The sequence below is a fragment of the Drosophila erecta genome, unplaced genomic scaffold (assembly GCF_003286155.1).
Source record: "Drosophila erecta strain 14021-0224.00,06,07 unplaced genomic scaffold, DereRS2 tig00000092-arrow-pilon, whole genome shotgun sequence".
In the NCBI taxonomy this organism is placed as follows: Eukaryota; Metazoa; Arthropoda; class Insecta; order Diptera; family Drosophilidae; genus Drosophila; species Drosophila erecta.
The window spans coordinates 2,865,545-3,079,537 of NW_020825207.1; the positions used below are offsets into that span (position 1 = coordinate 2,865,545).

At 40.6% G+C, this 213,993-nt stretch overlaps 27 protein-coding genes across 42 annotated transcripts; 13 read left to right on the top strand and 14 right to left on the bottom strand.

The window, feature by feature from the left end:
* Positions 1-844: 844 nt before the first annotated feature.
* On the top strand, positions 845-3,121 carry LOC6547748. Its single transcript, XM_001976221.3, has 8 exons — positions 845-1,477; positions 1,553-1,706; positions 1,766-1,969; positions 2,027-2,175; positions 2,228-2,358; positions 2,409-2,559; positions 2,625-2,738; positions 2,797-3,121. Exons 1-8 carry the CDS (start codon positions 1,244-1,246, stop codon positions 2,953-2,955), a joined length of 1,296 nt encoding a protein of 431 aa, XP_001976257.1. The 5' UTR covers positions 845-1,243; the 3' UTR covers positions 2,956-3,121.
* LOC6547747 (protein yellow) lies at positions 3,021-6,762 on the bottom strand. Its single transcript, XM_001976220.3, has 3 exons — positions 6,695-6,762; positions 5,157-5,437; positions 3,021-4,333 (listed from the first exon to the last, which is right to left on the bottom strand). The coding sequence occupies exons 2-3, from the start codon at positions 5,419-5,421 to the stop codon at positions 3,237-3,239; spliced, it is 1,362 nt and encodes a 453-aa protein (XP_001976256.1). The 5' UTR covers positions 5,422-5,437; positions 6,695-6,762; the 3' UTR covers positions 3,021-3,236.
* Positions 6,763-7,373: 611 nt separating this feature from the next.
* Positions 7,374-17,752, bottom strand: LOC6547617 (BUB3-interacting and GLEBS motif-containing protein ZNF207). The gene is made up of 7 exons (XM_001976218.3): positions 17,553-17,752; positions 17,070-17,377; positions 16,753-17,014; positions 16,009-16,426; positions 14,568-14,954; positions 11,928-12,060; positions 7,374-11,793 (listed from the first exon to the last, which is right to left on the bottom strand). Exons 1-7 carry the CDS (start codon positions 17,591-17,593, stop codon positions 11,657-11,659), a joined length of 1,686 nt encoding a protein of 561 aa, XP_001976254.3. The 5' UTR covers positions 17,594-17,752; the 3' UTR covers positions 7,374-11,656.
* A 228-nt stretch (positions 17,753-17,980) lies between these two features.
* LOC6547616 (U6 snRNA-associated Sm-like protein LSm7) lies at positions 17,981-18,767 on the top strand. Its single transcript, XM_001976217.3, has 2 exons — positions 17,981-18,090; positions 18,150-18,767. Exons 1-2 carry the CDS (start codon positions 18,076-18,078, stop codon positions 18,465-18,467), a joined length of 333 nt encoding a protein of 110 aa, XP_001976253.1. The 5' UTR covers positions 17,981-18,075; the 3' UTR covers positions 18,468-18,767.
* Positions 18,768-18,820: 53 nt separating this feature from the next.
* On the bottom strand, positions 18,821-22,379 carry LOC6547615. Its single transcript, XM_001976216.3, has 4 exons — positions 22,028-22,379; positions 19,933-20,665; positions 19,348-19,870; positions 18,821-19,289 (listed from the first exon to the last, which is right to left on the bottom strand). The coding sequence occupies exons 1-4, from the start codon at positions 22,221-22,223 to the stop codon at positions 19,011-19,013; spliced, it is 1,731 nt and encodes a 576-aa protein (XP_001976252.1). The 5' UTR covers positions 22,224-22,379; the 3' UTR covers positions 18,821-19,010.
* A 427-nt stretch (positions 22,380-22,806) lies between these two features.
* LOC6547614 (structural maintenance of chromosomes protein 4) lies at positions 22,807-27,623 on the top strand. The gene is made up of 5 exons (XM_001976215.3): positions 22,807-24,083; positions 24,146-24,770; positions 24,844-25,157; positions 25,220-26,903; positions 26,971-27,623. Exons 1-5 carry the CDS (start codon positions 22,948-22,950, stop codon positions 27,439-27,441), a joined length of 4,230 nt encoding a protein of 1,409 aa, XP_001976251.1. The 5' UTR covers positions 22,807-22,947; the 3' UTR covers positions 27,442-27,623.
* On the bottom strand, positions 27,594-28,675 carry LOC6547613 (cytosolic Fe-S cluster assembly factor NUBP1 homolog). Its single transcript, XM_001976214.3, has one exon. It carries the CDS (start codon positions 28,578-28,580, stop codon positions 27,645-27,647), a length of 936 nt encoding a protein of 311 aa, XP_001976250.1. The 5' UTR covers positions 28,581-28,675; the 3' UTR covers positions 27,594-27,644.
* A 288-nt stretch (positions 28,676-28,963) lies between these two features.
* Positions 28,964-29,935, top strand: LOC6547612 (probable proteasome subunit beta type-2). Its single transcript, XM_001976213.3, has 3 exons — positions 28,964-29,185; positions 29,259-29,484; positions 29,550-29,935. Exons 1-3 carry the CDS (start codon positions 29,095-29,097, stop codon positions 29,836-29,838), a joined length of 606 nt encoding a protein of 201 aa, XP_001976249.1. The 5' UTR covers positions 28,964-29,094; the 3' UTR covers positions 29,839-29,935.
* Positions 29,936-30,091: 156 nt separating this feature from the next.
* Positions 30,092-30,686, top strand: LOC6547611 (COX assembly mitochondrial protein homolog). The gene is made up of 2 exons (XM_001976212.3): positions 30,092-30,240; positions 30,298-30,686. Exons 1-2 carry the CDS (start codon positions 30,189-30,191, stop codon positions 30,600-30,602), a joined length of 357 nt encoding a protein of 118 aa, XP_001976248.1. The 5' UTR covers positions 30,092-30,188; the 3' UTR covers positions 30,603-30,686.
* On the bottom strand, positions 30,605-31,430 carry LOC6547610 (tRNA-splicing endonuclease subunit Sen2-2). Its single transcript, XM_001976211.3, has 2 exons — positions 30,938-31,430; positions 30,605-30,882 (listed from the first exon to the last, which is right to left on the bottom strand). Exons 1-2 carry the CDS (start codon positions 31,374-31,376, stop codon positions 30,620-30,622), a joined length of 702 nt encoding a protein of 233 aa, XP_001976247.1. The 5' UTR covers positions 31,377-31,430; the 3' UTR covers positions 30,605-30,619.
* On the top strand, positions 31,427-33,276 carry LOC6547233 (zinc finger protein 883). Of its 3 annotated transcripts, none has more exons than XM_026980437.1 (2): positions 31,427-31,487; positions 31,573-33,276. In XM_026980437.1, the coding sequence occupies exon 2, from the start codon at positions 31,577-31,579 to the stop codon at positions 33,038-33,040; it is 1,464 nt and encodes a 487-aa protein (XP_026836238.1). In that variant the 5' UTR covers positions 31,427-31,487; positions 31,573-31,576; the 3' UTR covers positions 33,041-33,276. The 3 variants fall into 3 exon arrangements, with proteins under 3 accessions (XP_026836238.1, XP_026836236.1, XP_026836237.1); XM_026980435.1 differs by having other exon boundaries at positions 31,437-31,519; XM_026980436.1 differs by having other exon boundaries at positions 31,441-31,503.
* Positions 33,277-33,393: 117 nt separating this feature from the next.
* LOC6547232 (V-type proton ATPase subunit H) lies at positions 33,394-38,152 on the top strand. Of its 3 annotated transcripts, XM_001976209.3 has the most exons (7): positions 33,394-33,598; positions 33,746-34,224; positions 35,126-35,356; positions 36,242-36,376; positions 36,441-37,003; positions 37,069-37,182; positions 37,343-38,152. In XM_001976209.3, exons 1-7 carry the CDS (start codon positions 33,562-33,564, stop codon positions 37,419-37,421), a joined length of 1,638 nt encoding a protein of 545 aa, XP_001976245.1. In that variant the 5' UTR covers positions 33,394-33,561; the 3' UTR covers positions 37,422-38,152. The 3 variants fall into 3 exon arrangements, with proteins under 3 accessions (XP_001976245.1, XP_015011564.1, XP_026835757.1); XM_015156078.2 differs by lacking the exon at positions 35,126-35,356; XM_026979956.1 differs by lacking the exons at positions 35,126-35,356; positions 37,069-37,182; positions 37,343-38,152 and having other exon boundaries at positions 36,441-37,007.
* A 499-nt stretch (positions 38,153-38,651) lies between these two features.
* LOC6547231 (cytochrome c-2) lies at positions 38,652-41,536 on the bottom strand. Of its 3 annotated transcripts, none has more exons than XM_001976208.3 (2): positions 41,433-41,536; positions 38,652-39,302 (listed from the first exon to the last, which is right to left on the bottom strand). In XM_001976208.3, exon 2 carries the CDS (start codon positions 39,259-39,261, stop codon positions 38,935-38,937), a length of 327 nt encoding a protein of 108 aa, XP_001976244.1. In that variant the 5' UTR covers positions 39,262-39,302; positions 41,433-41,536; the 3' UTR covers positions 38,652-38,934. The 3 variants fall into 3 exon arrangements, with proteins under 3 accessions (XP_001976244.1, XP_026835758.1, XP_026835759.1); XM_026979957.1 differs by having other exon boundaries at positions 41,396-41,493; XM_026979958.1 differs by lacking the exon at positions 41,433-41,536 and adding an exon at positions 40,090-40,193.
* Positions 41,537-41,768: 232 nt separating this feature from the next.
* Positions 41,769-46,549, bottom strand: LOC6547230 (cytochrome c-1). Its single transcript, XM_015157099.2, has 2 exons — positions 46,217-46,549; positions 41,769-42,285 (listed from the first exon to the last, which is right to left on the bottom strand). Exon 2 carries the CDS (start codon positions 42,274-42,276, stop codon positions 41,959-41,961), a length of 318 nt encoding a protein of 105 aa, XP_015012585.1. The 5' UTR covers positions 42,277-42,285; positions 46,217-46,549; the 3' UTR covers positions 41,769-41,958.
* On the top strand, positions 46,244-57,879 carry LOC6547229. The gene is made up of 2 exons (XM_001976206.3): positions 46,244-46,672; positions 56,400-57,879. The coding sequence occupies exon 2, from the start codon at positions 56,497-56,499 to the stop codon at positions 56,665-56,667; it is 171 nt and encodes a 56-aa protein (XP_001976242.1). The 5' UTR covers positions 46,244-46,672; positions 56,400-56,496; the 3' UTR covers positions 56,668-57,879.
* A 199-nt stretch (positions 57,880-58,078) lies between these two features.
* LOC113564269 (zinc finger protein 32-like) lies at positions 58,079-59,784 on the top strand. Its single transcript, XM_026980275.1, has 2 exons — positions 58,079-58,363; positions 58,424-59,784. Exon 2 carries the CDS (start codon positions 58,428-58,430, stop codon positions 59,535-59,537), a length of 1,110 nt encoding a protein of 369 aa, XP_026836076.1. The 5' UTR covers positions 58,079-58,363; positions 58,424-58,427; the 3' UTR covers positions 59,538-59,784.
* A 100-nt stretch (positions 59,785-59,884) lies between these two features.
* LOC6547227 (zinc finger protein 660) lies at positions 59,885-61,979 on the top strand. The gene is made up of 2 exons (XM_026981173.1): positions 59,885-60,075; positions 60,128-61,979. Coding segments are annotated over exons 1-2 (1,791 nt in total). The 5' UTR covers positions 59,885-60,073; the 3' UTR covers positions 61,917-61,979.
* Positions 61,980-62,222: 243 nt separating this feature from the next.
* On the top strand, positions 62,223-63,230 carry LOC6547226 (zinc finger protein 202). The gene is made up of 2 exons (XM_026981175.1): positions 62,223-62,349; positions 62,410-63,230. The coding sequence occupies exon 2, from the start codon at positions 62,412-62,414 to the stop codon at positions 63,084-63,086; it is 675 nt and encodes a 224-aa protein (XP_026836976.1). The 5' UTR covers positions 62,223-62,349; positions 62,410-62,411; the 3' UTR covers positions 63,087-63,230.
* On the bottom strand, positions 63,224-83,202 carry LOC6547505 (serine/threonine-protein kinase grp). Of its 2 annotated transcripts, none has more exons than XM_015157098.2 (7): positions 82,986-83,202; positions 71,800-72,106; positions 70,953-71,176; positions 66,453-66,630; positions 65,537-65,679; positions 64,808-65,017; positions 63,224-64,193 (listed from the first exon to the last, which is right to left on the bottom strand). In XM_015157098.2, exons 2-7 carry the CDS (start codon positions 71,901-71,903, stop codon positions 63,514-63,516), a joined length of 1,539 nt encoding a protein of 512 aa, XP_015012584.1. In that variant the 5' UTR covers positions 71,904-72,106; positions 82,986-83,202; the 3' UTR covers positions 63,224-63,513. The 2 variants fall into 2 exon arrangements, with proteins under 2 accessions (XP_015012584.1, XP_026836975.1); XM_026981174.1 differs by lacking the exon at positions 82,986-83,202 and adding an exon at positions 76,916-77,496 and having other exon boundaries at positions 63,228-64,193.
* On the top strand, positions 78,251-81,250 carry LOC6547503 (E3 ubiquitin-protein ligase RNF8). Of its 3 annotated transcripts, none has more exons than XM_026981176.1 (3): positions 78,251-78,408; positions 79,059-79,345; positions 80,727-81,250. In XM_026981176.1, coding segments are annotated over exons 2-3 (459 nt in total). In that variant the 5' UTR covers positions 78,251-78,408; positions 79,059-79,343; the 3' UTR covers positions 81,184-81,250. The 3 variants fall into 3 exon arrangements, with proteins under 3 accessions (XP_026836977.1, XP_026836978.1, XP_001976236.2); XM_026981177.1 differs by having other exon boundaries at positions 79,059-79,285; XM_001976200.3 differs by lacking the exon at positions 79,059-79,345 and having other exon boundaries at positions 78,252-78,408.
* Positions 79,537-80,733, bottom strand: LOC6547504 (LON peptidase N-terminal domain and RING finger protein 3). Its single transcript, XM_001976201.3, has one exon. It carries the CDS (start codon positions 80,297-80,299, stop codon positions 79,823-79,825), a length of 477 nt encoding a protein of 158 aa, XP_001976237.1. The 5' UTR covers positions 80,300-80,733; the 3' UTR covers positions 79,537-79,822.
* Positions 81,365-82,977, bottom strand: LOC6547502. The gene has a single exon (XM_001976199.3). The coding sequence runs from the start codon at positions 82,535-82,537 to the stop codon at positions 81,722-81,724; it is 816 nt and encodes a 271-aa protein (XP_001976235.1). The 5' UTR covers positions 82,538-82,977; the 3' UTR covers positions 81,365-81,721.
* A 406-nt stretch (positions 83,203-83,608) lies between the features above and the next one.
* LOC6547501 lies at positions 83,609-85,249 on the bottom strand. The gene is given in 3 exon segments (XM_001976198.3): positions 83,609-83,947; positions 84,004-84,267; positions 84,326-85,249. Coding segments are annotated over 3 exon segments (1,527 nt in total).
* Positions 85,250-85,947: 698 nt separating this feature from the next.
* LOC6547500 (transient receptor potential-gamma protein) lies at positions 85,948-98,442 on the top strand. Of its 2 annotated transcripts, XM_015156080.2 has the most exons (18): positions 85,948-86,086; positions 87,078-87,207; positions 90,899-90,941; positions 93,015-93,193; positions 93,258-93,626; positions 93,683-94,015; positions 94,081-94,263; positions 94,320-94,554; positions 94,621-94,916; positions 94,979-95,247; positions 95,327-95,443; positions 95,496-95,691; positions 95,758-95,952; positions 96,022-96,247; positions 96,318-96,683; positions 96,814-97,095; positions 97,151-97,269; positions 97,329-98,442. In XM_015156080.2, exons 5-18 carry the CDS (start codon positions 93,276-93,278, stop codon positions 97,551-97,553), a joined length of 3,393 nt encoding a protein of 1,130 aa, XP_015011566.1. In that variant the 5' UTR covers positions 85,948-86,086; positions 87,078-87,207; positions 90,899-90,941; positions 93,015-93,193; positions 93,258-93,275; the 3' UTR covers positions 97,554-98,442. The 2 variants fall into 2 exon arrangements, with proteins under 2 accessions (XP_015011566.1, XP_026836785.1); XM_026980984.1 differs by lacking the exons at positions 85,948-86,086; positions 87,078-87,207; positions 90,899-90,941 and having other exon boundaries at positions 93,123-93,193; positions 96,321-96,683.
* An 896-nt stretch (positions 98,443-99,338) lies between these two features.
* LOC6547499 (fibronectin type-III domain-containing protein 3A) lies at positions 99,339-160,302 on the bottom strand. 6 transcript variants are annotated; one of them, XM_001976196.3, is made up of 6 exons: positions 160,057-160,301; positions 157,823-158,384; positions 139,151-140,150; positions 109,412-109,581; positions 104,436-104,886; positions 99,339-104,373 (listed from the first exon to the last, which is right to left on the bottom strand). In XM_001976196.3, exons 3-6 carry the CDS (start codon positions 140,055-140,057, stop codon positions 100,625-100,627), a joined length of 5,277 nt encoding a protein of 1,758 aa, XP_001976232.2. In that variant the 5' UTR covers positions 140,058-140,150; positions 157,823-158,384; positions 160,057-160,301; the 3' UTR covers positions 99,339-100,624. The 6 variants fall into 6 exon arrangements, with proteins under 6 accessions (XP_001976232.2, XP_015012583.2, XP_026836866.1 ...); XM_026981063.1 differs by having other exon boundaries at positions 100,625-104,373; positions 159,880-160,302; XM_026981064.1 differs by having other exon boundaries at positions 100,625-104,373; positions 160,206-160,297.
* Positions 152,009-154,784, bottom strand: LOC6547498. The gene has a single exon (XM_001976195.3). The coding sequence runs from the start codon at positions 154,676-154,678 to the stop codon at positions 152,204-152,206; it is 2,475 nt and encodes an 824-aa protein (XP_001976231.1). The 5' UTR covers positions 154,679-154,784; the 3' UTR covers positions 152,009-152,203.
* Positions 154,791-156,226, bottom strand: LOC6547682. The gene has a single exon (XM_001976194.2). The coding sequence runs from the start codon at positions 156,224-156,226 to the stop codon at positions 154,880-154,882; it is 1,347 nt and encodes a 448-aa protein (XP_001976230.1). The 3' UTR covers positions 154,791-154,879.
* Positions 160,303-213,993: the final 53,691 nt, after the last annotated feature.

Consider the following 213,993-nt stretch of genomic DNA (forward strand, 5'->3'; position numbering starts at 1 on the left):
GTATCTCTAGCTGTATCTGTATCTGTATCTGTATCTGCGCCCGATCAGTAAAGAAGCACTCTTTTTTCTTTATTTTTTGGCGTGCTCGTCAGCACGTCCATGTCCACGTTGTGTTGGTGTTTCATCTCATGAAATGTTTCAATTTGTCTATTTTTAGTAGCAAGTTTCTTTTTGTTTATTAGTTCTTCTTTTTTTTTTTTGTTGTTGTTGTTTCTGTTGTTGTTTTACTTTCCCAGCATGTACATAACATTGTACATAGGGGCTTGGATAAATAGCAGTGGGTCGTTTTGGGGCGATGTTTCTGCTGCTCTGATTTAACGTCACAACTGAGGAATGTCTTCTCCTCGATCTGGCTGGATCCACCAAGCATTGTTTGTTTTTGCCCAAAAGCTTCGGCTATATATCCCGATCTGTTTATATAGCTTCATATATATTTGTACATGGCTCGCTAATGGCTAGGTGTTTGCATAGATTTAGATTTAGCTGTCTATAAGGTCAAGCTATGCCCGTGCGAGGTGCTTTGATGGTAGGCTAAGGTATCGCGAATGCGTCTTTATATAAGGGTTTCAGATGGACTTCGATTTGGTTATTTGTCATACTTTTGTACTTTCTAAAATTTAAACTGTCATAACAATAACTATAACATCTTTAAATATAATTGAAATAAATCTGTATAGGAAAATAAACTTGAAAAGCAGCAGAATATTAAGTAGCTGGCATAGACACATACATTTCACATTCACCATTTTTTTTTAAATTTATTAAATATTATTTAAGTGGTAATTAGAAACGGACTTACTGAAGAGCATTAGAAAACCTTACAATCGAACCCCATAAGGTTCGCCAGCCATTGGACGAGGAGCAAACAGACATAAAACCATAAATTCGTTACCCAGTGATTTTAGCTGCAACTACGAGTTCGATAGATATGGCGCAGCTATCTGCACTAGGCGTAGACAATTATAAACAACATGTTTTGGTAATGTTACGCTTTACCCGTGGAGCCACGGAGTTTTGCAAACGATGAATACAGCACATGTCCCACATGTATAGTCACCATCGATGGCTGGGCTGATGGGGCTTTATCGCCACCACGGCACGTAAATCAATATTAGGCTTATCTTGACCAACTGTGAGAATTGAAGCATGCTGCGAAGCCAAAGATATTGGCCCTCAGCCATGACAGAAACTCGTATGCCCATATCCATCGAGCAGCTCACTTGAGTTTCACTTTCCGCTCGCCATGGGTTACTGGTCGGACACTCGGAGCTGGCTTTTCCGTGATCCAGCCAAGCTCATCCGCTACCTGGTCCTCTTCACCTGCTGCATTGTGGTCATTGTCCAGCTGTACGAGTGCTTCGCCAAGCTCTACAATCCGCCCATCTCCACTCATTCCTACTACAACCTGAACGATACCATCGAAATGCCCGCGGTCACCATATGTCGGGAGCCGCCCTACAAGGAGGACGTGCTAACGGTTAGTGGATAGGGAAAATCCTTAATTTATATCAAATAATATATATTTCATATATCATATACGTATATTTTAAAGCGCCTTTCCGGCGGTGCTTGCCCCCATCCGAAATATGCAACCTGCTGGATGAAATATCCGTTTGGGGAAATATCCCTGGATGAGTTCTTTGAAAATAGCACACATGACTCGGCCGATACTTTTGTGTTTTACGGACTAAACGAGGACACAAACAGTAAGTCCAATTAGTTCAGAGTACTTCAAATGCATACTGCCATGTATTGTTGCATTTAGATGTAATCATGAACAGCAGTCTGCACTTTTACATGGGTCGCTGCTACACCCTTAGACCCAAGGAGTCCGCCAAGAGAGTGTCAAAGGCTGTAGGCTATTCCATAATGCTGGACCATTCTATGATGACCACTTCCACCAGCGATGTGGACACAGGTGGTGTCGGCTGGCACGTCTTTATACACGATAAGAAAGAGAACTTTACAGGTGAGATTGCCCTAAAGAATCATAGTATAATAAACTTTAATACTTTTTACTACCAAGAAATCAATATGAAGGGTTCTGGTCGAGTGGAGTATGTTTTCGTCAGTGTCAACGAGGAAATCGAGATCAAACTTCAAACCCAATACTTCTCCAATGTCCAGACCAGAGAGGAGGCCTGTTCCGATGATGAGGATTACAGTGACCTAAAGGTAGGCGCACAAACAAAATGTGTCCATAATTAAGTACTAGCAACCATTTCAGTGTGGGGAGCAATGCATCTGGCAGGATTTAGCCGATAATATACAGTGTTCGGGACCTTGGATGCACGAAATTGCAAGTGAGCCCTGCAATGACTCACTTTCCATGAGGAAACTGATATCGGACTATAAAGAGTAAGGCAGAAGTTAGTGTTCTATTTTATGTTTGCCATTTTCTCTATCAGTGTTTATGAAAATGAGGATGACTTTGACTGCAACTGTATTCAGCCCTGCCGGTCGAGAATATACACAACCTTCATTCAGAACCGCAAGGCCTTCAATCAACCAGAGCCCCGCACCCAAATCTACATATACTATACAACCAAACTGATATCGGTATGGTTATAACATGATGGATGCATCGATCTTTCACTTTCACTTGCACCTTTTAACATTTCCAGATGATTGAGGAGCGCCCCAGCTATGACACCACACAATTCATAGCCGATGTGGGTGGATCCCTTGGATTTCTACTTGGCTTGTCTGTCCTGGGCTTGATTGGAATACTGGAACATGTGAGACAATGTGCCCACTAAAAGTGGCAGCGTAATTAGGTATTTGGTTTACTTCCAGATGACCCTCTTTTTCTGTGGCGGATTCATTAAGAAGATGCAGCAGAAGGAGAAGGCCAAGTTAGCGGCCAACTCCGAGGATGGTCAGTCCCAAGCCAGCGATGAGACCATCGATATAGCCATTGCCTATAAAAAGAAGGAAACGCAACCCAAATATTGAGTCAATGACCAAGCTGGCTTGGAATTGCAATAATCGGGAAGTACATATAAAGAAAGCTATTCAAATACACTTCTTACATTTAATCAACTTCACGTACAACGTTTAAGTTTTTTAAGCCTACATCTTAACGGATTACAATTGCACTCAAATAAAAATATTTCTTACGCTTAAGAAATCAGAGAAAATGCTAGAAGCAACAAATTATTCCGAGTTCTCTGATCTTTGAAAACATAAAATACTTCCTTTAACAGTGCAAAATACTTATGTACCGCTCTGGGGATCTAGATGCTAAAGCCCATCAGCAAACACAAGCCAACCACCATCAGGGAGCTCAGGCTCACCAGGGTGGGAGCCGAATTGGCCCTCACCTTGATATTAGTATTGAGGATATCCCCCAGCTTGTTGATAACATCTGGCAGCGGGGAAGTTCTAATTTCACAGGCTGTGTTCTCAATGGCCTCCTTAACACTGGCAGTGAGAATACGGAAATTAATGGAGCCGGGGTACAGTTCATCGTAGATGAAGACGGGTAGCTGATTGGACAGGACCCACAGACGTTTCTGATCGTCTACCTTGATGTCACTGGGGAACACCAAGGTCTCATTGCTCATGTAGACGCGGCTCTGGGAACTGTGGCTAAAGTCTGTGGCAGTGCGCCAGCAGGCGACTTCGTTCAGATTGGGCAGGGCGTAGAAGAGGACACCGGTATCGGGGTCCAAGAACTCGGCTCCAGCCTGAGTGTTCGGTCCTCTGGAGCCCAGCACCTTGAATTCTCGATAAATCATCGGCGATGTGGCCAGGGTCTTGTTGCGCAGTACCGCTGTATCCACCGAGAACTCCGTAGTGGAGCAGAGTGGGTGGAAATATAACGTGGAGTAGCCCGATTCCAGGGGCTTCGATAGGGCCTGTCCATATAGACCGTCATCCCATTGAAACTCAATGCCATTGATGCTGAAGTTACCCGCCATAGGATCGGGGTGGAAGAAGTGATGCTGCACACGCCACGATTCCTGATCCTGCCAGGAGTAAACCACCAAGCCGGGACTGCCCAAATCGGCTGCGTAGGCAAAGGTGTTCTCACAGTCCGAGTCCTCCACAGCCAGATTGGCCAATAGCGATCCCTGCTTCAACTGGCCGGCTGGCAAAACGTGTCGTCTCAACAAATCATCATTATGCAGATCGTAGACCAGCAGCTGGGCTGCTCCATAGATCTTGGTGTCCTCCAGGACTCCGGAGATCCTAGAGTCCAGTACCCACAGGCGTCCACATCGATCTGCTCGCACGCGGAACGGAGACACCAATTCCGGTTCGGCCTCCTGAAGATTGTGGGCCTGCCAGCTGGGGAACGGCTTCAAGGCAGGACCCTTGCTGGATGTATCTGTATAAAATAGATCAAAATAGAACGAATAATTAAATGCAATATAACTACTTTTGCCCAGGATATATTTATCTATGTATATATTATGTTGATATACATATAATATATATTATATTTGAAGGTTTATTGAGCTCACTTGCCAGCAGTCATTTCATTGCCTTTTATTTAAATTTGGCCATTTGCATTGCCAATTGGATTGCTCACAAAATGTTGCTGTATTTGTTGACTGTTGGTGAGTAATTCGCACTGATGCTTTTCCAAGCTGCTTAACTTGCTAATAAGCTCTGATTGAGTTGTGTCTATATGTATCAGCTGCCCACTGGCCTTGTTCGAGGCAGTAAAAGGTAAAGTAACTTTATTTTTGCTACTATTTAAGAGGAATATAAAAGCAAAGTTTCAGATATTCTGATATTAAGGGCGATATTTTAAGAACTTGATCCCATATGTGCACTTGCTATGGCCAAATGTGAGTGATTATTGCACAAGTGCCCGCGCTCACGGAACACCAAATGAAGATGATGACACATATATCCAGTATGCACCGATTTGTGGCATGCTGTTGTTGTCAGACAGCTAATAACGCCGGCGAGCGGTTTTACTATGCTAATTGCCACAAGTGCGAAAGGAAACGGAATTGTTTGGACGGTCAAGTTGATCAGAAGCGCCATCAGACGCGAACAAAACAATTGCCGAGCTGTGAGATCCGAGATTCGAGATTTGAGATCTCAGATCAGTTCTTGGCACACATAGTGCAATTGCATGGGGCAATTATATTCAAATTCACGTACTGTGGCAGCTGCAACAATGCAACTCAAGCGCTTACCATTAAGATCAAGGTAGGCCAACGAGGCCGGCACTCCGTCCCTCCATCTGGGCAGGGTGACAAAGAGTCGGTGGCCGGCGACCTCCAGGCCAAAGGGTATCACATTGGCCGGCTTGAACTCGCCCCGCTCGATGGCCGACCATCTCTGGTCCGCACTGGCGTACTTGAAGTCCATCTCCCGCCACTCGTAGGCCACGCGAAGATTGTCGTTCGCCAGGGCAGAAACCGCCCACAGCAGCAGCAGGCCTAATCTGAATCGCAGCATGGCTCCAATTAAGTCACTGCAAATACCAAAATTAATTAATAAGAGCTGCTCCACTCTTTAAGCTTCCCTTAAGCCGCAACGGCCTTGTCCAAGCCATAAACGCAATCAGATACTCAGAAAAAACCAACTTATGATACATTTAACAGGGTAGGATTAGGACTGAAACTTTGATTCATAGTGCGAGCAACGTTTCATTCACGTTTTTTCCTCTAATTGTCCATCAGATTTAATTGTCTCATAAAGTTCATAAATTCTAAAATTATGTCATTTGGACCAGCCTCTTGGCCTTCTTGGCCTTCTTATGCTCCGTGACTCACACTTTGTGTCTCATTGGCTCAGTTCGGTATTTGAAAGTTGCCTTTGGTCGGCCAAAAGTTTGACTCAGTTGCCAAACCACAAAGTATAATTTCTGGTTAAAAGCGAGTCTTGGGGTATATTATCTAACGAACAAGATCAGAACGTGGTCAAGGAAGTTGGCCGATGTTTTCTTCACTCTTTTTAAGTATGTTTTTTTTGCTTTTTTATTTTGCTCAAGTAGACCAAACAATGAGAAAGATCTACTCAAGTGCTGTTCAAGCCGAGCCTTTCTCCATAACCAACTGTTTACAAGTTGTCTGCCACCTCGCTCGATCTTCATTTGTAAAGTATCTTCCATTTTTTCTACCTCGTTGTCCGAAACACTCGACCTCATCATCATCTTCAAGTTGAGCCTCGCGGTTCCACCATTAGCATATCAAAGTGCGCACTCGGACTGGCCGCCAATCTCTTCGTTTGTTCCTCTAATAAATTGTATTTTTGTTGTTGAACGATTTGTGAACGCTTTTATCAAGTTATTTACGTATGTAAGTCAGATGTTAAAATATATTTTCCGTTTTTAATGGTGGGCGTGTCGAAGCCAGCCGTATGTAATTACAAATGTTGTATCATTATTAATGGATTTTAATGGACTGACGACGGGAATTTCCATCTACCCTTTTTTTATTGCCATTAGTTAACGCGTTTTTTGTTTGCCTTGTTGCTGATACATATGTATTATATCTTTTTATAAAAATTTTGGTTGGCTTAAAGGCATAAAAGCGGCGAGTATCGAAAACACACTTTTTGGCCAGCTTCAGTTATGCAAGCCGTGTCACCTGGCTGACTCTAAGTTTGTGTCTTGAATCTTTCGTTCGGCCCTGGTTTCGGCTTTGTGACCACCGAGCTTACATGTTTACATGATTTGCTGGACAAATCTTTACCAAATGTCAACAGTTCGGGTCGGCACTTAACACACCTTTCTATGATCACCAAAACAGCAGCACACAACCGCCAGCGTCGAGACTCGAAACGAAACTAAAAGTCAAGTGAGCCGCCAGTCAAGTCAACTTATCGGAGACCGGTCTGCGCTCCAGACTCTCTTGGAATTCGACTGAACTTGAATTAGTCAGCCGTTCAGACGGCTTAGCACATTGGATGTGAATTAAAGTAGTTTTTGGCACGCTCCGTGGCCATCCCACAAATATTATTAATATAACTCCCACGCCATGGATGTACTAATCCACCCATTAAAATATCCAGCTGCGGCCACGCGATTGACAAGCCCCTGAAACAACTCCCACATTATTTGTGGCCATCACAGTAGGCCTACTGTGTATTCACGATTGACCCATAAATATGGAAAGATATTAGACAAGCCCATGTCCGAGTCATACTTCTTCTATATTTAAATAAATATTTCAAATTAAATTGTACTTAATTTGTTGGCTTTTGGGAGTTGACGTAGAAGATAGAATGAGTGCCGCCTCAGCTCACATGGGGATATCCCAATGATTCATCAGTTTTGTGGGAATTCCATACAAGATGTGAATATCTTAATGCGTAATGTTTTTAATAATAATAGCTTACAGTCGCAGACTTATTATGAATAGTTCATTTTAATCTGAAAATAATCTATTAATAAAACGCATAATATTCACTTTTAATTGTTTTATTAAAATGTCAATAAATTAATTTCAAAAGAATAGAGAACAATCGAAACATTAAACTAGAAATAGTACTTTTATGCAATATATGTTTTCCTAATAGTATTGTTTGCTTTTTATATAGTTTAAAAGAATTTAAACAATTGCTTATATAACTTGCTGTTTTATACTATCTTTCTTTGTGGCTTGGTAAAAACATTTTACGTACAAGAATGCTATATTATTTTTTTTTATTCCTTGCTTTTGCATCTTTTCATTTATATGACAACATTAAAAATGATTTAACATAGGCAAATTTGTTGGTTTTTGATTTTATGCATTTGCTCTAAATATAATATAGGCATTAGCTAAGTATTTGTGTGATTATTTGTGGAACGAACAAAAATGGATAAGGAAAATTTGATTAGTTAATTCCGTAAGCTTTAGTTAAAAGTAAATGCAACAAAAATGTTTAAAGCTTATGAGAAATATAAACACGGTTAACATTTACATTTAATCAAAGATTAATTAATACAAAAAAAAAACTTTGGTCGAAAGCTTCAAAGATCTTTGGCAAAAGAAATTCTATCGTTTATTAGTTTTAAATTTATTCGATCCTGAAATACTTTCCCAAACAAAGTAATTGCAACTATCAAAGCATTATTGATTAATTTCATATTGATAAATGAGTAAATCAACACTGAACAAAATGTGTAACCAAACGTTATAGTAAATCTCTTTCAGATCCATCTTTGCACGGATGGATGCATTGAGGAGTGGTGTGGACGATGTGGTCGATGTGGTTGGTGATTCTGCCGCCGGATTGTGTGGATCGATTGCGGTTCGTCTGATTCAGAAGTTATAGTAGGGGTGTTATGCGTGTGAATATAACGATTGAGTGATTGATTGCAAGACAAGGACCGAAAAGTCCAACAGTTAGTACCATAACTGTGATGTGCCCTCGCCTCAGAGTTACAATATACAGGACGACCAGGCCGTATATCTCCTGACCAAGCTACGGCACATCGCCTGCGTCCGATTCGAACTTGTACTTTGTGGTCGGAAGGCATACTCTTCTGGGCATGCAAAACATAATCCAAAGATAGACATATACCACTTATTTATATTAATATGGATAGATAGAAGGGGGCAGCACGGACGCAGGGGACTCTTCGCTCAGCAAAATTAATGTGACACGCTTTCGACTGGACGCAGCAGACATTTACGCTCATGGATCGGTTTTGTGTGGGGTTTTAGTATTACAGTGACTGCCATTTGTCCAGCTACTCGCGTGTCGCCCAGCGCGAAGACAGACAGATTCGGTGGTCTAAATATGCAATTTTAAGTCATAGTTTTCATAGTTAGTTCTCCTTGCAAAACACCTTAAGCCCATTAAATGTTAACTTGTAAATTAAAACTTGTAGCCTTTTAGCTGTACTCTTTTGAAATGAACGCGTGCATTGCATGGATAGAATTTTACAGAAAAAATAATATGAGAAAATCTTGATTCATTTAAAGACCACCACCGAAAACAATACTATAAGTTCACTACTGACGGGAAATGCAAGCCAAAACTAAACGTAAACGATAGCAAAATCAATTGAATTTGACTCATTTTAATACTCTGGACTAACAAACATAACACAGCCTCAAATTGGCAATCGAAAAGGTCTAATTAAAACCAACACTTAAAGACTTTAAATTCTTACATTAATTTTTTTTTTTTGCCTTTTATTGCCACAATAGTTGTACACATATTCAAAAATGATCTAATTAAAAATAAACAATAATAAATGGTTTTGAAAATATACAATTTGTAATATAAAATTTAGCTCACTAAAGAGTTTGATGTTAAACAAGAATCAGTTAAATGATATGCATTCCCGACGAAAGTAAAAGTAAAGCAAGAGTGGTAAGTAAAGCAACTCTACAAAATGAAATGCGTCGATCAAATATTTACAAGTCTTCGCCATACAATTACCAGAGAAAGAGAATATGTATTCTACTAGTACGATTATAACGACTGTGTACAGAGATGCGAGCTTAGTCGAGGAGTGTGTGAATCGTATACGAGTAGAGTAATGCCACCAAATCTGGGATAGTCTGTCTTGCATTGAGGTACTTTCGTCTGAAGCACGCCGTTCTAACACCGCAGGATCATCGAACCAGGCCAACGAAATTGATATGACCGGCGATATCCCGATGGCGGTGCGGCTAATTTGCCAGACCCGAAAGTCCAACATCAATTTTGCGCTAAACTGGCCGGAGTGAGGGGAATACTCCGATTCAACCGCTGCTTTTTGGCCAGTTTTTCACTTGTCATTGCTTATGGTTAAGTCACGCGGTATAGTTTTACATTAATACATGTATTTATACATACAGAGATATATAGTATAATGGTTGGGTTACAAGTGTTACATGTGTGTACTAGAGGTGTGTACTCAAACCTAGGTGAGTGTTAGATTGTGTCGCGTGTGGTGCTCTCCAGGGTACTGGGTGCTAACTAACGTAGGCTACACTGGGTTCGGAGTATTCGAAGATCTCGGGGGATGGAGAACAATGTGACTCATGCTGCTTTCCATGAACATTACAAAATAAGAAGGATACGACTAGGACTTTTAACTGTCAAACGACTACTTATGCTAGCTAAAATTGTATGGGTTTACCATCGGATTAACAAAAGCCTGAGCGTCTCTATAAAGGATGAAGTTCTCGAGTATTACGTTTAGTTAGTTCGAAAACTAGTTGAAGTCGTGAAAAGGAAGCTACATATATAACTAAGGACTTTGGAAGATCGCTACGGTAACAACAAAACAAAAAAGCATCAAGATCGATCCCGAAACAATGTATCGAGTGTGGTTACTAACACGTGAGCAATTCCTATCTAGATTCCCCACCAAGGGCCAACTCTATAAGCTATATAGGCAGTTTACTGGGGATGGGTATATTGTTTTATTGTAGTTGTTGTTGATTAGTACCAACCATACCATAACCAAATGACTTAGGATAGATAGTATTTGTTTATGCACATATAACTATTAAATAGGAAAATCAAATTGAATGTAGATACCTGCTCTGATCTGTTGTCTCACGATGACACACACCAAATATATTTTACATACCAAAAAAACACAAAACGATACAAACAAATTTTGAATATGTTTATAGGTATTTAGGTATATAGTTGAATATACTAGGTAAGGAAAGATAGGACTTACTTTTTGTCAGCCGCAACTAAACGATTGAACGAAGGTCTAGACAACATGGGCCTGAACAGAAGTTTCATGAATTTTAAAACATTATAACAGTTTGCAGAGCTTTTCACGTGGACATAAAGAATCGAAAGTATAATTACGCACGAATAACACAAAAACAACACAAAAATGCTGCTTATGGCAATTGTCAACATACCCAGGGCTTTGCGTTCATGTTTTTTGGTTTTGGTTTTGCTTTTGGTTTTGTGTGAGTTCGAAGGCTTTTTCTTTTCGGATTTCATTTGTTTTGGAGGAGATATAATTAAACAACTTGATAGTGTGTGGGTGTGGATGTGTTTAAAGTATATGCTCACTAAATGAAACTAAAAAAAAAGAAAAAGAATGTTAAAAAACAACAAATTGTGTAGGTTAAGTGTCAACGATTAATTTGTTGATTATACAGATATAGATACAGATATAAGATAGAGATCTACAGCACAACAAAATAGCTTCAGATGGATGGTGTTAGTGTGTGTGTTTTAGCGTTGTGGTACATTGTGTTATACAAAGAGTACGAATAATATATCTAAAAGATGTATTTATGCACGCACATCGAGAAGGTCAGATTGGGAAAACTAAGCAATTTGGTTTGAAACGAAAGCTAGAATGGAGTGCTTTAGATGAACGAAATATATATATATATATATATGACATCGATTGGTTTACTGGGCATAGCCGCTGATTAGTGGGTAGCGTGTGGCCAAGAAGTGTGTATGTGTGTGTTTAGGGTACCGTGTCTCAAAAACTGTTATACATTGAAAAAAACTGACTTTGGTTGGGTTTTAAAGAACAACTTGCTTGCTGAGTGCGCGCTGTTTGCTGTTTGCAATCATAAGCATGATCCGTGCCTCACTCATGGAAAAGCAGTGGCAGCGGCAGGCTCAACAGTGGTGCCTGAGCCTGCAGAGCGGCCGTGGTCCGGGAGAAGGACCGGGCTGGCTGTACGTGCTGAGGATGCGGATGCGGCTGCGGCTGCGGTTGCAGGTGCGTTGGCGGCTGGGCTGCTGGCGCCTGCAACAGACCCGGCGCTGCGGGCAGACATCATCTAAAGCGCGGCTGCATCATTTGCAGCATATTGGGATGTCCCTGCAGCATCACACCCATTCCAGGCATCGCCATCGCTCCTGCTGGTAAGGCACCCGGCATTCCCGGTAGTCCTATCTGCATCGGCAGTAGACCTTAACCGCAATCGAAATCGAAATATCAATTATTGTACTTTATATTCAGATGTGGTTTATAAACGGTGCAGAATTTATTGGCATAGTTACCAACCGCTGCACCGTTTACAACCAGCAATCGTTGATCCACTTACCTGCAGGCATGCCGTGTAGTCCTGGGCCACCGGCTCTAAGCATATTCCCGCCGATGAGAGCTCCATGGGGTCCGATGGCCATGGCCGGTCTTAGCATCGGTTGCATAAGCTGCATGTGGCCAGGGAGCGGCATCTGGAGGTGTAGGACCGGATGAGGAGAGAAAGATATAGAAGAGCATGGAAAAGAGGTTTCGGATTAATACTCTTGAAGGCACTTCAGCAAGGTCTATATTGAAGCCATTGTACACAAAATTAGCTAAGTTGTTATTAATTATATTGTTTCGTTTTTTTTTTTTTTTTTTTTTTTTTTTTTTTTGTCATTTAAAATATTAATAAGTTGTTTTTGCGTACTTATTCAATAAATGGATAAGAGGTGTGTGTGAATGTGTGTTTGGTTTTTTGTTGGTGGAAAACATTTTTGCATCGCATTACAAATGTATGATAGAGCAGAGACAAGAAATATAGAGTAGAATATTGAGTAGAGCAGAGCAGAGAGAAGAGGCGAGACTTCTTCTCTTCTCACCATGGTAAAAACAATATATTTTGATTGTAATTAATAGTTTGTTGATTTATAAATGAAAAGTACTTACAATTCGGAAACTGAACTGACGACGACGATGGTATGGAACAAGGTGTGAGGGGATTGCATTGCAAACCATATTTGGTTTTGTATCTTAATATTTGTGTTGCACTTCAAGTACAGCAACATAAACAATTATTCGTATTCGCACTTAAGAAAAAGAAATAGTAATTTGATTTACTAACCGGAGGCATGGGTTCAAGTCGAGTTCAAGTTCCAATATCTTTCAGGTAAAGTTAGTTTCAAACATGGCTAAGAGTAAGAATGGGATGAGGATGAGAGTGGGGTTAGGAGGAAGTCTACGGCAAACTCATCGGTTGTAAATGAAATTTAAGGAGTCGCGGACCAAAAGTCCTCTACCTTGGTTAAGCATTTGTACTGCGCATAGAACCAGATGAATGGAGTGTTAGTGTGAATGGAAATGGATGTGGATGGTAGGAGTTAGGTATGCTTTTGAATGTAGAAAGGAGCTGGAGACAGAGATGCGTGATCGAAAAAACACAAAACACTGATATGGTAGTACAATTTACAGGTCATATAACATTTAGATAGTATGCTTATGATGTAGTTTTCAGGTTTTGTTTTTTGGGTGAAGTATCAAGGTAATATAAATAGAGATAGAGACATATCAATGCGGAGTGTTGTCTTACTTAATTCAAGTGTATGTCTTGTGGATATGAATTAATCAATCAACCAGTCAATCAATCATCAATCAATTAAACCAACCAACGCAGCAACCATTACGACAAATTCAAAGTAATTGTTTCGTTTTTTTTTTTTTTTTTTTTTTTTTTTTTTTTTTTTTGTAAAAGAAATTATTGAAATGTACTTACATGGCTTGCAAAATAGTTTAATCATAACTCGCGACTGTTCTTTCACTCATTATAATATTTGTAAATGTTCATTGTTTTCTGTTTTACTTGCAAGGCAGTACGTACTAGAAACTCTTTTTGGGGACGGGGGATTATATCTTGATTTGATCTTGTGGATTATATACGCATGGGTGTGAGATTGAGATAGATAGAGGAGAGTAGGTACTTGCTTAGACTACATAATTACTTGCATAAGTACGACTAAGTAAGATTATAATGGAGTTGTTGGCTTTTACTTATCTTGTTGCATTGCGCACTTTGTATATCACATATCATTTTGCGGGGTGTGAGTTTTATTGGAGGGAGGTGATTAGGTTCGTTTTGGGGGGGAAGAGATAAACTTGCTGTTGTACAAAAACCATACATACTGTAACTCTTTTGGGACCCTGCGCAACACTTTTGCAACACTTTATCGTTTATCAACACTGAACTTCTGCTCTGTACTGCAATTGTAACGGTAACTTTAACACATATTCCAGTTCAAAAGCATAATAGGGTTAAGATTTATACACATGGCGTAGGACTTAGTTGAGACAGTTGAGCTTCCTTTCTTCCTTTCTAAGCTGGGCAACAGTAATGTGATCGAAAAGAAAAGGGAACTTTAAGCGGTAGTGTTGGTAAGCGATTGTAGTTAGCCAAGTGATTTTTTTACACTGATGGAAATGTAATTTAGGCCTAAATAGTGCAAATTTTAACTCCTAGATATTTAAATTTAGTTCAAAACTGAAACCTTGTGAAAATTTCAAAAACACCTTTTTTACAAAAACACAAATTTGTTAAATGTTTTTTTTAACATTTGAAATCTCTTCAAGCTTAATATTTCGATGGTTTCCACATAAATTTGAGATTAGTTTTATGAGTGTGCGGTTATGGTTTTATTAACCATAGATTATCTCACTTGAAGGTTATTTTAAATTTAGGACTCCCAACTAATCACGAAAAACATTAGCTAGTAGGTGATCAGCATGATGATGAGGGCGAAGCTCTAAGCTATATTGGGTTAACCCACTCTAAAATGCTGTCGTTGGCTTTATGTTACCACCCTAGGACACAAGATCGGTATTTGTATTGTGGTCTTTTACAGATTGAGATTCTCAGCACACGGAATTTCGATATTGTTAAGTCAAGTTCATTCTTTTGTTGGTTTGTTCGCGTTGCATACGCAGCACCGCTTGATTTGAGACTTACCATGCCGACGGCTGCGGCCGCCGCAGCCGCTGCAGCAGCACCGGGATTCCCAGGCTGTCGGGCAGCCTGAAAGCGCTGGAGCATCACAGCCCGATTCAGTTCCTCCAGTTGCTTGACCTGCTGCTGCGCTGCCTGCTGTTGCTGCACCGCCGCCTGTTGCTGTTGCTGCTGCTGCACCGCTGCCTGCTGTTGCACCGCGGCTTGCTGCTGCTGCTGTGCCGCCTGTTGCTGCTGTACCGCCTGCTGCTGTGCTGCCACAGCGTGTGCCACTTGGGCGGCTTGCACCTGAGCTTGGACCACGGCCTGGGCTTGAGCTTGGGCCTGTACCTGGGCAGCATGTGCGTGTGCGTGTGCCTGCGCCTGTGCCACGGCTACTAGAGCGGCGTTCTGCAAGAAAATTTTGGGAATCGATTGAATTTATCTCACGTGCCACTGGGAGGGAGTAGTTTCGGGGTCAACCCAAAAAAAAATGTATCCTGACTGAGTTAGTTCTTTTTGTACATATCGTGGTAACAAATAATTTTCTTAGGCCTTTCAAAAAATTTGCTGAATGGGGCTGAACCCAAAAAATAAAGAAAAAATTCAGCTTCTAAGCTGCTGAACTAACAAAATTGGACGGACATTAGTGGATAGAGGAATTAAATAAAGAAATCGCCTAATTTTAGATTCTTTAATTTAAAAGTGTATGGATCTAACATTTACTAAGCAAACTCGCTCTAAATCTGCCCGTAAGATAAAATTAAATCAGCCCACCCGCTATAAGAAACTTCACTACTTATCAGTGGGTTTGTGAATTGCTTTTCAGCTGCTTGCGATGTACTTTTAAAATACAGTACAAGGAAAGCTGGCACATGTGTTGGCATATCAGATTTATGGAGACTACGGTTAGGGCCAAAACAACGTGAAACCTTGCTTTTCCCTTCTATCGAGTTCTCTATGCTTTGTGGTAAGATGCTTTATATCAAATTAATTAAATTGAAAACCGCCGTTTCGTTTGTTTTGTTGCCATTAATTTCTTTTTTAATTAAAAATTGTACAGACATATATCATACTATATGCTAAAAAAAGTATTCTTTTCTTTTAATTTTGTTTCGTACTGTGTAATTCTGGTAATCTGTTTGCTCTCGTATGCTGTGGTCATGTAAACGTAACTTACGCTGCCGCGTTTGGCGAACTGCGCAAAATGTAATTGTATTGTATAAAAGTGTCCAGTTTGGAAAAATGGAATTCTCTTAGAATGCAAAATGCAGTCGATATTGGGTCAGGTTTCGTATGTGCAATTACATCATTTATTTTTCGTTTTGGAGGAAATTGTCTTTTTTACACGTCCTCGTTTCAGTCCGTTGTGTTTGTTATTTCCTGTTAATCAGTGGAAGTCGATTCCGTCGCGGTCTGTTCATTTATATTGACTATGGTTTCTATAACTATGATAAGAACTCACTTCCTGGGCCTTCGACATGGCTGTGGAGACGATAATGGAGTTAGCCATGCCACTGCTGCTATTGCTGCCCGTGGGCGAGATCCCGGCCAGCGACGGCGGCGGCGGAGTGGCGGGCATCGATGTGGAGGAGCCACCATTGTTGCTGGGACTCTTCCGACTTTGTGGATTCGCCAGGGAAGCCAAAGCGGCCGCCAATCGTGCTTGTATTTTCGGTTGGCGAGCGCGCAATTCTTCCAGACTTAGATCGTCCTGCGGATGCATAATCTTGGTGGTTACAGCAGCACCGGAAGTTCCGCTTGCCGCCGGTGGAGCCGGGGGTCGCTGCTGGTGTTGCTGAGCATCGGGCGGACCACTTGGTGGCGCGCTGGATGTGCCACCAGCATGATTGGTGGTTGGCGGAGCACTTATGGTAGCATTACTTTAGCAAAAAGGAAAAATAAAAGGGATACGTTAGTTTAAAACAAATTCTGCGATTTTAGCCTAATAATAAGTCGTTTGACTTGTTTCAGGACTGTGTTTAGTAGGGAGAAACCATTTAAGATATGCCATTATTTAGGGTTTACTCCTGTAAAAAAATGCTACTAGATAAAAGCAACAAATAAGCACTTAAAATTTCCCCCACAAAATTGAATCTATATACAAATTCAAAAGAAAGAATATTAGCAGGGCTCTAAATTTAAATTGTGTCTAGAAAAATTAAAATCTGGCAGGATTCTAATAAGGTCTTCCCCCATCGATGCTAACCTGTACGCTGGAAATGTTGGCTTTTGTTGAGCCATGGCGGCAGCGTGGTGATGATGGGCCGCCGCCGCAGCAGCTGCCGCCGATGTGGTGGCCATGGCGGCTGGAAACAGAGGACGCGGAGGCATCATGTGCGGCATCATGGGCACTGGATACGGAGGCAGCGGCGGCAAGTGCTGCATCATGCCCATGCCATACTGCCCCAGCATGTGCGGTGGCATCATGTTCGGAGGCATCATCATAGGCGGCGGTACGCTCATGGCATCTGTAATTAATGTTGTATAGCGATTTTGTCTACATACGTATCGCTAGCCACTTACATTCCACTTTCTTTTTGGCCACCGGTTCATCGTCGTCCGAGTCAGACTTTCCGCCATTCTTTTGGCGTTCGTGATCCCTGAGATCCTCGGCGGGAATGCCATCCATGCCGAAGATTTCGATTTCAATATTTGAGCGATTGGGCAGCGAGTTGGGGACCTTGTCCACCGTCTCCTTGTGCACCTGCATGCAGTGTATTGAGAGTCCGGGTCCGGTGTACAACTTCTTGTGGCAGATGTGGCACTTGAAGTGCTTGGCCTTCTGGTGTTGCACAAGAATCTTTTCGTCATCGAACTCACGGTTGCAGTACCTAGTTTTAGCGTTAAGAGTTAAGGAAAATTCCCGAGGATGCGGCGTTGTAGCCAATATGTGTGTATGTATCTCCCCCCCAACCCAATACCATTATATAAATGTGAGTGTATGTGCAGATACAGCGGGCGGCACATGCAGTGAAAAAATATTGGTTTGTTTTGCGAAAAGGATACCAGCACCAGGGTTTGGAGGCCTTCTTCTTCTTGCGTCCCATGATCCTAAGGCGGCTTTAAAACACTTAAATTTACAAAAACGCTCCGGTAATCGGAAAAAAAAGCAATTCGATGTACCAAAAATTGCTCTGTCGTGGAAAACAAAATGGAGAGCCAGTCAGAGTGACCAGATGGTGTGAGGACATCGATATATGCACTATATCGATATATTTATGCAAAATAATTATTATAGAAACAAAAAGAAAGCGCTTCAATAGTAAAACGTAACAAAATGGCAGTAAAAATAAAGAAACTATGTTCTCAAACAAATACATTTAGAGAGATTCATAAGTTTATATTGGTCTTTATTGCCATTTTATCAAAAGAATATTAAAAATAAAATCAAATAATCAAATACATTTTTTTTGCCAGCGCCCTCTGTTGGTTAGTAGCGCATTATTTTGGCATATTTCTGGGGAAGTGCGCTTCGGTCACTCTTCACCAGCCGGCATTTACCACAAATAAAATAAAATAAGACAGAATAATGGCAGATAAAAAGGTAAATGGAATGAAATAACTACATTTCGGCACTTAATCATCATAATCGTGACCTGGCAGGTGGGCGGCAACAATGACGGCAAGGAGAAGCGTCGCAAAGAGTCCATTCTGGACCTCTCCAAGTACCTCGAGAAACAGATCCGCGTGAAATTCGCGGGCGGCCGCGAGGCATCCGGAATCCTGAAAGGCTACGATGCGCTGCTAAATCTGGTGCTGGACAACACGGTGGAGTATCTGCGCGATTCGGATGAGCCCTACAAACTGACCGAGGAACAGACCCGCAGCCTGGGACTGGTCGTCTGTCGCGGCACAGCCCTGGTCCTCATTTGTCCACAAGACGGAGTGGAGAGCATCGCCAATCCGTTTATAACGCAATAGTCGAGGCACTTGCGGCTGGGATGCGGTCCAGGATATAGACTAAGTACAAAGCTCTTGGAAATCGGTTTAAATATATTAAGCGGAGACATATAAATAAGTTCTTAATATCTAATCAGGCCGCAAGAACCACGATTTTAAGCCCGCGAAAGTGTTTAAGCTTCTCCATAATATTCTGATTGTTCCGATTTTAAGTGTATGCACTTTATCCTTGTCAGGTATGTTACGAAATTATCGACGGCTTTGCTTATAATGGGATTTTGAAAGCTGAATTGTCTAAATATACTTAATCCAATTGATAAATATTAGTTTTTCTAAAGAATGAAAGCCTAAAATTGCATTAATCTTACCGATTTGTACAAATCTTTAGATAATTTGTTCTTAAATAATAATTAACTACACAATATTGAATTGTGCACGAGTATTCCATATTTTTCCAAACTCATCCAACTTGGAAACTAGCCTGTATGTAAATGTTGTGCTCTGAATATTATGGATATGTCAAGCGCCTTGCGCAGAGCTCTTTAGTGTCAGCGGGCTATCACCTTAGTCCAGGCCGAACTCGTTGCGTATCCAGGGATACTGGGCAGGACAATCCATGCAAGTGTAGAAGAAGCGATCCTCCTGCAGCACCCGGCTTCGCACCTTGCACACATTCGGCGAGTTGCAGACCTGCTCGTGGGGATCCAAATCCTTGGGCTGGCAGTGCCAGGACTCAAATTGGTGCAGTTGATTGGTGGGCGTAGGATGACGCATCCACTGAATAGCCTGCTGATTAGTCACAAAGAACACGTCCGGCAGCTTTTGCAGATCGTCGAGGAATTTCTAAATGGTCAAAGAGGAATAAAGATCTAGTATGATGGCAGTCAAATAAAATAGTCACCAGAAATGCATTCAGATAGTCGACTTTCTTGAACCAAGTGGAGTGGAAGTACAGGCCAAACGGTGCCCTATTGCTGAGGTAGTGCCTCTTGAAGTTGTGCGTCAGCATTCTGTAGACATCCTCGCCGCTCAAGTGCGGCGGACAGCTGTCCACCATGCCGCACATATATTCACCCGCTTCCAGTTGGTTCATCACCAGCTCCCAAATGCCCGGATAACTCCTAGACGGGCAATTCTGATTCACGCCCGTGCAGCTGTGCGGCATCTTGTAGTCCAAGGTGTAGGGCCAGAGCGGTGGATTCGAATGCGGTGCCACCATGGATGAATCGTACACGAAGCCAAACTCCTTCATCATCAGGAACTGCCGATTCCAGCCGACGCGCAGAAAGGGTACTCTCATCCCACGGATCTCCTCCATTCGAACCGCTGCAAACTTATTGATGATATTCGCCTGGCCAACCATCTCATCAAACCAGTCCTCAATCGTGGCATTCTTGGACCACCACATCTCTGGGCCGCGATGCCTACGGTCGAACAGTTAAGGTGAAATTATAATTCCAAGTTATCTACAGGCTGATCAACTTACGTTACAGAGTGCACTGCGATCTCGTGACCATCGTTCCAAAGCTTCTGCACATACTGATAGTTGGTGAAGGGGTGCGAAACATAGAATGTGCCCTTTATGGGACACCCGTTGGGGTTTCTCCTGTTCTGTGTGAACAACACCTTGGAGAACAGCTCCCAATTGTCGTGATTGATGGCATCGTCGAAGGTCAGCAGGATCATCTGGGGAACGCTGTGTGCTGTAAGGCTGCCAGGTATCTGGGTGCCATCCTTCGAGCAGAAACACTGAGGCAACTGACACTTTCGCGGATCACAGGCCCCAGCCGCATTCGGATCGTGCTCCACGTCACACCAACCTTCGTCGGAGCCGTCGGGACAGTCCACCGATCCATCGCAAAAGTACTCCTGAGGCAGGCAGGTGCCATCGGCGCAACCCAACTGGTACTCATCAGCACAGTCGGCCATCTCCAGCAGTGGCTTTGGAGCCGGCGTCTCTGCGCTGACATCGCAATTGTCCACATTCGCCTTGAAGTCACAGATCTGGCGCACCACATCGAAGAGCAGGCCCTCGGAGCACTTGAACTCGAACACCTCGCCATCGAGGCAGAGAAAATACTTGGCGCACTCGCTGTTCGTCCAGATCTTGTGGACCGGCCTGTTGGGGTTCCGATAGAAACGTGCATCTTGCATGCAACTGGCTGCGCCGGAGGTCGAGCGACGATGTCGAGTCTGGTTACTGATTATTCCATCATTGTCTGCAAAGCAGGCACACAAAAACTGGGTGTGAGATAGCCGTGTGTAATTAACAAGGAGACTAATTAATGCATTGACCCAAAAAGCGAAACCCCTCACGTCAACCCAAAATTAGCCAGTTGCAGCAATATTTCTTTTTTTGGCTGGATACCAATCACGCACTGGAATGGGCGTTACATAGTTGCCAATAGCAGTCAACTATTATAGAGCAACACGACAAAAACCACGTCGCTCCTCCGATTGAATCGAAAAGTTTTACCAACTTCAAGGAAGTACGTGTTTACCACTTGCTCACTTAGAAGTGCTCAAAATCCGCGGAGTTGGATTTCGATGACCTTTTTGATTTGCCCGAGGCCTCAATTAACATTATATTAACCACAATTTGATCTGAGTTGATCTGCCCCCGTGATATTAACGTGATGGAAACAATACTAACACTGTAACTAGTCACGAAGTACAGCTGGCTGGCACTCAAAATTAAATTACCTTGCCATTTAAATTTAAAAAATTGTTTTTTTCAAATTTATATGCACTAGTCAGGTGTATAGTATATATTTGAAAATATTCCTAGAATGGCGAGTAAACTCTATGATATGCATAGCACAATGCAAACACAATAACTTTTTCAAATTCACTAGTACAACGCATTTATAACGATAACCCTCCGAAGTCACTTGTGTAATGGGTCTTTCTGGAACCTACGCCAGCTCCACCCACTTGGATATGCGTCCCAGCCATGTGCCACATTGCGGCGGATTGGTTGAAATGCGTTTGCATCATGGATTGGCAGCAATGGCCCGTAGCCGTGCCGCACCAGATCGTAACTCAGGCGGTTGGGCAAGCGACGCGTGTTGGCCAAATGCAAGATGCGATCTCTAGATTCGAGATTGGAGGAATGTGCATATGTATGTGTAGATATATGGCAGATAGTCCGACTGACTGGCAGTCCGTGTGTGTATCTCAATCTCAATCCCAATCTTCATCTCCATCTCAGTCTGCAGCTCTAGCTGAATGTCTAGCTGGGGCAGCTGGGCAGTTGCAGCATTTAGAAAGTAAATTTATCATCTCCGCTGGCCAGAGAGGCCAAGGCAGCGGGTCAGGAAAATTTCAGCAACTGTCATGGGGTTCAATGCACACGCTCTTTTTTCGGTGGGTTCGGGAGGGGCGCCAGGTGCGGACATGGGGACAACACGACTCGGCCCCACTCGGCTCCCCGTTTTGTGTTATATAACTCCTTCGATTCGATCGACAACTTTCACACCCAATGTGCGCGCATGCGCATGCCAAAAACTAAATAGATTCGAAATAAAGGCAAGACACGCAGCCGAATCCAATCGAAAACCGAACAAAAGGGGAGAAATTACCAATGACCAGGGCGTCCAGCGAAGACGACATAATCATAATCGCCACCACCATCAAGATGGACAAACTGGGTAAGCGGTGGGCGTGGGGGCTTCGCGCTGATGGTGGCTTCCAGCGTCGCTGGGCGGAAGCGACGACCTTGACTGTGAAACCCGTTTGGCAATTTACATTATGTCCGTTTTCCCCCGGGCAGAGCATTTTTCAGCCTGCTTTCCACTTTGCCACTGGTGTGTCCAATATTTCTGCCTGCTGCTTCGAGCGCGTTTATCATACGCGCGTTCGGAAAATCGGGGGAAAATCGCGAGTGGAAATGGTACCGCACCGAGCCAAAGTCGAATTGTGACTAAAGTCGTGCGAGATGCGGACAAGGCATTATATATTTGGGCATTTCTCTTACTTGCGGTTAGCGGAGAGAAAGCTCTTCGCAGCGGGTGTCTTGTTTATGTTTGAGAGGCGAAGTGGCGCGCCTCTAAATCATCAGTTTGCTTAGTTGTTCATCGTGCTTGGTGGTTAATTAGCTTGCTTGGCTATTATACAATTGATTTCATTCACTATAGATGTATGTTAATGTTCCCAGAACGCCATCGATCGAGAAAACTACATATTTATTAAACCCCTAGGCGTTTTAAGCTGATTTTAATAATGACTAATAAAAAACAAAAGCACTTGCATTTCCATATCCATTTCTCAAATTTAAATTGTTCTTAACGCCGACGTAACGACTTTTAATTTAAATTCAAACAGCGGAGCTGCCAACCGGTCTTGCTGTCTCGCCGTGCTATTGAAGTATTTTTCGGACATATCAAGACGGTCACACTGCGAGTAGCGTCCTATTTCCATTGGCGCCCGAAAACTGAATTTTGTTATTCGAGGATCATTCCTGGATAACTGCCCTCGGAGAATTTACTGAGACGACCACACGATGCAGAAGTCGCGTCCCAGCAAGGGCACGCCCAAGGCAGCTGGCGGACCCCGGCAGAGCGGTCAGTTCCGGGTACCACAGCTAACTGCCCAGCAGCAATTGCGGGCCCAACAGAAACAGGAGGAGGAGGACGCCGCCGTGGACGCACTGGATGATGCACTGATCTTCGACGACGAGGAGGGCGGCACCCGCATCGGCGACATATACATTCCGCCACCGGTGCCGCCGCATTGCTCCATGGAGAGCACCGGACCGCGCCTGATCATCTCCAAGATTGTGAATCGGAATTTCAAGAGCTATGCGGGCGAAGTGGAGCTGGGTCCGTTCCATCAGAGCTTCACTGCCATCATTGGACCCAACGGCAGCGGCAAGAGCAACGTGATCGACTCCATGATGTTTGTGTTTGGCTGCCGCGCCAATCGCATCCGTTGCAAGCGTGTCTCGACCTTGATCCACTCCTCGTCCAGTTTCCCCAATCTTCGGAGCTGTTCGGTCGCCGTCCACTTCAAGCAGATCGTCGACAAGGGCAACGGCACATGTGAGGACGTGCCGAACTCTAGTATTGTCATCGAACGCACAGCCATGTCAGACAACTCTTCCTACTACCAGATCAACGACAAGCGGGCCCAGCTCAAGGATGTGGCTAAATTGCTCAAGAAGCACCATGTAGATCTGGAGCACAATCGCTTTCTCATCCTGCAGGGGGAAGTGGAGTCCATTGCCATGATGAAGCCAAAGGGGCAAACGGAAAATGAGACTGGGATGTTGGAATACCTGGAGGATATTGTCGGCACCCAGCGCTACATTCGCCCACTGCAGCAGATTAACCAACGGGTAGATCAACTTACAGACGACCGAACAGAGAAGCACAACCGCTGCAAGCTGGCCGAGCGCGAGATGAAAGATCTGGAACAGCCCTTCAATGAGGCCGTCGACTATCTGAAGAAGGAGAATGAGCTGGTGCGCACCAAATCCTTTCACATCCAAAAGATCATCAGCATCAAAAAGAGCAAGCTGGAGCAGTACACCCAGGAACACGAAGCCTGTGTGGAGGAGCTTAAAACCCACGACGAGGGCACAGTTGCCCTAAAAGAATCGCGAGCCGAAAAGGAAAATATCATCCGAAAGGAAATTGAGTGAGTACTTAACTTCGCCAACACTGCGATGTGTTTCATAATATTACATTACCAAATTTCAGAGCCTACGAAGCTTTAGTGAAAAAGCGCGAACAGTTAAAAAAAAGACTTGTGACTATAGAGAGTGCCCACACTGAGATTCAAAGCACAATGGAGAACACAAACAAGCAGCGCAAGAAGGACAAAACCCAGATAGAAAAGAACGAGAAGGAGCTGGAGGATCTGCACAAATTGCCGGAGAAAAATCAGCGCGAGATCGAGGACTCCAACAAAAAATTGGAGAGCCTGGAAAAGAATAAGGTGACATTGAGTGAGGAGCTTGAAAAGCAGCAGGCCGAGTTAAGTAAAACCACTGCACCGCTTACCGAGAAGCGCCTGAAGCTCAGTGACGATTTGGTCGGCCTGAAGGAGAAGGTCAATGCGGCCAAAGGAGAGCTGCAAGTGTTCGAGTCGCAGCTCAAGATCCTTAAACAGGCAGAGACCACTGAGTCTAGGAAATATGAAACGCTGAAGAGCTCTTACGAGCAGTCGCAGAAAAGTCTCGAAGAGAAAGTAACAAGGGTGGATGAGCTGAAAAAAAGCATTCCACGCGTGAAGACCGAAATAGCCAGCAAGACCGCGGAGGTGGATAAAATGGTGAAAGAGGAGCGCAACCTATCCATGCAGTGCAACAAACTAAGAACAGAGGTAATGTATATTAATCTACATTCTTTAATGTGTTTTCCTGATCATTTATATTAATAAATACCTTTCCCGACAGATTAATGAAAGGTCTACCGTCATGCAGGCTCAGCGCTCCAATAACAAGGTCCTAGACTTCCTCATGGGTATGAAGAGAGAGGGAAAGATACCTGGTATTCTAGGGCGCCTGGGAGACTTGGGTGGCATAGATGCGAAGTACGACATCGCTATTTCAACTGCCTGTGGTCGCTTGGACAACATTGTTACGGACAACTATGATACAGCATCGGCGGCCATTGGTGCTCTAAAGGAGTACAATGTGGGCAGAGCCACCTTTATTACGTTGGACAAGATTGAGCACCTGCGTCATGAAGCCAACTCCAGGATAAATACGTAAGTAACAGCATTTGTGAATGGAAAAGTCTGGTATTTACAGCATCGACTTGCTATTGCAGCCCAGAAAACGTTCCCAGATTGTACGATCTGGTTAAGGTTGAAGATGACCGCGTAAGAACCGCTTTCTTTTTCGCCCTGCGGAACACACTGGTGGGCGAGGATCTAGAACAGGGCACCCGCATCGCCTACGGCAGGGAACGCTACAGAGTTGTTACCTTACGTGGTGAGATGATCGAGATGACGGGAACCATGTCTGGTGGCGGCAATCGTCCAATACGCGGTAAAATGGGCACCCAGGTGCGCACCAAGACGGTAGAATCGGGTGACAGCTCGCAAATGTCTCAAAAGGCTTTAGAAGAAATGCAAATTCAGGCGGAGGAGCTACAGGCCCGCGTCAATTACTGCCAGGAGCAGCAGGGCAGTCTTGAGCGCGAGATTCAAACCCTGAAAAATGGCTTGCAGCGTGACGAGGCGGAATATAAGCGGCTGGCGGTGAGCATTACTTCCCTGGAGCAACAGATGACCAGCAACCTGAAGCAATGCGAGGCGCAGCGCCAGCGAATGCTCCAGAAAACAACAGACGAAAAGGCCGTCAAGGAACGGGAGGAGCAAATAGATGCAGCAAAGCAAGAGCTGGAACAGGCTCAATTCGCTGAACAGGCTGTCTCCAGCCAAATCGAAGAAATCCAGAACCAGTACGATACCCTTAGAAACGAAAATGTCAAGCCGGTAGAGGCCAAGATCAAGAAGGTAAACAACCAGATCGAAAAGCTGGCTGCCAATGTGCGCTCGTTGAATGTCGCCTTGGCCACAGCAGATCGAAATATCACGAAAATCACTGGAAATAATAATAATCTTCGTGAGAACATAAAAGCTGCAGAAGAAAAATTGAAATTGTTGAATGAGGATCGACAAAAGGCTCAGGAAAAGAAAGAGGAACTGGAAAAGGAAATCCAGGAATCGGAAGCGTCCATTGAGGGCGCCAAATCGCAATCCTCCGATATAAAAAAAGAAATAGATGAGATCACCAAGCAGGAGAACAAAAGAAGTATCGAGCGCATCGAAATAGACACTAAGTTACAAGCGGCAGCGGGAAAAATGAACAAGGTGAAGACCGACATTCCCGGATGGCAAGCTCAACTGACACCTTTGAAGCTCAACGATATTCCTGGAGAGACCGAACCACTAGCGCCACTCAAAGAACTCAACGATGAAGAACTGGAGGCAGAGACTCTGGAAGCCTTACAATATAAGCAAACTATGCTGGAGGAAGATCTGAAAACAAAGAAGCCCAACTTGGGATGCATTAAGGAGTTCAACGAAAAGCGCTTAGTCTATCTCGACCGCGTCCGTGTGCTAGAAGACATCACCTCCAAGCGAAATGAGATGCGCGACAAGTACGAGGAGGTGCGCAAGCGACGGTACAAGGAGTTCATGGATGGCTTCACCATCATAACGAGGAAACTAAAGGAAATGTACCAGATGATCACTCTGGGCGGTGATGCTGAACTGGAGCTGGTGGACTCCATGGATCCCTTCACCGAGGGCGTGAACTTTACGGTGCGACCGCCGAAAAAAAGCTGGAAATACATCTCGAATCTGTCAGGTGGTGAGAAAACACTTTCGTCACTGGCACTTGTGTTTGCCCTTCATTATTACAAGCCATCTCCGCTGTACTTCATGGACGAAATCGATGCGGCGCTGGATTTTAAGAATGTTTCTATAGTGGGGCACTATATTAAGGTAAATATCCATATGTGTGTTCTTGTCTTATTTTCACATTTTAACGCCAATTGTTGTATTCACTTAGGAACGTACGAAAAACGCTCAGTTCATAATTGTTTCACTTCGTGTTAACATGTTTGAGCTGGCTAACTTCCTGGTGGGCATATACAAGGTCAGCGATTGTACGGACTGCATCACTATGTTAAACTATCCGCCTGCGCTGCCCACTCAACAGCCGGTGGTCGCAAACAGTCAGCAAGTTGGTGGATCGATTGAGGAGGATAACACGATAGCTTCGGAGAACCAAGACGTTAGCCAGACAGAGGATAATCAAGACCGGCCGTCAGAACAAATAATCCGCTTGATTAATGAGTTGGGAAGGGAGACGACATTTGCGCCGCCCTTGGAAAGTACGGGAAGGAACACAACATTCGCGGAAAATGTGGAAAGGGCCGCCACTGATGTTGCTGCTGAACCGTCAACTGCCACGGAAAAAATAACAACGGATGTGTCCCTCGCTAGCCCGCCCACTTCCCCACCTATGCTAAATGTTTAACTCTAACCTACTATAATATTGTAAAATGTTTTCTTATCCCGTAAACGGGCATGTTGTAAACTGCCTCATAATCTAATTGCTGGTGGAGACCGGGACGTAGTTTTATGACCTAAGGCGAATTGGTCTTAACAATTGATATGTTACATAAAACATTAAAACAGGCATTTTTCTTTATTACAAAACTGAGTGGTTTCATTACATTCCTAACTAAAACTAGCAATAATCTTTGAGCAAATCCCGTCCAGCGCCTCAGTGGTGACGTTTTTAAACTCCGTTATGTCCTCGCCAGAATCGCAAGCTTTGGCTATCTGTTGATCCAGGGGCAGAGAGCCCAACAGCGGGATTCCCATTTCAGCGCACATGGCAGCAGCTCCTCCTGTTTTGGCTGGAAAGATTTCGGAGCTATTTCCACAATTGCCGCAACGGAAACTGCTCATATTCTCGATCACGCCCACAATGGGGATATTTTGCTTTTTACAAAAGTTTATCTCCTTGCGCACATCCAGCAGTGACACCTCCTGTGGGGTGGTCACCATCACGGCGCACAGGGACTCCGGGTTAGTGTCGTCTTTCAGGTAGGAAACAACGGACAGGTGCTCATCGGATGTGCCAGGCGGTGTGTCCAACAGCAGGAGATCCAGATTTCCCCAGTCCACCTCGCTCAAGAACTGCCTGATCATGCCATTCTTTTTGGGGCCTCGCCAAATAATGGCATCATCCACCGAGCCCAGAAGAAATCCGATGGACATCAGACACACATTGTCTTCGATTCCCACTGGTGACCAACCGTACCCGGACTGGTGGACACTCTCCCCCAAGGCGCCCATCAACCGCGGTTGCGATGGACCGCAAATGTCGATATCAAGGACGCCGAAGTTGCTGTCCGGATTACTCCTGGCCAGATAGCGGGTTAGCAAGCTGGTCACCGTGCTCTTGCCCACGCCTCCTTTTCCGGACAGGATCAGCAGCTTGTGCTTGACATCTTTCATGGATTCGACCACCAAGGCCTTGCCGGGATCTTCGAGTTTCTTGTTGGGATCGCTGCATACTCCTTGGTTGGGGCAGCCCGCACAGGCGCTGGCCTTGCCCGCCTGCTCGCTTTCCAAGCCAGGACAGTGTTCCGGAGGAGGTGCCTGCATGGCTCTTAGCTATAGTTAGAATTCCGTAAACCAATTGTGAAATGAAATGATAACAAGGAAACAGTGTGGCCAAGTAATACCGCAAATTCAAACAAGTGTTGTGTAAGCGAAATTAAAATATAAAATAATAAATTTAAAAATAATTATAGTTCTTTATATTTTCATTCCAAAAATGTACTTATTTTAATATATTTGAAGGATACAAAAATGGCTTATTATTAAAATGAAGACATTTTAGTTATAAGCCAAGTTCAAAACAGTTTTAAACAAACTTGTAAAAATAGAATATCACCTAAATGGAGTACAATTAAAATATATTAAAAATAAACAAAAATATATATAATTATTTTAAAAAATAAAAAAAAGGAGTATTTTTTCAGGTAGTATTTTTCCGGGTTTTTAGCCGCCACGCCTACGGCCACTCTGCATTTATCTTGCTTGTCATCGCATTCGGCAACTCACAAACAACTTGTAATTTTCGTTGTATACCCGAAAGTATAAGTATAATTGCAACATGGAGACTCTACTGGGTATCAAGGGTCCCGACTTCGTGATGCTGGCGGCAGACACCACCCACGCCCGCTCCATTATCGTGATGAAAGAGGGTAAGCCAAAAGGGTGCTCATTTTCTTGGCGGCTAGGGTCTCATTTCGCGAGTCTCCTTGGATCCCTTTGCAGATCAGAACAAAATCCACAAGGTGTCCGATAACCTGCTTATATCAACCGTTGGCGAATCGGGCGACACGGAGCAGTTCACCGAGTTCGTTTCGAAAAACATAGCCCTGTACAAGATGCGCAATGGCTACGATTTGAGTCCACATGCGTCGGCGCATTTCACGCGCAAGAATCTGGCCGAATATCTTCGCAGTCGCACGCCGTACCAAGTCTTCATGTTTGTGGCCGGGTAAGGATCTAGAGATCAGTTAATCCATTTGCTTTCCGTCCCTAATGTGTTTTCTCCCCCCAAAGGTACGATCCCAACGAGGGTCCGGAACTCACATTCATCGACTATCTGGCCAATGCACTGCCCGTGAATTATGCCGGTCATGGCTATGGTGCGATCTTCGCGTCCAGCATCTACGATCGCTACTGGCACCCCAACATAACCCAGGCGGAGGCCTACGATGTCTTCAAGAAGTGCATTGCCGAGATCCAGAAGCGCCTGGTCGTCAACCTCAAGAACTTCACTGTCGCCGTGGTGGACAAGGATGGTGTGCGGGATTTAGAGCCAATCAGCGCTGCGAGCCTGGCCGCTTAGTTAGGTTTTGATGGAAGCATTAAAAATGCTCAGTTTTGTAATAAAATGCGTCTGGATTTTTGGCTAATTTAATACATATTGGTGGTCTATCAATTTACAGATATATTTAGTCCATTACTTTTGGTTTTGGGACCATTCGGTCAAGGTTAATGGTAAAGATGACCATTTAATAATATCAATGTTATTAAACAAATCGAATAATGAACTAAAAATTAGTTTATTTAAAACTCATTAGGTGAATCTAATTTTAGTATCTTTGTGGTATTTCTATGTCCTTAGTATTTTCCAAAGCACTAGGAACAGTCACACTAAAAGTTGTTACACAAAATAAATAGTATTTTTAACACAATATGAGCCTAGAACAACAACCAGCCGTGGATCCACACAATCCCCATGGACTTGGTGAGTCCTCTAAGTAATCCAACTTAATCAGCACACTAACTGATACTCCCATGCCAGGTGATCCAAATGATACCAGGTTGCGCAAGGTGGAGCGCGAAGTGCTGATACCCAAGATAATGCGGGATCGTGCCAAGACGGAGTTCTGCTCGAAGGAAGTGGCCGACTTCCAGGAGTGCTGCAAGGCCAGCAGTATTCTGATGGTCGCCACCTGCAGGAAGCAAAACTCAGCCCTTAAGGAATGCCTCACCCAGTGGTATCAAAACGAAGCCTTCAAGGAGGAATGCAAGCAGATATATCTACAGGAGCGCGCCGACTATCGCAGCACTGGCATACCCAAGAAGCACCGGCTGGAGAAGTTGTAGAATCCTTGTGTAGTTCCTTATTGTTGTTTGCTTTGTACAAAGGTTAAGTAATTAAAACGCCTCACAATTGTCTCTGTTACTGTAGCTTCTTGCAAGTTCCGGGGACAGCTTATATTCTTAGGTTGTTGGACAGTCAGGAGCAGCACATCCTTATCGGAAGTTTCCGCTACACGTTGGACACCTTTTAGGTTCTTTGATTGATAGTGATCCGAATCACCAGGCTTTTGCACAATGACCAAAAAACTGGCATGGTACAAGCGTGGACTTTGCTTGTAGATAACTTAAAGGCGGAAAATTATTGGATATATTTTTAAGCTCTCTGGTCAAAAACTTACGAAAATCACCGCCGAACTTAATACCACTCTTGATAACCCAATTCTTGGACTTCAAATACACATAGCTGGCCAAGTTCTCAACGAATGTATCATTTTGCTCTTTGGCGACCTCCACAAACATGTGGAAGTCCATGAAGCAGCCGGCTGAGTTGGTTATGTCTAGAACATTCAAATAGTGGGCCAGGAAACAGGACTCTTCCATTCCCAGGAGAAGAGTTTCGTCCTCGTCTCCACTTGCCGGTCCTCCGCGAGATTTGCTTCCCTTGCCAAAACAACCATTGTCGTACAGGGATTTCGCCTGTTCGGGATCAACTATCTCCACGGATAGTCCTGTATATCTTCCCTTATACCGTTCTCCATCCTGGCAACTTGGAAGAGGCGTGAAATTCACATTTTTAAACGAGCAGCGCTTTCTTTTGCAAGCAAACTTAAACTGCATTCTAAGAAATGGAAAAATTAACAAGCCATCAAAAATACCAAAACATTGTTACCACTCTAAACATTTTAGGGATTGTTATTATAGTTAAATCATGGTCACGCTGGATTGATGGTAACTTGAAATTAAAGTACATTGGAAATTAAGTAATAACCAATAAATAGCACAGCCTTAAATTAAGTTGCATTTATTTGTTTAGAAAAATGGAGGAGGATGCGGTTTGCCGGGTTTGCCTTCAGCAGGAAGGAGACATGATCAACATATTCGATGGTACACTGTACCCAGAAATTTCCATTGCGGATATGATTACCCGGTGGTGTGGCTACCAAGTGGCGAAAGGCGACTGTCTTCCGGAAAGCATCTGCTCAACTTGCTTGGAAGACGCTCGGGTGGCATTCGGATTCATTCCAAAGTTTGAAGAGGAGCAGATCTATAAAATCAAATGCGAGAAATCGCGAATAGAAAACGAGCCTGTGGACGATGCGCTATTTCTAGAAGCAGTCGGCAAAGCATCAAACGATCCATTCGAGGAAGGCATCTGCAGGATAGAACTTGATGAAGTTAATCAATCCAGTCTCCCCAACTATATTTCAACAACATTGGATCTACATACAACCCCTATTATTCCGGACTTACCTTCTCGGGGAGGACTACGCTTCAAGTGTTCCATGTGCACAAAATCATTTGCGGAAGCCTCGCAGTTTAGTCAACACATTCTAACCCATTCGGGAGATGATGACGGTAGCCAAGAATCGAAGTTTTCTGGCTCAGATTTTAGCAACTCTGAACAAGACAATTACGAAGAGGATGACTATGACCCCCCATCTGCCCAAACGCATCAGGATAAACGGCGCCACAAATCCAGTAATCCTTCCAGAACGCATTTTAAGCCACATTCATTGAATCAAGCTGAGATCGAGCCGAAAGCTAATTTGCATCCATCACAACCATATAGCACTACTTACATGCCCTACAAATGTAACTACTGCCCGAAATATCTGAAGGACAAGGACTCCTATAGGTTACACATCCAATCCCATGGGAAACGTTACAAGTGTTCCCAGTGTCCTAAGACTTTTGCGTATGCAAAGCAGCATAAGGAACATATTTTAAGCCACGCAGAAGATTCAACCGATAGACCTCCACCATCAACTGCTCCAAACCGGGCTTTCAAATGCCCCGAGTGTCCCAAGATATATCCGTTTTCCTCTGGTTGCAGTCGTCATCTACTAAGTCACGCAAAGATTCGCCCGTACCAGTGTCCGGAGTGCCCCAACTCGTATGCCCGTCCCTATTCCCTGCGTGTCCACGTTTTATCCCACTCCAAGGAGCGACCTCACAAGTGTGAGCAATGTTCAAAGTCCTTTCGCTATATATATCATTTCAATGCGCACAAGCTGACCCACAGCGACGAGAAGGCGCACACGTGTAGCCAATGCGACAAGTCCTTTACGAATGCATCGTATCTAAGGCGCCACATCCTGTTGCACACTGGGGAGAAACCTCACAAGTGCGAATTCTGTTCAAAGGCTTTTTACCGCGCTTCAGATTTGAAAATTCACATCCGCATCCACACGGGGGAAAAACCGTATAGATGCGCCCATTGCAAAAAGTATTTTTCGGTTCTAACGAATATGACCAAACACCAAAGGAACTGCCTATCTTGACTTCCGCGTCTCCTATTTTTGGTTTAAAGGTAAATAAAACTCTACACTAAGTATGGGCTTTGTATTCAGTAGAAGTTACTTGTTGCTTTATAATTAATTTACAAAACAACGCCAAATAAGTGAATTTGTACAAGTTAAATACTAAGCCTCGTTCTAGTTACAGAATCTTTTTAAAAAGATTCAAGTATCACGCAAATATAAATTTTTGTTAATAAATAAATTGAGAACCAAATCCATATTTTTATGCATCTCAAATATGTTTTTCTAATTTAAAATACCACAAGTAAAGAAAACGCGTTGGCAGCTCCAAGCTATCGGTAGCATTTGGCTCTGCTGGGCCTATCGATTTTCACATATCGAATATTCGATTGAAGGCTGCAGAAAAGTCACAAGACCAGTCAGCTGAATTTCGGTGCTGGGTCGCAGTAGTGTGAAAAACACTCGTTTATATTTGATAGATTTTCATAAATTCTGTGCTTGAATTTGTGTGTGCCGAGCGTCGTCGCAAGAAAGCCCTCAAAATGACTACCGCCTTGTATTTGCCCGAGGAAAACATTGGTGAGTTTTCCCCCTCATCGCAACCCTCTCCCTCGACCTTTGCGAAAAATCGAAGTGCGAGTGTGTGGGTGCGTGGGGTGGTTGTCTGTCCAGCGCAGCACCCCGTGTGTAACTCACCCATTAACCTGGTTTGCTGGTAACCCCCAGATATGATTGCTGCCACCTCGGTGCTGCAGCAGCAGGCGGCGGACATCCGCACCAGGACGATCAACTGGGCATCCTACATGCAGTCGCAGATGATCAGCGAGGAGGACTACAAGGCAATCAGCGCATTGGACAAGTCACGTGCCAGCTTCTTGGCCCAGAACTCCAGTCAGGTGGTCAAGACGCTGCTTAATCTGGTTTCGCATCTGTCGAAGGACTCTACCATCCAATACATCCTCGTGCTGCTCGACGATCTGCTGCAGGAGGACCGCTCCCGCGTGGATCTGTTTCACGAGACAGCCGGCAAGCTGAAGCAGTGCATCTGGGGTCCGTTCCTGAACCTGCTGAACCGTCAGGATGGCTTTATTGTCAACATGTCGTCGCGCATCCTGGCCAAGTTCGCCTGCTGGGGCCATGAGACCATGCCCAAGTCCGACCTGAACTTCTATCTGCAGTTCCTGAAGGATCAGCTGGCCACCAATGTGAGTCTGATTGTGTATGGTATCGGGTGAACCCCTTCGATAGCATGTTTATGTAGCCTGTTAACTGTTTATGAAGCTAGGAGAGCATGAGAAGATTGTACCACTATACGTAGTTTTCTAAGCAAAGCTTGCACTGAATATAAATCCCAAAGTTTTCAATTCTTATCTTGTATATAGTGAAACAAATTTAAATGTACAACAGATTTTGTAAATGATGCATTGGTTACCTAGGCAGGCATTTAGCATTCAGCATGTAATATATAGCTTAAGATAGAGGTTATGCTTCAGCAATCCCGTTGAAAAAATTTCAATGTTTCAGAAACATTTCTTATACAAATTTACTTTAATCCGTTAACGATTGGCTTTTAAAATCAAATAACTGACTTTAATTAACTACTTAAATTTATTAAGAGCTAACAAACCAAATAATCTGCATTCTGCATGTCTTGCCAATATTGAATACCTTTATTTTATTTTAATCCAACTAAACCAAGCAATAACTACCAAACAAAACTGACCTCGTCTTGGTGAATACTGGTGAAATCTCTGCGAACGGGTTGTCAAAGCAATGAGTTTGTTATTACATTCTGCCATACATCAGCACTCAGAATCTAGTCACACCATATCCAAACCGTATATTATCTTGGATTTATAATTCGCCACCTCACTTCTACCGATCATCACGTGCAATCGTTGTCATGTGTCTATTAAGCACCAGAATATAAGTTTGTTTTTACCTTGTGTTCTTGTCCATCTATGGTTTTTATTTGTTCCGCTACACTCGAACCCTGTGAACATTTTAATTTATATGCAATTTACCGTCTATGAATTGATTGAATCGATGTCTGTGGACGAACCAACCCCACAACCAACGACCCTCGACCTCTGATCCCACCCGTAGGGCTTAGCATATCTGCAAGAGATGGCCCAGCTGGCCAAGCGGACACAAACGATCCTTGTGCACACGCATGGACTGCATGGCAAAGACAAAGACCACCATGGCCACCAGTACAGTCCCACACTGGCCCAGCTGCAGCAGCAGCACGAGCTGGCCGAGAGGGCCAACGAGAGCTATCGCGAGGTGGGCGTTGGCACTGATCCCCAGCAGCAGGATGGCAAATGTGTGATACCGGTATTCCAAACAACTAAACCCAAAACCAAACTCTCAGCAATCCACTCGCCGAAACAAACCAAAACATCCACTTACCCACCCACAAAAAACCGCACAAAAACACGAATAAACTATAACAAATTTATGGTCATACGAAGGAACACAGTCGATCAGCTCAGTCACACTTTATAACTTGAATTTTAAAATGAATATATTCGTTTATGTGACCAGTAGAACAACTTGGTTTCATAAACTATAAAATGTTAAAGAACCATTTGAGAATTTTCTTATAAAATATATTCGTAAAATTTATTTTGATCAACTGATCAATAATTTTGGCACAATTTTAGAAACACTTCTATTTCGTAGCTTCTGACATTACTTAAGGCCCCTTCAACATATCCTTTATTATTCTTGCCTCTTCGACTGAGATCCGTGTGTTTGTGTGGTAATTCTTAGTCTATTTCGTAACTGTTTACTAACCCAACTAATAGCGCGTAAGAAGACAGCAAGGAAATCCAGCGCGAAGGCTCTAGCTCCAGTGTTGTGAAGCAGTGTATGAATCAGTGCATATCAGTGTGGTGTAACGGTAATTCGAGGCCCAGGTGATGGTTAAAACTACACAAAAATCAACAAAAAAAATTACACACAAATAAACCAATGGCATAAGGTGAACAGTTCGTACCCCCATTGATAATGTTGCATTACCAACTCTATCTCTCTTAAATGTTGTCCACTCTCTTTTTCACTTTATATCGTATATTTGTACGTAGCTTTAGTAATTATCGTTGTCGTAGCTAGCGAAAAATAGATTTCAGCAGATATCGTCATAACTAACAAACCTAACCAATCAAACTATAATTGAATCCGAGGGTAAAACTAATGGCACCTTTTTAACATTAACAGAACAACGAATACATCCAGTCGGTGGCTCGGTGCCTGCAGATGATGCTCCGCGTGGATGAGTATCGTTTTGCCTTTGTGGGAGTCGACGGAATCAGCACTCTGATCCGTATCCTGTCGACCCGTGTCAACTTCCAGGTGAGTTTGAAATTGAAATGCGTAAATTGTTTGGTACAATTTAAATTCGATTTCTTATTCATAGGTGCAATACCAGTTGATCTTTTGCTTGTGGGTGCTGACCTTCAATCCCCTGCTGGCCGCCAAGATGAACAAGTTCAGCGTGATTCCCATCCTGGCTGATATCCTCAGCGATTGTGCCAAGGAGAAGGTGACACGCATTATCCTCGCGGTCTTCCGCAATCTGATCGAGAAGCCTGAGGATTCCTCGGTGGCCAAGGACCATTGCATCGCCATGGTCCAGTGCAAGGTGCTGAAGCAGCTATCCATCCTGGAGCAGCGTCGCTTCGACGACGAGGACATTACATCTGACGTAGAGTACTTGAGCGAGAAGCTCCAGAACTCGGTGCAAGACCTGAGCTCCTTCGATGAGTACGCCACAGAGGTGCGAAGCGGTCGCTTGGAATGGTCGCCTGTCCACAAGTCGGCCAAGTTCTGGCGCGAGAATGCCCAGCGCCTGAACGAGAAGAACTACGAGCTGCTGCGTATCCTCGTCCACCTGCTGGAAACCTCGAATGATGGCATCATCCTTTCCGTCGCCTGCTTCGACATCGGAGAGTATGTGCGTCACTATCTCCGCGGCAAGCAGTGAGTACAATATAGATTTAAAGTCATATTACATACAATCATATTATTAAATCTTATTTCCGTAGCGTCTTGGAACAACTGGGAGGCAAGCAGATCGTGATGCAGCATCTTGGCCACAAGGATCCCAATGTGCGATATGAAGCCCTGCTGGCCGTGCAAAAGCTGATGGTACACAACTGGTTAGTATGGACTTTCAATGCCTATCCTCTCATGCGTTCCCCTTATCCGCATTCAGGTCCAGTGATCCTCATATCATTTGTATTCACTCCATGACCAAGATTATCATCAAAATTCCCTGTGTACTCAATATGCGTTTGTTTCTCTCTCTGTTTTTATCAGGGAATACCTGGGCAAGGAGCTGGAGAAGCAAAACGAATTCCAGAAACATGGTGACGCCCCTATCTCTGGCAAGGCCTAAATGGTCCAATCAACAAGTCATCCATGCACATGCACAGAACTAATATTCTAGCCAGGCCGCCAGCCTGAGACCTTAACTTACAATAAGAGTCGTTAGAGGATCTATATATCCAGCCTGATCCTCTGCTTCTCCATCACACTTACAATGATGTTTGTTCTTGCTATCTTTAAGCGCATGTTTGTTCCCCGTTTAAACTAAGTTTTTGTTAGCCCATACCATACGCCCTCAGTTCTTCGAAAGTATTGAGAGAACAATTCGATTTTTTGTTGGCATTCCAAAAAGCAATTCACTGTAATGGCAGAGCAAATACAAACAGCTATCCTCTACAAATTGTTCCATTCAATTCGATTGTTTATATATTTTGTTGTTATTATTATTTGTGTTCTTAGTTTTATGAGTGCGCCGCTGTACAGAGTTTTTCTAAACCAGATCATATGCGCTTTTTACGTTTAAAATCGCATCTGGGCACCCACATCTAAGCAAAAAATGAAACTAAAGAAAACAAAAAATATATTGTATAAACCTATCAAGTATTTCTTTCATTAAAAAATAAATCAAATAAGCATAAATGAAACGAAAAGTATGTATTGCATAATAAAGTTGTTATTAAAGTGTATGATACAATCTTGGGAGTTTAAAAGAAAATATACATAAAGTGGCCAAAATGTTTTAAAATAGCAATGTATTCTTGTTTTACGATTGGCAATAAAGATTGGGAATTAAGAGAGTAATTTGCCGCTAACAGTTACCTAGTTTCTCTTTCAGTCATGCAACCTTTTTATTCAAGCAGCCATCCAAATTGTATTAAGAAGAAAAAAAAATGCTATAGTCGATATCCTCGACTATCAGATACCTATTACTCAGTTAGTGGGAGCGCAAAGGAGTTCAAAACCTTTCTTTAGCATATCTATAGAATTTGGCAAGACTGTTGAAAACATTTTTTAATTAAAAATAGAAGGTAAATTTTTTCGGATTTTTTTCAATTTTTTTTTAGCAGATGATTTTGTATTCATTAAGACCTAGGTGTTAAGGTATTAAGACCTGTGAGTTTAAAATAAAAAATACTAGGACTTTCACTTTTATGGGAAATGGTTTTATAACAAAAGTTTATATGTGATTATGCATTATAATAAGCATTATACCCTGTACAAGGGTATAAGAATGCACCACGAAAGAGATCGCTCATCAAAGGAGCCGAGTCACAAAAGAATAAATTCCTGCAACACATTATTTTAAGTATAATTTTTAGTTGATTTTTTTTATTATTTAACTTTTTCTTGTGGATGTCACAATTCTCATCGGGTTTAAATTAAATATTCCACTTTTTATTTAAATTAAATAATAAATTGTCCTATTTAAACTTTATAATTAACATAATTGTAGTTCTTTAGGTCTGTACTTTGTTGATTTGTAGTTGTTGCTGCTGCTGCGATTGCTTGCCGGACTGTGACTGAACACAATAATACAGTTTGACATCCTGCAATGGTTGTGGGTTAGTTGATGAACAGCACCATTACTTGGTGGCCGACTTCAGGTAGGCGATCAGATCGCCGCGCTCGTTGGGCTTCTTCAGACCGGCGAAGATCATCTTGGTGCCGGGGATGTACTTCTTGGGGTTCTCCAGGTACTCGAACAGGGTGTCCTCGTTCCAGGTGATGCCCTTGGCCTTGTTGGCGTCCGTGTACGCGAATCCGGCCGCCTGTCCGGTCTTGCGACCGATCAGACCATGCAGATTGGGTCCAACCTTGTGCTTGCCACCAGCCTCAACGGTGTGGCACTGGGCGCAGCGCTGCACGAACAGCTTCTTGCCCTTCTCAACATCGCCAGCAGGAACGCCCATTGTGGATTATGTGGTTAATTAATGTGTTAACACGGACTCGACTGTAAAAATAAATGTTGTTTTTAATTAATGAGTTTGTTGGAAAGAGACAGTAGTTTACCAACAAGTTACAACATATTAAAAATATACTGACTACAAATATGGGTCTTAAGTTCATTACTGCTACCAACTAATATATTCTATTTGATAATAGTTTGACAAGAGTTATTAATAAATTACAATATATATTTCTTATCATTAGCAAAAACTTTTTTGATCTGATAATCTTGTTCAAATGGAAAAAAAAAGGTTTACGATATTTGAAATAATTCCCAAAATCCAAAAGAGAATTTTATACATTATCCAAAGATAATTCTAGATTTAATATTTAACTAAAAGATTTCTGAATGACATATTCAAATAAAGATGACTTTCTAACGTTTCTTATGGCATATTATATTTTTTTAAGGTATTGAAATAATAATTCCATTAATTCAAGATCTACCATGCTTTGGAAGTAATGGGTTAAAGTAGGTAGTTGAAACCTTTTTTGTGTGTATGGGTCGCGAAATAATATTTGTCCCATTGCCCCGTTATGTAAACAATTGATAAGCTCACTGCGGAAACGGAATTATTAAAATTTCCCATGCTAAGTGCATTAGTCGGCTGTTGTTTCTGATAAGGCCCGAATTATATTATCTAACGTAGTCTGCATTTCCATTAGCCGCCACCCCCCTTTCGAGCAACATACTTTGCTCTCACTAACACGCGCGTGGAGGGCAAGGCAACGTCATCAGAAACACACTTTGAAAAAGCTTCACACGCTGGTCACATGCTGCCCCCACTCACTCGCTCTTCCTCACACTCTGTTCTCTCACTCGCGTATATTTGCCAGTAGTCGTCGATTAATTGCGTCAGATTTGCTCAGCAACAGGCGGAAAACTTCCAGGAAGCATTATACGAAAAAACGTTACGTTATTTACGTAACTACATATGTACATATGTATGCTTTTATTCCAGGGTCTGTGTTACGGCCATACTATTTGCCGGGTTATAGATCGCATGCAGCAATTTGAACTTGAGAGTGCAAAGTTCCGTTGCGGTGAGTAATTCACATCAAGCACGTAGACTGAGAGAAATTAGATTAGCTTAGGCACCCTCCAAGTCAAAATAAAAGTACAATTAATCTAACTTTAAATAGATTAGTCTATGAAGACCACTCTATTATTGTAACATTTCATATTTTGTCAGGTTTAACGTATAAATCGAATTAAATATTTAAAATTTGTTATCAAAATATATGTGGATTCTATTTTAATATTAAATATCTGTTAAATAAGGAATATAATTATGTTAGATTCTTCATTTCTCTCTGTGTAGAATAACGTGCACTTTGGTGGCAACAACAATGTCAACATCCACTTCGGCCTTGATGGGCATTTTTCAGTTAATTCTCGTGCGTGCGTGTGCGTGAGAGGAAAGGAAAGTGCAATTGGAAAATTGGAAGCAGGCCAAAGGCAGCTGTGTGTTTCCTTGTGTGGGTGAGCAAGGTGGTGAGAACAAAGAGATGAGTGAAAATTGGGACATCTAAGTTTCCTGAGAAAAGCAAATGTTACATAAGCCGCCTTCTTGCAGAGGGGAAATCTCTTCTTTTATGGCCAACTAGAAATCTGCACATCGCAGAAAGAAAAACTTGCTTAGCAACCACGTGGCGCGCTTTAAAACCAGAAAGCTGAAGCATAGCAAACATAAAAGATTCCAAGAATTAATTTTTTTGCCACACTGAGCAAGCGAGACAGCCGATGATCGGGTTCGGCACTCTCTTTGCTCATGTAATCTATTCTCTCCGGGGCATTTTTTCAATGGCAATTTGACTTTGGGATGCTATTTTTACTATTAATAATTCACTGCTAATATTTGCCAATTGAAAAACTCGGCAAATAAACATAATGAAAAATACACTTATACACACACACACACAAGGATACGTTTATGTAACCTAAATCATCCCCCAAAAAAATATGTTCGATTTGCATGCGAATAAATTTCACACCAGAAAACAGCTGCTAAATATTACGTAAATGACACGGAAGTGTTTCTAATTTTTATCTAACTTGGAGCTTGATAATCAATAACAATTCAAGGTAATATTTACGTCACTTGAATATTCGAAAAGTCCAGCCACTACTTACATTGAACACAAACGTCAAGCGTCGCCGATTTTTCACGAATGACGAGCGCGCGTTATGGCGATAGGTAATTAGTGTGACCAGAGTGACCGGAGTACACGCATTAAAAAACGTCGGACCTTTTTGTGACTGTTATTATACACCACAGGGCGTATAAGTAATTTTTTAGAATTTTTAAGGGGCCCTTTTTTAAAAATCTCTGGAAACTTTTCATTATTTCACCAGTTCCGCAAATTTATTAGCTCTTACTAGTAAGACCATAAAACCAATTGTGACCAAAGCTAATTGGTATAACAGTCTCCTTTCCTTGCTTGGCGCGCAGTTTGAAGTAAGAAGACCTTTTTGGTTTATCAACTTTAATTGGTTAAAGTAGAAGTAAACGTTTTAAAATGTTTTTTAGCTTGGCCATTGCCCATCGAGGTTTAGAAAACCAAGTGAAAGCGGCATATTTTAAAAGTGTTTGGCGTATTGCTTTAGCGCAGTGTTCCGGATAGCTTGATTGCCGATCTTGTTGTTTCGCAGGCAATTCTTACTTGTTTGTCTTGAGGAAGGCAATCAAATCGGCCCGCTCCTCAGCCTTTTTGAGACCTGCGAACACCATCTTCGTTCCAGGAATGTACTTCTTCGGGTCCTTAAGGTACTCATCCAAATTTCCCTCTGTCCAGTTAATGCCCTTCTTTATATTGGCATCGGTATACTTGTATCCCGGTGCTGTGCCACACTTGCGACCCACAATCCCGCCCAGATTTGGGCCCACCTTGTGCTTGCCGCCCACCTCGAAGGTGTGGCACTGGGCGCACTTCTGCACAAAGATCTTCTTGCCGTTCTCCGCATCACCAGCACCCATCTTGGAAGCCTGAAGGACGAAAAGGAAATGGATTACATATCGTTTATTAATATATTATATCTCCTTTTTGCTTATTGCATTGATTGCATACAAAAAAATGGTTGAGGGTCGGAATTGCACCTCATAGTTGGAAAACTTCATTTTTTGACGTCAATCTAGGGCATGTTTTTAAATTTTAAGAAAAAATGTATCCTGTATCAGTGTCCAAAAAAACCGTTTGAAAAGTGCAAGTGCTGGGTAACTGAGAGCGAGCGAGAGCGCATCGCTTGGGCACTCTCTTGGCTGCACAGCGGTAGACAGAGACAGCTGCTAGTGCACGAAAGCAAGACAAAATTGGGTCAGAAAAATAGGAAAAACGAAAATTAAATCAAAATGGGTATTAAATGAAAAGCAAACAAGCAGCTCGAGAACTTGGCGGCACTTCTAATGGGAAAAGCAACCGAAAGGTAATTCAATTAGCAGACACATTCGGCCCTGCCACCGCCCGTTGCCATCCCCCTTCCCCACAATCGCATTCGTTCACTAGCAGATGCACATGTGCTTTGAACATTTCCTTTCAATTAAAACGCATTTTACGCACTCTCCACTTCCGCCCCCTCTGCCTTCTTCACTCCCAACCCTTTTCCTGTGGCAAAAACAGATGCCACCGCATAACAAAACCAAAAAACCAAAACAGAGCGAAATGAAAAACGGGAAAGGGAGAGGGCACCATGGGGCATACAACGGTCATACAGGGATGATATTCACTGGACACCTGCCATTTCAAAATCCATATCTTGAGATTGATGAAAAATATTAACTATGTTTAGCTCAACCAGTAATCTTAAATTTAAATGCGTTTTCAAGTCACGTAATTTCAATGGGATATTTTATAAAATATTTCTTAAAATTATTTATATTCTGAGGTACATATTATTCTAGTAAATGCCACATTCTAAATGTAAACAATGACATTTTCTAGGCGCCTCTGCATCCCCAATGGAACATCCTGGTTGTGACCTAACCTAATTGGCAATGGAACCATAATTTACCCGCAGGCAAAACTATCCTGCCCGTTGGCTCGAGTTCCTTTGCCGGACCACTATAAATAAATGGTGCAAGAAATTAAATTACGCTTGAACAGGCTCCGCCGTGTGTGGGGTAGTGGGAAAGAGATAGCCTGCAAATGGGGAATGGGTAGGGACTATATTGTTTACTAGATCTATTGCTGCGGAAGCCCATAAAAAGGTGAGAGGTTGGTCCTGGACAAATGGGGTTCTAAAAGAGTGATGAACACAGGAACAAAGGAGCCAGCGAGCTAAAGGATATGCCGATAGATGCGGAAAAATTACAAAAAAAATTAAAAAAATATAAATTTCCAAATTTGAATGCAGATTTTAAGAGAATTATGACAGAAACATTTAGAGGTATGCCACTTCAAAATCCGATTAAGATTGGTTGAGTTATGGACTTTAGAACTTCAGTTTTGGGACATTTTTGAATTTTTTTGATTTTCTACAATATAATCCCATCAGAAAAATTACAAAAAAATTTAGAAAAAAAAAATTTCCAATTTTGAATGCAGATTTTAAGAGAATTATGACAGAAACATTTAGAGGTATGCCACTTCAAAATCCGATTAAGATAAGTTGAGTTATGGACTTTAGAAATTCAGTCTTGGGACATTTTTGAATTTTTTTGATTTTCTACAATATAATCCCATCAGAAAAATTACAAAAAAATTTAGAAAAAAAAAATTTCCAATTTTGAATGCAGATTTTAAGAGAATTATGACAGAAACATTTAGAGGTATGCCACTTCAAAATCCGATTAAGATTGGTTGAGTTATGGACTTTAGAACTTCAGTTTTGGGACATTTTTGAATTTTTTTGATTTTCTACATTATAATCCCATCAGAAAAATTACAAAAAAATTTAGAAAAAATAAATTTCCAATTTTGAATGCAGATTTTTAGAGAATTATGACAGAAACATTTAGAAGTATGCCACTTCAAAATCCGATTAAGATTGGTTGAGTTATGGACTTCAGAACTTCAGTCTTGGGACATTTTTGAATTTTTTTGATTTTCTACAATATCATCCCATCAGAAAAATTACAAAAAAATTTAGAAAAAATAAATTTCCAAATTTGAATGCAGATTTTTAGAGAATTATAACAGAAACATTTAGAGGTATGCAACTTCAAAATCCGATTAAGATAGGTTGAGTTATGGACTTTAGAACTTCAGCCTGGGACATAAAAAGCATATTGCGCATCCGCATCTCAAATGTATGATTTGCACTGTATGAATGGAACCCAAAAATGATTTTTTTATGAATTATTTATAATCATTTCTGGTTATTTATGTATGTACATATATCAGTAAAGAGAAAACTTTTAGTTTTCTAGTTATATCTGTTACTTGTGGAGTAAAAGGTTGGAAATATGCAACAGAATCACTATCCGGTTTGATCTAACAATGTCTGTCCGTGTGAATGCTGTGATCTCGGGAACTATGTTTTGATTACTTTCTTATTTTTAAATATCTATCGATATGCCAACAAAATTGTGAAACGTCATCCTAGCACTCCCTCCCTCTCCTGCCTTTGTTGTAACAACGGAAAGTCCACTGCACATAATTAAATAGGAGTTTCTTCGAGTACCTCGGACTTGACCAACGGAATTAGAGTTTAGCTTTTGCAACTCCATCATACCCGCTTCTGCGTCAATATATTCGGTCAGCGGGTTACCAAGAACAACGCTTTGGCTGTTGCGCAATTTGGCATGACTTTGGATTCCCGCCGAGCCACACCCCCTCGAAAGCAATACCCATAAAGAACCACCTCCCCCAACCTAAAAAGCAGACATTTCTGGTTTGCCTGCCCTGCATGGCAAAAACCCTACATTTCTTTCTTGCTCCCCTTTCTTTTTGATTGCACAGTAATACTTCTATGGCATGATTTCAAATATTTAGATTTAAGAATACTCATTATAAAAAGATAAAATCTTGGTGAGTTGCCAAAATGGTGAAAGGTTAGAGTTATCTAGGCAAAATCTAGTACTGTCAAAACTTTACATTAAATAAAATGGAAGGCAAGTGCGTAGGAAAAATCAGAACAGTTTTCATAAATAGAAAATAAGTTATATGTATATACATATTTAGATAGGTTTTAGTTAGGCAAGTAGCACTGTTTATGTTACAGCATGTGTTTATACTACGCGCTTTTCACTGCTCTTGCTTCTTCTTCTTTGGGGGCTTTCTTTTGAGGGGTGGTGCGTGGAGGGGCTGAAGAGATGGCTTCTTTTCTAGAACGAGGTCGCTGACTGCCCTTCAACGCTTTCAGCTTTCTGTGCTTGCGGATGCCCGAAAGTTACATAACCCCCCAACTACAATAACAACAACACTGCTAGTTGGCTTTGCATTTTATGCTGAGCGAGAGAGAGAGAGAGAGGGAGGCCATGAGGCGAAAGAGTGGGGCAGAGAGCCTAGAAAGAGAGCAGCTCCAACATAAATGACACAGAGAAGTGACGCGAGAGAGCTGCAGCGCTGCGCGTGAGAGCAAAGTTGGAAATGTGTGAATGAAAAATTACTAAAAATGTTTTTTTTTAATATTTTATAACTGTTCCTTGCTCTGAGTGCACCGCTGACGTCGCTGCATCAGTTTATTTCACAGTTGAAAAAAAAATAATTAACAAAAATATTAAAGATTATCTGCTTGCTTATTTATTTGTTTCATCTAATATTCAAATTCCGCAGGACGTGTGGAACAAGCAATGATCACAACTATTTTTAAATACCTTTCGCGCAAAAACTGGGTCAATAATGTGTAGCATAAATTAGTATCAATTTGATATGTAACTAAATGAATGTAATATTTTCATTTTGACTTTCGTAAAATTAAGAAAGTGCCTTAAATTTACTGCCGTGCATGGGGCACCACCAACAATGCAACAAGCTTACCCGACTGACAGCTCTTCTCGCTCTGCAGTTGCTTGTTGCTCGCTCTCGCTCTCTCGCTGGCGCTCTCTCTCAATGAGCGCTGGTTGGGGCAATTGTGGCTGCTGCTCAGCTTGGGGTTTTCATTCAATCAGCTGAGTTCGCCGCGTTCGGTTTTCCCGCTGTCGATTCTGTTCACCGTCGTTGCACCGATCGAATATTACGCGTCTTGCGTCTGTGAAGGAACTAAAACGCAATAGTTTTCGAATTGGAAATAATTCCCCAAAACAACAAGACTCGGCGAGAACGGAAAATTTGTTTGCTGCTTGTCACCTTCGAAAGTTATCTGTGTTCTGGCCACTACCACTACTAAATTTTCGAGAGCGTTTCGGTCAGGGCCTACCTAGTTGAAACCCAAAAAAAAGGGCAAGAAAGCTACAGGGCAGCCACCAGAAAGGAGCTGCCAACTTGCATATTACGGTAAGTTTGAGGGACCGTTAGCGATACCCAGTGTTGTGTAATGCGCCACTCTTGTATGCTGCGTGTGTCCTTGCAAAGGCTGCACGTGTCCTTGAAATGCGTCAAGTGGTTCCTGCGAGTCGCTCTTTCTCATCGTTGATTCACTCTCTCTTTCTGTTCTTTTACGCATTTTACGTAATCACGCCTACACGTTTTTGTTTTTTATTTGCGTTTTGCCTTCGAACGTAAGCCCGAACTCGTTTTTCATTTGGTTTTATGACCTCCCCTTTCTTCTATTTCCACCCCGAGTTCTTTAACATTTCCGTTATATATTCCGATATGACCGAGAGCTTTGCGACTAATGTATACATATGTATGTAGTTCCTGCCCAGAACCAGATTATCCCATAATGCTCTTGCCTTTTTTTTATCATTGAAGGACATCTGCATATGCGGAGAGTGGGGTTTCCATCTGAAAAGAATATTCTATTTATTTTTTTATCTTAAATTTTATTTGATTTGCAATTAATTGAGTAAAAATGTATAATTAAAGTACCCAACAAAATATTTCATGTAAGCCTATCGGGAAATCTTGCTTTGTTTACTTAATTTAAATTGGTCAATATTTTTCGTTTTATATTCGCTTTCTGTATGGCCACATCACAAATTCCAATAAAATATGTAGTCGAAATTTAAATCCTTTGTTAAAAACACCTGGATTATTTTCGAATAAAATGTATATAATATAAAACACGTTTTATACTTTTTCGAATTTTTAAAGAAACTTTTTGTAAAAGTTTATTACAAGTAAACTACCTTCTCGATTGAACTTCAACAGCATTGGCCAGTTCTTTTAAAGTAAGTTGGCCAAAGTTTTTCCTGCCGATGATTGAACACAACCTTTCCTGGGAACTTTGAAAGTGTATCTCATGCGAACTGAACCACATAATCTTTTATTTTTCTGTTTGGAAGTCATAAAGAATTGGTTCATTCCTCTTTCTGGTGGCAGTTGATTACTTTTGCCCCGTGCACTCCACTACTCGACTACTCGACTCGACGTATAAGTTCACACAAAAAGTTCTCAAAGGCTTCCTCGGCCCCACCTCCGGATTTTCAATTATGTCACATCATCTGTATTCCACACACCAGCGGAGCTGATGTGCCGCCCCCTTTTTGGCTTCAGTTTATTAATCACTTCTGCCTTTTTGTTTATGGCACTGGCATTTTATATAGGCCAATGAGCCGTATGCCTTTTGTTATGAGCCGCAGCTAGTTCACATGCTGTGGTGGCCCAACATCAATTACAGCATAAATGTTGAGGAATTGCTATAATTTAATTAATTTGCTTTGTCCTGCTGGCAGAGACATAAAACTTAATGATTAATATTCATCGTGCGAAGCACTCGAATCCATCCAGCGTAATGGGCCAGCTTTAATGCGCCACCAATTGAGCACTTGGGCTTTCACTGTTGGCCACAAAACACATACATATGTACATGAATCGAGTACATAACCCATCTACACCATATCAGCTATCCGATTCTCCATGTAGGTCAGCTCTGTTGGTCGTTCATTTCTTATCTATCATTAAGTGCACTTGGTGTCCCTCAGCCAAAAAGTATACGCAACATATGGGGCATGAAACCCCCCTCCAAAAAAAAAGAAACATATCAAACTTTGGGTCGTTTGTATTGCATTTATAACACTCGGAACTCGGGAAAGCCAGCACACAAAAAGGAAATCAATATTTGCGCTTAAAATAATAAAGCGAATGGAGGAAAACCAAAACAACGAAGTAGATTACAAGCGTGCATGAGTTTTCCCTAAAGGGACAGTAAATTGGGGCGCACTTGAAGTGTTTGCCAGATAAGCCCAGCCATAACTACCACACTACTTTTCCGACTTTCCACTAAGTGTTCTTTGTGTTAACGATACATATACAAGTGCCATTAGTCACATCGACCAATTTCTGACCTGCTCTCTGAAAATTATAGATGTGCCGAAACTGGATTGTCATGCGGAAAAAGTGCTTTAAATAAGTTGAGATAAAAATGTATCTCGTTATGTTTGGATTATTCTGAGTAATTGTGGAAATCTTTTTGATAAATGACCGAGCCTTTCTGTGAAATCTTAAATGGTGAAACCTATTTTTAGAGCTTGTTTACACAGACTATTTTGTTCCACATTTCATACTTGGCGCATGAATAACAACGTATTTTGGCAAAGAACATTTTTGGCATTTATTTAAATTCTGAGTTATTCATATTTATTTGTTAAAAAAGCCACAACTAAGAATTTATGTTGTATTTCCCACAAATCTGTGAATTATATCCACTGCCTAAATGGTTGGTGATTACACCCACACTGAACATGATAAATACTAAATAAAAAGTTATTTAAGCCAATTCCAATTGAACAATTTATTGTTCATTTCCCAGTTTTATGAGCATAAATTCAATTAGCCAAAAGCGGAAATGGGCCAACAAACAGAAATGAGCCTTGTCACTCAAACTCCTATGAAAGTTCCCAGTTGGGTTACCGATGAGCATGGCTAGAATGAATTTTCGGCATTGCGTTTGACTGATTGAGATTAGCTGGAAATGAATGGGAAGGCATTAGTCTGGGCTTACAATGAGCTTAAAAACAATTTCGACAACGCAAAAATACTAAGCCGACAACGATGAATTGCATAAATTAAGTACAACAATTTACAAATACAGAAACGGGCGGAAAACAAGGAAAGGACTTGCTGAAAGTTCTACAGCGTGTCACTTTGAAATTGAAAATAGGCAGTCAAAATGAGGAAATCAAGCTTGACAGGAAAATGCGGACGACTGGATGGGCGGAAGTGGGCGTGGGCGTGACCGCCGGTCATGCCAATTAGACATAATCGAAAATCAATGGGCTGATGCTTGAGCTTGCAGCGAAAAGGTCACAGGAAGGTTGGTACCATATGCAAAAAGCGGGGTCAAACCCGAATGACCCCTTCCCCATGAATCCATGAATCCAGCCCGCAAAGTGAGAGTGTGTGGTCCTCAATATTTCCACAGCGTCATCTTTCTTTACTTTGTGGCCCCTCGAATAAGTGTTCTGAATAATGCAGTGACCACGATTGAAAGCACTTGAGAGGGAAAACCCCCCACGTAGGGCAAGAAAACTCATTCCGAACCGAATTGCTTCGGTCAGCTCAGAATGTTTTAAAGTCGTCGAAAAGTGGGGCAACTTCTGAAGATGGTGTGTGGTCTTTGACTTAATTGGAAATTTCTGGCAGGGCAAACTTTGATGGCCAAAACTAAAGAAGTTTTCTGAGATTTCCTGTATGTGACTTAGTTATATTAACAAGCCAACAAACGATACATATATTACTAATGGTATAAAATGGTAAATTATTTGATTTACATATTTACCACCACTTTGTTTGCACCTTTAGTTTTTGTATATAGTCATAAATCTTTCGCTTTCGCAATCAATTTGCGTTATTTATATTTACACAAAACGGCTTAAGTGAACTTATAATTGAATTAGAAACACTTTTTGGGCCTTAATGGCTGAAATGAATTTACCAATTGCCTGAGGCTTCTCCATTCCAAAAACAATTTCAATTCCAAAGCACCATGCCAGCCCTTGAATCCAACTTTAATTGCAGCTAATTCCGAGTTTATTTGTTTTTTATTTATTCAATTATTGTTGCCTTCATTTGAATTTGAATTTTATTGCGACATTTTCGTCGTTTTTTCGTGAGTTCATTAATTTATTTAGAACCGTTTAACGAGCCATAAAATAATGTCACCATCAGTGAGGCGATCAGCTCTGCTTATCTGTAAATTTCCATCCATGTGGCTTTTGTGAGTCGCATTTCTTATCAGGCGCAGGCATGAAGATTTTCCCATCATTATGTATACGGTTAGCTCGGCCATAAAACCATGCTTCAGATCCAACTTACCCACCGATTTAGCACTAGGCCAAGTTAACGAGCTGGCCCCAATGGACTTTGGTTTCAGCTAATGAGCTACTCGCCAAGCTGACCGCGCAATTTCTTTTGGCCAACTTTGAACTTCGGATGGCCAGTCTCTTTCTTGCCTTTCCTTAACTTTATTTTTGGCTGGCTACATTTGGCTTATTGTTTATTGGCCTTTCCTTCGCCTTCGTCTGGTTCTTCGGTGTTTATTATTGTTTACGTTGGCATTTCGTGCGCAATAATGGTATAATATTTGCATTTGTATTGGGTACGTGGCGTATGCGTAATAGTAATCATGCCAAAAGAACAGGAAATAGTCGGTGGCCATTGTGGCCATTATGACCATTGTGGCCATTATGGCCATTGTGATATTGCACATGGCCACCCCTTGGTTCTTTGCACTCCGCGTAATTGTTTGTTTGCAAATGTTTTAGGGTGCGATTTTGCAATGAGTATGTGGCTGGTTTATTAACTGCCATGTGTAAGAATTTCAGAAAGACATTGTGAATGTACTTTTATAATTTGATATTATTCATCATAAGCCATCGGGAGATAGTCAGTTAAAGTATGATGTATTGTAAAAGTCTTTTACTTTGCCAAAGCTATATAATCTTCTATTCCAGATTCTTTGAGATCTAGCCATTCAAAATGCTGGGCCTTAGGGAATTGTTTTCCAGCGAGTTGGGCACTTTAAGGAACTTGACTTAAGGGCCAACCTAATTGTTGGCCATTGTGTTGGATTTTGTGCGGTGCAGCGTAAAGTTTTCCCCGAACAGCTGACAACTGGTCTTCGGACTGCTTAGGTTGTAGCTATCGCTGGCCTGTGACGTCTAACAATTTTCCATTTAAAAGGCATTGTCTGTGATGTTCGCAACTCATTCCAGCTGTTCACCATTGTCAATTATATTTGTCTTTCTCAGGCTGAGGGGCCATAGCCTCCCACTACCGCTGTTCCCCCGTGTGTTTGTTCTGTGTATCTGAAAGATACTTGCAGCATAGCTGCATGTAGCTCGTATTCCTCAGCCAGCCCGCAACATGCCAGTTTTCCTTCTTCTTTTATTTTTCGGTTAATTTACATGACAACACGTTTCGAAAGTCAGTCAACACAGTACAGGAGGTGAAAAGAGATGAGGGACAAATGGAAGTGGCTGGAATAGCCCACAGAGATGGGGCCATTGTAAAGTAACTTGTGCATAGATACATTCGCTTGTAAGTTGCAAGTTAACTAGACTGTTACAATGTCGCAGTTGCATGGAGAGTGTGGATAGAACGGGAGGGGGGCAAGTGGGGAGGAAAACCTATGGCACTTGCCGCCTTTTTGCGGTTTTTCCCCTGCCCAAAAACAAAAAAGGCACAGCCCTCTTGCTTGACTGCTCTTCTGGGCCAAAAGACAATGCTCCATCCTCTATCCTCCATCCAGCAGTGGCAGCTTCGTTTCCCCATCTTACGGTTACTGCAGCCACTGCAATCGGGGAATTAGCATTCTTATAAATATTTATTCAGGTTTTTCCCATCTTCTCTAGTGTGTATCTCTGGCTCTTTGAACTCCCATTATCGGCCAGTTTGTTAGTGTGTGCTTGTGTGTGCGTTGTTAATATTTATGATTTATACGTATATCTCTTCAATATTGCCTTCTAATTGCCGCCTCAAGTTGAACGGGTACCCAACTTGACTTGCGACCATGTGATGTCATTTGTTTGCTGTTTCTATTTTGTTTTTTGGTGAGATCATGGCGCACCCCCCAAGAAAAGCAGTCTACAGATCTGCTAAAGATTTTGTCGTGTAATGCTGTTTGAAAAACAAAGTGGGATCTCTCAAGGTTCTCTATATGGCTTACGCTCATTGAAGCAATCGAACGGCTTACAATCAAGCGTAATATGCGCATTACAGTACGGTCTGACCCAATTAGATATCGTTATCTATTTACTAAGATCTGCTGCTCTAGCTCTCTGGTGGCTAACTATCGGTGGCTCAATTTCGCTCAGTCTCTATTTTACAATAGCAGCTTACATAGTAACCAGCTGCACAGTGAGAAAAATCGCACTCGCTCGTGTCACAAACACTTGGTTTGTGTAAAGCTTACAGTTTGATGATTATAAAGAGCATGGCTCAACTAATCAGCAATGTGTCTAAGACTTTTTCGCTCTGTGTAGCTTGTGTGGCACTTGGCAAGTGTTATTGAAGCCTCATTAAGAAGAATGTCAAAGTGGGCGGCTGGGTGAATGGGCGGGGCAGTGGGTCGCTGCTTGTTTGGTGGAATCTGCGGTCGAGCTGTACTTGTGTCAGTCAGCGAGGCACTGAAGTGGCACGCGCTTGATAGCAACACCAAGTCGAGCTCCCAGCCTCTCAGTCTCCCAGTCTCCCAGTCTCCATGTCTCCATGTTTCCCGGTTACATTTCCCGACTCCACGGGACACGCAAACGCCCATTTGAAATGCAATTGAAACCGCCAGAGACAACCAGTGAGTGACAAGACAGCAGATAGCGACAATGGATGTGGCTGTAACTGCATAGTTATGGTGGTAGTAGAACAATGAAACTAGTGGGAAAAGCAGGGGCAGTTGCCATACGGGGCGAGTATCTAGAAATTATCAGGTAAATGCTAGATTCTAATAACCACAGGTGCTGTTAAATGGGTCAGATACATTGGAGGGTCTAATGGGCAAAGTGGCAGAACTGTTAGGTCTTTAAACTCTCAGCTTAGAAATGGCCAACTCTAGTTCTGGCAATGTGTTGCAGCTTAGGTGGCCTCTTCCACTCATTTCTACCATTTCTCAGTCCATTTAAATGTCCATAATGCTCGTGCTTGCCCAAATTTAGAAAATTAGGTTAACTAGCCTTATCAACGGCGTTTCAGACATTCAGCTGTCGCTTCCCTGCAAATTTCAAATTCCAAACGGCAAAAGGCAAAAGGCAAATGGAAACTCCTCCGTTGGCTTTCCAACTGCCAGCTGTAGGGCAAAACGAGTTGAAATGGAAAATGCATGAAGGCACAAATTGATAATTGAATTTGGCACAGGCTCAAACTGCAACTGCCAGTTATTCTGATGTTGTTTTGCAGCTAATATTGCACAGCATGCGCCAAGTGGGTCAATGTGAGCCGGGGTGACAAGCAAAATGAAATATATTTATGCACATATAGTACAGGCATGTAGAAAAAAGTAAAAATCGCACACGCGTCACATGGCGACATCGAATTGAAGCCAATTAGGAGGAAAATGGAAAGCATTTGTCAGGCAGCTGGATACAAAGTGTGGCTGTCAGTGTGGCTGTACAAAAGAATGAAGCCAAGGCAAGATGGGAAATCCGAGCAAATCTATGAGCATTCTTACCGTATTATTAGCTGTTATTTGGCCATTACAGGCCCTAAAATATGTCAAGCTGTCTGCGCGGGCGATAAAACTTCGGCGAAACTCAGTGATGGGCCACAAATTAACGAAAAGACAGCGTCGCCATCAAAGATATTCGATTTCCAGCACCCGACACTCATAAATTTCACAAGAGCTGGCGCCCAGGATATTGAAATACATGACCCGGGGTCGGGCACGAAAGCCACAAATATTCGTGGATTCCCACTACTACCACCGAATCTAAAGTATTGCATGTTCGCACCCATTTCCAACATCTCCCAGTCGCCTGGGCTTTCGGTTAATTTAACGGCAATAAAAACATCACGCATACGCCCCGCGGTGCCAGCAGATCCAATGAAACCACTGCCTTGAAATTGTCATCGATGAGGAGGAGAGATGGATAAATATGGTCGGTTGGCACAAGTACCATCCAATGAACAAGATAGTAGATATCAGAACAAGCCAGTAATTGTTTAACTTAGTTTTTTGTGCTAAGTATTAAGTAACTTTGAATTAAACAGCCTAATTGATAAGTCTTCAACAATCAAAATGAACTCAATATGGTATTACCTCTTTTTTACCACCAGCTGTGGAATTGGAAAAGGCATGGAAGCAGTTTGGTCGAGGGGGTGGGGAGGGGGGCGTTATGCATACATATGCATATGTGGGCGAGCTTCGTGTTGAACCGTTAGCTTTGAGACGCCCACGCCGTCACGAGCTCTCCCCATCCCGCTCTAACTGACACCACAGCAGCTGCAGATTAAAACGAAAACGGAACATATTTCCCATTCCCGAAATGCTTATGTCAAAGCAGAGGCGGAGGTGAAAATGGAGCTGAGGAGTGGGAGGGGCACGCGGTGGAAAATCTGTGCATTTCAGGCGAACTGCGATAAGCTCAAATATGTGTATCTCCAAGCGAATTGGAAACTATCCGCCTTTCTATTAATGCCACTAATTTGAAACTTTGTTTTAAATTTATTGAACTCTAATTTATCAGAAGTGGAATTCAGAGGGCAGGAGTAGTTCGATAATGTGGTAATTTAGGGTGAAATTTCAATGATTGAATTCAGAAATTTTCTTTCTATTAATATTTTCTTATTGTAACTTCAAAGAGCAAAGTTCTTAATTTTGTATCTTGGTAGTTCTGCCTCACAGTTTTTATGATGAATATTGGATTTAAGTACCATTTAAGTATTGAATTGGCCCACTGTACATTGAAATATTCGTTGGCCTGGCTATCTGCATGATCTGGGCATTATAATGAGCCAGGCAAATGCGCAGGCGTATTTTGAGCGCTGACAAGATTGCTTACAAAACACACAAAGTGAAAAACACATTTGGCAAGAAGCTAGAAGGAAATGCGATCCCCGAAATACAAAGCGGAAAAAACAAAGCAATATTTTTATGTGTCGCGTGGACGCGACAAGCTGCTGTCGCTGCTTTTTTTTATTATTGTCCGCCAGATATATGGAAATGAAATGTTTTACGACCGGACTGCACTTTTTTCGACTGTCGCCATAGATATGAACACACACAGAGAAACGGAGCGGGAATTGAAATTAATTTGCTGCCCAAAGGCGGTGGGTGGAAATGTGGGCGGGTTGGAATAGATTGTGCATTGCATAATTACCAATGGCACGGAACACACGCAATCTTTCTTCTTCAATTCTATGTAATCTTTTCTACCAGGGACATACTCGTTTGCACACAGGATTTTGTCCAATTAAGGCAGTGTGTCTATAGAGTAGATTTGTGTGTTTTATGCTTTCATGCTTTGTCATTGAAATGCTCTCTGATGTCTGGCTGTAGCCAGATCTGGAAAAACTGGATGCTACGTTTCGATTGGGGCCTCTTTTTGGGCATGCCACTCGTGTATATACTCCAGTGCATATGGGCAAGGTCATCGGCTCTGGATGGGTGGTTTGAACCAATGCCTTTTTGGGCTGGGTGTGTGCACCCATTGGAGCATTTCGATTAGAGCTGCGCACTGCCTTTTTTGCTGCTAAGCAAAACTAGTTCGGCCTAATGATTGTTTTGGATAACCGAAAAGGGGAGCAGAGAAAGTTTAATTTGTTGGCCTAAGCCGATGAACTTAATTCAATACTAATCAGTGAAGTAGTAGTGAACGCAATAATAACGAATAACCAGAATAACAACAGAATTCTAGGGAAAATAACGTGTATCTTCGGAAATGACAGCTTCGAATGTGTATGTCTCTTTCACAGAATCATCCTTCAATTCCCCATCAACTAGCTTTTCTGCTGGGGATTTGCGGGATATGGGGGCTTTGCGGAATTTGGGGGATTTGCTGAATGCTGAATGCTAAAATGTCACGGCTGCCACTCGACACAGTGAATGATACTTGATGGCCTGAGCCATTGACTTGCCACTTTGAATAGCACTCGAAACTGACTAATGCCTCCTTTCAATTTCCCCTTGCAGCCTGTGCGTTTCGTTCGTTCCACGCTTGTGACCCGTAGCCCACGTCCACTTTTGTGGCGTGTGCAATCCAAAAGCCGCCAAGACGACTTACTCGATAATGAAGATGAGCTCGCCCAGGATCATGCAGCAGAAACGGAGCAGCAAGTCCTCCAATTCGTCGCGGGTCTCCATGACCACATCGACGGCGGAGGAGAATCTCATAGAATCGAAGCTCTTCAGCTGGATGCGTTTATTCCGGTTCGCCTCGCTGCTCTGCCGCGCCGAGTAACGGAGCTAGTCCCTCAAATCGAGATTCCCCCGAGATCCTTTCCTCATCCCCAAGTGAAAAAAAAACAACAACAACAAATTTTAAGATATGTAAATGCATATGTCAGATACTCGAACTAGTTGCCGCTTTTCAGTCAAGTTTTCCTATATATAATGAAACACCAACAGAAACACCAACACTATGGTCACCTTAACTTTTCCAGCAATGTAGAGAATAAGTATTACAGAATGAGTAAACAGAAATACCATGTTAAGTTTAAACTGAAAAGCTAGGTATATCAACCCCTGGGAATCCAATGTTTAATTTACGCTCCTTTTTGGGAAATCAAAAACGATTTCGTTCAGTTAGCTCTTCACAATTAAGTCAATTTTTAGTGTAAATTCCGTGACAGCGGAATTTCTCGCGCCTTTCGTACCTTTTGTATTGTAATAAGTCGAAAAGAAGATGATAAGACACCTACAAATTGAAAACTACAAGCAAATAAATATTAAATCATAATCCACTTATTGCGTTTATTCGGGTTTATTAGTATTTAAGTTTCGAGAACAGCCGACAACAACACGAGGTATATATATTTTTGTAATTACAACACTGTTTTGCGTGTCACAAAAGAAAATACATAAAATGAAACATCAAGAGAAACGTTTATGCAAGGCTATTAAATAGATAAATACATATATTAACTAAAGAAGCGAACAAAAATGCAGTACTAACAATTACAATACAATGTATACATGTAGAGGAATATATTTACACATCAAACTCGAATCGGAGTCTATGCAAATGCGCTTATCCAATAAATACATATTAACACTAATTCACAATAGTTATCCAAGCCCAGCAATATGAGAAGTGCATTTAACCCAAAGAAGTTGCCAAACGACAGCAATTGTTTTTAATACATTAGCAATGACAAAATCACAATAGTGAAAACGGTATCTTTATTTCTGTACAACCTCAGAACGTACTATAAATCAATGAAATAACTACGACAACAAGGAACCGAAATAGTTATCAGAGATTTTCGAAATTCAATTTTAATTATTAATTAGTTAGTAAGCCGGAATGCAACCCTGCAACTTGAACATAACGGTAATAACGGTAGTAACGGTAAATGCCAATACAAAACTGTACTAGAACATAGCAATATCACTGCAGCAGATATTTGTTGAGAAAAATGCAATAAATCGATATCGGTCAATAAATAAAGTCTTTAAGCTGTTGAGTGTTCAATGTAATAAAAGCATTTATTTGCTTCTAATTTGGTTGGGGAATGGTTGAGAAAGTAGAAATCTCTATGATCTCTATGATCATAGAGATTTCTACTTTCTCAAATAAAATACGTTTTTAGATGACGTGCGCGGCTTCAATTTCAAATAATACCCCTTATCGATATGTATTCGATAACAGCACATATGTTTTCGCGCTTAACAGCTCATTTTTGGCACAGGGTGTTTGGATCTCTTTGCAATGGGTATTAAATGTAAATACAAAGCAAGTAAACAATTTGTGAATGTGCGAAAATGTCTTGAAATTGCAAATGTTGTGAATCTTGAAAATGCGATTACTCGCATTGCGCGATATTTCAGTCCCGGCTACAGTCGGGGCTCCTGAAAAAGTGCCATACTACCTTTGCGGGCAAACACACCCTCAACCCCTATGAAATTATAATTAGATATACAGAACATAGGAGCAGGTATTATTATTATAATAATATATTGCCAGCAACTAATAACAAATTACGTTTTGGTTTCAGCACTATGGAGGAAATATGTCGGGTTTGTCTGGGGAACCACGATAACATGGTCAATATATTCGAAGGAAACCCGATTCTGGGACCTTCAATTCCCGATATGATTGCCCAGTGGTCTGGTTATCAAGTCACGAAAGGTGATACCCTTCCCGAACTCATTTGCCTAAGCTGCCTGGAAGACGCAGAAAATGCATTCGACATTCAGCGGACTGCCAAAATGGGCCATCAGTTCCTATGTCAAGTGAAGAAAGTGGAAAAAACAGGGGAGGACACCTGCCAAGTTTCGGGATGCGAAAGCGAGGAATCTAGCTCTTTACACATGATCATCGAAGAACCACCAATAAATGAAGAAAGAACCAGGCAGGAATTACATGATGAACAGAGCAACGGACCGGTACACTTTTACTTATTCGAGGATGAGATTTCAGTCAGCGAAACGGATCAATCCAACTGCCTTAATAGAGAAGGGGCTGCGAAGCAGATCACCAGAAGTGGCGATGACAACATGAACTCCAGTAATAATCAACATAAGTGTCCTAACTGCCCGAAAACATTTCAACGTAAATGGAATCTAAAATTGCACATTCGTACTCACAGTGGTGAGCGACCCTACAAGTGTACCCAATGTCCGAAATCATTTTCGCGGACTTGCGGTCTTCGGAACCACATGAGCACGCACACTACTGACCGCGCCTACAAATGTGACTACTGTCCAATGTCCTTTCGATTCCAAAACAGTTATTCCCGACACATGCGGACTCAACACACGGAGTTCTTTGAGAAACGTGTTAGACCAGCGAAGCAGTCGCTGGTCTGCTCCTACTGTTCAAAGGTCTGTTCCAGACCTTCAACTCTAGACATTCACATCCGCATTCACACAAGAGAAAGACCATTCCAATGTCCGCATTGCCCAAGTGCCTATTCTTCCAACTCCACTTTAAGGGTTCACCTAAGGATACACACCGGGGAACGGCCGTACATGTGTTCCCACTGTTCTGTGGATTTTCGAACCCGTACGGAACTCAGAAGACATATCCGGCGCCACTCGGTGAAAACGAGTTTTCAGCATCCCCACGCCGAATCATCCCTGGCGACTACTTGCTACACATCCGGATGACAGATTAAGACCCACCATTCTAATCATTCCCATACCTATTCACTCCGAACTATGCCATAGCTGAAGATGATAAACACAAATTAAATTCGAATTCAAAAATGTGTACAATTAACTAAAATGTACCAAAACTAAATCAAAAACTATGCAAATGAAGCTAGCAAGTATTTTTAAAACTGTTTTATACTACGTAAGAGTACTAAGTATTTTTATACATCTGTTTTATAATATCTGAGGATTAGTATTTCACGACGAATAGAAATTTTTATTTTTTTAAATTAATAAATTTAATTACAAATTTATGAGAATGGTTTTGAATGAAACCAAAAAAACTAAACGACATAATCATATGTTTTCAAAATTAATTAGTATTCGGTGTTCCTAACAGCACTATATACTTATCACAGGGGGATTCATGTAATACTCTTAACAGCACAATTAATTAAAACAGGGTGATTCGAGTGGCCAAGAAATAGATAACACGAATGTAAACAATCAAACAATATTATTTTGGTAATGGAATCTAGACACAATAAGAAATGTAAGTGGGTTTCTTTGATTATTATAAGGTACTTACCGAAACTCTCTTCAAGGACCATGGAGTATATATGCCGAGTTTGCATGGGCAGCCACGATGACATGGTCAACATATTCGAAGGCACACCGGGAGTGGGACCTTCAATCCCGGACATGATTGCCCAGTGGTCCGGCTATCAAGTTGAGAAAGGCGACTCTCTGCCGGAACACATTTGCCCAAGCTGCCTGGAGGATGCGCACAATGCATTTGATATTCGGCAGACTTCCAGGATAGGGCACCAATGCCAAGTAAAAGTGGAAGCCGCCGAGGAAAATTCACAGCATAACGTGTTTTGCCAGGTTTCCAACTCCGCGAGTGATAAATCAAATTCTAGTCAAAAGTTAGATTGCCCAGAAAGTCTAAACGAAAAAGATTCCAATTCAATTGCGGAAAGGCCTGGACAGCAATCGCATCAGCCGCAAAAGTTCGGTGAAACTGATGGTCAAGACGATGAAAATAGCGAAATATCTGTCGGCGAATATTTCCCATCCGATTCGAATATTAGGGAGGCTAATGCTAGTGCATCTGATCAATCTAACAAAATTCAAGAGGACAACTTCGGAGATGATGTAACACCAGTAGACGAACTCGATCAAACCGTTGACGAACTCAAATATGTTGTACCAAAGTCTTTTATATTGCATGATGACAGCCCAGAACGACCCCACTATTGTTCGCGGTGCGGAAAATCCTTTGCGCGCTCCTGTAGTTTTAAGAACCACCTCAGGACTCACGCGCAAGATGACAATGGCTCTCAATCGGAGCATAAACAAGATATTGCAACATTTCAGGAGACCAGAAAACTGCAAGATCAGAAATGTGCATCTTCAAAGCATCTGCAATCGAGTGGGCGTAAATTTACGTGCACATATTGTCCTAAAACTTGTTCGCACCAAAGTGATCTTAAAAAACACATGCGTGTCCACACGGAGGAACGTCCGTATAGCTGTAATCAGTGTCCCAAGGCATTTAAGCAAAGCGACAATCCAAAGCGGCACATGGAGACTCACGCCACGATAAGAAAATTCAACTGTAATCTATGTGATAGTACTTTCTTTAGTCAATCTACCTTTCTGTTGCACATGCAGGAGCATGAGGGAATAATGCCGTTTAAATGTCACATATGTACAAGAGCTTTTAAGAATTGTAGTTCACTAAAGGTACACACCCGATCTCACACCGGCGAACGACCGTATTCATGTAGCCAATGTTCCAAAGCTTATAAGCATTCAATCGATCTTAAACGACACATATGGACACACGACCAGGAAGAAGGAAGAGTCAGGGATTTTAGAAAATTTGCATGTACGCTTTGCAATAAGAGATTTGGGACTAAATATTCTTTAGAGGTGCATGGCAGAACACACAGTGGCGAGGAGCCTTATAGGTGTGATGTCTGCGAAAAGTCCTTCAAGTATGCTTCATCACTGAAGGTGCACACTAGAAGTCACACTGGCGAACGACCGTTTGTGTGCGACTACTGCTCAAAGGCTTTTGCTCAACAAATCGATTTGTGTCGACACATCCGAATTCACACGGGAGAAAGACCGCATAAGTGTAATCAGTGTGAGAGCACCTTTATAGACCACTCTGGCCTCAAAGCACACCTTCTCGTTCACACGGAGGAAAGGCCCTATAGGTGCTCCCAATGCCAAAAGGCATTTAAATTGTTGTCAATTCTTAGCCGGCACATGAGGACTCATACGGGCGAGAAACGCTTCAAGTGCGAACATTGCTCGAAGGCTTACGCAGATCGCAGATCTCTAAGGTTGCACCTCCCTATTCATTCGGGAAACTTTGCATAACTTTGCCTTACTCCTGTGAGCCGAGGTAATTTTAGGAAGCGTGTATTTTTAAATACTTTTATGCTGTACAAATAAATGTTATTAAAAGTTACGTGATTATAATTTTACAGGTGATATTTTGTGTCTTTGTTTTGTCTTAAATAAAATATAAAAAAATTCAAAAAATTTAATGGTATTTTAATTTCTTACAAGCTCTATTATATTTTGTAAACTTCTGATAATAGGATTTTAAATATTTTGCAAGTGGTTGCTATAAATTTCGATTAGAGCATAATCGATAACTGTCCGATTGCACATATCACATATCATATCAAGCACAGGGTGGTTAATGTACTTAAAACCTAGATTGCTCAGATGTAAACAATCATCGGTGTATCCGTATATTTTTAGTTTTTATATTAATAAACAATTTTATTTAACGTTTACACTAAACGTAAGCATTATTAATCTGTTCATCGTTGGTTCAATTGTACATGTTCTATTGTATTTATAGAAATGGAAAAGATATGTCGAGTTTGCCTGGCGAACCACGACGAACTGGTCAATATATTCAATGGAAAGACAAAACTCGGATTCTCGATTCCGGATATGATTGCCCAGTGGTCCGGCTATGGAGTTTCAAAAGGCGACTCCCTTCCCGAACACATTTGTCCAAGTTGCCTGGAAGATGCGCAACATGCATGCAAGATTCAAAAGTCGTTAAAAACCCCAAAGGTCGAACCTGCGGATTTGGTTGAAACTAATCAATCCAATGAACACGTTCAAGAGTACGAAATATGTGTTGGCGACCTATATCAATCGGATTACCATACTCTGCGAACTAAGGATGCTTCTGCGGATCATAAGGCTTCGGATGCCCTAGTGCTTCCGCACGATACATGGAAATTCAATGGTCATGACCGTACCCATCGTCTCGCCAGCGAAACAGCTAGCAAGGACGCAAAAACTGTGATATCCACACCGGTTGACAAGCAAAACAACTGGCTGGACACTCGAGAAAAACGATTTAAATGTTATTTCTGCCCAAAGGCCTTTAAGCTCAAATATCACCTTACAAAGCACATCCGGACTCATACGGGAGAGCGACCCTTTCAGTGTGCACACTGCCACTGGTCCTTCAAACAAAAGTACCATCTTAAACGACACATGCTCGTCCACACAGCGGTTTGACCATACAAATGCTCAAAATGCGAAAGGGCCTTTAAGATTCACTATTCGGAAAGTCTGGAAAATTGAAATCAAACACAACGCATTGTAATTTAATATAAAGCTAAGGCTTAGAAAATCACCTAAGTAATAAAATAACGTTTTTACTCAAAATCGCATTAGATTTATTGTTTGATAACATTTAAACTAACTAGTTTTCAATACTCGACTTTTGCTTTAAAATTCAACAAAATTAAAATCGTAAGAGAGCCCACTTAACAATACAAAACGTGCTCGTAAACAATGCAATGAATTACAAATAAGTTAGCACACTTGAGAAGTTTAGATAGATGATTATGATCGAAGGTGATGCATGAGTTGCTCTTATAAGCTAGAGAAATGTGAATACAAACAAAAATAAGATGTTTTTTAGGTCGAATGAAACTATAAGCTAAGGCACCGAATTGGTAGCAATCGCTATTGGCCACGTGGTGGGTCCTTTCAGCACGATATCCTCCAGTGCGTTTTTGATCTTGATAAAGCGTCGTTTAAACTCCAAGCCGCAACCCTTTGACAGCCGGCAGTCCACAAGAATCTTGCCATCCATCTCTATAATGTGCGCCTTGAAAACCAAGCGCAGCTTATTCCGATCGACAGTCGAAACGGTGACCACTCCGTCGTCCCCGACTTTGCACGTATAGCCACCCAGTCTTTCGATGGTGCCCACCAATCGCTTGATAGTGTCATCCCATCTCGTGGTCACAAAGAATCGGGTCATTCTCCTCACCAAACGCTGGAAATAGTTCTGGGAGGCGTTCTGCGTTTGATTCATCTGGGTGGCCAGTAGGAGATCATCCAGCAGAGCTGGTTGCGAGAAGGAGTAACTGAGCCGCGCCTCCTGGGCCAACGCCTGGCGATTGCCTCCATCCTCCTTGGAGCCACCACTGCCCAGTCTTACATTGAAGTCATCGTCGCTGCGCATCGTTGGCATGGGCTGAGAGCAGTAGTTCCGGGAGATGGAGTCATCCAGGACATTGCTCAAGTGGGCACTCGACTGCAGACGCTGCCTCTTAGCCTTTGGCGAGCATATCTCCAGGGCAGCCGCCGAGTCCACCAGGTCATAGGAACGTTCTACAAAAGAGGAAAATTGTTTAGACATTACAACTTCGATAATCAAAAGCTCTTAAGCAACAATAAGATTAAGAACAAGTAACGTTAGAAAAATGTAACAAAACGAAAAAAAATCAACTCAAGCATAATGCAAAAACCATTTGGTTTTTGGTAATAAAGCTCTATGGAACACATACACACCATACAGCTAAAATCACCAAAGAGCAAATAATATGCAAACAAAAGAGCAACTGATAAGTTAAACAAATAAAACAATTAGTGTAATTATTAATAACAATGAATAAGCAGGGCCTAGTTTCTTTCTGAAGATTGATCTGCAGAAGCCAATGCTTTGGTAATCTAGCTTTATGAAGTAGTTTAAATCTATCATACAGCTAAAGCGCCAAAGCAATGGCAAGGCAGCTGCACTCTAAGTCACTTATTCCAATGCAATTCACTTGTACTTATCACTTTATTTTGTTGATTGCGTCCCACTGGCAGCACAGGCACAGAGTGACCCCCAAAATGTCAAAAGCATTGAGAGTCACTAAGTACCTGAGCCACCGAGTGGACACTTAAACTATTCACTGACTTGTACACAGATTTAAGCGAACCGTGCAGTACAAAGTACTTACCATTGTCTGCAAACTGCATGTTGCACCATTTGTGATCCAGAGTTTTCTCCAGGGTCATACGCGTGCCAGGACTGGTGGCCAAAAGCTTGCGAAGCAGCGAAATTGCCAAGGTGTCCAGTTTGCTCCAAGGGGTCTGCAGTTGCCAGTGATCGTTATCCCTCCAGTTGGTGAACTCCTGGCAATTGGTGGAGGGCTGATCCCAGGGCAGCTCTGAAAAACAATATATGCCATATTAGTTGAATGGATTTGCAAGGACATACGAATTACACGGAAGGCACATGAACAAATTGACATTGGCAAGCAGGTGATATATTAGAAATCATTCCTGTATTTGTGGCTGTTTTTTGGTTGGTGCGTTGTTAAGCAATTTAAGCTGGAGCTTTGGTATAAAAGCTTTAGATGATATACAATGTGCGCGAAACAATCTACAGCTAGAATACCAAAGAAACAGCAAAAATGATAAAAGGTGCAATAGGAGAAATGTGAGCAAAGAACCGAAAAAAAGGGCGAGTACATAATGCATGAACTGATTGATTTCCGTAAATGCGAGGCTTTTCGGTGGCGATGCTGTGGAAATTATGCTTGCATTGTCTTTCACTGTTTTTTAGGGGAGTTCGTTTTAGGGGAGTGCACATGAATCACGGAAAAAAATAACGCAAAAATTTAAATAGCGGAAAGTGCATTAAGTGGAGCACATGTGCGGCACTCTCGCACCGAAATTACACTTACCACCCGCCAGCATGGTCACCAATATAACACCACACGACCAAAGATCCGCCGGCTGGGCGCGATATGCCTTCTGGAGCACCTCGGGAGCCACATACGGCAAGGTGCCGCAGCGTTTGTCCAGCAGTCGCTCCTTGCCCTTGCACCTGATCCATGGTAATGCCGTGATCACAGATCGCGGTCGTCGGGTATTGCGGGATAAACGGGGAAAGAGAGCATAAGGAATTGAGAATAAGTGTGGGCTTCAGTCAACGATAACACTGGGAGAAATATACACGACTTTAAAGCAGTACCTTGCTCTATAATAAAATCAGTTCCCTAACAAGTAGACAGGGTCACTAACAAGAAGTTATTATGTTTAAATTATGTTTACTGGAATCAGCTAAATATAAAAAATAAATCTGTTTCCCATCTTATAATCAATACAAACTGATGGCCTCCCAATCTTCCCGTGTAATTGATCCATGTTGAGTAAGAAAATATTGCTTCTTTCAAAGCTAAAGCTGAATAATCAGCGAAAGTAAGTATGCATTTCTATGTGGATTAAATTATTTAAATTAAGTTTGTCAGTAAACTTATAATTGCTGACTTGTTTTTCCGCCAACTATTTTTAACTCTCTTGAATTAGTTTTCGCTTAGTTGAAAACTAAAACCACCAGGGGCATGTTTTGTTTGGATGCTGTGCCCGCAGCGCTTTCAATTAACTATTCTCCTTGTCGGTCAGTTTAGTGCAGAAAAAGTTTTCACTACCGGTTAGCCATCGTTAATGGACTTTGTGCGTTCTCACGCAGAGCGGATTTCAAATATTTGTACGGCTTTTTAACTTCAAAATCAGATGCTATTTGATGGTATTTCTGATCACAACTGAAATATCCTGTGCGTTTCAATAGGAATTATTCTATAGTGTTGTACCTAATACCTAAACATTGTAGCCATGCCGAAGTCCGATATTTTCACGTTGTCGTGCTCATCGAGCAGCAGATTTTCCGGCTTCAGATCCCGATGAGCGATCCCACGCTGATGCAGATAGTTGAGTCCGGACAGGAGCTGTGTGAAATACCTCTGAGCCTCATGCTGCGGCATTCCCACATCGGGCTCTGCAAAGGAACAAACAAAGAGATAAAGGGTTTAAAGCTTGTATGCGGCATGCAATTGAGGGATGTCAGATCAAAGTGTAAAAACCATTTCGCACGAATCGAATTAAAATTTTCGACACTTTTTGCAATGCAATTTATACAGGCACGTTGCACAATTCTCGCCCTTTATGCATATAGTTGTTATTTATGTTTTCTGTATCGACATTTTCCAGCGGAACTTAACTTTTGGAATGTGGCAAAAATGTGCAGCCGACCAAAACCACCCAGTTCAGGTCACCTTGGTGGAAAGGTGTAAAGCAAATGCAATGCATTCTGATGTGCGTGTGTGTAAAGAGGATTTATGAGCTTAGCTACTTCCATGGAGCAGCAACAGTGCCAGGATGAGACAGCCGCAGTACAATCAACAGTTTTATGCAACTTTAATCAAGGCCCTAGTGCAAACAATGTCAAAATGTTTGTTTAGTTGTCAGGTTTACCTGTTGGATATGTAGATGTACATATAAAAGGCCACTCTGTCTTGAAGTCACTATGCATTGAACATACATTGAACCTATGCCAGTTGGAATATCTGCGACTTTCAGAGGAATTTAAGTAGCTCGGTAGAGATAGCATAGAGTATAGAGATAGTTTTGTCCTGTACTCGCAACTAATTCGAAAAGCTTCAACGTTTTCTAGCATGCCAGCCACTTTGACGTAAGAGTGCCACTCGGAAGTGCATCGAAATAGTCAGACGAAAGGACAAACAATGGAAGAGGAGGCTATCGCCTGGGGTTACCAATAGCTAGACAGATTGTATTTCCTATGCCTTTCACCTGATTGACTGTCAAAGGCAGCCGCATCCTGCAAGCGATATCGAGCATCAGCATCTCATTTCCCCCATCCATCCGCCTCTCATTGATTTTACCTTTAACCCTCTTGTTTGTGCTCTTGACTCTTTCACTTTGGTCGGGCAGTTCAAAGGTGAACAGGGAAAGCTATATTATGTTTATAAAATTTGCATCGAGATGATGGAATTTGCCATTTTGATTGAATAAATTTTATGTTTGTGGAGTGAAGGCGTTTTAAAAAAGGTGGGAGGGCTTTGATAACTTATACCCTTACATTTAGATGTCATAAAAATAACCAAAAAAATTTGACTTGGTTGCTCTTTGTGAAAATGTGTTCTATTTGAATTTGCTCAAAATCGTAGTACAATATCACAAAGCACTCAAAGGAACAGTCGGAAAACTAATTAAAAACAAAAAGCATTAACATTTTTTTAATTGGAAAAATGCATTTATAATTCCAAATAAACGCTTTAAATAATCGCGAAAGGGAGAAATACTAAAAAAGTAATTAGCTTTCGAACGAAAGAAGCGAGAAGCAAAAACTGAAGTAATTATTTTAAGCAGCTTTAGTTTCTATGTTGTTTTTCTCACACATTTATTCTTAATATTACCCTTTTTTCCCCGTCACTCTCACTTTGTAAAACCTTAAATGTTGATTGTGCAGAAGATGAAGTTGGGCTGGTGTGCCACGCCCACGTCTATAAGCCCAGCCCCAATCTGTGGGCCCCTCATTCCATGGAGCCCATTGTTTGCAATTCATTTATCATGTGGCATGTTGGCGCCATTTGCACAACTCTTTGGCCATAGGTAAAATTAAACGAAGGCGAGTGCATCATGCACTCAGGAAAACAACCAATTAAAATTGTAATGTATTTACTAAATTAAATTTTAAGAAGTTCTGTTGAGAATTTAAAAGAAATGTAGGCTTTTACACTTGCTGAAAAGTATTTTTGAATTTACACTTATTTCTTTCAGTTTCGAAATATTGACTGACTTTAAGCTCGAGTACAGCGAATATAAACGTGGAACTGAAAAAGTATAAATTTGCATACATGAAGCCGAGAGAAAATAAGATGAAAGCAATAAAACTGCTGGACGTCAGTAACATTTTAGCATAATTAAATGCATTTCACTGAGTGGGAGCGAAGTATTCCCACCCAAACAGCAGCGAGAAATGATGCAGGACAATGGAAATGAGGGAAATTACTCGAAAATTTCATTTGTAATTGAAGCATAATTTATGTCAAACCCCCTCTCAGATTGAGTGAGTGGCCAAATCGGTTGCGAATCTATAAGCCCCCATTTCTCCCACCCTCTGAGGACTCTGCTTTTCATCTCGCCATTTGGCGTATAAGCTTAATGAATGCGTTTCTGTGCAAACAGACAATTAAACTCTCGCACACACGCACGTTCGTAGTCGAGGACATCTGGTTGCAAGTGTGCATCTCCATTATGTTGCATTTGCATATTGAACCTATTTATGGCAGCCATTCATTGCACTCGCCACCCACTCTCTCCCACGAGCTCCTCTTCCCCTGCCAACTTGCCATCCTGGCTGGGAAAAGGATGCTTTGTTGCCCAACCAACACAGGCGCTAGACCGCTAAAATCAAAAGCAGAGATGCAGGCGTGATAGCCAATGATGATCTGATTTCGTGAGTGGCTGCATGATTGGCGATGGAAGTGGTCTGCAGTGGACTTCAATGAACCAAATGGTTCCTTCGTTTTCAGTAAATTTAAAATAAATAACTTTATTTTGTTTGTAGCAGAGCATGATCATTTATTTAACTAACCGGTATCTTTAGAAATGCCCCTACAGTAGTAAAGTATAATTGTTAATAAAAGGCATCGTTTAATCAACTGAATTTAACTGACACATTCAGCTGTCATCACAATAAATTCGATGTACAATAAAATATCTGACAGTCTATAATCAGATATTATGTACTGCAATTTTATCTGACAGGATGATAATTAGTGTTGAATTGAATAAAAACGCACTGCGTTGGCAAAACTAAACATGAGACGAACAATAATCGCACCATACTTGTTGATAAACATTTAAATCCATTAGTTCCCCACTGCCCATCACTCAGACTTCGCAACATCTCTAGATATCATTAAAAATGGCTTAGCAACCAGGGACTAAATATGGCTGCCACATTGATTATTACACCAGCTCCCCATGCAACATCCCCTGCGGAGAAGGCGGAGCAGAATGATTGTGATGATGATGATGATGGTGATTGGGAATAGGCGAAATTGGACTAGGATGAGGGGTGGCAATCAATGCAAGGACGCCACTTCCATTAGGGGCAATCTCTGTTCGTTTCCATACTCGCTGCTGCTCTGCTGCTGACCTTTTGCCAAGCTGTTAATATTTATGAAAATGCCACGAGCTTGGCACCTCAACTAGCCCTTCACCCCTTTCCATTTCCCCCCACGCCCATGCATTTGGCAAATTGTCATTCGAAAAGAGACAGAAAGCTGGCGTAATCAAGATACGTATCTTGTCAGTCTGATTTGTCGCTCCCGCTGCAGCAGAATCTGTCTGTGTGTGTGTGTGTGTGTGTGTGTTCCAATTCGATTCACCGGATGGCAGGACGAACTTCAAGTTGGACCCACAAAAGTACAACAAAACCATAGCACAAACGCTGTCAGCCAGTCGGTTTGTTTGTCCGTCGTCTGCATCGCATCGCATCGCGTCGCATATTGGCATATTTGCCCCGTCTGGCCGACGTCTATATGACTATGTGGCATCTGCGCCAGACCGCTGGCTCCACCTATTTTGTTTCCGACTTGGATGAGTATCGGATGTGGAATGCCAGCACGGCGGCTCGAATAGTAATGAATCATAAACAGGAGCATTCTTATCCAATCATATTCGGAATGAAAAGCTGATTGGCAACGTGTTATAAATGGCAATGTTCATACGTGAGTCTTTCACTGCACAGAGTTAAGCAATTTAAGTTTGTTTGCTTTTATCATTACGTCTTTAAACGCCATTTGCCAACGAGGTTTGAGCCGTATTCTTAACTATTTCAAAGCACGCTTAGAGGGATCATTCTATTTATTGGATTCTTGTGGCGGACAACTTTCATGCCGGATAGTGGCTTACAGCGAGTTGAGTGGCCAACAAACTTTAAGTAGCTCCTTCAAGAGGCTTTTGCTTTGGTAAAAAGCTCAGTTGGTGCTGACTCGGACACAATTGAAGCTGGTTTAGTAAGCCATAAAGCAATGTACAGCATAGTGATTCGTAAATCTCTTTTACGTTGCTCTTGAGAATATAAACGCGTACTGCAGTTTATTCCTCCAACCCTTTTATAGAATACATGGTATTTACTTTTGATAAAATTTCTATATATGCCCTAAGTTCCTTGCTCTAGATTTCCTACCTCGATATGGGAATATGCTTACAAATATCAAATAAAGTGGTAGTGATTTGTCAACCTCATCACCTAAAAACCATACTTATATAAATTGAATTCGGACTCACCTATTCGATCGAATAGCTCCCCGCCGGCGGCGTATTCCAGGAATATGTACTCCACGCTGCCCTGCGAGCGTTTGCCAAAAAATCGAAGGATATGCGTGTCCTGGAGCATCTTCTGTATGCAGACCTCCTTTCGCACCGAGTTCGCTGCATCCGGATGTTTTTTTAGATCCACCATTTTCATGGCCACAGCCTCGCCGGTCTGCCGGTTGATTAGCAGCTTTACCCTGCATCCAAATATCGGATATAGTACGGGGATTAGTAACGGATATACGACGGCTGCAGGAGGAGCTGCAACTGCAGCTGCCACACTGTCTGTGTCTGTGTATCGACTGCTCTCCGTCCGGGTGCATTGAGTGCGCCGTATGCCGTCTGTCTGTCGTTAGTCGTACTCCCGTATTCCTCAAATTCCCCGGACCCGGACCCGGACACCGGGGACATGCGCACTACGGAGTCCCTTAAAAAAGGGGAAGCGCAGCGGGTGCTTTCGGGATGAATGTATACAGCGAATACGCCGGAAAAGTGCGTTTCACTAAGTACGTCTTCTTTTTCGTGCTGCTCTGCAGCATTTCCGGTTTATTGACTTCCACACACACAGACGAAAAACACACGGACTTGTGAATTTGTATCATAAAAAAAAAAATTCATTGCATCTCAATGCCATGTGGTTTTTAAACTTGAAGCTAAGTCATTTTAAGCCTAAGCATTTTGAGTACTTTTGTAAAACTGATTTTGATGTCGATATAAGAGAATTGATCGATTTATGGATAGAATTTCTTTTAGGGGTTCCCCAGTCCTTAATGGGTTTATGGTCTATGATGGAATTTGTAATTAATTCAGAAGCACTCACTCGCCGTAGGCACCTTCGCCCAGAGTTTGGGCCAAAGTCCAACCCTCGACGAACTCCCTGGTGGCCGCAGGACCTGTTCCCGCTTCCGTCAGCGACGCAGCCATGGTGTCCTGCCTTGTGCAACCAACAGAAAACCACGCTTGCAGTTATGCCTTAGTTTTGTTGCTCTGTGTTGGCTAGTGTTGATGGTTTAATATCCGGTTGGCCGTATCCTGTATCCTTGTTGTAGCCTTGCCGCCATGTGCGTGGCGTTGTCCTTGTCATCTGCCGCCCGATTCTCGCTCAGCTTTCGCCACCTCGTGCATATCTGAAAAATAAGAAAAACAAACACCGGGATTAGCGGAAAGTTTACATAAATATATATATTGTATGTATGTAAATATGTATTTATGTATGTATATGTATAGGGATGAAGTGGGAATTGGCAGACAACAATAACAAACAAAGAAAAGCGTTAAACATTTCTAATTTGTGTTCCACGATTCCACAACGTTCCGCGGTGTCATTCACAGTTACTCGCAAACACACATACACACTTCAGCAAAACGAAAAGCACATGGGGATGCTGAGTTTGAACTTTCGAGGTGTAGAGAGAAAAGAGAGAAAGAGAGAGAGTAAATGAGGGCCAATCGGGAACTACTTTTTGGTGACGCTTCGCAGTGACGCCGTTAATATTTCATCCTTTGGCATGGTCATGGTTCGTTCGTTTGCCTCTTCGGCTGTCCGTTCGGCTCTTGACTTGCGAGTCCTTCGTTTCGCGCAGCCGCTTGCCGATTTCGCGGTAAAAATAAACAGGAATAAAGCAATAGAAGCGACGGACATGAAGTTGAGTGAGGAGTAGAAATGGAAACACTGTGGGTGCTTATTTTTGAAAAATATTTCCTAGTATTAAAAATAATAATTTAATAATTTAACAATTGTTGTACATGTTACATATCTTATTGTTTTGAATTTTAGAACACAAATCGGTAGCACACTAAATGAAAGTGACTTCAAAATAGGAGGTACATTTAAAAGATCATCATAATATTCCCACTGTACTGTTAGGTGTAGGTACAAATGTATGTACCCTATGCTTGCAATTAGAGTGTGTGGGTGTTTGTGGGATTTGAAAGGTAGGATAGAAGGGGAAGCAGCGGAAGGGTGTGGAAATGAAGAGAGATAAGAGCGCAAACCGTACTTTCTTATTTTTCCTTGTCTTTCTAAAAAGCTCTCCCATTTCAGCACTGTCTTGCTTTTGAAACCCCCTTCGAACTCTAACTCTCGCAAAAATATGACGTAGTCGTTACGCATGACTAGCTCTATTCTAATGACCGCTGCTGTGAGTCTCAGAGCTTGCGCTTCAAAGAGAGAGTAAGAGCGTAAGAGGATGCTGTTGCTTTTTCTTGTTCAACAGGCCACTATTAACATTTGTACGCGTGTGTATTTGTACATTCAACAGAGTGGAATTTTTTCCTTCTTATTCGCATGGGTGTGTGTATTTGCGGGTTTCCTTTCTTTTTCCTTTGGCTATTTTTAGGTGTCCGCCATTTGAGGAGCTTCCAAGCGATACCTTTTCTCACGTAAAAATGTTTAAATAATTGAAAAGTTTGAAGAAGTCGTTTTTGCATTCGCAATGAGCTTCGATTGTCATGCAAATTGAAATGCGGGATTATGATAAGATACGCGATGGCTAACTACAGTTACCTTTTCTTGTTTATCCCTTAAGGGATCTAAGGGTATTATCCTTTTTTACACGGAAAATAATACTGCACATCCAATAGTAGATATATGTATGAAAGTGTAAAATATATTTTTGGTAAATTATTTATACAAGATAAAGTTCGGTAAGGAATGGAAGACAGAATTTAACATGTGTTACACTTCCTAACTGAAAAGTGGTACAACAAACACCGGGAGGACGCTAAAGGGGGCGTGTCAAAGCACGTGTTGACAGCCCAAGGATAAAACCTCAAAAGTGATGGGCAGCCTAATGGGAAGAGAGGAGGAAACGTAGGCGATGGGAAATGCAGGACAGATGATACCGGATGAGTAATGAAACTCCACTAAAAACTTTGACAAGTTTTCGCAAAACTTTCCACAGAAGCATCAGAAAAAAGTTCAACTAGAGATATCAAAGTTTTGAAAGTATGCTAGGAAACATTTTTTAACTATGTATATGAGACCAGAAGGAGGGAAAGAACCCAAATTAGTTTTAAGAGCCTTTCTTAGTTAAACTTTGTTTGTGGAAATTTTAAAAACATAACTTAAATTTTGAGAAATATTTTTGGTAACGGTAAGCGCTTTTTATGCCTAAATTAGAACCACTTCTTGTCGTACATTCATAAATCTTTAAAGAATTATACACATACATAAATATTGTATGTATTTTCCTACTTGTTAGAAAAACTCAAGTTTTTTGCAGAAAATCTTTACACTTCCTAAATTGGTTAGCCTAAAATATTAATAAATAAGTAATACTAAATATGTAATAAACCTAAGGATAATACTACTAACCCTCGAAGTTAAAAGTGATTCCCTACGGCTGAACCCAAATCAGTTAAAAATGGTCACCTGTCACGCACTGTTTTATAAATGATACAAACTTGTTCAACAAAAAACCCATAAAACATAAGTCAGGCCTTTCATTGTGTTTTTTTTTTGTGTCCCTTTTTATCGGCAAAGAAATGTCTAACAAAGAAATAATACGAACATCTTTTTAAATGAATTTCTTCAGCCAAAGAAGTCCGATCAGATAAATGTGCTGTCCTGTAAGCAGTTTGGATTAGCTTTATTTAATTAAATCTTTTAAAGTTCGAGCGACTAAACAATTCGGAGATAACGAAGTTTACAGAACAGCCAGCTGGAAAGGATCTTAAAAAATTGTATCCTAAACAAACAAGTTACAGGGTAAAAATCAAATAAAATTAAAGAGTCAAACGAAGCGCACACACTGCACACTGAAAGCGATGGGGTTAAGAGTGGTAAGTGGGGGTAAAAAGGCAAGTGGGTGGAGATTGGAGCGTGTCTTTGTTGCCACAGCAACACAATCTCACTTTAGTTACACTCCGCCATTTTCATGGCTAGATGGCAAAGGCTAGAAAGGGAGTCAAGTAGAAAAAGCGAACTAAAAGGAGGAAAATTGTGTGAGGCAACCTTAGAGACTACACGGTTATTTGGTATTATTGTGAGGTACTAATATTGATTAAAATCCATAATAATATGCTTACTAATAAGGAACAGCTTAAAAGTATCAATGTAATGAAATTTCAAAAGAAAATTTGTTCCCCATTTAATGACATTTTATTTTATCAGTGTACTCTCGGACAAGTGCCTGTTTATAAACTAGGGAAGGGGACGAACTAAAAACTAGTCGCCGGCTGGGGCTCGGAAAGGAGCAGACTGAAAACCAGCAACGAGTAAAATTAATGACATTGTGGGTAAGTCACCTCCAGTCTGGAGCACGGAGTATGGAGTTCAAGTTGAGCACAAGAGTAAGTCAGACCATGGTCAAGCCAGCTGGCTTTATTGGCTGATGCCAGAAAACCCTGTAATGACGTTGGTTAATGGCTACTCCAAGCCATTAGCTGCGATTTCTAACAGGGGATTTAGTTTCCACCAGTAAGCCAAGATCAGCAATGACTTTGGCTTAGAAGGGGGCAGAACGCAAGCGTGGATTTGCGGAAATGGATTGCAGTAAACAAATTTATGAATGTTCTTTTATGATTCGACAGAGAGTTGAGGACCACGAGTTCGTTGACGCGTATATGGCTTAACTATTGAATTTAATATGCTTACCCAAAATGCTTCTTCATTGGTAACAGTGAACTTTTGCGAATGCATTTGAAGTTATTTTTAGTTAATTATTCGGAACAAATTAAAATGGGCGCATATTAACAAAATAAAAAAGGAAAGACACATATCGATTAATATCGAATTTCATTTACTCTGAGTCTTATCATTAAGATTTGTCTGCAAATCAGAACAGAAGGCACGCTTCAATCATCATTATAGAGCATTATGATCTGTCTCGTTTGCGATGAATGATATAGCCCACTAATTGCAGCAGAGGATGCCCTGCTTTATTGATAGCTTGCGGATTATGCAGATGCCACAGGAGGCAGTTTTTTTTCTTCTTCTGCATTTTATCTACCGGTTACAGGCGCTCAAAAGACCACGGATCTCAGAGACCAGACCTGAAGACTTGAAGGCTCTTGGCAACAGCGGGGAAGCAATATAGCTTCGTTACCAGGACAGAGACTCGCTGAGGAATCTGTGTGTGCGTTTGTATCTGTGCGGGGCCGATAAGGCTAAGCAAATACGAGTTTTGTAAAGTATTTCAATTTGAACATTCGCTTTTTTTCCCATCTTATTTTTTGCGCCCTGTACATGAAGCACAAGCTGCAGAAGAAGGAGAAGCGTCCACAGAAGATGGAGGCTGCGAACAGGAAAGCCAGAAATGAAAAAAGATATTGCATGGCCATAAAAACGAGCCACACAGATACACACCAATACACCGGTACAGTGAGAGAAAAGGACGGGCTTAACAGGCTGGCAGACAGACGGACAAGTGGCCAGACCAGCGCTGCCAGTTTTTTCTGGCGTTTTTTTTTATTCATATATTTTTTGTTTGTTGCTTTTCTCCTTGCTCCGCTGCTAACCTCGAGATTTTCCTTTTTATTTCGCGGACCTTGCACAAAAATAAAATAAATGGTGAGGGAAAAAACGAAAAGAGCGGCTGGAAAAATATAAATTAAATGCCGCGTGTGCAATTTGTTGTGGTTTTAAAGTACTTCTTTTAAGAATTTCTCTATGCAGGTTAAACAAAGATGTGAATCATCAAAAGTTAATTAGAGCATAGTTCAGATGGATAATTTAGTTAGCTTGCAACTATAGATATGTATATGTAGGTGTAATTCTAATCCTAACGAATCTGAATTTAAAACATTTTAATTGCAAATTGTAATGCCAGAAGAAAAATAGATTTTTAACTATATACGTTTAAAAATGTCTCGAAAATGTTTCCCTGGTCGGAACTTAATGTATTTAAGTGACACAATCAATTGCCACAACTATATTATGCCTGGTTACCTAAAGATTTAATAAATAGTTATGCTTAAAAATAAATGTTTCTTACTTTTTTTTCTGGATTTCCGCCCTGTTTTTGGCGATTCGGAGCGAAATAGCGCGGAAATTTTGCGAAGCGGTTTCTTGGACGGCTTCTTCTTTTTTAGGTTCATCATCTTGTGCTTCTGAAGGATAAGGAACTACCCCGAGACCGAAAGCCGAGAAACCAAATAGGAACCGAACCGTTTATGTCCTTTTTTAGGATTTTGTCGAGAAAGTCACCACTGAAAACTGTGTGCCGTCCTTTTTCTTTGTGGCCTCCTGAATGGATGCGGCACACACACGCACACAGACGTATCCGGTATCCTGCGAGCCACGTTTTGTCTGTATCCCAATTTTAATGAAACAGCCTCGTGGTCCTTGCACTCGTTCTCCGTTCGTTTCCCTCGTTCCACCGTCATTGTCTTCTGTGCGATTCGATTGAAAAGCGCCGCCTACTACTGCTGTAGTAGGTGTACTACTATTAATTTACTATTACGAAGCGGCGTGGGTTTCCACTACACTTCCACTTTCCCAGCGATATCCTGTGGCAGGCGCTTCGTCCTGTCTGAGAGTTGAAATCAAACTGCCGCCTAGGTTCGACTAAACTGAAAGCCTCAAAAGAGGCTCGAAACTTCCAGAGAGCGCAGGAGAGACTGCGAGAGCAGGGAGAGCTTACGCTTGCGCGCGCCAAAAACGAGAAGCGGGAAGGGGTTGGAGCTAGAGGATGTCGGTGGTAGTGGTGGAGAGCTCTTCTCGCTTCTTATTTCCCACAGCATCTGGCAAGTTCAACTTGCTCTCTCGCTCAAGTTCAGCAGTGCACAGTGGGACGGAACGATGCGTAATCAAAGTCATTAACAAACATTTTCCAATTATTCATAAATTATAAATTGAACCAGAACCAGAATTGAACCATTGACAAACAGTCACAAAAACTCCATCACATTTTTTTTATGGCTTTAGGGATTGAATGGAACAAACGGAAAATATTAAAGGATTAATGTAGTTTTCAAGCATTATTTTAAATTATCATTTCTAATACTCATACAGATATCAAAATGATAGTCTAATACAAATGCATTTTTCTGTTGATTTAACCCCACAGTGCCAGACTGGGAGCTCTGCCCGCGGCAGCAGAGGCTGAAAGCCGGCTACCGGCGAGGGCTGTTGCTCCTTTTCTTTATTTCACTCTTCCATCGACCATTGCACAGTGGGCTCGATAAAGTCGTTTAGAAACTTTAGTTTTTAAATCAACATAAATAAAACATTTTTATATATATTTATATTTATAAATACTGGCGTATACTTGGACTATTTTTTTTTAAAGAAAGTTTCCATGTAAAAAAAGTTTCTTGCCCTACTGTGCGCTGCTCACCTTTCGTCAGCTCCAGCTTCAGTTGACGTCGCATAAGAAACTCGCCACAACTCGTGTGCGTAGGAATTGGAATGGACCTTGTGAACAAAGCTGATTGGGGATTCATTGCCTAATGCAGCGAAATTTGATACTTTCAAATTGGATTAGGGGTAGGTACAAAAATTAAAGACGGCTGAATGCGCTTAAGATATAAACAAAGCTAAACTTTCATAAGAATCCGCTTGTGTGCATAAAGAAACTAAAATGGTTAACCTAATACTTATGACCAAAAATGTTTTAATTTTTAAAATGTTTTTTTTTTTTTTTTTTTTTTGTAATCATGAATCTAAACATTGATAAAAATGTTTTTATTTTTGGTGCACTTTAATTGAAATTTCGATTTGACGATTTGGGTCCATCCGAAACAAAGTGCTTGCACATTGTACATATTTATTTTAATAGCTTGCGCCATTTGTCGAATTCCTTCTTTATTTTTGATTTCGCTTCGTCTTTCGCTCATCGAATAAGACCGCGACTCCAGACTTGTTAACATATAGCCATATACATATGTATATATGGAGTCCACCCCCTCCCCTGTTTCCACCACCCCCTTTCGGATTGTCTACTTTTCGCTGACAACATCCATATTTATTTATGTATGTACACAGACATACCTACATAGGCTTGTTTGTATATTTACGTAGAACTGCGTAACAACAACAAGAGCACCAGACCTATGCATAAAACACAACAACTTCAGCATCCATTTCACCACTAATAACAACAAAAACTTCTGCTTGACAACCCCGGCAAATACAAGAAAAGGGAATAAAATAAGGAAAGTCGCAAGAGAAGAAAAAAGGAAACAAAAGACGCACGCGGTTGCCACGGAACTAAAAACTTCTGTTTGTGTGTGTACGTGAGTTCACACTCTCAGGCGAGAAGAGAAGCTGCAAGCAACAAAAAAATAAACAAAAGTGGGAGAGCAGCAGCCGCCACAAAAAGGAGACAGACAACTCCCACAGCACAAGTTCGCTAATTTAGCCAGTAAGTTACAGTCTGATACGATTAGTTGGAAAATGTGCTTCCTCTAAAATATATAAACATGTAAATACAAATGCATTATTATAAAATACATAGTAGTATTAAATCAATTTTATTCATTGGAGCTTTAGACTTCCCCTTCTTATTTGCCACTACATATTTAACTCCCCCTAATTTATTACGTGCTGTGAGCCAATTTCTCAATGTTATTTCACCAACTCTGGGACAGATTATTAGGCTTAATTGATTGGCGCGTCGTTTTTTCCCAATTAATAATAGTTCCCAACACAAGAACAATAACATGCATATATAGAGAAGGGGGTTTATTGATTAAGGAATTATCGGGCTCACTCCACTTTCAATACGCTTGCGAAATGTTCAAATCATACACTGATTGAATTAGGCAAATTGAATGAAAATTGAGAACATGATTATGAGGGTTTAATCATCCAAATTGCAAATTGCAAATTGCAATTTTCTCTTTTGCTTGCCTTTTTTGTTATTATCCAACATAAAACTTGAACTCCCCAGCAAATATGTTTATTCCATTGATTCAGCAGTGCACAAATTTTGGCCTGCTATAATGAATCGAATATCCATAATTTCAGTCACTGATTTGCAGATGGGGCATTGATTGTTGCAATCCAAATGAGCAAGGATGCAATTCTCACCGAAAAGGTGACCACATTTAATGGAAACTGCGCGATGTCCTCCGGTAACCTCATACTTCAACTGGCAGATGTGGCACTTGTTATTTTTGGCGATACTCCTTAGTTTTGAAGACAGCTTGAACTTCTCCTCAGCATTCGCAACCGTGTCCTGCGCGGACAGCATCAGTCGCAACTCCTTCGTTTCGGCCTTCTTCATTTCCAGTTCCCGTCCCAGATTAGGCATAAGCTTTTTGAACTCGAGTTTATCATGGATGGTTTCGTCCTTTAGATCGTTCTGTTTTCTCTCCTTAATGATCTCAGTGATGAGATTTTTCTTTAACATCTTCTTAATATCTTTTTTACCCATCTGCTTTTCAATGTGAAATAACCTTTGCAAATATTACAGACGCGGCCGAGTTTTATTTTGAAATATCAGGAACATTTATTTTTGACAGCTGTCTCTTGGTAGTGTTTAATAGTATTGCCATACTTATTGCACGAGAAACGTCATAATTTTGAAATATGTATTTAAATATTCCTCTAAATAATATGGGTAAATCAAATAACCACTAATATCAAAACTGTGAAAAGCCTTTACCAAAATCAACTTTAAAGAGTATACATGTACATATGCATACACGGACGTGACCTTGTAAAAATTGTCAATCTAGGCAGTCCACTTTTAAACATTCACAGGGAATATACTTGTGTTTTAATAGAGATTATCTTGAAATTTTTTTTCATCTTGTACTTCTTTTTAAAAATTTCTTTTGCTATAATATGTCCAAAAAAAGGCCTGGCACTCGCTCGTTGAAGAGGATGTTGAAGATGGAACTTGTTAAGGAGCTCTTAGAGGAAAGACAAATTGGTGAGCAAAAGGACAAGCAACTGGCGAAGCTAAGAATCACAATTGAAGATTTGGATAAACTTCACGAGGAGGAAGACGATATAATTTTAAAAATGGAAGAGGAGATGGACAAACAGAAATTATTGCACGATCAGTTGCATTTCGTATCCAACGAGCAATTAACAATGCAGCTAGAGAAGATTGCCATGGAGAATAGGTGCAGCATATGCCTGTGTCCCTGGGAAGCGAAGAACTATCACCGCCTAGTTTCCCTTAAATGTGGTCACCTTTTTGGGGAGTTGTGCATCCGGACCCACTTGCAGCTGTCGAATGTTTGCCCTATATGCAGAGAAATAGCTGATGGAAATGACGTCCGACGTGTGTTATTGAACGACAACCCATAACAAACTTATAATTCAAAATTATTTTTTTATAATTACGATAAATCATTAAAGATTACCATACCCCTAATCAAGTACGTTCAATAATTTGTTTATACCGCGACCGACTTAACTAATAAACATATGTTTTAACAAATCATTTCAGCCAAAACTATAATTTTCAGTCTACATTACTACTTTCTTAGGTTTGGGATCATTTACCAAATCATTAGGAAAATATCCTTGTGACAGAATTAATTTATATTAAAGAATTTAATTTAAAGATATATTTTATGCAATAGTTAACTATTTAAGTACGGCATTTGCACCTTCCTATGACTTTGTATTTCTGAAAATGCTGATTAAATTTGGCAACCAACATACACATGTGCAAATGCGGATTAAGTGTAATTTAAATTCGGTTTTCTAAACGACATAGCCACGTATTTCTATGAATCTAAAACGTCATGATTCAACCTTATTAAAAAATGTGCTTATATAAAAAGAATGTTTGATTTTTGATTCTGATAAACGCATGACTAAAATAAACTTCTTTGGTACGTTATTGCTTTGGTTTGATAACTTCGTTTTGCCGGCGACGTTCTTTTTGGCTGACCCGGTGGTTCCCCCTTCTAGCATTGATTGGGTTTCCAAACTGGGTAGGCTGCGCCTCAGTGGGGAACGGCGATTTCACGTCCTGGTCGGAACTCTCTTCCAACGGTTGGTAAGGTATTTCAAGGTATTTCCCCGGCTTGAACTCCTTGATCTCTCCCTGCTCCTGGCTGCTGCCTGAATAGGACTTGCAAGATCCATACAGGCTGATGGAACTGATTGAACTTTTGGCAGTGTGATAGGATCCACTTGGGCTGGGGTTCTTCGGCCGGGGAATCTTGCGTGGTCTGAAGAATTCGGGGTCCGTGATGAGAGGAAATTGCTTCCGGCCGTTTCTTACAATGTGAATGGGTCCTTCTGGAGCTTTAATTTCGGGCAAAACGGGCAGCGAGTCATCCGCCATGGACATCATTCCGAAGTGTCGCATCATGGCTATCGCCTCCAGTTCCTTTGTGCTGTCATCCTCCCAATCTGCCATTGTGGCGTGCTCACCCAGCGGCCTTGTGCCCGCTATCTTCTGGATTTTCTCCATTAGCTGAAGGCTTTCCCGAATTTCGCGACCCTTTCCGCTTGTGCTACCGTGGAGATTTTCGAGCTCGGAATTCCTCTTTTCCCGAGATTTTAGATATTCGTATGTGCTTTTGGGTCGCGGGCAAAACTCATCTTGTTTCTTGATATCGTAGGCTAGCTGACCATGGACAAGATTGAAATCCGGCTCCATGGCGACCAGATCATCTTCGAACTGCGAATTGGGAACCCAGGCCATGATCGTGCGTGCTCTTTAAGCGAAATGTATTTGTTAATCTTCTGACATCAGCCCTAACCTAAAACTCACCAAACAAAAAAAAAAACCAACGACGAAATCTTACAAGAAATAATTAAACAGTTAATTGTCAAAAAAAAAAAAAAAAAACAACTCAGATGTTCAGCCAAATCGTTTTAAAGACTCAGTGTGACCAGTCGCCATTAAGTACAAAAATCGCGTAAGAATCATTACGGCGGTGGTGAATTTGTATGCACCGGCGTGCGGTGAATTTTTTGCACACCGGTGTATGGTCAAGGTGAATATTATTGCGCCAAAAAGTCAAACAAAAAGAAAAGGAAGGGGGAGCGGGGTCCAGCCAGCAAGTCATTAAATAAACAAAGGGTAGAGTCCCGCGGATCAACATAAATACATTCGCAATTTATGCGAATCAACTCAACTTCCAACTCACCAGCAGCGTCTAGTCCGGCCTGCGCGTTTTGCTTTTGTGGCTACGTCTACACCAAATTGGCGTTCTCGATTTGGAATTTCGATCTAATCCTCTAATCCACTGCTATGCAAAACACTTAGTAACAGCGATCATGCCCGCATTCACAGAGTAATAAAAATGCAAAAAGTTCTGCAAACGCTGCTAAAATGTACTTTAATGTGCGATAGAGCTGGAACAATTATTGATGCACACTGCAAGCTATCGATATTTTCAGAAAATCGCTGATATCGATGCTTATCGATTTCGCATCAGAAATATCGATCGTCTAAAATCACATCAAATTTGTGATTGTATTATTGGCACGGATTTGTACAAAATTGATATTATATTTAAGAAAATATAGAATTAATTTTTTTTTATAATTTTCATTCTATTAATTTTTTTTCTGCAATATATATATCGAATAACGAAATGATATTACAATTTCTAAAATATATTACTGATTTTTATCAACTTATAACTAATCATTTTTCGATCTATACTTTTTGTGGACTTATATTTAGTGTTAATTTCCTAGTGCGATTTACTTAATTCGTTATCTTAATAAACTGTACAATTTGATGGTATTTCAAATACGGTTTTCATCAAATTTGACTTCACGTGCCCTGTTTAGAGTACATGTCCTTGATTATCTGCATGCGAGTCATTCGAGTTGCGCACAGCCAGGAGTCCTTAATTTGAAATGCCTCAAACTGCTTGCGATCTTCCTTGAAGGGTTTGTAATAAACATCATAGATTATGCGCAGGATGCGCTGCACATTCGCCTGCGACGGTTTCTTCGAGTGATTCGCAAATATTTGGTTCCTGTGCATCTTTGTGTACTTGCCATCATCCCACCAATCTGGAAAATCCTTATCTGTATATGCATCGTCAGGTCTAAGCTCCTCCTTGATTTCCATTGTGGGACTAATGTGATGTACCGCCTTTAGTGATGAAAACGTTGTTAGGAAATGTGAGTTTTCTTTCAGTTTATTCTTACATCCGGCGTACTCCAACTCCAAGCCAGTTCTGGCGTCGGTGACTGTGTTTCTTCGGCTGGTTTCTCTTCGCTCAGCATTCGCTCGAGAAATTCATCCTGCCGATCTTCCTCGGCAAGGGACAGGGCCAACTCATCGTCCAATTCGTCCATTTGCTGCTGGGCGGAAATTGTGGGGTTCTTCATGGGCAAGTCTATTTTTGTAGGAGCTCCTGGCGGCGGATCTATTGACTGGAACCATCGCAGCTGGCCATTAACATTGACAGCCTGGAGAGAATAGAACATAATTGAAGCTCGAATTTACGAACTATATGGCGCAGCTTACAATAACGTGCTTATCGCTGAGGTCTCCATGGAGAATCTGCGGCTTGCAAATGGTGATGATGGGTGGCTGCTCCTCCTGCACTTCCTCGTAGACATATTCCACATTTTCTTCCTCGTGTTCATTTTTGGCATGTGCCTCTATCACACTGCTGACAATTGCTTCTTTTGCTTTTGGCAGTACTGGCATTACCTTGTTCTTTGGGATACTTGCGTGCTCCATCTGCTTTTTCAGCATAGGAACTTCAATAATCTGGTCGTCCAGCATCTGTTGCTTTTTCTGCCGTTGTTTCAACTGCTGATCCCTCAGCATCTGCACCTTCTGCTTTTGGTCCCTTAACTTTCGATTCTTCAACTCCTGCTTCTCTGTGATCTGATCTCTTAGTTGTTGTTCCTTCAGCATTTGTTTCTCCAGCAACAACTCCTGGCGCAGTTCCTCCGCAGTTTGTATGGCCTCCTCTATGCCCGAGTGCCGTAGCTCGTGGTGCCGCTTGAGGTTAGCCTTTCTGTCCGAGCTGTAGGTGCAAAGGGAGCATTTAAATGTCCTGTGGCTCTTCTCCGGATTGTTGTGCACCATCAAGTGGCGCTTAAGGTCGTAGGGGCGATTCGTCTCGTATCTGCAGCCCATCACCTGGCACTGCATCTTGGCATTGCGATGCTGGTGCGGCACTTCAGGAAGGCGCTCCTTGGACCCGGGATGCTTGAGGGACACGTGCCGTTTCAGATTCGACGCCTTGTCGGTGCTGTAGACGCAAGCGGGGCATCTGTACAGCTTGGGTTCTGTAATGACGGTGTGGGACTCCTCATGACGCGCCAGGTTGAAGGGCCTATTCGTCCTGTAGGGGCACCTGGCCACGCTGCAGCGTAATTTCCAGGCGGGGCACGATCCATTTGCATCTTCCGACGAATCCCGATCCTCGCCCAGCATTGCAGAAGTCCGCACGAGAAGCACAATCGGTAAAGTTAATGCTACAGGGCTAGTCTGGTGTTTGGGTATCTTGGGAACACGCTCATTTCGGTGGACCACTAAGCTTTGTGTTTGGTGTACATGAAGGATATGTATTTTAATTAATTAATTTTAATTACATGTTTGTTTGTTTGGAGCACATATCGATGACTGTTGATATCGATTGGTCAAAGAAAGGCACTGGTATTGAATAGGTATTTCAAAGTCACAACTATCGCGGAGTATAAAAAAGTGTTGCAAGCGTTTTCACAATGCCAGTGTTCCAAGTCGCCATTATGTGCGCGGGTTTTTAAAAATGGCCCAAAAGTGAGATTTTAAAAAAATAGAGAATGGAGCACGAAATTGGCGAAAATAAAGTGGAAAACGACACATAAAATTTAAAAGAATGTCCTAGTTCCCAGCAACTGTTTTGTACGCCCATGCAGAAGCGACCTGCACTTGGAAGAGGTCATTATCCTTGCCGCCGTTTTACTACAGGACACATGCGCTCTGCATCGCCTGCAGCCGGCGTGCCGTTTTCATTGAGTTCTTGGGGCCACCATTGAATAGAAATACCCCCTCAGTCATTTAAACTCGGTTCAGAGTTCGTCTGGGCTGTAGGAATCGGTTTTGGGATCGGGAGTCCTTGCAGTTTTTCAGCTGTTTCGACTTTTTCACTTGCTCAGTTGAAAGTCGACTGCTGGCCAAGGCGCACGAGAAACTCGGAAAACAGCGGGCAACCCAATATATTTCTCAATTATTAAAGCCAAAAAAATTCTGTATTTTCGCCAAAGGCAAACGAAAAGCCCGAGAAAGAAAGTAATTTCAAATAAAACATGGCCAAGCCCCTTGCCATTTGTGTGCTTGAGTGTTTCTGTGTTATTGTCTAGGCCATAAAAATAATTGCACAAATATATCCGGTTATGCTGCCCCAGCTAAAAGCAACAGGGAATACTAAATAAATAAGCAGCACCCAAAAAAAAAAGAATCCCTTTAATTGGTTAGCCAACGCCCCCGTCCTATGTTTAACCCACCTTACCGACGTTTTTTCAAAGCCCACAACTGTGTTTGCCGTTCTAAATTGGCATAAATTCATTTATGGGTCAAACACCCTCTTAAAAGTTACCAAACCGTAGAAAAAATGTATGAAAAAGTACCCCCATGCACTTGAGTGTATTGGTGTTGGGGTTTCGTCTGTGTGTGTGTGTGTGTGTGTGTGTGTGTGTGCACTTCCGGTTGCAGAGCACGGAACGGAAATATGCAGTGGAAAGCCCCTCCCAACATGTTACAAATTTGAAATTGCGCAAGGTTATTCCAAGTGAAAGAGAAACCTCCAGCTAGATATCCGCAGTTATTCTTGAATATTTGAGAATTTCGAAAATGAACTAATCGGCCAGCCTCTATCACCCACTCATTAGTCAGTCAAAACGTGCAATTAAAGCCGAACAAACCAATCATGGAAATTAAATGAAAATATTGAAAACAATTTTCGCAGCAAATTGTTTATAATTCATACGATATGTTTTTCATCTTTTTCGCGCCGTTCCTCACGCAAACGTAAACAATTAACGCAAAACGTATCGGATAATCGTATTTAGATGCTCTTGCTATTCTGATATATTCACAAAAATTATTTAAAACCTATTACTTAAATAAAAAAACATATAAATCAAATTATAAAATGTCATTGCGTTTATGTGAGGTTTTAAAATAAAAAGCAACCAGATACTGCTAGAGTATACGAAATGTAGTTTTGTGAAAGTTTCAAAGTACGTGGCATCAATATTTTTATTTTTTCGGATGATTTCAGCTATTAGCCTGGCCGGAATCAGTTTTCAATTTCGTTTTGATTTTCGACCTCTGACCTCGTTGCTGCACTGGAGGTTCTACGACAGCAAACTCGTTCAATTGCCGCCCTCAAGAGGAAATCTCAACTCAAGGTGAGTGAAGGTGTGCCCCATACACAGAGAAATATTCTCGATACATTTATAGACTTGGATCAAAAAATAAATGAAGAAACCAGTTTGCATTGGCTTTGAGCTATATATATTATTAACCAATATTTGAACTTGGTCATACGACTATTTTTAAATAGGTACGTATCAAATAACCAATTAGAATTACTTTTCCTAAAAGGTGCGCATATTTGTTTGCTGCCCGAGTAAAGGGGAAATACACGTTTGTGTGATGAGAATTATTACTTTGCTGCTCTGCTCCAGTGGCCATTGTTTGCCCAGTGGCCTTTGACCCTTTGTCCAGCTGGTTACTCACTGGGGTACTCACACTCGATCCCATGCCCATTCCCCTTCTCGGCGGCATTTGCATCCCCATCACCGTCCTGTCGATGACTCTTCAGTGTCCACTTGTGCCAGTTTCTCGATTACCAGAAGCAGAAGCTGACGAAGGGGAGAAGGTCGCACTGTGCCGAAAGAATTTTCATCTATTTGCATCCATTTTGATCTGGGTTCAGAGGAAGCTGAAGGTGTTGCACTCGGCGCCTGTGCTTGATTAACTTAATTTAAATGAGGCAGGGCAAATAAAGGGGGAGCTGATAAGAAAGACTGGCAGGAGAGTGCCATTCTGATTGATTAGTTTAAAAGGTGCTTGCGCTTCTATTGTCATTATTACTCAGCATGATGCCAATCGCTTGGATTCGCCATTTGGCACGAGTGCATTTTCCATGACAAAAAAATAAATTTAAACCTTAACTAAACGAAGTTTTTATTGTGATGTGCAATAATGTATTGAATCACAGTCATATAATTCAAGTAAAAGAAAGTTTGCCGTAAACATGGCCATAAAAATAGATAAGTAAATTTATTGATAGAATTATTTCTGAGAAATCGCAGACGGCGCATTAAATCGCAAGACATTACCCAATTGTTGATACATTGTTGAGCATTTGTTGAAGATTAGTTTGTTGAGGAAAACCTTTATTTTGTACTTTAAATCGAACTAAATCTTGCCGAAAATCGTGTCCATTCTGAAAGCCCCAAGAAAGAGTTCTTATATTTTTCTATGCCAGTCGCGTTTCGTGCATTATTGCAAAAACGGAACCGTAAGAACGAGTTAACCTACTTTCAGGTTGCAGGTGTGTGTGTGTTTCCACGGGTGCATACAGTTGCATTTCAGTTGTTCCATGCATGTAAACAAACAAACAGAGCCACTAACACCAGTGCAAGGGCGCACGAACACATGCAAGAAATTTGATTCATTTGCATGTTGCACCCCCCACAAAACCACCCTCACACAAACACGCATACTCACCCCCACACACACGCGCACTCACACAAACGCGCACACCCCACTGCACACAAGTGCAACTATAACAATCCTCGCAGAAATACTGTGGAGGTCAAAATAATAATAGTAAGTTGCGCCATTGCGAATATGCTTAAATCAAGTGTGCCACAATCATGTTCTACACATTTTTGCAGTTTTATTTACCCCAACAAAGTAATATCGTTATATATTACCATATATGCTATATGATATTTTGAAACGTCTCGCATTTGCAAGTAAATAACATTTTAAAATGCAATTTTTTAAGTAAACTATATGTAATATAGTATGTAAATTCCGGTGAATAAACTTGTTTACTCCAACAAAGTAATATCGTTATACAGGTATATTACCATATATGCTATATGATATATGATATTATTTTAAAACGTCTCGCATTTGCAAATTAATAACATTTTAAAATGCAATTTTTTAAGTAAACTATATGCTTATTTGACCTCAAATATATTTCGGTAAATAAACTTGATTTTTTTTTAATTTAAATTAAGTTGTGGCATACTTTTCGAATTACTTCCGTTTTGGACACATTTGTAGAGGTGGCGAGGGGCGGAGGACAGTTAAACAGCTTTTAAGCGCAAACAAAACCCGCAAACGGAAGGGGTAGGGGGTCTGGGAAATGGGAAGGGGTGAGTGGTGAGGGGGGAGGGGGGTGCCTTGGGGTCACCGCAGGCGAGTGCAGTGCCCTCAATTAGAAGGCGCCCAAGGACACCGTCAGCAGCAACACGAATGGCAACGCCAGCTGCTCGCTAAGTTCGCCTTTAATTGCTGACAACACGGCGTATACGTAATGCCGACCTGCAATTCCCTCAGTAGAATAAATATATTGCGCTGCGCCTTTCCAAACCTTAAGTTTGGACTTCTACGGCTGCACCCCTGCCCTTTGAACTGCCTCTGAAGCGGTTCGTGCTTGGCCTTCTCCAAAAAAAGGAGAAAACGGGGGAAATGCAAAAACTGAGGGTGAATGGGGCTCCAAGTGGTTGGCGTTGCCTTGGCTGGCATCCTTTGGTATCCACAGCAACGTCTTCAGACTCAAGTTACTGCCGCAAACAAAAACAGAATCAAAGGCGAGTTGAGATGCAGCATTTATTAATGCCCTGTAATAGACCAAAAAGCGAGACGTATAATTACGTTATAAATTACGTTACGTTAACAGCACAGAGAGATATTTGTGTTGACAGTCAGATAGCAACAGTACACAAATGTTAGGCAACTTACAAACCTCTATCAGCCAATTTAATCACAGAGTAAGTTGCTCCGCTTTGTGGTGGGAGCTCTTTGGGTTGCCTCATATTTTGCTCACTGCTTTAGCTTCTGCTGGTGATGTTGCTGCAATTATTGTTGCGGTTCGTCCTCGACGTTGTCTTTGCCTGCGGAATCACCAAGGACACGCACTGTGCGTGTGTGTGTGTGTGTGTGTGTGTGTGTGTGTGTGTGTGTGGAGCCACAAGTCGTTGGCGTTTGTTGCCCGCCACAAGGACACTTGAGGCATGCATGCCAGATTTGCGCCACCCGCGCCACTCGCTGCTCCTCCAGCAGCCCAAGGATCGGTGGCCGGATGTTGGAGCAGCCTTCGCCGGTGGTGAAGCGACAAACCTGAACCTGAGTTCCTCTGCTCGCTTACACGGAGCGAAATGGGGCTAGTGCTGAATGGAGTTCCGTTTGGTGGGCACATACTTTCGCTTACTTTAGGTGGGCAAAACCATTGAATTTGCATTTTCATGACACAATACATCTGCTTAACTAACTTCCCATTTCGTGCGGTGCACTTCTCTGTTGCTATCTCACTCGGCGAGAGCTTGTGGGGGTGGCCTCATGTTTTGTGGCCGCTTGTTTGGTCAGCCATGAAGGTAACAACAAACGCCGCAGACCCGCCCAGAAACCCACCCACTCCAGCTCCCAGCTCCCAGCTCCCAGCTCCCGGCTCACCTTAACCCACCCGTTGTTGTTACTTGCAGTCTTGACATTTAATTATCCGCTGCTGGTGGCTGCAGCTCCCACTGAGCCTGCCGAGGATTCTGTGTGTCAAGGTTGTCGGTTTGTTTTCGGCGGCTGGCGGGAAACGCATCTGCCGAGGTGATCTGCTGCCAAGGTCTTGTTCAAGCCTGAAATTCGACAAAATGTTCAAGGCGGAATTCATCAATTTGCGCTGCATTTGAAGGTGGATACCTCAGCAAATTAATGAAGCAAGTGGGTCTTCAAGTTGCTGGCAGTGATTATAACATACACTTTTAACTAGATTGCATTTTTCACACTTTTAGTTTTAATTCAAGCATTTGTACTAACTAACTAACAAATGATTAACCGCTCGCTTCTATATTACCCTTTCAGTTGTCGAAATGGAGCGATGCGAAAGCCGGCGAAGAAGGAGAAGGTGAGCTATTGCATACCGTGTGCATATCAACATTACGTATACGCAACGTGGTTGCGTTAAATAGGGGAATCTGTTAGACAAGTTAAATTTATCGCTAGTCATAAATAAGAACTAGCAGATTCGTGGAGGGATAAACCTAAATGCCAACGAAACAGCATTTTGATAGTAGTTCTTGTGCGGTTTTCGCGTTTCTCACACAACATCAAGTAGTTTCACCCGGTTAAGCATGCATTCTAACTTATTTAGCTGCTAATAGACGCAACTAAATAATAAATATCCACCTAAGCAGCTGCACTTTCAGCAGGAATTTAAATTGCACATGCAGGTGCAGGATGTCTGGCTTTTCAGGTCAATCAATAGCATTCCGATGGCTCCTGCCTGTGATTAGTGTGTCAGCCGTGAAACGATTTTCTTTATTATGTTTGTGTGCGAGTGCTTGATTGCATGTGTGTGTGCGTGCGGCACAGGCGACGTCAATTTTCTTGGCTTGCAATATGGTTACCTGTGCTCGACCTACGACAACGTAAATGAAAGTTGCCTAGGTTAAGTCTGCGCAGACTCACACAAAGGCACTCAAAGGAATACGCTGTATACATACATGTCTGCATGTCTGCATGTCCTAGATGTGTAAGTGTGTCTGTGTTGGCGGAGCAATCAATGAAAGTTCAACGCTCGTGGAAGGAAAAATGCGACTTCGCCTGGTCTGAATCACCAGATATTCGAGATACTCAGTGTTCAAAAATCTTTCGAACACAAAAAATCATTTTAAAGTTCGGAGAATTAATAGAAGCTCTCTTTTTAACGATTGAGGGAGAAAAGTAGTTCCTAATTTAATAAATTACATCAAAATGAAATTGTGTAGCATAGTTTTTTAGGTTTTTTTGGGAATCACCAGATATTCGAGATACTCAGTGTTCAAAAATCTTTCGAACACAAAAAATCATTTTAAAGTTCGGAGAATTATTAGAAGCTCTGTTTTAAACGATTGAGGGAGAAAAGTAGTTTCTAATTTAACAAATTACATCAAAATGACTTTGTGTAGCATAGTTTTTTAGGTAAAAAGGTTATTATTGTTAGGAAAAGTAAGACCTATCTAAGTAGTGACTTCTTTACAAGCTAAAAACTTAGTCCAAATAATTTTTAGCAAAATTCTGACTTTACAATGTAGCATTTTCCATTAATGTATTACTCATAAAAGGCTTAAAAAACTCTTGATTTTTATACTCGTTAGTATATTTATACTCTTATTTTTATAGTAAGGGAAATACTATTTCTTATTGGAATGAAAATTTATAAGCACTCGGTGCTATTTAGAAAAATTTTGCATTGCTGCCTTCGTATTTAGCGTCCTTTAGCGCAGTAGCGGGTATCAAATAGTCGATAAGCTGGACTGTAGCATTCGGCGTAGCTTGATTATTGTAATTCGCGGGTAGTGCGACTAAATAACCCATTCGAGATGTATGCAAATTTGTTTACAGTTTTCAGAGCGCCTTTGAGCCTAGTATTTGTTTGGCTGCCGATGCGCCAATGTCGTTTGAAATGAAATGCCAAAAAGTGACAACACCTCTAACCACGCAAACACACACAGATACTCGTACTTAATACTATGAAAGGGGAAGCAAAACAAAAAATGGCAGGCAATAGGTGACCCAGATTTCCGATGCCACCCTGCAAGCCGCCATATATCGCGTATACGCCACGTGTTTGTGTTTGCATTACGGCTCGCTCTTCTTTTTGCCTTTTGCGCCTGCACTTGCCGATTGAATGTGATTATTTTGTTTCCCAGCCATGATAACGATAACGATTGTATCCCAAGGCTGTGGAAAATCAGTGCAAATACTTTTTTTAATGGCAATTTGATGATTTGCAGGAGCTTTTGCCTTGAACAGCAGCCAAGTGTTTGTGTGCGTGTAGGTTGTGTTCAAGGTTGAACTGGGTTGAAAATAACCGGATTATCTTTACTAGACAACAGCCTTGTGGTTTCAAATGAAGCTTTAATGCTAGCTCATTTGTATGTTTATGTTGATGCTTGCGCTTAATAATGTTTGTAAATACTTTGAAAATTTTACTTAGACGACGGAAAAAAGCTGCACTTTGTGAGTCCCGCGCGCCGGAAGTCGGTGCTGGCCCCAATCCTCAATAAGATCAAGAATGGCGCGGATGCGGCGGACAGTGCCGAGAAGAAACTGGGCAGCGAGAGCAGCGGCAGTGGTCACATAGCGGTCCAGATCGAGCCCGCCAGAAGGGTCAAGGTGGGTGGACGGCTCAGTGATCATACTCATGTATTAACTGATTTAACTGATGTGCATCCCCTAGCGTCACAGCATCCACGGCATGATGGAGGAGGAGAACACGATCCGGCCGCATCAGGAGATACGGCAGCTGACGCTGGAGGAGAAGAAGTTCCTGCTGGCCGTGGAGAGGGGCGATATGGCCGGCACACGCCGGATGCTGCAGAAGGCCCAGGACACGGAGTACATCAATGTGAACTGCGTGGACCCACTGGGACGAACGGCCCTGCTGATGGCCATTGACAATGAGAACCTGGAAATGGTGGAGCTGCTGATCAACTACAATGTGGACACCAAGGATGCTCTGCTGCACTCCATCTCCGAGGAATTCGTTGAGGCGGTGGAGGTGTTGCTCGACCACGAGAACGTCACCTTCCACAGCGAGGGCAATCACGTATGTCTAGTTGGCGCCTTTATCCATGACTCCCGCCAATTTATGTTTACCCCAAGAGTTGGGAATCCGCCTCAGAGGACACATCGACCTTCACGCCGGACATAACGCCCCTGATCCTGGCGGCTCACCGCGACAACTATGAGATCATCAAGATCCTGCTGGATCGGGGTGCCGTGCTGCCCATGCCGCATGATGTGCGCTGTGGCTGTGACGAGTGCGTCCAGTCGCGGCAGGAGGACTCCCTCAGGCACTCGAGATCGCGCATCAACGCCTATCGGGCCCTGGCCAGTCCCAGTCTGATAGCGCTCTCCTCCAAGGATCCCATCCTCACGGCCTTCGAGCTGTCGTGGGAGCTGCGCCGGCTCAGCTTTCTCGAGCACGAATTTAAGGTAGGCACTTATGGCATTGGAGTTACACATATCTCATTCTACTTGCATATTGTACTGCCACGCAGAACGAGTACCAGGAGCTGCGCAAGCAGTGCCAGGACTTCGCCACCGCCCTGCTGGACCACACGCGCACCTCCCACGAGCTGGAGATCCTGCTCAACCACGATCCCACCGGTCCGGTCTACGAGCACGGCGAACGGATGCATTTAAACCGCCTGAAGCTGGCCATCAAACTGCGCCAGAAGAAGGTGCGTGCACTGGGCTCTTGGTCAAAGATCACATATAGAAGTGTATTCCCATTTAGTTCGTCGCCCACTCGAATGTGCAACAATTGCTGGCCAGCATTTGGTACGAAGGATTGCCCGGCTTCCGCAGGAAGAACATGGCACTGCAGGCTGTGGACATCATCAGGATCGGCATCATGTTCCCCATCTTCTCGCTGGCCTACATCCTGGCGCCCTACTCCAGCATTGGCCAAACGATGCGGAAGCCCTTCATCAAGTTCATCTGCCACAGCGCCTCCTACTTCACCTTTCTATGTGAGCATACTCCTTTCAACTCCTTTTAATCACTTCAAGCAACTCGAGTTTAATCCGATTTCTCAGTTCTTTTGATGTTGGCCTCGCAGCGGATTGAGACCTTCATTGGCGGCTGGTTCTTTGCCGATTCCTCGGGAATGCTCAACACGATGGAGGAGCTGCCCACGAAGCGAGGAGCCAAGCCCACCTTCATTGAGTGGCTCATCCTGGCCTGGGTGAGCGGTCTCATTTGGAGCGAGGTGAAGCAGCTGTGGGACGTTGGTCTGCAGGAGTACCTCAACGACATGTGGAATGTGATTGATTTCGTCACAAACTCCTTGTACGTGGCCACTGTGGCTCTGCGCGTTGTGTCCTTTTTTCAGGTAAGCTTCACACGTAAAATGCATTGAATTTCATACGAATAAGAACGTATATCGTAAAATAGGTCCAGAAGGAGATGATATACAACTCGCACGCCACGGATCTGCCGAGGGAGCGGTGGGACGCCTGGGACCCGATGTTGATATCGGAGGGTCTATTCAGTGCAGCGAACATTTTCAGTAGCCTCAAGCTGGTTTATATATTCTCGGTGAATCCGCATCTGGGGCCACTGCAGGTGTCGCTGTCCCGGATGGTGATGGACATCATGAAGTTCTTCTTTTTATATGTCCTGGTCCTCTTCGCCTTTGGCAGTGGTCTCAACCAGTTGCTGTGGTGCGCATATATATAATTATGGAACCCCATTTAGACATGGGTAGATGCAAGATGCTTATATTGAATTCCAACACTTTAGGTACTATGCCGATCTCGAGAAGAAACGTTGTCCTGAAGTTTCGCCCATGAGTGCCCTTCTGAATATGAATGGCACCAATGATCCGAATGCCTGCATTGTGTGGCGTAGATTCTCCAAGTAACCAATAAACATAGCAACCTGTTGCTATTTACTAATTTAATACCTTTAGTTTATTCGAAACCACACAAACGCTCTTCTGGGCTGTCTTCGGCCTGATAGATTTGGACAGCTTTGAGTTGGATGGCATCAAGATCTTCACCAGATTCTGGGGCATGCTCATGTTTGGAACTTACTCGGTCATAAATATTGTGGTGCTGCTAAACCTTCTAATTGCCATGATGAATCATTCGTATCAACTCATTTCGGTGGGTTACTTTCACTAATCCACTAAAAATCGGATTTAATTTGTTAATATTTTTATTTCTGTGAAGGAACGTGCTGATGTGGAGTGGAAGTTTGCTCGCTCGAAACTCTGGATAAGCTACTTCGAGGAGGGCGGCACCTGCCCACCACCTTTTAACATCATACCCACTCCAAAGTCTATTTGGTACGCCATTAAGTGGATGCGTCGCGTCTTCTGCAGCGGATCCTCTGCCGCTCGACGGGAACACCTAAAGACAATACGAGTAAGTGAACTAAATATTCATATATCTGTCCGATTTTGTATATCCTTTAAACATATGAATCTCCTGCAGCGAAAGGCGCAGCAGGCCAGCGATCGGGACTTCAAGTACCAGCAGATAATGCGGAATTTGGTCAGACGGTATGTGACTGTGGAGCAGCGGAAGGCGGAATCCCAGGGAGTCACCGAGGATGACGTGAACGAGATCAAGCAGGATATATCCGCGTTCCGGTGCGAGCTGGTGGAAATACTCAAGAACAGCGGCATGGATACGAATGTGACGGCGGGTCACGGAGGTGGTAAGCTCAAAGAATCTCTAGAAGATGGCTAACAACCCTCTATTTGAATGGGTTTTCTATCGGCCCACAGGAGGTGGTGGCAAGAAGAACCGCCAGAAGGAGCGTCGCCTGATGAAGGGCTTCAATATCGCACCGCCCGGCTCTACGGGATCGCTGGCTCCTGTGGCCGAGTTCTCCACCTCGCTGGACAACTATGATAACCAACACGACATCCTCAGCTCCACACTATCCACACTCTTTACGCCGAACTTTATGCACAAGCGACAGCAAAGTCAGGCCGGAAGCGGGGGCGGTGGATCGGAGTCGCCGACCACGCCCACAGGCCCCCAGGGAACTCAGGGGGCGGCCATGGGCGCCAGTGGCCAGGTCACCAAGTACAACAAGTCCGCCCTGAAGCCGTACAACAAGCGCATCGCTGGACACAAAAAGCGATGGGGTATGTGAATTTGTTGAACAAGGATAAGCACTTAGTTTAAATACTTGCATTAATACTTATAAAAATTACATATTATTTTAAAGGCAAAGCTTAACTCCCCCTTGTTAAATAAACAATTATTTATTTGCAGGCACCCTAATTGAAGCAGCCAAAGTTGGCAACGTGAGCAAAATGCTGGGCCGTTCGAAGTCCGAGGACTCGGTGTGCAACTCCTCGCACCCATCAACGCCAGTTCATGGACAGATGCGGGTGACCTACGCCCAGAACTCGCCCCAGCAGGGATATGGTTACCATGCAGAGACCAGTTCCACGGCCACATCCACATCCACGCCAACTCCCACGATCTCGGTGGTTAGCAATTCGCCAGCAGCTCACGCGGGAGTGGGATCGCATTTCTTTCACACCACAAGTGGTATGTGATAAGTGGCCAAGATACTGATGGTTGCTTATTAATGTTTTCAATTCAGGTCTCACTGCCATTGCCGCCCTGAAGCGCAAGCGCAAAAAGTTCTCATCGAGCAAGAACATTTGCCCGGTAACCGAGTCCGTGGCAGCGGCCAATGCTGCTGAGCTGCTAAATGATAAGGTGAGCTGCTCCGTTTGAACATGATGCTACCAAGTTACTAAGCTGGTTCCTCCGTTCAGACCCTTAAGCGGGTGTCCAGCTATCCTGCAGCCGAGGCCGGCGTGCAGCACAATCCGGCCCAGTTGGTCAAGCCACGGCGACATGAGCAAACGCAGAGTCAGCACGATTCGGTGGAGACCAACTCGACCTTCACGCTGTCCATTGATCCATCCAACACGTCCGTGAACTCCAGGGAACCGCTGATCAGCACCAGCTGTGTTTCGACCACGGGAGCTATTGGTTGAGCGAGGGATGGCCAGGAATGCCAGATACCAAAGATGAAGCAGCTAAACTACTTAAACGACGCACCTGAAGCAGACACTTACTAGATACTATGCAGATACACTTTGTTGACATTTTTGATATGAAAACACCACGAGTGTGCAGCTAAACTTACTGAAGAAGCTATACTTCGACTAACTCAGTCTAGATCTTAAATTACCTCACCATGTTAAGTTATAGACACCATTCAGATGAATAGCACACACTACTCAATAACTGTTAGCCAACACTGGCCACCCAGAAACAACTACTTTGCACCACTGAAACTATATGTCCTATACCTCAATCTAATATAGATTCTATATCCATCAAACTTATTTACAAAACATCGTCTACACATCCTACTACAAAATCCACTTTGAGAGAAGAGGAAAGATAAATTCGGACAAACTTGCAGTTACGAACCAAAATGATTAGATTATCCTTATGAGAACTGCACGATATAGACGTCCGAGGCTTACATTTACAAGAAAATACTTTAAATAGTATTGTCAAAGCTAGTTTGCATCCAGATTTCCTCCTCAACCTGAACCATGAAGCACACATATCATGCAAGCGCTTTATAGAGATACCTTTTACACCGAAAACAAAGTATAGATCCAATAAAATCCTTTATTAAATACATATGCGAATACGAAATACTAAACTATCCCATATCGATGTTGAACGTTGCCTTAGCATGAAACATATTTTTTATACACATAAGTTTTGGATGAACATTGAATAACTGAAACGTACTATACCCGCAATGACGAAAGCGCTGTGTATTTGTTGATTTGAGAGAAAGGATTTTGAAACCAAGGATTTGTTGTTGTTCCAGCAAGCAAGTACGCAAGTAAGCAGAAAAGCAAAGCAAAGCAAAAGCAAACGCAAAGCAAAACAAGTAAATAAATCAAAAGATACCACAATTTTATACACCGATTTTAACCAACACGACAAACAATAATCGAATCGCATACTACATACCTAGGAAAGTGTTTGCATTTAATGGGTATATATGTATCCGGACTACGGTGTGCATATCCATGGCTTGCACTCACGACGATTTTAGCATGTATTATATACATACATATATATATATATAGAATACAAATATGAATAATCGAAATTTTTAGATGATTTTTGCGTTAAAGTAGACAAATACCCACACAACTACACGAATAATATACGGAATATCAACGAAAACAATAACAAGGAATATCAAATAGCATTTTATATAAATACTTTCTTTTGGAGCAGCAAAGATATGTTGCACAATCGCCAGATACTCGTATGTATGTATTTGCTGCTGACAAAAAAGGACGAGATACCAAATACAATGTTAGAATAAAATAAAAAATTGTTATTTGCACGGAAACATAAAATAATAATAAAAATATAAGGAAACGTATGTACCAGTTGTTTCTTTTGAGTGTATGTCTTCTTTTCTAAAAAATCAAACTTTTAAAAACGTAAAACTCCATCTTGCGATCGGAAAAATAAAAACGACAGGTTTATATTTATTATTTGTATATCGCATTTATTTTAAATGTTTTATATATATATATATATTTTGCAAATAAATTTTATAAGTTGTAAACATAGAAACATACATAATTTCCATTTATTTATCATTTGATTCTGATTTAAGTTTATTTATTTATTTATATATATAATGTTTTTAATTTGCATCAAGCAAATGTTTATGCTTTACATGAACAAACATTTGTTTCGTTTTGTGTATTTTTATTTTTTTGTTCTTTTTCTCGTTTTTTTTTTTTTAGATAAGAATCCGTTTTGTATAATTCACATTAAATGCTATGGAAAGAAACAATTACATTTAGTTTAATTTATTTAATTAGAAAAATAATAATAATTGGAATATAAATCACTTTGCCTAGTTGGGGCTGCTATAGCCACATGGGACAGCCTACGAAAAGTGTCGGGTTGAATTTATTTAGTTGGTTGGTTGGTTGGTTGTGAAATGCAATAGTTGGATTGCCAGCGAATATATCAGCCCCAACTGGGGTTGCCTTGGTTTTCTCAATTTTTGCTCATCGTATAATAAGTATATAATAAATTGTGTAATAACTCGTATAAAAAGGTTGTGAGAATGAAAGAAGCGTCTGCTGTTTTACATATATCTATGTTTTGTATATATATATATAAATATATATATCTGCGTAGATTGGAGCGATTGGGGAAACAATTATACAGCACTGAATACTTGTAGCTAGTAGTCTAATAAATTCATACTTTTCGTTTAATTATTCGTTCTGCATTTGCCCTCTGGCATCATTGATGCCCGCCCCCTTCTATCATTCGATTATTTTTTAGCTACTTAGGAGTGTTTTTAGATGGTGCAATTTGTTGACCAGCTATCTACAATCGTTTTGTTGGAATACATTTTACAAAAAGTCTTGTAAAAAAAATCATGCACAGCGGGCGGGGCCACGCCCACATGCTAGTTCTACACGTATTATACACGAATTTTACAATCCTGCCGGGAGGGCAAATGCAACTTTTTGGGGCCACACAGAAAGTAAAAGCTTGTGAAGCATTTCGAAACAGGTTTTGACAATTACTAGTGAGCCTTTAGGTTCATTTGCTGGCTGGTCTCTTTTGTTTATAGCACATATGGAGATTAGACTTTCGTTTTGTGACAACAAATATTATAAGTAAATACCATTTTTAACATTTAGCTGTGTGAATGTATGCTGTTGCGGTTTTGTGTACATTTAATACAATTAATGGGGTTTTGCCTATTCATCTCTCCTCCTCTGATCCACTTTCTATTGTTTTTTTTTTCGTTTTTTTTTTTTTTGATTTCCTGTTATGTTTTGTTTAAAATTAGACAATATACAATTTGATTTTGTTTCATTCAGTTACGGTAAATATATAAAAAATACATAATTACAACTAATGGTTTAAATTACTTCTTTGAGACAAAGGGTTTCATATTTGTTTGTTTTTTTTTTTACTTTTCTCCTGTCGTTTCGCCTGCAAATCCTGGGTATCCCACGTTGGGCGCCATTTATTTGAATGTCGTATCCTTTTAGCCCCTCAACATATTGACCAGCATGGCGACCAGGAAAGTGCCCACTAGGAAGGAGACCACAATGCACACGGCCTTTTGTTGGTCGCTAAGACGCCTTCGGTTGGAGTAAAGTGAAGTAACCTTACTAACGATCCGCCTTAATCCTCCCGTTTGGGCCAAACTAGAGGTTATGGCCGCTGCCGTTGAGGAGCTGGAATTCGAAGAGCTACCGCCCATTCCGGTGTGCGGATGGTGGGCGTGGTGCATGTGATGCGAATGATGCATGTGGTGCTGGTGATGCGAGTCCGTTGCCCCGGAGATTCCACCGGCTCCTCCAACGCCGCCACCGCACGGCTGATGGTGGTGGTGGTGATGATGATGATGGTGATGCAGGGGATCTGCACAGGCATTGAAACCAGAAATCTCCTGCTGCAGTCGTCCAATTGCCACGGGATCTGCTCCCACGCCGCTCGCTCCACTTATGGCCGACGCACTCACCGATCGCATGTGCAGACCGTTGGTTGACCCATTGCCTGCGGACAGTTTCCGGCTGCTTCTCTGGTTGGAGGCCATCGCCGGTATTGCAGTGGAGCCGTGCAGGTGGTGATGACAGGTCGCCGAGCTAGGATCCAGTTCACTGGGCACCTGGTAGCGCAACGGACTGGACGGCTGACCGTGAAGGAGTTCGCCGCCCGCCGCTATCCGCACTGGACAGACTCGGAACTGGTAACATGTGCCAGCTGCCAGATTGTCAATGGTGAATTTGGTCTCTGGGCCGCGGTACAATTGCCTGTAGTCATGATTGGGCAAATTAATTGGAGCTCCATTTGAACTGCCACTGGAGCTGCTGCTGCGTCCTTTGGGCGACAAGGATTCACCCTCCAATTCAGCTGCGCCCAAGACAGCATACTGCAATTCGTACTCCACGCGGTCGTTGAACGAGTTCTTTGAGTGCTGCCACTCCAGGGTGAGTTGCATTCCCAACTGGCCAGGTAGCTCCATTAGACAAACGCTACCCTCTTGGACAACACGAGGAGGCTTTATGTTCGCCGGCAGCGTGGCCGAGGTCTCGAAAACGAATTCCTCCGAGTAATCCCCATCGCCAGCCCGATCGGTATGGGCATAAATCCGGAAGGTGTAGCTGCTTCGCTCCTGCAGTTTGTGCACCTTGCACATGCAATTGGTGCCGGAGTAGACAGCCTGGAACTGCTTAGCCCTGGCCACATACATCTCCACAAAGTACTTGGTAAAGTCGCCTCCGTTTCCAGACGGATTGGAGTTTACAACTTTGCCATTTCCGTTCTCGCCCCACTTCAGCTTTATGTAATTGTGGCCGGCACCGCTGCACTCCAAGCGAGGTGGTGCCGGAGGAGCTGGTTGGGTGGTCAGCTTAGCATAGGCACTAAAAGCTCCGGCACCAATGGCGTTAACCGCTTGCACACGGAACTTGTAGCCGGTTTCCGGCATTAAGCCACTAACAGTATAGCGTGTACAGGCATCCGGAGTGGCAATGGTTCTTTCCCCGTACTCAATGTTGTAGGAGCATATGGGCGAGCCGTGGGCAGCCGGCTGCGTCCAGTTGAGTGTGACCTCCTGGGCGGTGAACTCGTAGCCCTGCATTTGAGGAGCTCCTGGAACTGCGGCTGGCGTGCACACACTTATCACGTCGGAGGAGTTTCCCGTTCCGGCTGAGTTGCTCGCCTGGATGCGGAAATGGTAGCGTGTGTAGGGCGAAAGGTTTCTCAGTTCAGCGCAGGTTTGTGGTCCCTGATAGCAGTTGTGGAATTCGGAGCTGGGCGGCTCCTTGACCTCCTCCTCCGACTCCTCTTCCCTTCTCTCTTGGGTGGCACTTTTTAGAGTGTAACTGGTCACTGGGGCACCATTCTCCTGCAACGGCGGTTGCCAACTGACACCCAGGTGGGTGGCCGACTTCACCAGCACCCGCAGCTCTTCGGGAACTCCAGGCGCAGCAGCTGCAGCCGTAAATCTCATCCACTGGGACCAGTTACCGGCGCCAATCCGGTTGATAGCCCTTACCTGGGTTTCATACATGCCACCGGGTGTCAGATCCTGTGCCACAAAGTAGGCCTGCTTGCCCCGGTAAACCAGCTGCGGAGGCTGCACTTGCTCCAGGCGACGCATCTGGGCTTCGAACTCTAAAATGGGAGCTCCACCGTTATACTCCGGATGCTCGAGCTTTAGAAGGGCGGCGTACGGCGAGGGAGGATCACTGCAATGCGGCGGAGGCGGGGCAGATGGCGGCACAGCCTCCGTGGTGACGTGTCCTATATCGGAGTAGGGACTCTGGCCAGCTGGCCCTTCGCAACAGGCTCGCAGAGCGTATGTGGTGCCCGGTTGCAGTCTTTCGCACATGGCTTCTGTTTCGGCGCCACTGTAGATCCTTTCAAATGCTGGACCCGCGGCACTTAACTCTAAGTGGTAGCGTACGATCTCAGCACCACCAGAATCGCTGGGTGCATCCCAGCGGGCCTTAAACTGGGTGCCATGAATCTTTCCCTTGGCATGGGGCTTGCCCGGCCTTCCGGGACGTTCCGCTAAGGTGCGGTAGCTGACCTCCGGTGACCAGGGTGAAAAACCCGCTTCGTTTTCGGATCTCAGACGGAATTGATAGCTGCTCGCCCGCCTCAGTTGCAGGCACTCCGTTTGCAGCTCTGTACCCTTGTAGGTATTCAGGAAACCGTGACCCGATTCTGCATCTTGCAGTTGCAGCAGGAAGTCTCCATCCTGGGCCCGCCGCTCCCAGCCCAGTTTTAGGGAACTGGAACTGCTGGCCAGCAGCTGAGGTGGTTTAGGCACTGGCGGAGGATTTCCGGAGGTGCTGTAGCTGGCCACCGGAGAATAGGGACTCTGACCCGCTTCATTAACCGCCGCCAAACGGAAACTGTAGACCGTAGTCGGCTGCAGCTTTCCAATGACATAGTGCTTGGCCTTGATCTTGGCCAACTCCACAAACTTCTGCGGTTGTCCTGGCATCCTGCCCTCATCGTATTCCAGCAGATAGTGCTGAATGCTGGCGCCGTTTGCTGCTGGAGCAGCCCATCGAAGGTTTATGGAGTTCTTGGTACGGGAAACCAGTTTCGGAGGCGGCGGTTGATCTGGCTCACAGGGCGGCGTCCGAAATTCCGTGGGATCACTCACTGTTCCCGTAAGTTTTTGGTAGTGCACCTGGAAGCGCACCAGGTACTCCTGACCCGGCTGCAGGTCCTGCACAATGCACTCGTAGGCCTCGCCTTGGTACAAGCTCTTGTACTTGCACTGCTTGCCAGAATCACAGAGGAGCACTTGGTACCGGAGCTGGCGCATATCCACCGTCACGGTATTCGCAATGGCTGGACTCTCCCAAATTATCTTGGCCGTCCGCGAAGTCACATCTATTACCTCAGGCTTTTCAATAGCAGAGATTTGCTCAATGATGCTATTCTCTCGATGGTACTCCTCCTCATCATCGCCGGCCAGACTGGAATTATCCTCGCCGTCCTCGGAGGTTCCCACAGAGCTGGCGCCACCCACACTGCTGCCAGCTCTCTGGGGATGCTGGGGATTTCCGTTCCTGGTCTGCGACTGTTGCTGCTGTGCCACCTGATGGGTCTGCCCCTGATGCTGCTGCGGCAGGCGGCGTCCTTGATGGTTCACTGCATGATGGTGGCTGCTGAGGTGTACGGGCAGGGAGACACCCGGAGGAATGTTGTTATTATTGTGACCATTCAGTTCGTTGGCACGGCGTGGAGATGGCGAATGCGGGGGATCTGCAGGACAGTGAAATGTATATTAATACAAACGTGGCATGCTTTCGACGCAGGATACTCACTTGACTCCCGCTGCTTCTCCAGCTTCCGGAGCAGCTTGTTGTGCTGCCGCTGGCTGCGTTCATCCCGATAATTTGGCGGCGATGGCGAGTGCGGGGAATGTGCGTGCGGCTGGGGGTGTGTGTGCGAGTGGGCGTGTGTGTGGGAGTGCGAATGGGTGAGCGAATGGGTGGTTGTCACAGTGGCTGGTGCTCCTTGGGCTGCGCCTACACCTCCAGCGTTTGGTGCTCCTTGGACCGACGGTGGTGCCACCTGCTGCTGTGGTTGCTGCTGTTGTTGCTGTTGCGGTGGTGCTCCTTGGGGCGCCGGTTGCTGTGGTTGCTGTGGTGGCTGCTGCTGCTGCGGCGGCGGCGGTGGCGGCAAATGATAGTGCGGTGGACCATTGCCCGCAGGTCCTGGGCCAGGATAGCCCGCCACCGGAGTGTAGAAATGCGAGGTGCCATTCGCGCTTATCTGAAACGTATTCAAAATGCCACTTAAGTAACCTGCTCAGCATTTAGTTAGTTATAACCAAATTGTACTTTAATAAGCAGCGTTTTTCCCGTTTTCTGTGAGTCTGCCATGCTCATTCAACTGAAAGACTTGAAGTCCACGTCGACTTTTACACGCTGGCTATAAATATCTCGCAAAAGAACAGGCCGTCGACTAAAAACAAACTGATAACAACTAATTGACTTTCGATTTCTTATCTTTCGCAAAACGGAAGACAACAATTTACGTGACTTCTTCCCGCAATTAACTGCTTCGACTTTTGCCCAGCTGCATGGCATCGATTTCCTAGGAACTTCTAACTAGTAAATAGTTTAGTAACTAAACCCGTATAAATTCAAGGAACAACAAATTGCAATGTTTTCAGTGGGGCTGCGTTTGCTAGGTGGAAAAATACCACCTCTCTAACGGTATTTTTTTAAACCAAATGAAGTAGTGAAAAGGAAATGTGCGTGATAATTACGCAAAATAGCAGAAAAATAGTATTATAAAAATGAATAAAGTTAAATATTTTTTTTCTCTTGACAACACTTTGCCCTTCTCCTATTATACTCATAGCTACAAATTTCGCATGCTTAAATATAGCTAGTAATCTAAATTGGCAACACTGCTTTACAGTCATCAGTATTTCAGAGTTTCACATCAACTAGCTATTTGTTTTCAGCCCGCACGGTTTTATACTGCGTAGCTTTCGTTAGCTGACGACTTAGCGCGTAAATTCAAATGTTTATCATTGCATACGAACTAAATGAAATTTTACCTTTAAACAGCTGAATTGTAACATTTACATATTTCAGACGATATTTATGAATAAAATTTTCTACTTTGTTTTAATCAATAACTTAAAAATCGTTATGCATAAGTTCATTAAAGTTTTTTTTTCAAAATAATATATGTACGTTATTCTTTTATACAGCGAACATATAAAATGCCTCGACTTAATTCCCGGCTAAAACGATTTTAGCAGCATATCATTAAATAAATTGCTTTCCCGGATATGGGCAATTAGCCACGCCCGCCAGCTGCATATATTACCTAAAAATTACCAAAGTGGCCCAACTGATTATTGATAATTTTGCCCACCAATCGGTGAAAACTGTAGCAAGTTTTTTCCTCCCTAAAATTACACTAATTTCGCGATTTTACATGACCAAAGTTGGCCTTACATATGTGTGTTGTGCAATTTCCACACTTTAAATTTCTCACCACGTTTCTTTTGGGATGATCATCAACTATGAATATGCAAAAAAATATGTGTCAAAGTTAATGAGTTTTTTTTGCGGTTTCTGCTCGAAAGCATCAGAAATAATAAATGAGAACAAAAGAAGCCGGATTAGCACATGGACAAAACCAAAAAAAAAAGAAAATAAGACTGAGGGGGAGTTTTGGTTTCGTTTTCGGTTTCAATGGTGCGACAGATACCGTTATTTCGAGTCAAGTTGCATAATGGATACCACAACACCGACTATGCAAATTAGCATACAATCAAATTATAAACATTTCAACATAAACACACAAGCGGAAGCTGCCATTTGTAAGTGCAGTATGCGAATTTCAGTGGCGCCCGAGCAAAGGGGTTTGGGTTTCTTATCCTATGGCAAATATGTGTTATTGAACAGCTTTATAACAAGAGTTTTTAAGGGCTGACTCTTTTGGGTGTTAATTTTTCATGTTCTTCTAACTGATGCAAAATTTCCCATTCAACTATTAAACTTAACCCTAAAAAAGGCACTACCTTGCATTGTCGGAAAATATTTGAAAATATAATTTCAAATGCTATCTTTTTTGCCCACATATATGGCAGAACCCCCTGAAAAGTTTCCCATGTCTAGCCGCTGTGTGTTTCAAGTGTGTGTTGCCGCCGTGTGGTGGCAGCAAATTGTTAATTAAGTCAAGGAAAATTCAGCCTCAGCCAGTCAAGTCGGAATGGCGGAGTCAGCGGAGCAGTCACCGCCGGCACTTTCATTTCAGCAACAAAGCGTGACGAAGCCACATGTGTCCAGGCTGGAATCCGAATTTGAGTGCGAGGCGGATGAAGTGGTTGTCCGCTGCATTAATCAAGTTTTTCACTGTGAAAATGGCATTAGGATTGGCGGGTTATGTAAAATGTGATAGCAAAGTTCAGACCAAGTGGAGTTCAATTAAGAGTCATGAGCAACAATGTTGCCAGCAGCGGGCACGATCAAGCTGCAACATTTAGTGGCTTGCACCAACTCAATTTGGCAAATCAACAACTGAAAACCTACAAATTGTTATGCAAATCGCCAGTTTAGTCAGCATTTTAATGCTGACAGCTTGGCAAAAAAAAGCTCCTAACTCTTTACTATACCTAGTATTAATTTTACTTCTTTCTGATTTAAATGCTTTAAAAGCAATTAAATTTTAATTAAAACGATGAACATACATATTGCTTGCATAGTTCTTCTGTATTTGTGATATGTCTACTATTTACAAATAAATCAGCCCCACGGAAAGCGCGTAATCGTTGAAAATTATACAATCCACAGTGCAATTAATTGCGGCTTTAATTGAGCGATTGATAATAATACAATAAATAACCTAAAGAGGGGAGTTGGGCAATAGAATTTAAATTGCGCTAGGCGCTAGCTCATAACCGGATTTGTAGTCTGGTCAAGTCACGAACCAGGATTGTTGGAGGAATCTGCCGCATCTTGGCCAAGAATTTCCAGCAATGCAAATGAAAATACTTAAATTTGCTACAAACTTTACGATTTCTGCACATAAAAGAGATGATAGGAATGTTTAAGCTGCACAATGAAATTGTTATTATTAAATTATTAGACATAAGTGGCGACGGGAGCAACAGTTGGGGTCTGAAACGTGATGTGACTATGTAACGCTCATCTGGTTTGGTTAACAAGCGTTTTTATTCGCTCGCCTCCATTTTGCAAATTAGCAAGGCAATTTAACTGGAATGCAGCAGCTCCAACTCTCAATTTGGCATCACCATGGGAGCCAACTAGTTCTGGATGTGAGTGGTCGAAAAAACCGAAGGGAAAGTAGCTTGCAACGGTAAAATCAAATAAAATATTGCCAGTTAAAGGCTTCTTTTTGATATTAAATATTACTAAAGCTTTGTATGTACTTAACAATCTAGAATCAAATATCCAAATTTTTCAGAAAGCTTTAAAGCTGTGACTCACGATTGTAATTATATGTACGTGTAGATGGCTTATTACTCTATTAAAGTGGCTTTTAATTGTTAGAAACCCCCAATAAGTCATTTACCCTTAGCTTTAATAAACATGACTTGACTACATACAATTTTTGATCGAAAATATTTAAGGAATGGGGAAAGTGGAAAGGTGGGGAAATGTGTATCTTTAAAGTTCACTTTTCCACCAACAATTACCATTTACCTGGCAAGCAACGCGGTCAGTTTCTCGCAGTTGGCAAGCACCTATTCGCAGCTGGCTAATTAGCATTCTGGCCAAACAATTTCGCAGAACAATTGTCAAAGCTCACGCCTAAATGACAGCTCGCGAAATGCAATGAAACGAATGCAGACGATGAACGTATTGCCTCTGAATGCATTTGCCATTCAAATATTTGCGCATGGTGAGTCAGGCATTGAGTTACTTAAATGGGACTTTGGAATTGTGCGAAATAGACTAATTAGTTATGCAAATTTCACGCTTTTCCCTCGAATTTTCCCTTGCACTGCAGATGGGCGAGCAAACAAAACGATATTGCTGTTCAGAAAACAAAAACTTAAGCCAACCGATGAATAAATAAATTATATATACAAAAGCAACGACAGCTGGCCAACTGTTTTGTCGCTTTTGTTTTTGTTTAAACTTTGCTTAAATTGTTGTTATTGTTTAGGTAAAAAGTTTACCCATTTCAGCCATTGTTTCGGCCCGTTTCAGTTTCATAATGCATTTGCATCGAAGCCGAGTCTGGTTGAAATTGAATAGTTTTCTGATTTACCAGGAACCACTTCACCCGGATCCAATCCGGTTTGTTTGCCGCATACGGCGACATTTGGTCAATAAATTATTTCCACAGACGCCCCCAATGCAAATTTCGTTCTCAAATCGAATAAGCAGCGGGGAATTATTGCTGTTGATTGCTGGTTGTTCGCTCAATTAGCTGTCAATTAATTGATAAGCGAAGGAAGTTCCGCCAATGGAATGGAAATGAGATACTGTTTTCCATCTATTCGATAGCAGAAGGTTTGGGTTTCGCCTACTGTTTTCCGATTCCATTTAAAAGTCCGATAAAATGCGTCGACATTGATTAATTCATTTACAGAATGCATTATTCTTATGATGCATTTGCGATGTGTAAAGATTCTTTAATCTTGCGGAAATGTCCAAATTGGTTTAAGAACAATTTTTAAATAATAAAACTTGTTTTGAATCTCTCCTTTTAAATATGGAATTTCCACAGCTTATGAGTTGTTTCTGGAGATTCCCACGAAAGTGGGAATTATGCCACTTCTGGGATTGCTAACTTAGCTACTTACGAATGGAGCTGGGTGGAGGTGTCCCTGGCCAGGATGCAGCTGCTGGTACTGCTGCGGCGAGAGCATCACGTGGGTCAGCGTTCCGTTCTCGTTGACGTACTGGGGCACCTGGACGGGCACCGGCATCGGCGGAGGAGGTCGGTTCTGGGACACCATCTGTACGGCGGGACCTGGAAGCAGTGACACCGGAAAGGGGGACAAATTACTTAAGATTCCTCAACAAGCGGCAATATGCTGATGATATGAGCGAGTGCGAGTGCGAGTATCTCGCAGATAGATAGCAATGTACAGATACATGTGCTGTAGTCATGTGAGAGGGCACAAGTTAAAGCAGGCGACAGCTGGCGCCAGCGAGGCGGCAGCCAGATACGCGCGAGAAAGGACTTGGGGGGATCCAGGACATTGCCAGGACAGCCATTGCTGCTTTATGTCAGCGGCGATTTCTCTGTGTTTGCTTAATGGATATATCTCTCTCTTCCTAGCCGACTCTGTCTTTTTTTTTCGTTTGGATGTGTGCAAATATGTATATATATGCACTGCGAGGAATTTACTTACGCTGAGTTAATATATTCAGGGAAATGAAATTAGTTTAACTTAAAGGATAATGATTTCCGCTGCCAGTGGAGAGTGGAATATGCAAATAAATTATTTGTTACCAATTTAGAGGTTTGGCTTGAGTAAATATCTACAAGCTGTGTACCGATTTGCCCCAGTGTATACATTTGAATATGTATGTTTGTGTTTGCTGCAGCCAACAAATGCTTGACAGAGTCTGCCAATTTCTGGCTCCCTCGTCGCCTCGAACTACTCAACTACGATACGCATACGCACCGTTGCCCAATTCCGATTTCATTTGCAATTTAAGTCTGCCCGATGATTAATATCCAGCCGGCCCGGTCCTGCCCGTGCATTCCCGTACCGCTCCGCTCCTGTCATAGGCACTGCACTGCCCACTGCCCCCCCCTGGTCCACGCTATAGTTGGCTTTAATAAATGTGTTGGAAACATAGAAATCTCTAGAGCAAACATTTCTTGGCAGCCTCATTTCGTGAGCAGAGAAAAATCGAGAATTGTGGAGTGCAGGAGTAGGGGTGAACAAAAGAAGTTTTCGGGGTTCTTGGCAGGGCATCGGAATCGGAATCGGAATCATAGCCTCAGCATTGTCTGGATCTGTTTCGGGTCTGGGTCTGGGTACTGGTTATGGTTCTGGTTCTGGTTTCGCCACTGTCATTCGGACGAGGGAATGGACGGCTGGAAGGCAGGCGAGGAATAGTACTAATATCAGAACTACCATTCCACGGCCATTTCCATTCCATCTGGGGATGCATTTCAACTGCAACGTTGTCGCATGTCATTGCCACAGAATAAACGACAGCAGACCGCCCCGAAAGTTGCCCCACCGCCCGCCAAACATTTCAGATATTTTTTGATTTGTGGATTTGTATTGCTTTTCAATTCTTATTCCTCCGCTGCTTGCCTCCATCTATTTTTTGGCTGCAATGCGACGAAGAACATAATGGAAATAGCTGAAGACTGCGAATGAGCAAACATTTGTTAACGGACGATGTCTGGCCGAGATTAGCGCATAATTCGGTTTGATAAATGATAAGCAGACCAGTCTCGTTGATTCCGATGTATTTCGAGTGAAATAATTGAATGTATTATTATTGGTGTGCACTTGTATGTGCCGTGATTAAATTAACATGCCTTTCCACAGCACACATCAAAGAACACACATTGTTCTAGTTATTAAAAATAAATAAAGCTAAGTATTAAAGATTTAACATTGGCCTCACTGGCCGCCCTTTAGTTGAATTCCCACGCTTTATCGTACCCATAAATATTTAAAGCCCAAACAGAAAGGAACGAGCCTGAAATCCATGTTCATCATAAAATGCATTCCATGTTTGCACATCAATATGGATGCTTTAAAATGCGATTCCCCCAGCTGCGGAATGGCACTTTGCATGCCGGGGCACGTAGGGGCAACGTGGCCATGCCCACTAGTGGCCCATTTTCGGAGTTTTCTCCTTCAATTTCCCATTTCGCTCGCCAAGGAAACCAATGCCTTCTAGTCGTTATACCCGGCACTTGAGGGTAACAGGGTATACCGCGTTCGTTCAAGAGCATGCTCCAAACAGAAGAAGGCAATTCGTACCCTATAAGTATTTATCAGAACAACGAACTAAGCCGATCTAGCATGAAGATGGTAAAGTGCGAGGTTAGTGTGATCTTACCACTTTAAGGGGTATATAATAGTCGACCCTCGAGTGTGGCACTGGCTCTTGTTCTTGTCGTGCTTTTGTTCGCTTTCTTAGCCTTCTGTTCTCTTTCGCTGGCTAAGCAATGCAGAGTTGCATTTTTTATGGACGCCACGCGGCGTATGCGTAATGTTGGCAAATGGATTGCGGGTAGGTTATCGTGTGCTTGTGTGGGTAGTTAGCTAGGTAGGTAGGTATCCCCCGCTTTCGCTTTGATAGTTAAACTGTAAACTTAACGGTAATGCGGCTCTTAATACGCTTAGCCATGTCTCGCACTCATTGAGGCCGAAAATGCTGTGCCCCGCCGTTCAATCATGCATTAAATGCCATCCGCCGGCAGAAATTACTAGACAAAGTCCGGACTCCCGTGCTCCCCTTGCCCGCAGTGCCTTCATCTGCTCTTAGGTGTAAAAATGTTGGTTTAGTGCGCTGACGCATAATGCGACTGAAAAGCGGACAAACGATGATGGCTGATAAACTGAAACCAAGAGTTTTCCGCCCACTTCCACAACACCCCATGCAGTTAATCATTCCTAGTGAGTAAGGTAGTGCGAAATGGGGGGTTTTTGTTTTCAGGGGCTGGAGAAGATTGTCTGGCCAGGAAATGCACACCGTTCCAGAGCGAGATAGATGGCGAGTAAAATTCCACTCAAGTGTTAAAAGGCAGCAATTAGTTTGGCGGAACGGGGCTGGTTACCGAGTTTGCGGGGTGAAATGGGGAAAATAGCTTATCACTTGGCCAGCAGACAGACAGTTAAATTAAGTACTATACTTCAGCGACAAAACCTCCTCGGCTTTCGCCGCGAGTGTCTGCAACTCTTACTCAAACTTAATTAATGCTAAACTGCTTAAGAAGCGATTTGGGGTGGGGTCCATGAAAAGGTATTTTCGCAAGGAAAGTGTAAGTTACCCAGAAGTTCTAAAGGATTTCCGAGAATATGTTAATAGTAAGTCAAGCAAGTAGTTTAAAAAGTTCTATATATATATAGAGGTTTGAACAGCAAGCATAGTTTATGTGCGAAATATGAAAACATTATTCAATGAAAAATAGTTGAGATACCAAGCTATGATTATGTCAACTTTTGCTGGGCAATTTAAAACTATGAGTTACATGAATAAGTTTTCTAGTTACAAAGGCGTTCAAAGTTCCCAGTAACTCAGGTATCTGCCCTCGCTGGGGCAAAATCAGCCACTTCAATTTTCTGCCCTGATGCGTTGACCTTGTGCCCAGCACACTCTTAACCCTTGTTGGCCCGCCTTAACCCCGCTATTCCTTTGGTAGACAGTGTCAAAATAAAGTTGTGGTCCAAACGCGTTTGAGCTAATTGCAAATGGTTATTGCTTTCCTGTTGTTACGCATTGTTGAGTTCCCTTTCTGCGACCCTCAGTCTCTCGTTTATTCAGTTAGTGTCGCGGGCTCGAGGTCAGGGGTCAGGGGTCAGGGGTCATGGGTGAGGGCTGTTGTCTGGCGGTCTCGATTGTTGGCAGCACGCACAGGCATAACACGCACCAAATGTCTATAAAATTAATAACAATTGGGTTAGTAGCCGCAAAGCAAAACTTCAGTCAAGGAAATTCAAGTAGAGATTTCCTCACACTGAATGTTTTCTTCGATTTGTTCAAGTGAGTTATTGCCGGGGAATTCATCTTATTATATGAATATTTTATATATACTACATTCACTCAAGATTCCCTTTGATGAACGCCCAGGGAGTTGAATAAACTCTCGATTGTCTTGAGCTTGATTTATGATTCTTTTCGATTGAGGGAAATGCAAATGATTTCCATGGGGGTGTCAATGCGATATTACACTATTGATTGCGAAAGTTAACTCCCTGGGTGCTTTTGCTCCATCGCTTTGATATTCTCGATAATTACCCAGCAAATCTAGACCAGTTTGCGGTTAGTTGGCTCATTAAATCAACACTTTTCCTCACTTATCTCAAATTCCGATCCCATGATAATTGCGTGTCTCTCCCATTCCCATTTTCTTTAATTCACAGTTTCCCTACATAACCCTGTTTCCCCTTAATTCGCAGCCATCCAATTAACGATGCGTGCGTAATTATCTCGATAATTATGATGAAACAAAATACAGAAAGAAAAAAAACAAAACGAGAAATAACAAAAAAAAAAACAGCTTTCGCAAAATGCAATTAGAGCAGAGCGCTCACGAATTCCATCATGGAAAGCTCTGGCAGAAAATTTCTTTAAGAGTTCTCTACATTTTGTTCACGACATCGCGCATTAATTGCGCATACGCCCCGTTAAACGCTTGCCCACAAATCGAAGGCAACAAAATGCTCTAAGGCCCATTGATTGATGGTTGGTTTGCCGCGGGGGTGAAAAAGTCAGCAGGGGGGTGGCGGAACGGGAGAAGTTGTTTTCCCACGCGGATGGGAAATGGGAGTCGGAGTGGCGCCACCTAGCGTCATTTGCCAGTCTGCACGTGTCGCACGTCCTGTTTCACATCTACACTGAGCGAAAAGCTGTATTGCTGTGCGAAATTCAAAAAATATGTTCAAAATAGGAATAAACAGCTTATTAATGCCCAAAATATAGTTGCTTTTCAATGTTTCAAATAAAACGAAAGTTTAAAAATATATTTCTTGGGAATGGCTATATATGTTTTCAGTGCTTCAGAGGCTGGCATTTTATTTGAATTTTCAATATCTTTGACGAGGCAAACACATAGCCCCTGTCTGCTTTCCGCCCATGCCAGGCAAATATTGGCTTTTTGTATGTCACCTAAGTGAAGTTCTCATAGACAAGAGCAAAAATGGCACCCACATAGAGTGAATAAATGAAACAAAAAGCGTTGAAACAGACGTGCAATTTTTTGGTGTCACCAGCCAGGGGAAAAATGGGCGTGGCAGCCAGATGTGACCGCCGCAGTAACACCCACGCATCTACACCCATTTCCCAAGAGATGTACACATTCATGGCTGCATATACACATACATACTCAGCCCGTCAACACATTATGCCTTCATTTATGCTTTATGATGAGTAAATATTGTTATTAAACGAAAAAATTGCGCGTTGTCTGAGCGATAAACCAAGGTCCTTACCCCCCCGCCCTCTGCCCGTCGCCTGTGACGTGAACAAGGCTATAAGTCAGCATTTGGTTTATTGGTTTTGTCTCTTTCAGGCAAATTAAGTTGCCGCGAAAGAGGGCTTTTCTTGCCGGCTTTAAATTAGTCTTTGGCGTACCAGGTGCATAATGTATCAGGTGGTTGGCGGGGCTAATGGGGCGTATTTTCGGTTTAGTTACGAGATTTATGCCGATTAGTGGTCTAATCACCAGGTGGGGCGAACCAAACGGTTGGCGATGTTAAACCTGAGAATTTACAAATAATTCTAGATTGCGCAAGGGATTTGCATAGAGTTGGTAATTAATAGATAACTCAAGAATGGTTTTGTTTTGAAGTCATTGAATTGTCTTAATAAAACAATTAAATTACATTTTCAATGCCCAAGTCTTTATGTTTTGGTATTTGTGTATATGATGAATGCTGGTAGATAAACTTTATGGGCTTTGATCAAAACAAATTGCTGTGAGCAGACCCGAAATAAATATTGCACAAATAAATGGAAATGCAGAGAAAACTTTTTTTTGCATTATTTAATGGACTGTTAGCAAACTTTTGAAATATATACACAAATCATTTAAGCGCGTCGCAAAGTTTGGCAACTCGGAACTCAAAACCCCCGCTCGACAACAATTATGGCTCCACTTAATCAGCCCGTTTAATTATTCCTGAAAGGACTGCACTGGCTGCCTCTGGCAATCCTAGCCACAATCGTTAACACTTTCAATTTGTTGCACTTTCGGCCCTGATCCGCACTTCAATTTCTTCGCCCGCTGGGTTTTCGCTGGGTTTGTTTCGATGCTCTCCACTTGCCATTTGCCATTCGCCATTCGCCGCTCGCTTTTTGCATTACCATAAATGCATGGAGTGCTGCTGGCCCTTTCTGCTTCTTCTTGGCCACCCCCGAGCAATTAACAATTAGTAGGTACTGTATTCCACCCAACTCCTTGCCCGCGCATAAGCCCCAATTCAATTAACTTGCCCACTTAAGTAAAAAAAAAAATACGAAATGCGAGGGAAAAGCTGCATTGTCGTTGTTTTGGCCAGTGTGTCTACATGCGGCCAAAATAACCATAAACATCTTTGTAACAAAAAAAATTATTTAAATTGCAAAAACTAACCTAAGTTATCAACTATGATTAATGATGATGAACCCCTACACTTACCATACATAATAAGTAAATGCTTAGTATTATACTATTAGTATTATAATCTTCATTTTGCAGTTGGTAATTTTATACATTAAGCGCATTTTAATGTGTAAATGGAAAAATAAGTATTTAAACTTAATAAATAAATAAGAAGTCAAAAAGTAATGAGTACGAATAAGGAGAAGTAAGTAAGTAAGTAGGTAAGTAAGTAAGTAATTAAGTAAGTAAGTAAGTAAGTAAGTAAGTAAGTAAGTAAGTAAGTAAGTAAGTAAGTAAGTAAGTAAGTAAGTAAGTAAGTAAATAATTAAGTAACTAAGTAAATAAATAAATAAATAAGTAAGTAAGTAAGTAACTAAGTAATTAATTAAGTAAGTAAGTAAGTAAGTAAGTAAGAGTAGGTACATTCTGTAGTTCAAATGTATTTCGCTCAGTGTGAAAGTCCGGTTTTGGTCGAGAGTTCGCCAATTTCGTTCTGGTCTTTTGTTTTGCCACTCCCACTCCGCACACTCCCCCACCCCGCTCTCCACTACCACCCCTCCCCCCATCGCCCAACAGAGTAATTCTTCTTCTGCCCGCTGCGATGGCATTGACATTAAGAAATGCTAACCCGCAATTTGCAATTTGCCAGCGAGCGAGTAGGAAAAAAAGCAAAAATTAAATATTACGGGGCGGCAGAGTGAGGGGGGAGAATCCCAGAGTGGAGGAGAAGAAACAATAATAATAACAAGCCAAAGCGAAACAAAAAACGAGCAAAAGGCGAAGAAAGCGAAATCAGCGTGTGGCGCATGAAGCTCATTAAAACACGAAATGGAAGACGAATGAAGGGTGGAAAGGGGGAACGTGGCCAAAAGGCGGAGGGGGGCAGAGTGGGTGGCTGGAAATGGGTGCAAAAGTAATACACACAACGAAAATCGAACCTAGAATGCATATTAGTAAAGTTGTCTTTTTTGAAAAAAAGTTTAATTTTTAAAATTTTTCAAACTTTTTCTAGATTTTTAAAGCAAGAATAGTTACTAATTCGGCAAAAGAAAGTATAATTTTGTATAGGTTTTTTATGCACGAGGCAATAAAAAAATAAGAATGAATGCACGAAAAATATTATTAAAATAATACTAATAAATTTAGCAGAATAGATCTCAAATCATGTATACACAAATATTCTCTTAATATTTTTCAAACATTTCTTACAAATAGTTACTAGTTTTTCTTAGTACAGTTAAATGAACCAAAGAGAACTGCTGGAACGAAAACAAATGAAATTAAATTTAAAGCGTGCGTAATTAATTTTCCGCCCACAAACTAAGGCGGGGGGCGTGGTCATTGTGGAACTTGCTTCCTTTCTCTTTGGCTTTTGTTAGCTTTTTGCATTGGTTTAACCCGTTGTTTTGCTAAAATATTTAAGAAGCGTAAGGGATTTCCAGGATATCCGAGAGCAGCACTTTGTACAAATCAGAAACATTAGCCATGGGAATGGCGAAATTTACACTAATTGTTATAAATTAATTTTCGCCATAGTTGGCAATTGCGTGCTGAGCAAAGAAATTTTGTGAGAAGAGTTGCAAGTAAGTTACTTTATACCATATTGGTAAATGAAATGAAATCATTGACAGGCCACTTTTGAAATGAACTGCAAAACTTTTAAAATTGAATTTCACTTCAGTTGACCTGGCATTAGATATTTGGCTCAAGTATCTGCATCTTTGGGCGCCGAAACCTCTGTTCACCGCAAAATGAATCCCTATTGGCATAATAAATCTTTGTTTGCCCTCGGATAAATAATTGTTGCTTCTTACGGACCAAATACCTTGTCGCATCCCCGTTTCAATCGAGCGTATTAAAGTCCACGACTTTTGCCTTTTGGCGGCACTTAAATTTCAATACGCTGTTGTTCTTGACTTTTACGGCTTTGGTTTGTATCGCTGGATTCCGTGGACGTTGCCAGCTGGCCATTTTGCCATTTCTGTAGCCAAAGCCAAAGCCAAAGCTAAAGCCAAAGCCTAAGCCGAAGCCGAAGTCGAAGCCGTTGCCTTTTTGCCTGAATAATTAATTTTATTTATGCCGCGACAAACGGCGCTGCGCTTTTTGCTTGATTTTTTCCCTTGTACATCGCTAAGCCGCAGTGATCATAAATTGTTGAGCACATGCAAAGTCAAGTGGGCGGGGCAGTGAGGTAAGCGAGAAAGGCGGTACAATTAGTTGGCAACACGAATGGCCCACAACAAAAGTGAAAAGACAAAATGAGGCTATGTTCACTGATAACCGAAGCAGAAAATAATTTATTTCCCTTTCAGAGACAAAGAATCAAATGCACAGTGCGGGTCACAAGATTAGAACTAAGCTATTTAAGTTATATCAAAAAGATGTTTCCATCAGTACTCCTTCTTAAGCAACAGCTTCTTGAGTAAAGGCTCCATTTAAATAATAGGTAGCTAAATAATAAAACACTAATTAGCCGATACTAAATGCTCAACCGCAATTGTCTAGTCACACGCACACACCAATACCAATGGCGACTTACGTGCTGCGCCATTTTGTCCAAAAGAAGATTTATAAGGCCGCAGCCACTGAGGATACTTCAAGGACAAAACATGGCAAAAACGTTCCGGGACAACAAGAAAATTTAAACAGACTTAACTCAGACGCAGACCAATAAAACTTGTACAGGAGTGCAAGAAAAAGAGGAAAAAACACAATGGCAGGAAAACAAATGACAGTCGGAAAATCCGGGGAAAAGGGCTTGGGGAAACTGCTGAGTGTGTGTGTGTGTGTGTGTGTCGGTGTCTGTGTGACCCAGTACAGGTGCTAAAGGACACACAGACAAGCGGACAGGCAGAGGTTTAACAATTTGCACCTGTCACAGTTTGAGCGCCACTGAACCGCAGCCAGATCAAATGTTTGCTCAGCTGTTGAGTTCCGGCGCTCCTCCAACTGCCCCACCTGCCACCTGCCACTTGCCACCTGCCACTCCCACTTCCCACCAAGGTGTCGCCTCGGATTTGGGTCAGTGGGATATATACCCACCATATATATGTATATATATTGGGACCGTCTTGTGGTCATTGTTTTCTTGCCTCTCGAAAAGGTTACAGGCCATCAGCCGCTCGCTCCGCTGATTTGTATGCTAAGACCTTGGGCTCCGGTGAAGAACATTAATCACAATAACCTTAATTAATCATCCTTTTTTATATATATATTTCTTTTACGGCAACCCTTTGCGGCTGAAGAAAATTCAGGCGTGAAATACAAATTAAACACATTCAAGTGAACCATTTTTTTTACATTTTCCGCAGGGTTTGTTTAAAATTTTTTTAATTCAGTAACTGAGACTTGGTTGTTCCGAATTAATTAAATATTCTTCATTGCTGGCATAATTTGTAAATTATACAAGCCCGCTTTTGTGTAACTGTGGCAATAAAAATTTGTGATTGTTTACCAAAAACTTTGGCGAGTTCATTTTTGTTCTTTTTGGCTAAAACAAAAACGGTTTCCCCCATTACAGCGGCAACTTTTACGTGATTTAAGCTCAATTTATTGACAGCTTGCGAGCAATTTTAACTGCCATCCACATATGTCACTTCAGTCACTCCCCCTTTCACCCATCATCATCATCAAGATTCAGACAGACTAACGACGCCAGCTGCTATTTGCTGGTGAGTTTGCAGTTGTTGTGCCTGTCAAACCGTAAATGGCGTCACTTTGACAGCCACCTCAATATATATGGGGATATATAATGCCCTTTCCCCACTGGCCATCGATGTCGGCGCATCTACATATATGCTTATTGATGCCCATTTCTTTTAGTTAACATATTTTATGACCGTTTTATGACAATATTAATTTTTGTTTTCCTTACCCCACCCCACCCCACCCTGCCGTCCTCCTCGTCACGCCCCTTGATGAACATTGATTTGTGGGGGGAATATCGCCTGCGAATATTAATAAAAAATAAATCTGAATTGACGCGGCCAGTTTCGCAGTGGAATTCGGGAATTTAAATTCAGGCTTAAAATGTTATTTGGTTCATCAAAATGTTTTTTTTTAGATTTAACTTGACTGATAACATTTAATGAAACCATAATTTTTTAGATTTAGCTTGACTGGCAACATTTAATGAAACCACAATTTCTTCGAGTATAAAGCCATTAGTTTCGGCAGTATAAACAAGCATTAATTCAATTTGCTTATCAGCAAATTAAAAATCATTTTTACGCCAAGAATTTGTGCCTGCATTTTTGTTTTTTAATTATTTTCTTTAGTCGAAAATTTCAAGCGAAGTTATTTAATTATTATTTCGTTTGGGTTTTTTTTCGAGATGGCCTTTGATTGAATGCGTTTTGACGCTTTGTTGTGCATTTCGCAGTTTGATTGAATTTTTTTGTGCGTTTTCTTGCGAAAATATAATAATAAAGTGTATATTTTTCGCTGGAATTTCACCAAGTATTTCATTCGTTCGCTGGAGATTTTGCAAGTCTTTGGCAAACATCTTGGCACTTTTGGCTGCCATGCAAAAATTGTTTACAATTTTTTTCATCGATTTCTTTGCGTACTTTTGCACTTCATTGTGTTAATTATATGCTGGCTGTTTACAAAAATTTTTTGTTCATCTCTTTTCGTGACTTTTTGTTTGGTTTTGTTTAGGTTTTTACTCTTTCTTCATTTGCGTTCGTTGAACTCCATGGATATTTTTTTCTCAGATTTTGGAGATTTTGTCTTATTATTTATTTTTGCTTGTCGTATGTTTTGTCTTTTGCACGCGTCGCGTTCGTCTTTGAAATTTTCGAGTGCCCGAAATAAAAAAAATATGCCAAAGTTGAGCGCTCTGAAAAAGTATGTTTGTGTTTATTGTGCCCGAAAATGTGAAATGTGAAAGTTGTCGACGATTTTGGGTTTTATCCGCTTGCTTTCTTGAGAAGATCGGCGAAATGGGTTGGGAAACGGAGTGAATCGAATGTGGCTGGTGAACTCATGACATTAGCAAGGTGGGAACCATAACTGCGGCTTTAGTTTGAAATAAGTATTAAGCTTTAATGTATATTGCTATCCCAAAATAAGTCCAGTTTATTCGAGAAATGTGACGCGCTCCCAAAATTGAAATTTAACCATGTTTCGCAGCGCTTAAGTTATAATTTTATATTAAAGATATTCATTTCGTTCGCCGTTTTAATCTGATACTTGGCACACTCGACTTCTCGTTTTGATTTAATTCCGTTTGCCATGCCTTGACTCCATTTATTTTGCTGGAAACTCTTGCCATTTATTTGCTCTCCGCTGCTTTGCGGAATTCTTTTCAATTGAATTGTTTATTTATTCTTTATATTTTTTTATGAAATTGTTTCTGCTTATCTCTGCATCGTTTCTTTCTCTTTTTTATTTATTTGTTTTATATTTTCTCTCTCTCCAATTTCATTCAGTGTTTGCCTTTGCCAAGGCAATTTTCCAAAGCGTGCATTTTCATTTTTTGTGCGCAAAGTTATGCGCGTTGTAATTGCAAAAGTGACAATATCCGCTTCGTGCTTAGCTGCAGCGTAAAAAAAATAAAAGAAAAATTTGCAAAAATAGCAACAAAAGCGGCACGAAAAGTATGCCACAAAACGGATGCAATAAACACGCAGCCCAAAAGCCCGGACCAAGTCATGAATGGCAAAGTGAAAATGGCAGTGCCAAAGCCGTAGCAAAATGCGCAGGAATTAGCAAAACGGAAAACGAGAAAATTCCAAAAGCGGCAATGGCGTAGAGATTTTCGCAGAGAGAATGAGATTTTTCTAACAGCGAAAATTAAAAAACCCAAGCAGATCCAGCTGTATATACATATTCGCGCATAATTAGATGCTTAACGGGTCACAGATACAGATACAATTTTATAAATTGCACTCGCCTTGTTTATGCTTATTTTTTATGCCAATTGTTTTCTCTAAAATATTCAAAGTCACGTTGCCTTGCCAAATGATCTCCTCTGCACTTTTCCCACGAACTTATTACCATCTATATCTCAGTTCGCAAAGTCCCACACACGATGTCTTCTTGAGGCCATAAAAAGCGTTCAAGATTTTGGCCATAATCAACTTTTGCTGATGGATATTTTCGCAATTGACCTTGGGCTTGGTTAAAGTGGTTTTTGTTTCGGGGCTTTGGTCCGTGGATTTGCAAACTTGGCACTGCCATGCAATACTATAAATCCATCTCAATAAGCACTTGGTTAATGGTTTCATTTGGCGATTGTTTCTTGGGAAATCTTCTCATGCATGGTTAAAATATTTAAATTTGAACAGGATTTTCTCTTTCTTTGATAAATTAAATTCAATTGCATGAAGTAATGTGGCTATGCGAGGAAAGTGTTTTCGCTTTATAGGGAAAATCTTTGGCGCATTCGTAATTCCCTCTTTGAACTTCATCAAATGCCCGTAATCGTTTATTTTAATTTACACTTGCAGTATGAGATAACTGTGCGTCCTTAGATGCAATAATAAGTTGAGCTTTCAAATTTCGCAAATAGCACTGCCAACAAAAGAATTCCTTTTATCTGCTCAACTTTTGCCATAAAACTCAATGTCTGATCTCATTCGGCGATTTCCCACACCCCAGAAACTAACTATCCAACTATCCGTAGTACGCAGTTACAGTTTTTAAACAAGTATATCAAATTTTTTCTATTTCCCTGGGTGAAATGTGGAGCGGAGTGCATTACTCAGCTGGTCTTTTGTTTTGCATTTAGTCGAGTGGCGTTGTGTGGGCGTAATCTCGAGGCATTGTCACTCAATGTCCACTTAACGGCACTTAACGGCCAAATGCTCACTAAACACGAGCATAACGAAATTTGAACTGCATCCGCGAGATACGCGCTCGACAAAAGATTTGTATGCACATACACATGTAGATGCAGATACGCGACACAGATACATACACAGATGCACTGCTCGCAAGTGGCTGCCGTCAATTATAACATTTGTGACAGTTGAAACTTTCAAATTAACCCACACACACACGGCGAATTTGCGAGTTCGCTTATCGCAGAGCAGGCAGCATGCAAAAATTACGTATACGTTCACCAAAAACTAAAACTTTGCCTTCCTTTTGCAACAGCCAAAAACTGAGTTAGTAATTTAAAGTTGAAAAGTTGTAAATACCCTTACAAAAATTGTTGAATTACACGTCGCTTTTATAAAATCTCTTTATATGTCCATGACATTTCTATAAAATTGTAAATGTGAAGCAGAATGTACTTTAATCAGGCATAAACTAATTACAAAACTGCGACTAGCTGGTGTCCAATTCAGAAAAGTGCTTTAATCATCTGCTTCGGCGATCAGATTGGTGTTCAACAAAGTAGTACCCTGCCCAAAAAGCGTAACAAACCGAGTACGAAATACTGTCCCCTCTTTGCATCAGCCAAATATACTGCCAACTGAAAAAAAGCGGCCAAGAAGAAGTTGAAAAACCCGCCATGGCCATTGGAGGAGGCATTAGACGACTTCGAGTGGCAGCCAAGCGGCAACGAGTGACCCAAATACTTCAGCTTTGGCTTTGGATTCGGCTTCTACTTGCTTCTACTGGCTTCCACTGGCTTCCACTTCACAGATATATGGAAGCAGAAACAGATACAGATGCAGATGCAGACTGTGGCTTGAGATTCAGATACAAAGAACGGCTTGAGATATACCAGATACAAGTGCAGCCAGGTTGGGCTACTACCAAACTGCAAGCGGCAAACTGAAACTTCAGCTAACGGTAAATGGAAAAACTGCGTCGGCTGCCAATGCAGTTAACCGCATTTCGCAGGCGTGTATCTAATAGATACATTTCGCATGCCGTGACTGCCACGCCCTCTTGCGCCCCCTTCACCCCTTCACCCCTCACCGCACTTCACTTTTCGCATGCAGGCACGCACACATGACATTCTTTTCGCTTCGGCTACGAAATTTCACAAATTTTCAGAGCTGCAAGCATTGCAGCTATTTTTTTTCGATATTTTAAGCTGCCTTCATTCACCAACTGCATTTGACACTTTTATGGTTTTTGTTTTGCTCTTTTTTCCGCCTGCCAGCAGCATTAAAACTATTTTTTAATTATTTCATTAGCAGGGCGCGGTACACCAAGCCAAACCAAACAAAATGAGGAAAAAAGAGCAAAAAAACAAGAAAGTGGAATGGAAGGAAAGGTCTGCTGCAGACATGTTGACATAAATTTATACGGCAGCCACTTTAGCAGGTCTTTGAACTTGAATTTAAGTATGAAACTTAAGTTGGTCAGCAAAATATAAACACTCTCAAAAGTAAAAGTTGATCAGGCAGGTGACTCACAGGCTTAAGATAATAACGACTCATTCATCCAACAGAGGCGCATAAAATAGGTGAAAGATACGGATACGGCGGCTTATAAAGATAGTAATAAGAAAAATTATAAGTAATTAAGAAAAATAAGTAATAAGAAAGATCTACAAATAGCTGGAACTTTATTTAAGGTAGAATTGGTTGGCAAAGCTAAATATTCCTTTCAATAAAAATATGATCTTATAATAATATGTGACTCATAAAATGGTATTTTAAAACGCCGAATTCTTTTGATTACTTTGAAAGAGTTCTTTCAGAGTTCGTGCGAAACTCAAATAATTCGGGACTTTCGTTAGAAATTGGGAGCTTCGATTGGATGAATCATCGGGTTTGATTTATGGTGACTCTGTGGCTCTACGTAGAATTCTTCTGAGAACAGTTGCCATTGGCAGTCTATTGTCGTCACATGTTTGGCGATAAGGTGGCTCCTCCATTTCTTGTCTCTCCGATCCGCGTATTTATGAATGAACAAGGGGAGTAATATCAGAATGAGTAGGGGAAAACAAACGAAAGCGGAGAAAAACACTGAAACGAACGCAAATTGAGGATGTGAGTCACTCGCTGAAGGGCAGCAGCAGCAGCAGCATTTAAGTGAATTATATATTTTGTGCATCTGCCGCTTGGCTTTTCGTTTGCATCTTGTAGATACAGCACTTGGCCGCACATGTCGTTAAAGATACAAGCGTACGGTAGAAAAACAGATACTCAAGTGTAAATTTGCCATTTCCCCTGCACATATGTTGTTTGAATTTTATTGAGAAGAAATTAGTTGCACAAACTAAATGCCACGGGGGAAAACTTATCCGCTTAGTGTGGCTTTTGGGCAGGAATTCTCCAGGAAATTTCGGCTCATCAATTTGCATAAATCGCAATCAAGTATGTAAGCACATTTCATATGCATAATCATTAACATGGTGTTTGTCCAGCTAAGTAATCAGATGCAGTTGCTCAAAGCGATATAAAGCGAATTTAATCAAGTTGCTAAATTTAATTGGCCAATTCCGAAAATATTTTCAAAAAGCCACTAATAGTGATAAAACCTAGCGCAGTAAAATGTGTTTAAATACCACTGAATAAATAACATGACACAAATGTCAAGAAAAGTATTAGTTTGATGTTTTTTTATGGCTTTGCTCGTCGTGTTTGTTTGGTTTCGACCAAAGTTGCAGGCCAAGGTAAAATGAGAATTTCATAATTAGCAGTAATTGCTGCCTAGTTGTGCAAATAGAACACAAGTCGAAGGAGAAAGTGGGCGGAAAAAGTGCGGGTGAATGCAGTAATGTGAAGGGGATTTCTCCCGTTTTTTTGTTTGAGCTCATGCGGCGGCATTTTGTTACTCATCAAAGGCAAATTGAAAAAGAGTGCCAGACAAAAACCAAAATGAGCGGGAGGAAAGTGAACAACAGTCCGCGAAGGAGTATGGAAAACCTCAAGTGACCGCCAAGCCAGTCACTCGCTTTTCCACGGTTTTCCCACCCAACGGTTGGGCGCAAAAAAAAGAAAAAACAAAAAACCTGATGTTAATGTGGAAAAGTGAATGGCAACTGGAGGCCCAGCCATTGGATAATTTGTGGCAAGTGCTGCACTGCCACTCCCACTTCTACGCCCCAAGTAGGTGAGTCGTATACCCCGCACCCAATAAAAATGCCAAAGAGTTCGCTCGCCCTCCCTTCGATGCAATGCAAAACCAACAAATAACAGAAATCAGACCAACAAACAAAAATACAAAAAATACAAACAAGTATCAATTGAAATTTTCTCGGAAAAAACTGCAAAAACAAAGTGAAAAAGATATCGCATAACGATTCGGTGAGTTTCAGTTGGATTTTTAATCAGATTTTCAGGGTTCGCTGACACGAATCAGCGATGCAGGAAATATTAAAAAATAAATGCAAAAATACACAAAACTAAAGATTAACATCGAAATTGAATGCCTTGTGATTAAAACATGCAAGCAATACGATTGCATTGAAAGCCAATTAAAAGTAATTTTTGTATACGTTTTTCAACTGCTTACATATACCTAAAAGCTATTTCTTAGCCAAATATAGTCTTTTTTTCTAATGTAGATGATTCCCGCAAGTCTTGCAATATTCATAGAGCATTCAAGTTGTCATTTCATTCAAGATCCCAAATAAATCGAGCTGTCTCTATCCGACTTGCATTTGGGTGCGGCGTGTGCCGGTTTTTAATTGAATTGAATTGAGTGTGGCCAGAAGACATGTGAGTCTTGGATTCCGCTTCATTTGAGCGCTCCAGATACACTCGTTTGTAACTCTGAAACTCTGACAGACCGACAATCCCTGAGCTCTGCACTTTGCATGCGACTTGCGAATGGGGGCGTTGTGGAAATGGTTAGGGCGTGGACCTGCCAAAGTTGTTGACGTCGCCTAGAATCTTGTCTTTTTCGGCTGGCGAGTTGGGGAATATTTTATTTTAAGGGCGGCAACAAGTGCCAACTACTCGAAAGACATTTGTCAGCTCGCAGTTTGCTGAGTTTGATTGCATACAATTTTGAGTGTAGAAGAAGAGGAAATGGTTTGCAAGAATATGCTTTCCTCATACGGTTTTTGTATCGTAAGGTAGTAAGTAAAGTAATGCAAAAGAAATATATATATTTTAAAATAGCACAGCATTCGTAGTTTTTTCTCCGTGCATGCAAATTCATTTGCCATATTCCTCAGCACTCATTCCACTCAATTTTATTGTATCAAATTATTTCACTGAAGTGACATCATCATCGGCAGCATCTTCAACTTGGAGGAGCAAGCATCTTCACCCTGACCTCGTAAAACTTTTGCCGCATTTTCGCACGTGGCCATAAAAAGGCCAAAGGGGGAAGGATGTGAGTGGGCGTGGCCACTGCAGGATATGGGTATGCTTGCCAAGACCCCAGAGAGATGGACTTTCCGTTGGGCGTGAGGGAGAAATCCTCGCAAGGATTGCATAACAGCCAAAGGCAAACAAAAAAAAAAGAAAAAACGTCGGAGACGAGGAAATAAAACTGAAACTTTTACGTCTGACCTTGTTGAGCGGCCAGTTGCACACAAATAAACTCTTTTGCGGAACCTAATTGAATTTGAAATGAAATTTGTCACTTGCACTTACACTTCAGGTGGAAACAGTGCGTATACGTAATCATCTTTGATTGTGGCTTACCTGCAATGAAAACAAGATCAAAAGTTAGTAGTGCTATGATAGTATTAACTTCTTGATTGAATGTAATATATTTGGGCAAAGTGGTTATATTAAACGAATGTTTACGGGATTTAAAGCGCTTTAAGTGTGTCCGAAAGGCAATTATTAATTCATATACACAACATTGCCGTGTATGCATATGGTTGCAATATTATTAATTGTAAATGTATAGTATTGCTCATTATGGCAACACGTCCTTATGGCCCTTGTTTTACACAACATACAATCAGCGACGCAAAAGGCCGCAAATATAATTGCAAACAAAAAAGGGTAATTTTCAACAATTGCATGCTGAATACTCTTTCATCGAGAATTGGAGAGAAATGTTCTGTCTTACAAAAATCATTTATGGTGGACGTTTAGGTAGTTTGGAGATTCGGTAAGGTATTGTAGCAATTCACAGAAAAATAATAAAAAATTTAAAATTATATATACGTTTTATTTCTCTGAATTACAATTTGCAGTTGCAATATGCCATCATTTTAATTGTTGAATATTTAAAATGTACAAAATAAATTCGCAGTTGACAAAAAAGGAGTTGTTTTCGTCCAAACCAATACTTAAGTATTAAATATATTTGTTTTTTTTTTTTTTACTATTTGACAAAAGTAGGAACATATAATTATACCAAATTATGCTTTTCGTTTTGAATGAATTTTTTTTTTTAAATGTATTTGTATTAATTGGGAATTTTTTCAAATGGTTTCTCTCCATTTATAAAAAATTTTAAGTCTATTTGTTTTTATCTTTTTTAACTATTTAACACAAATTTGTCTATATCATAACAAAATATGTTCAAAATTTGTAATGGATATTTTAAAAATATATTTCTGTATTTATTGAGAATTTATGCAAATGGTAGTAATTTCCACTGCCTAAAGGGCGTAAATGTGTGTGTCTTTGGCGTGACTACGCTTCTGAAAAATTGAATTATACAAATTATATTTTTGGAAATTTGTCTGGTCATTTCGATTTTCGGCTAATGAGTATGGGGATGGGCTAGCAATTAATTGCATAATTTAGTTTCCCGGCGTTTGAGCTGCATGTTCCGCATGTGTGCCAAAAAAAAATTTCCAAATTTCATATGAAATCGTATGGGAATTCAGAATTTCGGTTTGGCCTAGAAATCCATGATTTTATTGAGAAACAGCGAAAACATTTTGTTCTCGGCCTTTCAAGCGACACAGTACAAGTATGATAGGAAAACACATTTGTTATATTTTCGATATCCCATCAGACAACATGTGGACTTAATGCCATGTCGTCGGCTGTACTGACATACACATATCAGTGTGTATGCATTATTATGATGAGGCTCGACACATTTTGTGGTTTATGAGGCAGCTTGGAGTGGCGGAGTTTTTGTGTCTTTATTTGTAGTTTTTTACTGGTTTTGGTGCCAGAGACCTTTTTTTCGTTTTTTCGTTTTTTTTTTATGACCACACAGTGTTTAAGCCATAAATATTACAATATTTGACTATAAATCCGTTGCCATTCAGTTTTATCTGGCCCTTTATTAATTTATTTTTTTATGTAAGCAAGCACTTAGGCGAAATAAAAAAAACGTGTGATTCCAAAATAATTGAAATACTGGCCCACGATAAAATGACAAATAGTTCTTTCATAATAGTTATAAGCTATATACATAGCTGGATTAACATATGGTGATCTAAAAAATTGCACTTGTGTTATCATTGAAGTACAACTTTAATATAGGAACAAAAAGCCCTATCAGAAAGCCATTGAATGCCAATTAAAAGCGCATTGAAGACCTGTGCCCCAAAGTCCCATGAAAATATTATCATTTAACAAGAACTTTTTCCCACCCACGAGCGGGCCATAAAAAAGAACACTTGGTTATTTGCGTGGAAACAAATTGGTTCACTTAACAAGCCCGGCCGGCCAGTTGACCTTTTAACCCTTTCCACAGCACCACAATTGACCCCCAGCAGAGAGCATTAACCACTAAAATCCCCTTTCGACCACAAAACTCACCCAAATGACCAGCAAACAAAGGAGCAAGAAAAAGGCCAGCGGGAAAAAGTGTTACTGTTGGTAAAACTGCTGGCAATTTATTTGGACCAGACTCTCGGCCATTCGAACGGAATCGAATGGAATCGAGGCCAATATTTCGTTATTGGGCGGGGTGGGGGGAGTGGCAACGACAATTACAACAATCATAACGTGCCCCAAACATGGAAAAATAAAAGGACAGCGAAATTTGTATGGCTAATAAAACGAAGCGATATCGAAATCAATATAAATCTGCCAAAAATCGGCACCAAAGATACGACACGGTTGGGGATTCAGATACATATAGGCGCAGGTACTCAGGCTTATCAGAATTCATCGGAATTGTAAAGTAGGTTACGCTTCTTATCACACAACAGGCTGCGAATTTTTAAGATTCTGTAAACTGCGGTAATCACGCCTTTGCTTATATAAATATAAATACAAATAATAAATAAAGTCAAACTTAAAGATTACATATCCATTATGTGCCACAGTTATGAAATGTAGAGTTCGTTTTTCAGAAAATAAAATATTTTTTTATAAATAAAGCGCCTGAAAAAGTTGGGCGCAAAAAGCCACAATAAAACAGTCGAAACAAAAAGCAAAAGGACCAAAATCAAGAGTTACAAAAAGCTTAGGAACCGAAGAGGAGAGCAGATAAAACGGGGAGCAAAGGCATGGGGAGTCACATGAATGGCACTTAACTTGCCCAGAGATGGAAATGGCATAAGAATGGAAAAACGGGTGGAAAGCGGGGCGAGGAAATGGCGGAAAACGTGGGGAAACTGTTGGGTGGGGCTTGGAGTGCGCCTTGAGGCCAGAGAACCAGACTGAGAGATAGACAGAGATGAAAACGTTACAGTTACAATTTTAATGCGCATTGCATGTGTGTCCCATGGCCCTGCCCCCCATTTTCCAACCATTTCAGCCACCCCACCATTTCCCACATTTCGCCCCGCCAATTGTAAGTTTCCCTTGTTTGATGCCAATTTTTTGCATTTGCCTCACTGCCCCTCCCTCCTCCACTCGTTGGCTTTTTTCGGCTGCTGTCCTAGGCGGTGTCGCCCCACCTCCCACCTCCCCCTCGCCAACGAAATTTCCACCATTTTCCGCCCAGCTTTCCTTTTAGCTGCATTTGCCGGTTGTTGAACCCATTTTCTAGAAGCTTCTGCCGTCCATAAGTGGCCCTGGCCCAACAGCAACAACAACCAGCCGCTGCAGCTGCAACAAAAGCAATACAAATCAAATGAAAGCTGCGCTGCTGCATCTGCCTCTGCGATTTTTTTCATTAGGGCAAAAGAAAAATGCGGCGATATAAATAAAATGTGTATACAAAGGGCACAATAAAGTACTGAAAAATGTTGTAATACAATTAATTCAGCTTATATCTATGTGGCTGGTTAACGAAGATTTTATTAGATAAGACTCTAATTTGCAGCAACTACCAAGAGATACATTTTATTGTTGTGTTGCCCTGGGAATTGGAATCTTTTTCAGCACTCTTTACTTTCTTTCTTATCAGAAGCACAATCATATGTTTCATTACTTATTAATTTCTCAGGTATGCCAGTTTCTACGTTTTCAGTCGATATTGTTCGATGCGTACATATATTTTAATTTATATATACCACACATGCAGACGACCTTAGACCGAGCCTGACTTAAAAAAAGCTCTACACCAACTCGACCACCCACCGATTCGTCAGTCCAGGGAAACTGACAGCGGCAACTCATTAAAAAGCAATTAAAAGACTTTTTGTTGCGCGGCAACACAGGCGTCTGAGAAGACACTCAATAGCCGCTGGCCATTCGCAAGGTCAACACGCACATAGTACGTATGTATGTGTGTATATAGAAAGTATATGTAAATTTGTAAATATACGAGAATGCGGGAATGAATCTGTGTATATAGCCGATGTATTGTCTGGCGTGTGTCTGGCTCGGGAGCTTCCAGGCCTGTGGCAAACAAAAACATATTACGCATACGCCACCGAAGGCCACACGCAAGGCAAACAAACAAGAGGAAACAAGGACAAGGTGGATACGGCGGAGAGTTGGTAGCCAAGGGCTAGATTCCCGGCCAGATACGCAGGATATATGGAGTTGGAGATATCGAGTGAGTTAAGCGAGAAGTTGCGAAAGCAACGTTGGCGGATAATGAACTACGCTGCTAACATATATAATACTTTTTGCACAAGTTCTGTGCCATATTCCAGCACAAAATTATAGTTATAAACGCTCTTATTAGATCATTACCTTAAACATTTATCATTTGAATTTGCTTTGCCTAGAAATTGCATACCCCAGCATCATAAATCTGAGCTGGTTTTGGAATACTACCAAACTACAAATTACAACCACTACGTCCACCCCTTTTTTTTAAATCCAAGCTTACTCATAAAAAAGGCAAAAAAAAGAAATTCCACGACTTTTAAATTCGCCGCTTGTTTGTTTTTTTTTTTGAGGCTAACGAAACGCAGACAGAAATGGCCAAAACGTGTTGACAGTTTTCCAGCTTTCCCGGCTGCGGTTGCTCCAGCTCCAGCTCCTTTTACATCTTCATCTACATTTTTCCCAAATCTCGCCTTAAGCATGTCCTTGAGCTGAACAATTTATTGCCGCTTTAAGTTATTTTGTCATCCTGCATTATTTCGTTTAGTTTTCCCCGCGATTTGTTCTGCGATGATTTTTTCAGCACTTCTTTCTTTTTTGTTGTGGGTGTCTCTGCCACACCCTGATTTCAATACGAAATTGCGCAATGTATTAAGAAAGCATTTTCCAGCAATTTAAAGGCCATTTTCCCACTCTCCACAGGCAAAGAAAAAAATTTATGCGAACTTGTTTATGCGCTGTACTGTGAATTCGATTCATGGGATTGCTAAAGTTGGTGGGGAATTTATCTGTTAGCCCGACAGTGATTATTTGGCCAATATTGCGGCTTATTGTGGATTACACCGGCTTGAAGTGCGAGGGCCAAAAGGTATATTAAAAGAGGCATTTTTTTTGCTGGCCTATAAATTAAGCGTTAAAGGACTGACTTCATTGGCCATTGCATTGCAAATGTGACATTGTCGTAATGGCAATGACTACTACGAAATGTGTGAATTTAATTGGGTTGCCAAAGAATTATTTAAAATAAGTTAAGCTTTATTAAATCACAATTGGAATGGTGTGCACTTTATGCTTAGAGATTTATTCATTGTTTGTTATACATTTGTTTGTCGCTGCATGTGCCATTCAAAGTTCACGGTCATATTTACCGTTGGATTTGCCAAAAAAAAATATAATAGTAATACCCGTAGTTGTGCACAAGTACACAGAAAGAAATGCCATAAAATAAATTGAAAAGCTATTTTTATTTTTAACAAATAAAATATATTATTGATTTCGATGGAGTATGCTGATTTAATAAAGTTGTTTTCGCCAAATTGGCAGCAAATTAGATGACTGGCCATTGTTTTCCGTGTATGTACTCCCCACAAACCAAATCAAAGCAAGTGAAATTCTCATTTGACACGCAAAAAATACTGTTGTTCCACATATTTGTGTTTATTTATTTTTTTTGCTCATTTTCTTTGTGTTTTCCATGTGGGGCGCAGAGATTTTGCGCTCGAATATCAAACGCAGAAAAGGGGGCGTGGCGGGGCGGGGCGGGAAAATCAATTACGTGTACGCGTCGCAAGCGGATGTGGCAGTCTACAAAAGCAACACCAGCAGCACCAGCAACACCAACTTTGCCACTTTAAGCCGGAAATGTGCGACAACCACAAGAGCTGGACGGGATTAGGTAGTGGAGCCAGTCGAGGGTCAAGCTCCATATTCCATTCCACTCCACTCCACTTCACTCCACTCCACTCCACGGATCTCTGGATCCCAGCGACCACGTGCCTGACATTTCAATTAAATTGCCAAAAAATATCTATGCGGTGCGAGATTTATAACGCGAGCATACGCACCAAAAACTTTAAGCCCCAAAAATGCAAACGAATAAATTGCGCTCCTTTGGCAAATACCGCGCAGACAAAATAAAAATATGAAAAGTACAAAAATATGTATATATGTATGTGTATAAAGAAAATCGGGAAACAACTTCCGTTGGATGAGAGTTGCATAAAAACACGGATCACAATGGAAAATACTTTTTTGGCCAATGCCGAAATGAAACACGTTTTTCGCGTTTGAACAATTGGCATGGTAAAAGAGTTTTGAAATGCTTGATTCGGCAAATTGGGAATTTCGTATTAATATATATGTACATTTATATTACATTTTCATAAGTTATTTATTATGTCGAGCTTAACTTTTAAATGAAAAGGCACCACAGCTTAACACTACAAACCATTCAAAATTAATATAGAAACTACTCCAAAGCACATAAATGATTTGTGTTGCCTTAGCATGTATATAGCTTAGTAAATTTGGATGTGAATAATAATACAATTTTAACTTCCATTTCAATTTAATCCCCTATGAGTATGAAAGTCTTCCCATTGCGCATTTGCAAGAATACACAAGAAACTCAGATGATAAGTTCATGAATAATTAATGTCTTGGAGTAAGGCTAATGATTTAGCAAAATTATATAACTGACTGATAAGCTCGAGTGAAACAGCTTGTGTAACAAATTGAATATTAAGCGGAAGTGCACTGATGATATAACTTTTAAGCCATACACGTAAACCCAGCGCAGCCCAAACTGTGCAAATTGCAATTAGTGCCTAGTTGAGAGTGTGAGACACTGACTAAATGAGTGATTGAGAAACTGACAGGCCGATGCACCGAGCACCGAACAGCGAGCACCGAACACCGAGACCCCGTGCCCCAAATGATATAATTACGTTTCAATTAGTGCAGCAGTCTGCTGCCACATGCCGCAAAACTTGCAACAAATTATATTAAATGAGGAAGCCAGATGCAGGCAGTCGGATGTTGCGAAGGGGGATTTGGGTAAAGCCCATTAAGGCGTTGATATACTGACATTGATAGTCGGAGAAAACGTTTCAGCTCAAGTTCTCTGCTCTGCAAATGCCGATTTCATCTCGGCCGCTGGCATACAAACAAATGTTTCTGCTGATACGAGAATTAATTAAGCTCCCAGAGTGGGGATTGCGAAAATGAAGTTGCTGCTAAAAAACAAAAAATATGGGTCAGAACGTCAAGTCAAGTCAACTGTGGGACGGGGCAGCTCATCGCCAAACTTTAAATATGAATATTCTTTGGAGGTTTGGGCCGGCAAGCCACAAATTTATGCAACCTCATGTCGCCTTTCTTCCTGCCCAACTTTTCAAAGCCGAAAGCAATTTGTCATTGCAGACTGTTGACAGCATCGTCGTCGCTGTCATTAAGTCCGTGGAGAAGGAAACTCCCCTTAAGCAAAAAATTAGTTGACTCCAATGCCGGAAACTGGCATTCGTGGGATATAATGCGTTCACTTCAAAGTGAGGCATAAAACTCGCCGCGAGATGGGCGAACTATTGGGTGAGTTTCGAGTATTGGGCCAACCTTCGAATTCGGCATAAAATCGGTGGCAACGCGGCAAAGTCGTTGGGTTGGTGTACCCGTATATGCAAATGCAATGGGTTACTTTCCGTGGGCCAACCAACAATAAAAATCGAGCAGAAACGAGGAAGCCAATAAATCTGTGCCGCCAAAGCGGCTCGTAAAAATGGACAAGTTTATGTGAGTTTAAGGGTGGCGAAAGGGGTTAAGAGCAGCTGCCATTTATTCCAAATACATTTCGAAAAGCTCTACGATTTTAGCCGTTTCTACCTACTATATACGAGTATATGTACATATACCTGTGTCGCCTGGCTGGCTGACTGCCTACAGTTTGACAGGAACTGGCAAGACATTTTATGCACTTTTCTTTTTTACGACCCACAGGAATTCGCCGCGAAGAGCTAAGAGCTTGTAATATGACATCACAAAGGGAACACAGGACCTTCGACAATGTCCTCACTTGCAAAATGGAAATGTTTGCTTATGCCTCACTGAACAATTGTTGATGGGGCTTGAAGGGGCTGGGAAAACGCTGGGAAAAACGTTTTATGTGCGAATAATAAGTAACAATCATTTGTGGATTCTATCAGCAGTGTTTGCACAAGTCCTTTTGTCCTTCTAGCCATTTTTTCCCCCACCCTAATTTGTATTACTTTGTGACACAGTTCTCTTGGCTTTTATAAGCAGGTGCCGTCTCGACTCGAATTACTTCGTTACTTTAGTAACGAAGAGCTTGTGCTCAATTTCACAGGAAGGAACGAGAGATGGATTATTATTTGATATCTCGTTGGATTTTCCGAACTGCCATCTGCCAAACATTAAATGACTAAAGCGAGCCGAAAAGTTCAAAGTGCACAGTTCACAGCCTGCTTGTCCACATTTCCAGGGGGAAACCCTACCCAGCATAATAAGTCTTAATAAGCCGAGGTCGTTCGATGTGCGGGTTAATTAAAAATTATTACCAAAGAGATTAACCGAAAAATGAGTGCCGGCGGGATATACATATGTACTACAATGGCCAGATATTAGTTTTCAGCGCCCTCATGGCTTTTCACCCTGACTTTTCTGTTCATTCTCAGGGATTCTGATCTGTGGCGACAAGTGTTTATGTAACACTTAGATTTCCCATCATCGCCCATTTACTCTTATTTGAACTCTGGTTTCACACATTTCTCGCAAGTTCATTGACTGAGTGTACTTAATAGCCAAGTTGTTTGCTTTTCTTGTATTTATGGCAACATTATTTGTTAATGACCTCAAACATGTACATGAACATATACGAGTATATGTGAAGCATACTGCTTCACTAAATCAAATGGGATGTAATGTATCTTCTTTTGAAATTGTTTGATTTATATATCTTATAGATATTTTAAGATATATATACGCAATTCATTCGATTGCCGTTTACAATTTGCGTGTTATTGAAAACCAAATGAAAACGCCTTGCGGCTTTGCTTAAGAGCGCATCGCAAAAGAAGTTGTTCTAGATTCAATATTCTCCATAAGATAGCCTTCAGCCACGTGCCCTTTTCCATATTTTCCCCTTCCGCTTTTCATTTGTTCTGCGCCTATTAAGGCTGACCGCATAAAAATCTAGGGTGTGGTCATATAAAATAATAGAAATTATGTTGATTAGGAACTCGGACTCGGCAATCAACACCATGCGGGATGGCCAGCGAGTAGTGACCAGTGACCACCCACTTCTTTGGATATTTACACCAGAAATAGTGCCATATCTATGCCATTCGGCTAAATATTTTTTGCACCACCAGTGGGAGGATAAGGGAGCCAGAAACAAGAGCCGTCTCAGCATTCTTATAATTATAACATGCTCAGCATCCATATCAATATATAGTAAAGTTGCTGTCGACCCGGGCGCAAATTCCATTAGAGCACACAGGCGCCCTGGGGTGGGGGGCACTACGAGAAGTGGGTTCTCCGGGGGAAAATGGGGGATATGGGGGAGATGGGGTCATGGGGAGTTTGCCTAAGTCTCAGGCCCAGCACGCACTCAGAGCCCATTTCCTCTGCAAGTTTATTCGATTAACAACAATCAGGCCGGGCCAAAGTCGATTGCTGCTGAGGGAAAAGACATAGCTGTCGCAGACATCGGCATACAAAATATTCAATTTAAGAAGTGAATTTTCTGATTCATACAAAATATTCAATTTAAGAAGTGATTTTTCTGATTCCTATAGATTTTGTGTTATATTAAATATCTGCAGTACGTTTGAGTACATACAAATTAATAATCGTTTATGTGGTAAATAAAAATATTTCGAATACTAAACGTTTTTACATATCTAGCCATAATGTGATATAACGTTTTTCAATGCTCCTGATTTTCAAAACTTTTCTTTAAGGTACCTTATCAGTGAAATAAAGTTCTTGCAGTGCAAGGTAAACGACTTAAATTATGATTTTCTGTTTTCATTATGGGTGGCAATTAATTTCCCCCAGTGCAGAGGCGCTCTTGCCAAATGAGCAAAGGAAGCTAAAAGGAAACAGGGGCGTAGGCTAGGGGCGAAAAGAGGGGCTGCGAGCTGTGGAGGCAGAAAAGCCATTTACACTTCCCCGTAATTGTAAATTATGTGCAACTTAGAGGAGAGAAGTGAGTACTCCCGGCTGACAAGTTCCAGGGGCGGCGGGCTTTAGTGGGTTAAAAGGGGGGCGGTTGTAGTGGGTGGGTGTGTATAACTGCCAGCCTCACATGCAAATTCAATTAGCACACGGCGAGCACACACAACTTGCTGTCTAGTGTAAGACGGCGGCGGGGGAATCGAATTAGAGGATGCGCCAAAAAACAATCAAAAAGATACCAAAATTGAAGTCTTGACTCGAGTCGATGAATGGGGTCTCTTTGTTTCGCCCATTCCCCCACCAAAAACCACAATTAGGGTTAATGACATGATGATAAATTGAAAATGTTGGTTATCGGGGTTTTTGGGTTGCGTGCAAACCTGATCAAATTCAATTATATACATTTTGCCAACACACTACGTGGGTTTGTCTACATCTGATTTCTTCTCGAGTGACACATTTCTGTTCTATCGCTCTACGCATGTATATCTCTGGATGGGATTGTCGGTCGTTTCGGCTTGGTCAGTTAAGTACCAGTCTAACTGGCTTTTATCTTTATATATGGTCCAAATCGGTTTGTGTGGGTGTTTTGGGTGTAGTCATGCTAATGCCAAATCACAAATGCGAATGGCTCGTTATTCGCTAGGCTGCGCGTATAGGGTGTTGATTGTGAAATCTTAAAAAAGTGCTATTGGCACCCTGTACGAGTTTCTTTCTACTTATGCAAATCTCTAAATAGACACACATTGGTCACTCGATATGCGCTAAGAATGCGAACTAGAAGCTAAGTCGCTGTCGAATCTGAAACTGTATGCCATATCTATTAAAATGCACAAGTATTTTTCACTCTGTTTTCTGTTGTTATGCCAATTCAAATGATGCCGAGTGCAGTTTAGTGTGAGCAGAGAGAAAAAGGCGACTTAGAGCTAATTTGTTGCCTGGCGATATTAAGTGACTGGGTTTCCAAAAGGGGGACTTTCAGCTGGCAGGCGGCGTGGAGGACGCATTCTATGCCGGGGAGATAAATCAAATGCAAAGTTTACTTGTTGACTTTGCGGACGGTCGGGGAGGGGAGGGGGTGGTTTGAGGTTGAGGTTTGCTGCTCAGCAGATTTAAATGCCAAATGTATACAGCTTACAGCTAAGAGGGAGGCGAGTGTGGACTGGGCGGGTAAGCTAAATATGGCTTTCGTCTATTTTTAGCATTACGGGCGGAGCACTGCCCTCTTTTCGACCATTTTTGTTTGTTTGCCGCTTACCAAGTTTTTTGGCAGCTTAAGAGCTTCGCAACTGCATCAGCGTGGCGAAAGCTTAGCGAAGTATCTTTTGACGAATTGAGATACTTAGCCAGGGGATTACTTCAGCTGTAATTAGCTGCACCGAGCGATGCTCAAGTGCTTCACAGCCCTAAGGGATATTTTATCTCTATTAAGAAGCGTGGCATTTTACAGTCAGCTACGAAAGTTCCAATATGAAATGCGATTGAAGCCGTTTAAAAGATGAATTTAAAGTTACCAATATGTACAAACGCATGTGCATATATTTCGAAGAATGATTTTGTAAAATTTATTTTGAATTCCCGCTTAACTGAGAGTTGCAACTCGAGTGTGGACTCACCGTATTCCGCGGACATGGCGCACATGGGCTGGTGGTGGTGCGGGTGTGGGTGGTGCGGATGCTGCGGACAGATGCCCTCGTGCGGATGCGGTGCGATGTAGTATTCCGGCGGATAGAACTCGCCCGTATACGGGATGTACAGCTGGCCCGGCGGCAATGGTGCAATGCCGTTCGTTCCGTTACTCAGACCGTTCACCTGACCACCGGAACCGCCACTGCCGCTGGACAGGCTGCTCACGCTGCTGGCGGAGGAGCCACCGCCGCCGTTGGGCGAAATGCCACCGCCGCCTGCCACACCAGATCCGCCACCGCCACCGCCACCGTGGCCGTTTTCGTGGGGCGGCGGTAGATTCGGGGGCGGTGGCGGCAGTGGGGCATGGTGCAGGGCATGGGGCGGCGGCAGGTGGTGGTGATGCTGCATGGCCGCCATCAAGGCCAGCTGCTGTTGTGGATGGTGCAGCGCGCACACGGGCGGCACAATCTGGGCGCCCTGCGGCGGAGTTGCGGTTTGTTGCAACAAAGGCGGCGATGCCGGCAGCGAGCAATTCGATGAGCCGCCATCCGAGGGAGAGTGTTGCTGCTGCTGCTGCTGCTGTTGCAACTGCTGCGGGGCATGTTGCTGCTGCAACTGCTGCAAGGGCTGCGGCGGTTGCGGCGGCTGCTGCTGCTGCTGCTGCTGTTGCTGCACCAACAAGTGTTGCTGCGGTGCCGGCAACATCACCATGGTGCAGGCGGGCGAGGCCGAATTGCTATTCAGACTGGTCGTTGATGAGGTTGTCGAGGAGCAACTGCCACCCGCATTATTGTTGCTAATTATTGTTCCGTTGGTGTTGCTTATGCTGTTGTTGCTAATGTTGCCGTTGTTGTTGCTGCTGCTGTGTTGCTCTGCAACATTCAGTCGCACCATGGTATTCCGTTTTCAAACTCTGTCTGCCCCGTTTCGGTTTTTAGGCCACTCTTAGCATTTTTCAGTTTAATTATTATGCGTTACTTTATCTATCTGCAAAAGAACACAGTGTTTGTCTTAAATTAATAGTTGCACACAGGCGAAGCGACTGCGTCTCTTTGTTACCAATCCAATAACGTTATCATTTCTTTGCTGCGATAAGAGCGGAGACAAAACAATCCACCCACCCACTGGCCCCCGGCCAAGGTCATCAGAAGAAATACTAAGAATTCTACTACTCTGTCTTCGAAGAATTTTAAGTGCGAAAAATTCACAGAAAGCTGGTTTATTACTATTTCATTTAAGCCCCTGCAGCTGGTAAATTAGACTTAAATTAGACTTGAATTTGTAGTGTATCTTATTAAAGTGTATCCATTGGGGAAGCGCTAAAAAGATTAAAAAAAATCATCCGATTTGTAGTGAACATTTTCATATTTCTAGGCCAAAATGAGCAGGGACCACACATGGAATGTCAACACATGTCTTGTGATTTTCAATTCACATTAACCGAATGTTTATGAATGAAAGATCAATGACGAAAGACTTCCGTTCCACACTGAATTTCCAGGAACATCAACGATAAGATTAAAGATGCTGCTCATGTATAATATTTGCCATGAATCCAGTACTAGACTAAATCAAATCGAAATTATCTAGCGAAAATGCTGTCAGCATCCCAGGCCAAACGGCAATTGTTGTTTTTTTTCGTGTGCAGCCAAACAATTGCGAATTGTAACCAGAATTGCGCATTGTGTCAATTTGACAATAATAATTGAAATATTCTCACAAAAGGCACAAACCTACATAAGTACAATGAGGGTTGGGGAGGGGGGAAATTGAGCGGGGCTGATTGCTGGGGGAAACACCACCCACATGCATTCATGGAAAAAACACAGTATAGCGACAAACACGACGCAGATAAGAGTGAAAACTAGCTAATAAGAACAACAACAGCAACAGCAATAACAGCCACCGCGAACAGTACAGCAGCGGGCACTTAAATGAAACCCCGCAAATAACAAATGGGCAGAAAAAACAAAAAAAAAAGAAAAATTGTGGTGGAATACACAAAACAGAAAGACGAAACTGCAGAACAAAACAACAATGGCAAAATTAAAACGTAAGCGTGTCTTAATCGTTCGATTTGACATTCCCCCGCATTCTTTTATGTACTGCAAACAAATATATATATTTCTAAAAAAAAATAGCATTAGTATAAAAAAATATCATAAGATAACAGCTGTAACACAAAGCTTTGTTTTAGGTATTAAAACCTTAGAAACGCCGCGAAGATTAGTTTCGAATTTTGTTTTTCAAATTTGAAGCAAATTTTGAAACCCTTTCCCACTTTCTCCAGCTCCATTGTCTGAAGGGATTTGCACCACCCGTTTTTTTTTCAGTATGTAAAGAAATTTGATGCCTGCGCTTTGTTGTTGGGTGTTTTCATTTAGCTGTTAATGCAGCTTTACTTTAATGGGTTTCTTTTTGGCCCTTTCGCTCGTTACGTCTGTCCGCATTTATCGCACCTTCCACCAACAACTGACCAAACGTCTTTTTTACCTTCTTTTTTTTTGACAATGGTGTTGGGTGTTGCATATTTGAGGAGTGAAAAAGGTAGGGTTCAGTGAACCCCTACTGACGAAATCATTTCCATTTCGGGGAGCACTGAGTTTCCGCATCATCGTCCAAAAAATGTGAAGCACGTGAAAAGTGAAAGAAATGCATTCCATAAAAGTTCCCAGTTCGATGAAAAAATGCAAATGATGTTGATTGAGGAGATATAAAGGTTTTTTTTCTTGGTATAAAAAAAAAACGTTATACTCTGTGAAAGCAGTACAATATGCTTATAAAATTAGCTTAGGAAAGAACACATGCCATGATTAATGGCCTTTAGTGCTCATGCATTCAAAATGCAGTAAAGTTTTAATTGCCAATGATTTATATAAGCTTGCAACATAGTTATGTTTGCCACAACGCCGACGATTCCTTACAAATTCCAACTGCTAACGGCTTAAAGATACTTCAGAACACCACTCCTGCTGAAGATGGCAATCTGAATGGAGTTACCAACTTTTACATAGCCCCACAGCAACTTGCCAGACATTACAGACATTATCATGAGCCAGAAGTAGAACAATCTGTTTGCGCTTAGGAATTTCCATTGCAAATGCTTTGCGTGGGCTGCATTCTAATTGATTTAGTGCGTCTGCACCGCCAGCAATTACCACCAAACAGTTGCTGTTCCCTGCTGCATAATGCTTTGGGGCCAAGAAGAAGTGCCACACGAGGCACCCTGGCTAAGAAGTGGAGTCCAGGGGCGTGGGGAGTGGGGGTTTAAGCTTGAGCTTGAGTAGGGGGCGCTGCAGTCACAACAACAGAGTGAATGAAGTGCGACTGTTGTCACCTGTCTCAATATGCACTCTCGTACCTGTCTCAAGTACTCCCGAAGACCTCGGTCTTGCCCTCTCTCTCTTTCCCTCCCTCTCTCTCTCTCTCTGCCCCACCCACGAGCCTCAGCTGCTGCAGTTCACACCTTTGCACACACACTCACACACACACACACCCACTTACACGGGCACAAAGAATGTCAAATGTTAATTCAATTGGTGATGGTTAAATTCACATTTGAACTAAAATTATTCCACGCGTGTGTAAAATAAGAACGCTACGCTTTTTTCGGAGAAACTCTTTCTCTTGGAAAAAAGATTTCAAAATTTCAAATTTCAGAAACTAAATTTTGCTGAAAATCAAATTAGTTGTGACTGGAAATATATCAATGAGTTTCTGGCAGCTAAATTACTGGCAAGTGTTGAACCTTTTGACAATGCAAGCCCATCTAATGTTCTCTTCTTGCTGATAAGAGATTCCAACAGATTATAGCTTTAAGTTAGATTTCATTTGGCATTTTTGTTGCGTTTTTCGGAGTGTGGCAGACAATGAGGCACGCACCTCCAGCGACGCCAGACAAGCCAGGTGAGCTGAGGTGAGAGGGCGGCACAGTGTGAACTGAGACGGAGGAGGCCACGCGGAAATCTACGCAGCTTAGCAATGTGCCTCTTTCCACTTTTTGTGTTTTTGTTTTTCTTTCGGTTTTTTTTTTTCTTTTCTTTCGTTTTTTTTTTTTTTTTTTTGCTATATTTAATGGCAGACAGATGAAGAGGAGACATTCGTAGACTTTTTTTCTTAACACCCGCCGCATTTGTGTCAAAAGTGTCTAGACCGGCTTCAGGTGGTTACTGAGTGAAAACTTGCCACCGGGTTCTTATTTTGTCAGTGGGTGGTACCTGGATAGTGGGTGCTGTGGGTGGTGGGTGGTGGGTGGCGGGTGCTGTGTGTCGAGGCCACTCAACGGCAACGCATTTGCGACACGTTGAGCGTCTTGATGAGGCCATTTGTTGGAGTATCGGAGGAGCACCTGTCCCTCCGCATCATACCACCACCTCCAGCTCCTATTCCACCCACTTCCCAATCCGAGCTGTCAACGGAATCTGAAGGTGTCGTCAGATCCGCCGCTGTTGAAGGTGCCAAATGTCTAATGAATTATTGAGCAGAGCGCAAAGTCGTGATGTGGCCAACAAGTCACTCAAAAGGATGTCAGAGTGCTTCAGCTGCCTTAAACATTGCTAAATTTGAGGTAATTTATTTATATATAAACTAGGAATCTTATACATGTCGCTATCACATCTTTGTAACTTCCTAGATAACAAATAATAATAATAAAATTGAGAGAATTAACCTAGTACTTCTGCGTAATAACTAAATAATATGATGCTATACTGCAATTGACAATATAAATTAGCTACGATGAAACAAGCATTTCGTTGTGTCAATCAATTTAAAATAAATGGTTCTCAATAATAGCACCAAAGACTATTAGGACTAACCGAACAAAGTAGCCATTGGCTTAACTTTCTTCCCTCACCACGAATAACAATTACCAGTAATGAGTATTTTGCAAGTTTAGTATTGCCTTAAAAAGTAAACGAAATTAGCATTTCTCGTGCTCGACAGATTGTGGATTGAGTTAGTGGAAGTGCTAAATATTTCAGGGCTTTTCCTTTGGGCCAACTCAACACTTTCCCACTCACGGAAGCCGAAAGACAAAAGCAGTTCTTCTCCCACCTACGATTCTACTAGGCTTTTCTCCAGCTGGCGGTGGTGGAGCCGCTTAGCAAATGGCTTACTTTGTGTGCAAATAGTAATGGAGCAGAGGCAATTTTTCTAACGGTAATTTCTAACATTTACCTAGTTACCGTTAATAGACAAGTTGGCCAAGTTGGCCAGAGCCAAGACATGGAAAAATGTCTAGAAAGAGGCAGCCGAACGGCGGTGCAGAGCGGGGAGGGGACTGCAGTCAATGGCGGCCATTTCACAGCTTTCTTTCTTTTCTGCGCTCGAGTGCGTCGTGTCTGGAAAATTCTGCAAGGGGCAAAATGGAGGGGGGGCGAAATGTGGAAAATGCTTTGGTGCGTTTTATGTCGTGGCACATTTTCCCCTGGCCAAGCTCAACGACTGGTTATCGGTTCCGTTTAGAATGGTTTCTGGTTCAAAAAACCTCAATTCAGGCCAGCCAAGCACCGGCAAACTGCCACCTGCCACATGCAACATGTCTCACATGCTGCAGCACCACTTAATTGCATAACTCTCCCACCGAATACCTCAATAATTTCCCGGCTAACTTACACAAAAATAAAGCCCAAAAAAAAAAAAAACACATGACAAGATTTTACTATGTGCAACAAATTGGCCACTAACAACCGAACAACCTGTTGTATTGGCCAGCTTCTTCGTTTAATTACAGACACACACACACAACACACTATGTTAATAATTTGGTTTTTTGGTATTTCTGGTTATTGTTTGCATTTTTCACTGCTGTACTTTTTTTTTTTGCTTTAACTTCAGTTGCATAAGGCGGCGTAATAAAAACAATGCAACTACAATTTGTGGCAGCATTGGCGGCTAATTACTGCTATTGCATAAAGACAACTACTTTTTTAAGTATGAGTGGCATGTGAGCAGGTTGATGACTCAGGTTTGCGAATGCAGATGCAGATTTTTCGCGAAAAATCTGTGGCACTGCAGTAAATAACAGAACACCTATACGATTGCTATTAAAAAGTTAATCTTTAGTTAAAGCATTTAACTTTAATATGTTCATGAACTTTAGAACAATACTGTTCGCGCCTTTTAGCTAACCGATTGCATGGTTACACAGATACATTGCCTTTTGCCCATTAGTCAGGGTTGAAGGACCCCACTAATTAAAATGTTCGCTGAGTGCCAAGGATATCTGTTTGCATCTACAATGGTATGGTATATCGGAAAATGCATGTTTAACACGCCCAGTGGCATGCCAAAATAATCCGAAAACTGAGTGCGATTGGCGGCGGGGAAATCGCCCAGCCATAGGAAAATAGGAAAATACTGCTGGAGATAGATAGAAACACATGCAATGCGGTTTTTCAATTTTCCGATAACTAACTAGCACGAGGGCGTTGCTCCAGGGCGGGGGCGTGGCCAGCTTGATGTCGAAGGGGCATGTTGAACCACACAAATGACTAAATGAACGCCCTTGTACTCACCATACGAATGCGATGCGGGTGCAGGCATCGCATTATGACAATGTTCGAAATGCAAATAACTCAGCCGCAACATGCGGGTCAAATAAATACTTTTTGGCCGTAATGATAATCAATTTGTTATGAAAACTAATGGGGGAAAATACGAATACAATTTTCTGAAAATAATGCAGACACGTATTTTTAATCTAAATGCTGTTTTGTATACTATGTTTTGTAGTATTGGTTATTACCATTTAGATAAGCCACAAGGAAGCTTCGTTTTCATAATGAGTTTTCTATTTTTAGAGGCATACTAATAATATACAACTTGTTTATTACATTTCGTTGCATTCCTGTACTTGTTAAAGTTATAATAGGAAACTTGTGATATATTAAATAACTGTATGTCCGTGGAGGAATAAAAATACATTCTTTTTCTAACAATCATACAAAGGAAAGGCGCATTTTTATGGCCCTATTGTTTGTGTGCTCCCATTTTTTGGCATTCCATACAATTTAAATGCAGTAGAAATTCACGTACAGTACTCACAGCACACACACTCGCACACACAAATACATGCGCACACACTTCGGTAATGAAATAAATTATTAGAATTTATTGAAGTTTGGCGACAGAAGCGCCTCGGCGACGAAGGCCATAAACTCTAAAATGTAATTTAATTGTTGTCGACAGTAAAAACTTATCTCATAAATGCAGCAATCATAGTGCCGCACACTGTGCGAAAGAGATGGGGCAGGGGGGCAGAAAGAGATGGCGCTGGGTGCACATTTGCATTTCCGTAGTTCTGTGTGGACGTCTATGTTCGCTTTCTGATATGGCCATGGCTGGTTTTGGCCTTTTTGATAATTGCATTCCTTAACTGCAACTGTTTTTCCTTTCTCCCTTCTCTGCACTAATTGGTAGAAATTTCCATTCCGCCTTCGTTATACTACTATATATATATAAAATTTTGTAATTTTGTAATTTTGCAATTGTAGTTTGTTGGAGTGAAAAATTAAAACTGCAAACAAAAAGGCAAAATTAATTGCGGGCAAGCTGTGAAGCATGTAATTAGCAGCATAAGGAAAATACGATTAATAAAAAAAGCGAGTTTTAAAATTAAACATTTTTTCAGTAAGAAAAAAGACCTTAAGGCGGCCCAAAAATATAAAACAAATGAAAGATACACCAAATTGATAATAAGGAACCTGGGAATGAACGGGTTTGGTTATAAAAGATAAACAAAACGATTGGTACCAAATCATCGATGATGTTATCCGCACAGCTCTATTAACTTTCAAATTGTTCAATTCATTTGCGTATGTATTGATAATATTGCCAACCAATTTTCCCTGCACTTTGCTAAATAATCCCCTTAGTGGAATAACCGGTTTCGGTTCTATTTCATCAGCAACTTAATCAATTTTCAATCTGTTTGCAAATCTCCAACGACAACAAATGCCTTGAGGTGCATCCATGTCTGTGGCTCTGTGTGATTTTAGGAGATTGTGGGGAATATCCAAAATTGCTAGTTGCATATGGCCAACGACAATCGCTGCAATGGGGGGACACAACAAAAAAAAAAAAAAGAAAATAAGGCCAACAGGGAGACCCCGAAAAATGTTCGAGAAATATTTATGGAGCACACAAAAATTGCTGCAGCACTTTTCCGATTGTTGAGCGACGAGGAAAGAGCGCTGTGCAGCAAAAAAAAAAAAATAATAATAAATAAAATAAGTGCGGCAAAAATACCTAAACAAAAATTTAATCGAAACTCAGGGAGTGAAAGGCGGGCTAAAAGAGGCGTGGCACATGTATTCGACGGCTGAGTTTATTAGTTTATAAAGTTCGGTTTTTGTTTGTGTGCACCAGTTTGCACCATGTGAGCAAATTGCTTTGGCCAAACGTATATTAAAAAACAGCCCCATAAACACTGCGAAATACATGTATGTATATAAAATAACTAAAACCAAAACTGGGAAAACTTCAAGCTTGGCTTTTCCGACAAGCAAAAACGAAATGAAAGCACAAATTGTTCATCCACTCGCTCTCTAATTGGAAACTTTGCTTGGCGTGAGGTTTTTCCCCCAATTATAACCAGATCTACTTTTTGTCAAGAGGGGATTTCCCCTCCAACCAACCCTTTACCCCTACTGATTTACCTATTTTCCACATCAAACTTGGTTACAGATACTTTGTTTTTTATGGCTGAAAGTTAATAACTTTTGATAATACTTTCAATTTTTTTCTTAATATAGCTTTAAATATTGTTTTTCAAATGAAAACTACTGGGACCTTTAATTGGTTCTTGCAAAGTGATGAAAATTGAGTTATATTTGACTGCAGTTGACATACTAAAAAGTTAATGGAAACTTTTATACAGAAAATAATTGGAAATGTGTGTCAAGCAAATAAAATAAAGATGCTTTTTACTTTTTGGGTGGTAAAATTTGAAAATGAAATAAAAAAAGGCGAACTTTAAGTGAAAATTATTAACGTGTTAGAATATATTTCTGTAACAAATTAAAATAAACAATTTAACATAAACAATAGTTAGATGAATCTAATAATATTTTCTAATCTCTCCACCAAGAACAAGTGCGGACTAGTTGGAGTGGCACATAATTGCACTATGATTAGCACCGATTATTGTTAATCTTTATTCGAGTGTTTCTTTATTTTCACAGCCATTGTAAAATCTCGGCACGCAATGCCTATAAAAGGGGCATTTACGAGTGCGTGATATTTGTATTAATGCAGGCTTTTCGGGAAAGATGCCTCCACAAGTGGAGGCCCAACTGGCTGTCATGTGAGGCGACCGCAAAATTGGCCAGACAAAAGACGAATCAGCGGAATGGAAAGATTTCCATGACAAATGTCAAACAAAAATTCGTTCAACGAATATGCATATAAAGATTCTTTTTCGCCGAGCTTCTTTCCTTCTTTTTATTATAATTTGTCATATTTTGTCATTTAGCATTATAGTTTTGAGGAGGGCACCACACATATCTCACTTGGATTTTTTTTTTTTTTGGGTAGGGTACATTTTGGTTCAAATGCCGGCGCCTATAAACTCACACACATGTGCGATGGTGTGTGTTAGCTGCTTGACAACAGCGGAAAAGAGCGGAAATGCTGCTGCTGCCTAACCGAACCACCCCGAAAAAAAAAAAGAAAAAACAGAAGAGCAGAATCTAACTAAACGTGGAATGGGATTCCCCCAAACAATGAGTTTGGGCCAAGTCCATGCCAAAACGGACATGCCAGCGGCAACAACAATAATGCTGAGCACAATTTCGATGGCCGATGCCAAGAAAAAAGGCTAACACACATACACCGAGAAAAAAAAGGGCCAAACACTGTTCCAGTGAGCGGCACCAAACGGAAGAGACTTGACAACATACGCAACATGGGCGAAAAATGAGTGGCGACGCCGCCCGGAGACGGCGCACATGGCGTATGAGTGACGAAGCTCCGGCTTCAGACTCCGCCGGAGAAGGGAAAGAACCAAAGGAACCAAAAGAACCCAAAAAAAAAAAACAAAAAAAAACCAACAACTAAGGCACACACGCCCCGCACAGATTTGATAGTTTTTATCGATTTAAGTGGATTTTGGCCTCACACAAACACACGAACTTGCAGTGAGGCGAAAGAGATAGCTTGTGCACGGCCGAGAGGGACGGCAATAAAGTGGCAAGAAGCGGCAGGGACAACGCAGATATATAGACAGACAGCCTTGGTTTTTGGCAAACGACGCGGCCCCAAACAAATAAACATAAAACAAGCAAAAATGTGCGATCTATCAAAGCGTCCAAGCCGAATTACGTGCTACCCTCACATTTAAATAAGATAAAATTGGAAAGGTATTTTAACCAAAGCATGTCATATATGAAGTGCACAAATAACTACATTTTATTATCTTTGACCGAGTTTTATGATATTCATATACCCTCATATAGGAATAGGCACATGTAGTAATAAATGAAACATTTCACGATGTACCAACCATTTTAGCAGTTAAGCTAACCAAATTGATCAACAGACCATCTTGGACTCAGAAGGGCATGTTCAACGAAAATTCTAGTTCGCTGATGGGCGGCTTGGCTGCCGGCGTAGATAAGCGTTCTTCCGCACACAAAGTCGAGCGAAAAGTGTGTGTGGCGATGCTTTGACATCCGAAATCAAAGACCAAAGTTTTGCGTATAAAGCATAAAGCTCGAGACCATGAATTGTTTAACTTTTTGCCCGGCTCCAGCATTTTTCTTTATTATTTATATATATATATTTTTTTTTGTAGTAGTAGTTCAAGCAGGAAGTCTATGCGTGTGCCGCCACGCCCACCCTGCGCTATCGCCCCTGTTGGTAAAATACATTTTTTTTTTTTTATCAACACTTTTGCCTGGGGGTCCGAGCAAATGCGTAAAAATTATGCCACAGCTTGAACGACTCGACACGAGCAAAGGAAAAACGCACAGAAAATATACTTATATACATAAGTAAGAGAAAAAAGAGAAAAAATAAATGGGAAAACCAAATGCCCCGGATACGGATGTTGAGGAAACCAAAGCCGGACAACCAATTTACTTTTATTTTATACATCATGCCTGCTTAAGGTTTCTGCAGGCTTTTTCTCTGAATCTCGTTTGTTTTTCTACTTTTTTTTTGTTGGTTTTTTGCTTTTGAAAGGCGTTAAATATTGCGCATAATTTATGCCTACCAGCGCAGAGCCAAAAATAATAAAATGAAGATAAAAAATGTATTTATTTTGCGCATACTTACGCATGGGCCAACTGCAAACTATTGCACAACAAAAATAGCGATTTCGCATGGAAAAAGTGGCCGGCTAAATGCGCATAAATATTAAATGAGTTTTGGTGGAAGGGGTAAGAGTGTATCAATTATTCTAGACCAGCCCACCATCCCAACCCATCCCATCTGGATCGGGATAACCCTGGTACTGGATCTGGTTGAAAGATGATGATTTAGTTTTCAGCACTCCATTGCAATAAATTCCGTTTGCCAGGCCATTTCCAACTGGTTTTGTCAGGGCGACTCTTGTCTGTCTACTCTTGGTACTCCCTATATACAAATGTATACATTCTATCCATTCTATCGTTTATGGAGAACATATATAGACACAGAGGATCCCTCCTAACTGCTTGGCACTCAACATTATAAATTGCCGCATGAGGGGCCCGGGTTTCAGTAACTGGGCAAAGTCATTGCAGCCAAAACAAAAACTTATTATTTATATACACATATTTGTGTGTTTGCTGCTGCGCGCACAAAGTAGTGATGAGATTGCAGAGGGGGGGAGTCGGTCTCAACTCTAATAAATAATTATCGTATTGTTTAAGTCTCGAATGGAATGCCATAAATCATGACTTGGCCACTAGACGTCGCGAGATATTTGACTCTGAATTATTATCATCACAGTCACATCAGACTGATAAGCGCCATGGCGACATTGTGAGCAGCAGGGGAAGCCCTTGGATGTAAGAGAGTGCGTGAAAAGTGGTCTTTGGAAGAGGAAAGTGGTGGGTGAAACTTGGAAACCTCAAGGAACTCGGTCCCCGGGGTTGCTATGATGCTGGAATTTGGTACCATAGCTGCTTTTAATAGGTTCCTTAACACAAATAAAATTCGGAGTATATAAATGAATATTCATTAAAGACCGCTTTCTTCTTCCTTCTATATAGACAGAGTTACTCACTCTGTAAGCCATATTCCAGCTGCTAATTTGGTACAATTTATTTAAAATTTATGCAGAGAACTGGGGCTGTCCCGTTACTCAAATCTCGTCTGAATATCTAATCTGTTTCTTCCTCAAGCAGCCAATTTGATAGGCCCAACCAGGGGCCAATAAAGTGAGAGGCACTTGTTACCAATACGATTCTCGGCTTTAGCACAAAATTGCGCACTTCCCACAAAACATTTGCCTTTCGGCTCACGGCCTTCAGCTCTTAGGCACACATATATAAAAGAGTTTAAGGGGGAGGAAACACGTTATGGCCCCCAAAGTACAGTAAAAGCAACCGAACGACCTGAAAGCCAGTCTCAAACACAAAAATATTCGAAAAATTAGTGGAAAAAGGGAGATTTTCAGCTAACCCAACTCCAGAGGAATAAAGTAAGCTTCGATTAGTAGCATAGTTTAAAGGAAACCCTTTCCAGCGGCCAGGCATCGTTATCATTATCGGTGTACTAGGCCCAAATGAAATGCGGAAAATCGCAACCAACTTCACCACAACTGTGCTGCAGTGTTTGCGGCTTTCAATCAATGCTAGTGAGTATTTCCCATTTTTCCTCGCCAACTGAATGAGTTTGGGCAGTCCCAGCCACACAAGTACACTTTTAGAACGAAAATTTAATAGGCGGTCAGGCGTGGTGTCTCTATACAATCGGTGGCCAAGCTTAGTAACAAAAATATACCATGTAGCTCATATTGATTTTAGATAATTCAGGTAAATATTGGAAATAACATCAATCCAATCGATAGATAGATTACAAGAACGCTGCTATCATAACAAACAACCTAATGACTACCTTCGCTTCAGTCTTTGATTCAGTGTATCCACGTCTTTAGTTCCTTCTCTGGAATACAAAATTTTTTTGGGCTGGATTTTACAGCTTCTGCTGAGGGGGGGTTTGTTTTTGGTATTTCCATGATATTTCGTTTGAAAACCCATCGTAGCTCGTTTACTATGTGTGGGCAGTTCTGTAACATCATCTGCATGCAATCGTTTTTTTCGTAAACCTCGTTCCGGTGACTTTCCCGATCTTCGGAAAAACACACTTTTTGTAGCACTTTTATCTTGACTATGGAGCTTACTGAACTGATTTGGTATCTGATCTCCACCTTCAGGAAGAACACAACTTCCAGATACTTTACTTTTGCGATTGGTTTTCCGCTTCGAATCTTCTGCTGGCATTTCACTTTCGAAGCTGTAAGGCTTGGGAACACGAAATCGTACCCTTTTATCATTTTTGCTCATCTCTAATTGTTTCTTCAAACTTGTTATATCTTCCTGACATATTGCACTTAACTGGGTGTCTATAGGCTTTCGAATGATACTTTTGGCTGGCTTTATCAGCATGACGGACTCCCCCGCAGTTTTTCTTTTATTTCTTCGGTTTCTAGCCATTTCTTTTCTATAATCCTCGGGATCAGGATAGTTTGGTTGATTTTTAATTGGGTTATTTATTATTGCATTCTTTGCCAAACGCAGGGTCTTATCTGCAGACTTAATATTATTGGTGCCCTGAGGCTTAACCTGTTCGCGGTGATTTTTTAAAGTCTGTTTTCCTTTGCTCCTAAAAACTTTTTTTACTGGATGTTGAGGTGGAATACGAGGAGTTCTTTGATTGATACTTGCCCTTTTTGAAATCCCAGGTTTTTCGATTTCTAATTTCTTTTGGTTTTGTCTTGCTGTTTTCAAGGAATTACTGCTTCTCTTCATTATAATGTGGTTACTCTCTTTTCCTGTTTGGGAATACCCATACTCTTTGGAAGGGTATATTGGTATGTCCTTTATTGTTTGTTGAAATGTTCTCCACTTATTTCTCTCCAGCATCTCCCTCCAGTAATCAAAAGTTCCCTTAGTTTTCTTTGCATCATTAATTCTTTTTATAAAGAGCTCCTCCCACGCCATTTTTCCTTGTTGCTTAACTGGGATTTGTCTTAGATCATTGGAAATATTATAATTAGGGTGATCCATTATTTTTTCCTCCCAGCTTATAGATGGCAACCTATTTCCTGGGTTAAATCTATTTTCAGATGGGTAATACTCCAAAGGCAATAAGCTGTTTTCCTTGAAAGGGTTATCCTGTCGGCTCATGAGTTCATATTTACTTTTAAAGCTGTGATACTCTTCATCCAAAGGTTGGCGTCTATAACGAGGTATTTGCAATGGAATACCTCCACTTGGTAGGCGTATCATTCTCTGCGGATCTCTGTGCAGCCAACTCCATGGCATACCATTGAAATACGGTTGGGGCATCATGAAACCTCCGGAGAATCTGTTTTGGTTCTCAGTGCAGGGTCTTACCCGCGGCCTTGGTGGCTTTCCATCAGCAAATAATTTCCTTGTATGTTGGTTCTGTACGACTGCAGCGTATAGATTCGAGATGTGATTGATGTGAATTAATTGGGCTGCTTTTGGTGAAATGGGTGCCATTGAAGTTCGCCGATTATAATCGAAAGGAGAGATGGGACTTTCCAGGTCCTCTGCGGTGACCAATGATCTCAAGGGCCCAGACCTATTTGCATAAGGATTCGTAAGTCCCAGTGCGGATCGCTGGACTTTGGAATCCCCGGCCTGGCAAGGACATCGATGTGGTGCATAGCCATATGGAATGGACTCATCCGAGGGATAACTGTCTAGATCGACACGTCTCTCGTATCCCACTCGCTTAAGTCCCGCCCACACTTGACTTCTCGTCGATGGTCCTTGTTGTGTAATTGGCCGTCCCGAGAATGGTGTCATCGCATTTTTGCCACAATAACCGGGATTGTGAATGTTCCTCAAATCATCTGACTGGCTTCTGCAACCCGGACACATATTATTTCGTCCACATCTCTTGGGTAGATTTAGAAAGTACTGGATCATGGATATCAGGATGAGCAACGTCCTGGTGGGAATGGAACCCCTCAAGTTACCACATTCGTCGAATATCCCGTAGTATAGCTCGCAGATGTCGGGTATAACAAACGGTACCTTCAGCGTATTCCAGCCCATCATCAAAGGATATAGAATTCTCGCAAAGACCTGCAGTGTCAATTGGTGCAGAAATTGGCAGACCGTACTGGACGATTTGTTCACCATCTTGGCCAGAACCTGGATCATACCTCCGTTTCTCTGACCCCAACGCCTCTCACCCGAAACACAACAGCTGACTGCCTTTCGTCCCTCCAAAAATGGCCGACAACTTTGGACCCGCTGTAGACGTGGAAACTGAGGTAGACAGGCCATGGGATCGGTGCGATCGCTATGCGATCTACAGCAGCAGCTATTCATTTTGGCCTGACCGTCTGGGAGTTCCGAAAACCAGATATTAAAGTACAAATTTAGTGGTTCCCAGTTCCAGACTAAAATTTTGAATGATTTCTCTACTGTAATTTTCCAAGCATGCTGGGATAATCAGAAATGAAAAAGAAAAACATTTTACATCAAGCCCATTTATAATTTGGAACCACCAAGCAAGGCATCTTAAGCCCCTCATTTCTGCAATCTTCCCCTTTCGCTCCGAGTTGAATAAATTGAAGACTCATCTTCGACCGGCTCTATTTGATTCTTCATGGATGTGTTTATATATCGCTTGATCCGTGTAGTTGATAGTTTGTAATTGGTATTTCGGGGGAAACGTCTTGAATGTCGCCGTGGCCAGGTCCTGTTCTTTTTTTGAGCAAAAGGTTCGTGGAAAGGCAATGGGTCTTGGTCGGCCGAGTATTTTCTGGGAGATTTCGAGGCTTTTGGAACCTTTGGATAGTTCTCTCTGACCTTACCTATAATTTCCCAAGGAATAGAGTCAATGGATGGCGTCTGAACAATGGCATTGTAAAGCCTGGAAATCTCCTGAGCAGTTTTCAATTCACGTTTATTATCTGCACGTGCTGTTCCCTTCCACTCGAGATCAATCTTTTTTAGGGCCTTTCTTAAATTTTTTTCAGTTATATTCATTCCTTTTCTGGCGATCAAGTCCCTGATAAGAAGGCGAGTACGTGCTGTTCTTAAATCTCCCACGGGACCTACATAGCTGTCCCTAAAACGATGCCGACCCAAAGTTTTCATCAGATATTCCGCATAATCATAAGACTTGTCATAAGCTAGGGCTAGTTCATCATTAAGAAACACAGACTGCCGACCAAAGGTTTTATTTCTCCTATTCTTTTTGTCCTTTTGAGATTCTAATTCAAATTCAGACTCTAATTCCGTTCCATTCACCGATTGCGGTTTACGGCGGGAGGTTGTTTTTTTCCCGCTTTTTGATTCCCTTGGACTGCCGAAGATCTGAAAGATCCAATCTGAAGATGCCAGACTTTGTAAAACATTCTGTTCCTTGCCTGCGCCTAAAACTTTCTCACTTTCGATACTTGAACGGCGTTTCCCCTGGTGTTCGTCAGGATACACCTTATAAATGGGCTTGTCCTTGCGATCATTAGGCGAATCGCCATTCAGGTAATCCAGCAGTAACGGAAGTAAACTATCCAGACTCCTTGTATGGATGGGACTTCGTAGGTTGCCACGATGATCGAATATGGCCATGTACCGATCACAGACATACGGATAACAAAGGGGCACATTGCAGCCATCCCATCCATTACCCTTGGGCTTCAATAGATCATTATAGTTCCGTAGGCTTAGATTAAAAAGAAAGCCATCGATTTCCTCGGGCTTGTATCCCAGCAGCTTTGCCAACTGTTCGATTTCCACTTGGTTTCTCTGACGCCAGAGACAATGATCCTGGGTTAGACAAGCCGACCTAGGCGGTGGTTTTTGGCCAATTGAAACTAACTTGGTTGTGCAAGGAAAATTTGCTGTAAGGGTGCAACACATTTGCCGCATGCTCGTCCTGTGTTGACTACAATTTTGGTTCTCGAGAGGATTCGAAAGCCTAGACCACAGGGGCTGTGGTTCAGTAAATTTATATTGGAATACTGGAAATACTGGCAAATAAATGAAAGCCAGCCAAAAATCGAATATCCGTTATAAACAACATCTTGCATATTATTTAGTGTAATGATTAAATTACTACTCTGAGTTCTAATCATATGCCCTGTTGTGTTATGCGTAAATTAAATTTGATTTAGCTGCAGAAAGCCTATCCCAAGATTTTATTACGTGTACCCTTTTCGATCGTAATTGCGAGACAATAACATGTTCTAAACGTAGAAAAATTCAGTTGAAATCGACACTCATGCTAAAATCTGTTTATAGACCATTGTAAAGCTTAGCTTGTCGAACAAACTGGCAGGTGTAAATAACCCTCAGTTTGTCAATACTTCAATGCCGTTCGTTTGGGGCATTGCGCCGACTGACACGAAAATTAAATAATGGTCTTCACTTTTTCTGCTTTCGGCCACGAAACGTGTTCGCAGCGTACAAAAGTAAATTTGATTATGTTAATTTCTGTTCCTTCTTTTCCCATATACATATTTTTGGTACAACTGTTTTTTTGATGTGGCGAACACACCCAAAACCGAAAAGGAAATTAGGCCCAGAATGCCGATGGACAAGTGTGTGTGGGCCAAACAGATAAAGGAGATGAAGACGTGGAAGCAAAATGAGTTTAAAGTCAATAACCGCAATAAAGCGACGGTGAGATTTTTGGGCCTAAACAAACACGCAGCTTTGGCCGCGTAAAAAAGTTCACCGACCTCCGACACAGTTGGACAGCTTTTTTTTTTTTTTTTTTTTGGCCGAAACTGGGCGGAAATGATCAATAGTTGGAAGCTGCACTTGTGCATTGAAAAATCTTTTCATCATTTTGCCAAGCCAACTCTTTAAATTCACACGTACATGTGTTATATGAGCTAGACTCAAACAGACCGTAAATTGTATAATTATTAAATTGCATGTTCATTTTTTTTTTCTTCGTTTATTATCATGGGCATAAACAATAAATTTGTATGTCAAAAATCTAAGTGCAGATAAAAGTTTACACGCAAGCCTCCACAACAATAATACCTATGTACATCATCAACAATCTACAATCAACGCTCGACCATTGGGGAATGTTTGGGCAATTGAGTTAAATTTATTTGATGGGGATTTTGTTTGTCTAGTAAGCCTCTTATGTGCAAAGCACTCAGATGCCGAGGGTTCACTATAAAAATGTCCCTACCTTTTTCTCTGCCAATAAAAAGATCTCCTTGGCAAAAAAGTGAAAATTCGTTGACCCATATAAATGTAAGACCACGTACTATACTAAACTAAACAAACTATCAAATAATAAAAACATAAGTGAGTCCGCACTAACATCATGGGATTTAAGTTTAATAATCGCACACTAAACAAGTCAGACGACAAATATTCTTGAGAGCTAGCCTCTTATATTATTATATTATATTAAAACTCCGAAGACAGCAAAGATATAACGTTTTTGGATTTACAAAGTATTCGTAGACTCTTAAAAGATTTTCGTTCTACTGTCATACTTACAGATGTGAAAATTCTGCTTCAAGTGTTACAAACGTAATCCAGCTCAGCAAAATTCATTTAAAGCTGATTTAATGTTTACTTAGCAATTTAATATTTTTTAAAAACCTTGCAGCTTTTAAAATTTGTATTTTATTTATTTACTTTTATTTAATTTTATAAATTTTATTTCATAACAATTAGCTAATTGAAGTTTATAAAGTGTAAGGTTTTTATTTTTGATTTAGCGCAAAAGTAGTTAGCAAAAATCGGTTAACCTTTTAAAGGCATTTAAATTATGTATAATATTATTGTTTAAATTGCACAAAATTGGTATTGTTATTTTAAATGCTTATTAAGTTTATTCTTATTTATTATGTGTATTAAATTGTTTTGCTGATTAAACAGTTAATTCGATTTGCTTTTATTGGTTTGTTTTGCGTTGTTTCGAGCAAATCGATTTATGAACACAGCTTCTGTAAATATTCTCGTCGATTTTTATCTGGACTATTTGTATTGCACTTAGATTGTTAGTTTAATTGGAATGCTTCAATGTTCGATTTTAGTATTACACTTAGCCCACAGACTGAAAAGTAGAATGATGCATTAGATACATATGTACATATGTGATTTGCTTCTCTGGACCCAAATTGAGGTTACAGGCGATTCGATTGTTTAGCATTCGATAGCAGCAAGTAAATAATTTTTAATTGTTTATTATACCCCAATGGGAAAGTGTTATTTCTTTGCGGCTGCTTCTTTATATCCACAAGTACCCAAATCTGTTTCTCGCTCGCCATATTTATCTATCGATATCGCTCTCGACTCTATAAATTCTAGAAACTTATGGTGCCGCCCCCGATCCATGCCAAAGTTTGCCATGAGTAAGCGATTTATTCAAATTCTGGATAAATTTTCCATGTTAATTAGCTGGCATTCAAGAAAGTGGAAAACTCTGAGCCTCTGCACACTATTTTACTTGGTATTGGTATTGGTATTTATGTGTAATCAAAGTTTTGCGACCTTCGAGTTTCTGGATTTTGAAAAGTTTTCCTCCCAAATTTGATGGCCAGCTTACTTAAATTACCTCAGATACATAAATATTTGCCTGCAGTCAACTGGGATTAGGTGAGGTCAGTTTTGGTGAACATTTCTTGTACTAAATCCTTGAAAAGCCAATTAAAGTTGGAGTTTCTTTGAGAATTATTGACTAGACTCTATAAGCATTTGCTTGTTACTTAGCACCTTTACTTATACGTAAGTTGGGGCTTAGAAATATATACATACATGCTATTCTTGATAGAAATGCATATGTGATACACAAGTACAAACATCTAAATGAAAATTATTGAGCAATTTATATTTTTCTGAGAACTGTCAGCTAAGTAAAAATTCACTGGAATTGTTTATAGTGCAGGTAACTAAAATCCGCCATATTCATACATACATATCTATAGCAAAATACCAATTAAATCACTAAGCTACTAAGTATTCCTATTAGCACTTTTAAACGGGCTATAAAAAATGTGAAAATATTTAAATTGACGAGGGAAATAATTAACTGAAAATTTCTATTGTTTTGACTGATATTTATGTAACCTCAACGTGGGCCAAAGGATACAAAACTTGGCTATAAATTCAATAAACCAATGGCAATTTTTTTTTCACTTTTCTAAGAATTGTTTTTCTATATGGCTCAGTTTTCTTAGTTTCACACACACACAGACGAGCACGTTGTTCTGGGCTGTTTATGTTTTTTTTCTGATTTTCTTTTTTCCTTCTTCATTCTCTCTTGCACACTCGTTCACCCACACTTAGAGTTCCACACAATAATGCACAGTGAAATTCCGCTACACCGGAAATTACAATTGAAAAAAGTGGATGGGCTGTGTGCTTGTCTGTTTTCTTTTCATTCATTTTTTTAGAATTAACTAAAACGTCACACCGAAATTGTTATTATTATTTATGATTATAGCGATTATGGCTTTTTGGTTATAATAAAACAGGATGTTGAACGAAATAACAATGAAATCGTGTTTTTTTAAATGGAATTTTTGTACATATTTTTTCGTTTTTTATACTTAATTGTTTAGATTTCTTTCCAGTATACGGCTTGGTATTTTTCGTTTAGTTTTTATATTTCAATGTAATTAATTTTTTGTTTTTGTTGAACAGCAAGTTTTATTATATAAATTAGGTATTGAATATGTTTGAAAACCGATTTAAACATTTGTTCGCTTCACATTTTCCACACTCACTTTTAATTGTTTAAACTTGTAGAACAACAATTGTTTATTGCAGAAGGAGGATGAAAACACACGACGCGCTGCCCTTCCTCGATCCCCTCTTCGCCGCTTTTCCTCTTCAGTTTTCCGCTTTTCAGCTGCGCTGCCAAACCAAACCGTACAGTTTGAGAGTTTATATCGGACTGCCAGCAGCCGCCGTTACGAATCGGCAACCGACTCGTGATTCGAAGCCCGAAGTCCGTTCTCATTGGAACCCGAAAAGTATCTCAAAACTGGAAGGCGGTACTGGAAGATACTTTTTCGCTCAGCGGCCCCGCATATGTCATTTGTTGTTGGGCGAGTAAAGAAAACAAAAAAACAAATAAAACAAAAAACACGTAGACCCGCAGCACAGCTGAGCGGAATATATTTACTACTCACACTGGTGGGTAAGAGCGATTTATCTGAGAGATACAAATGCGAACGAACGACCGTCACCGCAACGTAGTAATTACACAGATACGACTCGGACTCGCACACATTCTCACCAAACCGGCATTCCTCTCAGTGCACTTCAAGAGAGTTTACAAACGACGTAAGAGTTTAAGAGGCACGCTCTTAAACAATATCTTAAAAGCTATTTGAGTTGGCAAAATTTGTGTGATTTCCCGGTTTTGCATATCTTTCTAAGTATCAGCAATTTTAAAATTGATTTTGTGAACTAATTTCCGCAGTGCATTTGTTTTAATTTGCATTATGTTCCATGGAATTTGAATAGTTTTTCAACAGTTGTTCTTTGGATTTGCCTTTTTTGACGAAAAATCACGATTCCCGAAAATATACTGCGAAATTTGCATTTCTGGTAAATTACTAATAGAATTGGAATCGTGTACTAGAAACCTTATGAAGAACAAATTGTTTTTAAATTCCAATAATAATATTACTTAGGATGTATTTTAAAAAATTGATAAATATTCCGATTTTATTTTTTTTTATTTAAAGACAAACTAATAAACATTTCTAGAGTAAACAAAGTAAATATAAACATTCTTTTTTTTTTCAACCTTTGGATGGGCAACGAACTCATAACTGAAATCTGAGTTCCCATTCCGAAAATTCGGGCGCAGCATAATTGTTTTTTGATAACCCCCAAAGAGACCCAAGACAAAAAAGCTTAAAAACGAGATTTTCGTTCCCCGAGTGATAACAATTTGAACTTTGACAAACCGAAGGCCAAAAATGAAAAGTAATTGGAGACTTTGAGCACAGGCATTTATGTTAAGGCAATAACTCAGAACGACAAGTCAGAGTCGTATCAGTTTTCCACACAAAAATAAATTGAAAACTTTTGAGAAATACGCCAAAGCTGAAAATAATAATAATGTTTGGCCTTTGAAATGCGAAACGTTTTATGGTCGTAGGTATTGGTTTTTTTTTTTTTTGTATTATTTTAAGAGCGAGTAAAACACAAAAGCCATAAGCCAAAATGCAAACTAACTAAGAATTGTGTTAGGTCGCATCATCATGAACGCGATGATGATAATGACGATGCTACACTACACTCTAATAAAATTTACGACAATGCGAATGACTACGGCGACGACTCAGTCTCAGCCAGAAAAGTGGGAGGTTGGAGTAAGCTGGGTGTATTGTAAGCCCTGCAGTCAACTAACCAAAACTAGCAAAGACCAAAGGCCCGAAAAGTATCTGTATATATAGCCCCCGAAAAGCCACCTCTCCATATACATATAAATATATATATATATTGTACATACATACATACGTACGTATCTCAGCTCTTTTGTCTGGCTTTTGGTGTGGGAAAGAATGCAGTGAAGGGAATTTCCAAGTCAAGACTTGGCAAGCCATGGCCGTAATGTGTAATGTATCTCTTGGATACATTTTTAAATTGTATGCCATACGCTGCTGGGGCTGTTTTGGAACGTTGACAATGCAACTGTATCTGTTTCTTTGGCTCTGTGTATCTGTATCTGTGCCCCAGCCAAAAGGCCAACAGCATTTGCATTGGCCATTGCCAATTAATCAAAAAACGAAGAAAAAAAAAAGCAGCAGAAAAGCGCTTAAAAAACCCCGAAAAAAAAGAGACCTACAATTGATTTCAATATTTCAGCAGGATTGTATCTTTCACACAAAAAGCGTATATCATTGTGTAAACCAATATATGTAGTCATATTGTATGGCCATTTTTTCGATAACTCCGCCCGCTTTCAATTGCTTTCGAAAGGCCTGATGAAAAGCGGCCCAAATTTATTTTAGTAGTATAGTTAACTTTAATGTAATAGAATCTATAATATTAATATTTAACAGATACAATTTATTAAAATGTTCAAAATATAATGAAAAACATTTTGTGATTTATTTATCTAATCGTAGTTCTCTTTATATTTTCAAAATGAATTTTCAAATAATTTCAAAAATTATATTGCTCTCATCCGTAAGTTAAATCTTTTTGTCCGTTTGTTTACCTTTCCCTTGTTGCATGCCCCTTGTTGCACTTTCGTGCACCGTTTTCAATTCAATTCGATTCGTTTCCCTTTTCTCGATTGCGCTCCGCACTTCCACTTCTCTTTGACTCTTTGTGGGCTAGGTCAGCTCAAAGTTCACGTGTTTCGACTCTATTGATTGAATCAACATCGAAATTTGGGCATTTTTGGTCCAGAGCCAAAGCAACCTGTTCGTTGCCAACTAATAGTCGGAAATTGGAAGAGTTGTGTTTGTGGCTCGACTCCATTGTTTACTTCTTTTGCGTAGGGTGTATGAACAACATTACTTCAGATGCAACTATGTATTTGATATTCAGCCAATGTATGTATAAGTTTTACAAATAGAATTTCTAAATGTCAAACATGAACCAAATCGAAAACTATTTTTTGAACTATTCCACGTGTGTTATTTTAACCAAATTTTGTACCTGTAAGACATAGCAAACATGGGCCAATTCCTGTATTTACATGCACATCATACATGCTTAGGAGAACACTCCATAAAAATATTTCAAAAAGCCAGCTAACGCATAGAACATCATCACTTCAAAAAGCAGGTCACTCAGACAACAGATGGCGCTGCAAGCGAAATATTTTTGCAGCAAGGCATACGCATAATTTCAAGTGCCTAGCATCAAATGTTATTTTTAACCAAAGCAATTTCGCTTCAGTATAGGGGCAAGTTTGTTTTCCGTGGCAGGGGGCAGTGCGGGGGGAGATTTTTGGGTGTGTGGGTGCAGTTAGCACAAAACTCTTGAATTGTTGTTCTGGGGCAATAAATTGAAATGCACAAAGGAGCTTGTGAAAAATAAAGAAAAACCCGTGGAGGAAAACTGAGCAAAGCCGGGTCTTGGCCTCGGTCTTTCTACCAAAGCTCGTTTTACAGCTGCTGCTGCGCTACACTGTAAATAAAATCAAATCCAAAGTGTGGTCGGTGTGCAAACGTGGATTGAGGAAACTAAATGAAGAAAAATTTGTTGTAAGCGCATAAAATGTTTGTATACACGCTAAATGTTCGGCAATACAATGAGAATTGAAACCAGAGTTATGACAATCTTGTTGAAATGCACTGGAAACAATATGGAGTAGTTTCTTCAAGTGCACTTGTTGCTGCTGCAACGATTTAGTTGCGGGCCACTTGTCATGCGAGAAGGCAGCATTTGACATTCGGCATCCAGCATCAGAAGCAGTTCTGCAACTGGTCGCCTTGCCCGAGTCTTCAAATTGCCAGTTAGCCAATCTGCCGCTCTCTCTTTTGCAACAGAAACAGCAGCATCAGCGGCACCACCAACTCCCCACTCCCCCAATAAAAGCTGAAAACCCCTTTCGGGTAAAAAGAATACCCCTCTCCATCATCAACACTTCGACTGGCCACATTTTTTCAGTTGTCGAGTGGCTTTGTTAGCGATGCAGCGGCGACTTGCAACTCGTTCTGATTTCCAGGGCAAGGAGGTGGCGATTTAACGGGGGTGTTATAGGTGTACACAGGAAAAAATAGTATAATATAATATGAGTATTGCGCACCATACAGAAACGAGTGTGTTTATCAAGAAGATCTAAAAGGTTTATACACTTATTATAAATTAAAGATAAATAAGTTTAAATATATGGAGTTGAAAACTAACATAGTTAGTTAACTAACATATCATTTTTAATAAGACATTAAATAATGAAAATATTCTCCGTGTATCTGTGTATCAGTGGAATAAATCCGAAACTGGCCACTTTAGCCAGAGAAAGAGACAGAAGGATACAAAGAGGAAAAGAGTAGCTGCATGTAACCAGAGAAAAAGAAGAAATTGCAATTGGAATTGCAATTCGAGGCACAGAATCTGCAACTGTGTGTGTGTGGGTTTTTCCAGTTGTTGATCTTATTTATATATTGTTGCTGTGTGGCATTTGAAACAATTTGAGCTAATTTCGGTAAATGTAGATCTAATCAAAAGGATTGCATGGTGCTGCGGCTCACAGGGATCAGCAATTAGTTAAGTAGGCTTTTGTATGCTCTGCATCATACAAAGCGTTTTAAAAATTTAGTTATTTTTGTCATATAGCTAACTGCGTTATAATAGTTATAAGTATAGGCATTTACTTTACATTTAATTTATTGACTAAGACAGGTTAACCTAAGATATCTAAATTGTATGTAATATTAAAGTTAAAGCACTTTGCCAACCAATCACATCTTACCCATAAGTTAAATGACATTTATTCCATTTGAATCACATGTATGACATTGTCATAATAATTTGTCAAAGGCCAAATAACCGTTAAATCAATATCTACAAAGTATTGATTGGAGATACAGAACCACATGCACTCACCTGAAAAGATATGCAAAGTGAAAAGCATTAGTATAAATGAATAAATTCCACAAAGATCAAGGTTAATAAAAATCCGATACCCTCGTACGGAAATCAAAGTAATCGCATCCTTTTCCTCGCCAATCTCAAATAGTCTTTCTCGGCAGAAGAGAAAAATGTTCGCCTCGAAGGCCAAAAACCGAAAATAAATTCAACCAAAAAGGAAGCCAGCTTCGCCATGGTGAAGCTTTCATACCCTTTTAGTAATCAAAGACTAGAACAAACAAGATAGAATGCTATAGTCGAGTTCCCCGACTATCAGATACCCGTTATATAAAACAGTGCAAAAGTACCATAACATTTCTCAAAAGTGTGGGCGTGACAGTTTTGGGCAGTTTTTGGGCGTTGGATTGGGCGTGGCAACATTTGACGTGGGTGCATTCTAGTTTTTGCAGTTCTGGAGATCGCGGCGTAACGGGTATAATTACAAAATTTGAATGCAGTTTTTTAGAGAATTGCGCCAGAAACATTTAGAGGTATGCCACTTCAAAATCCGATTAAGGTAAGTTGATTTATGGAGCTTACAACTTCAGCAGTGGGACATTTTTTAATTTTCTTGAATTTCTACACATCATACATCAGAAAAATTATAAAAAATTTAACAAAAAATAAATTTATAAATTTGAGTGCAGATGTATAGAGAATTGCGCCAGAAACATTTAGAGGTATGCCACTTCAAAATCCGATTAAGATTAGTTGAGTTATGGAGTTTTGAACTTCAGCCTTGGGACATTTCTTAACTTTGTTGAATTTCTACAACATCATACATCAGAAAAATTACAAAAAATGTTAAAAAAAATAAATTTCTAAATTTGAATGCAGGTTTTTAGAGAATTGCGCCAGAAACATTTAGAGGTATGCCACTTCAAAATCCGATTAAGATTAGTTGAGTTATGGAGTTTTGAACTTCAGCCTTGGGACATTTCTTAACTTTGTTGAATTTCTACACATCATACATCAGAAAAATTACAAAAAAATGTTAAAAAAATAAATTTCTAAATTTGAATGCAGATTTTTAGAGAATTGCGCCAGAAACATTTAGAGGTATGCCACTTCAAAATCCGATTAAGATTAGTTGAGTTATGGAGTTTTGAACTTCAGCCTTGGGACATTTCTTAACTTTGTTGAATTTCTACACATCATACATCAGAAAAATTACAAAAAAATGTTAAAAAAATAAATTTCTAAATTTGAATGCAGATTTTTAGAGAATTGCGACAGAAACATTTAGAGGTATGCCACTTCAAAATCCGATTAAGATTAGTTGAGTTATGGAGTTTTGAACTTCAGCCTTGGGACATTTCTTAACTTTGTTGAATTTCTACACATCATACATCAGAAAAATTATAAAAAAATGTTAAAAAAATAAATTTCTAAATTTGAATGCAGATTTTTAGAGAATTGCGCCAGAAACATTTAGAGGTATGCCACTTCAAAATCCGATTAAGATTAGTTGAGTTATGGAGTTTTGAACTTCAGCCTTGGGACATTTCTTAACTTTGTTGAATTTCTACACATCATACATCAGAAAAATTACAAAAAATGTAAAAAAAAATAAATTTCTAAATTTGAATGCAGATTTTTAGAGAATTGCGCCAGAAACATTTAGAGGTATGCCACTTCAAAATCCGATTAAGATTAGTTGAGTTATGGAGTTTTGAACTTCAGCCTTGGGACATTTCTTAACTTTGTTGAATTTCTACAACATCATACATCAGAAAAATTACAAAAAATGTTAAAAAAAATAAATTTCTAAATTTGAATGCAGGTTTTTAGAGAATTGCGCCAGAAACATTTAGAGGTATGCCACTTCAAAATCCGATTAAGATTAGTTGAGTTATGGAGTTTTGAACTTCAGCCTTGGGACATTTCTTAACTTTGTTGAATTTCTACACATCATACATCAGAAAAATTACAAAAAAATGTTAAAAAAATAAATTTCTAAATTTGAATGCAGATTTTTAGAGAATTGCGCCAGAAACATTTAGAGGTATGCCACTTCAAAATCCGATTAAGATTAGTTGAGTTATGGAGTTTTGAACTTCAGCCTTGGGACATTTCTTAACTTTGTTGAATTTCTACACATCATACATCAGAAAAATTACAAAAAAATGTTAAAAAAATAAATTTCTAAATTTGAATGCAGATTTTTAGAGAATTGCGACAGAAACATTTAGAGGTATGCCACTTCAAAATCCGATTAAGATTAGTTGAGTTATGGAGTTTTGAACTTCAGCCTTGGGACATTTCTTAACTTTGTTGAATTTCTACACATCATACATCAGAAAAATTATAAAAAAATGTTAAAAAAATAAATTTCTAAATTTGAATGCAGATTTTTAGAGAATTGCGCCAGAAACATTTAGAGGTATGCCACTTCAAAATCCGATTAAGATTAGTTGAGTTATGGAGTTTTGAACTTCAGCCTTGGGACATTTCTTAACTTTGTTGAATTTCTACACATCATACATCAGAAAAATTACAAAAAATGTTAAAAAAATAAATTTCTAAATTTGAATGCAGGTTTTTAGAGAATTGCGCCAGAAACATTTAGAGGTATGCCACTTCAAAATCCGATTAAGATTAGTTGAGTTATGGAGTTTTGAACTTCAGCCTTGGGACATTTCTTAACTTTGTTGAATTTCTACAACATCATACATCAGAAAAATTACAAAAAATGTTAAAAAAAATAAATTTCTAAATTTGAATGCAGGTTTTTAGAGAATTGCGCCAGAAACATTTAGAGGTATGCCACTTCAAAATCCGATTAAGATTAGTTGAGTTATGGAGTTTTGAACTTCAGCCTTGGGACATTTCTTAACTTTGTTGAATTTCTACACATCATACATCAGAAAAATTACAAAAAAATGTTAAAAAAATAAATTTCTAAATTTCAATGCAGATTTTTAGAGAATTGCGCCAGAAACATTTAGAGGTATGCCACTTCAAAATCCGATTAAGATTAGTTGAGTTATGGAGTTTTGAACTTCAGCCTTGGGACATTTCTTAACTTTGTTGAATTTCTACACATCATACATCAGAAAAATTACAAAAAAATGTTAAAAAAATAAATTTCTAAATTTGAATGCAGATTTTTAGAGAATTGCGCCAGAAACATTTAGAGGTATGCCACTTCAAAATCCGATTAAGATTAGTTGAGTTATGGAGTTTTGAACTTCAGGCTTGGGACATTTCTTAACTTTGTTGAATTTCTACAACATCATACATCAGAAAAATTACAAAAAATGTTAAAAAAAATAAATTTCTAAATTTGAATGCAGGTTTTTAGAGAATTGCGCCAGAAACATTTAGAGGTATGCCACTTCAAAATCCGATTAAGATTAGTTGAGTTATGGAGTTTTGAACTTCAGCCTTGGGACATTTCTTAACTTTGTTGAATTTCTACACATCATACATCAGAAAAATTACAAAAAAATGTTAAAAAAATAAATTTCTAAATTTCAATGCAGATTTTTAGAGAATTGCGCCAGAAACATTTAGAGGTATGCCACTTCAAAATCCGATTAAGATTAGTTGAGTTATGGAGTTTTGAACTTCAGCCTTGGGACATTTCTTAACTTTGTTGAATTTCTACACATCATACATCAGAAAAATTACAAAAAAATGTTAAAAAAATAAATTTCTAAATTTGAATGCAGATTTTTAGAGAATTGCGCCAGAAACATTTAGAGGTATGCCACTTCAAAATCCGATTAAGATTAGTTGAGTTATGGAGTTTTGAACTTCAGCCTTGGGACATTTCTTAACTTTGTTGAATTTCTACACATCATACATCAGAAAAATTACAAAAAAATGTTAAAAAAATAAATTTCTAAATTTGAATGCAGATTTTTAGAGAATTGTGCCAGAAACATTTAGAGGTATGCCACTTCAAAATCCGATTAAGATTAGTTGAGTTATGGAGTTTTGAACTTCAGCCTTGGGACATTTCTTAACTTTGTTGAATTTCTACACATCATACATCAGAAAAATTACAAAAAAATGTTAAAAAAATAAATTTCTAAATTTGAATGCAGATTTTTAGAGAATTGCGCCAGAAACATTTAGAGGTATGCCAATTTAAAATCCGATTAAGATTAGTTGAGTTATGGAGTTTTGAACTTCAGCAGTGGGACATTTTTTAATTTTCTTGAATTTCTACAACATCATACATCAGAAAAATTACAAAAAAATGTTAAAAAAATAAATTTCTAAATTTGAATGCAGATTTTTAGAGAATTGCGCCAGAAACATTTAGAGGTATGCCACTTCAAAATCCGATTAAGATTAGTTGAGTTATGGAGTTTTGAACTTCAGCCTTGGGACATTTCTTAACTTTGTTGAATTTCTACACATCATACATCAGAAAAATTACAAAAAAATGTTAAAAAAATAAATTTCTAAATTTGAATGCAGATTTTTAGAGAATTGCGCCAGAAACATTTAGAGGTATGCCACTTCAAAATCCGATTAAGATTAGTTGAGTTATGGAGTTTTGAACTTCAGCCTTGGGACATTTCTTAACTTTGTTGAATTTCTACACATCATACATCAGAAAAATTACAAAAAAATGTTAAAAAAATAAATTTCTAAATTTGAATGCAGATTTTTAGAGAATTGTGCCAGAAACATTTAGAGGTATGCCACTTCAAAATCCGATTAAGATTAGTTGAGTTATGGAGTTTTGAACTTCAGCCTTGGGACATTTCTTAACTTTGTTGAATTCCTACACATCATACATCAGAAAAATTACAAAAAAATGTTAAAAAAAATAAATTTCTAAATTTGAATGCAGATTTTTAGAGAATTGCGCCAGAAACATTTAGAGGTATGCCAATTTAAAATCCGATTAAGATTAGTTGAGTTATGGAGTTTTGAACTTCAGCAGTGGGACATTTTTTAATTTTCTTGAATTTCTACAACATCATACATCAGAAAAATTACAAAAAAATGTTAAAAAAATAAATTTCTAAATTTGAATGCAGATTTTTAGAGAATTGCGCCAGAAACATTTAGAGGTATGCCACTTCAAAATCCGATTAAGATTAGTTGAGTTATGGAGTTTTGAACTTCAGCCTTGGGACATTTCTTATCTTTGTTGAATTTCTACACATCATACATCAGAAAAATTACAAAAAAATGTTAAAAAAATAAATTTCTAAATTTGAATGCAGATTTTTAGAGAATTGCGCCAGAAACATTTAGAGGTATGCCACTTCAAAATCCGATTAAGATAAGTTGAGTTATGTAGTTTAGAACTTAGGACATTTCCTAATTTTTAAAACACTCTAGATCAAAAACAACTATAATTTTTTGAGACTGTTTCAATGGCAGCTATATGATTTGAATTTATATACATATGCCATGCCAGTATTTTAGAGAATGAATAAGCAGATAGATTTATAACTGAGAATAACATCAACATAAATACACTTTATATGATCGCAAACGTCTTCTTTATTGTGATCAAACTTCTGACTTAAGCAATATACCATCTACTAGGGTATAAAAACAATCCGAGATGAGAACTGGGGGAAGAAAGCTAACCCAATTCAATGAACGTATCTATGTCAACGTTGTGGCCGTTGATTTTGTTGTCCTGTGGCTCCTATCAGGCCATAAATGTTTTGAGTGCAAAACAAAAAACAAAGTAAGGCAGGAGGTTGTGGAGTTAGATTCTTTGGAAAAGCAATGCAGACTATCATCGTCTAGTAAAAAAGACATTTGAAACTAGTCGGGCCAGGTATTAAAGTATCTGTGTGGCAAAGCGGGTGGCTGTGCATTTGTATCTGTAAGTGCATTTGTATCTGCGCTGGACCCATTTTGAGTTCAAGATTCTTTTGTGAAGACTGCTTTGCCGTTTGTGGTGAGATCAAATCCCATAGCTCTATGCCTCTTCTAGTTGTTTTTGCATTGGATTCTTTTTTTCTGAAATACCCTACAATCATAGCTACATGACTGGGTGATTCTATATACGATTGTTTGATTTGTACATCGCCATTAATATAAGCTATTTTTATTAAAATAAGATTTACATGTCCCATAAAGTGTGGCCGAAATAATTGATTTTTACTATAAGCTGCTTTTTTCTTAGTCAAAGTTCCCTGTCTAAACTGCCACACCATTGGGTTTATGCTACGGATTCCTGCATGGACAGGAAAAAAGGCAGAAATAGCACTGGAAAATAAAGCCCGAAAATGCTGTATGCATTGTAAAATTTCAATGTGAGTTGCATTTGATGCTTGCTGCTTAGTTGGATTTCAAAACAGTGAGTGGATGGTGCAGCCCACCACCCCCTGTGACTAGTTCTAGTTGAGGAAAATCCCAAGCAAATGCTGCCATTCATGTTCGCTGTGTTTGAGATATTGCGATGAAACTGCTCACAGATATCCATCAACTCGCTTATGCACAGTGCAAATGCGAAAGCTGGTTATCAAGCATATGAACAAATTTAAATGGGTATTAAAAGGGGGTATTTAAAAATAATAGTTTAGTTCTTAGTGTTTGCTCAAATTAGTTATCATACAAATGTATTTAAGTCCCAATAGTTGGCAAATTCAATTTATTTTCTACAAATTTATTTTCTTTATTGAACTCCAGTGTAAATGCTGAGCTTTTAGGGAATACCACACCAAACCGAACGAAACGGCAGCTTCTATCGGCTTGAGTTGAGTTGAGTTTAAGATGTTTGGCTGAATCGACTTGTGCCACATATTTTGATGGAATGTTGGAGGTCTTTCCCCTGCTCATCGCCACCCAGCAATTCAAACTTTTTAAAGTTTTAGCTCAAATTGAACGGTCTTGTTGTTAGTCTAGTTCTTCGACTTAACGTCTCTCATCCAACTAATCCGTAGAGGGTTTTTGGGTGGATTTTATTGCGGGTGTGTTGGTCAGGAAATGGTTTTATTTCGAGGAGCCAAATATAAGGGGTTAGAATTTGTCGGTTAGATATATGATTTTCCTAAAAAGTTCAGGCTCTGATACTTTAATTTTACCTATTTGCTTGGCCGCAGTTTATCGCTATGAAATTTGCTTCACAAAATATTGATTTCTTAAATATGATATCAATAAAAATTAGCACTGCCCGTAAAACATTACTAACTAATGTACTGACTAAATTAAAAAAATTTATTTTGGCTATATCAGTTGGGCATTTTTATATTATTAATCAGTCCTGCTGCCACAGTAAAGTGGATTCGCCTAGACAACCAAAAGAATTCGAATCAGTGTCACTTCTTGGTTTCAGTTCCTACCACCGCATCTGAACTCGTTTTTATTGCTAGTAGCCGTATATTTGTTGGCTATATCAAGCGATGGAAGGGCATGAACACTTTTCAAGGTCCGAGCTTCAGTCAGGGACAAGCCAGTAAAAAGTGGGACAATTAAAACGTTGCAGAAAGCATCATGGGCAGCAGATCGGGTTTTTTCCACAGCCCTGGATATCGGTTACAGATCCGTCTTCATATCTTTTATTCGCCTTATGCCAGAGCGACTTGTTTTAATTAACGTTCAGCTGGAGCTGGCTGAAGAGGAGTCCTGGAACAGTGTCAATTGGTTATCACTCATAATAAGATGTATCTGAGAGGTTGCATTTGCATCTGTTGTATCTGACTATTAGTTAGCAATGCCGGTCGATGAACTGCATCGTCTGTGTCACTCCAATTGGTCGAATACGCGGAATTCCAGCCTTTGATTTGGTTAGGTGTACTCGTTTTGTATCAGCCAGATGCATCTTGGATATTTTTAGCCTCGACGTTTCCACTCTCTTTTTTTTTTACAATCCCGAGGCGGATTTTGCCTCATTTAAACGTGTTCCTCCACCTCCTTTGGCTACTTCTCTTGCGGCCGCAGCATCATCTTTCCCCTTTTGACCAACGTAAGTCGTCCACTACTGGCTTAATTCGTAATGATTTTGGATTTTATACTCAAACATAATCCTCTTTGTAAATACCCTTGTGTCAACCAAATAAATATAAAATTGTATTTCAGTTTTCAATGATCTTCCCTTGCATAGTTCAGTGTGTTCGCCATTACTTCGGTAAACTTTAATCATTTTAATAAAATGCCATATTAATGTATCAGAAAAACCGTACGCATAAAAAAATAACTTATAAATTATACACATGAAGAAATAAACGTAAAGATCATGTCATATCTTATCAGCAACTTAAAAACTCAAATCCCGCTTCCAAAAATGTTCCCACTTCCCCATAGAGTATCTGTGCATCTCGGCATGCCTTTCTTTCCGGTTATTCCCAACAATCTTCATCATCGTCATCATCATCGCGGGCTTTCAGCGTCATCATGCTGTAATTGTTAGACTGTAAAACTTTGGCTTTTGGTATGCGCACTTTCTCCTTAAATGCTATTTTTTGTTAACATTGTTTTCGCCATCAGTCGACAAGTTCCCCCGTTTTTAGTTTTGTTGTTCGTTTTTTCTCTCCACCAAAAAGATTAGGTGCAATTGGAGGAGTTTCGTGTATCTATATATCTTTCAACATCTAATTTGTGGCTTTTCTCGACTCAGTTCCGTCCACTTCTTCTTTGGCTCCTCCATCGCATTTCCGCGGCTTGTTGATTTTTTTGATCTTTGGCGTAATCTGTAATTTCTTGTTTTTGGCACTGCAAAAATTCCCAATCGTGTTTAATTAGCATTTTTTATGTGTCGCAATTTTAATGATTTAATTTTCACTGCTCGTTGTGCAAATTGCAGTTGCAAGTTGCAAGTTGCAAGTTGCACATTGCACATTGCACATTGCTATTGCTGTTGCACTTTTGCATGGGTGTGCTGACATGCGTCAGCCACTGAAAATCGGACAATGGAAACGGGAATGGAAATGGCAGGGAAATGCTAATGGTAATGGAAATCGAAATGAATAACGTCTGATTCAACTCCGGGCTCGGATTCCGATTGTTCCGAAGTGTCTGAGCGCAATTGGCATTGCTAACGACTTGGATTTTGGCTGTGGCTTTCGAGTGAGCCTTATTAGCAATCGGAGCAATTTGGCTAGAAGGAAAAATCGGTGAATGGAGTATTGGTGTGGTTTCGTTTTGGGGACTTTGGTGGCCAAAAACAGTGTCGAAATATGGAAATGAAAGATCCGGCACTCGAAAGGTGAAATTGCACAAATTTGCAATGACAGAGATTTGCATATCGAATGATTTGGGAATCGACACATTCATTACGAGGCGGAGCTCGAACGTCACGAGATTTGCATTTAATGTCAGATGAGATTTATTCCCTTTAAGACTGCTTTACAAACTCTTTTAAATGTTTAAAACGAAGTAAATTGCACAAGTTAGTTGTACACTATTATCTAAGAGCAAGCTCTTTAAATAAATGATTTTTAAATACATTTAGCCCCAATTCACACCACTATGCAAATGCTTTACCAAAAAATTAATCGATTAGATATGTTGTGTGGCTTTCGTAGCGGTTTAATTAATGTCTTTGCCTAGTTTATCAAACATTAATAGGCGTCAATTTGTGCGCAAGGTAGACTTTCCCCCAAACTAAATTGGGATATCAGTAACCCAATTTAGCCGCCCCTTGAAGCCCTTCAACTGATTGCAAGTGGAGCGTGCTCCAATTTGTAATCGATTTCCCCTCAATGCATCGCATCCGTATCACACAACAAGATTTCAATCAAAATACTTGTTTCACTCCAGCCAACAAGTTGCAGTAACCTCAAAACGCTCGAGGAGTTCAAGCGAAAGGATGGAGAGGAAAAGCGTTGGAAAATGCGAACAAGTCGGGAAAAACGGGGGCGTGGCAGGTAGCGGTTGGGGGCAACACCTAAGGAAAGACCTTGAAAAGCATGCGCTGCGATTGCCGCTTACAACTTTCACCACTGCCGCCGCCGACATGTTGCATTAATTTTTCATGTCACAGTCAGACAAACAAAACGAAACGAGGCGGAATAAAGCTAAGTTAGCCCAATCTCAGACACCGGAAAAAAATGCGACACCTAATTAAGGTAATTTGCTTTTTACTATTTCCGGACCCACTTAAACGGCCGTTTCTGTAGCGCACAGATATTTATGTTTACTTATAAAAGCATAGACACCTATAATGAATAAGACAATACTTTTTTTTCGGTGCACACAAATTCCACTTTGGAAAAGGGTAAAAGAGAAGGGGCGGTGCAATAAAACAGAGACAGACAGGTAGATAATCAGATGGAGTGAAGCTCTTCCACAAGTCGGCATCATCATTACGGCTCTTATCATCGTCGTCACGAAATGCAACCGCAAGGCCTACCCACCCCCACCCATCCCCTTTGGCAACTCACTCGGATTGTCTTGCCATATGCAATTAATGTTTTGTTTTGTCTTTCACCTTAGGGTCACTGTGAAAATCGGGGACACCTTCCAGTGAACCTGCCATATTGCAATTTAAAATTATTCAAATGCGCACAAGAACTAACGATTTAAGCAAGAAATTTTTAAAAATATGATTAAAAAGTTGCTTATATATAATAACTGAACCCATGAACTGTTTGAAAATTGAAAGTTTTTCTAAATTTCTTCTTGCTTGAACCAAGTTAACAGATTTTATATCTCTATAAATTTGTTATGTTTAAAAAAGCGAACTCTGCCAGAATGAAATTTTATATATTTAATATATAATGCATATATATTATACAATATATAATTTTTCTTGCAGTGTTCACACTGACGCAAAGCCAGCGAAGGGAAGAACTTAAAAAGGGGGTCGCGTTCTAGCAGCATCTTCTTCAAGGCAGCACTGCAATATGGCCAACCCATCCGTCCGTCCAAAGCTGTTGCATCTTGCACTTTGTAGGTAGAAGTTGGTGACCCACACACACACGCACACACACACACACAGATACGAACCGTGTGCGCTGGTGAGGCGAACCTGTCCATGTGGTTGTCGAAGCCACTGCAAATTGCATATTTTTCCTCGGCTTAGCTCACGTTTCTCGCTCGTTTCGCAAGCTGTTGAAAAGTTTCCTTTGTCTCGACCCCCCTCCCCACCGACATCTTGTGGATGCACTCGATCTATATGTATATATGCGAAATATAGCCCGCTCCCTTCCCTTTGAAGTTTCGTTCATTTTATTGCTAGGTTGCGGTGCATCTTCTCTGGCTCAGCCGATTTTTCTAGAGCCGGCCATTTGCAGTGTGGCGTAGGGTTTGTTGGTTACCCTAATTTATTTTGGAATTTATATAAATTTCGAAAATAATTATACATATAGACCTTCAGTTGTGAAAATATTGATTATCTAAACACTAATAAAGCACTTTCCCATTTTTACAATTTCTCTTTATATTCTGTATGAGCTTCAAATGTATCTCAACCAGATAGTTTTCAGAATAAAGCTAAAATTCATTTTTTATTTCGTGTTTACATATATTTTGAATTGGTTTTCAAAATTTATCATATATTTAGTAGTAGGCCAAGCTAACCCTCCGCTATGTTATTTTTTTGTTTATTTTTTATATTTCCAGCTGTTTGCTTACTAAACCTTCCACAACTGCAACCGACAACTTAACTCCCTGTGCCCCATCGTTGAAATCTGATATAAATCTGTGCTGGGGGATTGTCGTAGGGACCTTGGGCGCGATGAGACCAGAAAGCAGCGAACAAGGTGTGCAACAGTTGCAGCTGAATTCTTGCCGATTTTTTCGCTTATTTTGCTCAGTCTTCATTCCTTTTGCCTCTTTGTTTTCTTTTTTTTTGCACTTTTGCTCTCGTACTTATAGTTTTTTTTTTTTGTTGTGTTTTGGGGATTTCCCAGTTGTCTATCGAAAGCGATTTATTTTTATTGTTATGGCACACGGACACAGATTTATGCGCTTACAATACCAATTTTTATACGACTTTTTACGAATATCCACATAATTTCACGTAAGGCGAATGCGAATTTTATGACAAAATTTATTAAAAGTGATTTTTTATGGATTCCGCTTTTAATATACGAGTGCAGGGCGCAAAACTTACTGGCCAGATCAAATTGTGGTTTATTTCTCTGAAAACGCCGTCGACTTCAGGATAAACACGAATATTGCGCAAACTTCATGCGAAAGACAAACAGCCAGCTGATGGATTTACAGACGTGTATATAATGTAATGTATCTTTCACGGTAAGCGTGTTTTCCATCTTCGCCCCATTGACGTTTGTTTAATGTTTGCTGCCCGATTGGATCGCCACCAATTCAAAGTTCGGGCATTACAATTTATTGCCACAAAACGGCAAGCATCAGATTGTCGGACAAGCCAGTGGTGCAGTCAAACACTTTAAACATTTCCCAAAGTTTTCAAAAACATATAAAGAAAAATGCGGAAAAAAAACCAAAAGCAAAAAAAAAAGCAATATCTTCAAAGGGAAATAAGGGAGAACGCTTAGCTCGATCTTCTCGACTATCTTATACCTGTTACTCAGCTGGAAGTACGAGAACAAAATGACCAAATTATTTTCATACCAGTAGAAACTGACATTAAAAAGTTTTTTAAGTCCCAAAATCACTGCGTTCATAAGGACAAACCATATTATAAACCATATTGAAAACCATATTATATTATTATTCCATATCCAAAGGTGAATCTTTCCACTAAAATTTGATGCTAGACAGCTAACTTTTGGTATGCAACTTAAGCTTAAAGACAACTCACACACACACTCCCATTCTGTTGCGAGTGGGCAAGAAAAAAGGAAACTGCATTGAATCTCATAAATCGAGTTTTTCCAATTTTATCCCATAGCCTCTTTCCCACTTTTTTCTTCCACATCCTCTACTCACATACACACAAAAAGGCGACGATTTTTTCTTCTTTTTTTCAAGCAGATTTTTCCTCATCGACTAATTTTTTTCTTTTCCAAGCACACTAGTACACACATACACATTTTCCAAGACTTAATCATTATTTTTCCAGTGCTTTGCTTTCATTACTTGATCACACACACTAGTGGCTTTTTTGTAGTTTGTTATTTGTTTTGTTATGCTTTTATTTTTTTTTATTGGGTGGCGGAGAGTGAAGAGGGGGTGGTGGTTTTCTTTGGGGTTTTCCTTCCACCGATTCGTGTTTCAATGTACTTGTCTTTTAGCACTCTTCAGTGTGCATTGATTCCTTTGTTTGCCAACAACAACAAATAACAAATGCATCTGAAGTGAGTTTGTATCCGTATCTGTATTAGTAACACGCATCTTCATCTGTGAGCTGACTTGTCGACTGCTCAGTTTGCCGGATTCAATAGCAATAAGACCTATGGTTCTCTTACTTATCAAGCCGACAGGTAGCTCTCTCTTACTTCAGTACCACACGTTTGATTTTGCATTTGTAGATCGTGTCATTTTTCTTGAAATTCTTCAATAACTAAGCATCCAAATCTTTAGTAACTAATGTATTTTAATGCACATATCTGAGGGATTATTTATACCAGAATTTTAAATTTTAATTAATTTTTATATACATATGTATATAAGTACATATTTTATTGTTTTCTTTTGAACACTAAATTAGTGAATTCGGTTTTCGTATATTGTTTTTATGCCTGTTTTTTTCAGGTCACTCTCTCCTTGCTTTTCTCTTTCGCTCTCTGTCTCCCTCTCTTTCACCCTGTTGATCAAGTGCTCAATTATTATGACTTGTTGTACTTCTTGGCTTCCATTGACCATTTCGTGATTCCGAAAATCGCATACCAAAGCTTCCAGTGAAACCAATTCCAGTTTTCAATTGGAACAGCAAAAAAAAGAAGAAAAACCATCGAAGATTCAGGTCTCTCTGCCTCTCACTCTCTCTCTCTCTCTCTCTCTCTCTGTCCTTCTGCATTGCCGTCTCTGTCGCGGGTTCAGACACCCGTAAAGCAGCGCAGCCGCTGCCGACGTCGCTGCCAGCGCCATCGCACTTGCCATGCATTTGTATCTGTGTATCTGTGGGATCGCATTGTAGAGGAATTTCCAATTAGAAGCTGTAGACCTGTATAAGAGCGTTTGGGAGAATATAAGAGCGGCGGCTCAGAAAAGAACTTTGTTGAGTGAATAGTTCGGCCACTTTAAATCGGAAATACCCTGTATGTTAAAGTTATACTACCTTTACTAACATTTTTTATACATTGATTACACTGTCTACCGATGTAAATTATCCATTAATCAATAATTCGAAGAAATAAGACCACAAATGTAAACAGCAGGCAAAATGATTATTTCAAAAAAAAAAAAAAAAACGGACATGAATTTTGTAAAATTTCAGATTTCCCCTTCTACCAATAAAATCTCAAGGATTTTCTAAGAATATTTAAGCTTTATATTTAAGCTATAAAAAAAACAATTCCATTGGCGTTCTTTTCTCAATAAATAACACTGCAATTGCTGCAGCGATAAACACGAAACCGAAATTATACAATCTTCTAAAGTGTCATAACATAAAAACGAAAGTGTATTTTAAATTAGCTCCGTGTCTGCGCCAATGAATTAGTAAAAATTTGATTACCCCTTAAAGTTGAGCTTGGTGGGGAAGCAGCCGTAAAAAATCATTAAGCCAAACCCTTTTTTGCGCGCAATACTGACATAAAATTTAAAGTCTTTTTGAAGTCTCAATTTTGTTGTCGGTTGCAAAATGTTTGTATATAGAAATAAATTATTCGAGCTACCGCAATCAATTTGCGTGCTAATGAAAACTCATTAAATGAAGTGCCAAAGCTGTTGCCAATCAGCAGCAATGCAGCCTTCTGGCCAGCTTTTGTTATGAATAAAAATAAAGTAAAATTCTGTAGAAAAATCCGTGAGCTCAGAGAGCCGAAAACGTGAAAAGCCGAAACAAAATCCATAAAAAAAGCAAAGGAGTGGCCGTGGGCGGTCCATTCCATTCCAAAAAGTCCAAGACCTTTGACTTTTTTTTTTTGGTGGAGGGCGTATTGCGGCCAGTATTATTCTTGGTCGGTTCAACGCTGGTTGAACTCTCTTGTCTGATCTGTGCCTTGACACATTTTCAAAACAAAATGGTAAAATAAAGAATAAGCAGCGGTACAAGAGGAGACGAAATCACAGAAACTGCAATTGAAGAAGCTGCACAGAAGGCTTGAAAAGTTTGTCAGCACTTTGACATGTTAATTGCTTTTACGGTTCATGATCATAATCAGCATCTGATGATGTTGATGATGACGATGACTATGACTATGACGATGACGATGACTAGGCGACAGCCTGCATTGGCACTCCACAACCTACAGAGTTGACAAACTGACTAAATGACAAACTTTCCAAGTGACAAACTGACTGGCAATCAAATCAGCATCTGCTTGGGGCACCAACAGAGTCCTATTATTGATTGCTTGAAAGATTGTGACTCTCCTATTGTCGATTAAGCGCATAGCTTCGTAAATTAATTGATATATTTTATCGAAATCAACGTTTATAATACGTTAGATCCCTAAATAGATCCATATTTAATTTTAGTATTAGTAATCCACGATTCCATATCTAATGCTTCAGCACTGTGAGATTCAGCCAAGATCATTTGACAACTGAAATCTTCTGGGGCTGGCCGAAAAATGATGAATAAAAAACCGAATCTTGATGGATGCTTCACTGTGGAGGAGAATGGAAAAAAGGAAGGAACGTTGCCACTCGACGTCACCGTATGATATGCAATTTAAGCAACAATTTATGATAGCTGCCTAAGCACGACTGCCACAACGGTGACAGGGCAACGTTGTCGGATCTGCAGAAAGTCTGCGAGATACCTTAAGTTTGCCACATGAGGAGGCGGCTGATTGAAAGAGATAATAGCCCGTAAGATTTAAATCCATTCCGTTGGCTCTTTCTGGCCGCACTTTAATGCACTGCAATGTGGGCCGAGGTGGATCACAATTGTTGTGACATTCATTTAACAAACCCCAGTTGGCGAAGTGCACTAGAAGAATTGTGGAAAATCAAAATGGAGAAATTGTAAAAGCACTTTTTAATGGCTATGGGTTCTTTTTGAATATGGCCAAGAAAACAAAATCATTAAATTGAGCTCTTAAGAAAAATCCGTCTGTCGCAGACATGACTTTCCAGCTTTTTCTCATCATCAACAAGCTGCATTTTTGTAGACTGCTAAAACACAAGCTGGCACACGATTAAAACTTATATAACCTATTCACACTGGCGGCCATAAAAATGTAACATCAAGTTGGAATTAATTATTTGTGGAAACTTATGTTAGTGTCTTCCGTGTTGAGCTAATGCGGGTTTTTAATAACTTAATAACTGCATGAAATGATGGTAACAATGCAAAACAAGATAATGTCTTGTTTTTCAAACTTTTTCAAATGCGTAAAAGTTGATAATATATTTAGTAGTTTTTTCCGTCTATAGAATTGTATTACCTAACAAATGAACGGTGAAGTATTAAACTAAGTGAGTGCGCGTCACGTACAGGACATGTCTTCGTCTTCGGATGCGTTTCTCTTCGCTTGAAAGGACTCCTTTCCTCCGTCATCCCCTCTTTCCCCTCTGAGATAGGACCTCGTTATGTCGTTAACAACGCTGGGCAGAGGGAGGGGGGGTTTGCGAAATGGGGCCAGCGGAGAACGATGGCATCCATACATGTCAATGCCAGATGCCATTTGGTGCCACTTATCAGCTTAGTGACAACTTCAAAGATACTCTGCTCCTGCGCCTTAAGAACTTCAGCAGGGACATTCGGTTCGCTTATTGACAGCTTTGAGCTTCTGCATCTTTTAATATCAGTTTAATAGAGTGCACTTCATTTTAACAGAGTGCTCCGTCTAATAAGAACCAATCAAAGATATTTTTCATATAATATATAATGTGTTAAGTCGTTGAGCAAACGTTTAGCAGTAACTAGCCCAATTGTATACTTCGATAATCCCTTTTAAAGCATCTGTTCCCAAAATATGATGAATTACCCTTAGATGTGACAAAGGCTGTGCTCTCACTTTACTAGTTTGAAATATATTCCCCTCCCTTCTCTGGATTAACTTAAAGCTGACAAGGCCAAACTTTATTTTTAGTCCGGCTTAACTCTGGAGCCAGCAATTTTTCTTATTATCATTGTCGAAAATACCTTGAGCAAGAATGAGCTCCTTTTCTACCAAACCACTGCCCCCAACTAGGCTGGTAAAAAAGTTTATAACTTATCCAGCACTGTGCAAAATGTAACGAAATTAAGTTTTATATGTAACTAAGGCCGCAAAATCAAATTAAAATGTGTGCTATAAACAAAAATTTTGTTTTTAATCATTATAAACCATGGGATTTTCATTAATGTTCTTTTTTCTCTCCAATTAAAATTTAATTTCAGTGCAATGTGCATGGGGGCAGCGGGAAAGTTTTTACCACTTCAGAGACGTCTCACCGCTCCCTTTGCAACTTTTTCCAGTGACCTGACCAAAAGCCTCGAGGAGGAAGCGCAGTGACAAGAGATTTAGTTGACTTTTGTTTTGCTACGGAAATGGCAAAATGGCATGACAAAACGAGGAATGCACAAAAGGCATAGGTGGGCGGCCCATGTGGGCGGGCCAGGTGGGCGGACCAGGTGGGCGGGTATCGTGTGGCACGTCGGCGGTGGGTGTGAAGTGAAAAGGACGTGCAGCTACCGCTACCTTTTGTCTAGTGCATTTTTCTGTCGCATGTCCCTTGCAAATTGCATGCAGACACGCCACGAGGATGACGACTACGACGTTGATGCGGAATCTTCGCTCTCCAACCACCCAAAAAAAAAAAACAAAAAAAGAAAACAAAAAATAAAACAACACCCATCCATCCACACGAAGGAAAACCAAGGACTTATACGTGGTAGTGGAATTTCCGACTAGGTGTTTCTACAGCAGTGGCTTATCCTTCGCTCAGCAGCATTAGAATTTTCTTGACAAAAGACATATGCCAGAAAAACGGAATGAAATGGTGTTGAAAAATAGTCAGTCAACCTTTTTGATATGTGATGGCAACAGGACCTTTAAATCGAGCGAAAAATGGCATATCAGTGCCGCATTTTGTGGCTATTATGATATTTATGTTATTAAAACAATGCCAAGCACAATATAAAACTGAAGGAATAATGAGAACATTAAATATGCAACAATAAATACAAAACTATTACCAAATAAAAGCTATATACAAATACAAAACTATTTGCAAACAAAAGCTTTTACAAATACAAAACTATTTACAAATAAAAGCTATTTACAAATACAAAACTATTTACAAATAAAAACTATTTACAAATAAAAACTATATACAAGTAAAAAACTATACCTGTATTAACTAGATAATGAACTTCATGTGGGTAGACTTAAGTTTGTGCAACACAATTTTAAAGTGTACTAGAATGGACCCAGGCAAATTAAAATTTAATTTTCCCCACCCTGTTCAACGCCCCAAATTTTCCTGGCAATGTGTCAAAGTGTTTGCCATACCTGTCGTGCAAAGTGCTTCAAAGTTGGCTCACAAAAAAGAAAATGAAAGTAATTAAAATTAATTATATGGCAAAATGGCTTCACCAATGAAGTTATACAAAATATGTTTTCTCATATATACATATAACTTAAATATATATATCATAAATTTAATGCGCAGTTAATTGCTCACCGTTTGAAGACGGTTTCTGGCAGCCAAGTTGGCCAACAAAAATATTTAATTGCATTAATAACGACTGTTTTACGTGTTTGCGTCTCAATTAAACGCTTTAATTAAAATTATGATGCTGGAAGTAATTTCAACTAGAAAGAGTGTGCCCAAAATGTTCCCCCAAAACTGTCTAGCAACTAATTCCATGCTTAAAAGCAATTAACAAACTACAATTAAAGACATGATGGCCAATAGTTGTCAACTGTTTATCTGAACGTGAATACAAAACATTGCCTGAAAAACAAACAAACATTCTAACAAACATTGTATAAATTTTATTGAAAATTAAATTTCAATTAATCTAAGGATTGTTCAATGATAATTGAACATTATTATTTCCAATTCATTAACAAAACCTTGAACAAAAACACCACAAACAGTCATTATAGATGTTCAAACTGTTCGATCCAGTTCTACTCAAACTGTAATCAACTCTCAGCCACTTCAAAGTCGTAAATTGGCCTATTTAAACAAAGCCGAGCTGCTTTGGCCAACCGAAACCGGCCATAAAGTCAGCGAATTTAAATGTCACAAAATACGAAGCGCAACAGAAAATAAAAGTCAATTAAATAAAGGCTGGCAATAATTAAAGCAAACAAACAACAACCGCAGGAGAACAATGTTAATACTCTTAAAAGTCCCACCGCCAAATGGTGGCATTTTATTCTGAAAGAAGGATGCTATTTTATGTGATCAAAAAACTTACTAGATATATGCAAAACGAAGAACAATTGTTTCATATGTTTCCTTATTAGCAGCTTTCCTTTCTATAATAATAGTCTATAATAGGTACCAGCGTAATTAAACTCTCTAAAGAGATCATTTTTTTAAGACTTTAAGCTTGAAACAATTGTATAAATTAGATAACATCTACCCTGATTCATCTACAATTCCTTTAGATATTGCTCATCTCTGAGTTAGTGCATATTTTCAGATAAGGATGTGAATAGGGAGAAGCTGTTGGAGGTTTATGGAGATTTAAAAAGTTCGTTAGCCAAAACTAACACACACAAAGCGCTGCTATATTTTTGCAATATCATACAGACATACACACAATCTGGGGTCAGATTACCAACAAATTAGCGGTTTATTAAAGCGCCATTAACACTTTATAATTTAAAGCCCTCGAAAAGAGCAGAAGCGCACACATAAACACACAAAAGAGGAAAACCGCCAAAAGGCAAAAAAGCAACGATGAAAAAAGGGGGCGGATGTGGGGGCATCCGGATGATGATGGGTTTGTCAAAAGGCGATGATCTAAAATGCAGGCGGCCAAAAAATATTTAAACCAAGGGCGTGGCCACCAGCTAATGAAGTGGAGTTGAAAACTGAGCCATTAGCATCGGGAAAATTAGGTGAGGAAAACACGGAAAAATGGAAAGATATGTAGTTGAAAATTCAGCTGCTTACACGTTGCAAATGCTCTGTACTCTATATAAAAGTGTTAAATATATTTTAAAATTTCTCAGTTAATACCCGTTCACTTATAGAGTAAGAGGGTGTAATAATTTCGTTGATGTCACTTAACTTCCGCAAACCTTTCCTGTTTCTTGCTCGCACTTCCATTAGCTGAGTAACTCAGCTAAGGTATCTGATAGTCGGGCAACTCTCTCTTGTGTTTTGGTGCACAGATTGCAGAGCCGAGCCAGTTATTTATTTATGATGTATTTGCACAGGTTCTAAGGGAGCTGAAAGCAGCAGCAGAAATCCGAGGAGCAGATGACTGTGACCCCAGATTTAGTGTGAAAGCCATGAGCCATGTGGGTTCATTTTGTAATATATATGCTTGTGTCAAAACACGTGAGCTGTGAATTGTGGCAGCTAACTTATCAAGGCGCTTTTTGAAATGCTGAAAACATTTAAGCAACGTAGGAAAAGATTGAAGTCCGCTGTTATCACCATAAACGCCAATCATATTCAGCACTCAACTTCAATCAATTTGAAATGCATTTGCTTATGATTAATTTCATATAATTTAAACTCATAAAATATACCACTTCTGTGGCAACGCTGCAAACGATAATTTGCCCACATTTATAAAATGCCAAATCATTATAATAAACGTTACGTTTGGTGGGCGGTAGTAATCAATAAAAAATAATACAATATTAAGCGCAGGTAAATTGCATGGTGGCTGTGCTGCAAAAAAAATGCCAAATGTCCAAAAGCATCAAGCTTAATGGTTTTGTTGTTGCTGTGATTTGTGTAATGCAAATGCAAAGGTCAGAGAGCGAAATCTGTGAGAAACACAGATTTAATATCAACATACGACCAGTTTCATTAACAAAACCTATTACTAATTAAATGACTTGAAACTTAACAAATATTACAATCTATTAATAAAAAACTAAGGTAAATGGCTTTTAAATGGACTTATGAAAATATCATTCAAATTGCTGCTTTATTTTCACAGCTAAATGGAAATTCATTAAGTTGAATGTCCAATTAGTTGGTCAAAGTGACCAACCTCTTTTCTGGCAAGGCAGCGGAATCAACATGTCGTATACGCAATATTTGCGCCCGAAAGCAGGCTACAAATAAAAATGCTCGAACATAGCTTTTGTTGTTCTAAAACAAAATATTTCACAAATTGATGGCTTTGTTTTGTTCGAAAAAATGCTTAACTCAACTGAACCATTTAAATGCAAACATAAAATTGTTGAGTTGAGAAAAACTAATTTAATTTGCAATGCTGTGTACATTTAATTCAAGTCTCGCAATGTTTCCCCAAATTGTTCATTTCTAATGCGCTTATGGCCAAAAATGATGTGGAAAACAATCAGTTCAAATCGTCTTAAAAAAAATACAGTATCAAATAAAAAAACATTGAAAGCTAAAATTCAATAAGTCGAATGCCTTGACAAAATCGTAAGCGACACAAATGGCTCAAGGTGAATCAAAATAAAATTCTGATAAGACGACCTTGCTCGAAATTTCGTTATTAAGTTTAGATATAAATAAAAAGTTTTTAAATCTGCAACTTGCAGGCGCCCAAATGCATAAATAACTATAAAGATGCGCATTATAGAATTCGTTTTCTTGAGTTCCATCGAACTCATTTCCAATGCAAAATCCCAAAAGTTTTCCGCTGATATTTTCATGTTAGTTTTTCTTTTCCAACGCTTGTTGTCAAGTTAACCATAAGTACTTAAGTGTCCAATTTACGATTTCTAGCTCAGAGAGTTTTGCGGCAGACATTTCACGGATTCATAGTTCGTTGATAAAATGCAAATTGAAATAGAGACTTAAACAGCTAGAAAGAGTAAAACTTGATATTCGATATCAAAAGAAATGGAAGAGGTTCGTTAATTAAAAGGTGAACAATGCTCAAGATTTTCCTCAAACATATTCGCAATTTTCCCTTCCGAATGCAACAGTTAGATCGAATTTCATTTCATTATGAGAAGGTAAGAGGATAGGTTGTTTAATTAAGGGTTAAAAATGCCGAAAAAAAATCTTCTAGACAAACTGCGTTTTGTTGCATTTTTGCTGCAATTTTCCTCGACCTTTTCCCCTTCCAAATTGACCGCAATTTTCCGGCCATCCTTTAGCGATTTAATGCTCACAACCAGGTCCTTACATGCAATAAAAATTAAACTGAAGTTTGTGCTTGCCCACTTTACCATCGTAGATTTCATCTAACGCTCCCTGCAATTTTCCAGCATTTTCTCGGACTCTTTTTTTATATGTTTTTTTTTTTGCTTCTCTCGCTATGACAAACGTGCTGACATTTTTCGCTCGACGCTTCGCATCAAATTAATGCTCGGAAAATATGCATATGCATGTCGGGTAAACGAGTATATTGTAAGCAAAATATTTGCACATGGGGGCGTGTGGGCGTGGCTGCGAGAAAGAGGCAGTCGCTGAAGGGGCGTGGTGGCAACATGCTAACGAGTGTCACTAATAGCAGCAGTAGCATAAAATGTTTGCTTAACAATGAAAATGCATCGGAAAACTGCGTGCCTTAGTTTCCATCCATTGCCACCGCTTCCCCTCCGCATTTTCGCCACTTTTCCGATTTTGCAGTCCTAAGCTGAAATGCATGTACAAGAACTGATGGGCGTGGCAGCCAGGGGCGTCGGGGTCTTAAGGCGGCACGATGGGCAAGGGGAAGAAGGGGGCTAGCTTACTCCAACTGACATTTAGTTGGCATTCGGAGCGGCCAACGCATCACGATGGATGGGATGCCGAGGCTCCCGCTTTTGGCGCCAGCTGCAGGCAGCTTTTAGCCAGGAACACCAGAGCCCAGAGCCCTCTTTTCCTTCGGATTTCCCAGACACTTTGCCCCCCCACAAAGTGCGTGCTTAAATTCACCAGAATTTACGTGATTTCAAATGGAAATGTCTGTCCGTTAAATTAAGTAAATGAGAAAGAATTTTAAGAAGACTGTATAAGGCACAACACATATGTGGAGAATATAACATTTTACCACACCTTTAATTAAAAATAAATAAAGTAATAATAATAATAATTAATAATGAAATAATATCGAAAAAGTTAAGGAAGTCCGATCACAGTTTGTAATATTATTAAATATGCTTAATTATAATTTTTAAATGATTTCCTTTTATTTTAATCGTTGTAAATTCCAATTTTCCGCTCAAAGCATATTATTGCATGAGCACCAAAGTATTTTCTTTATTATTTCACATTATTAGTTTATAGAGAAATTGATGAATATTGCGCAATAAAACTATGTCAACACAAAAACGCTAATTGTATTTTTCGTTTGACCTTTTGACACACAAACGTAGGATTGAGCAAAACAAATGCACATTTTTTATTGAGATTGATTTTTTAATACAAAAAAAACCGCCGGGGTAACAGAACCCAATTCATAAGTTTTAAGCAGTAGGATAGTTTGTTAGAGGTCAGAATATTTATCGTCACGCAAGTCTGGAAAATGCATTTTCAATTAAAAGTCAAAAGGGCTGCATACTTTCGTGAGCAAAGGAATTACTTTGCTAACTTTAATAACAGGTGGACAGCTGTTTTTGTTTGTTGAAAGATGGTCTAGATTTAGCTTTTCATTTCAAGATTGGAGTACGAGTATATAATAGCATACTAATACCGTAAACTGATCATTTTTGAAACGATGGACTACTGAACTAATTTATTACTTCATTTAAAAAGGTATGTATTAAATGTATTATGTATATGTATTAAACGAATTTTTTGTAATTCCTTTATAGTGCCCGTGTGAAAACTGTATAATGTATTCGTCGCTCACAGGCAGCATTCACTGTTTGTTTACTTTTTTGCTTCCTTTCCCATGGCTGCTCACATAATGAGCTGAAAGCCTGAAGCCTTTTGCCGCGTTGGCGTGACTGAAAGACGCTTTCTTTTTAATTTTCCTCCATTTTTTTTTTTTTTTGTGGTTTTATGCGCTAATTGTTTAACTATGAGGGTGGCTATTAAGTTGGAGCAGGAACTGGAGGCATGTTAAGAACTGGAAGTGCTAACAGCGGTTGCCTTCTGAAGAAGCCTTGATTAACACAGCGTTGATAAATAATGTAGGATTTTCTTGATTAAAAAATAACTTTGCAGTCAAATTTGTACCTATCTCGTTTTCAATGCTTATTTGAACTAGTTAAGCTTACATTAGGGAAGAGAAACAACAATTGTGTTGGTCTATTTCATATTCCAGCCAAAACTGCTGTGTATTTATGCTAATTTCGCCAAAAGTTGTCAATTGGTAATGCTATTCAAAGTATATTTACGACTAAGCGCAAATCTCTTGTATCAACAATACAAATTGTGTACCTCCGGAAACAATTAAGTAAATAACAACAAACCGCCCTTAACATCGTTTGTTTCTTTTCAAAATAAATCCTGGCGAAATGGGCGATTTTCACACCAATTTAATCGCAAATCGATGGCCGCTGGTGAAGGAAAAGTCTACTTTTGATTTACAAATCAAAGTCAAGCGAAAAAATACCGTAAGTTTTGGGTTACAACGTAAAACTACCCATTATTACATGAATGATAGGTAACCCTACCTATAGAAGACTCTTACAAATAAACAAAAGTAACACATAAAAACACCAAACCAATGTATAAGTTTATAAATATTTATGAGATAGTTACTGTGTTGCTTTATAATATTTGTATTCACTAAAGGGCAGTTCCCCATCAATATTTTTATTTTTAATTGTTATTCTGTGTGCTTGTGCCAAAGAAATTACCTCGGAAAGGCAAAATTTCTGGTGCGAAATCGCTGGCTCCATTGAATGAAGCTAATCAAATAGTTGAACCAGACTCGCAGTTGAACGCTTCATTAGTTTTGACGCAAGTTGGAAGGCATTCTGAGTGCCGTGGACAGGCGACAGCTTCTGCAGCAAAAGAATTGAAATAAATGCGCATTTTCAAAGTCATTTGCAGGCAAATAGTCGCTGCGGGACTTTCCGCACCCAAACACACACATTGGGAAAACTTATGCAGCGCTCTTGGGATTTTTCTTAATTTTTTTTTTCACCCTTCTGCCACTTTTTGTGCTTTGCTGAGCGGATTTTCCGCACTGTTATTTTTCCAAGTCTGTTTTTTTTTTTTTCAAACTTACACCCGGTCCTAAAGCAATTGTTGCTTCGCTTTTCCTTAAACTTCACTCGTGACATTTATTTGCGGTTATATTTCTGGAGCTTTTTATTTTTGTAAGCGGGCATCTTTCTCTGGTTTTCCATTCAAGTGGGTTTTCCTCGTGCAGCGGACTATTCCTATTTTCCAAGCGCCTTCAAGTACAAGCAACTTGTTTTGGGGTACCTCTTTATACCTTATTTCCCCCCAAAATCCCCAGTTTTCCAGCTCTTTTTTGGTTCGATAAACAAGGCACCTTTCGCTTTTGCCCTGTGTATAATGAGAGTATAATAGTCAATAGCCTTACAAATTAAAAATAAAAAGAAAAATAAGAAAGACAATGCTTATTCCTACAAAACTTTCCTCCCATCAATTTAAAATCGAGTGCTAAATATATAATAAAAAACACTTGTATAACTAAAGTGTTTATTTAAATGCTTAATGACACAGTTGGATCAAAACTTTCTATAAAACAAAATTTAAAAAAATATAAACTCGATTCAGAGCTCGAAGGGTATCCAATAGTCATTCTCCATATTATTCCCGTGTTTGCCTGAAATCTTGAACAAATCTTGGGTTACCAACAATGAAAAAAAAGGGTAAAAGGTGCGGCGCTGTTACCAAAAGGGGTAAGCAATTTTTCGCATTTGAGAAAGTAAATTCAAAGCGCAGCAATGATTCCGCAAAAAGCGAAATTCGAATTTTACATTTAATATGCACTCAAAGGCTCTCGCTCCCAACAATTTAATACGTATGTACATGATGAATGGCTTTTCTCAGTGGTATAATTTCTGTGCGCTCTAATGCAATATTATATAATAGTGTCATGGTAAGTGCTCGGGGATTGCTATGACTTAAATTGTCATAAATGTTTTGTAATGTATTAAAGATATGCAACATATAAACGTATAATTAAGATTAATCATCATAGCATTAAAGCTAAACTTAATACTCGGGTAAATATTTAAGGTCCAACCCACAAAAATCTGTGAAAATCTTAAAAGCCTTTAGCCGCATTGAGTGCAAACAGCAATCTGGTTATCTACTGCCATTTATTAGCCCACACACGAGCACTCCTTCATGCTGCTATCTAATCTACATCATTATCCCATATGCCAAACCATTTCACCAAATTTCACTGGGTTCTCCCCGAGGACAAGCTTTCCTTTTTGAAAGACTAGAGAGCAAATGGAAAAGCATTTCGATTACCGTTCACCTCAAACACAAAAAAGTGCGTCAGGTATATCAATTTATTATGTAAGCCAGTTTTGAGGGTCACTTGGGAGTCACTTTGTTGCATGGTGAAGAGAGCTTGCCACACAATTTTGCCTTCACGCACCGACAATCTGCTATCAAAATAAGTTGCCTCAAGCTTTGAGCACTCTTCACTGCCACCTACCAACTGTGCATTATTTTTTATTTCTAATTTTTTCTTTTTTTTGGCCAACTCAATTACAGTTTCAATTGCAATTTAAGCCATTCTCCTATTCATTTGCATTCAGTCGGCGGAAAACTCCGCAAACAGCCAACAGCAAACAAAAGTCAGAAAGCTCATCATGTGGCACAACGACGAGCACACACACACACACAGACAAATATGCTCTGGGCTCACACAGATACTCCGGAAAAGCCACAGATATTACACAAACGCACTCACACACTCACACTCACAGGCGCTGAGCTCCATTGAAGCAGAAGCATAAGCTGATAAGGCATTTGAATTTTTTACAGTTGATTTAGCCCCAAAATGAAATGAGTATTTTCACCTGTTGCCAGCTGAAAAGCTGTTGGAAAATTCTGTGGGAATCAAGCCAGAGGAGCATAAAAGCCACCGAACGCGTCAAATGAAGCATACGCCATGTGGTCAGGCCAAAAAAATAAAAAGATCACAATGAAAAAAGAGGCTAAGGAGGAAAAAGGGTAGAAAGATAAGCCACTCAAGCCAAATTCCAAAATGTAATTAGGAAAATTCTTGCATTAAGATCGCATTAATGCCGCAGTTACAAAAAAAACTCAAAAACTTAAAAGCTTAAAAGTCCCCAATTAAAGTTGCACTTAGCCATCTGCCGCTTGGGCTTTTAGCCGCTGCTTTCTGGACTCCTCGTTTTGTAATTAACTTGGGCGCACATTTTTTTGGATAATCTCAGTGCGGCCGACACATTGTTCTCTCAGAGATATTATAATTTTTTTTTTAATTTTATTTCTATTTTACAAAAAAAATACTACTACTAGCATATATTCATAGAAGGTTGAAATATTCTATGTAACTTTGAATTTTTGAAAAACACTTTTCGACTTAAGAACACACTTTAAATTCAAGTTCAATTTGCAGTCACTTTAACTTTTTCAACTTTTTTACAATTCGCCAACTCTATTAAGGGCTTACAACAGGTCTCCTCCACAGATTCACTTCACTGCTGCTGCAGTCGAGTTTGTGCAGTTTTGAAAAATTGATTGCATAATGCGACACAACAACTGAAGTTGATGAGCAGCGACAGCAGACGAAACAAGGGTATGATGGAATAAAAGGAAGGAGGTGGCACCAAAGAGCCAGGAAGAGAAAATGCGATAGATGTACTGACAACCATGGCGGAAGCCGAAAGCCACATTCAGCCGTATTACCAACCGATTATGGGAGTGCAAACATCGCGAAGTTTGCATCTAATGCAAAAGTTACGCAAAATATGTTGGCACAGTGGCACAGAGATGAAATTGATTCTTAATATTGTCAAAAGTATTGTCAAAGCTTAATTTTTAATAGCACACTCTTCGACACCCTCTATTCCACCAAATATTTAATTTTAAAATAAAATCGGAAAAGACAAGAAGTTAACTAAACATAAAAGAAACATAACAATGTTATATTTTATATATGAACTGCAGGATTTTTGAAACTAAGCCATAGACCAATGATGTTGTGCTTTTAAGAACTTTCTTTAGTTCTAGGTAAAGTAATTTCTGTTACATTATGTCAAATCTAGCCGCATAAACCTCATCGCTACTCGTACCTCTGGTTTCAAGCCGCTCTATGCCAGAAAACAAAGTATCGCCACCTCATCATCAGGCAGCGTCATCTTCTGTCATGTTCGCGCAGACTTTGGACGCGGTCGATGTTGCTGCTGTTGCTGCTGCTGCTTACAGCAACAACGTGACAGCTGTTGGTGCAACAACGGCAAACCGAGCCGAGGCACACCAGCAACGTGCAACAACATCGCGGATGGCAAGTGGTAGTCATAACAACAGTGCCGTCAACACCAAGCGCCATTCGCAGCCTCTCAACTTCATCCAGCCCTTGGTACTTATTATAGTTGCTGCTGTTGCTGCTGCTGCTGCTGCTGCTGCACTTGGTGTTGCTGCTGTTGTAAGCAAGCAATTGCAACAGACTGCCTGCAAATTGCCACAGAGACTGGGAAATCAGATGGCAGGTAGGTCACAATAAGGAAAACTCTTGTTTGCCAATAATGAAATGCAATACATTTCCATCCAGCCCATCGAAATCATTCATGGGGCAACAGGAATTTTTTAAAGCTGCAGATAAACTCAAACCAAATAAAATGTATTTAAGTAAAAATAATAATAAGGCTGTGTTGCTTTATATTTAATTGCAAAATTTATTCAAATTGCATAACTTTTGGAAGAGAGGTAGTAAAAATTGCAAGCTAATAAACCGGTACCAAGCCAAAAAAAAGAAAAAAAATCACTTTTCTCAATCTACGCTACGTAAAAAACCATCAGCCAGCAATTTGGTAACTCAAGCAATATAAAATTTGGCCATTCAATCCACAATTTCGATTCGGGCAGCCAACAGATAAAAGCATCAATAACCTTTCACTCGCCGTAAGGAAACGCCATCAACTTTTCATTTTTTGGCCATCCAAATAATTGCCAACCAAAAGCCTTCATCAGTCATTTCTCCCCCTTTTTTTTTTTTTTTGTTTTTGTGAACTCCTTTTGCGGCCATTGTCTTTTCCTTTAAGCAATTTGTAATGCAACACTTGCCAACCGAAAGTCATAAAATCGAAAATCGATGCAAGCCCTAAACCAATAATTTCCATCATGATGATGCAATAACAACGGAATGACTTTCCGAATAATTGCCGTCCAGCTAAGGAAAAAAAGAAAATACAAATGGGGAAAATACTCCGGCATACAAATTGTTTGCTTAGCAACCGAAAATAGAACCTGCAGGCCAAAGCATTCATCAGATTTTGAAAAATTCTATTTTCTGTGCTTCCCCCCAAGGCAAAAATATCTATTCCTGATATCCACAGCAATTACATGCGCATCCTTAAGGATTCTCCTCCAGTCACTGAAAAAAATTGTATTTTTCGAAGAATTTACTTTTTTACTTTTATAAACTCTCCTCTAAAGAATATTAATTTAATTTGTATTTAGATTTTAGTAATGGTGAGTATAGTAATGCTGTCTTCTAAAGAATATGCATTTATTTTGTATTTAGATTTTAGTAATGGTAAGTATAGTAATATTCTCTTCTAAGAAATATACATATAATATATATTTATATTTTAGTAATGTTAAGTATAGTAAGGCAATACACAAAATTTAATTATAATTTTTCAAATGAGTTGTATAGTGGGTGTACTTCAAGAAAGCTAGTTTTATGTTGCACTTACTATGAAAAAGAAATATTAAAGATATTTTTACCTTTTACCTCGTTTTTTAGAATGGTATAAATTTGTGAAAGAAAAATAACTGCAATGCTCTATAAATTCCGCTAACGCTTTTATATGAAAATTGGTGTTATTTCCCTGAGTGTCATGATAGCCGTAATAATAGCCATCCAAACGGCACTGCTCCAATAATGATGGGTATAATTCAATGCGCTCAAGATGGCCGCAAGTGTTGCACTTGACGACACCAGACGCACGGACAAGGACACTTTGTGGCAGGACACATGGGGCAGGGGCAGGGGCAGGGGCAGGGTACAAAAATCGGGTTGTAAACATAAAGCATAAAGCATGACAGGGATAACAATGCCGATGACATAAACACGAACGATGGGCGCTAGCAGTTGGGGTAGTTGCCTTTCAGGGATTGCGATTCGGTTTGTGTCCGATTCATCTGCCTGAATGGAGCAATTGTCTGCCTCCTGTCCCGGTCCACATGGCTGTCCCTGTCCGGTATTCCAATCCAGCTTCCTTGCCACTCCCCGGTTTGTCGGATGAAACACTTTCCCACTTCAAGCTAATGAATGTCATGAACAGGACTGAACAATTGGACAGGCCAACGTGGGTCGCCTCGGGGGTTTTTCCTGGAATGGCGCGAGTCGCCCACAAATAAAATATTGCAAAAACATGGTAGCTGAACAGTTGTCGTTGGACAATAAATCGGTTTAACAGAGCTAACAAAAGATTTAACAAAACAAAAAGTTGTAATTTAATAGTTAAACCTTCTGTGTGCTGTATTTAGTGTTTTTGTAAAACCAGGAAACCCTCAAAAAACTTTGTTCGAGGTAAGAAAAGGTAAATCCTTAATCAAACTTTAAATACAGGATATCCTTAAAGAATTATGATTTATTTTTTTGTTAGTTAGTTATTTTAATAACTGCCCTCGTTCTCACGTCCTGCTGACCATTGTTGTGTTGGCGATTGTTATAACCATGGCATTCGTATTTATGGTGTACGGATTTCCCGGAATCCATCTGTCAACAGACGATAAGTAGGCTCAAAGTTTGTGATCTTATTCTAAATATTGGCAAATTTATATGTATATTAACGGATGGTTGGAAATCAATACGGCTTGAAATTGCAGTTACACAGAAACCAACTGAGTGCTGTTTGATTATTATTAAATTGCTGCTTAATTAAGCTAGAAATTAATTGGTATATATTATTTATATGCTATTTAATTACCTTAGAAATTTATTGGTGTATATTATTTTGTTGCTTTTTAATTAGCTTGGAAATTTATTGGTATATATTATTTAGTGTAAAGACAAAATAACCAGCCAAATTGTAAATTTTTTTAAAAAGCCTTGCTTATAGCTTTTAATTAAAGAAAATTAGCATTTCTCAGAAAATTATTTTGAACACATATATATGATTTATTTTTTATAAATATTTTTTTGCTGATATAGCTAATAATGAAATCAAGCTGCTTCCAAGCAATGGCCAAAAAGTCTTTCTTATTTTGCCATACTATATTACTTTCTTATGTTATTTTTAAAAGCGTTCTTTTAACATTTAAGATACAGCAACATTCGCACATTTTTCTGTGTATTTAATGCACTCGCCGAACAATGGAAAATGGACAAGGCTAAGCCGGTGGGACATTGAACGCTGCTCACCATCACCGCACGATTCAATGAGATCGGGTGTAACATATATCCCCAAAATGCCAGTCTTGCCCCATTCGGTGTCGTTGTATGTGTGGGCCATTGTGAGGCGCCTGTGTGTGTGTGTGTGTGTGTGTGTGTGTGTGTGTGTGTGTGTGTGTGTGTGTGTGTGTGTGTGTGTGTGTGTGTGTGTGTGTGTGTGTGTGAGTAGGCCAAAGTGTTGGCCATATCAGAGAGCCTGTCAGAAAAGCGAAAAGGAGGTTCGAGCCACCAAGGTGGCTTTCACACGTCATGGACATAATTGAAAATTGACAGTTTATTGCCATAGACACGCCCACTTTTGGCCTCCTGGCCTTGTTGGCCATGATTAAAATAACAAAAGCACGCAGGCACACACACTCACACACACCTCATTGGGGACGCAAATGTCAGTGAATGAGCTTTAATTTCGACATAATAGCGGGCAAATTTGGCATTGTTCGTTGTTGTTGAGTTGGTGGAAAGTCGGGTGGCTTAGTGGGTGGTTACGGATCAGATACTCCACAAGCCGCTCTATTATTTTGCGGTAATTGGTTTGGTTTTCGCAATTTCAATTGTTGTTGCTTGTGGTGTTACTGTTGCTGCTGCTAATGTATGTGACTATAACTGCTTTTGTCTGTTGCTTGTATCTTTTATCGCAGCAGAAATTTAAACGTTGTTTCAACATGCCATTGTTGGTCAAAGAAGCTCAACACATTAATAATTAATTACTTGTTATATTTTATAAATTTGGAAAAATCATCACATAAAAGCTAACAGTTGTCAACATAATAAGTGGAGTTTTTATGCTTTGCCCCTTTCTTCAGCTTTAAGTTAGTTATTAAATTTAAAAAAAATTGTGTAAGCACACGAAGTTGATTAAAGCCATACCATTTAAGGCAATTTGGAGTGCAAAGTGCCCATATCAACACCTTTTTGCCACTGCAGAACTGTAGGATTTACCAGCATTGTTCCGCCTGAATATCCTTTGATTTTCCCAGGGGCGGCAACTGTTGAGCCGCTTTTGTGCTGACCACGACCACAAACGCCCACCTTTTGAATATTTGATGCTCTAGTTAAACACACCGGCAAACACACGCAACCCACAATCAACGCCCCAAAATTTATTTTCGTACGGACAGGTGTCGTGTTGATGGTTAAACATTCGCCTGGGAATTGCAATTGTAATTGAGGGCCTTTTGTTTGCCACAGTTTGCATCTACTTGTTTTCGGGGTAATTACTGGCTAAAGTCAGGCGAGGAAATTGAATTAGGATAAACACACGTGGCAACGAAACGAAAGTTAAAGGATTAGCCAGATCGAGGACTTCAAGTGGCGTTGGTGGTCAACTTTTTCTGGCCTTTAATTTGCAACTTTCGAGTTGGCCTGTAATCATTGCCGGCGAAAAGAAACTGAAACTCTGCAACGACAAGAGTAAAGTGTGCGGGTCTAAGGAAAAAACTTTGGCGCCAAGACGACATTTTAGGCCAACGCAAGGCAAAAGTTTTCCAAAAGCGAAAACAGACAGGCCAACAAGGGGGGTACTTGAGTGGGCGAGTAGGACTAGAAGAAAAGCCGAGGGGGTTTGCCCCCAGAAACTGTAACATATTTGCATAAATTTTGGGTGTTCCCCCAGCGTATTCAACTTGAAGCCTGTCAGAAAAGAGAAAAAAATGCCAGGGGAAAATGTCGAGGCTCGGTGGAAAATTTCCTATCTAACAAGTTTGAAGTTTTCCTGCTTTTTTTTGGTATATAAGTACGTATTTGAAGGTGGGTACGAAAAATTAGCAAAGACGCGACTTGAAAAAGTGACAGCAGAGACTCAGTTCAAAGTTGAAATCATGAGAATTACTTGGCGGTAAAGTTTTGTTTCGTATTTTTTCCTCACATTTTTCCTTATTCAGCCTGGTACAATATGCGAGATGAGTTCGCAACACAAATTATTTGTCATTATGCATTTGTGGAAATGTTGGCATTTTATTACATGTCGCCGCAATTTATTTATTCATCGCAACTGTTTTTGTTTACCTGTGAAAATTTGTTAGGCCTTGTAAGGCCGCTGATTTATGGATTATCAAAAAGATTTTCAACGCCGCCCACGAATATCATTTGTCATGGCAAAAGCCGGATTAACATTGCAAATTGATTGATGAATCGATGGCAGCATCTGGAAGTTTGGGGTTAATAGGATTTTATAGTTGATAGAGCAAAGCACTAAGTCTGGAAATAAACTTAAAGGCTTCTTCAAAAATTACAAAATTGCGGAGAGACATGAAGAAAGAACAGAGCTTCTGATTTTCAAAGCCCCTACACAATGTTCACCCTTGCAGCCAATTGACACAAAAACTGTGTGAGAATGGCCGACTTAGGACAAATCAAAGTCAGCTCAGCTCATCTCAGCTCATCTCATCTCATGGAGCATTTCAAATTGCAATTAGCCACAACAAGTCAGTGCGATTAAGCCATGATTTTGATGTTCTTAAGAAGGAAAGGGACAGAGATTAGGGAATAGAGAGATGCGGAGACAATGGGGGAAATATATCCAAATGGAGCTAATAAACGTGCGATTACGGAATTCCCTGCAAATGTCGACGTCGAGAAATTGTCGCATTGACAAACTTAACCGAAGTCAAGCACGCACATGCACTGGAAAAAACTATTAACAACAGTGTCTATTAAATTATATGACAAAAAATATTTAGACAAATTACTTAATGGATATCAATTAATGTGGTATAGAAGTGAATATAAATTAACGTTCTTGTTTCTTCAAGATTCTGAAGAACAAAAGCTTGTTTCTTATAGCGACTCAAAAGTATGCAATGATATAATTTACTTTAATTATTTTCCTAACTATACTTTAAAACACCTTTGCATTAAAGTGTAAATCGTAGTAAGTGCTTAAAAACAAATGTCCTATCGGGTGTACTGAGGGAGATAACAAGACAGAGCGAAAGAGACAGCAGCAGCAGCTGTGACAGAGATGGAGATAAAACATTAAACAATTTGTTTCACATTTGTGGAAACGTTCCCTCGCCCATCTCCGCTTTTGCCATGGCCAACATGAAAACTTTTTCCAGACTTTGCGTGTTTTTAAAGATGTCCTTGTGTGTGCAGAGTATCTGTGTTTTTAAATATCTGTGAATATCTGTGTTTGTGTGCGGTGTAGACAAAAGTGTGTGCATGTGTATACCCGTACTTGTATAACATTACAAAACGGTACACATGTGCAATCTGTCTACGGGTAAATTTGTTACGTTGCACGCCATGCGAACATAAAAAGTGCATTTCCAACTTGGCACCGTTCGACACTAAAGATTGCATGGAGCAAACCATTGCACTCCTTCTCCCTTCTGGCCACCTTTCCCTCTCAGTTTTCCGCTTTCGCACACCCTTTCACCTTTTTACCCGTTCTTGTATGCAAATTGTCGTTTTGGCTAAAACACGTAACCCTTGTGCGACTATCGCTTCATAGAATATTCAAGAACAGGGATTTCAATTACAGCTAGCAAGCTGAAAATTAGGTTGCAGCACGTAAATAATATTTTATAATCCAATTCCGTAGTCCCACAATTTTAGCCGGAATAATTTTGCCAAATAGTTCTCCTTAATTTTAAAATGCTCAAACATTTGTGAATTAAAAACTACTTTATAGACTCGCTCTTATCGGGAAAAGCAATAACAATTTAAGTTGGAACATCTGAGATACGTGCATTTTTAAATTGAATATAAAACCTAACATGCTGCTAAATTGCTAAACGGAAGCAGCGAAAAAAGTGTCATGGAGTGAATGCGAGAGTTAAAGTTACATATGCATTGTATCTGTCTCTTTCCCTGCTCTGTTGCCCTCTCTGTTTCACTCCGCAAGTTGTCGTCGTGTCAAACTGCCAACAGCTAAAAGAGTTTGGCTAACTGTGAGGAAAAAAAAATCACGGCAAAAGCAAGAGACGGAGAAATTCATGAGACGAATATTACATACCTATTTAATTCAATTTATTTGCACAAAAAACTGGCCACGAAAACCCAAATTAAATAAAAAACAGTTAAAAAAAATACTACCAAGATAAAAAGCTTTATTTTCAGGACGTTTAGCAGGATATTATCTTTGTTGTGACTGGAATTTTCGAAAATTTAGAACACTGCTACCGAATTGAAATCAAACAAAGCTGGTATATAGTATCCATGTGAAAAAATGGGCGAAAAAAGGAGAAACTACTGCAACTGTCAAACGCATTATCATGGCATCTTTTTGCCAACAGTTCAGAAGGTAACAACGAAAAGAAAATGCAGTCAAGTGCCTAGAATAGCAGTACCACTCGAATGGTAGAACTTACATATTTAATATTAAAGCTATGACGCAAAACGAAACCGTTTTTATTGTAAAATACTTGTAAAATTTAAAGTGTTATTGAATATAAGCCACTTAAAATGAATATGGAATATTATTACGAGAAATGTGCATGCTACAAAAACAGAAACTCGAATTGAATTACCATATTAATAGGCTCTGTTTGATTTTCACACCTTTGAATTGTTACATTATTTCAATCACGCAGAGATTTAAGCGCAAACAGGCTTAAAAGGAATAATTAGGTTAGTTATTCATTTACAACTGATTACGCAATTTGTACAGGCTTACCGAAAATGTTGCCCAGTTTAAAGCACTTAAGGTTGAGATACCATAAAACTTCTTCTGGCCACATTCATAATTTAACCCGTATTCCCTAAAGACTTAGCTGCACTAACACAACTGTCTGTATTTATACGGCTAAATCACTTTCATGGTCTTACTTCCTGCTGCGTAGACTAAAACAAATTAAATCAATTCCCCATCACGCATACGCCACGTAGCCCATAAATTCCACTCCTGCCCACCTGCGCAAATATGTATGTATGAATATATACAGGGACCTATATGGATAGATATATGTGCTCAGGATCAAGTTGTACAACACCCGGTGGACAAAGTAAAGCATAGTTAGTAGACTACGAATTTTTATTTCCTGGGGTTTTGTTTGGGGGTTAAGCAAACACGGTTGTGGCGTTTAACAAAGTTGAAGGCAACCGCAGCTTTTCCCAGCATATGTGTTCGCACAAAAAAAAATAAGGATGATAGGACGACAAAAAGGGGCTGGTGGATTCCACTACAAAATGCACTTTTGCTTGGCAGCTTCAGAAACTTTTTGGCCATGACTAAGAAACTTTTTGGTACCACCCAAAAGCCCAGCCGCAACATTTTCAATTGTTGCACTTGCCAGTGTCTTGGAGTCTTTCTCTATCACCGGATTTTGCCCCAGGACTTGCAATTAAATCTGTGGCCAGACTGTGCCGCAATTATAAGAGCACATAATTTTGGTTCAAGCGCTTTTTAGCATCCATACACATTTTTTTTTTGTTTTTTTTTTATTTCCAGAACCGCCATTATTATGCGCCGAAAAGCTTTTAAAGGGTGAGATAAATTTTACGCTTAAAACACCAAAGATTTGGAGCCACATCCTGGGGGCCACAAATTCAAACAAAGCGAGGCACACAAACTTTGCTTGTTTGTCGTGTTTGGTTTTTGGTCTACAACTCTCCAATTTGTGAAACAATCCAGCCGTAAATGTCGGCCTCACACTGACAACTGCAGTGCTTAAAGCGCTTTAATTAAGTTCGACTTGAGCCGGATTGTTCGTCCAAGTTTCGCCCACAAGAACCTTTCCCGCAAAAAGCCGATTGAAAGTTGCGAAAATTGGTGTCAACACTCGGTCGCTTTTCCTCTCGAGTACCAACTATCCCAATTCGATTCCCTGATTTTCGTCAACTGCATGGCTCCAGTGCGAGGGTTTCATTAGAAACTTTTACGGTGTGTGTGGCTGCGCCAAGTTCCAGCATTTACATTTACATATGGAACAACATTTTAAAGAGCCATTTCATTTAAAATGTGAGCAATCGAACATTTCAATATATGTTTATAGAGTCACGCAGTAAGAAATGATAATCTAGAATCATGCATCAGAACACAGTCATTATTAACGTGTTTCAGCACTTCAAAGAACTCTCTTATCAATATTCCAGAAATACGACGTAAGCTTGCGAATTCTAGGGAATTAAGAAATACGTGCTCACCGCATGAACACATAAAACAGACTGTCGAGAAAAATCAGTCGCATTTTCAACTCGAATTAAGAATTAATTAATAACCTGCTCAGTCGCAAACATTTCTCGCCAAAAAAGGCGTTCGTCAGCATTTCGATTTATTCCTTAAATCGTTTCCAAGATGCAAATGAAAATGTCAGAGTACTGACATAAATTATTTGAAAGACTATGCGTTTGTGTTTCGGTCACAGTTGATTAAAAAACATTTTATTGCTGAATCAAAGAAAAACTTAACAACATTTCAATAAAATAAGACAACTTTCTGTAACAATTTGTGTTTCATGTGGCGGCGCATCGATGTTAATTGCCATTCAAAGTTTTATTTATGCATTCAAAGTTTTATGTCTTTTCGCCTGTCGTAGTATGAACGTAGTTTAAGAGAATATATAGTCTATTATCTTGTCTATATCCGATCGGTCATTTAAAATTTCCGCCACTGTGTCATTTAACGTAATACTCTCAGATTCGTCAGCAATATTTTGTCCATTGAAGGGAACTAAAGTCCAGTGACGTCCATTGCACACTTGGCTCATTATCGCGCAGAAGAAAATTAAAATCACCAGCTTAAACATTATCACGACTGACCTGAGAATCCAACTGATTTACTCTGCCATTGGCGAACTGCTTTTATGCACTTAATCCTGATTAAAATACCACAAAATGCGTCTCTTAGAATTGAGCGATATGGCTAAGTTGGAATATAGTGCTAAGTCGAGCTCAATTAACTGGAAATTACTATCGCGGCCTGCTGTATTTTTAGAAACGTGTATTATTTACGTACATATGTAGATATGTATAGTCGCATAAGGCAGGCCCTGCATGACTAATGCGAATAATACATAAGTGCTGCTAATGCACAAGAGCATGCAGTGTGGCTGGAAAATGGGAGCGGGAAAATTTCGGAAGCTGAAAATGAAGAGGACGGGCGGGGAAATGGGGGGTAACCGGGCATTGTCGCAATATGACGCATGCGACGCGTATATTTTATGGCCCACAGATATGGAAAAAGGCGGGGGGCGTGGCGTGGCGGGGCAGATAACTATGACTTCATTATGAGCTCATGCCCGTAAAGTGCAACCAAACCAAACCAAACCGAAGCGAAGCGAACTGAGTTGGACTGAACTGAACTGAACTGAACTGAACCAGAGGCAACCAAAAAGCAAGCCCATTGGAGGCCCGACAACTGCCAGCATAAGCCAAACATTAATAATAAACAACTTACAAGCCATAAACCAATGGGATGCCGCTACCAACTACCCAACTACCCAGCTACCCAGCTACCAACAAATAGTGGCAGCGGCAACGAGTCTCAAATAAATTACACCATGAAAAATAAACAAATTCAACGGAGTCAGTGCAAAAAATCAGCCAGAGCAAATGACATTAAAATCGTTGTTGGAAGGGTATGAAAACGCATTTCCAGTTCAGAAAAAAAAACAAAGAAAAACAGAACGTACAGTGAGTGCTAAAATTATGACAACAGGCGGCTGATACCAAAAAAAAAAAAAAAAATGGAAAACCAAATAAAAAACATAGTGAGGAAAACGGGCAAAGAAATCCGCTCAACTGGCAGGGAAAAGGCGATGGAAATGGTAGAAATTGACACTGGACATGGGGGCATCGAAATGGACATGGATGCGGATGCGGATGAGGTGGAGGATTGGAGGATTCGAGGATTGGAGGATTGGAGGACGTGCATTGCCCAGGGATATGGACAATGGCGACAGTCGACAGGCGACTGACTGAGTGTAGTCGGCAAGAATGATGCATGCCACATGGTACGCACTTTACTCTCACCAAAGAGGCAACAAGCCAAGAGATACCCAAAAATTCAGGAAACCAATTTTCGCAGTATTTCGGCTACACTGAGCCAAAATTAATGCTAGTTTAAAGCTACATTGGAAAATAAACTTTGATGCAACTGGTCTTTGGATATTACGAACTTGATGTAGTGTTAAATAAATATAAAATACAAATATTGAAAGTATCATAGTCATGGAATACAAATAATTCGTTGTAAAAACCGCCTTAATTTTTTTGTAAACGAAATTCAGACTGCGAAAAAATTGAGTTTGGGAAAAATTATTTTTAATAGTTTTAACAATATTCATGAAAGGAGTCACCGATGTATAAAAAATATACACTGTGAGACAAATAAAAGCTATTGCAAACAAAGCAGCGAACAAACAGAAAGAGAGAGAAATATATATAAATATGGTGTAGAGACAAATATAGCTAAACGAAGATAAAAAAATGTTTTTGGCAAATAGCCTGGCATGGAAACGAAATAAAAATAGTTAAAAACTGCAAAATACGTATGTGTAAGTGAAAATTTGCGAAAAAGCGGCGCAGGCAACAATGGGAAATGGACACCAATTGTAGCCAGTGCGTGCGAAAGGGACAACCGATGGGGGGCAAGTGGAGAAGGAGATGGGAGATGGTATGGCAACAAAGTTGCATGGGGCCAAACATAAAAATCGAGAAGTCCATAAGACCACAGCGTGTGGCGGACCAGTGGAAAAATCTACATTGAAAATGAGCGGAGCTTTCCCGGAAAACTTGGCAGTGGAACAAAAACAAAAAACACAAAAAAAAGGGTAAAAAGAGGGGGGTCGCCCTGCAAGAATCCGGGAACTCTGGTGACACAGTGTCATCTGCATACACACAGCTGGATATGGTCAAGTTGGCGCAGAAAATTGCCTGGGAGTGTCGCCAACTGTGATGACTTCAATATGCACTATCCTGCGATCCAGCGGACTCGAGATAGATAGGGACATGAGTGCCCCCAGGACTCGGTCGGCGGCAAATGCAAATTGAAACGCAGCTGAAATGGCTGAAATGGCAAAAATGGCAAAAATGAATCCGATTAGATGTCGCCGGATAAAGTCAACAGGGTACACAAGCGTCACTGGAGGCCAATTGCCAGGTGTCGAACCGAACGGATGCCATTGATAGTCGCCAATGGAGGTGGACAAATAGAGGAGTGCCTTCTCTCGAGGATTGTGCAGCCGATAAATGAAGCAGGAGAAACAGTCCAAGTAATGGATGACGATACTAAACATACTATGCACTAGATATAGAGATACTATACGAGAGGTATTCCTTTAAAAATATATTTGTATAAAGAAGCGCCGGCCAGCCTTCATTGCAAAGATTGCGGCTAAAACAATTACCACTTCATTTGCATTCACCTACTCCTCTTGTCGATGGCGGGACACAGTCCAACCTGCCTATGTCAACTGGCGACGGGGCCAGAACTACTTATTGCATGGCCAAACAAACAGATTATTTGGCAAATAAGCTGGGCAAACAAGCCAAGAACTTAACCAATGCTTTCGCTACCTTTGGACAGGCCCAAAAAGCAAACAATTCGCACACAAAGGGAGCGCCCAACGGTTTCGAAATTAATTTTAACCCAGATTGCGACACACACACACACACACACAAAGAGCCAAGTTAGCTTGGCATCTCAGTTAGCTTTGCTTAACTGATTAAGTCCCTGCTCGCTTCCAGACGGTTCGAAAAGAGGTTACGAGGGGCAGGGGTGCGGAAATAGGGTCTCGGGTGGCCCATGTAACTCTCATCCTACATGTTGGCATCATGAATCAAAGCGGAAAGTAATGGCCAAAGTTACAGGAAAGACACTTTAGATCGTACAGGCTCTATATGTGGTCAGTGCACTGCTAGAAATGTTGTGTTTAAATACTAAATAAATATTATTTTAATAACTCAATAATTCTTGAATGTGTACACATTGTTTAAAAACATAAATGCAATGCTGCGCTGAAGTGACTTCAGTTGAAAGATAAAGCGATTAATGGTCACATTTGAAAGAGCCACTATTTTTTAGCAGTGCATGGGCCATTCTTTGGGCAAACTATATGGACCCAAATAGCCCCGGGCATCATGGACAGGAATAAAAACTGTACAACAAATGTCATAAAACGGCCACTCACCTCGATAAACTTTGCTACGCTTGCCAGAGGCCACGATTTGTTGCTGCTGTTGCTGCTGCTGATGCTGTTGTTGCTGCTGCTGCTGCTGGACAGTTGCTGCGTCCAGTTGCAGCAGCAATCTAGGCGCTGAAGCTGCTGCGGCTGCCTGTGCTATGTTTCCATTAACATTTGTCACAGGCGATGGCGTCAAATGTTGCTGATGCTGCCCATGTTGCTGATGGTGATGATGAAGCTGCTGCTGCTGCTGCTGCTGTTGCTGCTGTTGCTGCTGCTGCTGCTGCTGCTGCTGCTGCTGTGCGTGATGCGAATGGGGCGGATGGACAAGCGCATGGGAGTGGGGATGGGCATGAATGTGGGGATGATGGGCGATGGCGCCATTTGGGGCTGCCACTGCCGGCGGTCCATGTGCCGGGCAATAGCTGCGATATTCGCCATTGATGTCGATGTAAATTGGCGCCTCCACAAGTGGCCAAGCGGCGCCAGTCAAAGATGTTGCTGCGGCACCACCCGCTGCTGTGGCTGCCTGGGTTCCGGCTGCTGCCACAGCTGCTCCTGCTGCTGCCACTGCTGCTGTTGCAGCTGCTGCTGCCGCTGTTACTCCATTTGGTTGCAGGGCTATCAACTGCACGGGCAGCAGTTGGGCGCCATGAATATGCGGCAAGCCTCCATGCTGAGCGCATAGTGTCTGCTGTTGCTGCTGTTGCTGCGGCTGCTGCTGCTGCTGCTGCTGCTGCTGCTGCTTGGGTGACAACTGTTGCTGCTGTTGTGGGTGTTTCTGCTGCTGTTGAACTTGCTGCTGATAGTAAACCGTTGTCTGCTCATAGGCGGTATAACCCAACGCTGTGGTTGTTGTCGTCGTGACCGAGGACATGTTGCCACTGGCCAGCGACGATTGTTGCAGCTGCTTGGCCTTCAAGGCGGCGGGCTGGAAGGGCGGCGCCAATGGGGTAAGATTCGATTTATAAGCCTTTATCAACGCACTGCTGGTGGATGTGGCAGCAGTGCTGTTGCTGTTGCTGTTGCTGCTGTTGCTTTTGGTGTTGCTGCCGTTGCTTTTGATGTTGCTGCTGCTGCTGGCTGCAGATGCGCTGGTGGATACGTTTTGATTTGCCTGCAATGCGTTGTGCACTTTCCGTGTAGTTTTCGATCGATCGACGATGGGGGCACGACCGTTTGTGGATACTTCGCTGCTGCGATTGTTATTGTTGTTGTCCACCACCGACAAAGTGGCCGGGGGTTCACGACTATGACCTGACCTCTCGATTACCTGGTAGCTTTCACCGATAAAAGACACCAAATCATGGCAGGCCTGCTGCAATTCCGCTGATGTTGCTGCTGCACCAGCTGCAGCCACATTGTTATCGTCCTCATCATCGCTTTCGATAACATGCTCGATAATGCGCAAGTTATCGTAGTCTATGATGCGGGCATAGCCCATGCCCAAAGTCAAGCCCGCAAGCCTGGCCACGTCGTCGATTTCCTCCTCATCGTCGGACTCAACCAGTTCCTGTACAACATGTGGTACATTCTCTTCAACTGGTTGCACCTCCTCAGCTATCTCTTCCTCTTCGTTCGATTCATTATCGTTTATCGTGGTTTTCACATCACTAACGCCATTGCTATCGCTTTGCATACCGTTTGTGGCCACTTGCGTGTCCACTTCCTCTTTGACTGCCACTTCCATTTCCGCTTCCTCTTCAACAATCTGACTCAGTCTGGGTTTCAAAGGCTTTAGCTCAGACTCATCATCATCAAAGCCATCGGTTTGGGTACTATTATCGATAAATATGGTATCAGTGGAGCCGTAATAATCGCATTCATCGCAGCCCCGCTCCAATTGATTTTCGTTTATTTCCAAGACAACAGCTGCCATTTTTGTTTCAGGCAAAACTCTTTTATCAATCGTTGATTTCTAATAGCTGATTTTCATCGTATTAATCAGAGATGGCAAACTGAGATTCTGCTTTGACAACAGTTGCAAGTTGTTGGGATCGCCTTTACACAATGTCGTCAAAAGTGTCATGTTGCTTAAAGTGAAACGAACACCCACAAGTTGAACTTGGATAAACACAGAGGCCAAGTTTTAGGCCTCAATTATTTACACCTTTCGGATTGGCAATGCCTGCAACGAAACGGAAAAGTAAAGGAAAATGATTTAAGTCAAAGAGTTTTTCACTTTCAATCAACTTTACCCTCTCAAGTTCGAGGCGAAAGTTTGACTTGTGTTGCCTTGGCCCTCTGCAGATTGTTTATCGAAAGCCATAAAATATTTATTTTAATTAAAAGCAAATCATAAATTCAAGTAGAAGAGGAAAGCTACATATAACTGAAAATGTATGCGAAACTTGTGGCAGGAGTTGCCTTTACTTTGTTCGTAAAACATAGTTTTATTGGTAAAACATAAACAAGTCAAAGAGCAAAGTTACTGAGCTCAATTTTTAAATTGATTTCCTGTTTTTTTCCCGTACATCCCACTCAATAAATAGAAAAACTCGTTTTATTAAATAGAGTTGGCTGGAATTTCGTAAATACTGAGCTGAACAATTGTTAACGAATTATAATCAAACCAAACTGATTTTAAATAGAATCGAAATGTAAGCCAGTTAATTAATAGTAAATGCTTGCAAATAAATTCCGAAGGTCTAAGCCCTTAATTTAAATGCTTTTTGCTTTAAATGTATTTTGCCACACCGGCAATCAAATTAAACCAAAAGCCACAGAACAAATGTACAGCAAAAAAAAAGAAACATCAGGGGAACGATGGCCAAATCAGCTAAGTCTGCACAAATGCAAATGAAAACACATTCAACAACTTTTGGGGCACACCAATACGCACACACGGAGATTGGTCAATATGCAAAATGTATGTGTAAATTGTGTTTTGGTCAACAATTTCAATATTTTATGCGGCCTACCTGGCGTATGAGCAATGTGTCCGGCCGCCAGAAAACGCTGTGCGAATTCTTGTGGCCAGCCAAATCAATGAATTATTTATATAATATACCGGAAGTTATTTTCTATTCAATTTACACCACTTAAATATGTCGGAGTGTTTGGAGGGACTACGGGCTAAGTCTGGATATCAAAGTTTCAACGGCAAAATAATGAAAATTCCGATGGGTTTCTGTGTAAATAAATTCTGTTTGTATGAAAGTACTTTCTTATTTGTAAATCCTCTTATGTGCAGTTTTCTACCAATTTATTTTATATTTAATAATATAAATTACTATGATAATAATATATTTTAATATTATTTCTAGGAATATACATATAGTACGTTTAAAATATTTCAGGAATTTATTTTCCGATCATCAAAGAGTTAAAAACAAAAAATGTGCTTGTGTTTATAACACAAGCTTTATTTAAAGTACTTTTATATGTAACTAATATACAAACAAACTAATAAATATTTTAAATGATTAATTACTGCACCTTAAACGAAACAAAATACATTATCGCTAATTGATTGACCTTTTATACAGAATTAGTTTGCAGGAAAATAAACAAAGGGGTTTTTATTCATATTGCTTGCATACAACAAATTTTTGCTCGCTTAGAAGCCAGCCGCAGAACAAATATCATAAGCCAAAATGAAAACAATTGGATAAAATTATCTAAAATGTATTTGATAATATTTCAGTGCATTTAATTTGGCGTGGATGGCAGAGAAATAGGAAAAACTGTTTACAAAATAGCCGCAAAATATTTGGTAGCTCATTTCCATTTCCGAACACATACTTTCATAATTGAAATGCAGAAACATTTCCAAATAAAATCCAATATTTGCACACTCCAATAATTACGCAAAACTGGGGGTGAGCAATTTAATAGCGGAGAATAATTAAAAAAAAGGAAAATCATAATTAATGTGTCCGCACTGCATTGAAATATGCGTGACCATAAAACTATTGGCAAAATTACCTCAAAAACACCTATTTCCCAGTCATAAATGAAAGTCAAAGTCCTTTAACCCGCTTCTACCTCGGTATTATCAATAATTCCAAGTTGTGGGGGAAAAGTTGCAAAGTAATGTGCTCTTCGCAAGCTGGGAAAAATGCAATTAAGTTTTCCACACCAAGGGAATGTCATGGAAAGGGTTTTCAAGGAGACCACATACTTTTCCTATGTGTGTGACTGTATCCTTGTGTGCCTTCAGTGTGTGTGTAAGCACACAAATTTAATTAGCCACGCACGATGGTAAAAAAAATAAATAAAGCAACTACATAAGTAAGGGAATTGCAGCATTCGAGTGCCAAGCAAAGTCAACAAGTTGAAAAGTAAACTGCACCTTAAATTAAATTAAAATATTACGACTTTCGTTTGCAGAAACGTTAGTACAGTATGGTACCAGTAATATGGTCAGCAAAATTGCATCCATTTCTACTAAACTAAATTATTTACTTAAATAAGGGGTTATGTACCCACACCATTTAGTATTTTTTTACAAATGCTAACATTCCGTAAATCTTTACAAAGATGTGAGGGTTTTCCTTGCATGATTCCCACTCAGTTGTTTCCACTCAAACGCCCACAAGCTCTCAGCAATGAGTATATTTTCCGTGTGCTCTCAGTTTTCCCCGAATAGCCGTTCTCTGACACTCTCCTGAGTGCCACCCACTCTCATGACGCATGTGTAAGGGATACCTTGAAGGAACTATCGAAAACCGAAACGAAATTGGAGCTTTCAGCTCCACAAAACGCAACAAGTTATACTACAATTTCATGACCTACGGCCAGAAAACATCATAAAATATTCAAGAACGATTCGGTGAAGTTTCGGAGTATAAGCATTGTTGATATATTTAATGTTTTATATACTTTATATAATACTTTTCTATACTTTATTTAATTTATTTTATATTTACATTGCAATTGCCCAAACTAGAAAGCCATTTGCGGAAATTTCCAATTCACAAAGACGAGTCCATCGAAAATAAGAGTTGTTAGAATTTTGCGGTTGGCCGACCCTTTAGATGTTTCGCGTACTCTTTTGGCTGGCCACTTCTTGATCTTTGGCATTTTCGTACCACGCGGCGTATGATTAATATTTGTATTAATTTGTTTTATTGCGCATACGCCGCGTGGCCCGGCCTTATCTTAGATGCCACCCAATGATAAATACGCTGCACGCTCATCACGCCCCATTCCCATGACATGACGGTTGACTAATGACAAGCCACTGCCCCCACCAATTCGCTAGTATTCCATTCGTGAAAATCTTTGAATGCCCACCTTTAAGCTCAGCTGGAAAGCGTGGAAAATAAGACAAAGTGGCACAAAAAGGAGCAGTAAGAAAGTAGGCAAGACATAATAACATAGATAAAAGGTTGACAACTTGCTAACAAATGAAATGCAAACATGTTGCAGCGGTCCTTGAAGACAACAACGATGATGATGACTTTGGGTAGGAAAAAAAATGGGAGGCTGATGAAGGAGCCGCACAGAAGGGAAATTTATATGTAACCCGCTAAGCTCCTCAACTGATAAGACTGCCATGTATGACCTATTAGCCAACACATAAATACACTTTTTGGATTACATATAAGTTGCGCTACAAAGGGGAAATTACAGTTAAATGACAATTTTGTAGGTAAATTATTTCTATGAATCTCTATTTATCACAACGGTGTGCATTAAATTATTATAGTATTTCTTTTTAAACGAACCATTATTTGTAGGGTAGATATTAAACGCGAAACTCCAACAGTAAGCGCCACTTAGCCTATATTTTCATGAATGGGTTGGGCGACACAAAAGCGAAATCCTGATAAAAAATGTTGCGGCGAATTCAGAAATACTCTCATATAAAAAAATTAAAAGCAAAATAAAATGCGATTAATAAAAAATTAGTATACAAACTAATCTCGTTTAAGGTTAAAGTGCATATTAAAGCATAAACACTAAAGTATATTTTTTGCAGTACATTTAATCTGTGCTTTCTGAGAAATAAACACAAATTTGAACAACAATAAGAGCGCACGTATTTATATTTACAATACTTTCATCAAACATGTACATATCACTCTCGGCTAAATGGCTTTGCAACCTTAATCGAAACTCCCCGCCGGGTGTAAAACAAATGTAGAAAGCGGCTTGCAGACAGGCAAACTGTGAAAGGAGCTTAAGGATTTAAGCCAAGACATGGAATGGAAATGGCGGGAGTCCGGAAAAGTCGGTCGAATTGGGGGAAAACGAGGGCGGACCAAATGCGGTGTGAGTAATTAAGACGCAAGTGCGTAAAAGTTTCCCGCATGAAAATGACGCAAACGATCAGCGTCAGACGAGCAAATTTGTGGCAGTGGAACAGGCTTGAACCCCCACCAAAGTAAGCGAAAGAAATGGCTTCAATTAATTGGCTCGAGCCAAAGGTTGAGAGTACAATTGCTGCGCTGCTGGAATATGTTTAATGTGGCATACTTTTGGGCATCACTGTTCTGTGTGGGAGCCCTGTTAATGCTGGTTAAGCTTGAAAAGACGCTTAGGCCCCCCAATCAAAATGTCTTAGACAATATGGCATATGTTGTTGATATTTAGACAGCTTCGACCGGGCCTGGCTTTAATTCTTGTGAATTAACCATAGGCAAATCACATTTTCCAACAGCTGCCTCGTCTGCTTTGCGCTGCAAAATAAGTCAATTAAAATTGGCAATCTATGGGTATAACGTTTCCAATTGGCCAAGAAGGCACGTCCCAGACATAAAACAAAATTACAAAGCCCACAAAACAAGGATGGCACACACATGGACAATAAACAAATTGCAATTAGTTGATATATGAGATACCAGATACGTACTCGTATGTACGAGTATGTATGCACATGGCACATAGGTGGAGCAGGTCACAGTTTATTGCCCGTATTCAGGGAGCTGCAAAATGCAACTCATATTTTACCAAGGCCAAAAATGTCTCGCTGCCTGCTCATAAAACATTTTACTTGGAAAAACCCAAACTGACACTGATGCTGACACTTTCACACAACTCATCTGTCTCCCCAGTCCCCCACAGTCACCCCCAGTCACCCAGCCCCCAGCCCCACCATTGTGCATATAATTTGTCACTTGCATGGTCTTCATACACAGAGAACATGATCTGCAGACAGACCAGCAGAGAACACGAGACACTGAAAGAAATTTCATACAGCTCATTGAAACAATTGGCTTTGGAGCTGGCATCACAGCATACAGTTGCGGTAACAATAATAGCACATTTCGTGTTTGTCCCAGCGTTTCTGTATTTTCTGACACTTTTTGATCACTTTACTCACTAAACTTAAATACTACAAAGATTTTCAATCGATATAACAAAATTAGTAACAGATCTAATGGATATTTTAAAAATAATTGGCAAAATTTTTTTTTAATAATAAATGAATGCTAAAACAGCTTGTTTTCTAAGTTAATAAGCATTAGCATTAATTAATAATGTAAGCGATTTAACATTGTTCCATTACTTTCAAATCTATTATATAATATATAAATTATATACATTATATATTATTATATATACAGATGATTAAGTTGTGTTAA

Excerpts from the sequence above, each read along its gene's own strand:
- LOC6547748 (XM_001976221.3), top strand. The coding sequence starts at position 1,244 with ATGGGTTACTGGTCGGACACTCGGAGCTGGCTTTTCCGTGATCCAGCC. Across the intron at positions 1,707-1,765 it reads ACTAAACGAGGACACAAACA|ATGTAATCATGAACAGCAGT; the intron begins GTAAGTCCAATT and ends TGTTGCATTTAG. Across the intron at positions 2,739-2,796 it reads TGATTGGAATACTGGAACAT|ATGACCCTCTTTTTCTGTGG; the intron begins GTGAGACAATGT and ends GTTTACTTCCAG.
- LOC6547747 (XM_001976220.3), bottom strand. The coding sequence starts at position 5,421 with ATGCTGCGATTCAGATTAGGCCTGCTGCTGCTGTGGGCGGTTTCTGCC. Across the intron at positions 4,334-5,156 it reads GGCCTACCTTGATCTTAATG|ATACATCCAGCAAGGGTCCT; the intron begins GTAAGCGCTTGA and ends TATTTTATACAG.
- LOC6547617 (XM_001976218.3), bottom strand. The coding sequence starts at position 17,593 with ATGGGACGCAAGAAGAAGAAGGCCTCCAAACCCTGGTGCTG. Across the intron at positions 17,378-17,552 it reads GCCTCCAAACCCTGGTGCTG|GTACTGCAACCGTGAGTTCG; the intron begins GTATCCTTTTCG and ends CGCTAAAACTAG. Across the intron at positions 17,015-17,069 it reads GGCCAAAAAGAAAGTGGAAT|ATGCCATGAGCGTACCGCCG; the intron begins GTAAGTGGCTAG and ends CATTAATTACAG.
- LOC6547615 (XM_001976216.3), bottom strand. The coding sequence starts at position 22,223 with ATGCTCTGCCCGGGGGAAAACGGACATAATGTAAATTGCCAAACGGGT. Across the intron at positions 20,666-22,027 it reads GCTGGACGCCCTGGTCATTG|ACAATGATGGAATAATCAGT; the intron begins GTAATTTCTCCC and ends CCTGCTTTGCAG. Across the intron at positions 19,871-19,932 it reads ATCGCAGTGCACTCTGTAAC|GCATCGCGGCCCAGAGATGT; the intron begins GTAAGTTGATCA and ends GTTCGACCGTAG.
- LOC6547614 (XM_001976215.3), top strand. The coding sequence starts at position 22,948 with ATGCAGAAGTCGCGTCCCAGCAAGGGCACGCCCAAGGCAGCTGGCGGA. Across the intron at positions 25,158-25,219 it reads GCCAACTCCAGGATAAATAC|CCCAGAAAACGTTCCCAGAT; the intron begins GTAAGTAACAGC and ends TTGCTATTGCAG. Across the intron at positions 26,904-26,970 it reads TAGTGGGGCACTATATTAAG|GAACGTACGAAAAACGCTCA; the intron begins GTAAATATCCAT and ends GTATTCACTTAG.
- LOC6547613 (XM_001976214.3), bottom strand. The coding sequence starts at position 28,580 with ATGCAGGCACCTCCTCCGGAACACTGTCCTGGCTTGGAAAGCGAGCAG.
- LOC6547612 (XM_001976213.3), top strand. The coding sequence starts at position 29,095 with ATGGAGACTCTACTGGGTATCAAGGGTCCCGACTTCGTGATGCTGGCG. Across the intron at positions 29,186-29,258 it reads CATTATCGTGATGAAAGAGG|ATCAGAACAAAATCCACAAG; the intron begins GTAAGCCAAAAG and ends ATCCCTTTGCAG. Across the intron at positions 29,485-29,549 it reads GTCTTCATGTTTGTGGCCGG|GTACGATCCCAACGAGGGTC; the intron begins GTAAGGATCTAG and ends CTCCCCCCAAAG.
- LOC6547611 (XM_001976212.3), top strand. The coding sequence starts at position 30,189 with ATGAGCCTAGAACAACAACCAGCCGTGGATCCACACAATCCCCATGGA. Across the intron at positions 30,241-30,297 it reads ACACAATCCCCATGGACTTG|GTGATCCAAATGATACCAGG; the intron begins GTGAGTCCTCTA and ends CTCCCATGCCAG.
- LOC6547610 (XM_001976211.3), bottom strand. The coding sequence starts at position 31,376 with ATGCAGTTTAAGTTTGCTTGCAAAAGAAAGCGCTGCTCGTTTAAAAAT. Across the intron at positions 30,883-30,937 it reads TAAGTTCGGCGGTGATTTTC|TTATCTACAAGCAAAGTCCA; the intron begins GTAAGTTTTTGA and ends TCCGCCTTTAAG.
- LOC6547233 (XM_026980437.1), top strand. The coding sequence starts at position 31,577 with ATGGAGGAGGATGCGGTTTGCCGGGTTTGCCTTCAGCAGGAAGGAGAC.
- LOC6547232 (XM_001976209.3), top strand. The coding sequence starts at position 33,562 with ATGACTACCGCCTTGTATTTGCCCGAGGAAAACATTG. Across the intron at positions 36,377-36,440 it reads CGACCCGTGTCAACTTCCAG|GTGCAATACCAGTTGATCTT; the intron begins GTGAGTTTGAAA and ends TCTTATTCATAG. Across the intron at positions 37,183-37,342 it reads AAGCTGATGGTACACAACTG|GGAATACCTGGGCAAGGAGC; the intron begins GTTAGTATGGAC and ends TGTTTTTATCAG.
- LOC6547231 (XM_001976208.3), bottom strand. The coding sequence starts at position 39,261 with ATGGGCGTTCCTGCTGGCGATGTTGAGAAGGGCAAGAAGCTGTTCGTG.
- LOC6547230 (XM_015157099.2), bottom strand. The coding sequence starts at position 42,276 with ATGGGTGCTGGTGATGCGGAGAACGGCAAGAAGATCTTTGTGCAGAAG.
- LOC6547229 (XM_001976206.3), top strand. The coding sequence starts at position 56,497 with ATGAAGATGAGCTCGCCCAGGATCATGCAGCAGAAACGGAGCAGCAAG.
- LOC113564269 (XM_026980275.1), top strand. The coding sequence starts at position 58,428 with ATGGAGGAAATATGTCGGGTTTGTCTGGGGAACCACGATAACATGGTC.
- LOC6547226 (XM_026981175.1), top strand. The coding sequence starts at position 62,412 with ATGGAAAAGATATGTCGAGTTTGCCTGGCGAACCACGACGAACTGGTC.
- LOC6547505 (XM_015157098.2), bottom strand. The coding sequence starts at position 71,903 with ATGGCTGCGTCGCTGACGGAAGCGGGAACAGGTCCTGCGGCCACCAGG. Across the intron at positions 66,631-70,952 it reads GGAGCTATTCGATCGAATAG|AGCCCGATGTGGGAATGCCG; the intron begins GTGAGTCCGAAT and ends GTTCCTTTGCAG. Across the intron at positions 65,680-66,452 it reads GGCATGGCTACAATGTTTAG|GTGCAAGGGCAAGGAGCGAC; the intron begins GTATTAGGTACA and ends ACCATGGATCAG.
- LOC6547504 (XM_001976201.3), bottom strand. The coding sequence starts at position 80,299 with ATGGGTAAAAAAGATATTAAGAAGATGTTAAAGAAAAATCTCATCACT.
- LOC6547502 (XM_001976199.3), bottom strand. The coding sequence starts at position 82,537 with ATGGCCTGGGTTCCCAATTCGCAGTTCGAAGATGATCTGGTCGCCATG.
- LOC6547500 (XM_015156080.2), top strand. The coding sequence starts at position 93,276 with ATGATGGAGGAGGAGAACACGATCCGGCCGCATCAGGAGATACGGCAG. Across the intron at positions 94,016-94,080 it reads TTCTCGAGCACGAATTTAAG|AACGAGTACCAGGAGCTGCG; the intron begins GTAGGCACTTAT and ends ACTGCCACGCAG. Across the intron at positions 97,096-97,150 it reads TTTCTTTCACACCACAAGTG|GTCTCACTGCCATTGCCGCC; the intron begins GTATGTGATAAG and ends TTTTCAATTCAG.
- LOC6547499 (XM_001976196.3), bottom strand. The coding sequence starts at position 140,057 with ATGGTGCGACTGAATGTTGCAGAGCAACACAGCAGCAGCAACAACAAC. Across the intron at positions 104,887-109,411 it reads ACCTCCACCCAGCTCCATTC|ATAAGCGCGAATGGCACCTC; the intron begins GTAAGTAGCTAA and ends AATACGTTTCAG. Across the intron at positions 104,374-104,435 it reads GGAGAAGCAGCGGGAGTCAA|ATCCCCCGCATTCGCCATCT; the intron begins GTGAGTATCCTG and ends ACTGTCCTGCAG.
- LOC6547498 (XM_001976195.3), bottom strand. The coding sequence starts at position 154,678 with ATGAATAGCTGCTGCTGTAGATCGCATAGCGATCGCACCGATCCCATG.
- LOC6547682 (XM_001976194.2), bottom strand. The coding sequence starts at position 156,226 with ATGCGGCAAATGTGTTGCACCCTTACAGCAAATTTTCCTTGCACAACC.